At 39.9% G+C, this 288358-nt stretch overlaps 1 protein-coding gene, 3 long non-coding RNA genes and 1 other non-coding gene across 19 annotated transcripts, besides 12 other annotated features; 2 read left to right on the forward strand and 3 right to left on the reverse strand.

Annotated features, from left to right (window-relative positions):
- Positions 38485–39184: a silencer, noted in NCBI's record as "silent region_9400". NCBI's record gives its function as "represses an Ori minimal core promoter by ATAC-STARR-seq in GM12878 lymphoblastoid cells {active_cell/tissue: GM12878}" and the evidence as "EXISTENCE:reporter gene assay evidence [ECO:0000049][PMID:35858748]".
- Positions 38625–169537, forward strand: GALNT1 (polypeptide N-acetylgalactosaminyltransferase 1). Of its 13 annotated transcripts, none has more exons than NM_001384445.1 (13): positions 39443–39565; positions 85134–85187; positions 112263–112504; positions 121331–121505; positions 135294–135460; positions 141094–141301; positions 144719–144889; positions 146876–146993; positions 148715–148895; positions 149884–150023; positions 160600–160698; positions 161212–161346; positions 167327–169537. In NM_001384445.1, exons 3-13 carry the CDS (start codon positions 112366–112368, stop codon positions 167471–167473), a joined length of 1680 nt encoding a protein of 559 aa, NP_001371374.1. In that variant the 5' UTR covers positions 39443–39565; positions 85134–85187; positions 112263–112365; the 3' UTR covers positions 167474–169537. The 13 variants fall into 13 exon arrangements, with proteins under 13 accessions (XP_047293422.1, NP_001371370.1, NP_001371368.1 ...); NM_001384446.1 differs by lacking the exon at positions 85134–85187 and adding an exon at positions 103668–103880; XM_047437465.1 differs by lacking the exon at positions 39443–39565 and adding an exon at positions 91657–91753.
- MIR3975 (microRNA 3975) lies at positions 49440–49509 on the forward strand. Its single transcript, NR_039771.1, has one exon. It is a non-coding gene; the product is annotated as a microRNA 3975 (primary transcript).
- Positions 49975–50094: an enhancer, noted in NCBI's record as "active region_13227". NCBI's record gives its function as "activates an Ori minimal core promoter by ATAC-STARR-seq in GM12878 lymphoblastoid cells {active_cell/tissue: GM12878}" and the evidence as "EXISTENCE:reporter gene assay evidence [ECO:0000049][PMID:35858748]".
- Positions 54139–54198: an enhancer, noted in NCBI's record as "active region_13228". NCBI's record gives its function as "activates an Ori minimal core promoter by ATAC-STARR-seq in GM12878 lymphoblastoid cells {active_cell/tissue: GM12878}" and the evidence as "EXISTENCE:reporter gene assay evidence [ECO:0000049][PMID:35858748]".
- Positions 54259–54308: an enhancer, noted in NCBI's record as "active region_13229". NCBI's record gives its function as "activates an Ori minimal core promoter by ATAC-STARR-seq in GM12878 lymphoblastoid cells {active_cell/tissue: GM12878}" and the evidence as "EXISTENCE:reporter gene assay evidence [ECO:0000049][PMID:35858748]".
- On the reverse strand, positions 124326–134833 carry LOC105372065 (uncharacterized). Its single transcript, XR_935378.4, has 2 exons — positions 134131–134833; positions 124326–124640 (listed from the first exon to the last, which is right to left on the reverse strand). It is a non-coding gene; the product is annotated as an uncharacterized LOC105372065 (long non-coding RNA).
- Positions 128867–129039: a silencer, noted in NCBI's record as "fragment chr18:33251128-33251300 (GRCh37/hg19 assembly coordinates)". NCBI's record gives its function as "represses an EF-1alpha promoter that drives an FKBP-Casp9 reporter gene in an ReSE screen in HepG2 liver carcinoma cells {active_cell/tissue: HepG2}" and the evidence as "EXISTENCE:reporter gene assay evidence [ECO:0000049][PMID:32094911]".
- On the reverse strand, positions 143770–144634 carry LOC124904285 (uncharacterized). Its single transcript, XR_007066342.1, has 2 exons — positions 144383–144634; positions 143770–144074 (listed from the first exon to the last, which is right to left on the reverse strand). It is a non-coding gene; the product is annotated as an uncharacterized LOC124904285 (long non-coding RNA).
- Positions 146560–146609: an enhancer, noted in NCBI's record as "active region_13230". NCBI's record gives its function as "activates an Ori minimal core promoter by ATAC-STARR-seq in GM12878 lymphoblastoid cells {active_cell/tissue: GM12878}" and the evidence as "EXISTENCE:reporter gene assay evidence [ECO:0000049][PMID:35858748]".
- Positions 146630–146679: an enhancer, noted in NCBI's record as "active region_13231". NCBI's record gives its function as "activates an Ori minimal core promoter by ATAC-STARR-seq in GM12878 lymphoblastoid cells {active_cell/tissue: GM12878}" and the evidence as "EXISTENCE:reporter gene assay evidence [ECO:0000049][PMID:35858748]".
- On the reverse strand, positions 147779–188559 carry LOC105372064 (uncharacterized). 3 transcript variants are annotated; one of them, XR_935377.3, is made up of 5 exons: positions 188385–188559; positions 169689–177452; positions 154692–154826; positions 153919–154042; positions 147779–148146 (listed from the first exon to the last, which is right to left on the reverse strand). It is a non-coding gene; the product is annotated as an uncharacterized LOC105372064 (long non-coding RNA). The 3 variants fall into 3 exon arrangements; XR_001753413.2 differs by having other exon boundaries at positions 147779–148949; XR_001753412.2 differs by lacking the exon at positions 169689–177452 and having other exon boundaries at positions 147779–148949.
- Positions 160808–161102: an enhancer, noted in NCBI's record as "tiled region #10371; HepG2 Activating DNase matched - State 5:Enh". NCBI's record gives its function as "activates a minimal TATA promoter and a strong SV40 promoter by Sharpr-MPRA in HepG2 cells {active_cell/tissue: HepG2}" and the evidence as "EXISTENCE:reporter gene assay evidence [ECO:0000049][PMID:27701403]".
- Positions 205962–206461: an enhancer, noted in NCBI's record as "H3K4me1 hESC enhancer chr18:33328223-33328722 (GRCh37/hg19 assembly coordinates)". NCBI's record gives its function as "activates a minimal SCP1, AML or CMV promoter by ChIP-STARR-seq in primed H9 embryonic stem cells {active_cell/tissue: H9 hESC(primed)}" and the evidence as "EXISTENCE:reporter gene assay evidence [ECO:0000049][PMID:30033119]".
- Positions 214248–214542: an enhancer, noted in NCBI's record as "tiled region #7575; K562 Activating DNase unmatched - State 12:CtcfO". NCBI's record gives its function as "activates a minimal TATA promoter and a strong SV40 promoter by Sharpr-MPRA in K562 cells {active_cell/tissue: K562}" and the evidence as "EXISTENCE:reporter gene assay evidence [ECO:0000049][PMID:27701403]".
- Positions 248231–248733: an enhancer, noted in NCBI's record as "H3K27ac-H3K4me1 hESC enhancer chr18:33370492-33370994 (GRCh37/hg19 assembly coordinates)". NCBI's record gives its function as "activates a minimal SCP1, AML or CMV promoter by ChIP-STARR-seq in naive H9 embryonic stem cells {active_cell/tissue: H9 hESC(naive)}" and the evidence as "EXISTENCE:reporter gene assay evidence [ECO:0000049][PMID:30033119]".
- Positions 285730–286263: an enhancer, noted in NCBI's record as "NANOG-H3K27ac-H3K4me1 hESC enhancer chr18:33407991-33408524 (GRCh37/hg19 assembly coordinates)". NCBI's record gives its function as "activates a minimal SCP1, AML or CMV promoter by ChIP-STARR-seq in naive H9 embryonic stem cells {active_cell/tissue: H9 hESC(naive)}" and the evidence as "EXISTENCE:reporter gene assay evidence [ECO:0000049][PMID:30033119]".

Raw genomic sequence — 288358 nt, forward strand, 5'->3', positions numbered from 1 at the left:
GGTCCTGAACCCTCCCCTCTCCTTAATGTCTTCTCCCTGCTGTAGTTTTAAGTTGGGGGAGAAGGGTCCTTCCCCTCTAGCCTGTGAGCCTGAGTCTGTGGCAGTGGGGTGGGGGTGGGGGCAGTTAGCAGGAAAGCAATGGAGAACCAACCAGCAGAGGGTTGGGTATGGCCACCACAGGTCTGACTGGCTCTTTTATATGTGCTAATTACCTGGGAATGTGGTCTTAATAAGAAGCAAGATAATCAGACAAGACTGAATACATTGCCTCAGGTAGGGTCCAACAGGGCCTGACAGGCTTCTGCTTTCCCCCAACCACAATGACCACTTAACCTCAAACTAATGAGTACTCAGAACCCATCCCCTGCAAGGTAAGGGGAGACAGGAGTGGTCATGCATAGGCAGAGCTCTGCTGAAATGTCTGAAAGTCAATAAAGAATGCTATTTTGTCAGGCTATTTCTTTTCTTTCCATTTCATTTCTGGCCTGCAAATCTCAGAAAAGCACTTTAATTTTTAAAAATATTTGTTCTTAATTATGAAGGTAGTGCATATTCATTGAAGAAAATTTTAAAGAAACAAAAAAGCATTAAGAAAACATTTAATCCCACTCTCAAAGAGATCAACTGTTAAACCTTAGATTATTTTCTTCCTGTTATTCATTTGAATATTTACGGTAATGCTGTGCTCATTCTCTATACAGTATTTTGATTGTTTCCCATTTAGCATTATATAAAAATTTTCCACATGCCATCACGGCTCACTGCAGCCTCAACCTCCCAGCTCACGTAACCCTCTGGCCTTAGCCTCATGAGTAGCTGGGACTACAGGCACACACCACCACGCCCAGCTAATTTTTTGTATTTTTTGTAGAGACAGGGTTTCACTATGTTGCCCAGGTTGGTGTCGAACTTCTGGACTCAAGTGATCCACCCACCTCAGCATCCCAAAGTGCTGGGATTAGAGGTGTGAGCAATCGCACCGTGCCCAATTTTGCCTATTCTTGAGCTGGATTTCAATGGAGCCATATCACAAGTACTCTTTTATAGTTGACTCTTTAATTAAATATCAGCTCTGTAGTATCTGTCTGTTCTTTAGTGTCCTAGTACTTCATTCTTTTTTACTGCTGTGCAGTATCCCATGGTATAAAGATATCAACATTTATTTATTCTACTATGATGGACATCTGGGCTGTTTCCAATTTGGAGCTATTATGAGTAAAACTGTTATGAACATTCTTGCATCTGCCTCTTTTTAGACGTAAGCATATGTATCTCTTGGATATGTATCCAGGAGTAGGATTGCTACAGCATATGATAAATGTATGTTTAGCTTTGGTAGATATTGCCAAACCATTTTGCAAAGTAGTGCACCAATTTACCCCCCTACCAGCATCATATGAGAGTTCTAGCTATTCCCATTCTCACCAACACTTGGTATTGCCAGTCTTTTTATTTTAGTCATTCTTCTGAGTATAATGGTTTCTCCTTGTGGTTTTAATTTGCATTTACCTGCTGACAAATGATGTTGAGCACCTTTTTACTTGGACATTCTTTTTGTAGAGTGCCTGTTTTGACTATTTTTTCATTAGGTTGTCTACCTTTTTAAGTTGATTTGCAGGAGTTCTTTATATATTATATCCTGGATATGGGTGTCCCACTCTGTGGTTTGCCTTTTCACTCTCTTAATGATGTCTATTGATGAGTAAGAGTTTTTAATTTTAATGAAGTTTTTATATCCAACTGTTCTGGTTTAAGTTTTTTGTGTCCTAAAAAATAATATCTTAATTACCTTTGTCTACAAGGTAATGAAGATGTTATCCTAAAGCATCATTTTAATGGCTGCATAATATTTTGTTTCATAAATTCACCATTTTCCTATTTTTTAGATACTTAAGTTGTACCTTATTTTCCACTACTGTAAATAAAAGTGCGAATATTGTTGAGTGTCTTATATGACTCAGGTTCTGTGCTACATTTTTACATTCCTAGAAGAACTATCTACCAGTACTATTTTCATCTCCGCTTTATAGAAAGATAGAGGAGGGCTGAGAGAAGTTGAGGAATTTGCTCAAAGCCGTATCACTATTTAGTGACAAAGCTGGAATTTCTGTCTAGATTTCTCTGCCTGCAGAACCAAGGGTATAGGCCACCTCATTATCTGCTTTTCAAATGATTATTTTCTTAGCATAAATTCCTAGATGTGGACCTTACTGGACTGAAAGTATAAAAGTATAATATCCTTGGTAAATGCTCGGAGTGTTTCTCTTATTTTAACCTCACTATTCATTCACATTTGAGGATGCCATTCTCTCTGGCATTGTCACACTGTGAGAGGTTGACATTTCCATAAACGCATGGTTATTCTTATGTATATGTGTGTGTGTGTGTGTATGTGTATGTGTATATACATATACATATATATGTATGTATATATATATTTTAAAAGATCCCAGTTATTGAGAGCTAATTATGGGCCAGGCACTTCACACACATAGCTTATCTCATTTAAAACCCACATCCTACAAGTGATGCTATGCTCCCAACATTTATAAACCCAAAAACAGGACCAGAGAGAGGAGTCAGCCTGAAGTCATATGGTTAGTAAGAAGCAGGTTCCAAACTCAAAATTTGATCTAATTCCTATGCTTTTCGGCTGTCCCTTACCCGCCAGCCTGGCAGGTGTTATGGATAACTTCTGCTGGCTCCTCTCCTCACTCGGCCCCACCCTGTCCTCCATGCTGTGTGCCTCAGGCGGCAGCCTGGTTAGACCACACCACCCAGCTCCCTGGCTGTCTGGGTTCAGCCAAAGGGAGGGGGCTGCAGTGTAACCACAGGACCAGCCCAAACTAGGCCTACTCTTTTGATAACAGAACATCGAGTTACCTTGTAGGTATAACAGAGCCAAAATTGCAAGTCACGTAGCCTGGGCATTTGTAATAGAAAAACTTTGACCTCTAACAACAATAAGCCAATGAATCCTCCCTGTGGAACGAAAAAGACTGGGACATGAGCAGAACGTGAATTCCAGGACTCTTTCAAAAGCGAGAAGTCCACTGGCCTAGAAGATCTGGGATTAAAATCCACCTCAACATAACTTACCTTAAATGCTCAAATGTGAAGCCCTCCAATCAGACCCTGCCAAACCAACATTCCTAAATTCCTTAACCTGTGACCCTTTAAAACCCGCCTCAGACCCCAAATCAAGGAAATTGATTTGAGCTGAGTCTCCTCTTTCCTTGCCAACTGGCCTCGCAATAAACCTTTCTTCTGTCAAAAGCTGGTGCTATAGTATTGGCTTCTGTGTGTTTCGGGCAGCAAGCCCATTTCTTCAATAACAGCAGAAGATTCTCAAAAGGAATGAAGAGGGTGAATTCCAGGTATATTTTTCCCAGGCTTCCTTCCTGTGGGGTGGTCTCAGCTGGCCATGTCTCCAGAGAAGTCTCCAGTCCTGTCAGAGGCTATCTCCTCCCACAGCCACACTGCTGTCCCATGTCCCATGTCCAAGTTCTGATGACAGTGCCCTCCTCTTGTCCCTTCAATGAGATAATGACACTGGTTGTTCTTAACCCCAGAGTTCTAGATGATTCTTTGTGGTTTAACTTTTTTTTTTTTTTTTTTATGGGACTGGGACTGAAAGAATCACCTGAATGACAGCAAGTCTCAACACTATTCCACCAATTCACACTTGTCCCTTCACCAATTCAACGATTCTGGCGGAACTCTTCTTACAGGTGTCTATTGGTTACTTCCAACCCAGGGAAGGCAGTGGTGAGTCCCCTTCTATCCCTGCAAGTGCTTGTCTCTCCTCAGTTGTTGGGTCATTTAGTTATTGTGCAACCTTGGCTCTTCAAAAGACTTCCAAAAAATTATAAATTTGAAGTTAGTTTGCCTCCTTTTTGATGTTGTTTTAAGGATGGGAGTAATGCTTCTTCCAGCTCTCTAAATCCTGGGTGGAAAAAATTGATTCTTCTAACACACTTTTTAGTTTGAAATAATTTCAAATTTTCAGAAAAGTTGCAATTTTATGATACAGGAAACTCTTCTGGATTCTTTAAGTCAACCAGTTTTTAATGCTCTGCCATATTTGTTTTGTTATTCTCTATCTCTTTATCTGTCTATCTGTATCTGCCTTATCTATCCCAACTCATTTGAGAAGAGGTTGCATGCATCATGCCATTAATACCTGTTAATACTTTAGTGTCCATTTCATAAGAATAGTGATATTTCTTCCATAACTCCACTATAGTTATCAACTTCAAGATACTTAATATTGACACAATACTTTTATCATCTATAGTGCATGTCACAATTCTGTCAATCAACCCAATAATGTTCTTCATAGAAGTTCTTGTGGGAGAGGCAAGAATTGGCTTAGAATCAAGCTTGTCCTACCTGCCTTATTTTGTTGTTGTTTTGTTTTGTTTTGTTTTGTTTTAGGCTTTTAGCAGCCTGAAGCCATGGTTTTTAGTTTCTGTTTCTAGTGATAAGCGGAAAAAAGGAATGAGGAAAGGGCTTTACTGGCCCAACCAGAAACAGAAACTGAGGACCCATGACATATTCTCTCCCTGGATACCCCTGGTTAGATCCTTTGCCCCTAGTCTTGCAAATAGAATAAAAGCCTTAATCTGTAGGGTTAATCAGATAAAGAGATAGAGAATAACAAAACAAATGTGGCAGAGTGTTAAAAACTGGTTGACTTAAAGAGTCTAGAAGAGGAGGTTGGGAGGACAAGCACTGCTTCCTTTAGGGTGATGGTGAAAATTCACTGTAGCCAGGAATAGGAAAAAAAGTGATGCCATTCCCCCAGTACTAGGGACTTGCCTAAATCCAAGCCTTCATCAAAACAACATAGAGTGCATTTCCTTTATGTTGTCCCGTGCTAAGCTAACAAGTTTTAGTTAACAAGTAACAGCAGAATACAGGGCAGAGACAGGCAAGAAACAACAGTATTCAACAGACCATCTTAAAGGCATAAAACAAGGCAAGACCTAAAGCTCAGAACTGAGCAGACATTACTCTGATGAACCAACCTTCATCCTAAGCAAAAAGTAACCCTACTGGAATTTGAAACTTGCAGTGCACAGAAAGTGATCATAGTCACAGTTAACCTCAGACCCTGTCCAATGTCTATCTAGATTAATTCAACCCTGGTACGAAAGACCTAACAGGAAAGACAAGTCAATTGCCAGGCATAAAGGTAATTCCCTCAGGACTTTTGTTGTATATAAGATGTCCAACTTCTAACAAAAAAGTATAAGGCTTACAAAAAGGTGTGAAAAAACATACTCCTAAGAGGGCAATTATCAGAACCAGACTTAGATATGACACAGAAGTTGTGTAAGTGACAGGAAATTTAAAATAACTTTGATTAATATTTGACTAATGGAAAATGTTGACAACATGCAAGATTGGATGAGTAATTTCAGCAAAGAGATGGAAACTATAAGAAAGTATAATGCCAGGCATGTGGCTCATGCTTATAATCCCAGCACTTTGGGAGGCCAAGGCAGGAGGATTGCTTGAGCCCAGGAGTTCAAGACCAGCTTGGGAAATGTGGTGAAACCCTGTCTCTACCAAAAAATACAAAATTTAGCTGGGTGTGGTGGCACACACCCGTGGTCCCAGCTACTCGGGAGGCTGAGGTGGGGGAAGCAAAATCTGCAATGAGCTGAGATGGCCCCATTGCACTCCAGCCTGGGTAACAGATCTAGGCCCTGTCTAAAAAAAAAAAAAAAAAAAAAAAAAAAAAATCAAATGCCTGAAAGAAAAAGCACAGTTAACAACTGGCTTAATGGTAGACTCAACATTGCTGTGGAAACAAATAACCAGTAAACTTGAAGATAAGAAACTACCCAAACTAAAAGACAAAGATTAAAGAAGAGTGGGGAAAAAAACAACCAGAACATTCAAAACCTGGACAACGTCAGACTAACATGCGTAATTGGAATTCCAGAATGAAAAGAGAAAAAGAATGGGGCAGAAGAAATATATGAAAAGATAATGGCTGAGAATTTTTCACAATTAAATGACTAACACCAAACCATAGATCCAAGAAGCTCAGAGAACACCAAACAGGATGAATACCAAAACAAGCAGGACATACACTTGGACAGATCATATTCAAGTTACTGAAAAGAAAAACAAAGAGAAAATCTGGAAAGTGGACAGAGAGAAAAGAAACATTACATACAGAGGAACACAAATAAGAATTACAGCAGACTTCTCATCAGAAAATGAGAAGATATTTGAGGAGGATCTTTAAAGCACTAAAAAAAAAAAAAAGGCTTTCAATCCATAATTCAATACCTAGCAAAAAAAACTTTCCAAAAAAAGAGAGGGGGGATTAAATGCTTTCTCACACAAACACTGAGGAACTTCATAGCCAGCAGACCTACCCTAGGAAATAGTAAAGAAGGTTGTTCAGGAAAAAAAAAAAAAGTATCAGACTGAAACCTGGATTTACACAAACAAATGAGAAGAAGCAAAAACGGAATAATGTAAAATAGAATTATTTTTAAAATTTTTACTTGCTCTAAGAGATAACTGACTGCCTAAAGCAATATATTAGCAATGTATTACATGTTTAAAGCATATGTTAGACCAGCCTGGTCAACATGGCAAAACCCCATCTCTACTAAAAAATACAAAAATTAGCCAGGCGTGGTGGCACACGCCTGTAATCCCAGCTACTCGGGAGGCTGAGGCAGGAGAATCATTTGAACCCAGGAGGTGGAGGTTTCAGTGAGCCAAGATCTCACCATTGCACTCCAGCCTGGGCGACAAGAGTGAAACTCCGCCTCAAAAAAAAGAAAAAGAAAAAGAAAAAGCGTATGTTAAAGTAAAAATTATGACGACAATAACACAAAGACAATGGAAGAAAGAAATTGAGGATATACTGTTATAAAGCCATTATACTACATGCAAACTGCTGTATTATCATTTCAAAGTAGTCTTTGATTAATTAAAAATGTATATTGTTGTGAAGGTTACAGATATCAGGATGAAATCACTTAAAATTTTTTTTAAAGGTGGGGTCTTGCTCTGTTGCCCCAGCTGGAGTGCAGTGGTGTGACCATAGCTCACTGCAGCCATGAACTCCTGGGCTCAAGCAATCCTCCTGCTTCAGCCTCCCAAGTAGTTGGGACTTCAGGCACATGCTACCACGCAAGGCTAATTTTTTTAAAATGTGTTTTAGAGACAGAGACTCACTATATCGCCCAGGCTGGTCTCAAACTCCTAAGCTCAAGCCATTTTTCTGCCTTAGCCTCCTGAGTAGCTGGGACTACAGGCACACACTACCATGGCAGACAAAATTACTTTTGTCAGACCTAAGCAAATTAGAGCTGAGAAAGCACAAAGTAGGAAGGCTAATGCTTGCTGTTTGAGATTAAGGCTGTCTTAAGCACTTTCTAAAATAAACCCACAAGAAATGTCTTCTTTAGGACTTTCGCAATTCAGATAAGATGTTCTCCAAAGACCACTTTCCCAGTAATGATATCTCCCACAAATGAACTGAGAGCTCTGGCTTTGAGCCTCTAGAATCAATAAACTCTGTTTCCAAGCAGCTTATGCAAACTTCTCCTTTTTGCCAATAAAGGCTTTTCTTTACCCTCCTCTATTCTGATGCACTGTGGCTTGCCATAGCTGTGCATCCTGGATTATAGTTCTTTTTGCTTACTCCCAAATAAATTCAACATTTTAGGCGATATTTTTTAGATTTTTAGGAGATCTTATTTTAGGTCGACATTATAAATCCTAGGGTAATCACTAAAAAGTATTTAAGGAAGTATACATAATAATTCTAGAGAAGATACAAAAAAATCATAAAAATGTTCAAATAACCCAAAAAGAAGACAGAAAAAGAGGAAAAAGGAAACAAAAACACAGGTGGAAAAGAGAACAATTAGCAAGATGGTTTATTTTAATTCAATCTTATCACTAATCACATTAAATACGCTTAAATGGAGAAAGACTGAACACGTAAACACTAAACAACAAAAAAAGCTAGAGTAGCTATATTAATCTTAGACAAAACAGACTTCAGAACAAGAAGTATTATCAGGGATAAAGAGAGAGATTGCATAATGATGAAGAAGTAAGTTTTCCAAGAAGACAATCTTAAATGGATGTGCACCTAACAGTAGAAACCCAAACTACATGAGCCAAAAACTGTTTGAACTGAAAAAAAAAAAAGGCAAATTCTTATTGTAGTAGAGACTTTAACACTCCTTTCTCAACTTATAGAACAAGTAGACAGAAAATCAGTAAAGATAAAAAAGACCTGAACAACATAAGCAAATCGTTGCTCATGTTCTGAAATGTCATGGTGAGGTCCCTCAGTGTGGGTTTTGTTTGACTGGGCCCATATAATCTGTAGATTCCATGTTATTTCTTTAGTAATTCTTTACCTTCTGATTCCTCATTCTACTTTTCTGGAATTCCTGTTAGATGTTGGATTCTTACATTAAACCTCCAATTCTCCTATATTATCCCTCTTACCTCCTTTATTTCCAATCTTTGTCTTTTTACTCTACCTTGTTGGGGATGTTTTTCAACTTCACTTTCTAGGCATTGTACTGTATTTTCATATTACAGCTATGTCATATTTTTAATTTCTGAATGCTCTTTCTTGCTATCCAATTATTCCTTTTTTTCAAGAACTCCAGGTTTTAAAAAAACTTTTTGAATATGTTATTTACAGATTTTACTTAAATTGCTTACTACTTCCTTCATTGTTTCTGTTTTCTCTGGGTCCCCTTTGAGACTTTTCTTAAATGTCTGGTCATCTTGCCAAGAAGGGACTGCTTATATATAGGAGCTAACTAAAACTTCAGCGTGCATGGAAGGATGAATTTTACTATGAAGTGATGGGGACCTTTCTGTAGGTTACTCTCAAAGTCAGCTTCTAGAAGCATTTTGCCTGGGCCCTTCAGACTCTCCAGAAGAGATTCTATCAATAAACATGAGAGAAGAGTTGTTATCCTGAGCCCAACCAAAAACATGTATGAAAGGAATGTGGGGTAAATAGGCAGTAAAGAAATTATTGGAATCAAAGAAAATGGTAAAGACTATAACATGAATGGAGGTTGGGAATTCCTTCAACCCAAATAAGAAATCCAAATTGGAAAAAGTTATGATAAAAATTGAGGTGCGGGGGGTATAAAATATGTGGATATTTGTATTCTGGACACAGGGCAGGGGAAGAGAGTGAGGTCTCACGATTCAGTGTTTGATGTTCACTTAATTTTCCCTGTTGCCAAGGCCTGCATGTCACCTCCAGCCACCACTGCACCTGTATCCCTACATCTGAGCCTCAGAAGTCCACAAGACCATTGAATAATTTGAAGAGCCCAGTGCAAACTGAGCTCCTCACTCAGACAAGTGGGACAGTGTTCAAAAATTACTGAGAATTCAACATGGCTCTAACAGAGAATTAACCCATATGCCACATACACATAAAGCAGGCCCTTCTAGTACAATTTTGCAAAGGAATAATCTCCCTGAGTCCCATTTGAGGGGGATGGTGACATGGTGGAGGATGGAGATATTTAAGAGAAGAACTGACCCGGTAGCCCCTCTGCCCTGGAGGCAGCCTCACAATTCCCTTGCCTGTAGTAATTTTTGTTTTTGTTTTGAGAGATGGGGTCTCACTATGTTGTCCAAGCTGGCCTCCCACTCTTGGGCTCAAGAGGAGCCTGGTGAGGTTCTAGGGAAACTGTCTTCCTTCCCATTAGAAAGCTACTATGTAGTCTCTGACTTTTTGTAAGTCAGTTCTCTTTTCATCATCTTTCTGTTTAACTTTTAAACAAATGTGCTCAAATTCCTCATTTATTGTTGTTTTTAATGTTCTTTGTCCTTGTGGGTGAATATTGTCCTTGTTTCATTATTATAATTTAGTGGGGTTTTAGGGAGAGAGGCTATAAGTGCATAGGACTAATCTGCCAATTATGACCTTGAAGAGGCATCAGTGAAGGGGTAACAACTTCATGAGAGACCCGTGACAACATTGAGCCCATGGTGGACCTTAAGTGAGATTGTTAGATTTAAATCTGCTGCTTCCCCAGCTCTGCCACTTAGCAGTTTCATGACCTGGACATGCCTAAGTTTTCTTACCTATAACAACAGGGGCATACTTATACTGTGCTACTTGCCTTGTAGCATTGTTATGTGATAAAGGGAATCAGTACTTGCAAATCCTGAAAAGGTTTATTATTGAAATAGAAAGGAGAAGGTGAGTCCCTGATGGTTGGAACAAATGGCACCTCTGTGGAGAGCTTCCCCTTGAAATGGAGCCAATGAACTTTGGAAACAAGGAAGGGGGTCTGTATGAAGCTTGAGAACTGTTCTTATATTGCATTCTACAGATGCTGATGAACTGGTTTGCCAAGGTGACTGTGGCACAGAGTCTGAAGGAACCAGCCACTACTTTTACCTCTGAACTGTTTGTTGAGCCCTCTCTCTATTTTCCCTTACATTTGGGTATACAAGTCCAGGACTGCAGGTCTAAAGAGTCCAAATCTCACCCTCCCTCCCCAAAGGTCCAGTTACTGATGAGTGCTGTCAGCAACTAGAATCCCACTGGTATGTGGGGCACATGGGCTGTTCAGGGTTTCTTTGGTTACTAGTGACAGAAACCCAGTGGCTCATGCCTGTAGTCCCAGTCACTCAAGAGGCTGAGGAGGAAGATTACTTGAGCCCAGGAGTTCAAGGCTGCAGTGAGCTATGATTGTGCTTGTGAATAGCCACTACAATTCAGCCTGGGCAACACAGCAAGACCCTGTTTTGCTAAAAAAAAAAAGTTTAAGAAAAAAGAAATATAAAATAAGAATGTTTAGGCTAAAGTAAATAATTTATGACGAGACAGAGCAGGCCTCGAAGATAACAGCAGTGGGTTCTCTCTCCACTCTCATCTTGGCACATGCCTGTAGGTGGCTCTTATTCACTCATAGGCCATGGCCACTAGAAATTCAAAGCCAGGTTCAAGCTAGCAGCCACTCCACTGCCTTCTACTCTAGTATGTTTAGGGCTTTGTGAGGTTACCTAAGATATTGTTCACAAACCTAGAGGTATATGCATGGAGGTGAGGGTTTCATGTTGAAAGATAAAGGCAGACTCTGTAACACATCAGAGTGTTCTTATCTCCTTGGACTTTGAGTGACTATAAGCGAAAAGTGAATGGAATCCAAGAGGGAAAATAAGAACATAGCAAAATACTGTCTGCCTAGACCTTTGATCCTAGTCCACCCAAGCTAACTTTGAAATGAGCTGTGTAACTCACCAGCATTGGAAATATTCTGGAGCAGAGGCAATTTACTGTACTGCACCTGAATAAACAAAGAGCCATGAGATTGCTTCCTCGTTGCCCCTTAATCAAAAGCCTATTCCCTACTTAAAGGGGATACTCATGTTTCTGAATTCATGTTTTTCCTGTCAAAGTATTGATTTTATATTATTTTGACGCCACTAGAGAGAAGAGGTAAAATTCCTAGACATATTGGAAGAAATAATATACTCTCCAGAAAGAAAAGAAACTGGGAATGTAAAATTCTGAGAAAGTGAATAGAAATAAAACCTGAATCAAATGTTGTTGACTAGAACCAAAAGATGTCAGAGAAAAAAGAGAAAAAGCCAGCGAGTACTGGAGAAACATAACTGAAGGAGCATCTACAAAATCTTCTGGAAAAGAAACACAGGATGGATGGATAGATAGACAGAGATAGATAGATAGATAGATAGATAGATAGATAGATAGATAGATAGATAGATAGATATGCACATGCAGTGATAGATACAGGCATGACCAAGGGCCTGTGCCACCTTCTTAGTGGGACAGAATTGAGTAAGCTTTATCTCAGAACCACTTATAGATCTTCACATATGCTGATTTATAGAAAGACAAGTGGCACTGCTTAAAAGGAACCACAAAGAATTTTTAATATTTGTAAATTATTAGGCAGAAAATTGAAGGCGTGAGGAATATAAACCATACTTTTGCTCTTTATTCCAAACTGTCTATGGGAACTGTGTGTGTGGTTTTTTTTTTTTTGTTTTTTTTTTTTTTGCACGCAACAATTACTTCTTCAGACTCCAACTTGGTGTCCTACAATTCAATTCCATTTAATTCTGACACTACCTACCTGGAGGTAGCATCTGATCCAACAGCTTAAGGGCTCAGTCCCACCTTAGGGGCCAGTCACAAGTCCCAAGTTGTCACCTGTACTTCTGACCAACCAACTGTAAATAAATTCCGCATCCCTTTTTCAGGTTCAATCATTTGCTAAAGAAATATTTGTATTTGTATAAAATTTTGTAAGAAAAATAATTACTTGGGTTTATGGGCTTATTCTAAAGGATATTACAAAGGACACATGAACAGCCAGATGAAGATGTACATAGGGCAAGGTCGCAAGATTCCCAAGCACAGCAGCTTCTGTCCCCATGGAGTTGGGGGTTCAGTCACCCTCCCTGCATGTGGATGTATTCAACCGGGAAGCTCTTCAAATCCTATTGTTTAGGGTTTTATGGAGGTTGCGTCATGTAGGCATGATTGGTTAAGTAATTGGCCATTGGTAATTAAACTCAATCTCCAGCCCCTCTCCCCTCCTTGGAGGTAAAGGGGTGGGGCTGAAAGTTCCAACCTTCTAATCACATGATTGGTTCTTCTGGCAATTAGCCCCACCCTGAAGGCATCTAAAAGCTTTCTGCTACCAGCCATTTCATTAATATTCAAAGTGACACTCATCATTCAGAGATTTCAAGTGTCCTAGAAACTCTTGTGCCAAGAACTGGAGACTAAGATCAAATTTGATACCAAAGATGCTCCCATCACTTGGGAAGTTACAAGAGTTTTAGAAGCTCTGTCCCAGAAACTGGGGGATAGAGACACATACACATTTCTCATTATGCCACAGGGACTTTGAGAGAGAAATATAGGAGGGAAATAGTTTTTTACTAGCAGGTATGAGGCCATTTGGCATTTTGGACCTTAGCATAAAGGGCTGGAATGAGAATTTCCTAATGAGAGATAAAGTGGATCCCACAAAGATAGGGAAGAAGACTCTTGGTCAGAGACTGACTAATCTGCTCAGGAGGATTTTAAAAATATATATTAGTTTGGGGGGTTGTTTTTTCACAAGAAATGTATGAAGATGAAAATAAAATGATTCAGAAGTCCACCGTGCAGAATAAATCTTAATGTTAAACAATAAATAAAGTAACCTACACACACTTGAAAAAAGTTGAAACGGTACACAAGAATTTTTGACACAAAATGTGGAGAAGGATGGAGGGAAAAAAAGTATGGCATGGAGGAGGAATAAGAGGGTAGGAGATTCCCATGACTCTCATGAGGAAAGTGGTTGAGAACATGCTTATGGCCTCAGCTTCTCCAATGTGCAGGGACTGGCCACTCAGGTCAATTTATTTATTTATTTATTTATTTATTTATTTATTTATTTATTTATTTATTTTGAGATAGAGTTTCACTCTTGTCATCCTGGCTGGAGTGCAATGGTGCGATCTTGGCTCGCTGCAACCTCTGCCTTCCAGGTTCAAGTGATTCTCCTGCCTCAGCCTCCCAAATGGCTGGGACTACAGGCGTGCGCCACCATGTCTGGCTAATTTTTGTATTTTTAATAGAAATGGGGTTTTGCCATGTTGACCAGGCTGGTCAACTCCTGACCTCAGGTGATCCACCCACCTTGGCCTCCCAAAGTGCTGGGATTATAGGCATGAGCCACTGTACCCGGCCAAATTCACAGTTTTAATTAACTAAGACTATATGATGAGATTGAAAAGTCAAATATGATGGGAGGGTGTATTTTATTCAAAAGAAACACATATTAGGTAGCTTATTAAGAAGATATGCAGCAACCTTGATGAAGTGAACAGCTATTTATCAAGCACATAAGATGTGCCAGGAACTATTATAGGTGTTGGATTCCAACAATCTCTCAAGGAGCTTATAGTCTACAACCTCAAACTGCTTTTCCAACCCAGTATAATGGATATATATAATTAAATAGAATAAGTTGTTCTACTGAGAAAATAAGGTCATAACTGCAAGAAAATTGTATTGTTCCTTGAAAGCTCTGATATGCAGTCTTTTAAAAAAAAATGCATAGAAGATGAAAAAAAGGGATTAAACCAAGGAAGACTTTACAGGCTTAGACAGACGTGTAAGAATGATATCAGGAAAAATAATACATAAAAGGAGATGGAGCTTGATTTTTTTAAAGTAAACATTTTTATTGAACTATAACATTCATTCCTAAAGGCACAGCAAGCACAATTGTACCACTCAATTTGTTTTCACAAACTCAACACATCTATGTAACTAGCACCCAGATAAAAAACCAAAACATTGTCAGCATTCCCAGAAACATCTTCCCGGCTCCTCAGGCACTCCAGTCACCCCCAACTCCTCCAAAGCTAACCACTATAGCTTAGTTTTGCCAAAACCAGTTCACTTTCTTAAAATTACTTTGTTAAGGTATAAACTACAGAAATTTAAAATGTAAAATTAAGAATCACAAAATAAAGATACTGAACATTTTCTTCACCCCTGAAAGTTGCCTTATAACCGGACAGCAGGTTAGTTGCTTGCTGCATGCAGAGTCCAGTTAACAAGAGCAAGGTCTGGTACAGAGTGGTTTATTCCGAACCTAGCTTGGGGAGGTAGCACAAATGTCCATTCAACCTACAAATGTGCTGCTTCAATTCTGGAGCATAAAGTGGACACTTTTATAAGGCAGGGGAGGGAGGGAGCAAGAGCAAAGAGTTCTCCTGCTAGCTTGTTGCCTTATCTACTGGGCAGTTGAGTTGGTGCCTTCCAGGACAGGGGTAAGTGGTAAAAGTGGACAAGTGGGCATGCTTTTGACAAGCCCTCTTGGTGGGTGTGAGTTCTGAGGTGACCCCCACTGCCTGGAGGGTGAAAGTTCTTAGGTAAGTATGCTTTGGTCTGCAAATTGACTGCCAACTTTCAAGGAGATCTGTCTTGGAGCAGATAGTTAGATGAACTTGCCCCATAAGGACTGTCTGTTGAGGGGGAGGTGAAAGGTTATAGTTGCATTTCTAAAGGGCTAAGTAGGAATCTGGGAATGGGGGAGGGAGGGGAAATAAGAAAAGAAGAAAAAATAATTAAAAATAATTAAACTATCTCTTAGAAAAATGGAGATACTTTGTTATAGCCCTACGTCCCTCTATAATACATCCCTCCCCAAAAGAACTTCTTGGTTTGTTTTCTTTTCTCTTCTGTCTTTCTTTTTAGAGACAAGCTCTTTCTCTGTTGCCCAGGTTGGAGTACAATGGTGCAATTATAGATCACTGCAGCCTTGAACTCCTGGGCTCCAGTGATGTCCCACCTCAGCCTCCCGAGTAGCCTGGACTACAGCCATGTTCCACCACAGCCGGCCAATATATTCATGTGTGTGTATATATATATAAAAACTTTATTTCTTTTTGTAGAGATGAGGTCTCACTAGATTGCCTAGGCTGATCTCAAACTTCTGACCTCAAGCAATCTTCCTGCCTTGGCCTCCCAAAGCACCGGGAACAGAGGCATGAGCCACCTCACCTGGCCTCTGATCTATTTTCTGTCACCATACATTAATTTGTGTTTTCTAGAATTTTATGCACATGGTATTATACGATAAGTGCTCTTTATTTTGTGGTTTGACTTCTTTCATTCAGCCTAATGATTCTGAGATTTATCCATGTTTTTGATTGCATCAGAGGTTGTTCCTTGGTATTGCTGAGTAGCATCCTATTGTATTGGATATACCACAATTTATCCATTCATCTGTTGAAGAACATTTGGGTTGCTTATAGGTTTATGGCTGTTATAAATAAAGTTGCTATCAACATTTGTGACCAAGTCTTTGTATGAACATAAGCTTTTATTTTTCTTTGACAAATAACCTAGGAGTGGAATGGCTGAGTATATGGTAGGTGTATGTTTAACTTTTTAGGATACTGCCAACCTGTCTTCAAAGGTGGCGTAGCATTTTATAAACTCAACAGCAGTTTATGAAAATGCCAGTTGCACCACATCTTCACCAATATTTGCTATTATTATTCTTTATAAATTGTAGTCATTCTAATCAATGTGTAGCGGGATCTCATTGTGGGTTTTTTTTTTTCTTTTTTTTTTTTTTAAGACAAAGTCTTACTCTGTCACCCAAGCTGGAGTGCAGTGGCAAGATCTTGGCTCACTGAAACCTCCACCTCCTGAGCTCAAGCGATTCTTGTGCCTCAGCCTCCTGATAAGCTGGGACTACAGGCGCTCGCCACTATGCCCAGCTAAATTGATTTCACCATGTTGGCCAGGCTGGTCTTGAACTCTTCAAGTGATCTGCCCGCCTTGGCCTCCCAAATTGCTGGGATTACAGGCGTGAGCCACCATGCCCAGCCTCATTGTGGGTTTTTAAATATGCATTTTCCTCATTCTTAGTCGGGTTAAGCATCTAATTATGTTCTTATTAGCCATTTTTATGTATTATTTTGTGAATTGTCTTTTTTTTTTAATTCCAAGATCATCAAAAGGGCCTTAAATAAATGTTCACAGCCAAGAGAAGCACGGATAATAGATGGGAAGTTGGCAAATTATAAGTACAAGGAAGATTCTTTATCATCTTTTTTTTTTTGAGACGGAGTCTAGCTCTATCACCCAGGCTGGAGTGCAGTGGCGCAATCTCGGCTCAATGCTACCTCTGTCTCCTGGGTTCAAGCGATTCTCTTGCCTCAGCCTCCCGAGTAGCTGGGATTACAGGCGCCCACCACCATGCCCAGCTGATTTTTATATTTTTAGTAGAGATGGGGTTTCACTGTGTTGGCCAGGCTGATCTCAAACTCCTGACCTCAGGTGATGGCACCCGCTTCGGCCTCCCAAAGTGCTGGGATTACAAACGTAAGCCACTGCGCCCAGCCTCTTCATCATCTTTTTTGCTTTAGTCCTCTATTTTCAGGAGAAGTACCTTCAGGGTGAGATGAAGAAAAGCAGTCCCTCAAGCAGAAAAAAATAGCAGCCTCACAAGACAAACTGGATGGAGACTGAGGAAGGGATCTAGTGGTCCATCAATATCCATTTCTCCTTTCTCTCTTTAAAACCTACAAATTTTAGCTGGATGTAGGGTGACCAACCATCCCCCTATTTACCCAGGACTAAGGGGGTTCCCAAGATGCAGAACTCTGGTGCTAAAACCTGAAAAGAGCTGGGCAAACTAAGATGAGTTAAATGGAGATGATCATTTCCCTGCCTCACTTTCAGTTATATGTTCTGGCCAATGAAATAAGAGCAAAAAATGATGTGTGAAATTCCTGGGTTATTCATATTGGAGGAAAGAGCATGCCCTTCCCTTCCTTCCTTTCTGTCTTGGTTGTGCGCTAATATACTATATTAGTTAGGCAGCTGTAAAAAGGACACCTAAATACAGGCGCTTAAGCAAAATAGAAGTTTATTTCTCTAACACATAAACACTGGTTAGGCACCGCTGGTTGTTACGGCAGCTCTGTAATAATCAAGGATCCAGGGAATCGCTAGGTTCTAAACTGGATGCACCAAGAACAAGTTTTGTTAAACTTGCCTTGGTTTCACTCTTTTGAGATGGTTTCTATGCTGGTAGGTCAGTAAAATGTGTACTTACCAAAAAGCTATTGAGAAAAAGATACATGACAACCATGCAGATTTGTCCTGGGTACAAGTACAACTAGGTGGAATAATAACTGGTTGAGCAATCACACCCAAAGGGTATTGAGTAATGCATCAATATCAGCTTCAAAGGAAACTTCAAGAGGTGTGCCTTGATCTGGCTCAATATTTTTATCAGTGATTTAGATGTATACACAGTGAAGTACTCATAAAATTGACAGATGACATGAAACCAAGAAAGATAGTAAAAGCTAATGAAGACAGAATTGGGCCAAAACCTCTTGCTGCCTAGAATGGCAGGCTGCATCTAACAAGGTGAAGTGATAAATGTGTGTTCGTGAACTCAAATTTTTTTTTAAAAAACAGACAAAACAAAAACAAAACTCCATGCAACTAGGTAAAAAATGGGAGAAAAATGAATTTGTTTTAGCTATGGAAAAGAATTGGGGTGTTTTAGGTGACAGCTCAAAATGAATCAACAGGGCAAAGCTAGAGCAGCTCTGGCTGACTGCATTAATGGAGTGACTGGAGGGTATGGCTCTGCTAGCAACATCTGAAGTGGCAGTTTCATGCCACAGTGTGAAAGATAGAGAGGCATGTCCTGGAGAAGGACCAGAGGTGACTTGAAACTGATCTCAAATATTGGAGGTCTGTTCTGTGGCACTCCTACCCTACATGGCTATGGCCATGACCCTTCCATCTGGCTCTCACACTCCACTCCACTCTTTTATCTGACTATCCACCTGCTCCTAAGCTTCAGCTTGGCACTTTGCTCCTGTTGTTTGTCCTCACACATTGGTTCCTCCTGCTGCTGTCTGCTTTGAGAACACTCTTTTCTTAGTGTCAAGGAGACTGGATGATCTCAAGAGTAGAGGAGATAAGTGTGAACAGTGAGAATGGTTAGGCCCCAAGCATCTTCTCTTAAAGGGGGACCTTTTCTGACTATCAATGCATAAACTATCAATGCATAAAAGAAGGTAGTTAAAAGTGGCAACTTTTTAATGTGCAAATTTCTCCAAACTGTAGAACTTGCTACGCTTTTGAGGACTAGTTTATAGTATAGGGCAGTGTAGAGCAGTTACTTTAGATACGTTCTGTACTTGTATGTTTGATACATGTACAGAACACACTGCACCACATTATCATACTACTGGCCATCATACTCTCTAGTCATATATATAAAATATGACTAGAGACAGAGAGCTAAATAAAAAGAACCAGGCCAGGCCGGGCACAGTGGCTTATGCTTGTAATCCCAGCACTTTGGGAGGCTGAGGCGGGCAGATCACCTGAGACCAGGAGTTTGAGACCAGCCTGGCCAACATGGTGAAACCCCATCTCTACTAAAAATACAAAAATTAGCTGGGTGTGGTGATGCACACCTGTAATCCCTGCTACTCAGGAGGCTGAGGCAGGAGAATCGCTTGAACCTGGGAGACAGAGATTGCAGGGAGCCAAGATCATGCCATTGAACTCCAGCCTGGGCGACAAGAGCAAAACTCCTTCTGGAAAAAAAAAAAAAAACAAACAGGCCAGCAATCAATGGGCATAAAGTTTGGGTTATGCAAGATCAATGAGTTCTAGAGATTTGTGGAACATCGTGCTTATAGTTAACAATACCACAATACCATTTTGTATGCTCTAAATATTATTAAAAGAGTGAATTTAATGTCTTTACCACAATAAAATAAAATTAATTAGGGAAAAAAATGCAGATCTTTCTTTCCTCCAAGGCAGGCATTCCTCCCACAGCACCAAAACAAAAATCAACCAGGCCAGGCATGGTGGCTCACACCTGTAATTCCAGCACTTGAGGAAGCCGAGGTGGAAGGATCACTTCAGTCCAGGACTTCATGGTCAGCATAGGTAACATAGAGAGATCCCATCTCTACAAAAAAATCAAAAAATTAGCTGGGCATGGTGGCATGTGCATGTCTGTAGTCCCAACTACTTGGGAGGCTGAGGCAAGAGAATCACTTAAGCCCGGGAGGTCAAGGCTGCAGTGACCCGTGATTACACCACTGCACTCCAGCCTGGATGTAGAGTAAGGCTCCATCCTCCCCCCCCCCCAAAAAAAAGCCAAGAATAATTTTAAAGGCCAAAAAGAAGTCCTAGAAATGGAAAATATAATATTTCAAGAATTAGGCAGAGGATCTATTTAAAAAGATGACTTCAACAACATTATAAACCAACTAGACTTAACAGACATGTATAAAACATAAATAACTCTTCCCCAGAAAACAACTAAACCTGCTGAATAAAAATTTAAAATATATGCACTTGGCTGGGCACAGTGGCTCATGCCTGTAATCCCAGCACTTTGGGAGCTGAGGCAGGAGGATAGCTTGAGGCTCAGAGGTCAAGATCAGCAACCTGGGCAACATAGCAAGACCCCCATCTCCACAAAAAAATTTTAAAATAAAATACATGTACTTATAAATGTAGCACTGAGCTTGCAAGGCAGTAAGGAAGCCTCACAGGTCAAAATGAAATAAATGTTGAAATCCAGATATGAAAGATAGCACTGAGATTGGCTTTCATCTTGAGGCCATTTGCCCAGCAATGGTGACCCTGAGTTTTCATTAGATGGTCCTTCGTGCTATGACAAACAGGAGCTAAAATCCAAGACCCGCCCAAAGTGCAGAATCTAAAAGGAGATCCCTGCATAAAGTTAGAAACACAAGGGGTATAGTGGCAGCATAATGATAGATTGCAAATAAATTAACCCTAAAGAAAAAAATTGTAAGGAAACTTGCCTGTCTTAACTTTGACATTGAGTGAAGGAGGAAAAATGCAGCCCTGATAATGTGTAATCCTAAGCAGGCCTCATATGGGTTTTGGCCTGAATTCAAACTACTCATTAGGTTTTAAAAATCTCAGTTTGAAAATTTAGAGTAATCTCAAGCATCCGCAGAAGCAAACCAAATCTTTCATGAAAGAAAATACCTTAAATTGAAGCCTCAAAGTTCCAAAGAATAGGAGCTCTCTGTCAAATATTATAGAATATATGCAAAACAAGGTAATGAGGCTGGGCGCGGTGGCTCATGCCTGTAATCCCAGCACTTTGGGAGGCCGAGGCGGGTGGATCACGAGGTCAGGAGATCAAGACCATCCTAGCTAACATGGTGAAACCCCATCTCTACTAAAAAATACAAAAATTAGCTAGGCATGGTGGCGTGCGCCTGCAGTCCCAGCTACTCAGGAGGCTGAGGCAGGAGAATCACTTGAACCTGGGTGGTGGAGGTTGCAGTGAGCCGAGATCGTGTCACTGCCCTGCACTCCAGCCTGGGCGACAGAGCGAGACTCCATCTCAAAGCAAACGAACAAACAAACAACAACAACAAACAAGGTAATGAGTGATAGCAGATAGCATACTCAATCTACAAAGATGCCAACTACTGGAATTAAATAGATACTAATTATAAAATAAGCTTGTTTAGTGGGTATATAGAAATTTAAAAAGGGGGAGTCAAAATTAAACTAGAGAGAAATAACTAACTAAAAGTAACCAAGCATAATTTTAAAGGACCAAAAGATTTTCTAGAAATAAAAAATAATATTTCAAGAATGAGGAAGATCAATAAAAGAAAGATGATGTACAATATAAACCAACAAGACCTAACAGACACAAATAGAACATTCCATTCAATAACAGCAGAGTATACATTTTTCTTAAGTGCACATGGAATATTCTCCAGAACAGTCCCTATGCTATGGTATATAACAAGCCCCAGTAATTTTTTTTTTCTTTGAGATGAAGTTTCGCTCTGTCGCTCAGGCTGGAGTGCAGTGGCGCGAACTCGGCTCACTGCAACCTCTGCCTCGCAGGTTCAAGTGATTCTCTTACCTCAGCCTCCCGGGTAGCTGGGACTACAGGTGCAAGCCACCACACCCCACTAATTTTTGTATTTTTAGTAGAGATGGGGTTTCGCCATGTTGGCCAGGCTGCTCTCGAACTCCTGGCCTCAGATGATGCACCAACCTTGGCCTCCCAAAGTGTTGGGATTACAGGCGTGAGCCACCGCGCCCAGCCAAGCCCCAATAAATTTAAAAATCAATTTTGAAATTATATGAAATAGATTCTCTGACCACAATGGAATGAAATTAAAAACTGATAACAGAAAAAAATTGGAGATGTTCACAAATATGTAGAAATTAAACAATATTCTTCTAAGTAACTAAAGAGTCAAAGAAGAAATCACAAGGGAAATTAGAAAATGAATGAAAATAAAAATGCAATATGCCGAAGTTTCTGGGATGCAGTGAAATTAATGCTTAGAGGGAAATGTATACTGATAAATGTCTATATTTAAAAAAAAAGAAAAAAATCCACATTAAGAACCTGATATTCTACCTTAAGATATTAGAAAAAGAAGAGCAAACTAAACCCAAAGAAGCAGAAGGAAAAAAAATCATAAAGAGTAGAGAGAGAAATAAATAAAGAATAGAAAGATAATGGAGATAATCACCAAAAGTTTCCTTTTTTAAAATAAGTTCACTGGTATCTCTTTCCTATTTATAGCCAAAGGAGACTTCTCTGTACCCAGAATCTCAGTAAATGACAGTAAAATACGATTTCCTTTCACCAATGCTCTCAGGTAAATGTTAGAAATTTCCCCAAAATAATGTTACTGTTTTATATTTAATGTAAATACTCTTCTAACCAAGCTCTAAAATTGTCACCTAAAGTTACATCATTATCCATTCATCCTTTTGGATTAAGTATTGCCCCCAAAAGAGTCATTGATTTGAAAAGATTTTTAAAAATTGACAAAACTTTAGCTAGACTGACCAAGAGAAAAAGATAGAAGGCTCAAATTGCTAAAATCAGGAATGAAAGATGAGATATCATTATTGATCTTCAATAAATAAAAAGGAATTTAAGGAAATACTATGAATAATTGCATGCCAACAAGTTAGGTTACCTAAAAGAACAAATTTCTAGAAACATACAAACTATCAAAACTGTCTCAAAATGAAAGAGGAAGTCTGAGCAGAGAGACAAGAAGTAAAGCGATTGAATTATCTATTAACAACAACAACAAAACAAATGAAGAAACAAACAAACCAAAAACTAACCACACAGAAAAGCCCAACCCACATGGCTAAACTACTGGACTCTACTGAGCTTTTAAGAAAGAATTAACATGAGTTTTTCACAAACTCTTGTAAAAATTAGAATTGGTATATACTTCCCAACTTACTCTCTGAGACCAGAATTTCCCTGACACCGAAACTAGACAAAAACATCACAAGAAAGCTACAGACCAATTTTGAATACAGACTGAAATATCCCCATCAAAATACCAGCAAACTGATTTCAGCAGCATATAGAAAGGATTATACATCATGACCACGTGGGATTTATCACAGTATGTGAGCTTGGCTTACCATATGAAAATCAATCAATGTAACATGTCATATTAGTAGAGTAAGGGGGCAAAAACTACATGATCATCTCAATAGACATAGAAAAACATTCCACAAAACCCATCCTTTCATAAAAAAAAAAAAAAACTCTAGGGATAAAGGAGAAATTCCTCAATCTGATAAAGGCCATCCATGAAAAACACATAGCTAACAATGTATTTAAAGGTGAAAAACTGAGTATTTTCCCCCTAGGATCAGGAACAAGACAAGGATATCCGCTCTCACTGCTTCTATTCAACATGATATATTGGAAGTTCCAGCCACAGCAATTAAGCAAGAAAGAAACATAAAACATTCAGATTGGAAGGGAAGAAGTAAAATTATATAAAATCAACAAGATTGCAGGATACAGTATCAATATACAAAAAGCAATTATATTTCTATATGTAAGCAATGGGCAATCTGAACGTAAAATTTGGAAATATTATGTTTATAATAGCATCAAAAAGAATAAAATACTTAGAAATAAACTTAGGAGGAGTAAAACTTGTGCACTGAAAATTACAAAACATCATTGAAAGAAATTAAATTAGGGCCAAGTGTGGTGGCTCATGCTTGTAATCCCACCACTTTAGGAGGCTGAGGCAGGTGGATCACATGAGGCCAGGAGTTCAAGACCAGCCTGGCCAACAAAACGAAACCCCATCTCTATTAAAAACAGAAAAAATTAGCCAGTTCTGGTGGTGTGCACCTGTAACCCCAGCTACAACCTGGGAGGTTGAACCTGGGAGGTGGCAGTTGCAGTGAGCCAAGATCGTGCCACTGCACTCCAGACTAGGTGATAGAGCGAGACTCTGTCTCAAAAAAATAATAAATAAATAAATAAATAAATAAATAAATAAATAAATAAAATTAGACCCAAATCACTATAAAGACATCACATGCTCATGGATTGGAAGACTCAGTATTGGTAAAGTGGCAATAATCTTCAAACTGATATTCAAACTAAATACATCCCCTATCAAAATCTTAGGAATTTCGAAAGATTAATCCAAAAACTCGTATAGAAATGGAAGGGATCCAGAATAGCCAAATTATCTTGAAAAATAAGGATAAAATTGGAGCATTCACACTTCCTGATTTCAAAGCTTACTATACAGCTATAGTAATCAGTGCAGTGTGGTATAAGAATAGACATACAAATCAATGGAATAGAACTGAGACTCCAGAAATTACCCCTTACATTTACTGATTTTTGAAAAAGATGCCAAGACAATTCAAAAGGAATTTGTGTGTATCTGCACACGCAAAAATATTCGTTAGCAAATTATTAATCAGAGACACAATGAGATACTACCACCTCACACCAACTATGGTGGCTCTAATATAAAAAATGGAAGTAATATGTGTTGGCAAGGATGTAGGAAAACTTAAATTCTCACACATTGCTGGTGGGAATGTTGAATCCTGCAGCCACTTTAGGAAACAGTTTGGCAGTTCCTCAACTGATTAAACATAGAGTTACCTACTGCATGTCCCAGCAATTCTACTCTCATGCATACAAACAAGATAATTCAAAACTACACACAAACTTGTACATCTAAATGTTCATAGCAGTGCCAAAGTAGAAACAACCCAAATGTCCATCAACTGAAGCATGGTTAACAAACAGTGGTGTGGAATGTGGCATATACAATAGAATATTACCTTGCAATAAAATGAAATAAAGTACCCATGCAAAATGGATCTTGCAAACCTCATGCTGAATGAAAAAAAGCCAGACACAAAAGGCTACATATATTATAGTACTCCTTTTATATGAAATTTCCAGAATAGGCAAAGCTATAAAAATAGACAGTAGATTAGTAATTTCTAGGGGTTGGGAGACGAGGAGAATGGGGAATGACTGCCAATAAATATGGAGTTTCTTTTGCGGTTGATGATAATGTTCTGCATGTTAATGGTGGTGGTAGATGCGCAAATCTGTGAATACACTGAAAAACACTAAAATTCTATACTTTAAAAATTATTTTTGGTATAAGAATTATATCATCATAAAGTTTTATAAAATAATAATTGATATTAAAAACTCAAAGGATGAATTAGACTACAGGAAAGAATAAGTGAACTGGGATATAAATCTGAAGATATGACCCAGAATACAACAAAAAGATGCAGAGATGGAAAATATACAAGAAAAGTTAAGAGATATCAAGGATAGAGTGAGAACATTTAATAAGTCTAATCAGAGTTCCAAAAGGAAAGGAAAGAGAATAGGAGAGAGGCCATATCAGAAGAGATAATGGCTGAGTATTTTTCAGAATTGATTAATGATACCAATTCTCAAATTCAGGAAGTGCAACAAGTTCCAAGAATAACTTAAAAAGAAGAAAAGAAAAGAAATTAACACCTGGACATATCATACTAGTCTGCAGAACACCAAAGACAAATTGAAGCTCTTAAAAACGGTCAGGTGAAATATAAGTCAGCAATAAAAAGGAACAAATTATTGAAACACCCAGAAACTTGATTAGATTTCAAGAATATTAGGCTGAGTGAAAAGCCAAGGTACAAAATGAGGCATGAGTCTGTGCTAGTTGCCATAACAAAATACCATAGACTGAGGGGTGTAAACAATAAAAATGTATTTTCTTACAGTCTGGAGGCTAGAAATCCCAGATCAAGGCCCAGCAGGGTAGATTTCTGGTGAAAGCTCTCTTCCTGGCTTGCAGAAAATCACTGTTTCCCTGCCCTCATATGGCAGAGAGAATGAGAGAGAGGGAGGGGAGAGAGAGAGAGAGAGAGAGAGAGAGAGAGAGAGAGAGAGAGAAAAGTTCCCTGGTGTCTCTTTGTTTAACCTCATTAAAGGCTGTATTTCCAAACACAGTCACATTGAGTGTTAATAATACAGTCACATTGAGGTTAAACATAATTCAATTCATAGCATGCAGCATGATTCCAGTTATGTAATATTTTCAAAAATATAAAATTATAGAGATGGAGAGCAGATTAATAGTTGCCAGGGGTTAGTGATGGTAGGAGGTTTGGGTGTGGCTGTTAAGTGGTAGCATAAGGGAGATCTCTGTCATAATAAAATCATTCTGTATCTTGAAACTACTGAGTGATGCTTACAGAAATCTACACATGTGATACAATGAGATAGAACTATATATACACAATGTGCCAATATCAATTTCCTCATTTTGCCATTGTATTATAGTTAAGTAACATGTAACCATTGGGGAAAACTGCGGGGAAGGGTACAAAGGGCCCCTCTTTTCTATTTTTGTAGCTTTCTGTGAATCTGTAATTATTATGAAATAAAAAGTTTTTTAAAAAGCAGCCAGGAACAAAAGATAGTTTACTAATTAAAATTTTGGTCTGAGATACATGAAGAAATGGTTAGCAATTAAACCAATAAATTATCAATAAATATAAATATTATTAAACTTTCTAGAAGAAATAGAGTATATAATCTCCAAACTACTAAATGCATAAAAATAAAGTGAAAGAAAAAAGGCTGAATGACTCTAATTTTTTTTTTTTTAGAAATAGGGTCTCACTCAGTCTTCCAGGCTGGCATACAATGGTGTGATAGCTCACTGCAGCCTCAAACTCCTGGGCTCAAGCCATCCTCCCATCTCAGCCTCTCAGCTAGCCGGGACTACAGGTGCACGCCACCATACCCAGCTAAGTTTTTTATTTTTTGTAGAGATGGGGGTCTTGCTGTGTTGCCCTGGGCTCAATCATTCTTCCCACCTCAGCCTCTCAAGGTATTGGGATTACAGGCATGAGCTACCGTGCCTAGCCTTGAATGAATTTTTAAATTAAGGAAAGATGGAAGAAATAAAAACTGAAAACATAAGAAAAATAGAAACCATAAAAGTACAAGAAATAAATTCAAATATAATTAAAAGTAGAATAAGCTCAGTTTTGAAGACAAAATTTATTGTATAGATTTTTAAAAATCCATTATATGCCATCTTAAAGAGACATACCTAAAACAAGGCATGGAGAGTTGAAAATGAAAGGACAGGGAAAAAATATCAAAATAGAAAACTAGGTGTCTAACTGTATTAAAGTCAGATAAAATATTAATAGATGTTAAGGTGAAACTAAAGGATACAGATTTCCTGTCAATGTAAGGAAGAAATCGCTAAGGGAACTAACAAAAGTAGAATAAGTGACATCCAGAGTCACTGAATTCTCCATCTATTGAGAAGTTCAAATCTGACATTTCCTTGACTTCAAACATCTGACATTTCCTTCTGAATATGAATTATCATATCTACAATAAAAGTCTGGTGCACATGTGTGTATATGTCTGAGTGTGATTATGTGTATGCTAGGGTATATGTGTCACATACACATACAGACACATGCACACACACACACACACACACACACACACACACACACACACACACAAAGTCCATTATTAGGATTTCAACTTCCTCTGCTTTAAGATTTGTCTTCCAATCATTTGTCTGAGAAGATACATTAAGAAAACTCCTGAAGGGGCTGGAGTGTGGTGGCTCATACCTGTAATCCCAGTACTTCTGGAGGCTGAGGCAGGTGGATAACCTGAGGCCAGGAGTTCAAGGCCTGCCCGGCCAACATGGTGAAACTCTGTCTCTACTAAAAATACAAAAATTAGCCAGGCGTGGTGGCGCATGCCTGTAATCCCAGCTACTTGGGAGGCTGAGGCAGGAAAATTGCTTGAACCTGGGAGGAGGAGGTTGCAGTGAGCCGAGATTGTGCCATTGCACTCCAGCCTGGGCAACAAGAGCGAAATGCTGTCTCAAAAAGAAAAGAAAAGAAAACTCTCAAAGGACAATTTTTAATGTCCTATCTCATCTAACTTAGTCAACATCAGTTAGTTATCTAAGTTACTAACAGATACCCAAAGAAATATAAACATTGTAAGGCCTTCTGAACACGGCAACACCTTTTGAGGGTGGGGTGGGTGGCAACTGTTTGGCAAGTGCATGCAGTTATCCTTTTGCAATACAGATCTTTAGGTTTTTAATTTCTGGAACGAGATCTATCAAAAAACTGAGACTTTCTTGGAAGGTCTCCAGGAATGGGAGTGGATAGAGCCAGCTCTACCTGCCCCAAGATACTCCTAAGGGTGGAGCTCAGAGAACTATATTTTTAACAAGCATCTCTGGAGAATTCTGAATCACACTAAGGACTGGGAAATATGATTTTAAGGGATCTCAAGGCTTCAGCATAAAAGAAGTAAGCTCTTTTTCTATGCTTTAAAATATCAATTTCTCTAGAATATTCCTTGTTTTCTTTTATTGGAGACAAGGAAATTATAAAGACATTTGAAGATGGTATTCTCACTTTATTCATTTTTTGGGAAACTGTCCTGGGTCTATATTTCCAATCACATCTCATTCATTCTCTGCTACTCTGAAAAGAGCTCATGTCATTATTCACTGTGATGATGGGAATCTGGCCTTAGACGACATCTAGGAGTACAGCCTCAAGAAACAGACAAAAATGGTCATGGTTACAGGATATAATTTCTATAATCCTAAAAAGAGTATAGCAACAGTCTCAAGGAGATAAAACCTAGCCAGCAAGAAGCTTATTATAAATGTGATCTAGTTACAAGTCAAAAAGAGGAAATAAAAATAATTATTTTTAACTTCTGTAGTCACTAATTAAATGAATGACCTATTGTAATATAATTTGAAATATTTATTTGGAGAAGAATTACTAGAAAAACTAACTTTAGATTTTAGCAAAAAGAGAAAATAAACAAAGAAGTGGCTGACTTTGTTCCCTCTTCATAAAGTTCCAGAATTTAACATTTTCATCAGAAGGTACAAAAATAGCCTCTACACAATCTTATGAGACACAAAGTGAATAACTGAACTCAATTTGCCTTATTAAAATTTATTATATAACAGCCATTTAATCATTTTTTAGCTGGACTGTAAATGTCCTCCTATAGACTGAAATGCTCTGAGAAACAATTGTGCTCTCTTATATGTCACCCACGTCTTCAACACTGCTGACTATGTAATGAGACATTAAAAATGCCTGTGGGTTAAGTAACTGCTTTTTTAAAAGGACTCATTGTGAACTCAAATATCCTTATGAAATTTTAGTATACCAAGTTAAAGAGAAAACTTTTAAAAGCTTTCTGAGAGCAAAAACAACTAATTTGCAGTGAGATGAGAATCATATCAACTTTCAGATTTTCCAGGTTTAGATGGACTACAATGAAACAACGGCTTCAAAGTGCTAACAGAAAGTGGCATAAGCCATAGAATTCTATGCCCAGCCAGTTTACCAATCTGCAAGTCAGACTGAAAGGAGTCAACATTAAATTCTTTTTCTGGAAAAAAAAAAGTCACTTGAGCATATGCTCTAGGAAAATGAAAATGGAAATCAAAAAAGATGAATACATGGAATCCAAGAAATAATGGCCACAAATCAGAATAGCGATAAAAAGAATTCCTAGTAAAGGCAATTGTTTCGAATTAAGCACATAGTCAGACTTGGAGATGAATGTGTTTAATAAGAAAATAAATTCACTTCAGCAATTAAATATGATTTAAGAAGGCGTATGAATTTACAAATAGAATGAAGGTAATTGTTTTTCTGTTAACAAGATAATAAAATAAGACAAACAGAAATTCCTTGAAAAATAAAAAGCTCTACAGCAAAATCAGTCTATATAAAACAAATTAAATGTAGCACAATTCTGAACAGGGGTGTAATGAATGATAAACCATTTGATCTTGGTTTCTGAAGTATTCATCTTGTAGCTACACATATTTAGGAGAAGTGTTCCATTTCCTTTTCTGCAAGTCCAACTAAAGTTTTTGGTTCTATGGAAAATAATATGTATGCAATTACAGTATTGTAAGTGCCCTTTATTGGATTCTAGTTTTTTAAATCATCTTATATACAAGGCATAGAAGATAATAATAGTTCTAAAACACAATGGAAATGTCATAAACCATGGTGTAAGAGTTGTGAGATAGAAAGGGAAAAGGAGGTATGAAAATGTAAGGGTGTATGTAGCCTCATTATTTTTTATAATGAAGACTTGAGAGATGCTATCAAAAGTTGAATGATCAAGGAAACACTTTACCTATCAATTTAAAGTTACAAAGTAAGCCAGTAGAAGAACTATGTATAATACTACTAAGACACTTTGAGAAGAGGAGGGAGACAGGAGTGGTGTTAATGAGCTCTATTCCTTGTCTTCGATACGTGGGACTCAATAGATATTTGTGTATGATAGCTTGGCTTATTGATCCCAATTCTGCTCCCTCCTGTGAAGAATTATACATCCACACTCTTCGTCGTGTGATTTTTCGCATGCTTCCTGGTAGAGCACATATAGTGCCATCCCTACTCCGTTGACTCTCACTTTGGCCGTGTGAATTATTTTCAACAATGGAATGTGGGTGGAAGTGACAGTGGCCAGTTGTAAACAGAGGCTTCCAAAAATATCATGTGTTTGTGTTGCTCCTCTTCAGCTGTGGCCGTCTGCCATGGGAAGAACATGCCCTAAATAATGGCCACTTCTTTAGCCTAAGTCCCAAAATGAGAAGATGCATACAGCCAAGCCTGACTAAGTCCAGCATAGCTGCAGACAGTGACTCATGAGCTTGAAATAAGTGTTTGTTGTTGTAAGCCACAATTTGGGGATTGTTTGTGCGGCAGCAAAAATTGATAAACATACTATCTGAAGTTGATGAACTGAGAATGGGGACTATATTATTTAGAGTTAGAGGAGGAATCTACCAGGAGAGGGAGGAGTGGCAACCACCTAACAAAAATGGTTAGTTACTTCTAAAGATTGTGTTGGGGAAGAGAGTTTAAGTTTTTTATTTCACAGAAACCTGTCCTTTGTCAATGTTTGTCATATGCACATTTCCCTTTAAAATATAAAAAGTAAGGTGCATACCATCCAGGAGGTGATATAAGCCTTTAAAATACAAAACATTATAGCAACAATGTGATGAGACATCTAGCTTGTGTCAGAAAAAAAGTGCTGCAGATGATTAAATTGTAGGAATTTAGATAAAAGAAAAGATCAACCTGACAAGAGGTTGTAGACAGTAGAGAAAACTGCACTGGGATGGAAATCTTAGAGTAGAGAAAAGGTGGACGAAAGTAGGCAAGGAAGAAACAGTGTAACACATAACATGTAGAGCATGGGGAAGGACTCGGTGAGTGGTAGGGCTAGACAGAGAATTCTTATGGGTGAGCTGTGGCAAGAGGTCTCAGGTAGTTGGGAGGGGGACCACTTGTGAAGGGCCTGGAATGCTAGACTGATGTGTGTGGACATGAACTGGATGTTTTGGGAAGGTCAATATAGCAGGGCTGTGTGGGGTGGGGATATTGTATAGTGAAAACACGATCCTCAGAGCTGGTGGAAACTAACTTACGGGCCATTTAGGCAAGTGGTGTGGCAGATGTCAAGGTATTGCTATTAACTCATGTGGCTTTTGTTACCACATCCTCTAGGCCCAAATTGACAAAAAGCAGTGCCTCATTTTTTTTTTGCTAGAAATATGTAGGCTGTTATTCAGAGAGACTGTTTGGTTGCCCTGAAGGACTGCAAAGATATAACTTGAAGAAAGAAGAGGCCAGGAAAATGTATCTTATAAACCTTTGAAAGCCACTCCTAACTAAAAAAGACCTGCAGTTATCTTGCCTACCCTGTACTACTTGACATGGGAATTTTCATTGAGGCTTTCTAAATGCTATCTAACAATATCATAAATCATATGCATTCATAGTTAAAATTTTGGCATTCTTACTCTGTAGTACCTCTTTTGAACCGATTACCCATTGCCTCTTCCATTTCGCTTTATTTGAAGTTTATGTCATTTGATTTTCTTTTTAAATGACGGCTACTCTACTTTCCTTAAATTTTATATTAACGACTTTGTGACTTTTTAAATGTTCAGTTTTTTATATATTTTTATTTTTTTGAGACTGAGTCTTGCTCTGTCGCCCAGGCTGGAGTGCAGTGGTACAATCTTGGCTCACTGCAACCTCTGCCTCCCGGGTTCAAGCAATTCTCCTGCCTCAGCCTCCCAAGTAGCTGGGACTACAGACATGTGCCACCATGCCCTGCTAATTTTTGTATTTTTAGTAGAGATGTGGTTTCACCATGTTGGCCAGGCTGACCTCGAACTCCTGACCTCAAGTGATCCACCTGCTTCAGCCTCCCAAAGTGCTAGGATTACAGGCATGAGCCGCAGCGCCCAGCCTCAGTTTCTTAGGTTTATTTTTGCTTACTGTCGTCTTCACCCTTGTTGACCTTATGCCCAAATGGTATGTCTTGGGCCTTATCAATGCAGGCCCTGTTCCACTTGCAGTGCCTCTGGCTTGTTTTCACTGATGTCTCAACTTTTCCACTCCTCCATATTTGCTTACTTCAGGCTTCAGCTGGGTCTCTGATCTAGCAGTTCATAGCACTTTTTCCACTATGATAGACCATTTAAATGTCCAAAGCATATATGTGGAATTCCTAATCGTCTAGCAGTAAATTTTCCCTTTGCTTTCTGACTCAAGAAAGCCTATTGGAATGCAAGAAATTGGGAGTGACTTTTTTTTTTTTTTTTTTTTTTTTCATTTGAGGCAGAGTCTTGCTCTGTGGCCCAGGCTGGAGTACAGTGGTGCGATGTCAGCTCACTGCAACCTCTGACTCCTGGGTTCAAGCAATTCTCCTGTCTTAGCCCCCCGAGTAGCTGGGATTACAGGTGCCTGCCACCATGCCTAGCTAATTTTTGTATTTTTAGCAGAGATGGGGTTTCACCATATTGGTCAGGCTGGTCTGGAACTCCTGACCTCAGGTGATCCACCCGCCTCAGCCTCCCAAAGTGCTGGGATTACAGGCGTGAGCCACCGTGCCTGGTCCAGGGGTGATGTTTTTATAGGAATAATCTGCAATCTGATCTCATTTCTGTTTCAAAATTTTATTCTCAACTTCTGGTTCCAGAACAAGGTAGAATAGTGGGTGAAGTACACTGCCTACTAACAATAGCTAAAAGCCCTGAGCATTGTTTATGAAACAAACAGAAGAGTCTAAAAGGTGGAGAGAAGAAGACAATTGACTAGGGATCTACAGGGACCCATCCACCATTGATCTTGGGATCCAAGGAATGACAGGGCAACAAGTTCCCTCAGGGTTTTTTTTTTCTTTTTTCTTTTTTCTTTTTTTTTTTTTTTTGAGATGGAGTCTTGTTCTGTTGCCCAGGCTGAAGTGCAGTGGCGTGATCTCAGCTCACTGAAACCTCCATCTCCTTGGTTCAAGCAATTCTCCTACCTCAGCCTCTGGAGTAGCTGGAATTACAGGTGCCCACCACCATGCCCAGCTAATTTTTTTGTGTTTTTAGTAGAGATGGGGTTTCACCATATTGGCCAGGCTGGTTTCGAACTCCTGACCTCAAGTGATCTGCCTGCCTCGACCTCCCAAAGTGCTAGGATTACAGGCGTGAGCCACTGCACCCTGCCAAGTTCCCTGTTTCCTTCTTGCCTCATAGATCCTGGACCAAGTGCTGGAGAGTGGGCATCTGGGAACATCACAGGAGCATTTTTTTTTTAAACCCATAAATGCCTGTTCTCTCTAGCCAAAGGATCAGGAAAGGGGCAACCTAGCAAGAGAGAAAACTTTTAGAAAATAAATGCCCTATTCCAACCAAACATTGAAGAAAACATATTTGACCTCACCCCTTCCCTGTCCATAAAGGCTTTGAATAGAGAGCCTAGACTGCCATCTTCACTCTGTTGTAACAATGCACCCCTCATGACCTCACTCCCTGCTGAGAAGGAGTCAGAGAAGACCACGTGGCCAAGTGGAGACCCAGGGCTTTAATCCCTGCCCAGTCAACAGAATGGACAGCACAAAAATAAACAAAAAACCATGACCCAACAATAGGCAAGGGCATTAAGTTGAGTAAAAAAGCCAATCTCAAAAGGGCACTATATTAGTCCATTTTCATGCTGCTGATAAAGACATACCTGAGACTGGGCAGAAAAAGAGGTTTAATTGGACTTACAGTTCCACATGGCTGGGGAGGCCTCAGAATCATGGCAGGAGGTGAAAGGCACTTTTTACATGGCGGCGGCAAGAGAAAAAAAAAAGAGGAAGATGCAAAAGCGGAAATCCCTGATAAAACCATCAGATCTCGTGAGACTTATTCACTACCACAAGAACAGTACGGGGGAACTGCCCCCAAGATTCAAATTATCTCCCACTGGGTCCCTCCTACAACACATGAGAATTATGAGAGTACAATTCAAGATGAGATTTGGGTGGGGACACAGAGCCAAACCATAACAGCCACATACTGTATGATTCCATTTATACGACATCCATAGCCACATACTGTATGATTCCATTTACACAACTATAGAGACAGGGAACAGATAAGTGGTTGCCAGGGGTTAGAGATAGTGAGGGTGGGGAAGAGGGTGTGGCTATAAAGGAGATCTTTGTGGTGATGAAATACTACTTGATATAGTAGGATGATTTGGGATCCTAATGTCTCAAAATGGGGTCACTCCTATCAAGTAGTATTGAGGCCACAGTGAAGTTGTTTACTCCTCAAAGTGCTAAATGTGTACTCCTCAAAGTGCTAAACGTGTGTGTGTAATGGCTTGAGGTGATAACACCTGCTCTTGCCTGGTACCACCTGAGACCTGAAATGAACTGACAGAAATTGAAAAGTGGCTGAGTTAATGACAGTGGACATATCTGAGAGGATCCTGAAAGCAGCAAGCACCTGGTCTTAGCCTAGATGCCTTAAGAGGCTCTGCCCATGAGAACTGTGAGGTCATCTCCCAACTTGGCAACGGTCACTGCGGGCTCTGCCTGAGAGAAGCAGAAGTGGTGACCCCCCACCCCCACACCTGACCAACATCTGAAGGACTTCTGTACCCGCTGGACATGTCTGTCAGTGCGTTGGTCTCCCAAGCCCATCACTGTGGTTCATTACCCACCTCTGATGACTGCCTATGTGTTAAATATTAATTACATAATTGATGGTGTGTGAAGACCTCACAATAAACCATGAATTCAAACATACATAATTGGCTACTGAGTCATTGTGAAACCTCTCAGCTTTGGTCAGAGTTAGCAAACCTAGGCCATAGGAAATTAACATAACAGCTCTGTATCTTGATTCGGGTGGTAGTTACAGGAATCAACTCGTGGTAAAATGGCATAGAGCTACACACACACATTGCACCAATGTCAATTTCCTGGTTTTGATATTATACTACAGTTATATAAGGTGTAATCATTGGGGGAAACTGCAACTATTAGTCACTGTTACCTGCCCCACCTCCCACAAATGCCTAAAATGTACTGCTCTGATCACCACAAGGCTTTGATGGCATCCTGACTGGGATGCTACCTCCATCTCCCCAGGGCTGCCTTCACCTCGCTGACATGACATGATCACCACCAAATGGATGAATGTACCAAGGTTCCTGCCTGCATCCAATTTGCGTTCTCTTGTTCCTGGGCCTCACAACAGTGAGTGGTCATGACAGCGATGATGTCTACGGGCAGGGGAGCTATGAGACGAAGAAGTGCATGCATGTTCCTGAGGCTGCAGCCACAAGACAGAGCTGCCAGGCCTCCGTATGGCAAAGCAAACACAAGGAGTAAAAAATCATAAAATAATGGTGCTTTGCATTCTGCATGATTCCACATACTTCGTATCACTGGACATCTGTGTGGGCTAGTTTGTGTCTGTCCCTCTCTCATCCATTACCCTCTTCTGTTCCTTCCCACAAGTGGGTGCTTGACACACAATTCTGTATAAACAACCTCTACTCTTCTCCCTTCCCTGCCTACCATGTGGGTCAGTTGTTCCTGGACAGTTTACCCTGCTTCAGGCAACCCCCCCACATCTCTCCATTAAACCAAATCCACCCTAGGTGCCATTCATTTGGTTTCTAGGTAGTCAGGAACAAACAATTTGGCCTTATTCATAAACTGAAAGAATATTAGCATCATTTAGATAACAACCATTTTAAAGGGGGCCTGATAGAAATAATGCCCTGAATTAATAAGTCTACTCCAAGGAGCAGCTCCCCTGGTGTGCTTCCGGGAGTCGGGGGCTGTGGTGAGGGGATGTCAGGGCAGATAGGCTATTTCAGGTAGGATTGTTCAATTTCAATGTGTCTCCATTACTTACTCTTCTAGGGGTTAATTTCTTCTATGGTAAGATCATAGAAATCATGAAAAATCCTTACAAATCCATAAAATAATGAAACAAATCTTGAATCCTACCATTATCCAGCCCAAAGACAATGTCCCTTACCCCACAGGCATACCACGTGCATTACTGGAGGCAACCAATGAGTCCTGGGGCAGAGCCAAAGAAAAACAAGATTAACACTGGGAAAGAAAGCATTCTTACTCTGGATTCCCTGGTCTATGCCCTTTCAACTATTCCTTCTTGGCAAATCTTGACTTTGTTGTAAAGAATCTAGTTTTTTCCTGCTCTCAAATATGCTTACCCTTTTCTACCCCATTTTCTGTTCTGTTAGCAGGTACAGTGAAGACACATTTTGGAATGAATAGGAGTAGACTTGGATTGTTGAAGGGTAAATGTGCTTGGTTATAAAAACAGTTGTGAAAAGTGCATTTGATTACACGGTAGAATTATGTGCAAACAGCACACAATTTTTCATTTGTCTTACAGGTAGTTTTCATTGCAAAGAACTTGTTGCAAGCAGATTAAAAAGGTACTATTTTCCTGCGCTATTTAATGGTACACAGTTATCTTTTTTTTTAATTGCTTTATTGAGGTAATTGCACATACCATAAAATCCACATTTCAAGTGCACAGTTCAGGTAGTTTTCGTAAATCTACAACCATTACCACAATCCAATTTTAGAACATTTATATCACTGCAAAGAGATCTCTTGTGCCCCTTTGCAGTCATTCCCCATATCTACCCCCAGCTCTAGACCACTGATTATCTGTATCGATTTGCCTTTTCTAGATATCTTACATAGTCAATGTGTCACTTAATGACAGGGGTATGTTTTGGGAAATGCATTGTTAGGCAATTCTGTCATTGTGAGAATATCATACAGTATACTCACAAACCTAGATGGTATAGCCTACTACACACCTAGGCTACATGGTACAGCTTATTGCTCCTAGGCTACAGACCTGTACAGCATGGGACTGTACTGAATACCGCAGGCAATTGTTAACACAATGGTATTTGTGTATCTAAACACAGAAAAGGTAACCCATTGCCCAACGACATTATGAAGGCTACCTCACTTGGTGATAGTAACTTTTCAGCTGCATATAATCTTATGGGACCACCATTGTACAGGTGACCCATCATTGACCGGGGCATGGCTGTAAATAGATCCTACAATACAGGCTCTTACACATCTAGCTTCTTCCACTTAGCTTATCGTTTTTGAGGTTCCTCTATGTTGTATCTTCTATGACTACTTCGTTCCTTTTACTGAGTAGTAGTCCACTGTATGGCATATACTGCATTTTATCCACGCAGCAGTTTCTGGACATTTGGACTGTTTCTACTTCTTGGCTATCATGAATAACACTGTTATTAATATTCATGTACAAGTTACTGTATGAATTTATCTTCAGTTCTCTCAGGCATACGCCTAGGAGTGGAATTGTTGGGTGATAGAATACTTCATGTGTAACTTTTTAAAAAACCTGGAAAACTGTTTTCCAAAGTGGCTGCACCATTTTACATTTCCATAGGCAACGTATGAGGGTTCTAATTTCTCCATCTCTTCACCAACACTGCTATTGTCTGTCTGTCTTTTGTACTACAGCCAGTGTAGTGGGTGTCAAGAACTTCCTTGTTGTGCTTCTAATTTGCATTTCCCTATTAACTAATGATGTTGAACACCTTTTTATGTAATTGTTGATCATTTAAATATCTTTGGTAAAACGTCTATTCAATTGTTTTGCCCATTTAAAATTGGACTATTAGTCTTATTACTGAGTTGTAAGAGTTCTTCATACATTCTGGCTACAAGTCCTTTAACAGATATATGATTTGCCAATCTTTTCTCCCAAGATAAGAGTATTTTTTAACGATGACAACTTTATTCCAAAGTGAAGTTTCCTTGTGGAACAGTAACAGGCTAGTCATGATTGACTTTGTTTCAAAATATTATATAAGTACTTTTAAAATAGTAACTTTTAACTTTTATTTTAGAATACTTGGAAGATGTAGACAAGCAAAAACAGGATACTAAAATTCCAGAGATAATCTTCAGGTTTTTTTTTTTTTTTTTCGGACAGCCTTTTGGTTATGTGAGAGGTAATATAAATTTAAAAGTGGGACCACTTAAATATTAAGTAATCTCTTATTGCAGCTCTTGGTTGGCAAGCAATAAGACACAAACCTCTGAATTATTTAAGTAGAAAATTAATTTATTAAAAGAATGGTTGGTTATGCCTCGCGTGAGTGACAGAGCCAGGGTTTTGTCTTCTATCTTCAGGGCAGGGTACAGCTGGGTATTGGAATTGTACCAAGCAGTGTTTCCCAAGGGGGCACAGAGGGAGGGCCCCTCTCCGGGCACTGTGCGGGAGCCACTTCCCCAAACAGTCCCCGTTCTGCAAGGGCCCCGGCGTTGCTGCCCCCGAGACCCGGGTGCCTGCCCCGGCGGTGCGGGTCGCGGGCCTCCGCTCTCGCCGTCCTCCCTCAGTCCCGGGCCTCCTGCATCGCGGTCGCCAGGCGCAGGCTCAGCGCGGCTGACAGCGCTCCAGCTCCCGCGCTCGCGGCCGCCTCAGGCAGCCGACCGGGTTGGGGCGGCCCCGCGCTCGGCCCGGGAGCCGATCCGCTGTGAGGGCTCCTCCATCTCCTCCCACCCCGTGACCTGCTCGACGCGCAACAGCCCGAGTTGTCTTTAACTTGCTGCGGCAGCCTCTTTGTCCCGACCCAGGGTCGGGGGCACCTCTCGGCCTGGCCCGGCCCTGCCCGTAGCCGTGTGAGCGGGGGCCGGGACTGGGCGGTCGGTCCGGGAGGGGCGCCGCGCCCGACCCCGGAGTCCCGAGCCCGAGGGGAGCGTCGCGGCCCCGCGGTGGGCTCGCCGCAGCGGAGGGGGCGCGCATCCGGGTGAGCGCCGGCGCCCCCGCCTCCCCCGCGCAGCCGCACGGGCCGCCGCCGCCGCTGCCGCCGAGCACGCAGCGCAGGGAGGACCGCGCCCGAGCGCCTGCGGGCGCCCTGCGGCGCCCGCCGCGCGACGAGCCCCAAGTGAGCGGGCAGGCGGCGCGCATGCGGGGCGGCCCGGAGTAGCGCCGCCCGAGCCCGCGAGCGGGGCGCCCGGAGTAGCCGCCGACCCGAGCCGGGCGCGGAGGCGGGGGCGGGCGCGGCGGAGCGGGGCCCGGCCGGACCCGCCCGCCCGCCGGGGGAGCCGCCGGCAGTGGCCGAGGAGCGCGCGGCGGACGGCGGCCCGAGAGTAGCGCGCTGGCCGCGGGACCGGCCGCGACCGCCGCGGCCGGCCCGGAGGACGCCTGCCGCCGCCGCCGCCGCGCGCCTAGCGAGGTGAGTGTATCGCCCGCGGCTGGGCAGTCCCGGAGCCGCAGCGCTGCGCGCGGGTCGGAGGTGGAGAAAGAGGCCCCGCCGCGGCCGCGTCCCCGGTCCCTTTGTGGCCGGCGCTGCCTGGGGCCGGGGCGCGGGCACGCTCGGCGCGGGTTCGGGTCTGGGACCCCGGTGCCGTTGGACACGCGGCGTCTCTGGTTGGCAGCTTTGGCGAGCAGCGAGTTTCCGTCCTAGTTTGACATTGAGTTAGAACCGTTTTTCTTTAGAAGACGGAAGTTTGTTTTATTGACAAAAATAAAGCTAAATATGGCTTCTGGGTTCGGCCGTGTGGTACTTGCAACCGCGGTGCCAGCCTGACCCTCGCGGCGCCACGGGGGAGGGGAAGACACGCCGGCAGCGGGGGAGGGGGCTTCCCGGCCCGCTGCCCCCGAGGAGGACCCGGACCTAAATTAGCAAATGTTTGTGGTTGGGAAGTAGCGGGCTTTAGGTAATGTAGTAGCTTTTCCGCTTTTCCTGGAAGAATGAATGAATGAGATGTCATTTACTCATCCATAATCAATACGTTGCCCATTTAAGCATTTACCAGGAATTGGGATGATTTGCATTGTCATTGCTTCTCTTATCTGGTCAGCCTTGCTAGATGAGGTTCCCTTACTCCCCAGATTTGTGACCTTGTCCTCATTCTCAAAGCCACTGAGCTAACCAACCCGTCTACCAAACTCACTTGGCATTTTTTTGGTCAAGTGGGCAATAGGCAAAGTAGTCTTTCTGAACTGTTTCTGGAGGGCAGAGAATGTCACTTTGATCATATCTTATGTTTAATACATTGCTTTATAATCGTGTCAAGAACGCTGAGAGTTAGGAGGTCTTGTCATTTCACAGATGAAATAGTGAAGGCCCTAAGAAGTTGCAACTTTTCAGGTCACAATCTGAGCAGCAGAGTTGGGATTCAAACCTAGACCTTGTTAGTCCAGTCCTCTTTACATCACATCTGTGTCCAGACCTGGACTGTCCAGCGTGGGAGCCACTAACCACATGTGACTATTAAAATTAAATTTTAAAAATTCAGCTCCTCGGTCACAGTAGCCACATTTCAAGTGTTCCATAGCTAAATGTGGTTCTTTGCTACAGTTGAACAGCCCTGGTCTAAATTATACATACATTTGTTGTGTCAGTAAATATTTACTGAATGCGATCTGTCTATGAGGCACAGTTTTAAGTTCTGGGTACATGGTGAATAAGGGAGACACAATGTCCTTGCCCTATTGGAATTGACATTTTACATGATCCTTTGAGGATGTTTCCATGGTACTCCGAGTCCTGCTATTCCAAGTGTGGATGGTGTACCAGCAGCATCCCTGTCACCTCAGACTCAAGTAATGCAGAATGTGAAGCCCCGCTGCACATCAACTGAATCAGTATCTGCTTTACCAGGATTTCAAGTTATTTGTGTGCACTTTGAAACCTGAGAAGCCTTTGTTCAGCGTGCTGGTGATAACTGCGTTTAATGACTGCTCTGCTGGTTTGTTTGGTGCCTCTTAAGCAGCAGACTGCAAAACTCTTGGGAGCACTCACCATTTATGCAAATACTTGTTAAATGCCTGGCTTTCTCAATAGAGTTTAAGCTTTATGAGAGCAGAGATTGTGGCTTCCTTTTCCAGCCATGTATCACTGAAGACTTTACAGTGCCTGGTAAGCAATAAGCACTTGGTATAAATGCTTGTTGGATAAACGAATGAGTGTGCTAGGATACTTAAGCGTGGTTGTTAGCTGGGTGTGGTGGCATGCGTCTGTAGTCCTAGCTATTCCAGAGTGACAGCGCGAGACCCTGTCTCAAAAAACTGAAAACCCAACAACAACAAAACTGATTGTTAATCCCAAGCAGTTACAGGCAAGGTAATTCTCATGACATCAGGTGAGAGAGCATGGGACCAGAGTCAAAATGAAGATAGATCTGTTTGTAACTTTCAGTGGGACGCTCCAGCTACTCTGACTGGAGTTTTGCTCCTGGCTCACTTGCATGCCCTATCCCTCTTTTAACTAATATAATAATAATTTTGAATCTGAATCACACATTAGTGCTTCATATAGTTTTTAAAAAATTTTGTATTTTTTTAGGTAGCTAAATTCCAGACATTATTTGGATTTCACCAGTTTTTCCGTTAATATCTTCTTTCTGTTCCAGAATCCAGTCCAGTGTACTACATTGTATTTTGACATCATGTTTCTTTAATATTTGGTTTGTGATAGTTTCTGTCTTGTCTGGTTTTCCATAACTTTGGTAGTTTTGAGGAATACTGTCCTGGCTTTCTTTGATGGACAGCTTTCCATACTCATTCTCATGAAAGGTCACAATCAGGTTGACGCTGTTTCTGCTTTTACTTATTTATTTATGTAATACATCTGTCATGCTTATGTAACATACAACTTTGGTACTTTTTTTTCAGTAACAGATTTCTTGGATACAGTTCCTAATTGGTTGAGATGCAGAAGAGTGTTATACCATTGCAGTTATATACCAAGTTTTATTTTTTGATGGGTTAAGAGCTGGGCTGAGGTAGAGGAGGAAGGAAAGAGGAGAGATCAGTTAAAAGAGGCAGTTAGGCAAAGAGGGACCAAGGCAAAGGGAGTGACAGATAATGGAGGAAGAGGAGTGCGGCAACTTCGTAGAAGAGAGTTAGGAGTGACTACTTACTGTTTGTTCATTTATTCAATTAATATTTATTGACTCAGCAGTCCCAGTCTCTCTGGCACCAGGGACCAGTTTTGTGGAAGACAGTTTTTCCGTGGACCAGGTTGGGGGCCAGGGGAATGGTTTCGGGATGAAACCGTTACACCTCAGATCATCAGGCATTAGATTCTCATAAGTCTTGTGCAACCTAGATCCCTCATATGTAAAATTCACAGTAGTGTTTGCCCTATGAGAATTTAATGCCGCTGGTGATCTGACCGGAAGGAGGTGGAGCTCAGGCAGTAATGCTCGCTTGCCCACTGCTCACCTCCTGCTGTGTGGCCAGGTTTCTAACAGGCCACAGACTGGTACTGGTTCATGGCTTGGGGGTTGGGGACCCCTGTATGGAGCGATTAATGTGTGCCACACCCAGTGCTGTAGTCTCAAGATAACTGGGGGTGGATAGCATTAAATAAACATGCAAATAAGTACATAAATACAATTTGTGATTATTGCTACACATTAGCAGTAAAGGATGCTGGAGAGATTGTAGGTGGGGGAACTTCAGGTTGGCTGGGTTGGGGAGGACGGCTTCTCTGGGTATGTAACATTTAAACTCCTGCACCTGACTTTTGGGGACCCTTCAGAGTTACCCTCCACATTTCTTATCCCATTTTTATGTTATTTCACAACCCCCGACACATGCCTCTTTCTTCATAGGCACTTTGCTTATTTCTGGCTCTGTACCTTTTTATGTGATTTCTTCTCCTTCCCAAGATGTCCCCTTCTCCACCTCCACTTGTGGAAGTGCTACCTGTTTTTCATAGATTTGCTCAAGGTCTTTCTCCTTGATGAAGTTATTCACTGTTGATTTATGCCTCTTGAGTGTATGGTGTTTAAGGGTAGGGATAACAGTTTACATTTATATCTGTGTGTCCTCATTTAGTCCTCAGTTACCTGGTTGCTTCCAATGGTATCATTTTGTAAAGCTATAGTACAATTTCCAGACCTGTAATAGTCACATTGAAACAGTCAAGATAGAGAAAATTTTCATGGCCACAAGATTTCCTTATGTTTTTTTGTAGCCACACCTACTACCCTTCTACCTCCACCCCCTCCTTAAACTCTGACAATTACTAATTTGTTCATTTCTGTAATTTTGCCATTTTAAGAATGTTTTATAAATGGGATAAGTGTCTTTTGGAATTGGCTTTATTCACTCAGCATAATTCTCTGGAGATTGATCCAGGTTGTTGCATGTATCAGTAATTACTCCCTTTTCATTGCTAAGTAATATTCCATAGTATGAATGTACTTTTACGGATCTTTTAACCATTTACCTGTTGAACATCTGGTTGTTTCTAGTTTTTGGCTATTGTGAATAAAGCTGCTGTAAGCTTTTGTGTATAGGTTTTTGTGTGAACAGAGTCTTTATTTCTCTGGGATATATGCCCAGGAGTACACTTACTGGGTTGTGTGGCAGTTGCATGTTTAGTTTTTTAAAAAACTGGTGAGCTGTTTTGTAAAATGTTCTAGCATGGCTGGAACATCCCAAAGTGCCGGGATTACAGGCATGAGGCACCACGCCTGGCCTGTCACCATTTAGCCATTCTGATAGGTGTATAGGGATGTCTCATTGTGGTTTTAACGTGCATTTCCTTAAAGGCTAATGATGTTGAACACTTCTCATGTGCTTATTTGTCAACTGTATATTTTCTTCAGGGAACTATCTTTTGTTCATTTTCTAATGGGATTGTTTGTCCTTTTTACTATTAACTTTTGAGACTTGTTTATTCTTTATATATTCTAAATACTGGTCCTTTGTTGGGTATGTTGTTTGTCTGTAGCTTGTCTTTTCATCCCCTTAATAAGGTCTTTTGCAGAGCAAAAGTTTTAAATTTGTTGAAGTCCAGTTTCTCAGTTTATTTTTTTATGGATCATTCTTTTTGGTGTCAAGTCTGGGAACTCTTTGCCTAGCCCTAGATCCTGAAGATTTTTCCCTTGTGCTTTTTTTCCCTAATAGTTTTGTGGTTTTTACATGATCCAGTTTATGAAGCTGAGATTTAGGTCAAAATTGTGTGTGTGTTTGTGTGTGTGTTTATGCGTGTGTCTATGGATGTTCAGTTACTTCAGCACCATTCCTTGAAAAGGCTGTCATTCCTCCGTTGAATTGCCTTTGTATCTTTGTAAAAAAGCATTTGGAGCTGGGAGTGGTGGGCATGGGCATGGGGTAGACTGATTCCTCCTACACTTTTTTTCCCCCGTTATTTTAGCTGTTCTAGTTCCTTTGCTTTTCCTTATAAATTGTAGAATAATCTTGTTTATATCTACAAAAAAGGTCTTTCTGGGCTTTTGATACAAATTGCAGTAGACCTGTATCAGTATGGAGAAGATCGACGTCTTTAGTATGTATGTTGCATTTTTCAATCTGTGAACACAGGTTGTCTCTCCATTTATTTAGATCCTTGATTTCTTTCATCAGCATTGTGTAGTTTTATCATGCAAGTCCTGTACATATGTTTTGTTAGTTTTTATTGGATTTGTTTTGTTACATTTGTAAGTAAATATTTCTTTTTATATTTTAGTAATTGTAACGGTATTTTTAATTTTGGTGTCCATGTACTCATTGCCAGTATGTAGAAATATAATTAACTTTCATATGTTGATTTTGTATTCCACAATCTTGCTGAACCTACTTATTAGTTCTAGGAGTTCTTCTGGAGATTCCTTGGGATTTTCTATGCAGACTACCATGTTACCTGCAAAGAGGAACAATTTTATTCTTTTCCTTTTTAATCTGCACACTTTTTCTTGCCTTTTCTTGCCATGTTGCACTGGCTGAAATATCAGCACTATGATGAATAAGAAGGGTGAGAAAGGACAGTCTTTGTGATCTTGGGGGAAAGCATTCCTTCAGTCCTTAACTATGAGGTATAATGTTAACTATAGGATTTTCATGGATGCTGTTTATCAAGTTAGGGAAGTTCCTCTCTGTTCCTATCTTCCTGAGAGTTTTTATCATGAGTGAGTGTTGAATTTTATTGTGTTTTTTGTTCATCAGTTGATCTGATCATGTGATTTTTCTTCTTTAGCCTGTCAATATGGTGCATTGTATTGATTTATTTTTTAAATATTGAGCCAGCCTTACATCCATGGCATGAAACTTGGTCACAGTATAACACTTTTTGTACATATGTTGCTGAATTCCATTTACTAATATTTTGTTAAGGAATTTTGCACTTAGATTCATGGGGGCATTTAGCAATGTTTCCCTCTCAGCACTGTTTTCTCTGTGTTCCACACCTTTGTTTTATTTTTATTTCCATTCAATTCAATGTCTGTTTTTATTTTATCTTGGGACTTCCACTTTGAGCCATGGTATGTTGAAGAGGGCTGTTGAGATTCCAAGTATTAGGAAATTTTCCTTTCATCTTCTGTTTTCGGTTTCTAGTTTGATTCCATTTTGGTTGGAGAGCACACTCTGATTTCAGTTCTTTTAAATTTATTGAGGTTTGTTTTACAGCCCAGAATATGGTCTGTCTGTGGGCCCCTGAATGAAATGTGTTTTCTGCTCTTACATCCTGTTGGTTGATGATGCTGTTGAATTCTGTGTCTTTGCTTGTTTTTGTCAAGGCATTCTATCAACTGTGGAGAGAGAAGGCCAGTTATTTTCTCTGGTTATGGGACTCTGTGTTGATAGTTCTTTCAGCCCTTGAAAAAATTATACCACTTTCTTCTGGCTTCCATGGTTTCTGAGGAGAAATCCACTGTCATTCTAATAATTTTTCCTCTGTAGAAAGGAATCGTTTTTCTCTCACTGTTCTCAGGATTTTTTCTTCGTCTTTAGTTTTCGAAAGTTTTATTATGATACATTTCGGTGTGGATTCCTTTGGGTTTATACTGCTTGGGGTTCACTCAGATTCCTAAATCTGTAAGTTTATGTCACTTGCCAAATTTAGGAAGTTTTCACCATTACTTTTTTGAGTACTTTTTCAGCCTGCCCTCTTTCTCCTCTTCTTTCAAGACTCTGATGACTGGAATGTTCAGTCTTTTGTTATGATTCCACATGTTTTTGAGGCTTTGTCAATTTTTCTTTAGTCCATTTCTCTCTTATTCATATTGGGCTCTTGTCTTCCAGTTCCTTTCCTGTGTCCTTCCCTCCCTTTCTGCTGCTGAGTCTTTTTATTTTGGTATTTTTCAGCTCTAAAATTTGCTTTAGGTTTTTCTTCATATCTTGTATTTCTTTGTTGAGGCTTTTTGTTTATTTATTCTTAATTTGTTTCAAGCATGCTTGTAATTATTGAAGCATGTCTATCACAGCTGCTTTAAAATTGTTGTCAGATAATTCTAACATCTCTCTTCTTGGTGTTGCTGCCTCCTGATGTCTTTTTCATTCAGTTTGAGTTCATCCTGGCTCTTGGTATGATGAGTGATTTTTAAATGAAAACCTGGGTGTTTTTATATTATACTATGAGATTCTGGATCTTACTTAAGCCTTCTGTTTTAGCTCGCTTTGTTTTGATACCACCCTGGCGGGGGAAGGTTGGTGGGGAGGGCACATGGCACTGTCTAGTGATCACTAGAGGAAATTAGAAGTACAGGCTCCCCACTTGGCCTTTCTTGACCCAAGAGGTACAGTATCTTGTTTCCACCAGGTGGGAGTAGAGGTCCAGGATATCCGGGGGAGAGGGTGTATGTGGAAGGGTGCCTTGTTACCAGCTGATGTAAATGAAAGCTTGGGCTCCCTACTTGGCCTTCTCAACACCACCCTGGTGTGTGGGAAGTGGGTGCCTTATTATAACCCGGGGAGTACGTGAAGTCTAGGCTACCCACCTGACCTTTGTTGGCATGGGTCGGGGTAAGGCTACAGTTTTTTTCTGTGATGTTTGTCTGGAGTAGAGTGGTTTTTTTCCTATCAGTTTTCTGTCTCAGTAGGATGTCCCTTTCTTGGTCTTTTGACTTTTTTTCCCTTCTGCTTCTGTTAATGTTTCCAGGTTTCAGATTGCTGCCATTTTCAACTCCAGAAAGCTGGGATATATGAGGCAAAAATAAGTCTCAGGGAACTCACCATTTTATTGTTCCTTGCAGCCTGAGGTCCCTAGCCTTCTTCTCTCCACAGTTAAGAATCTTCTCATGTTTGTTTTATATGTAATGTTCAGAGTTTTCAGTTGTGCTTAGTGGGAGGAATAGGGAAAATACATCTGCTTCATCTTCCTGGAATTGAATATCCCCGAAGGATCAGTTTGTAACATTTCTTCTTTTCATGGGCTGATGTTTTCCTAATATGTGTAAAATATGAATTGCAAGAAAAATGAAATTAAAAACCACAATATATAATTTCCATTTCAAAAATTATTGGATTCAGTAGATGTAACATTTATCTGTCAAATTGCTACCAAAGTTTCTAAATGCTTGCTCTCACCCTCTCTCCTTACTCCTCATGGACTAGGTGAGTGCCAGTTTGCCATCTAGGAACTAGACTTTGACTAGCACTGCCTGGAGTGTTACTGCTTGATTCTTTTTAAAATGATAGACTAGTGATTAGCCATTCAGTTGAACTTCTCTGCTGTTTTCCATGGATTTTTGTAGGGACACCTTCAATGTGAAGCCCATTTTAGTCCTTAATGGGGAGGGATGTTTGGGATTGTTTTGAGGGCAGATGTAGCAGCGGTGATGAGAGTTGAGAGTGCATCTCTGATTTCAAGTGATCCATTTGTTGTTCAGTGTTTAGAATTCTTATAAATTTTTACAAATTATAAATTCTTATAAATCGTTATGAGACTCCTTTAAATCCTTCGTTGTAATTTATGACTTCTAATGTTAGAGAACATATGATTGATTTTGATTCTGTAAAGATGTCTAAGTATTGGCTTCCAGTATGTTAATCTTTTGATTGACAGCCTTGAGTATAGGACAAACTTCTATGGGAACCAGGAGGTGATTTGAAGACAGTTCTTTAGGTTTAAGCATCATGGAAGTTATGACTTCTCATTGAAAAAAGAATATTTTTAAAGTATCAGTTCATTTGTAGAAAGGAGTAGAATTTGCATTGCATTGGTAGAGACACATACTAAGTTATTGGATTGTCCTTTGGAATCTACACATTATGTTTTATAATTTATTGTTGTCTTTCAGGTTAAAGGGTAGGAGGAAATTTCTGGGACTATTGAAACTCTCATTTGTCCATTCCTAAGAATTAGTGAGTTATCAGTAAACACTTTACTAACATTTACAAGTCCCCATGCGTGGCAGGGACTGTAAAAAAAGGTAGGAAGGCAGCACTGTCATAGTGGAGAGGCCTGATGCTTTGGAGATTGAAGTCCATATTGTGTTCGTATTAGGACTGCAGAATAAATTTTAATTATTTTAAGTGTTTCCATGCAAAGGGAACACTGTCTCAAGTAACAGAACTGATATAGGGAGAGTAGCCGTGAGAGTTTCAACTTTTACTTAGACTGGGGGCAAAAGATGACTAAAACAGCTCTGCCACTGGGGATAGGAAATAAGGGTAACATGGTCTCTGATCTGAAACCTGTGAGGGGATTGAGAAAGTAGAGGGAAGAAAAGGGTGGTTAATTTAGACTGAGAGTCTTTGAACAGGGCTGGAAATCCTTTGATGAGCAACCTCTGGGGCATTTCATTGCATGAGATGTATACATACTCCTGGAGAGAAAGGACCTTTGTGGCAGGAGCTTTTCACTGGAAATGCTTTGAGAAGGGGATGCAACACTGGCAGCTTATCAGCTGGTCCTTGTGCTGTGGTCCTGCCCTATGCTGTGGTAATAGTAAGTTGGTTCAGACAGATGTGAATGTAGGCTATTGATAATTGGAGATGGGGAAGCAAAACAAAATAAATCACAACTTAGAATATCTCTGGCCATATACCAAGCACAATTCTAAGTGCTGTACTTATATTAATTCATTTGCTCTTTATAACAAAATTAAATGGCACTGAGAAGATAAGTGGTAAAGCTGGACAGGTAAACCTGTCCCCATGGCTGTGCATTTAATGTGTCAGTCTGGCTCCACAGATTATGGTCTTAACTGTTTAACTAGACTACCTTGCTCGGATAGTTTGGGAAAGATTGAGAGGGGCTTTGAATACCAACAAAAAGAGTATGGATGTTCTTTGGAATGCAGGAGGGAGCTGTTGAAGGATTTTGACGAGGGCATTGATTGACATAATCAGAATTAAGCTTTAACATACATGTAGGTGAGTGATTGCTATTTCAAAAGACTAGAGGTAGGAAATGAGGCTAATGCACTACTTCACATGACTTTGTATGCAGGAGCATACAGGTGCATTTTTAGAAATGGAATCAGATGGTCTCGTCAATGGGTGAAGGAAAAATAAGTCAATCACTTGATTTGTAAGGGGTGTCACCATTAACAGCAATGGAAAAAAACAGAGTTTGAGAAGAGTTAATGAATGTGTCTTGGTACATATCCAGTTGCAGGTGTCAGAGAAGGATTCCAGGTGGAACTGTCCTGTAGGCTTCATAGTTGGAGCACTGCATCTTGTTGGGAGAGGTCAGGTCTGGAGGTGCAGATGAGCATCATCAGCATTGAAATGATGAAAACAGGGAGTGGTAGAAAGGGCTGAGGAATAAACCTGAGGGGATACTTACAGTTACGGGCCCGGATGAGGAAAGTGACTTTTACATCCTCACTGGGCACATATTTATTGAGTATCTGTTTGTGCCAGGCACTGTGACTACAATGGGAACTAAACAGACATAGATCCTGTCTTTGTTGATCATACAATTTAATGAGGAAGATAAAAATAGAAACAATTAAGTAAACAATGGGAGAAATGACATTTCAGCTGAGACCCAGAGGTCAAAAAGATTTTAATAATACAAAGAGTATGGGCAAGAGGATTCTGGTAAAAAAGAATGCTATGCACAGAGACTGTGTAGCAAAGAGGACTCATTCTGTTTAAGGAACTGAAATACCAGTGTGGCTGAAGGGCCATTGGTGCAAGGGATGGGGGTGGGGTGAGATGAAGGTAGGAAAATTGGCATGGTATAGCTGATGCAAGACCTCATTCTCAGTGCTGTTGAAAGGTTTTGAGTAGGAGAAAGCTCTGCTCCTGATTTTAAGCAGATCACCCCTGCTGCAGTGTGGAGAATGGATTTGGGTGAGAGGGTGGGATGGGTAAAGGGGAGGCATGGAGATCAGTTGGGAAGCTCTTGCAGGAGGCCTGGACTAAATGGTGGTAGTGGATATGTCTGAGGCTGGGGATCAGGCTCTGGTGTTTGTCTCAGCAAGCTCTTCTGGCCTTCACCTTAGTACCTTTGTTTTTCTTTATCATCATATGTATCATGTTACCCCTCTCTGTTTATCCTTGCCCCTTTTAGACTGTGAATCCCTTATGTAGGGATAAGGACCTTCTCTTACTGGTCTGCCTACCACCTGAAAAGTGATCAGTAAATGTTGAATAAATCAATGTACTTGTCTTCATACTGAGGTTGTTTTCCTGTTGTTGTTGTTGTTTTTCCTTGAGAGGAGTTGCAAGACGTGGGAGGCTGTGGGCAGGGTTCCACGGGAGAAGGAGGATGCTGCATGTCTGGGACTTGTGAGGAGGAAGCACTGAAGAAATCTATGTGGCACACGGAGGTGTTTTCAGGTGTTGAACCATAGGGAGGTCTACGTGATTTCCTCATTAGGAGGATTAGAGAGGGCAGAGTCAGGAAACCAATAGAGGAGGCCTTATAAAGAAGACAGTTGCTGATGTCCAGTGCTGCTGAACAGGCAGGAGGGTGAAAAGATTCTTTCTCTGCTCTCTGTAGTTTTAGCAGAGGCGGAAGAGCAGAAATCTATTACCAGGGGATAGGAGTGACAGCAAATGTAGACCATTCCCTGAGGAAGTATTTGGGAGAGGAGAAAGGAGGAGATTGTAGCTTGCATTCGGGGTAGTTGAGGCAAGTGGTTTTTAGGATAGGAAGGAGCAGAACCTATTATTAGTAGGTCGTAGGTTATGTTGAGTCAGGGTAGTAAGGTATATGAGAGTCACTGAGGGGTGACGGGGGACAAGGAAGGTCAACTGTGGTGACTGGAGATGGCAAGCACCCCATTGCAAGAGGGCAGCTAATCACCTACTAGGATTTTGCTCTTTGGGTATGCTCAGTCAGTGGTGGCAGATAATTTTTTTTTTTTAAACCAGAGAAGCTAGAATACAAGTCTTTTTTGTTTTGAGATGGAATCTTGCTCTGTCACCCAGGCTGGGGTACAGTGGCGCGATCTGGGCTCACTGCAACCTCCGCCTCTCGGGTTCAAGCTATTCTCCTGTCTCTGCCTCCTGAGTAGCTGGGACTACAGGCACGTGCCATCACACCTGGCTAAGTTTTGTATTTTTAGTAGTGACGGGGGTTTCATCATGTTGGTCAGGCTGGCCTTGAACTCCTGACCTCAGGTGATCTACCCACCTCAGCCTCCCAAAGTGTTGGGATTACAGGAGTGAGTCACCGTGCCCAGCCTATAATACAAATCTTGATTTTTCAAGTGCAATGTCCTGATTTTGGCAGTTAAATCAGTTTTTAAATCTTTTCTTTGGGCGGGGGGCGGGGGCAGGAGTAGGGGACAAAACCCTTGTCTCTGGCATAACTTTGCCTGAAAGTTACCTTGGGAGAAAGGGCTGATGGCATTGGTTGGTGAATGTGAAAGAGAAGAGGAGTTATTTGTGGAGCAAGGCTTCTAAGGCTTTGAAAAGGAATGTAATTAAGTGTACAAATAAAGAGTATTATCCTTAAAAAGGAGAAAAAACTCAGAGGAACAAGGGAGTGTGAGGTAAAAGTGAGGTGGAAGGAACTCCGGTCTGATGAGGTGGGATTTCTCTGTAGAGAGGCAAGGACTATGTTGGCTGGTCTGAGGATGTGCACAAGGGAAGGTAGAGGGTGAGAGAGGGGGTCCAGGAGAGGAGCTGTAAAGAATAGTAAGGCTTGGTCTGGCTAGTTAGTGTAGGTTTACAGGGGACCTTGCCAGTGTTTCAGAACTTTCTAATGCCACTATCCTAGAAGTTGAAGCAGAAAAAGTGAAGAGTAGAACTTACTGAGGGTTAGAGATTGTATGTAAGGCTGAAAGGTCCAATGAAGTGAGGGATTTTTTGTGTGTCAAAGAGTACCTTATTACAAAGGTAATATGACTTCTGTGTTGGAAGCTGAGCACATTAAACTAGAAGGCTGGTTAAGTGTACTAGGAGGCAACTTCCTGCAGACGGAGAAGAACAAGTTTGGCAGGGGTGAGGGAACCTAAGCCCCAGTGGTCAGGAGACCATGATGGTGGTGTATTTTATGCCTGGGTTTGGTTTTGGCTGAAGAGTAGTTTAAGGTATAGACAGGCAGGTTGGTGTTGAGACTCGAGACAGAGGACAAATCAGGATTGAGGCCAATGGGGACTATAAGCTTGGATGTTGCTGCTAACAGAGGTTTGAGGTGAGCTTTGGAAATGGGGAGGAAGATGGTAACTCTAGTGTTGAAATCAACTCATTAGGGGAGGCTAGATGGTGCCTTAAAGATCAGTGTCAGTGTGAGGGTAAGTTTTTTGGGATGGGGCCTAAATGAAGAGGCAGATTCTGACAAATACACAATTCAGATTCTCCTGTTACAATATGATATTTCAATAGCATGGAAAATATCCCATGTAAAATACTCTTAATATATAACAAAAAAGTAATGTAATATTTAATAACAAGATAATTTACATAATGAAATGATATATGAAAAGATTTTGCTTAGAGGAAAGAGAGGTGGAGTCTGCCTGGGACACACACACAGAGATGCTGGCCCTGACCTGATTTGTTCTGATTTACTAGCAACTCCCAGACTTGTGGGAGGTGACAGTGGCTGATCCAATCATACCATCACTTGGGAGCCTAAAAGTACTTGCAGTACCAACTTTTTGAGGGATGACTGACTTGAAAAAATTCTTCAGATTTCCCTTAAACTTTTAACAGTGGAAGAGCATTGATTTGTTTAGTAACCAGACCATAAACCTATGGCAACAAGCTGCTGCGTGTCCACTCTCTGCCCTCCAAACAAAACTAAACAGAAACATTGTGAATTTAGGGATGCTCTTTTCTCTCACCTGATGTTAACATGTTTTTGCATAAAAAATACTCTTGGCAGAGTGGGACAATAAGATAATTTTTTTTACATTATTAAATAGTGGCAATTTTTTTTTCTTAAGAGAAAAAATAACATGTTTACATAGTAAAATATCCTGACGGTATCAAAAAGTACACAGTGAAAACTAACTGTTCTATTCTAGTAATTTTTTCTTAATGTTGTAAATGGAAGTCATAAATATTTCTGGGCCAGATGAGAGTTGCCTCAAAATTATTTTCTGAATTAGAATATTATGAAGAGATATGATAACTAAGCTAGATGGGAAAGAAATTACCAGTTGGGTGTGACATGCTGGTAGGCATTTTTAAAAAGTTAAATTTGGGGTGCATTTTGAGAAATGGAAGGAGGTGGGGAATGTGTATTTGAGAGAGAGAGGGTGCTGCGAAAACTAAGGAAAACAGCAGAGAGTTTGGAGAGAATTTAGGATACTGATTTTAAATATAGAGATTAGGGTAGATTATGTTGGAGAAGAACAAAGCACAAAGAGGCTTTCACAGTCAATGGGGGTTTATCTGAGCCCTGAACTAGAAAAACTCTTTTCCCCAGAGACCCCAAATGGGAGCTCTGACTGTAGCTTGATTCAGATTGGGTCAAAAAGGTGGAAATAGGTAGACAAGTCAAAATAGACGGGGTTCTAGGAGGCTATGGTAATAATAATATCATTCCTGGAAAAAATTGTTGAAGGCTTTAAACCTGAAGCAAGCCAGCTGGGTAACTTTTATATTCTTCTCTCACTTCTGAATGTTCTTTGCCTTTAAATGCTATTGAACTATAATAGAGTTTCATTATGAACTTGAACCTTATGTATGCTAAAAAAGTGTGTTGAGCTAGAGAGGTGGGAGTTAGGGGGAAGGGCATAGAAACTTGGTTCTTCGTGAAAGGTCTCCACCCTAGTGTACTTGTAGATACCTGAGAGTGAGTGTTTTTTTCTTTCTTTATTTTTTTACAGAACTCTTTGAAAGGGACTTTATAAAAATACACCCTAGAATTTCACCGGGCAGAAATTTCAGGTCAGATATAGGTGGGCCCACTTCCTCCCATGCAACTCAACTCCACACCATAGTTCCTCACATCTCTAGGGGAAGTCTCCATACCTTATTCCATTGCTCATCACATCTTAGCCTCTGGCTTTCTCACTGTATTTACTAGAACATCTTTCCAAGACTTGCTGTTCTTATCCTCAGCAGAGCCTCCAGTTCCAACATGAGCCCCAGCACAGTATGTTCATGTTGTACTCCACTGACTGTTCTTCATTCACTACTCAATTGGATTCTTCAGTTGTAGGCAGTAGAATCCACCTCCGCCTAACTTAGCAGGAGTTAATTTATTGGAAAGGAATTAGAAGCTCACAGAACCGATGGAATTCTAGAGAACCAGCCTTGGGAACAGATTAGTGGAAACTAAGGCAACTCTTGGGGGCTAGGAAGCAGAATTGCAGGAGTGACCTGATCAACAGATTACCACTGGGATGATTGAACCCAGTCTGTTCTTTCATCCTTGAATGTTACTTGCCCAAGATTTAAGAGTCCTGGAGAAAGCATCTAGTTGGTGAAACCTAGGTCATGCTGGATGTACCAGGGGTGAGAGTAGGGATTTATAGTATTTGCAAGAACCTCCAGGAATCCCTTTGGCATCCATTAGTGGGAGGGTAGTCATATGGAGTTACATTCTCACTGGGATTATACAAGGGCAGGTAATTCTCCAACAGGAAATTAGGACGTGGGGAGAGATGGATGCTGAGCAGCCAAAATGAAATACCTCCTCCAGACCCCTTGTCAACATTAAATAACTTAATGACTCTTTACATTCTAGTAGTTTACTTATATAAGACAAATAATGACAGTTTGTTTAGTGCTTTTCTCAGTAGAATTTGTATTGTGTCTGATATTGGCCCTTTACATGCTGCTCCTTTAATTATCTCAACAGTCTTGTGATATAGGCAGCTTGTATGAACTGACCTGGTAGTAGGTGTCAGGAGTCAGGGTGCAAACTCAAGCAATCTGGGCTACCTTGCCTATATGCGGTTTAAAACATTATCATGAATTAGTTAATACTTTTAAATGAATTTGGATTCATCGGTCGTTAGCATATGTGTACTTTTAAAATAATAGTCAAATTCATGTAATAAAACAGTTTACATCTTTTAAGTCACAACTTAAGTTCATCTTTTCAACATATATATGTAAATGCCTTGAAATTAGGCATTAAATGCTGTGATTCTTTATGCTGGGGACATTCTAAGACTTCACTTCTAGCTGTTTTGAATTATACAATATATCATTGTTAACTATAGTCACCTGACTATACTATTGAGCAATAGCTTTTCATCTAACTCCCCTCCCCTCCCCTCCCCTCCCCTCCCCTCCAATCCCCTCCCATCCCCTCCCCTCCCTTCTCTTCTTTTTCAACAGAGTCTTGCTCTGCTGCCCAGGGTGGAGTGCAGTGGCGCGACCTCAGTTCACTGCAGCCTCCGGATTCAAGCGATTCTCCTGCCTTAGCCTCCCAAGTAGCTGGGATTACAGTGCCCACCACCACCCCCTGCTAATTTTTGTATTTTTAGTAGAGATGAAGTTTCACCATGTTGGCCAGGCTGGTCTCGAACTCCTGACCTCAGGTGATCTTCCTGCCTCGGCCTTCCAAAGTATTGGGATTACAGGCGTGAGCCACTGTGCCTGGACAATCTAACTGTATTTTTGTACCCAGTAACCAGTCTCTCATCTCCCCTTCTCCTCCCTACCCTTCCCAGCCTCTGGTAACCATCATTTCACTCTCTACCTCTGTGAGATCCACTTTCTTAGTTCTCACATACGAGTGAGAACACGAGGTATTTGTCTTTTTGTGCCTGGCTTATTTCACTTAACGTAATGACCTGCAGTTCCATCCATGTTGTTGAAAATGATAGGATTTCATTTTTTATGGCTGAATAATATTCCATTCTATCTATGTACCACATTTTCTTTATCCATTCATCTATTGATGGATGCTTAGGTTGATTCCATTATTTTGGCTATTGTAAATAGTACTGCAATAAACATGGGAGTGTCTATATCTCTTCAATATACTGATTTCCTTTCTTTTGGATATATACCCAGCATTGGGGTTGCTGGATCATATGGTACTTCTGTTTTTAGTTTTTTAGGAACCTCCATGCTGTTTTCCTTAATGGCTGTACTAATTTACATTCCCACCAACAGCATATAAGGGCTCCCCTGTCTCTGCATCCTTGCCAGCATCTGTTATTTTCTTGTCCTTGTAGTAAAAAGCTATTTTAACTAGGGTGAGATGATATCTCATTGTGGTTTTCATTTGCATTTTCCAGGTGATGTATCCAGGCGTTTTTTTTTTTTTTTTTCATGTACGTGTTGGCTATTTGTATGTCTTCTTTTTATTGAAATCTTTAGCCCATTTTACAATTGGATTATTTGTTGTTTTGCTTTTGAGTTCCTTGTAATTCTGGTTATTAATCCTTCATTGGATGGATAGTTTACAGGTGTTTTCTCCTATTATAAACAGGTTATCTCTTCACTTTGTTGTTTCCTTTGCTCTGCAGAAGCTTTTTAGCTTGATGTGCTCCCATTTGCCTACATTTACCTTTGTTGCCTGTGTTTTTGAGGTCCAACCCAAAAAGTTTTTGCCCAGACCAATGTCCTGAGGCATTTTTGCAGTGTTTTCTTCTAGTAGTTTAATAGTTTCAGGTATGAGATTTACACTTTTTTTTTTTTTTTTTTTTAAGACAAGGTCTCACTCTGTCATTCAAGCTGCAGTGAATTATGGCACAATCACAGCTCACTGTAGCCTTGAACTCCGGGGCTCAAGTGATCCTCCCACCTCAGCCTCCTAAGTAGCTGGGACCACAAACATGCACTGCCACATCCAGCTAATTTTCTGTATTTTGGATAAAGACCTGGTTTCACCAGGCTGGTCCCAAACTCCTGAGCTCAAGCAGTCTGCCCGCCTTGGTCTCCCAAAGTGCTGGGCTTACAGGTGTGAGCCATTACGCCTAGCCAGATTTAAGTTTTTAAATCCATTTTGAGTTGATTTCTGTATATGATGAGAAATAGGGATCTAGCTTTATTCTTCTGTGTATGGTCATATAGTTTTCCCAGCTGGATTTATTGAAGAGACTGTCCTTTCCCCAGTGATTATTCTTCTTGCCTTTTTCAAAAATGAGTTGGCTGTAAATGCGTGGATTTCTATCTGGGTTCTGTATTCTGTTCCATTGATCTTTGTGTCTGTTTTTATGTTAGTATCATGCTGTTTTGGTTACTATGGCTTTCTAATACATTTTGAAGTCAGGTAGTGTGATGCCTACAGCTTTATTCTTTTTGCCTGGGATTGCTATGGCTATTTGGGGTCTTTTGTGGTTCCAATTTAGGATCGTCTTTTCTATTTCTGTGAAGAATGTCCTTGGTATTTTGATAGGGATGCCCTGAATCTGTAGATCACATTAGGTAGGATGGACATTTTCACAATATTAGTTATTCCAATTCATGAGCATGGAATATTTTCCCATTTTTAAAATGTCCTCTTTAATTTCTTTCATCAGTGTTTTATAGTTTTCCTTGTAGAGATCATTCCTTTCTTTGTTTAACTTTATTCCTAGGTATTTTATATTTTTTGTATTTAATAGCTATTGTAGGATTGCTTTCTTAATTTCTTTTTCGTTTTGTTTGATGTTGGTGTGTATTAATGTTAGTGATTTTTGTTGTTGATTGTGTATTCTGCAACTTTACTGGATTTGATTATTGGTTCTAGTAGTTTGCTGATGGAGTCTTAGGGTTTTCTAAATATAATACCATGTTGTTGCAAACAAGGATAATTTGACTACTTTCTTTCCAATTTGGAGGCCCTTTATGTCTTTTTCTTTTTGAATTGCTCTGGCTAGGACTTCCAGTACTGTTTTGAAGAGAAATGGTGAATATGAGCATCCTTGTCTTGTTCCAGATCTTAGAGGAAAGGCTTCAGTTTTTTCCCATTCAGTACAATGTTAGCTGTGGGTTTGTCACATATGGCCTTTATTTTTGCGGGGAGGGGTATGATCCTTCTATACCATTAACATTCTATTAATGTGATGTGTCAAGTTTATTGACTTGCATATTTTGAGCTATTCTTGCATCACTGGGAAGAATCTCACTTGATCGTGGTGAATGATTTTTTTAATATGTTGTTCAAGTTGGTTTGCTAGCATTTTCTTGAGGATTTTTGCATATTACGTTCATCAGGGATATTGGTCTGTAGTTTTCTTTTTTTGTTGTGTCCTTGTCTGTTTTTGGTATATGAGTAATGGTAGCCTAACAGAATGAGTTTGGAAGTATTTCCTTCCTTCTCTTTACTTTTTTGGAATAATTTGAGTAGAATTGGTATTAGTTCATCTTTTAAGTGTTTGGTAGAATTCAGCAGTGAAGCCATCAGGTTCTGGGCTTTTCTTTGATGGGAGACTTTTTATTTACAGATTTAATCTTGTTACTTTTGATTGGTCTGTTCAGGTTTTCTATTTCTTTATGTTTTAATTTTGATGGGTCTTATGTGTTCAGGAATTTATCCCTTTCTTCTAGGTTTTCCAATTTTTTGGTGTATAGTTCTTAATAGTCTCCAATGATCCTCTGTATTTCTATGGTATCATTTGTTAATGTCTTGTTTTTCAGTTTTGATTTTATTTATGTAGGTCCTCTCCCTTTTTTGCTTATTTTCTTAGTCTACCTAAGGGTTTGTTGATTTTATTAATCTTTTCAAAAAACAACTTTTTGTTGTGTAGATCTTTTATATTTTTTGGTCTCAATTTACTTTTTTCCTGTTCTTTATTATTTTTTCCTTCTATTAATTTGGAATTTTTGTTCTTGTTTTTCTAGTTACTTGAGGAGTATTGTTAGGTTGTTTATTTGAAATCTTTCTACTGTTTTGATGTAGATGTTTATTTCTATAAATATCCCATAGATTTTGATACGTTGTGTATCCTCATTATTGATTTCTGGTTTTACTTCATCACGGTCAGAAAAGATACTTGATATAATTTTGACAGATTTGAATTTGTTGAGACTTGTTTTGTGGCCTGCCAGATGGTCTGTCCTGGAGAATGTTCCATGTGCCGATGAAAAGAATATGTATTCTGCAGCAGTTACATGTTCAGTAAATGTGAGTTAGGTCCCTTTGGTCTAGTGTAATTTATATTGTCTTATGACTTAACAGGTTGCTGTAGTTTCTGTTTTTGATAGATTTGTCTTTTAGTCGTCATTCTAGTGATGTGAATGGATTACACATTGCAATTACAGTATTGAGTATTCTGAATTTGTCTGTTTACTTTTACCAGTGAGCTTTATACCTTCAAATGTTTTGTTTTTGCACATCAGCATCCTTTTCTTTCAGATTGAAGAACTCCCTTTAGCATTTGTTATGAGTCAGGTCTAGCAGTGGTAAATACCTTTAGTTTTGTTTGTCTGGGAAATACTTGATCTCTCCATGTCTGGAGGAAAGCTTTGCTGGGTCATCTGGGTTGGTAATTTTTTTTCTTTAGCACTTGGAATATGTTGTCACACTCCCTTTTGGCTTGTGTAGTTTCCAGTGAAGTTTCTTGCCAGATGAATTAGAGCTCCTTTGCATCATGTCATTTGCTTCTTTTTTCTTGCTGCTTTTAGGATCCTCCTTTTGTCCTTGACCTTTGAGAGTTTGATCATTATATCTTGGGGTAGCGTTATTTGGGTTGAATTGTTTGGTGATCTCTGACCTTCCTGTATCTGTGTATTTATATCTTTCTCTAGGTTTGGAAAATTTTCTGTTATTTATTTGAATAAGCTTTCTATCCCCGTCTTTCTCAACTCCCAGTTGAACACCAGTGATTCTTAGATCTTCTGTTTGAAGTTATTCTGTATATCTTGTAGGTGTTCTTTGTTCATTTTTATTCTTTTTTTTCCTCTTCTGACTGTATTTTCCAATATCCTGTCTTCGAGCTCATATTGTTCGGCTTGATCCATTCTCCTGTTGAGACCCTCTAATACACTTTTCAGTTTAGCAAATGTATTTCTCAGTTCCAGGATTTCTATTTCATGTTTTAAAAAACATTTCAATCTTTGGTAAATTTTTCTGATAAATTTCTGAATTGTTTTTCTGTGTTACCTTGGAGCTTGCTGATTTCCCATAGAATTGTTATTTTGAATTCTTGATCTGAGAGCTCGCACATTGCTGTCTGCTTAGGGTTGGTCTCTGGCTTCTCACTTTGTCCTTCTGGGGAAGCCATAATTCCCTGTTTGCTGTTTCTTGTGGATGTATGTCTATGACTTCACATTAAAGGGTTGGTTTTTTATTCCAGTCTTCTCTATATGTCTTGTCTTTCTAGAGTATGTTTGCTTAGAAGTTCTTTGCAGTTGACTGTAATTTTCATTTATCCTAGATCACTGCCTCCTTTTTGGCACTGCATGGTGCCTTAAGTCTAGGTTTTCCTTGGCTCTTGCAAATACTCAGAGCACTGCCTGTCCCAGATGGAGGTGGGAGAGTGGGAGGGTTTTTCTCCTTACAAGCTTCTTGTGGGTTGAGGCAAGAACAGGGAACCCAAGCTGGTGGGGAAGCTGGCCTTTCACCTTGACCTCACTTTTTCCAGTGTAGAAATTGTGAGACAGGGAGGAATTTTCCATGTGCAGTGCCTAGCAGATTGTGGGAGGGGTATTGTGGAGAGAGAAGTCTGTTTCTCTTACTGTCTGCTTGGAGTTTTTCCACTTCTCTGTGGCCCTGGAGATCTTACTAGCCTCAGATTCAAGTTCTGGGGTATTGCTGGTGATATTCTTGGGACTGAATATTTGTTTTTGGTTTTCTGCAGAGGAGGGTAAAGCCAGATTGCTGCAATTTTGGTAACATCACTTCCTCTATACATATTTTAAATGGTAGCATCATGTATTTGTGACACACACACGTTAATTTATTAATTTGTTTTGAAAGTGTTAATGAGGCAATTCCTTACCTTCCCAAGACTTGTGGACTGTATATAGATTAGGAAACCCTGGCTGTCCTCGTAGTGGCATGTGATTATCTCCCAATCATGACTTCTCTTCTTCCCCACTGTGTGGCAATCATTGGTGGACCCTGGAGCTCCATCCCTCTACAGTTAAGCCAGCTCTAAACTTTGCCCTCCCCTGGAACTAACAGTTATGTGAGCCAGTAAATTTCCTCGTGTTTAAGCAGTTTGAGGTGGAATTTCTGATCTCTTAAAGCTAAAGGTATCCCAACTGATGTAGTAATGCAGAATTAGAATGTAAGGAAATAAGAGGGTTTTTCTTTATTTTTTTCTTTCCAACTTTTAGGTTCGGGGGTACATGTGCAGGTTTGTTACATGGGTATATTGCATGCCACTGGGGTTTGGTGTGCAGATTCTTTCATCACCCATGTAGTGAGCATAGTACTTGATAGATAGTTTTTCGATCCTCACCCTCCTCCCACCCTTCACCCTCAACTAGGCCCCAGTATCTATTTTTACCCTTCTTTGTGTCCATGTGTACTCAATGTTTCGCTCCCACTTATAAGAACATGTGGTATTTTGGTTCCTATTTTAATTCACTTAGGATAATGGCCTCTATTTGCATTCATGTTGTTGCAAAGGACGTGATTTTGTTCTTTTAAATGGCTGCGTGGTACTCCATGGTGTATATGTACCACATTTTCTTTATCCAGTCAACTGCTGATGATGGGCATCTAGATTGATTTCATGTCTTTGCTATTGTGAGTAGTGCTGCGATAAACATACACGTGCATGTGTCTTTATGGTAGAATGATTTATATTCCTTTGAATACATACCCAGTAATGGGATTGCTGGGTCAAGTAGTAGTTCTAAGTTTTTTGAGAAATCTCCAAGCTGCTTTCCACAGTGACTGACCTCATTTACATTTCAACCACCAGCATATAAGCATTTCCTTTTCCCTACAGCTGCACCAGCATGTTATTTTTTGACTTTTTAATAATAGTCATTCTGACTGGTGTGAGGTGATATCTCACTGTGATTTTGATTTGCATTTCTCTAATGATTAGAGATGTTGAACATTTTTTCATATGCTTATTGGCCGTGTGTATGTCTTCTTTTGAGAAGTGTCTGTTCATGTTCCTTTGTCCATCTTTTAATAGGATTGTTTGTTTTTTGCTTGCTGATTTGATAACAAGATTTTTATGTTGGTATTTATAAGTTGAACACCAAGATATTGCTAAATAGGCTAGTCCCTCAATCTGGCATGTTAGAAACTGCGTAAATTAGGACTCAGAGGACCACCTGGTTTTAGTTTCTACTTTGCCACTCCCTACCTATATCACTAGACCTAAATTTCCTGAACAGTAAAAACAAGGATGTTGCCCTGAATAAGCTATAATTTACTTTTCATCTCAGATATTCTTTAATTTTGGAACCCATGCAAAATATCTGGTTAAATTTAATTAGGAGTTAAGAAGGTGAGGATTTTGCAGAACAGGTGTCTCAGATCTTTACTGTATTTATTATGGTTTCATAGTCTAGTAGCCCCAAGATGTTCTGTTTCTACAACTTCTCTGTAAATGGCACTGGCAAAGTCTTTTAACAGTGTTTTAGAAACTTTTTTTCTGACCTGGCACGGTGGCTCACGCCTGTAATCCCAGCACCTTGGGAGGCCGAGACAGGTGGATTGGAATTCAAGACCAGCCTGGCCAACATGGTGAAACCCCGTCTCTACTAAAAATACAAAAATTAGCCGGGTGTGATGATGGGCATCTGAAATCTCAGCTATTCAGGAGGCTGAGGCAGGAAAATTGCTTGAACTGAGGAGGCGGAGGTTGCCGTGAGCCAAGATTGTGCCACTGTATTCCAGTCTGGGCCCAGACTCTGTCTCAAAAAAAAAAAAAAGAAAAAGAAAAATTTTTTTCTCTCAGGTGCTTAAAACGAGCAGTATTTTTATTTTTTAAAACTCTTAGATCTCCCTCCCTCCCTTTTTCTTCCTTTTTTTAACACTCTCAGATCTTCCTCCCTCCCTGTTTCTTCCTTTTTTTAATTGTGGAAAATTTCTAATATGTATAGAAGTATAGAGAATAGTATAATGAACCCTCATATACTCATCATCTAACCTCAGTAATTATCAACATTTTGATAGCCTTAAAATCAGTAGCTTTAAGGTGCTTGCATTTGACTCTTCTAAATAGGGACTTTTTTCCAGCTGAACTCTAGACCTAAGCTAGGCATCTCTTGCTTCAGTGTTTCAGTTGCCTGCATGTTTGTTTAAGGTACTGTTCTTTTTAGCATCATAAGAAGGTATAGCACTGTGAAAACTAGTCTTTGTATTAGCAGTTCTGGCGAAACAATTATGAATATTTAGGCATTCATATTTGTACATATCAAGGTAGGATAAGTTATACTGTGCTAACAGTCTATCCCAAAACCTCAGTGGCTTAAAACAACAAAACTTGTTGGTCTTGTGACTGATTGACTGGGGCCTTGGTTCTGCCTCACCCTCCCTCTGGAACCAAGCTGAAAGAGCAGTTACTGTCTTGATTGTTGCCAGCACCATTGTAGAAGGAAAGAGAGCAGGGCAAATTGTGTGCAGTCTCATAAAGCTTCCGCCTGGAAGTGAGTCATGGCATTTCTGCTCACACTTGGCCAAAACAAGTCACGTGACTAACCTATATTTCTAGGGGATGGAAAAGTGCAAACTTATCATGTATTGGTGAAAAGAACCAGAAATGTTTGGTAGGCAACACTAATGACTATCACAGTATTGTGAGAAATAGAAAATTTCACCTGTCTTTCAACTTGATGTATGACAGCTAAGGCTTCAAGAATTGTTTACCCTCATGCGACAAGTGTAGGTAATAGTATTAAAGTTATCCTCATTATTTTCTTAGCTGTTATTTTAAAGCCACTTTTAGACTAGTTAATTAGAAGTCCTCAGAGAAGGAATACCAATTTCTAGATTGGATCCCAAATTCTTTCTGGGAGGTACAGACTTTTCCCTTCTCTAAGGTGATACAGTCAGCATATCAGAGAAGGGGCAGAATAGTTGTGGCTTCTTTACTTCTCATTATAGGAAGACCTTGCCCATCACTGTCCCTCTTCCTTTTTAAAGTAGGATTTTGATTTCAGTTGTGACATGGGTAAAATGCCAGGTCAGACTCTTGGATGTTTCAAGTGGGGTTTGGGATTCCAGATCAGATCTCTTTGTTGATGTTTTGTGTGTGTGTGTGTGTGTGTGTGTGTGTGTGTGTGTGTGTGTGTGTGTGTTTGGAGGCTGGGATTTATAGATTGTGACCATCCACTGTGAGAGACATAGTCATAGCACTGGCCATATTTATATCACATTCCAGAGGAAACTGCCTGACCCCCACAGTTCCTGCTCAAAGGTGCTCTTAGTTGGTCATATTTTGTACCCCTCAGAAGTGAGCACCAGACTCAAGGCAGCCAGGTCAGTAGCACCTGCTGTGATATGACCTGGCTTGAAAAGATAAGTAGGCTGGCCACTCTGCCCTCTTCCTGAGAATTTAACTTCCCAGTCTAAGACAGAGGCCCTGAGTCTAACACAGTGCCATGGGAGAGTAAAAAAGCCATTATCATTCGTAGGCAGTTTGAGGCAATCAGAGGAAGTGAGGGTGGAGAAAAAAGAGAGAGCAGAGTTGATTGGGGATGAAAAGAGAAGAGGCTCTTGGAGTGTTGTCCTCATGGAGTCCTTGAGAGACACTAATCCTTCTGCTGGGGTCCTTGGTGGGGCCTTGTGTTCTGCCAGAGCCATTGTGTTTCTGCTTCCTTCTGTGATGCCTTACTCTATGGTTGTTTCTGCCCTGTTTGGCTTGGGATTCCTGGGTTCCTTGCATGCATGCTGTAGCATAGGATTGGGTGTTGGTACTAGTTACATACAGAGGCTTAGTGTAAGAGTAACTGAAGCAAGGAAGAGGTACTTCTGTCTCATGTCTAAATCTGGACTTATACAGCTCATGTATGAGGCTGGGGGCTGGTATGGTGGCTCCATGGTTTTCTGGGATCTTAGTTGTTCTAACTTTCGTATTTGCTGACTCGGGCTGGTCTTCATCCTCATGGTCTCAAATGAAACTTCAACTATCATATTGTCATTCCACGCAGTAGAATGGAGGAAGGGTGAAAGAACGGTCATGCTACAGTCCTTTTTAGACACCTATGTGAAGTTACACTCAAGGCTTCCTGTCATATATCAACTAGAACCTCCAACTAGTCACTCCAAGGGTAACTTGGAACTATATCTTTATTCTAGTGGTCCATGTACCTAGCAAAAATTGGGGGTTCTGTAACTGCTGGAAGGGACATGAATATTGGGGGATGTCTTGCAGTGTGCTTCATATATGTTTTAAAATTTTTTTGATATAAATTTAGGGTAACTGCCAATTTTTATTTTAAAAATAGGGATTTGGGGGAATTACCTTGAATCTATACAGCAGTTTTTATATTTTAACAATATCAAATCATCTAGTAGCTATTTCTTAGATCCCTCTCTAGTTAGTTAGATATTTTAAAATTTTTCTCAGTAATATTTTTTGTTTTTCAATGAAGTTGTCTTACTGCTAAGTTTATTCCTAAAATTTTGTGGGTTTTCTGCTATTATAAAAGGATGTTTTAACTTACATTTCTAATTGTTTGCTACTAATCTGTAGAAATGCAATTGATTAGATTATGTTGATCTTTTACTTTGCATGCTTATTAAATTTAATGTTTTTTAAGATTTCTAAGAATTTTGCCAATAAATAACCATGTAATTTATAAATAGAGGTAGTTTTATTTCTCCCATGCTTCCTGTATCTTAAAAGTAAACTCCCTGTTGCTTGAGGCCACCTCTGTGCCTTGGTGTGAAAAGAGTGTAAAACACCACTCAGAATCTTCTTGTTTGATTTAATGCCTAATTTGTACCTAGGTTTCTGCTGTACTGATTGTTTCAGCCAAACTAAACAAAGATTCACTTTGTTTCTTCATTTAATAAACCTTAGTGTCTATTATGTACTCTAGGTGTGGTACTAGGCATTGTAGACACAAAAGAAAGACACGAAAATGAAATATGTGATCTTTTCCCTCAAGGAGCTCACAGTTTGGCAGAGGCAACTGAATAAGTAAAAATAATATAGTATGATAAATGCAGTAATAAAGATCAACATTCAAGGTATAAAGTATACATATACTACTAGAATGACAGAAAAGAAGGACTAGTTTTCTGCATCTTCCAGCTCTCTTATTTCTTCAAGACACGGGAAATAACTAAGCACTAGCCATCATAGGGGCACTGTAAGTCCAAATGCAGGTGTTCTTTCTTACAAGAGTTTTCCAGTTCTTCCTTATTAGTGAACAGAGTAAAAGCTTTCTCTAAACAAATCCCTGAACCTACCACAGTAAAGAGCAATCACATATGTATAATGCTTTATGTTATAGAAAACTCTTCTCATTACAAACCCAGTTTTCCAGAAATCCAGTTACCCAGTTTTGTCAGACTAAGATTTCTTTTGGCATTTTTAAAATAGCAGTCTGTGTTTATTGACCTAGCTTGCCACTGGTGGTGTGTTTTACTTTAAATCTTATCCCTCTTTACTTTTCTTCTGCCTTTGTCTTTAGAAAGTTGGTCTTTGATTGATATTAGTGGTACTGTAGAGGATAGCTATGCTAAGCTTTGATTGAAATGGAATTTTAATACAAAAAAAATTCAGGTCAGTTAAATCTCTGTCATTTTATGCAGAATATATGGAATAACATGAGATTAATAGAGCATTGTTCCTGCAGCCCATCTCTTGGGATATGGAAATAGCTTGGCTTTTCAGACCTCATGTTTGAGATGGTGTTTGCTCTTGGATAATTTTGCCTGGAGCGCCTTGCTGCCCTTGAGCCTCTTCTGTGTGTGCTGTCATAGTATGTGTTAAATGTAGGAATTGAAAGCACTGCTATGCATGATAGTTTACTTAGATTAATTGTAGCTCTAAATTTTGTGTTTTAATTCTTCACTGTCTTGGCATCATAGATGTTGGACAGTCCAAAAAAAGGAAGTTTTCCTATAAGATAATTATTTTTTAATGGAGGATGGGCACAACATTTCATCAGAAGCATTTGGGAGAAAACAGTGACCAGGAGACAGAGTGGATTTTTAAAAAATATTGATTGTAATCAACTGCCCACTCTTTGCTTAGTATTAATACCCTTAGATTCTTTACATTGAAGACATAGGTTTTAACACTGACATCCCAAATAATAATTAATGTTTTTACTATTTAAAAATGAAGTTAATCCCTAGGATTTGGTTGTTCTTCAGTATACATTTGATCCTTTTAGATCGAGGTTGAAAATAGTTCTGAAAGTCATTTTTTGAGATGAATGGAACACAGATCATTTCAATTTTTTAATTTTTATTATGCCTGGAACCATGAAGATACACTTTTATGGATCACAGAGTGTTCAAATTTCAAGGAATAGAACAGCTATATAATTTGTGAGGCCATTTTAGACAGAGAAAGCAACACCTGTGCAGACATGGAAGCCAGAGAAAGCATGACGTAATTGGGCAGCTGGGAGTGGTTGGATGTGAATGAAGAGCAGGGCATGGGAAAGAGGTGCAGAGTGGAACCAGGGTGTGGTCTCTGCCTAGAAGGCCCTTCTGCAGGATCTTCCTGTGTCTGGCTCCCTGCTCTTCCAGGCTGCTTCTCATTGCCCTGCCTCAGAGAAGCCGTTCCTGATCACCTAGGATAAAGTAGCCACCCAGTCACTTGCTAACAAGCCAACTCCTCTTTTTGTTTGTTTATGGAGCGTTCCTTACTGGCTGTCACTTTTTGTTTATTGTCTGTGTCCTAGTGCTTTACTATAGTTCCATGAGAGCAGGGACCTTGTCTGTCCTGTTTATTGCTGTAGATCTAGAGCCCAGCATAAAACTGGCATTTAATAAATGTTTGTGATGGGAATATAAGTGGATTTTTTTATTATGGATTTTGAATTTTCTTCTGTGAGTTAATTGTTCTTAATCCAGTAGTTCTCTAAACCCTTTTACACTTTTAGAAATTACTGAAGACCCCGAAGAGTTTGTTTTGTGGGTTCATATGTATTGATATTTACCAAATTAAAGATAACCTAGACATTTAAAAATAATTTATTTAAAATAATAGACTTGTGATATGTTAATATAAACATTTTTATGAAAAATAACTTTTCCAAAACAAAAAAAGTGAGAAGTGTGGCATTATCTGACATTTGTGTAAATCCCATTAGTGTCTGGCTTCTCATAGCTGGATTCTCATACCCTCTTTTTTCCATTCAGTCTATTGATACTGCATATCATGTAGCCTCTGGACCTCAGCCACATGCTTAGGAGGGAATGACAGTAAACAGGCAAATGGTGACTTGGCATAGTATAAAAATAGTCTTGACCTTGCAGACCCCTTGAAAGGGTCTTGATGACCCCTTGAGTTGGATAGGGTGGGGGTCTTTGTACTACATTTTCAGAACTGCTGCTGTAGGTGGATGATTTTCAAACTTTTTAGTAGCAGGAGTATATTTTCAAATATCTCCTAACAAGTTCCAATGCATAGAAAAGATAAAGGTGGAGCTGTTTTGGTTAAAGTGCATATGTGGTGGGAATACGGATTCGGGAGCAGGGGAAGGTCCCTGGAGCCATGCTTTCACTTTTTTTCTCATTTTTTGGCTGAGCTACTAAATTGGCCAAGGGATTGATACCTCTAAGGCAGGAATACTGTGTGAGAGAAAGTGAGGCAGTTGAACATACTGCAGAGACTTTCCACCCTGTGCCATAGTTTAACTTTCAGGTATTTTATTTAATAGCTTTTTAATATTTTATATAAGTCAGTAAGAAAATTTGCTATAATTTGCAGCAACCTTAGAGAAATATTTATGTAATCGAATGTTATCTAACTCAGGTTTTTAAAAGACAATTTGCTCTCTTTATACATCTGAGAGTATGTAAAATAAAATTCAATCAAGGTCCAATATGTAATCAGACAAAAGTAAGGATGTGGAGGAAGTTTAATATTGGGAATTGGTAATCTAATTGTATGTGCCAAATGCAGGAGGAATTCTCATGGTCTTGAGAGTGGAGGGAATGGCAGCTGGCCAGAGGCTGCCTAGAGCTTGGACCCTGTGTTAGGCAGCACCACCACCAGCTAATGGTAATACGTTGTTGTGGTAAATGCAGTGTTTGACTGCCTTGGGAAACATTCTTAACTCAGTCTGTTTTGTTTCTGTGTAAAACTGTTTCTAATCTTTTTTGTCTTGAAAAAAGGATCCTGACAAAAGTTTCCCACAAAGCTTCTGTTTTTACACAAAAATCCTGTCTCTAAATTTGTAGGCCTTGCCCTTTGGGAGTTTTATCTGACAGGCAATATAAAGTGTCCTCATTACCATCATTATTTATTACCTGTATCATTAAAAAAGACATCATTTATTATATGTAATTATATCACAGTGTTTATATAAAATATGAGCTCTAGCTTTGTTGTCTACATTTTAAGAGAAGGAAAAATTGAGAGATAAAGGGAAAAGTAATGAAAATAATTATAAGGCTGCAAAATACTGTCTTAGGTTTGGATTTAAATATTTTTAAGATGTGATTTAATAACTTCACACATGATTCTTATGAAAAGAGAAAAAACCTGTTTTAATGAGTTAAAAATAGGGTACATCTCCATGAAAGATAGAAGGAGATATAATTGGACAATTTGCCTTCTGGATTAGGTTTAAAATTCAAAAGAACTGCCTAATAGTGATACTAATTAAATTCTAATTATCTTTAGAAATGTGAAAGATAAGTCTGCTAATTTAACCATTTTTTCAGTAAAAGCTTCACTCTAAGCCTATCGTGTTTATTTTTATATTTGTTTAATTTTTTTGAACAAATAGCATCATAAATTTTTTAGCATTTCCAATTAATATTAAAGTGTGCCCCAATTTCTTTGAAGTAGATGGAGTCATGTAGTATTAACCTTTCTAGGCCGGGCGTGGTGCTCACGCCTGTAATCCCAGCACTTTGGGAGGCCAAGGCATGGATCACCAGATGTCAGGCATTCAAGACCAGCCTGGCCAACGTGATGAAACTCTGTCTTTGCTAAAAATACAAAAAATTAGCTGGGCATGGTGGCAGGTGCCTGTAATCCCAGCTCCTCGAGAGGCTGAGGCAGGAGAATTGCTTGAACCCAGGAGGTGGAGGTTGCAGTGAGCTAATATCGCACCATTGCACTCCAGCCTGGGCAACAAGAATGAAACTCTGTCTCAAAAAAAAAAAAATCCGTAGGCAGCTCTCCATCATACCTCACACCAGGAGAGGAGGAAAGTACCCATAGTTTCTTAAAATTTTATGTTTAAAAAAATTAATCAGTGGTATGTTATAGGGAAGTAAGAAATGTTTTAGTAATAGCTACCTTGTTTAAGATCGCAGCTCCTCTCCACCAGGCACTCATGGTCCTCCCTACCTGACTACTCAATTTTTCTTTCTTTCCATTGCAATACCTTCTGTGCTATAATCTAGTTTACTTATGTTTATTATTTCCTGTCTCCTACTCTGCTCCTACAGAAGTGCTTTGAATGCATTGATCTTTGTTTAGTTTACTGATACGTACTGAGTGCCTAGAATATATTTGTTAATTCAATGAATTGCTTTTCCTTTGGCTTCTAGAAGTGGATGTACATTTCTTTTGGGGAAAAATACTCAGCAGACTATTCAAAACTTTAAGAGGCTTCTGTTTCTGGCAGCGTGGCAGAGTAGAGGTTAAAAAAAAGGTCCCACATTATGAAATGTTAAAAATACTGGACTTAATATTCAAAATATCTTTTAAATGCATCGTTGAGCTGACAAGAGGTAAGGAAACTTTCCAGAGGCCCAGAACAAGAAATCTTGAATCCAGGGAGGTAAGTTAGTAGTGATACTGGCTCCCGTGCTGAGGGTTCTGGTATTTGTAAGTCCTTCAAAACCCAGAACTTTGGCTTTTGCAGGGTGGCCATAGGGTACCAGACGGTGTCTAGGGATCAAGCAGTTGCTAAGTAAGATCCAGAGACCTTTGTGTAAAGCTGAAGCTCCCTGAAAGCTGTCAGTGGGTTTAACTAGGAAAAAGCAAAAAACCTATCCCTCAGTGGTTGGAAAAGTATAGGGTAGGGAGCATAGGAACAAGGTTGCCTGTTTCAGCTTTTCACTGGAAGGGTAAAATAACCTTCCCCGAAAAATTATAACTGCAGTTCCACTCTAACTGGATTTGGGGTTGAAGTTCATACTACCTTAATGGTGGGGGAAAAAAAAACAACCAAGCCAAGAATTTAGTGAAAAGTAGTCTCAGTCTCAGGACTGAGAATCAAATGAAATCCTCACTGGAGAAATACAGGAACACAGGCCTCAGAGAATTGACACAGGTAAAGTTTCTTCCTAGAAATGCATTCACAATTTAAAAAACCAAAAACACTTTATATAAACCATGAGTTAATCAGCAGAGCAAGGAGACCGTGTAATCAGGCATTCAAACATTGCAGATATTGTAGTTGTCAGATATGTAATATAAGATAAATGCTTAATATGTTTAGAGAGTATAAAATACGGCTAAAGAGCAAAAGACTATCAAAAATAATTAGGCAAGTTGAATTCAGCAGTGTATAAAGGAAATACTGGATATTGAACAAAGGGTTTATTCCAGGAAGGCGAGCTTGGTTCTGCATTAGAAGGACTATTAATGTAATTATCGACACAAGCAGTTTAAAGTTAAAAAAACCATATCATCCTAAAATATACAGAAAAAGAATTTATTAAAATTCATCTCTCTTTTATGGTAAAAACTCATAACAAACTAAGAACAGAAGGGAAATTCTGTAACCTGACAAAGGGCATCTGTGAAAAACCTACAGCAAACATAGTATTTGATAGAGAAACATTAATGGTATTCCTTTGAAAAACAGCAGCGATATAAAGATGCCCACTGTTACCCTGCCTCTTCACAATTGCACTGGAGATATGAGTTAGTGCAGTAAAGCAACAAAGAGCTACAGGGCTATGAGGAATGAACAGAATGGTCATTCCTTAGAGTGAATATAAGTACCTTCATAGAAAATTCAGGAGTTTATTAAGTTGCGAATATATGATTGATATAGTAAAATTTAAGGACTAACATCCAGAATCTGCAAGGAATGCCAATTAATCAACAAGAAGATCATTATGGTAAAGTCAGTTCTATTACTCTAAACTAGCAGCATACAATAATAAATGTAATAAAAATATTTCTCAATAGTAAAAAAAATAAAAAGCCACCTAGGAATAAATAGAAAAAGAGAGGGCAAGATCTTTAAATAGAAAGGTATAGAAATATATCGAAGGACATTAAGAAGACCTAAATAAATGTGACGACATACCATGTTCATAGAAAGAAGGTTTCCTATAAACGTATCAATTAATCTGTCTTTAATATATGAATTTATTGCTATTAAAAAAAACACCCAGCAGGGTATGGTTTTGTTTGTTTTTGTGGAATTTGACCAGTTAATTCTAAAATTTATTTGGAAATACAAAGGGTCAAGAATGGCTAAGACATTCCTGAAGCAAGTACTTGTCTTACAAGATTTTAAGATAGTGTAAAACTTTAATCATTGAGATGGCATAATATTTGGACAAGCATAGACAAATAGATAATGGAAGGAAGTTAAGGCAAAAACCAGAACTCTAAGTACGTGGAAAGCTAATACATGACAGAGCTAATGTTACAAATCAAGGAAATGGAATACGTTTTAAATGGTTGGGATTCTTAGCCACATTTTAAAAAATGGTTTTTACTAACACTGTATTAAAAAAAGCAATTTCAGATGGATTAAAGACTAGATTGTGAAAGGCAAAACTTAAGCCTCCAGAATAAAATATTAGAGAGTATTTTAGACCTCAGGCTTTGGAAGCCAAAAGCACAATTGTTGAAGGAAAAGGTTTATTAATTTGGCTGTACTAAAATTAAGATCTCTTGGGTTTTGTGTGCATGGAAAGGAGAGTGTAAAGACTAGTCACAAATACACAAGTAGAATATATTTTGCATACAAAGGATAAGGATTTTTAGAATCAGTAATGCACACACCCATATGTCAGTACGCATACATACGTAAGTGTGAAAACAGTTAATGGCAGAAGAAAGCAAGAGCTGTTTCTTAGGAGAAAAATGAATAGCCAGTAAACAGTTGTTTTCAGGGAAATACAAATTAAAGCTACATTGACAAAATTGTAAAAGTTGGACATTGTCAAGTATACCACTGCACTACTCCATGGCAGAGGTTGGCAGACTTTTCTGTAAAGGGCCAGATAGTAAGTATTTTAGCCTTTGCAGGCCGTACAGTCTCTGTAAAGGCCAACAACTTTGACGTTGTAGTGCAAAAGCAGCTGTAAACCATATATAAATGAATGAGAGTGGCTGCATTCCCATAAAATTTTATTTACAAAAATACTAGTTTGCCACCCCTTGCTCTATGACACCAAAGTTAGTGAACTACATCAATATGGATGAGTCTTAAAAACGTAATGTTGGATTTAAAAGGTAGCAGAAGAATACATTATAATATGATTTAATTTATGTAAATTGCAGAGGTAGACAAGGTAAAGGATACAGGTTTGTGGGTTTCATCATAGTTGCTGGGACCTGACTAATTTTGAATTCTGGCCTTGACATGTATAGTCTATGTGACGCTGGCCAAATTACCTAACTTTTTAAAGTGTCAGTTTTCCTATCTGTAAGATGGTGTGCATAATAGTACCTGGCTTACTGGGTTGTTGGGAGTATTGTTATACAGTGCCCATCAAAGTGCTCAGCACACAGTAAGTGCTTGGTAATTGTTGTTATGCTTTTATTCTCCTGTTTAATTTATATCTCTATTAAAAGAAATATAGCTGTTATTGCTTTGGACACTGGGTGTTTTTTTTATCTGACCTGCATTGCATATGGCTAATGAGAAGTACTAAGGCTTGCATATCCTCACCTGAAGTCTTGAGTAATGTTTGATTCCTTTTGCTTAGCACAGGTTGTAAAACCTTCTAGTGTTTTAGTGTTGTGTTTTAATCTCCACATTCATGGTAGCTTGCTGAATACTTGGCAGAAACAGCTTCCAGTGTCACGTAATCTTTCTCTGTGGCAGTTAGCATCGTCTCAGACTCCTTTTTCAGAGCTCTCTCCTCCTTTGTATTGGCACCACTCTTCAAATTCTGTGACTTCTCAGACCTTCCAGTCCTCTAGTATGGTCCACCCCTCAAACTTCTGACTCTTCAGCTTCCTCAGCTGAAAATGAAGATAAAACCCACTTGAAAGGGTTGTTATTAGGATAAAATTCTCTCTCTAATGCCTAAGCCACTGAGGAACCCTGTAACCATAGATCCTGACTCATTTATGCCAGAGTGAGGTGTGGTATGAAAACAAACAAAACTTTATGAGTAGTTCCTTCCCCATTTGAGCAGCAGTGACGGGTGAATGTAATGCAAGCGGCGCATTGCAGGCATTCAGACAGCTCCCCCCTCCATTTCCTGTCTGTGGCTACTGTTCTCTAGACTCTTCTCTCACACCACCAAGAATCATTTATTACAGGTATTTATATTGACCATTTCCTCCCTAAGGACAGTGATGTTGTCTAACTCATCTTTGTTCTCATATGGTCTGGTAAAATGCTTGGCATATAGTAGGGCAGTTAACAAATTTGTTAAGTGAACAAATGTCTACTATATGCCTTGCTTTTGTTCACAGAACACCAGTGTATGCAGTATTTGGCCTGCCAAAGTAAGATGTTAAATCCAAAGTAAGATGTTAAATCCTAATTTAGCGTTTAGCTATCTGAAACACGTTTAAAAGTTACTTCTTTGTTTTAACATCATATTTCGAGAAATTCTAACATATATAAAAGTAGACAGAACAGTGAAACGAGCCCTCTTAAACCTGTATCCATTCTCCAGATTCAGCAAACACATTTTCCCACTTGTGTTCCACCTCTCAATCTAACCTCACTCCCCTGCTCTTAAGCCCAAGTATTTTAAAGCAATGGAAGACATCATGTCATTTTACCTCTAACATTCTTCAGTATAGATCCTTTAAAATGAGAACATTTTGAATATGACCACAATGCTGTTAACATTCCTAATTAACAGTGATTGCTTAGTAGCATCTGTAACCCAGTTCATAATCATATTTCCTCAGTGGTCCCTAAAGTGTCTTTTTAAGTTGATTTGTAGATTCAAAACTCAAAACAAGATCAACATAGCACATTTAGTTTTTTTAAAAAAGCTTTCCTTAAAAAAATAAAAACAATACCTATTTTAAAAATTATTTCTCTCCCTTTCTCTTCTTCTTTTCTTTTCGATAACTCTTCAGATTAGGGTTCTTTATAATGAAACCATAAACTTTGCTCTAGCAGATAAAGGTTTCATCTTTTAAGACTGCTTTGCTGTTCTTTTTTTTTTTTTTTGATAGCCAAGCACTTAACATGTATAGAGAGCACTACTGCAGTTAACAGCACAGCAAAATGCAAAACTGTTAACTGCTCTGATTTTTCTTGTGCAATGAGATAGCATTATGTGCAGTACCATTAGGAAAATAATTTTACATCATTTTCATTCATAATTAACATTATTTACATTAAATGTAGTCTAAACCTGTAAAATAATCTTGTATTCATTAAAAAGTATATATTCTTTGGTATGTTTAGTTTAAATACATCTTTAAAAAATTTTAGTTATTCCTCTTGAATTTATGGTTAGGGTCTCAAGAAGGAAGCTTGAGACTAGACTGTAATGTGTGTTTGAAAAAGACTGCTCATGGATGAACTTAATTCTTAAATTCTCTAAAGCTCAAGTGGAGAAATGACATCTGCAAAAAATTTATCTTTTAGTTGCATTATGGGTAATAAAGACAAACATGTGTAACTGTTTAGTGTATTTAAAAGAAAAGGAGAGATAACCCAAGTGATTAGAGGTTTTAGTAGAATAGTTTTGAGAATTAGAATTTTAAAAAATAATACAAAAGAAATGTTTGAGTTATTGATGTGAATTAAATAGCAGGTTTATTTCAGAGTTTTTTTTTTCCAACAATTTACTTAACTTTCCTATTACATTGTTAAGTAAAATGTCAACTTAATTGTACTGCACTGTTTTTGTTTGTTTGTTTGTTCTGAGAGCAGGAAGCAAATCCTATAATCAGCCCTCCAAAGAGCTGAAACAAATATGAAGAAAAGGCGCTTGAGGTCATCCCCTAGAATGGATCTTAACTGATAGCAATGCAGAAGCAGCCTGAGACTACAGGGCAGACCGAGTTGAGGGAGGGAGGCAGAGAATAGCTTTTCACAGGAAAATCAGCAGGCAAGAATGCAAAACAATCACTAACGCTATAAACTAAGAGACGTTAAATGACATTAGGGAGAGACTAGTAAGAGAGAAACCAAGTTAGAAAACACAGCAACTTAAAAACCGATATGCCAAATTACTGATTAGTTAAGGAAAAAAGGAAGGGTATGGTTGTTTTGCAGTGTGTGGTACCTGCGATAAATCTGTAAGGTAGAATTTGTGACTAACCAGAACACTGTCTTTCTGTAACATGCTAATATATGTTTTGTTTTGTTTTTTCAATGGTAACTAAATATTTCAGGCTATTATTAGGGCCAAAAATCTAAAATCTACCCCTAACTCAAGTTTTGGTTTTTATTTGTTCTGTTGAGCAAATCTGAAAACTTTTTAGATCTCAAAAGGTCGCTTAAGTTAGTAACCTAGTAACATCAGACAGTGTATTAAGGAAAGCAATTCTCAAAAGAACCTTCATGCTTACAAATGTAAAAAAAAGAATTTCATCTAAGGGTACTACTGTCCTTTGAGATTTTTTTTCTTCTTTTTCTCCTCACAGATGATCCAGTTATACAGGAGGAAAAGTATGGCACTGAGCTCTGGGGAATGCATGGAAAAAAAAATTGGGAAAAGGGAGTGACAACAGAGATTTCCATTTAGTCTGCAAATTGTTTTTGGTCTTTCTCATCCATAGTCCAGCGCCAAGAGACTGTGGGATCATACAGTCTTGTTTGTGATCCAAACTGGCAGTGGCAGTACTGATGACAACAGTGTAGTAACTGTCTGCGCTCAGTAGTGTCGTTGGCAAGCTTCTAGTGAATTCTTTATCCACTCTGGTGGGCCACCTCATAGAGTATACATGTTGTCTCTGCGTTTTAACTTGATCTGTGGACCAACAGTTGTTTGTGGGTAACATTTGAGAATCTCTGTTTAAAGTCTAGGAAGTAAAAGGTTTTTTTAAATAAAAAATGTAAAGCCTATTCAAAAGTACAGTTAGCAGAAGATAAAGAACAAGCCATGAAACCACCTCTCCTCTGAGTCTTGTCTTATTTTTCTATTTTGACCGATTTCCTTCTGTGTTTGTTAGCATTAGGTTTGGCAGCATCGCAAAGGTCCCTGTATTCCCTCTTCCCCCACAAAAAGGTGCTTTAAACAAGATAGAGGTTTTTTCCTCTCAGGATATGGCAGCTATGTGGTCAGCAAAGACCCAGCTCCTATCTTTCTGTGTTGCAGTCTTTAGCTTATGACTTTCCTTCTCAGGGTTATCTCCTGGTTGCAAAGAAGGTCCTTGCAGCTCCATCCGTTGTGTTTGTTTTTCAGGCAGCAGAATCGAGGGGTGAGGGCAAAATGGCCCTTCTCTCTGTGAAGTTGGTCCCTTTAAAAATCTTTCCCATATTCCCACCCACTGATTTCTGATATTGGCCAACCTAATCTTCAAGGCAGGCCAGAAGATGTAAATTGCCACTTTTAGTAATACAGCAGTTTGATTTGTAAAAAAAGAAGAGGAAACTATTGAATGAACAACTAGCAGTCAGCCATAATTTAGATCTTTTATATAAAATAATTTCTGATATAGTTGAAGCCCTTCCCTTCCTCCCTCCTCAGAAACAACCACTAGTAAGAATTTGGTGTATTATCCTCATGCATATTATTCTCTACAGTGTTTGTGTCCATAAGCAGTCTGTTTTATTTTAATATGTTTTAAAGCTGTATATTAATGGAACATATTGTACATATTCTGTAAATCACTTTTGTCTCATTCATCATTGTTTACTGATAATGATGCACATAATTCTAGTTTATTCGTTTTTCCTGCTATATAGTAGTCTATTGTATAGTTCATGTGTACATTTAGGTTGTTACTTTTTTTTTTTTTGGTCATTATAAACAATCCTGCAATCATGTCTCTTTATACTCATGTGTAAGAGTTTCTCCAGGGACTGTACCTAGAAGTGAAATTAGTGAGTGATAGGGTAGTGCTTTCTTCAGCTTTATGAGATACTTATTGCCAGATTGCTCTCCAAAGTGGCCGTGCCAAATTACACTTGGAACAACAGTGTGTGAGTGTCCCATTTCCTTATTTCTTACTAGTTGTGTTTTTGCCAGTTTGATGAGGTCAGATTCATTTTCCTGAGTACTACGGAGATTGAGCATATTTTTATGTTGTCTTATATGTTCCATGTTTATGATTCTTTGTCTATGATTTGCCCGTTCATATCTTTGGCCATTTTTCAATTGTGTGTGTTTTTGTTGTTTGTTTTATTTATTTTTTTTTTTAGAGACAAGGTCTCGTTCTGTTGCCCAGGCTGGAGTGCAGTAGTGGGATCACAGCTCACTGCAACCTCAGGCTTCCAGGCCCAAGTGATCCCCCCACCTCAGCCTCCCAAGTAGCTGGGACTACAGATGCGTGTCAACACACCTGGCTAATTTTCTTTTTTTTTACTTTTTGCTTTTTGTAGAGATGCGGTCTTCCTATGTTGCCCAGGCTGGTCTTGAACTTCTGGTTCAAGTGATCCTCCTGTCTTGGCCTCCTACAATGCTAGGATTATAGACATGAATCACCGCAATTGGTCTGTTGTTTGTTTTGGTTTGTAGAAGTTTTTAATACATTCTGATACTAATCTTTTGTTCATTATCTGTATGTATCTGAATATTTCTTCCCGGACTTTCGCATATCTTATGATGTCTTTGGTTATATCAAAAATTTTAATTTTTATGTAGTAGAAATTATTCATTCTTTTGTGGTTTGTGCTTTTTGAATATTGCTTAAGCAATTCTTCCTGATCTAATGACGTGACAATAGTTGCCTATAGTTTAGAGTGTTAGAGATTTATGCCTTTAAGCCTTTAATGTTTTTTTGTATGGTATGAGGTAGGAATTTTATTTTTACTTATGAATGAACATTTATTGAATAGCCCATCCCTTTCACACAGATTTATAGTGCCATCTCTGTCATATATGAAGTTTGCATATTCATGTGGGTCTGATTCTGGGCTGTCTTCTGTTTCATTGGTCTTTTCATGTGTGTCTGCCTGTGTATGACACCAAATTAGTTACCATATCTTGATATATGGTAGACAGAGTTCTCTGACCTTGTTGTTTAAAATTGTAATGGCTTTCTTAGCTTTGCTCTTCCATGTAATTTTAGGATCTACTTTTAAAGTTCTATTTAAAAACTATATTGAGATTTTGATTGGAACTATAGTAAGTACACAGATTAATATAAAGATAATTTTTTTCTTTACTATAGAAATCCTTCCACACATAAAGATAGTATTCCTTAATTTTTTTGTAGATCTTTCTAAGCAATTTTCTTCTTTTTCTTTTTTTAATATTATTATTTTTCATTAAGAGACAGGGTCTCACTCTGTCACAGAGGCTGGAGTGCAGTGGCATAGTCACAGCTCACTGCAGCTTCGACTTCCCAGGCTCAAGCAATTTTCTCACCTCAACCTCCCAAGTAGCTGGGACTATAAGCACATGCCACCATGACTGGCTAACTTTTGTATTTTTTGTAGAGACAGGGTCTCCCTATGTTGCTCAGGCTGGTCTCGAACTCCTGGATTCAAATAATACTCTTTGCCTCAGCCTCCAAAGTGTTAGGATTACAGGCATGAGCCAAAGCACCTGGCTTAGCAATTTTCTGGTTGTTATTGGTACAGAAGACGTCAACTGAATTTTGTATGTTCATCTTGTATCCAGCAACCTTGCTGAAAGTTCTTGTTCTAATTGTCTTTATTTCCTTGGATTTTCTATTATTTTTTGTTCGTTTTCTTCTTTCTGATTCTAAATCTCTTTTTTTTTCCTTCTTGTTGTACTGCGCTAGATAGGTTCTCTAGTACATTGTTGACAGGAAGAAGTAATAGAAGACATTTATCTTTGTCTTTTTCCCAACTTTAACAGTAAGTGAGTTGTTTTTTTAACTGTAGATTTAGGGCAGATATCTTTTGTTAGGTTAACCAAATTCTTATTTCTAGTTTTCCATGAGTTCTTTGTTTTAAGTGTCTTAAAGGAGTGCTGAGTTTTACTATTTTATATAATATATAAGTTGTTTCCTCTTACCCACACCTCCATTCTTTGTTCTAATCTTGTCATCTATCACATCTTCATATTAATAAGTTGTACAACACAGAGTTATAACTTTTGTTTTAATTGGGTATACATCTTTTAAGAAATTAAGAGGGAAGAAATCAGGCTTTTATATTTATTCATATATTTACCGTTTCTGGTGTTCTTCATTCCTTCTGACAGATCTGAGTTTCCATCTGGTGTCATTTCCCTTTTACCTGAAGAACTTCCTTTAGCATTTCTTAATTTGTTTTGACATTTCTTTACTTGAAAATGTCTTTGTTACATGTAATGAGAAGTCATCCTTTTTTTTTCCCCTGTACATACATTTTTTTTTCCCTGTGGATGCTTTCAATATTTTGTCTTTCTTTATCTTTGGTTTTCAACAGTTTTAAACAAGATGTGCTGTGGTTGTGGTTTTCTTTGTATTTATCTGCTTAGGTTTCACTGGACTTAAATTTGCAATTTTGTTCTTCCCCAAATGTGGCCATTTTCAGGGGTTTTTTTCATGTTTTGTTTTTATCCTGTTTCCTCTGTTCTCTCCTTTTGCAACTCTGATTTCACATATGTTAAATTTTATGCTGTACCACAGCTCACTGAGGCTCTGTTCATTAAAGATTTTTCTTTCCTTTTCAGATGGGATAATTTCTTTTGATCTCCCTTTAAATGGACTAACCCTGTATTCTGTTGTCTATAATCTGCTGTAATCCCATCAAGTGAATTTCCCATTTCAGACTTTATATTTTTGTATTTTACATGATTCTGTGTGGTTCTTTTTTAAAGTTTTAATTTGTTTGATAAGAGTTTCCTCTGTTCAGTTATTATTAATTTCTTGAACATATTTATAGTAGGTACGTTATAGTCCTTGCCAACTGATTTCCACGTCTGGGTCATCTTCTGTTCAGTATCCATTGACTGCTTATTTTCTTGACTCAACTTTTCTGTTTATTTTCATGTCTCGTAATTTTTTATTGTATACTGGATATTGTGGATAATATGCTTTTTGACCCTCAATTCTCTCTTCTCTTAACGAATATTGATTCCTTGCTGGCTAGATTTAAACTCCAAATTCTGCCTCCCTGGCATTGGGCAACATCATTGATATCTCTGTTCAGTTCTTTCAGCTATCTAAATGTTCCTTTTCTTTGGAGCCTTTGGAGTCTGTCCTGTGTTATATGATTCAAGGTTCAACTAAAGATGGTGGTGAAGTTTACATAGATATTTTAGGGTTCTCACTTTTCTAGTATTTCCTGCCTCACTTTCCAGTTGCCTGCTAGTTCCAAATCTCATCCTTTGATGCTTCAAGCCAATATGATTGTGACTTCCTTCTTGAGTTTCAGTAACTCTGCACAGTGTAGGCTGGTAACTGCTGTTATTTGTGAGTAGATTAGTCTAGAATAAGCTCCTCTACTTTTCTGTGTGTGAGTGTCTCATGCTTTCACTTTCAGCTTTTCTGAATCCTTATGTTTTTGGTGTATGTCTCGTAAATAGCATTTAGCTTTTACTTTTTAAAAAAAATCCAGTTTGACAATTTAGATATATTTAGTCATTTTGTCTTAATTTTAATAACTGATGTATTGGGATTTATTTCTACCATTTTGTGCTGTCTATAGGTGTGGTTTCTCTATTATTTTAAATTCCTTTCTCATTTTATTTTAAAGTGATTGATTTTCTATTTCCTCCTTTTTCAACTTTGATTTTTAACTTACACATTCTGTTTTTATTTAATTAGTTGTTACCTTTTAATTCTCAACATATTTGCTCTTTAAAAAGCTAAAATTAATCTTTCTACCCTATCCCTAAACACAATGACCTTAAAATGCTTTAATTTCAATTGTCTTTCTTCCTTCTCACATGATACGTTTTCTGGCATTTTTATTTATTTACTAAATAATTATTGAACTCTTCTACCTTGTGCCAAGTACTGTTCCAGATGATGTAGTAATAACATTAAGCCACATAAAGTTCCTGTCATTTTGGAGCTTACAAGATAATTAATAAATTAATTAAGATACATTATGATGTAAATTACTACTTGGTGCTACAGTGGAAAGTAATGCATTAGGAAAAGATAAAGAATAACATTGGGGGTGGAGATGCTGTCTTGTAGATTAGTTTCTGCTCTCTTCAGACATTTCATAACATCTTTAGGGCTCAAGTATGAAAAACATAATTCCCATGCTGGGGATGTTTACAATCTAACCAAAGAGTCCCGGGGAAAAGATACATATATGGAAGCCACTGGCACACGGTGGGTGAAGCTGTGCCACTGCTGAAATTCCCAGGGAGGATGTGTATAGTGTCAGGGGTCTTGAGAACAGATCCGGAGAAGAGTAGGGAACCAATAAAGAAGACTTCAAAGCATGGTCAGAAAAGTAGGAGAACAAGAAATGACCCTGAGAGCCAAGAGAAGAGGCTTTATTTATAGCCTGCCTATTCTAAAAATAATTTAAGATGGCTAAGATATCAAGTAGAATGAAGCTGAGAAAGAGACTTGTGTTGCTAGGTAGGACATTACAGTTACTTGATTAACAGATGGTTTCATTGAAGTGAAGACTTGCCTTAGGGATAGAGAAAAAGACTTCTTGTGCAGAAGATGGTAAAGGAAGAACAAATAGAATGATAATTGGAGAGGTTGGTGTTGTAGCAAAAACATGTAGAAAATCTTAGAGATTTGGGGGATTCCATGACCAGAAAATAACATGAGCCCCTGGCCTGGAGGAAGTTCCTGCTGGATCCTTTACTTCCCAGAAACTGCTCCCCTGGTAGGCGGTGTATTTTCCTGTGTCTGAGTTCATAGTGGGCAGAAAGATGCATATTTTGCTGAAACTCCAACGCAGTGTTCTCTTGTAATGATCTGGCATTAATCTTCGTGTGATTAAAAATTAAAGTATGAGAAGAAATTAGTAACTTACCTGGCCTTTGCTTTTCAGACTCTTTAGCATGATAGTTAAGATTTCCTCTGTTCTGAACACACCCCTTTACTCCTGTCTCCCAATTAATTCTTCTGTTTGCTGTTCCCCAGACATTCCCTGCAATTTCTTGCCTCCCTATTTTAACTCACACTGTTTTGTCCACTTGAGATATTGTTTTGCCTTTTCCTAACTCATACCAATTCTCTAGTCATTCTCCCCACCAGTTTCTCTTTTTTGTGCGCTATAGCCCGTCACAACTCTCGGCATCTTTTGCAAAGACTTAAACTGTGAAATGACATGCAAACTCACTTTGTTGTCTCTCCTTCTATATTGCAAGCTCGTTGAGGATAGGGACTGAACATTTTTCATGTTTGTGTGCATCAGACTGCTTAGTGTAGTGTTTTGCACATATTTGAGAAAGTTTGAGTGAATTAGGGATATGTGATTCTGTGATAGACTAAGTAACGCCGTGTCTAAGATGAGCAGGTCATATACTAGGTTCTAGTTTGTAGCTCTTAAAATTTATATTGAAGTTCTGCTTTTTTGCAGTCTCCTGTAAAAGTAGAGTCCTTAATTTAGATCCTCCACTGATTTGTATCTTCATTTTTTTCTTGACAGGATATATACCTATATAAATCAATAATTATAGGTTGCAGATTGGTGTATCAGGATGCTTTTCACTGTAGTAGCAGAATACCCAGTTAAATCAGTGAGGGCTTTATCATCTTGCATAACAAGAAGTTCAGACATTGGGAGGTCTGGTCTTAGGGTTGGTCTGGCTCCATGAAATCATGAGGGTCCTGCGTGCTCTCCATGTTTTCAATTTGTTATCCTCAGCATGTCATTGATGGCATGTTGATGATGGCTTCCCCCATGGCCTCAAGATGGTTACATTACTTCTAAGCATACACTACTTCTGTACTCTCCAACAATAGCCAAAGGTTGAAAAGTGTAGTTTCTCCTTCAACATCTCTATGAGGGATATAACTGTTTCTGAATGCTTCCCAGCAGACCTCCCTTTCAGTACCATTAGTCAGGATTTGGTCACTTCTATTAGCTAGAGGAATAGAATGACCGTGGTTGGCTTGGACCAGTCAGGAATAGGTGGCCTAGCAGAGAATGGTCACTTGAATTCAGTTGGAGGTCAAATGCAATGAAAAATGTCAAGGTTGGATAAGGAACAAACAGTGTCTCCCACAGTGCTGTGTAGGTGTCTTTGGCCTTCCCACCTGGAAAGTTAAGATCCTCACAGTTTCCTAAGAGGGAGAGAGATAATTTTGTATTTCCACTGAGCTTGGCATTGGATCTCAGTAATAGTTTATTAACTCACTAATTCATGTAATAGACATTAACGGAACACATTTTGTGCCACGTACTGTGCTCAGTATTGGGGAAGAAGCTGAATAAGGCATGATCCTGGCACTCAGGTGGTAGCTGCCTACAGTTAAGTGGAACAGGGTGGCTGACTAAGGGGGGAGAATAGAGTTATTCTAAAATAAACTGATTTTAGGACATTCATTTTTCAACAGGAGATGTGGGACATGTGGATTTGGGATATGAATTCATTTGAAAAACCACTTTGGGTAAGTTGATAGTTGGGAGTGAATGACTTTAGGGCTCTACTTCTCTTACATTGGGGTTTGATCTTACAGCTAGCTTCTTAGGTTTTAAAAATTATGTTGATTGGGGGGGCGGTTCCAAGATGGCCGAATAGGAGCAGCTCCAGTCTACAGCTCCCAGTGTGAGCGACACAGAAGACGGGTGATTTTTGCATTTCCAACTGAGGTACCGGGTTCATATCACTGGGGATTGTCGGACAGTGGGTGCAGGACAGTGGGTGTAGCACACCGAGCTGAAGCAGGGCGAGGCATCACCTCACTCGGGAAGCACAAGGGGTCAGGGAATTCCCTTTCCTAGCCAAGGGAAGGAGGGACAAACGGCACCTGGAACATCGGGTCACTCCCACCCTAATACTGCGCTTTTCTGATGGTCTTAGCAAACGGCACACCAGGAGATTATATCCCGTGCCTGGCTCGGAGGGTCCTACGCCCACGGAGCCTCGCTCATTGCTAGCATAGCAGTCTGAGATTGAACTGCAATGTGGCAGCGAGGCTGGGGGAGGGGCACCCGCCATTGCTGAGGCTTGAGTAGGTAAACAAAGTGGCTGGGAAGCTCGAACTGGGTGGAACCCACCGCAGCTCAAGGAGGCCTGCTGCCTCTGTAGTCTCCACCTCTGGGGGCAGGGCATAGCCGAACAAAAGGCAGCAGAAACCTCTGCGGACTTAAATGTCCCTGTCTGACAGCTTGGAAGAGAGTAGTGTTTCTCCCAGCATGGAGTTTGAGATCTGAGAATGGACAGACTGCCTCCTCAAGTGGGTCCCTGAACCCCAAGTAGCCTAACTGGGAGGCACCCCCCAGTAGGGGCAGACTGACACTTCACACGGCCGGGTACCCCTCTGAGCTGAAACTTCCAGAGGAACAATCAGGCAGCAACATTTGCTGTTGACCAGTATTCGCTGTTCTGCAGCCTCCGCTGCTGATACCCAGGCAAACAGGGTCTGGAGTGGACCTCCAGCAAACTCCAAGAGACCTGCAGCTGAGGGTCCTGACTGTTAGAAGGAAAACTAACAAACAGAAAGGACAACCACACCAGAACCCCATCTGTACATCACCATCATCAAAGACCAAAGGTAGATAAAACCACAAATATGGGGAAAAAACAGAGCAGAAAAAATGAAAATTCTCAAAATCAGAGCACCTCTCCTCCTCCAAGGGAACACAGCTCCTCACCAGCAACGGAACAAAGCTGGACAGAGAATGACTTTGACGAGTTGAGTGAAGAAGGCTGCAGACGATCAAACTTCTCCGAGCTAAAGGAGGAAGTTCGAACCCAACGCAAAGAAGTTAAAAACCTTGAAAAAAGATTAGACGAATGGCTAACTAGAATAACCAATGCAGAGAAGTCCTTAAAGGACCTGATGGAGCTGAAAACCACAGCACGAGAACTACATGACGAATGCGCAAGCTTCAGTAGCTGATTCGATCAACTGGAAGAAAGGGTATCAGTGATGGAAGATCAAATGAATGAAATGAAGTGAGAAGAGAAGTTTGGAGAAAAAAGAATAAAAAGAAATGAACAAAGCCTCCAAGAAATATGGGACTATGTGAAAAGACCAAATCTACATCTGATTGGTGTACCTGAAAGTGATGGGGAGAATGGAACCAAGTTGGAAAACACTCTGCAGGATATTATCCAGGAGAACTTCCCCAACCAAGCAAGGCAGGCCAACATTCAGATTCAGGAAATACAGAGAACGCCACAAAGATACTCCTCCAGAAGAGCAACTCCAAGACACATAATTGTCAGATTCACCAAAGTCAAAATGAAGGAAAAAATATTAAGGGCAGCCAGAGAGAAAGGTCGGGTTACCCACAAAGGGAATCCCATCAGACTAACAGCTGATCTCTCAGCAGAAACTCTACAAGCCAGAAGAGAGTGGGGGCCAATATTCAACATTCTTAAAGAAAAGAATTTTCAACCCAGAATTTCATATCCAGCCAAACTAAGCTTCACAGTGAAGGAGAAATAAAATACTTTACAGACAAGCAAATGCTGAGAGATTTTGTCACCACCAGGCCTGCCCTACGAGAGCTCCTAAAGGAAACACTAAACATGGAAAGGAAGAACCGGTACCAGCCACTGCAAAAACATGCCAAATTGTAAAGACCATCAATGCCAGGAAGAAACTGCATCAACTAACTAGCAAAATAGCCAGCTGACATCATAATGACAGGATCAAATTCACACATAACAATATTAACCTTAAATGTAAATGGGCTAAATTAAAAGACACAGACTGGCAAATTGGATAAAGAGTCAAGACCCATCAGTGTGTTGTATTCAGGAAACCCATCTCGTGCAGAGACACACATGGGCTCAAAATACAGGGATGGAGGAAGATCCACCAAGCAAATGGAAAACAAAAAAAGGCAGGGGTTGCAATCCTAGTTTCTGATAAGTCAGACTTTAAACCAACAAAGATCAAAAGAGACAAAGAAGGCCATTACATAATGGTAAAGGGATCAATTCAACAAGAAGAGCTATCTTAAATATATATGCACCCAATACAGGAGCAGCCAGATTCATAAAGCAAGTCCTTAGAGACCTACAAAGAGACTTAGACTCCCACGCAATAATAATGGGAGACTTTAACACCCCACTGTCAACATTAGACAGATCAATGAGACAGAAAGTTAACAAGGATATCCAGGAATTGAACTCAGCTCTGCACCAAGTGGACCTAATAGACATCTACAAAACTCTCCACCCCAAATCAACAGAATATACATTCTTCTCAGCACCACACCGCAGTTACTCCAAAATTGATCACATAGTTGGAAGTAAAGCACTCCTCAGCAAATGTAAAAGAACAGAAATTACAACAAACTGTCTCTCAGACCACAGTGCAACCAAACTAGAACTCAGGATTAAGAAACTCACTCAAAACCACCAAACTACATGGAAACTGAACAATCTGCTTCTGAATGACTACTGGGTACATAATGAAATGAAGGCAGAAATAAAGATGTTCTTTGAAACCAGCAAGAACAAAGACACAACATACCAGAATCTCTGGGACACATTTAAAGCAGTGTGTAGAGGGAAATTTATAGCACTAAATGCCCACAAGAGAAAGCAGGAAAGATCCAAAATTGACACCGTAACATCACAATTAAAAGAACTAGAGAAGCAAGAGCAAACACATTCAAAAGCTAGCAGGAGGCAAGAAATAACTAAGATCAGAGCAGAACTAAAGGAGATAGAGACACAAAAAACCCTTCAAAAAATCAATGAATCCAGGAGCTGGTTTTTTGAAAAGATCAACAAAATTGATAGACCGCTAGCAAGACTAATAAAGAAGAAAAGAGAGAAGAATCAAATAGACGCAATAAAAAATGATGAAGGGGATATCACCACTGATCCCACAGAAATACAAACTACCATCAGAGAATACTATAAACACCTCTACACAAATAAACTAGAAAATCTAGAAGAAATGGATAAATTCCTCGACACATACACTCTCCCAAGACTAAACCAGGAAGAAGTTGAATCTCTGAATAGATCAATAACAGGCTCTGAAATTGAGGCAGTAATTAATAGCTTACCACCCAAAAAAAGTCCAGAACCGGCAGATTCACAGCCACATTCTACCAGAGGTACAAGGAGGAGCTGGTACCATTCCTTATGAAACTATTCCAATCAATAGAAAAAGAGGGAATCCTCCCTAACTCATTTTATGAGGCCAGCATCATCCTGATACCAAAGCCTGGCAGAGACACAACTTTAAAAAAAGAGAATTTTAGACCAATATCCCTGATGAACATTGATGCAAAAATCCTCAATAAAATACTGGCAAACCGAATCCAGCAGCACATCAAAAAGCTTATCCACCATGATCAAGTGGGCTTCATCCCTGGGATGCAAGGCTGGTTCAACATACGCAAATCAATAAATGTAATCCAGCATATAAACAGAACCAACGAGAAAAGCCACATGATTATCTCAATAGATGCAGAAAAGGCCTTCGACAAAATTCAACAGCCTTTCATGCTAAAAACTCTGAATAAATTAGGTATTCATGGGACATATCTCAAAATAATAAGAGCTATCTATGACAAACCCACAGCCAATATCATACTGAATGGGCAAAAACTGGAAGCATTCCCTTTGAAAACTGGCACAAGACAGGGATGCCCTCTCTCACCACTCCTTTTCAACATAGTGTTGGAAGTTCTGGCCAGGGCAATCAGGCAGGAGAAAGAAATAAAGGGTATTCAATTAGGAAAAGAGGAAGTCAAATTGTCCCTGTTTGCAGATGACATGATTGTATATCTAGAAAACCCCATCGTCTCAGCCCAAAATCTCCTTAAGCTCATAGGCAACTTCAGCAAAGTCTCAGTATACAAAATCAATGTGCAAAAATCACAAGCATTCTTATACACCAATAACAGACAGCCAAATCATGAGTGAACTCCCATTCACAATTGCTTCAAAGAGAATAAAATACCTAGGAATCCAACTTACAAGGGATGTGAAGGACCTCTTCAAGGAGAACTACAAACCAGTGCTCAATGAAATAAAAGAGGATACAAACAAATGGAAGAACATTCCATGCTCATGGATAGGAAGAAGCAATATTGTGAAAATGGCCATACTGCCCAAAGTAATTTAGAGATTCAATGCCATCCCCATCAAGCTACCAATGACTTTCTTCACAGAATTGGAAAAAACTACTTTAAAGTTCATATGGAGCCAAAAAAGAGCCCACATTGTCAAGTCAATCCTAAGCCAAAAGAACAAAGCTGGAGGCATCATGCTACCTGACTTCAAACTATACTACAAGGCTACAGTAACCAAAACAGCATGGTACTGGTACCAAAACAGAGATATAGACCAATGGAACAGAACAGAGCCCTCAGAAATAATACCACACATCTACAACTATCTGATCTTTGACAAACCTGACAAAAACAAGAAATGGGGAAAGGATTCCCTATTTAACCAATGGTGCTGGGAAAACTGGCTAGCCATATGTAGAAAGCTGAAACTGGATCCCTTCCTTATACCTTATACAAAACTTAATTCAAGATGGATTAAAGACTTAAATGTCAGACCTAAAACCAGAAAAACCCTAGAAGAAAACCAAGGCAATACCATTCAGGACATAGGCATGGGCAAGGACTTCATGTCTAAAACACCAAAAGCAATGGCAACAAAAGACAAAATTGACAAATGGGATCTCATTAAACTAAAGAGCTTCTGCACAGCAAAAGAAACTACCATCAGAGTGAACAGGCAACCTACAGAATGGGAGAAAATTTTTGCAATCTACCCATCTGACAAAGGGCTAATATCCAGAATCTACAAAGAACTCAAACAAATTTACAAGAAAAAAACAAACCCATCAACAAGTGGGCGAAGGATATGAACAGACACTTCTCAAAAGAAGACATTTATGCAGCCAAAAGACACATGAAAAAATGCTCATCACTGGCCATCAGAGAAATGCAAATCAAAACCACAATGAGATAACATCTCACACCAGTTAGAATGGTGATCATTAAAAAGTCAGGAAACAACACGTGCTGGAGAGGTTGTGGAGAAATAGGAACACTTTTACACTGCTGGTGGGACTGTAAACTGGTTCAACCATTGTGGAAGACAGTGTGGCAATTCCTCAGGGATCTAGAACTAGAAGTACCATTTGACCCAGCCATCCCATTACTTGTTATATACCCAAAGGATTATCAATCATGCTACTATAAAGACACATGCACACATATGTTTATTGTGGCACTATTCACAATAGCAAAGACCTGGAACCAACCCACATGTCCAACAATGATAGACTGGATTAAGAAAATGTGGCACATATACACCATGGAATACTGTGCAACCATAAAAATGGATGAGTTCATGTCCTTTGTAGGGACATGGATGAAGCTGGAAACCATCATTCTCAGCAAACTATCACAAGGACAAAAAACCAAACACCCCATGTTCTCACTCATAGGTGGGAACTGAACAATGAGAACACTTGGACACAGGAAGGGGGACATCACACACTGGGGTCTGTTGTGGGATGGGGGAGGGGGGAGGGATAGCAATTAGGAGATACACCTAATATAAGTGATGAGTTAATAGGTGCAGCACACCAACATGGCATGTGTATACATATGTAACAAACCTGCACATTGTGCATGTGTACCCTCGAACCTAAAAGTATTATAATAAAAAAAATTATGTTGATTGGACTTTATGCCTCATATACAAGCAAGAGAATGGCTTGTACTAAAATCCCAGTTTAGTAATTTGAGAAATGTAACAATAAAGCATAGTCCCAATACTAATTAATTAGTACACTCACTTCTGATTAGGGAGGTCAATCTGAAGGCTAAATAAGGACCAGTTTCAGAAATTGAAAGATACTTGTTATATAGGATTTAACCTGCTTGAACTTAACCCAGTAATCCTGTCATGTGATCTAGAAATCATTCCCAGAGCCATTGCTGAAGATACAGGATGAAAGTTTGTCTGTGAGCTTTGCTTTGCAGTGTTCCAAATGACCATTTGAGTTCTTGTTGTGTAAGTATACATGAGAAAGGCTCTCCATTGTTTATTTAATCTGAGAAGGTGCCTCTAGAAATAATACCATTTAAAATTTACCAAGTGTTTACTGTCATGTATGAGTGTGTTGTTCATTTTCTCATTTAGTTTAGTGCAATGGGGCTATAAGGAAAATATGTTTTTCTCATTTAAAGGAACAAAGAGGCTCAGGTTTTTGCAAATACAGTAACATTGCTAGGGGTCACATAACTCATAAGTGTTGCTGCAACTGAAATTTGAACTCATTTGAATTTCAGCATTTGGCTTAATAGACACTGATTTCTGTCTTAATATGCTGATTGTGTGGGGGTTCCCAAGACCCACCCGTAGGTTCAGTGATTGGCTAGAAGGACTCACATGATCCAGCATCAGTTGTACTAACAGCCAGGATTTATTACAGCACAGGAAAAAGGTGCACGGGGTGAAGTTCAGAGGCAAACAGACACAAGCTTCCAAGAGTCCTCTCCCTATGGAGTCACACAGGATGTACATAATTCTTCCAGCAATGAATCGTGACAACATGTGTGAAATGTTGTGTACTAGGGAACCTCATTAGAGAGTCAGTGCCCGAGATTTTTATTGAGTCTGGTCATGTAGGCATCTCCTGCCTAACACATACCAAAATTCCAGATTCCCGGAAGGAAAGCAGATGTTTATACAAACAATACAATGTTGTTTGTAAAGTTTAGGCACAGTGAATCACGCTTATCATTTAGGAAAAGTTTTATATCAATGTAGGGAACTGTTCACCATTAAAGTTTCCACATGCCAGCCAAGGGCCAATCTCGACAACCAAGTCCTTCTAAGGATAGCAATCTTAGGCCTGTTAACTTTTTTCCTGTACACTGATTTATTCATTTGAAGCAGTTGTGATTATTATCATTCAGCTTTTGACAAGTAATGAGAAAAGTACATATTATGGCAAACTAAATTATTTAATGGAATCTGTTTTGTGGAGGGTGGAGAGGTCCCAGTTGCCGCTGATTTTCTGGAAGGATGCACACAACATAAAGCTGTACTCATGGCTCAAGTTTATTACAGCAAAGGATACAATGCAGGAAGAAGGTAAATGGTAGAGTGGGTAGGCATAGGCTTCCAGGTCCTATCTCAGTGAGAATCACAGGGACATGCTTTTCTCTCCAGCAGTGAGTGATAGAGACACATGCAAGATGTCTCTAGCCAGAGAAGCACACAAGTGTTACAGTCCAGAGTTCTTACAGGGAGCTAGTCACATAAGCACATTCCTACCATATGACCAGCTCTGGTAACTGAAACTGGGGACCCCACACCAGACACCAGGTACACATAATAAATCTTAATGATTACTTTAAAACAATGCTGACAGCCTGGTACATCCTGACTCACTGCCTGGAGCATACACAAAAAGATCATTAACAAGTGACTGTTAACAATCCAGGAACATAGTTCTCAGAGTTTGGCTAGGGTCATTGCCGTGACTCCAGGAATCCCCTAGAGATTAGCACAACCTAAGTAAAACGGACCTGCTGTGTTAACTCGATTCATACAGTTGAAATACTGTTGGATTTGTTGAATGCAATATTTAATGCTAGATATACTCTTTAGAGTATGATATTCTAAATGTAGAAACAATAATTGATGGTAAAATAGCTGACCAATTTTGTTTCTCTGAGAAGTTTGTAGATTTTTTTTTTAATTAGGGATTTATAGATTCTTTTCTTTTAGGGTGACTTTTGGATTTCCTATTTTTGTCCACAGCTATTTGTATTATATAATGATATGTGTTATGTTAAAGAGTAATACAAAAATATTAACTTAAAGACAGTTATTTCAAAATTAACCTTCACTTTGTGAAGGTCTTCCTTGTGATTGGCTTTATAACACAATGGGATCCTTTTTTACAGAATTTGCAGAATTGTGGAAATACCAGTTTTGCAGAAAGCACATCAGCCATAGTTTTTTTTAAAAAAGAATGTCTGATTCCAGGATATGGAATCAATCTTTGCCGCTTTATTTATTGCTAGTTGAAACCTGCTTTATGTTATACAGAAACAACAAAGTGGATGGTGACAGTCCCCTGCTTAAAAATGGGACATTCTGAGTTAACATAGTTAAATAGATTCCCATATTTTTCCTTATTGCAGAACTTTACAGACCCTTTAGTAGGATAATATGCAATGTGAATCTACCAGGACAAATAGAGTATAGACTGTTTCCTCGACTTACTTGACTCTGGAATGTCTTTAGTGAAGACTGTCTCAGTTATTGGTCCTGCAATAACAGTGTTCTTTAGAACAAAATGGACCAGAGGGAAAGACTGTCTTAAGGACAGGGAAAGGCCATTAGAGGGTTTTAGGTCAAAGAGAGACAGAAACAAAACAACTGTAGAAAAAACTTACTTTAAACAAACAAAACCTTGTATCATATGCTGCTTTCTCATAAAACCTGTTCAGAAACTTCCCTATCTTGATGTTTCTTTGCCTGTCAGGTTTCCTTAATTGATATTTCTCTTTGGAATGTGAATGGCATGTCTCTTAGATTGGTGTTTAACAGTGTGATTAGATGTGGGTCGTTACATTCATGCTTGTACCACCTACAGTACCTGACACAGTATCAAGAACATCATTGGACAAAATAAATATCCAGAGAGCATGAAATGAGTTGTGACTCAAAAATACAGGCATGTCCATGTTATTGTACTTTGTTTTATTGTACTTCACAGATACTACTTTGTTTTTTTTTTTTTTTTTTTTTTTTTCAACAAATGGAAAGTTTGTGGCAACCCTACACTGAAAAAGTCCATAGGCACCATTTTTCCAACAGCATCTGCTCACTTTGTGTCTTTATGTCACATTTTGGTAATTCTTAGAGTATTTCAGAGGTTTTCATTATTATATCTGTTGTGGTGATTTTTGATTAGTGATCTTTGTTGTTATTATTGTAATCATTTTGAGGTACCACAAACTTGTGCCCATACAAGACGGCAAGTTTAATCAATAAATGTCTTTTCTGACTGCTCCGCCGACCAGCCGTTTCCCTGTCTCTCTCCCTCTCCTCGGGTATCCCTGTTCCCCAAGATACAACACATACACCACCACACTCTGCTAAGCAACAGTATTGAAAGGATGCAAATTAATAACCCTACAGTGGCCTCTAAGCATTCAAGTGAAAGGAAGAGTCATGTGTCTCTCACTTAAAAGCTAGAAAAGATAACGCTTAGTGAGGAAGGCATGTCGAAAGCAGAGATGGGCCAAAAGCTGGGCTTCTTGCGCCATATAACTTGAAAAGTTCTGAATGGCAAGGAAGAGTTCTTGAAGGAAGCTACTCCAGTGAACACACAAATGATAAGAAAGCAGAACAGCTTTATTGCTGACAAGACAGTTTTAGTAGTCTGCATAGATCAAACCAACCACAACGTTCCCTTAAGTCCAGCCTAATCAAGAGCAGGGCCCTAACTCGTCAATGCTATGAAGGCTGAGAGAGGTGAGGAAGCTGCAGAAGAAAAGTTTGAAGCTAGCAGAGATTGGTTCAGGAGGTTTAAGGAAACAAGCCATCTCCACAATGTAAAAACAAGTGTTGTTGTAGAAGCTGCAGCAAGTTATCCAGAGGATCTAGCTAAGACCGTTGATGAAGGTGGCTACACTAAAAAACAGATTTGCAATGCAGACAAAACAGCCTTCTATTGGAAGAAGATGCCATCTAAGACTTTCATAGGTAGAGAGAAGTCAGTGCCTGACTTTAAAGCGTCAAAGAACAGACTGACTTTGTTAGTAGGTGATAGTGCAGCTAGTAACTTTAAGTTGAAGCCAATGTTCAGTTACCATTCTGAAAATTCTAGGACCCTTAAGAATTACACTAAATCTATTCTGCCTCTGCTCTATACATGGAACAACAAAGGCTGGATGACAGCATATCTGTTTACAACATGGTTTATTGAATAATTTAATTCCACTGTTGAGACTTGCTGCTTAATAAAAAAGATTCCTTTCAAAATATTACTTTTCATTGAGAATGCACCTGGTTACCCAAGAGCTGTGATGGAGGTGTGTGATGAGAATAATGTTTTCATGCCTGCAAATGCAACATTTATTCTGCAGCCCATGAATCAAAGAGTAATTTTGACTGTCAAGTCTTATTTAAGAAATACATTTCATAAGGCCATAGTTGCTGGGTCTGACCCACAGACCCCGACCAAGCGATGGATGAACGGATGCACTCAGACACAGGTATCCAGTGAGAGTGGGCTAGGAGACTCGGCTGCTCATGTACCCCAAGGAGGGTGTTGTAAAGAGTTGTAGCAGCTGTGGCCCTGACAAGCTGGTGCTGCAGGCATTTATTTATACAGATTTAATGACAAAGGCCTTGAGTCAACACACTTTTGGGTAATTAACATGGTGCTTCCCCCCTTCCCCACCCCACACACACACACAGCCCCAGCAGTCCTGCACTCAGATGATTAAAGGCCAGGTTCTACTAAGTAAACTAAGTTATCTAGATCAGTTTCTTTACATCTCCTTGTTATCTAACCTAAGCGTTCAGGCACAGGGTGAGAGAATCTGGCTGCCTTCAGCCAAATCCTTTTCTGAAGCTTTTGTAAAATCTCCCGGCCTTCCAAGAAGGTTTGCATCTTTCTACAATTTTTCCCACCACAGTGACCAATCTCCTACACATAGCTCCCATAGACAGTGATTCCTTTGGTGGATCTGAGCAAAGTAACAGAGTTTCACCATTCTAGATGCCATTAAGAACATTTCTGATTCATGGGAGGAGGTCAAAACATTGACAGGAGTTTGGAAGAAGCTGAGTTCAACTGCAGATGTGGTAGCAATAGCAAGAGAACTAGAATTAGAAGTGGAGCCTGAAGATATGGCTGAATTGCTGCAATCTTAAGATAAAACTTGAATGGATGAGTAGTTACTTCTTATGGATGGGGAAAGAAAATAGTTTCTTGAGACAGACTCTGCTCCTTGTGAGGATGCTATGAACACAGTTGAAATGACAACAAAAAATTTAGAATAATCCATAAACCTAGTTGATAAAGCAGTGGCAAGGGGTTTGAGAGGATTGGCTTCAATTTCGAAAAAAGTTCTACTCTGGGTAAGATGCCATCAAACAGCATTGCATGCTGTAGAGAAATCTTTCATGAAAGGAAGAGTTGATGTGGCAAACTTCATTTTTGTCTTATTTTAAGAAATTGCGACAGCCACTCCAGCAGCCACCACCCTGAACGATCAGCAGCCATCAACACTAAGGCAAGACCCTCCACCAGCAAAAAAATTACGATTCGCTGAAGGCAAAGATGATTGGTAGAATTTTTTAGCAGTAAAATTTTTAAATTAAGGTATATACATTACTTTTAAAGACAATGCTGTTGCGTACACACTGCTGTATAGTATCAACATAACTTTTATTTGTACTGGGAATCCAAAATATTTATGACTCATTTTACTGAATATTTGCTTTATTTTGGTAGTCAGGAACCACACCTGCAGTATCTCTGAGGTATGCCTGTAGCGAAACTTCATTTTTTTAAAGAACAACAATATAGTAGACATAAAAGTTAGGTGCTATGCATTTATTTTAGTAATGATATCATTTTGAGAAACATTTTTGGAATTTTATTTTAGACTTCTCTTGAGTTTGGCTTTTTTTCCCATTAACATTAACTTATTTTTTGTGATCTTTATGCTTGTTTGATTTGTAGAATTGTTCCACCATAAATATTTAAATACTTTTAACTACTAGATTTCTTTTTTCTTTTGTCAGACGAAGTCTCACTTTTGTCCCCCAGGGTGGAGTGCAGTGGTGCGATCTCAGCTCACTGCAACCTCCACCTCCCGGGTTCAAGCAATTCTCCTGCCTCAGCCTCCCGAGTAGCTGGGATTACAGGTGCCTGCCACCACAGCCGGCTAATTTTTGTATTTTAAGTAGAGACAGGGTTTCACCATGTTGGCCAGGCTGGTCTCAAAACTCCTGACCTCAGGTGATCCCCCCACCTTGGCCTCCCAAAGTGCTAGGATTACAGGTGTGAGCCACCATGTCCAGCCTTAACTACTAGATTTCTTTTGCAGTATTTGGAATATTATTTTAAGTAATTAAATGATCAATCATAGCTACTACATTCTTTTTTTGCCTTATTAAAACCTACCCTTTAAGATCAGGAATAAAACAAGGATGCCTGTTGTTACCTTCCTTTTTCAATATGTTATTAATACTAGAAATCTTCGCAAGGTAGCTGAATTTAAAATCAACAAATAAAAATACAGGTGCATTTTTGTAAATCAGCAATAAAATACCATTTCAGGTAGGAAAAAATTAAAGTAACAAGTATTTTCTAACAAAATTGTGTTAAACCTTTAAAAGAAAATTATAAAATTTTATTGGAAGATGTTAGGAAAGGTCTAAATAAATGGAGAGAGAATATTTTTATAGATTTAAAGATGCTTTTGGAAAGATAGCAGATCTCTCCAGTTATTTATAGATTTATTTCAATCTAGTCAGAATCATGACAACTTTTATTTTTGGGTTAAAAAGTTGATTCTAAAATTTTTGAGGAAGACTTAACAGGTCAGGAGTAGCCAAGACACTCCTCTAAAGAAGTTGTGATAGGTGAGAAGACTTGTTTTACCATATATGAAGAATTAGTATAAAGCTGTAAAAGTTAAGACAACAGTATGGTATAGGGAGAGATAGATCAATAGAAGAGAATATGGAAACCCAGAAACTTGGCTTGTGACAAAGTTGGTATTACACTCCTTTAGAGAGAGCTTTCCATAAATAGTTCTTGGACAGCTGGTTATCCACATAGGAGGGAATGACATTGAATCCCTGCTTAAATGGGAAAAGCAAACCTTTAACATTTTTAGATATTAAAACATTATAATGATTTCTAGATAGAGAAGATTTTCTTAAAACATAGAAAATATGAACCGTAAAAGATGCTACTTTTTTTGTTTTAGAGATGGGGGTCTTGCTATGTTGCCTAAGTTGGTCTTGAACTTCTGGCCTCAAGCAATCCTCCCACCTTGGCTTCCCAAAGTATTGGGACTATAGGCATTAGCCACCATACCCAGACAAAGATACTTCTTTTTTATTAAGAACATTGGGAAAAGGGCTTGGGATGGTGGCTCATACCTGTAATCCCAGCACTTTGGGAGGCTGAGGTGGGAGGATTGCCTGAGCCCAGGAGTATGAGACCAGCCTGGCCAATATGGTGAAACCCTCTCTTTGCAAAAAAAATACAAAAATTAGGCGGGCATGATGGCGTGTGCCTGTAGTCCTAGCTCGGAGGCTGAAGTGGGAAGGATTCATTGAGCCCAGGAGGTTGAGGCTTCAGTGAGCCATGATTGTGCCACTGCATTCCAACCTGGGCAACAGAGGGAGACCCTGTCTCCAAAACGCTGGGAAAAGATACTGCAGTACATTTAACTCACACAAGGCTACATTAGGATCTTCACAGACTAACAAGAAAAACACAAAACAACACATCTAGTAGAGCAGAACTTCAGTAGGCATATTAGAGAAGAGGAAATGGAATGATCAGTAATGCCAGAGATGGTGGGGAAATGCAAATTAAAACTATATTAAGATACCAATTACATCAGATTGTCAAAAATAAAAATGTCTGACAGTAATAAGTGTTGTCAACGATATAACACATCCACCACGTGCAGTGATATAACAGTTCACATCTGGTGGGTGGTTTCAGCCACCTGGGAAAACAAATTGGTGATATCTGATCATATTGAAAATATGCATACTGTGCCACCTAACAACCATACGTATATACTTTAGATCAGGGGTCGGTGTGATGACTCATGAGTTAAGAATGGTTTTTAACATTTTTAAGTGCTTAAAAAAAATAATATTTTGTAATTTATAGTGTGAAAATTATATGAAATTCAAATTTTGGTGTCCAAAAATAAGCTTGGAATATTGTCACATTCATTTATGTACCTCTTACAGATGCTTTCATGGTACAACACTAGAGTTAAGTTGTTGCAACAGACATTGCATGACTCAAAAAGCCTGAAATCTTTATCATCTGGCCCTTTGCAGAAAATATTTACTGACCTCTTCTCTAAATAAATACTCTTGCACATGCGTACTAGTAGACATGTTCAGGAATGGTCATAGCAGTATTGCTTGTAATAACGGAAACCTAGAAAGAACCCAAATGTCTGTTAAGAGTAGAGAAATAGGTTTGCTAAGCCAGCGGAATACTATTCAGTAGTGAAATGGAATTGGATGCATGGATGGATCCAAGCATATGGATAAATCTCAGAAACAGTGTTAGAAAAAAGCAAGTCAGGTTTTTCCACTTATAAGCACTTCAGAAACAGTCAAGTATAAATAAGGCATTGTTAAAGATACTCGTGAGGTTAAATTATCAGGACAAGGAAGGACCGTAAGAATAGGGATTGCCTTTGAAGAGTTGGGGAAGAGATGGGATTTGAGAGGGAACTTTAAAAATCATGTTCTTATTGTTAAACCAGGTGGTGGAGATGTGTGTTGTGTTGTGATCATTTATTTCCGTGACATGTTTTATACGTACTCTTTTGATATTTTATAAGTTTTTGTGATCTGGGGCATTAAAAAGTATCTTTTCAAATAGTATAGTCTGTCTCATAATATATAATTATGACCCACAGAGTGGAAGCTCATCAGCAGACTAGAAGCTGCTTTTTACCTATTGCCCCCTCTTCCCTGGTTCCCCAAGCATTCTGGTTGTGTCAGGAACCCAATTCAGATTTTCTTAAGCAGAAAAGGGGACTAATAGGATTCCTCGTTGGGTCACTGAAGCCAAGGAAGAGTCAGGGACTTGGTCACTGTCAGGGTGCTCTGCCACTCATCTGTATGTCTCTGCTTGGCCACATTGTTTTTGGCTGCAAGTGGCCTTCTCCATGTCGGGGGCAGTGTGACTGAGCGCAGTCCTAGAGCACAGCCTTCCAGGTCTGTGACTCAGGCCAAGGAGTCAGGTCCTGTGGTCAGCCTGGCTAGGTCATACTGTGGCCAGGCAACTGGATCTGTTACCAGAAGAAACCTTTTGAGGAGGGGAGGAGAGGTTAAGGGTCAGAATCATGAGCCCGGCAGCCACTTCTGTTTGTAATGGTTACATATGTATTAATTGTAAAGCAATATGTGTGGCATTTTGTCACACCTTTGTGTGGATATCAGGGCTGTTTTGATGTTAACGCTAAGATGTTGCCTAAGACATGGCACTGAGACATGGCCGAGGTGGGAAGAGGGGTTAGAAATGTCTGTTGAGCATATTATTACCTGTTAAAAATAAAAATACAGCATGATCAGCTCTCCTACCACTTTATAGTCACACCTGTCTCCTTCCCTTCTTCCCATAAGGACATTTAAGGCATTAAGTACTTGAGTCTAAATAGATGTTACAAACTTGGTTTAAAACATAACACATATCTGGCTGGGCACGGTGGCTCACGCCTGTAATCCCAACACTTTGGGAGGCCGAGGCAGGCAGATCACGAGGTCAGGAGATCGAGACCATCCTGGCTACCACAGTGAAACCCCATCTCTACAAATTCAAAAAATGAGCAGGGCGTGGTGGCAGGCACCTGTAGTCCCAGCTACTCGGGAGGCTGATGGCAGGCACCTGTAGTCCCAGCTACTCGGGAGGCTGAGGCAGGAGAATGGCGTGAACCGGGGAGGTGGAGCTTGCAGTGAGCCGAGATCGTGCCACTACACTCCAGCCTGGGCAACAGAGTGAGACTGACTCAAAAAAAAAAAAAGAAAAAAAAACACATATCTACTATTCTGAATGACTGGAAGGGCATTTAACCCATTGGTGTTTCATTGGGATGCAAATTTGTAGGGAGTTTGTATCTTTTGCTTTTCTGTTTGCCAGGTTCTTTGTTTTGAACATACATTACTTTACAAACAGGAAAAATATAAACTTTTAAAGGTATTGGTGGAAGTCAGTTTGTCATCTTAAAAACTGACATTCCACTCAAGACACTAAACACTGTATTCTCTAATTTGAAACATTCGAGCCAATAAATTTTATAGGAGTTTATTTACATCATGACTACCCCAAATGATAAGCTTGTTCTTCTGACCTCTAAACTTGAGATAACACCCGGGAAATAACTACAGAAAGAGAATATCCAGGTTTTAATGGAATGTGGACATCAATCTGGGCAGGAATTTTGGATTGATTATTTGCTAATTTTTTGTTAAATACTTATGTTGAATAAGAAGATTCCAAGACCTGAAAATTGGTTCTCCTTTTTCTTTGGCTATCGAATAAGGCTTCTCAGTGCTAAATTTCGATCAGTAACCACTTGACAGCTCAAAAACTGTGGCAGAAGTATTGGCCTGAACACTTTATAGGAAGCTGGGAATATAAATTGAAGCCTACGAGACTGGAGCCGTACTCACTTTGGCTACTAGGGGTAAGCCAGAATAGCTGCTACTTGGTTTTGACAATTTTGGCTTCAGTTATCTTTCTACATATTCACTTTTATATTGCTATAAGGTAGGATCCAAGTTTATTTTTTAATTATATGGAAAGCCACTTGTCCCTGCACCAATTTTCTTTGTAGTAGCATCTTTTTAGTTTTTCACACTTGTATGGATTTGTTTTGGGTTACCATATGGTTTTAAGTACGTCTGCTTTATAATTCAGTCCAGGCCAGGCGTGGTGACTCACACCAGTAATCCCAGCACTTTGGGAGGCTGAGGCGGGCGTATCACTTCAGGTGACGCGTTTGAGACCAGCCTGGTCAACATGATGAAACCTCTTCTCTACTAAAAATACAAAAATTAGCTAGGCATGGTGGCATGCACCTGTAGACCCAGCTACTTGGGAGGCTAAGGCAGGATAATTGCTTGAACCCAGGTGGCAAAGGTTGCAGTGAGCCAGGATCACACCACTGCACTCCGGCCTGGGTGACAGAGCAAGACTCTGTCTCAAAATAAATAAATAAGTAAATGAATAAATAAATAAATAAATCCATTCCCCAAAGCCTCATTTGGGTTTTGATAAGAATTATATTGAATTTATAGATTAATTTTGGGAATAACCTTGTATTCATTTTCTCATCTATTCATTAGTTAGTTATTCTTTTGTATCCTTCAATAAAGCTCCACAGTTTTCTTCACCTCTTGCACCTGTTGGGTTTTCATAGCTATTTTGAATGTTTTTTTTTTTTTTTTTTTTTTTTTTCTGGGAGATGGAGTCTCGCTCTGTTGCCCAGGCTGGAGTGCAGTGGCGCAATCTCAGCTCACTGCAAGTTCTGCCTCCCAGGTCACACCATTCTCCTGCCTCAGCCTCCTTCCCAAGTAGCTGAGACTACAGGCGCCCGCCACCATGCCCGGCTAATTTTTTGTATTTTTAGTAGAGACGGGGTTTCACCGTGTTAGCCAGGATGGTCTCGATCTCCTGACCTCCTGATCCGCCCGTGGCCTCCCAAAGTGCTGGGATTATAGGCGTGAGCTGCCGCACCTGGCCGGTTTATTTTATATATTCTAAATAGTTATAACTACCATATAGGAGCACGACTGATGTTATATGTTCATCTGTAGTCATCTGCCTTATGAAATCAATAATTAGCTCTAATGGTTTATCTTTTGATTCTTAAATAATTTCTATGTAGAAATCATACCATCTGCAGATGATAATTTTGTTTTTTTCCCCCTAATCCTTAATTCATTTTCTTATCTGTTGCTTGGACCTTCAGTACAGTGTCAGACTGAAGTGAGGATACATAACTTGCCTTATTTTAACTGAAGCTTCATCATTAAATATGATGTTTATTGTAGATTAAAGAATTCCCTTTCTAGTTCTAGTTTGCTGTTGAAGTTTTCGGTTGCTGAGTAATGAATTACCTAAAAATTTAATGGCTTTAAGCAATGAAGTTATTATCTCATATTTTCTTTGGGTCAGGAATGGAAGAGCAGTGTATTAGTTCATTTTTACACTGCTATGAAGAACTACCTGAGACTCGATAATTTATGAAGAAAAGGGGCTTAATTGACTCACAGTTCCACGGGCTTACCAGGAAGCATGACTAGGAGGCCTCAGGAAACTTACAATCATGGCAGAAGGTGAAGGGGAAGCAAGCATGTCTTACCATGGAGGAGCAGGAGAGAGAAAGAGGTGGGGGAAGTGCCACACATTTGTAAACCATCAGATCTCCTAAGAACTCACTCACTATCCCGAGAACAGCAAGGGGGAAATCTGCCCCCATGATCCTTTTACCTCCCACCAGGTCCCTTCCCCAATACTGGGGATTACCATTCAACATGAGATTTGGGTGGGGACACCGAGCCAAACTATATCAAGCATCTTAGCAGGATATTGGCTCAGGATCTTTCATGAGGTTGTACTCAAGATGTCAGCTGGAGCTGCCGTCATCTGAAGGCTTGCCTGGGGCTGCTTTCAAGGGGGTCTCACTTTCATGCCTGGCAGCATAATGTTGGTTGTAAGCAGGAGGCTTCAGTTTCTTACTATGTGGACCTCTGCATAGGAATGCTTAAGCATCCTTCTGACATGGCACTGGCCTTCCCCAGAGTGTGATCAGAGAGAGTGCTGGGGGAGGCCATAGAGTGTTTAATGACTCAGTCTTCACTTCCATCATATTCTGTTGGTTAGAAGCAAGTCACTAAGTCCAGCCCACACTCTAGGAGGAAGTTAAATGATACAAAAAGTATTTTGTGTGTTTCTTTTAGTCTGTCTGCCCTACAGAGTAGCATAAGTCAAGGGCTTCTGTCTGGATATCTTTACCTCAGGCCTCTCCTTTGAGCCCTGTGTATATCCAAGCAGCCATGGTAGCATCTCTCATTGAAGGTTCAAAGGCACCTCATACTCAACATGTCCCAAATCACACTTAACGTTTCTTCCCATCTTCTCCTCCCCTCCAAAAATTGGTCCTTTTTCACTGGTCCCCATTTCCATGATTGACACCTTTCTCTGTCCAGCTGTACAAGCTAGGATTGAGTTTGTCCCATCGTATCTCTTGTATCTTCCCACTTTTATCATCTCCAGCTTCATCTCACATCACAGTTTCCTTTTCTTTTTCTTCAGTTCACTAGCTTTTCAGTGTTGGGCTCCTTTCTGCTGTAGAGCCTTTACTATTCACTGCCTGTAATGCTTATTTTCCCTCAAACCATGTCTTTCTTAGGGAAGCCTTTTTGACAAAGTCAAATCTATTATAGATGTGTGTAGAGCTGTGTACCTTCTTTCAAAGCAGTTATCACAATTGGAATTTCACATTTATATGATTATTAACGTCTGCTTCCCTGGAGCCAACTCTGAACTTCATAAAGTCAGGGAGTGTGTGCATTTTGTTCACCCTTGTATTCCCTGCATTTGACACATTCCCTACATTTACTGTTTGGGTGACTGAATGAGTTAATAAGTGAATTAATACATTGATTATAGTTCTGTTTGAGAAATAGAGCAAATAGAATATAAAATTAATAAAATAATCTAGGCTCTTTTATTTGTATTGGAGGATAACACTTGTCTTTTTTAAGTCTTTTAGTTTTCTTGGCAGAAACTCTAGCTGTTAATTAAATAAATAGATTTGTCGAAGGTTCTCATATGTAATACCTCTGTCTGGTTAGTATGATGTAAAACTAGTGATCCTGGCTGTGGGTGGCTGGGAGACTGCTGTGTTCTCAGGAGAGAGGAGTAAAGCTAGGATCCAAGAGAATGAAGCTTTGTTTTCTCAGAAAGTTACTATCCAGCTGAGATTCTCTCAAACTTTCTGGAGAGCTTTGGTTAGAAATATGAGGGGTAGGAGAAAATCATTTGGCCGTAGAAAATACTGATTAATCTTTGGGAAAATTTGGCATGTGATATTAAGAATAGGATCAGGGTTAGGCGTGGTGGTGCGTGCCTGTAATCCCAGCAGTTTGGGAGGCCGTGGTGGGTGGATCACTTGAGACCAGGAATTCAAGACCAGCCTGGGTACAAAGTGAGAACCTGTCAAAAACAAAAAGAGAAGAAGAAGAAGAAGAAGAAGAAGGAAGGGAGGAAGTGAGGAAGGGAGGAAGTGAGGAAGGGTGGAAGGGAGGGAGGAAAGGAGGGAAGGAAAGAGGGAGGGAAGGAAGGAAGGGAGGGAGGGAGGGAGAGAGGATTGGATCAGAAGTTTACTGATATGCAAATGGGCCCTGACTTAAGATTTTTTGACTTTGTGAGAGTGTAAAACCATCACAATTTATGTGTAAGTATGGTATTCAGTAAATTGCATAAGATATTCAACACTTTATTGTAAAATAAGCTTTGTGTTAGATGATTTTGCACAACTATATGCTAATGCAAGTGTTCTGAGCACATTTAAGGTAGGCTAGGCTAAGCTATAATGTTCTGTTGGTTAGTTGTATTAAAGGCATTTTCGACTTTCGACTTAAGATGTTTTCAACTTATGATGGGTTTATTGGTACATTACCCCATCATAAGTCGAGAAGCATCTGTAATTAATCACTATACTTTGATATTAACTCTAATTTTATAACTTTAAAAATAAGTAGTTAAATGCATTTCAAATGGAAGGTTTTAACTTATGTGGTTGGGACAAAATAAGCAACTTTTAGTTACTTCCAAAATGAATTCTGGTATGTGTCTTTTGAGAAAACATAAAACAGTTTCTCTCTTTGTAAAACTGGCATTGTTTCTTTGAGGTATCCTCTCCCCCATGTTTGTTTATTTTTAAGTTGATTGAGATTGAATTTATATACAGTAAAATTCATCATTTTAGGTTCAGTTGTATAAGTTTATACAGTGGACACAGTTGTATGACCCCCAGCCCAAGAAAGTTATGGAATGTTTTCATTGCCACAGATTCATTTATGGGCAATCCCCTATTCCTTTTTCAGCCCTTGGCAGCCGCTGATCTGATTTATTGCTGGTTGCTGGGTGGTGTTTCATTGTATAAATATAGTGCAATTTGTTTATCCATTCATCAGATGATTGACATTTGGATTGTTTCCAGATATTGATGATTATAAGTAGGCTGCTATAAAGATGTGCATACAGGGCTGTGTGCAGATATGTTTTCCTTTCTCCTGAATAAATAGGAACGGGATTACAGATTCTTGTGGGGAGAAACTCCCCTGTTTTCCAGAGAGGCTGTACCATTTTGCATTCCCACTGGCACCGTATTAGAGTTCCAGTTGCTCCAATTCCTTTCCAGCACTTGTTGTTTTTCTTTTTTCTTTTAGCTGTTTTAATCAGTTCATAGTGGTGTTTCATTGTGGTTTTAATTTAATGTTGAATTTCTTTTCATGTACTCATTTGCCATCTGAAAAAAGTGTTTGGCTTTTTTGGTAAAGTGACAATTCAGACCTTCTGCCTATTTTATTGGATTGTTTGTTTTCTTACTGTGTTTTGAAAGTTTTTTATATATTCCGGATACTAGTCGTCTATCAGATATGTGACTTATAAATATTTTCTCCCAAATTTGTGACTTGCTCTTTATTTTCTTTCAAAGAAAAATTGGAAGTTTTAGCTTAATCAATAAAGGTGTATCACCTGAGTATAAACAGATATTTTCTTAATGGTGTCTTTTGAAGATTAGTTAGGAAGTCCAGTTTATTTTTTTTAATGGTTTGTGCTTTTTTGTTCTATCTAGGGAATCTTTGCCTAAGGTCTCAGGGTCTCAAAAGATTTTATTCTGTTTTATTCCAGATCTAGTTCAAAAATTTGAGTTAATATTTGTATGTGGTATAGGATATGGGCCAATATTTGTGTTTTTATTGTATATGGATATCTAATTGTTCTGGGACTGTTGAAAAAACTGTTATTTCTCCATAACAATGGACTGTATATGTGTGGATCTGTTGTAGAGAGCAGGGCTTGGCTTAGTGCTAAGGTTAGCACTCACTGGTGCACTGTTGTCACCAATAATGTTGTCTGTTGTGACAGACAGTGCCTTTGCTGTGCCGAAGATTCCCAGATGATGTTGTTAGTCTTTTCCTCTTAGAAGAGTGGGCAGTTGCTCAGGTGAAGGCAACACCAGCAGCCTCTGGAAAATGTGGGATGTTTGTTCTTTAAACTTTATCAGAGGAACACAGCCCTGATATTCATGTGGGCCCTTTTCTATTTTCCCTAAGTGTCCTCCGGTCTGAGAAATAAACGGAGAGAGTACAAAAGAGAAATTTTAAAGCTGGGAGTCTGGGGGAGACATCACGTCAGCAGGTTCCGTGATGCCCCCGAGCCGTAAAACCAGCAAGTTTTTATTAGTGATTTCCAAAAGGGGAGGGAGTGTACGAATAGGGTGTGGGTCACAGAGTTCACATGCTTCACAAGGTATTAAAAAATATCACAAGGCAAATGGAGGCAGGGCGAGATCACAGGATCGTGGCGAAATTAAAATTGCTAATGAAGTTTTGGGCACACATTGTCATTGATAACATCTTATCAGGAGACAGGGTTTGAGAGCAGACAACCGGTCTGATCAAAATTTACTAGGCGGGAATTTCCTCGTCCTAATAAGCCTGGGAGTGCTACGGGAGACCGGGGCTTATTTCATCCCTTATCTACAACCATAAAAGACAGACGTTCCCAAAGCGGCCATTTCAGAGACCCCTTGGGAAACCATTCTCTTTCTCAGGGATGGTCCTTGCTGAGAGAAAGAATTCAGCAATATTTCTCCTATTTGCTTTTGAAAGAGAGAAATATGGCTCTGTTCCGCCCGGCCCACAGGCAGCCAGACTTTAAGGTTATCTTCCTTGTTCCCTGAACATCACTGTTACTCTGTTCTTTTTTCAAGGTGCCCAGATTTCATATTGTTTAAACAATTTGTGCAGTTAACACAACCATCACAGGGTCCTGAGGCGACATTCATTCTCAGCTTAAGAAGATGATGAGATTAAGAGATTAAAGCAAAGACAGGCATAGGAAATCACAAGAATATTGATTGGGGAAGTGATAAGTGTCCAAGAAATCTTCACAATTTGTTCAGAGATTGCAGTAAAGACAGGCATAAGAAATTATAAAAGTATTAATTTGGGGAACTAATAAATGTCCATGAAATCTTCACAATTTATGTTCTTCTGCCATGGCTTCAGCTGGTCCCTCCGTTCGGGGTCCCTGACTTCCCGCAACAAAACTTCTTTTGTTTCCTGAACCTTATTAAAGGTCTCTGGGGCAAATGTGAAATTCCTTTTCAAGGCTTCCTAGATTATGGCTAATCTTTCTGAACAAGGAGATCATATTAATATTACTTATTAATGGCTATCATGAACCTAAAAATATGATTTATGACTCAACAATGCATTCATAATTTTGCACCATAACTATTTTTATAAAGAAACTGCCACCACCCCTTTACCTTGAGGAAAAAAACTTCAAAATGTAATTTTAAAAGTCTGATTTTGTAATATATTAATTTTTTCTAGTAATGAAAAATATTATATCAAAAATATAAAATTGGCCTTGAGTTTCTTGGATCAAATAATGAAGTCTGAAGACATTGTTACTATATTACTTTGGGGTTTGATGTCCTGTAGTCTCTTAAAGGACTGAAATTTGTTGTTGGACAGTTCTCTTCAGCTCTGACTCTTTTCCCCACCTGCTGATTTGTTCTTTGACTGAGCTTTGTGTGCCTTTTGGAACAAGGACTTGGTTTTCTTTCTATCCTTCATTTTAAGGACAGCGAAGGACACACAAAAGTTGCTTAGTAAGTGGAGAATAAGGAATAACTTTACAATAATGGTGGCAATAAAGGTAGCAATTCTTTCATTAAATACATTGTACTAGCTTTCATTAAACAAATTGAAGTAATAATTATTTAATTACATATGAAAACTAGAATCTTACCTGCAATGGGTCGTGCAAATTAACAATCTTTTAAACAACTCTTTAGAAAGAAAAATTATCTGCCATATTTAAATAAATGTTTTTTCATTCTTTTACATCTTATATCTTTGATGACAATTGCAAACATTGGTGGCAACATACTTGGAACTTTATCTTCAATTTTCTAAAGACATAAGTAGCCTTTTTTTTTTTATTGAACATAAACAACAAAGTAAAAAAAATCAAGTTCCTTACATGTTATTTGCTCTTCACCAGATTTCTTCCTGGTACGGTTATGATCTCAAAGAAACATCTCAAAGAAGACATTTTCTAAGAGTTTTCTCTTAGAAGCTTACAGAGATGAGCAAGCCTTCTGTGACCTCATTCCCTTGCGGGGAACAGTAATAGAAACCCCAAATTACCAGTGGCCTCGTCCTAAGAGCCAAACCCTGTGGACATTCTTTCTTTGTTATCTCAGCCTCATAGAGGGTCTAACATTGTTTATCCATACTCCTTCCTTCCTCTGACTTTTCATGCCTCTCTCAGAGGGGTCTGTTTTCTGCAGTATGTGGAAGGTGATGGGTGTCCTGGAGTTTCAGCCCCCTTTTTTCTCTCTGCCATTTTCATCGGCCACATCGTCCCCTCTGCCAACCCCAGCTGCTGCTTGTGTATGTATGCCTAACAAACCTGCCTTTTCACATCAGACCCAGTTACTCCCCTGACTGCCTATTGACACCTCGACATGAGGCCCCTCACATTCAGTGTGAACTAACTGAACTGATGATTTAGTCCGTATTTCCTTTCATTGTTGCATTACCATCATCTGTCTAGCTAGTTACCTTGGCCTTAAATCTGGGAATCATTTTTTGCCTCTCCTTTATCTTCCTTTCTCCCCATACTCCATGTAGGGTGTGCCACACACCCCTCTTCTCCCAAACACTCCCTCTTCACTGCACTTCACCTTCAATCTTAAAAGCTAATTGTGCACCCTTGCGAAACTTAAGTAGAAGTAGATGAAAAGTTATACTTACATTTAACTATTCTGCAGGCATTTTTTTCAAATAGGATTTTAGAGACCGTAAAACCACATTTGAAATTCAGATGTTGCACCAGCAATCAGACTGCTTTGCCAGTGATCAAAAGAGGCAGCTTTTCATATGAAATAACACAAAATATAAATGTATGTATATAGTTTATCTGGTGAGAACTTTTGTTCCATGACATTGTGCACTCTAATGCTTTAGGTTCTCCCCTCACCTCAGTTACCATAGTTATCAGTAAGTTGCTCACTACAGGTGACCCAGTATCAGGTATTGAGTAAGCATGATTTTGAGGTAAGAACATGACAGTAGCATCCTTGTTTTCATCTTGCAGTCAGGGAGTATTGGTTTGATGAAAGGAGGAATATAGGCAAGAGATCAAAGCCCCTAGAGAGATGAGCATAAATAATAACTTTACATTTATAAGTATCACTTAGTGTTTTCTCAGGTTGCTCTCTAGCAACCTTGTGAAGTAGGCAAGAACTGCTGTATATATTTCATGGATAAACTACAGGCCTGCCCTGAATTGTTCAGGTAAGTGCATCTCTGTTGGCCACCATGGAACTTGTTGCATAAAGTTGCCCTTGTAAGAAGCTGTTATCTTGCCCACATTCTGGTCCTTCCAGGGCATCTGCATTTGTAGCTTTCAGCATAGACACAGTGCAGACTCTGTTTCCTCACTCCACTTCATAGGAATGCACTTGGTTTATATTTCTCCTGGTCTTCAGTGACACAGGCTTTGAGCCTTAGAGTCAGCTGCTGAGCAGGAGATTCTCTACCTCTCTGAGGTCTCTCAGGCTGCTTCATCATGCTCCAAGATGAATTCCTTACGCTTAAGACACCTATGCTCAAACTATCCCAAATGACTTTTCAAAATTGGTAACCATTCCTCTAGTCATTTTCTCATCATGGTATAACATAATAAAGGGAGGTAGTAGGGTGGGAAATGGAAACTAAAAATCAGGGAAGTGTATAAAATTATTGTCAGAGCCAAGACTAAATGTCAGATCTTATGACATATACTTTTCTTTTCCATTATACTTTCCACGAATCTGTTTCCTGAATGATTGGTGACTGTTGCAGTTTTAGAATGGGATTCAGTGTGAAAGAGGAACGAGAGTTAACTCAGGAAGCTGCTGTAGTGCAGGCTACAAGGAGAACTCTATTAATTCTTGAGCCTGGGTACTGAATGTGGACAGTTGAAATGCACTGGGAATCACTAGTTGCCTAACCCCCTATGGTAATTAATAGCTTGACTTTTACCTTAACGTATAATACAGCAGTTGAGTAGGAAGGTAGTTAAGACCCAGGTGTTTGATGGGTGTGAAATAGTAGCTCACTGTTGTTTTAATTTGCATTTCCTAATTGTAGGGAATTGAGCACTTTTCTACATGTTTATTGGCTATTTAGGTTTCCATTCTACAAAGTACCTGTTTATGTCCTTTACCTATTTTCCTATTGGATTGTTGTATATTGATTTGTAGGAATTATTTATATAGTCCTGATACTCTTTATATATTTTATAAGCATTTTTCCAAGTCTGATTTTCAAACATAGTCTTCATAGTGAAATTTCTTATTCTTAATGAAATTAATAATTCATATTACTTAATGTTTATAATATTAAATTAATTTTATAATTCACTTTTGATGTTCTGAATTTTTAAGTTAATCTTTTTTCCTTTCTTTCTCTATAGGGTATGAACGTGATTTCTGATGAAACTGGATTGGAATAATTTTCATGATCTTTGTATATTTATATATATATATTTTTAAATTTTGCATTTGACTTAAAGTGCCATGAGAAAATTTGCATACTGCAAGGTGGTCCTAGCCACCTCCTTGATTTGGGTACTCTTGGATATGTTCCTGCTGCTTTACTTCAGTGAATGCAACAAATGTGATGAAAAAAAGGAGAGAGGACTTCCTGCTGGAGATGGTGAGTGACATTTTATAATAGAGCTGTTTTAACTACTATATCACTGGTTTTTACTAACTAATTTGGATAATATAAAATTTTAACTTTTTTAGATTAACTGTAGTCTGTGACTTCCTGTGGGAGATATGAGGATCATATTGATAGTTCTCCAATGGGTTCATCCAGCAGTTAAAAGCATGAAAGTATCATATATAGAATTGCTGAATTCGATTTTTGTGTTCAATATTTAGTGTAGTTAATTTCCTGTAAGTTACTTTATGTTACTAAATAATGTGGGTATCTCATAGTTGGGATATCAAAATTGTACAGAAGATTAGTCTAATGCCAAAATGCTGAGTGGAGCATTAAAATTGCATTATAAGGTATCAAAAGAGATTACTCCTCCCCTCCCATCTCATTCCTAAGGGGAAGAAATTTTTATAGATAGATGTGATCTGTAGAAGTTGTTGTTGTTGTTGTTAATGTTTTAGATAGCTGCAGTTAGCACTTTTAGGGAGAACTTTTTTGAAAAGATTGGGTGATAGAATAGAGGCTGCAGTGAGATCATTGCAATATCTAGTATGGAAAGGAAATAAATATACAAATATAAAGGAGGGAGGTAATAGGTAGTACTGATATTTTTGGCAGAGGACATTGGAAAATTCAGTTTTAAACTCCTTTTATTCAACAAACAAATGTTGCCATTTTTTAAAAAATTCTTTTTTTTTTTTTTTGTTTTTAACCATAATGAAAATGACTGCATTGCAAGAGTCAGTAATCCAGTTGTTCTGGGCTCTGAACTCTGTGATTAGTTATAGAATACATGGCTATACAGCAGTTCTACTATTTTTAGAAATTATATACAAATAATTACTCTTTAAACATGTTTTCTTTAAGCATATAGCCACATTTAAATTTTTTATACTTTTATGATGAGAAGGGCCTTTGGTCCCCCAAAATTTACAATAGAAAAAAAATATTGATTTGTATTGTTAACTGTACCAACTTAACTTTAATTGTTATATGTGGGCTTACATAACTGGTTCTATTTATATCTTCTTGGGAAATCTGCCTAAAATTAGGCTTAGTTGCTAGCACTGAATTCCAGTAATGCCTAGGCTAATTCCTAACTTAAATTTTCACTTTTTCCAAATGTTTTAATACATTTTTCATCCAAAGTCAGCCTATTAGTTTGCATAATATTTACTTTATAGCTCTGCTGTTGAGTATCTTTGTTGGGTGACAAAATGTTGCCACCTTAACTGTTGCTAGAACTGTATTCATACTGTCTATGTTTAAATCAAAGAACAGGTATTACGATTCATCAGTCAGAAACTTGAGTATTCTTTTCCCAAATAGAATGGAATAAATTTCCCCTCACCCTACCTTAATTCATTGCCATTTATAATAAGCTCATGGTGTTCTATCTTAAATGTAAAGACTTGACAGTGAGAAAGAATAGGCTCTATAGCATGTGTAGATTCACTTGAATTTTTTTTGACTTTTATATGTGCTGGGCAAGGTACTAGGTGCTGTTGATACACAGCTGAACAAAAAAATAAGACAAAATTCCTCCCTTCAGGGAACTCACAGTCTAATGGAATAGAAATAACAATAGTAAATATCAGCGTAATAAATATCACTTTAGGAATGTGCACAAGAGTAGAAAGGAAGGAATGCCTTGGGGTGTCTGAGAAGCTGCAATAAGGAAGTATGTTCCAGCTTAGTATCAGCTTGAGCAGGTGTTTGTTAGGAGAGGAGAAGACCTTCCAAGCAAAGGAAAGAAGGATGTGCAAGATTAGCAAGTGAGAACGAGTTGATAGGAGAACAAGAGCACAGGAGGTGGCAGAGGCCATGTCACACAAGGCCTTTTATGGCATGCTAGGGGTTTTGGACTTCATCTGTAGACAGCGGCATGGCGCTGAAGCACTTTAAACAAGGGAGTAAGGCCTGATCGGACCTGGACTTCTGGAAGAATGCTTTGGTGGTCATGTAACTGGTGGACTGGAAGAGGACGAGGCAGGTAGCAGATACCAGTCTGAGACTGTTGTGAGAGTTTGGAAAAGAGCTTGGAACAGACACTAAAATGACACTGGAGATGGAGAGGAAATAAATATGTATGAAAAGCATTTAAGTAGTGGAGTTTACATAACCTGGGGGGCCATCGAATGTAGGGAATAAGAGAAAGAGAAAAGTCTAAGGTGGCTTTCATGTCTCCATGGTTGGACGAATTGATGCTCCTTAGAAGAGGAGCAGCTTTGATGAAAAGGTGGATGCATGAAGTTGAGTTTGGAATTTTTTTTTTCATTTTTCTTATTTATTTATTCATGAATGAGATGGAATGTCGCTCTGTCACCAAGGCTGGAGTGCAGTGGCACAATCTCGGCTCACTGCTGCCTCTGCCTCCTGAATTCAAGCAATTCTCCTGCCTCAGCCTCTTGAGTACCTGCAGTTACAGGCGCACGCCACCACACCCAGTTAATTTTTGTATTTTAGCAGAGATGGGGTTTCACCATGTTGCCAGGTTGTTCTCGAACTCCTGACCTCAGGTGATCCACCTGCCTCAGCCTCCCAAAGGGCTGGGATTACAGGTGTGAACAACCGCACCCAACCTGAGTTTGGAATATTTAACTTTGAGGAACTGGTAGCGATGTTCTGCAGTAGAGAATGGTCGAGATGGAGAAAATAGATGGTAGTTTAAGTCTTTTCTGTACCTGAGGCTGTGCATGGTATGTGTAGAGTTGGAAGACACAGACTCCCTGTTGGAGAGCCCCTCCTGGAGGGTCACTGAAGGAAGAGAAGGCTTCCCAGGAAGTCAGAGTGGAATGAAAAGCCCCAAGGAGTAGGTCATAGAAGCCCAGCCAAGGGTGGCATTTGCTCAGAGGTTTTACCTAAAATAAAGTGTTTCTGATAGTTTGGTATGGGGCTTCTTGTGACCCTGGCAAGTGTCATTTCAGGGAATGGTAACTGTGGAAGTCAGTGGATTCTGGATTCAATATACTGGAGAAACAGTAGGGATGTGGCTGTTCTTTAGGAAGCTTCAGCATGAAGGGAAGCATGTAGTATACGGTAGTTACAAGAGAGAAATGGAGCCGAAGTTGGTTTTCTATGTATTTATTATTATTTATGTATGTTCAGGAAGAGGTTTAAACTATAGGGGAAAGGAGGAATACTTGAAAGAACAAATTCTCAGCAGATGAGACAGTGGGGTATCAGAAACGTGAAAAGGATTCTCCTCAAAGAGCATCCACAGGTTATTATAGTTTTGACAACCACTAGTGGCATAAGTTTCAAAGAAAAAGACTGGGTTTTGTACAAAAGTACAAGCTAAAGGAGCAAAAGTCTGAAAGTAACGGAGGTATGAGATGGCCTCCTTGCCTCTGGAGGAAAGGAGAACGAATCATTCTCCCAGAAACAGTTGTGAGGTTAAATGGACTCTGGAGGAGAGCTAGACTTCAGTTAAGTCTGTAGATGGAGCCTGTGTATTGTGGAGACCAGACAGTGGAGAGGCTTTACAACAGCCTGGGGGTGTCAGGGTGTTCAGGGGACAGACTGAGAAGGACCTCCAAGCGTGAGGGAAGGGCTGAGCCGTAGGCTGGAGGGGAAGTACATAGCTAAGGGGAGATAATCTTTGAGGTCCCTGGTAGTCTTAAGGGAAGAAATGATTAGGGGAAGAGCACAGTTGATGCTAATAAGCAACAGTTTGAAAAATCTGCTTTGATATGAAGTTTCAGTGCAGTAGGTGCTGAGAGGTCTTAAGTCTTTTCAGAGCCCAGAGGTTGTTAAGGTTCTGCTAGTGACAAATTTCTGTGGTGCATTTGAAGAGATGTTTACTAAAGAGGATCAGGGAGAGGGAATGGGTAATGGCACCAAGGATGCCAACTTTCTAGTGGAATTAGCATGTACATTATGTGACCTCAAAGTTTCTCTTTTTTTTTTTTTTTTTAAAGACAGAGTCTTACTCTGTCACCCAGGCTGGAGTGCAATGGCGTGATCTCAGCTCACTGCAACCTCCGTCTCCTGGGTTCAAGCGATTCTCCTGTCCCAGCCTCCCGAGTTGCTGGGATTACAGGCACCCGCCACCATGCCCAGCTAATTTTTGTATTTTTAGTAGAGACGGAGTTTCACCATGTTGACCAGGCTGGTCTCAAACTCCTGACCTCAGGTGATCTGCCTGTTTCAGCCTCCCAAAGTGCTGGGATTACAGGAGTGAGCTGCTGTGCCTGGCATCAAAGTCTCTCTTAATAGAACACATAGGGCCTCCTGGATCTTTGTTTTAAAACAAACAACCAAAACAAAACAACAAAAAGCATTGAGCAGTATTACACTCCAGAGTGACTTTTTCATATTGGAAGTACCTAATTTCTGAACGTTCTGCTTTACAGCTCTGATTTCGGTGAAATTTAGCAAATTTTACTGTCTCTGCTGTGAAAAAAGTTTTCCTAGGTTTGAATAGAATGGATTGATGTCATTGTGATAATGCTGAAGACTTCCTGTAACATTGTTGTTGATATGCTGTACTTAAGAGTTTTCTAAGATTCTTCTATTTACTTGTTACTTGCCTGCTTCAAGGAATAGTGAGTCTTTGGTGACTCCAGAGGGGTTTGTTTTTTCTGAGTCGTTCTCTTAAGTCTATACTTGTATTTTATACCTGAGGCTATCTGAAAATAGCAGAGTTCTGCTGCTGCTAGAGTTAGATTGGGCTCCCTTGAAAGAATACGGGTAGTGGGGGTTATGGCCTAGGAATATTTTTACACTCTTCTGCTTTCCAGAATTAGCCCATTTATCCACTTTATGGATTTGGGTGTTATATAGAGTGTTCAGTATTTTTAAAGATGCAGTTTCAAGTAGTAATTGATTCTTCATGTCAGTACTGCATTTTCAGATCATTAAAATATTAATGATTTAACTTTTCATGTACTTATGCTGGAATTATTTCAACTGTTGAACATTAGGAAGCCTTGGAGAACATGGTTTATGGAAAAAACTTACAATGATAAAAAACTTTAAAATATTACTAGTAAAGGCTATAATAACTTTATAACAAATTTTTAAGTGTTGATTTTTATATATGCAGCGCAGGTAAATTGAACATGAAATTGGAAATTGACAAGGATGTTGAAGTAGCAGAAAGTTACCAGTGAGTTAAGGTATAGATGATATTTTGATGTTTAAAAAATCAGATAGTGTACTGCATTTTATTGCATCTTACATACCTTTGTTTATAGAATATTCTGTATACCACCGTAAAAGTGATAACATTCCAGTTACCATTGTGAGCCACATTCCAATTTCAGAAATGTTAAAATATAGTAGGAAACATTTTGAAATAGTGAATATAGTGCATAAGGACAGTAAAAATGTTAATTGTGTAGTAAGATCAGAAAATAGTTTGGGAGAAATGATTTTAGCCTTTTATTAGTATATTTACCCCAAAAAGAAGTCATATAACTTTAGTCTACTTTCCTGAGAGAAACACACATAAGAAATTTGAAAAATATCCTTAAAGTGTATTCAAAGGCATGCCAGTGGTTTGTGTATGTTAATCTTATTTGGGGGCTTTCAGAGTGAACCTGTAGTTTTCTTGGTAATTACCTTTTCTAAAACATGATACTTATCTACAGTGTCATGTAAATGAAACTTAACTGAAGTATATAATAAAATATGTTTGTTCTCACATAATACTTTGGAATAACACCTTTGTCCCTCCCTTGTCAAAGTGATTTGATTCTTAGAAATGAGCTGCATGTAGAATTTTATGCAAAGATATTTTCTTTAGTTCATGAAATGACATCCAAACTCATTTCAGTTTCTTTCTAATAAAATTTTCACAGAACCTACTTTTAATACACATAGAAGACTGGCAGTAGAGAACATGGAAAGTTTATACTTACCATCTTTTTAGTTGCTTTCTAATGCTATAAATGCATTAATAGTAACATATATTCACTAACCACATGCATTTCATCCAAACTCGTTTGCCAAGAAAATTAGTTTAATAGTCCATTTAATTCTGTAGGATATTGTATTTTCTTATTAATAATTAGAGTATTGTGGTGCATTCTCTAAATCATTCAGTAGACATGTAACTTTTGATTAATGATAATTTTAAATGTGGCTCTGAAATTTCATATGTAACAGTAGGTTAGAGTACATAATGCAGGCACTATGTTAGATTTTCAGATTAATAAATATCAGGTGATGAAATGTGCAAAATAGTGCATCAGCAGGATTGTATATGCTGTACATTTTTGCCTGATTCTTTAAGATCTCAAAACCAACTTTAAGCTTCTGGTTATATAATTTCATGTGTAATAAGCAATTAAGTTTATATTTTGTAGTATTTATAGTAATAATTTCTCCAGTCCTCCTTAATGCCCCCCTCCACCATGGAAATTCTCAAACAGAAACAAAAGTAGAGAGAATAGAAAATCATGGCTGGGAGCGGTGGCTCACACCTGTAATCCCAGCACTTTGGGAGGCCAAGGTGGGCAGATCACCTGAGGTCAGAAGTTCAAGACCAGCCTGGCCAACATGGTGAAACCCCATTTCTACTGAAAATACAAAAATTAGCCAGATATGGTGGCGCGTGTCTGTAATACCAGCTACTGGAGAGGCTGAGACAGGACAATTCGCTTGAATCTGGGAGACAAAGGTTGCAGTGAGCCAAGATTGCACCACTGCACTCTAGTTTGGGTGACAGAGCGAGACTCTGTCTTAAAAAAAAAAATCAAAAAAAAAAAATTAAACTCTCATGTATCCATCATCTGGCTTCAAGAGTTGTCAACTCATGGCTAGTTTTGTGGCATGGATACCTCTTTCTCTTTGTCTCCCTCAGACCTGTTTTGTTTGTTGTTGAAGAAGAAATTGAGGTATTTCTCTTTTCCAGTTTCCTGCAGTCTGGATTTGCATCCCTTTAATGGTGCATGCCATGTCCCTTTGTCCCGTATATTTCCTGTAAATTAGGTCTAGAGGCTTGATCAGGTTGAGGATCTTTTTCCCCCTAGTAAAAACACAGATGGTATATGTATATGTTAATACTCTTCATTTAAAAACTGAGCAGCATGAAAACGTTTCTATTTTGATTTTTCTATAAAGCATTTTATACTAAAATAGAGCATGGGTAACAGAAGGATATTTATAATCAGGGCCACTAGATGTCTCCCACCTACTCTTTATGTTATCTGTGCCATCCACAAAAGATTTTTGTCACCTTCAGAACTCTGCCGGTTCCTTTTGACCACTGATGTACCAATCTCAAAATCTGTTGGTTGTTCTTTACTTTCAGAGACTGGCAAGTAGAAATGACTATACGAGTTTAACAGTATTTGATTTTTAAAGCTTTAAAGGCTGATTTTATATGGAGTATTACACTTCTGTACTTATAGTTTTTACTACACTTGTTGATGATTTTTGTCATTGAGAATTTTTAAAAACTCTACCAACTCTCATATTTAAGGAGCTTACTTACTGGGCAAACATTAGGCAGGACTTGTTTTTAAAAACTATGTTACTTGAGTTTCCTATAATTTTTAAAGTAATTTTCTACTATTTTAATGTTCCACATAAAATCCCAATTTATCCTGAGAACAGGGGAAAACTAATGCACACTTTTTTCATCATCATTTTCTGAAATCTATTTTTAAATTCTGGACGTGGTTGAGGACACAGTGAATAGTTTCATATCCTGCAGCTCTGGTATTGGTAGGTGGCTTTGTACCACTGGCTGAAACAATCACCCTAAAGTCAGCTTTACCAGCTCGTCCTGTTCTTGTACAGATGAAGCCTGACTGAAGAGAGATGGCTTTTCTGCTGCCTTGATGCCACTATTTTTTGTTTAGAAATGTTTTGAGGATGCCTAAAAAACAATCTACAAGAGAATAAAACTTTAGATTTTAAAATAAGTAATGCATAAAATATATTTTCATCCCATTTTTGACCTCACCTCATTCTTTAGCCATCCCTTATAGATGAGAAGTTTAACATAGCACCTTCCAAATTTAATATATCCCAGAACCTGTTTTTCTTGGACATTTATTAACGTCTCAAAAACATAAGGAAGAAAGTTTGGGAAGTGCTGATCAGGCACATTGCTCTTTTTATGTCTGTATCAAGAGATAACATTACTTTTGATGAGAATTCTTGTTCTAATGGGAGGGGTACATAAGACAGGTTTGACAATCATTATAATGAGAGATAGCAATTGGTTAGAGACATAAGAACCCTGAATGAAATAATGTGATAGTCAAGACTAGTAAATAACCACTATAGAGAGATTCAGAAAAGCTACAGGGAAGAGAAGCCATTTTAGTTGGGCATGGGAAGGCAAATAGGGATTTGGTGTTGCAGCGATGGAAGCCGTGAGGGGATGTGAGCAAAGGCATGGAAGCAGGAGAATGTGAGGCACGTTGGAAGGAAGGCAGTGGGTGGCTGTTTGACTGCAAGATGAAGTACTGTGGGATGGGAGGAAAAGGTCTAGCAGGTGATAGTTTTGGAAAATTAGGTTCAATTCCCCATTACAGAGGTTGGACTCTAGGAGGCCATAAGAATAACAATGAAGGCTGCACTTTAAGGAGATCAGTGTGGCAGTAGTTTTTGAGTTGGGAGCCAACACCATGCAGTGACTCAGGTGAGTGGGGCAAGGTGACGAAGTCTTGAGTCAGGACACTGGTGTGGAGGTAGAGGACAAGACAGCCCCTTGAAAGGGTTAACAGCCTAGGAGAGGGTGGGCTCAGAAAGGGTTCTGGTTGTTGAGGGCACAGTTCAAACACAAATGTTATTAAATAGAATCATGAATCAATCAATTGCTATGAAATTAATGTTAGTTAAGTTTCTTCCTATTCTTAGTTCTAGAGCCAGTACAAAAGCCTCATGAAGGTCCTGGAGAAATGGGGAAACCAGTCGTCATTCCTAAAGAGGATCAAGAAAAGATGAAAGAGATGTTTAAAATCAATCAGTTCAATTTAATGGCAAGTGAGATGATTGCACTCAACAGATCTTTACCAGATGTTAGGTTAGAAGGGTAAGTACTTACTGTGGTCCTGATAGTATGTGAATGAAAAGTATATTCTGAATTTTCAGTAAATTGCACTTGAGTGCTGATTGTTCTTAAGGCAAATGTTATATCACTATGTTACTACTTACCCCACTTAGAAAATAATTAAATGCTGATAGAAATAATATCTCAAGCTTCTACTGATTATTAGCACTATGTATTTCAGGCATTGGAAGATAATTATTTATCTTAATGGATTAGAAGGGGATTTTAAACTTTATTATTACCAAAATACTCACATACTCAACTTTTTACAAAAAGATTTAAGTTGTATGTAACTTGAAACAGTGAAATACACAGTCGTAAGTATACAGCTCACTGAATTTTTTGCTATGTATACACCTGTGTAACCATCAGCCAAATCAAGACATAGAATGATCCCATCACCCCTGAAAGTCTCCTTATGTTTTTTGTAGTCATTACTTACATCCCCAGAGGCAGCCGTTATATTGACCTCTCTAAACATAGATTAGTTTTGTCTCTTTTTGAACTTTTTATGATGGATCCACACCATTTTTTGTGCCTTTAAGATTCATATTGTTGCATGTATCAGAATTTTATTCTTTTCTACTGCAAATAGTGATTTGTAATATGAATATGCCATTGTTTATTTATACATTGATAGACCTTTGGATTATTTCTACTTTTTGACCCCTATAAATAAAGCTATTGTGACATTCTTGTTCATGTCTTTTGGAGGACTTAAGTGCCCATTACCGTATGCTATGTACTAGAGAAAGGAATAGGTTATGCATTTATATAGCATTAGCATGTGCTACCAAATATTTTCCCAAAATGTTTATACCAATTTACACTCCTATCAGCAATATATTAGTTAGATGTCTAGTTGCTCCATAAGAAGAAGGTAATACAAGGTACTAGAGTACCATAGGCCCAGTTAAAAGCAAGCAAACTATACAGAAAATAGGTAGAGTAAGTGAACATGTACATTCTGTGCTGAGGCCCCCTAAACTCCTTGCTCTCATTGATGCTGGCAGCCAAGCTTGCCTCCTCCAGAGAAGAGACTGGAAGATCTTTCTCATCAGAATTGGATAGGCCTAGAGAGAAGGGTAAGTACCTAGTGTGGTCCTGATAGTATATGAATGAAAAGTATGTGCTGAATTTCCAACAAATTGCACTTTAGTGCTGATTGACTTGGGAAAGTTTCCAACTTAATGGCACAGCCTGATCACCCTTATGGAAACTCATAGTCATTGAGTCCTACTCATGTGTTTAGGCCTCATATTCAGCCTCTTGGTCTTCCATTCTTAATAACAAATAGGTAAGCAAGGAATACTAGACATCTCAGGAAACCCTCAACAAACAGAGAAAAGCAACTTTGAGGAAACAAAAACTATTAAGGTAGAACACATAAAGAGAAATAACTAATAACCTCAACAAAATAGAGAATATATTACAACCATAAAATGAGAATAGGATATTATTCAAAAGATACACTGAGAGAACCAGAAAGAGCTTTTGAAAATAAAGAAAAATGCACCAAAGAGATGGACAACAGTAAAATTATATGAACATTGAAATAACAATCAAGAAATCCAATATTTTAATAATAGGAGTCTCAAAAAGAATTTTAAAAATAGGGAAGAGAAAATTTATCCACAAAATTTTCCATAACTGAACTGCACAAATTTTCAAATTGAAAGAGCCCACCAACTTTTTGGGACAATAGATGAAAATAGACTGTACTCCAAGACATTGTGACTTTCAGAACACTGAGGATTTCAACCCCCAGGGGGGAAAAAAGACCTTTTACAGGTTTCTTAAGAGGCGAAAGAAGGTCACAATCAAAAGGTTATTAATCAGAATGCCTTCAGACTTCTCAGCAACTCTAGAAACAAAGGAGCAAAATTCTAAAGGAAAATAATTTCCAATCTAAAATCTTATATTCAGCCAAACTTGCAATAAAGTGCACAGGTTAAATAAGGATATTTTTGGACATGCAAGATCTCAAAACATTGAACTCCCAAGCATCCATTCTCAGGAAGTTACTAGAGATAGGACGCTACCATTTAAAACCTTGGTTTTAAATAAACCAAGGACAAGAGAGACATAGAATGTAAAAAACAGGAGATTCAGCTTGTGTAAGAAATGGTGAGAATGACCAGAAGGTGATGAAGGGAGAGCCTGAGTGAGAGTTGCACAGGCAGAGGCGACCAGCCCAGATGGAGCCAGTGAGAAAATTCCAGAAGAGACTTCAAAAAGATACCATTGAAGTTACACCTGATATGGCTGAATGTCTAGAGTAGATTTAGACAATTGATAGGAAGTTTGGGATTGAAATACATAGAAAACCATAGTAAGAAAAAAATTAAATGAGCATTACCTTCAGGGAAAACTTTAAAAAAATTGTTCAGAGAAAACAAAAGTAATCATAGTTTACTACTACATGGCTTAGCCATGAATAAGTCATAATAAGGTAACTGTTGAATATTGTGCATGTAAAAATTAAACCAAGGAGATGAAGAGTATCTCTTTATCTGGCAAGTTGATTAAGTGGAGATCAGTCAAGAGAAGCTTAATTTGTAAAGATTTTTCACAAACCATTTGCTTTCCTGAAAATTTAAACATTGTTGAAGAAAACTATAGACTCTCCACAGTCTACAGTTAAAATGATGCCTGTATTATAAACAACCTTACATTTACTTCAAGAGCCTCAATCAACTATTATTGTTTCTGGTAGAATTGTTTTTGTCATTTTAATAACCCCCCTAAGTATATCACCACTCTTAACACATTTTATTAAATATTTATGTCTTTTTGTCTTTATGTGGTTTTTGAAGATACTTTTATTAATGAGTGCCTTTTAAGTGCATTGTAAGTCACCAGTTTTTGGACATTGAACAGCTTTATGATATTAGGAATAGTGTTGAAATGGTGTGATACAAATGCTTGTGCACCAAGTTTCACACTTGAAGACTCTTCAGACTTGACGAAGTCCACTTTTGTGAAAGCTGCCAATACACAGTCCTTCTGGCCAACTGCTGGGTCTCTGTGGGACTGGGCTGCCTAGGAGGTAGCGCAGAGTCACTACTACCACTGAGTAGCCTTTTTATATCTTCACTCTATCTCTGGACTGATAACCTTTTTTAAAAAAAAAAAGTTTTAGAAGACTTTTTATTATGGAAAATTTCAAATGTATACAAAAATAGAGATAATAATGTAATGAACCCTCTTGTATTTACCACCCAGCTTCAACAATTCCTAACAGTTTTGTCTTACGAATTCTTATACCCTCTGAGATGTCCGTCAACAATCTTTGCCTCCTGGTATTGACACCTCTTTGTAGTCTCCATCTTGCACTAAGATTGGTCTGTGTGAGCAATAGAACATGGTGCAAGTAAAATGGAGTATCTCCTTCAATATTATGTTATCAAATATGCTGTGGCTTTCATGTTGGTCTTTTACTCTTGCTGTGATCATTTGCTCTGGGATAAGCCCCTGGACACAATAGGTGCAGCCCTATGTCGACACCCGTGTGGTTTATGGCTTTTTGTGAACAACCAAAGAAGTAAGATTAGAAGCATATTCTCCAGCCCCAAGCAAAGACAAAACATTTCTAAATATTTCAATATGTAGCTCTGAAAGATAAGGACTCATAGAAAAGAAAAATAAAAATGATTATACCATTTTCACCCCTAAAAATAACATAAACAATGATACTTTCATATCATAAAATACCCAGTTAATATTCCAACTTCCCTAGTTATGACATATATATTTCTTTTTTTATAGCGTAGGTGTCAGGATCAAAATTGCAGCTGGTGGATATTCTCTTAAGTCTCTTTTAGTCTGTAGGTTCCTTCTCTGTTTTTTTTCCTTACAGTTTATTATTTGAAGAATCCAGGTAGAATGCCTTACATCTTTTCTCAGCCTACATTTTGCTGACTGCATCACTGTGGTGTCATTTGAACATGTTCTTCAGTTCCCTGTCCTGTGAATTGGTAGTTAGACCTAAAGGCATATCGTACCAATATCCTTAAAGTCAAGTAAATTGTGTGGTTGTGGTATTAAAGGTGTGAGATCTGGCCCATAATATGCATTGTTATTATGGACAGGTTCATTACATGTTTCATTTGTCTACTTTCCCTTTTTGTAGCTCCTGTTAGCTAGGCATTAAGTGCACTAAGGAAGAAAATATGTTATCAAAGTTGATGATGTGAATGCTGCATATCAAAACTTGTGAAATGTAGCTAATTCCATGCTTAGGTGATAATATATACCTTTAAATGCATATGACTTTTTTAAAAAGAAGATGGAAAGTTACTGAACTAACCATCTTAAGAAATTAGAAAAGGAACACATTAAAGAGAATAAGTAGAAGGAAGAGTGGAAACTTAAAACTTGGAAACTTAGGAAATAAAAACGTACAGTAGAGGAACAGCAAAGTCAAAAGTTCATGGGAAAAAATGATTAAAAAATGATAAAATTGACTAATCAAGAAAATAAGAGAGTCACAAATCCATAAAAGGTGGCGTCATTACAGATCCAGACCTTAAAAGATAATATATCACAAAGATGAGAAATTATAAAGTAGAATACAAACATCGAGTATAGAGGCTCAACAAAGCTGAAAGTTCTTTGGAAAAAAATCAACAAAATCAAAAAACGCTCTCCTAAATAGCAGATAATGGTATGAAAAAGACAGCATCCCTACACATCTTGCAGACGTTTGAAAGATTATATGTAGATTATATGAGGTTTTTTAAAATAGTCAAACTCGTAGAGGCAGGGTGTAGAATAGTAGTTGCCAGGGTCCGGTGGCAGGGGAGAAATGAGGAGATGCTGATTAGTGGGCATAAAGTTTCAGTTATGCAAGATGAATAAGGACTAGATACCTGCTATACAGTATTGTGCCTGTAGATAACAATGCTGCATTGTACCCTTAAAAACCTATTAAAAAGGTAGATCTCATGGTAAGTGTTCTTACCACAATGACGTAAAGATAAGATTATAAGTGAATATTATAAAATCCCAATTTTTTAAAATTTAGATGAAATTAGTAGTTCCTAGAAAAATATAACTTAGTAAAATTGACATCAGAGAAAAGAAAGTATAAGTTCTATAGCTATTAAGTAGAATTAATTATTTAAAAGCATTACACACAGCCGGGCGCACTGACTCACGCCTGTAATCCCAGCACTATGGGAGGCCGAGGTGGGCGGATCATGAGGTCAGGAGATCAAGACCATCCTAGCTAACATGGTGAAACCCTGTCTCTACTAAAACTACAAAAAATTAGCCAGGCGTGGTGGCACGCACCTGTAGTCCCAGCTACTCAGGAGGCTGAGGCAGAAGAATGGCATGAGCCGGGGAGGCGGAGCTTGTAGTGAGCCCAGATCACACCACTGCACTCCAGCCTGAGCAACAGAGAGAGACCATCTCGAAGAAAAAAAAAAATCTTTACACACAGACATTCACACAGTTAGACATAAACACAGACTTCCAGGCATAGATGGCTTTGCCAATGAAAATGAAGCAACATATCAAACTTATTTCATGAAATCAGCATGATCTTGATATGAAAATCTGACAAGGTTATTACAACAAAGAAATATTACAGACCAGTAGTCTCGATACAGATGCAGATTTATAAGTGAAATCCAGCAATATATAGAATAAATGATACATTAAAAATAAATTGGTTTATTCCAGACATGTGAAGTTGGTTTAGGATTTGAAGATCATTTAGATTCACCACATTTATAGGAAAACAGGCGATAAGTTATGTGATCATTTCATTAGATACAGGAAAAACATTTGATAAAATTTGTCACTGTCATGATAAAACCCCTTAGCAAACTAGAATAGAAGGGAACTTCTTTAATCTGACAAAAGATTTCTAGAAAAACAAAACCCTCCCAGCAAATATCTATATTTAATAATAATGTTGTAAGCTTTCCCTTTGAGATCTGGAACATGACACAGATGCCTGTTAACACCACTTCTGTTCAGTGTCTTACTGGAGGTCTTAGCCAGTGTAAGGAGGCAAGCAAAAGAACTCACTGTTATGAGGACTGGAAGAGAGGAATTAAAATTTATTAAAATTTATTACTTTAAGAAGTTCATTAAAATTTTATTATTTGCAGTTGACATGATTGTGTATAACAAAAATCCAAAAGAATTAGAGGATTAGAATAAAAAAGTGTTTAGAGACCGGTCACGGTGACTCACACCTGTAACCCTAGCACTTTGGGCACCTGAAGCAGGAAGATTGCTTGAGTCCAGGAATTCAAGACCAGCCTGAGCAACATTGATGAGACCCCATCTCTACAAAAAAATTAAATAACTAGCTGGACACAGTGGTGCATGCCTATAGTCCCAGCTGCTCAGGAGGCTGAGGCAGAAGGATAACTTGAGCTCAGGAGTTCGAGATTGCAGTGAGCCATGATTACACCACACTGCACTCCAGCCTCGGTGACAGTGTGAGACTCTGCCTCAAAAAAAAAGAAAAAAAATATTCAGTAAGGTTGAAGGTTTTAAGGTCTATATTAAAAAGAAAAATACGTTACATTTCTATATGTTGTTTTCTTACAAAAGCTAGAAAATAAAACAATTTTAAATATTACTTATAATGTAGTCTGAAAATATCAAATATCCAAGAAAGGCTCTTCAGAGTAAATTCTAAAGCAAAGAAAAATTAAATACCTAAATAAATGGAGAACTATCCCACATTCATGGGGTCAGACTCCTTAATATTATAAAGATGTTGGTTCTTTCTACATTCATTAGTAGGTTTGATGCAGTGCCAATCATAACCACGTATACATGTGTAATTTGACAAGTTGATTCTCAAATGTGACTGGAAATGCAAAGACCTGGAAGAGCTAGACATTCTTATAGAATTATTAAGATTTCTTAGAAAACTGTAATAATTAAGATAATGTGGTATCGTTGCAAGGATAGACAAGCAGATCAGTGGAACACAATAGCGAGTTCATGACCAGTTCTGTACATACTTGAACACTTGGTTTAGGACAACGGTGGCACTATGTGGCAGTAGGAGAAGGATGATCTTCTAAAAAATGAACAAATGAATGACGCTGGGTCAACTTGATATAATTCAAGACAAAACTGAAACTGCATCTTTACCTCACATCATACAGAAAAATCAATTTTATATGTATTACCTGAAATAAATGTGAAGGCAAACCAGCAAAGCCCTAAAAGATCACATAGGAGAAAATATCTTTATGATCTTGGGGTAGGAAAGGACTTTGTTTTAGGTGTATTTGTACTAGATGGCTGGACTTTTTTTTTCTTTTAAATGACAGCCTACCATTTATTTATTTAATTTTTTGCTTCTCTCGTGCTCATGTTCATAGGCAGCCTACCATTGAAGGGACTCTCACTCTGTATATACACACATATATATTTTTGAGAGACAGGGTCTTGCTCTGTTGCCCAGACTGGAGTGCAGTGGCACAGTCACAGCTGACTGCAGCCTCAACCTCCTGGGCTCAAACAATCATCCGACCTCAGCCTCCCGAGTAACAAGGACTACAGGTACACACCACTACACTCGGCTAATTTTTTAAACGTTTTGTAGAGATGGGGGTCTCACGCCACGTTGCCCAGGCTGGGACTTTGTATTTTAAATTTAATCTTTGGTTTTTAATAGATGACTTTTGTGTATATTATGACTTGATCTACATGTATTATGACTTGATATATTTGAACTTCTTTTAGGTTGAACCATATGAAATTGATATTCAACCACTTTTGACCTACGAAAATGACAATTTCATAAAGTTTGACTTAATAAATCTTGCTTTCTGTTTAGTATCTTTTTCATTTTTTTCCTCCTTTCCTGCTTTTCTAATTGATACAGTTTCAACTGGTAAAGTTTTAGTATTCATGTTTTTCTGTCTCTTGGTTTGGAAGCCGTACACTTTTCCTTTATTAGTAAGACCTAGGTATATTGTAATTGTCAAGGTGTAGATTTATCTTTATGTATCTACATGTTCAGTGCACATAGTATACTTTTGATGTGAGCACTGATATTATTCTTCAATTGTGGGACATTCCTAGCTGTAATCTCAAATACTGCTGCTTCACTATTTCCTCCAATCTGTTCTTTTGGAGCTACTTATATGCATATACTAGAGCTTCTCAATCTATACTCTTATTTTTTCTCTGTTTGTTCCTTTTCAAATTGTCTCTAGGTAAATTTCTCATTAATATCTTGATAGTGGCAAAGTCCAAGTCTGGCTCTGCCATTTACTGGCTATGTGGTTTAGGACAAGTTGTCTGACTTTTCTATACCTCAGGTCCTTATCTCTAAGATAAAGAGAATTACAAGGGTGGTTGTGAGGATTTGTAAAGTGCTTTGCACACTTCCTGGAATCTAGGATACAGAGAAGGCCTCTGTTCAAGGAGTGAGCTCCAGGTCCCTGTTTGATTCTCAGGAGAAGCTGACTCCAAAGGGACTTTTCCATCTCTACTTTTTTTTCTTTATTTTTCTACTCATTTCCTGACTTCCAAAGCAGATTCACAATGAAATGCCAAGTGGTAAATATTAGATGGTATTTTCTTCAGCCTCAGCTATGCTGGACAGAGGTAGTTAGCTGCTTTCCATTCCTGCTCCCCGAGGTGGAAGGAAGAATGGTGTGGGATGGCCCTTGGAGTGCAGCTTTTTCACCACCTTTTGGAACCCAGAGAAACCTTGCTTATGTTCTAAGACATGGGCTTAACTGGTGTGTAGCTGGCTGTGCCCAGATCTTCCTGTCTGCCAATAACTTCTACTGCCTTGTACAGTCTCTAAGAGCATGTTTCCTGAAGGAAACTGGAGGGAAGAATGACATTATTACACTGTTCAGAAGAGTTAAATAGAAGTAACAGTCCCTGAATAACTTTTCTAATGTGTGATCTTAGGGAAGGAAGTGTAAGACAGATTCCAAATCATCTAGTAAGCCAAATCCATCCTATATAGTTAGTCTTAGATATTTAAAAAGTAATTTTAATAGCATTTATTGAATGCTTTATTATATACCAGTGTTATACACATTGTCATATTCAAACAGTTGGGCAAAGTAGTAGTAATGTGCTCAGTTTACAAATGGGGAAACTTGGACTTAGGGAAATTAAATGATTTGTCCAAAGTATAGTTAGTAAGTGACGCAAGTGAAATTTGAACCTAGGTCTCAGGGACAAAATATGTGCTCTGAATCACTATGCTTTGCCCTTAGTTTTATGGTTAGATCTTAGTTGATCTTCTCTGAATGAGAGTGTACAGAGGAGAAATTTTGTAACATTGCCAAACACTGCCTGGCAGGTAGCCAGACATCTTATGAGATATTGAGTTGTCATTGATAAATGCTAGTGACAGATGAAATTTAATGGGAGAAAAAGAATACATTGAAAATCATAGCTTGAAGGGACATGGAGGAGAGCATTGGATTATACATGCATAGTCACCTTGATGTGGAAATTTCTTGAAAATTCTTTTCTTGGCTCTTCTTTCATACTATAGTTCTTGACATATATATGGATGATTGATGAGCAGTATAAGTTTTATCATAATTTGCAGATTTAACTTGTAGTTCTGTTACTTACTAGCTGCTATCATGAGCAATCTACTTTATTTAAGCCTCAGTTTCCTCATCTGTAAAATTTGGAGAGTAATTCCTCTGTCTTAGGGTTGTTATAAGCATACATGGGATAACATATTTAAACCTCTTAATGCAGTTTCAGGAATTTAATAAAAAGTCAGGAGGACCCTTTCAGGCCAGTGCCCTGGGATAGGATAAATAGAGTAGGACTTTTTTAGAGATGGAGTCTCACTTTGTTGCCCAGGCTGGTCTCAAACTCTTGGGCTCAAGTGATCCTCTTGCCACAGCCTTGCAAAGTGCTGGATTGCAGACATGAGCCCCTGCATCCAGCCAGAGTAGGACTATAACAATTGAAAAATATTAGTAATAGTAAATACCAAGCGACTTCTGTAGTTCTGTATTTCTGAATTGTTAGGTACAGTCATGTGTTATTTAATGACTGAGGTATGTTCTGAGAAATAGGTCATTAGACAATTTTGTCATTGTGTAAACATTATAGAGTGCACTTACACAAACCTAGATGGTACAGCCTACTACACACCTAGGCTATATGGTATAGCCTATTACTCCCAGTCTATTAACCTGCATAGTATATTTCTCTACTGAATACTGTAGGCAATTGTAGTACAATAGTGTTTGTGTATCTAAACATAGAAAAGATACAGTATAAATATGGTATAAAAGATGAAAAATTGTACACCTGTATAGGGCACTTACCATGAATGGAGCTTGCAGAAGTGGAACTTGCTCTGGGTGAGTAAGTGAGTGCTGAGTGAATGTGAAGGCCTAAGACATTACTGTATACACTACTGTAGACTTTATCAACACTGTACACTTAGGCTCTTCTAAATGTATTTTGCAGATTAAGTAATTACGCTAGTATGTTGATGGTGGCTACAGTGACACTAGGCCATAGGTATTTTTCAGTTCCATTATAATGATATGGGACTACTGTCATATATGTGGTCTGTTGTTGTGGGGGTGCTATTGAAGCTCAGCGGGGTGAATGCCCTGGGTATCCACCACATTCCACTGGCAACCGCACAGTATGAGGGAGAGGAAAACAAATGGAAGCACACTGGAACCGGGGAGGGAAGTTTCTTCCTCCTGCATTGTCCCTGCAGCACCTTCTACCTACAGAGCTTAGGCATGCCTCATGCATACTGCAAAGGAGAAAAGCTTATAGGGGCCAGTTTGTATGTATATATTTCAATAGAAAGTTAAGACTCTTCCCTTTCTTCCTAACCTATACCTTGCTGTTAAACCTGTATGTAACTTTTAGAAATTAGCATAAACTGGCGGAGTGCAGTGGCTCACGCCTGTAATCCCAGCATTTTGGGAGGCCGAGGTGGGCAGATCACGAGGTCAGAAGATTGAGACCGTCCTGGCTAACACGGTGAAACCCCGTCTCTAGTAAAAATACAAAAAATTAGTCGGGCGTGGTGGCAGGCACCTGTAGGACCAGCTACTGGGGAGGCTGAGGCAGGAGAATGGCGTGAACCCGGGAGGTGGAGCTTGCAGTGAGCTGAGATCACGCCACTGCACTCCAGCCTGAGCGACAGAGCGAGACTCCGTCTCAAAAAAAAAAAAAAAAAAAAAAAAAAAAGCTCGTTTTCATAACTGAGGATAAAAGTCTCACTTGGGCAAGTGTGGAAGAAAGCTGCTTCCTGAACATGGCCTGTGGCCTTTCTGCTCATCCTCAGCTCTGTGTTCTATGAACCCATCCCCCTACCCACTTCAAACCCCAAAACACAAAAGGACAGGTGGTTTCTTGATTGGAAAAGCTTAGCTAGAATGCTAAAGGGCTCTTTGGTTCTTCTCAAGTGCCTTGTGGCTCTTCCAGGTTAGGGGTGTGTGTTTGTGTGTGTTTGTACCTGTTCTGAGGTTAATTATGGTTGTTTAATATTTTCTCTATGTTTCCTCATTTGCTTTGAGAGAATATTAATTTATGAATTTGTTATGGTCTCTGATTAACCATTTGATTTAAAAAATTATTTCCTTTTTATCATCTGTTCTTCTGGATCCTAATATTGCTTCTCTCTCTGATTCTTCCATCCAGTTTCTTTCTATTGTTCTTATAATCTTACAATCTTACTTCCTTTCCATACAGTTTTAGAATTTTATTCTTTAACATATTATACAAGTAGTAAATTTGGGTTATCACTTCTCTTCTGCAGAACCTGCTGTCTCCACATTTTTCTGTCTTCCTTTCTGTTTCCTAGCCATAGACATGGCTAACAGTACCATTTGTATCTGTACATCTTTCATGCATCACTTGATTTTATTATTTTATTTTATTTTGGTAAGGTAGCAGCTATATAGCCACCTTGGCTGTTTCCTGCTTCCCAATTCTACAATAATAATAAGTAGGATTCACTTGGGAAAAGAGATTGTATGTGTGGCATAATAAGATTCAGCTAAGTAATGGAAGAAACTCTTTTTCTGACCCCCTTTTACCCATACATAGGCCATTCCTGACTTCAGAGTCTTATTCCAGGAGTCTGTGCATCAGGCATTCCAGATACAGCTTGCTCAGCTATGATGTACCTGAAACTAGTACTAATTATATACATAAATATTCTAGCCACCATTTATAACAGAGTTTTGATGGGAAACTATTTTCAGAAGTATTATTAGGACTGCTGAGGACACATCTTTTCCCCCTCTAGCCTAGTCTTTTGGGCCACACCTCTTTAGCCTAGACTTAGGAGGAGGGAGCTGCAGACAGGGTGGCAGGCTGTGTGGGCCTTCTTGTGGTGGTTAGAGTGAACATAGGGAGCAAGCAGTGAAGTGGAAATGAGGCTGTGGATTTTCTGGATCAGTGGGTAGAGGGAAGGTTACTGTTAGTAGGAGACGGAGACCATCCTGTGAAAGGGGTCTTGGGAATGGTGAAGAGGGAGAGAGGGGCTGCAGTGGAATATATCGAAGGACAGGGACAGCTACTTGTTTCTCCTTGTCTCCTGGCAGAAAGAAAGGACAAGGGCTGATGGGGCCCCTACGATGACTTCTTTCAACCCTTTTACCTTGTCATCTTTTTACCCTTCGCTTTTCCTTTTCTTCCAACTGCCAACTGGCAGCCCTAGGGTAGAGTGTTCGATAAGAAGTTACTTCAACAGCTTCAGAAGAGGAGTCTTGCTTGTGTTTTCTTCATTTCCTCCCCATCCTTCCCTTTTCCCACTCCCACTGACAGGCGATTACAGTTGAGACTGGGGAGTGGAAAGTTTGAGGAGCTTGAGAGAGAGCAGGGAATAAAGGAAGAAAGAGGAGGGTGGAGCAACTGTTAGAATCGGGGATACCTGGGAGATAATTATATATGCACTGTTTAGGGGGGCTTATGTTCTAAAGCACATCCCTTGATCTCAGGTTACCTGCCGCTGTTACTGTTCTCTGATAGGCTGTTATCTAGTAATTTCATCTAGCTAACAAGGTTGAAAGAAGAGACCATGTTGCCTAACAAAGTGCTGGAAACATACAATTATTATGTGGATTTTGTGTGCATATCTTTTGAGTGTGTTTGGTATTTCTGATTATTGCATGCTCAGGCATAAATAGTCTTTAGTGAACGAGATACATGTTGATATTTAATTATGGCGGTGGCCCCATCAAGAGTTGGAACAGCAGGGCATGGGCTGTGGAGTCTTCAGTCAGGTTCTGTTGCCTCCTCGCTATCCCTGCCCTGTTTCTCATCTGTGAAATGTGGCTCCAAGCATCCGTCTTATAGAATGACTAGGAAGAGTAAGAGCCTGGTACACGATAGGTACTCACTAAATATTTCTCTTCTTTTGTGGAAGGTATATTTTTGTTTAGATTATTAAACTACGTAAACTCCAGTGGTTCTAATTCTTTGTCTAATAGGGTCTTTGAAATACATTCAGTTTTGGGCAGATAATATAGCTTTATTTCATTCTCCATTAAAATGAATCACCTGAAAACATTCATCAGGAGGAAGTACCTAATTTTAAGAATATAAATGACATCTTTGAAATAATTTTAATCTAAATATATCACTTTAAATAGGTGCTATTTATTAAACACATAACATTAACCAAGACTTAAATGAAAAGGTACCAAGGATCCCACCACTAGAGCAAACTGCTTTTATTGTTCTATCACCCTTCTAGTCCAGATTCCTTTATTATGCAATCTTAACAGTCACTTTTTATAAAGGCATTTGCTTTGTCTCTAGGTGTAAAACAAAGGTGTATCCAGATAATCTTCCTACAACAAGTGTGGTGATTGTTTTCCACAATGAGGCTTGGAGCACACTTCTGCGAACTGTCCATAGTGTCATTAATCGCTCACCAAGACACATGATAGAAGAAATTGTTCTAGTAGATGATGCCAGTGAAAGAGGTAAATTTTAAATTTTAATGCCAATAATTTGCTACACCTTTTGTCACTAACGGTTAAAACTAGTTGCTATAATTTTTAACCTAATAATTTTATACAAAATTCTAATTTATCCCAAAAATATGGCATTTGGATTCATTCACATATGTAAAAAAGTACACCCTTGTGAAACTTAAAATATTACTTTAATTAGTAATTAATTTAATTTGTGTGTTGCATCTTAATCTTGTTTCAAAAAGAAATAATGCTCTATAACATAAACTATTATGCAGGACAGTGAAAAAACTCTCATCATTTTGTTAGGATTTTCTCTGTGGGAAGCTGCAGGACTGAGTCAGTAGAGAGAGACTGGATTCTGCTTACATCCATGAATGGAGAAATGTAGTTCCATGTTTAGTAGGAAATATCTCTGACAGCAAAATGGAGCTTTAGCTGGGTGAACCTTTGTTCTCCAGATTTTTCTTAGGTTTCCCTATTTTCTCCATTTCTAAGTTTCAGGAATGATCTATAGCTAGGTGCATAAAAGGATTAGGAAGGATGAAAAGGTGGGATGTAATATGACTCTCATAGTAAATCTCTACAGACTCTTGCCCACGTCCTTCTAGGAGTCTCAGAATTTTTCACAAGGCTAAAATCTCCCAAACTATTTCATGAAATACTCTTTGGGAAAGGACATATTAATTAATGGTGGCTTGGTCAATATTATTTATTCTGAATCCTTACTAGAGATTTCACACTACAGAGTACCATATAGAAAAGGCTCTGCTTAGTCCATCAGTAAAGAAACTTGCTTAACTTAGATACCCAGTATTTCCTAATTTTCTTATTCATAGCTCATCTGTTTAGGAATCATTGGTGTCATGTGTTCCACCAATGTTCCTGTGTTCGCATGAGAAAAATTTAGAGCTACAGAAAATAATTTCCTACTTCTTTTCTTCCTTCATCAGCCTTAAATGATCTACCATTTTAACCTCTTTTGCTAGTATCTTCAACTTTCTTGCCTATTCTCCCATTGCATCTGCTATGATTTAGTTAAGTATCATACTTTCTCCTTCCTGTGTCCACACTGAATACATGCATTTAACCGAAATTAAGTTTATTCACATCAAATATCAATTATTTGGAGTAATTAATACAATAAAAACAATTTAAATCTTATTGCTTTGCCAGTTTATACAGTTGCACATGAAGAAAAGGATAAATCCTACCTTTTAAAGTAATTTATATCTTACCTTTTTAATCAAATTAAAGAGATACTTTATAATCACACAAGACATTTAAATAGTATAATACATTATATAATTACATGTCAGAAGGAATGAGAGCAGTTAAGAATACCACACGTAAAGAAATAATTGTTGACAACAGAAGTATAAACCTTATGTGGATAATCTATTTGCTAGGACTTAATCCCTCTGTAAGAAAATTAACCTAAGTTAATATAAGGAGGAATATATACAAACATTTATCCTGCAAATGACTTGTGCTTGGTTTACTTACGTGTCAATATTTGCTAGATTAAATATATTCTTCCAGAAGAGATACTTAACCTGAGATAAAATGAATTATTTTTTCATTTCCTCCTTTGTTTTTCTCTCTCGTTCTGTGAATGCCCAAGAAGGCTGTGTAGAATAATAAGTTTTTGTAGAATATGGCCTAATTTAAAAGGTGCAGGGTCCCACAACAAGTGACAGAGAAACTCACCTATAGCAGTTCTCTCTTTCCTTTCCCTCATGCAGCCCTCACCCAACACCCCAATCTGTGTACATCTGTGAGAGGAAACTGGTGTGAGCAGATGTCTACCTCACTGCTCCACCTGAGGCTTAGTCTCTAGGCAGGGTCCTGGAGTGCCGCTCCAGAGTCCCTGCTCAGGGGTCTGATTCTCCTTTATCTTCCTGCCTTGGAAGCCTCAAATATCCGGGTTACCATTTCCGGTATCTGGGAGACAGTAGATCTTTGTTTTTGTGGTTATAATTTGCAGTCTTGCTTTCCAGGTTGAGAATCATCTAATGTATTTTTCTTTGGCTCCATTGTTTAAGTCGTAATTGTTAGACCCAGAAACCAGAGCAAGCTGTTTGCTTTTATGTAACTCTTTACATCTGCTTTTTTTCCTATTCATGAGACACATCTAAGGCACCATCATTTCTCACCTGGATATGGAAATAGACTAACTAGTCAAACTAATGTCCCCACATACTCTTACCCCCTCCCATCTGTTCACCATGGTGCCTCCAGAGTGAGCTTTTTTAAAGCATGCAAATTTGATCATTTCGCTTCCATGCTTAAAACCCCTCCACTAAGGCCTGTATGACCTGGCCCCACCTGGCATCTCCAGTCACATCTTGAACCATTCCCATACTTCTTCCCTCTGTCCAGTTTTCTTCTTTCAGTTTGTTAAAGAATATCATCCTTCTTCCTATCTCAGGGCCTTCAATTGTACTGATTTTGTTCCCTCTCCCTGGAACATTGTTCTCTAGGGAACATTTATCTCCACCATCTCCCCAGCACTGTTAACATTGAATCATCCATCAGAGTTCAGCTCAGATGTGATGTATTTAGAGAGGCCTTTCTTGACCTCTCCAGACCTGTCACATCCCTCTGAAAACATCTCATAACACTCTACTCCTCTGCAGCTCTAACCAGGGTTTGAATTACTTGTCTGTTTAATAGATACCTTCCCCCAGTAGACTGTATACTTTGTCAGGTCTATTTGCTCACCATTATCTCTTCAGTTCCCACAGTGCCTGTTATATAACAACAGTCTAGAATTATATAATGAATGGGTGAAAGAATAATGTACACTGGTATATTTAATCTTCACATTTACTTCTTCTCTGTGCAAACTTCCTAATTGGGTTGTGTAGCATAGATAGTGTGCCCATGGCCTCTGAATACTTGATTTCAAGTTAACCTGCTGAGTAACTCTATTTATTAAAGAAGTATGAAGTAGGTGCTATAATTATTCCTGTTTTATTGATGAGGAAAATGAGGCTTAGCATGGTAGAGGAGTATCCAAACCCTGTATAAATCCAGAGCCTGACCTCTTAATTGCTGTGTACCTCACTTCTGATTGCTTCTGGTGCAACTTTACTGTTACAGGATCTGTAATAAAGTCAGAATTTGGACGAATCCCTAGTTTATGTCAGAAGTTATGTAATTTTCATCTCAGAAAGTTATCTTAAGACTTAGAATTTATGTAATGTTTCTAATCTGAGAAGACTATTATTTTTTCATTTTATACAAAAAGCAGAGGTTTATATTTAGTAGAGGTTAGGAGTTAGATTTATTAGATTCTGAATTCTTTATTCTTCCCTTTATTCTTCTCTACTACTCCTTAGAGTTTTGGCTAATATTTCTCAGACATTGATGTGAATAGTGAAATTTTTTCCTGATGTTCACACTCTCTGACAACCTCACACTCTGAGAAATGCATAGGGATCCATTTATAGGCCAATAGTTATAAAGGTGTCCTAAGAAGATTCTCCCTTGTTTTTAGATGTAATAGTAGCTTCTAACTATAATCTCTTAACTCATGGCTTCATTTTTGTAAAATGAGACTTGGATAATTCCTAATCCCCCACCCATCCCTGAGTCCATAATTCTGTATCGACTGAAAAGAAGACACCTATATCCTAATGTAATTGTGTGAAAGCAACAAAGATGTCAAACAAAGATGCCAAGAAAATTTGTGGAAGAGCAAATTTTGTGAGTTACCCGACCACAGAATCATGCATTTTTTTTTTTAATTTTGTTCATAAACAAGACAGTATAGCTTTCAAAGACATATGGGACTTGGGGATTAGATTGCTTTAGTTCTGAAGAAACGTTTTAAACTAATATTTTTGGAAAAACTTGTTGGGAGACGCATTGTTTATGACACATCCAGTCTTGATTGATCTAAGGTACTAAAATATATCTTATACCCTACTGCATGAAATTCTATCAAATTCTGGATACAAAGTATTTTAAATTTGTGCTTGATCAGGTGCTTCCACAGACCTGAATTGTTCTCTCTATAGAGTTCCCTTCTAGGATTCTCTTGTTGTAGATAAAAAGATGGGCTTTAAAGTCAGGCAGACCTGGGTTTGAATCTTGGATCCATCCCTTAAGCTGTATCACCTTAATCAAATTCATGTAATATGCTGAGCCTTAGATTTTCATTTCTAAATTATGCATAATAACTTCATAGGGTCATTGTGAGCATTAAATGAGATAAAATATATAATGAGACTAGCATTACATATGTTAGCATTATGCTAAACAGACACAAAATGTTAACAGTTACTACAAAATGTTGCTCTTCTCTGGGATTGGCACTACCCTTACCTTTTTACTCAGAATCAATTTAGATCCTTCTGACCCTAAGACTTGGTTCATAAAATCACAGTGATATCTTTCAGATAACTTTTTAGCTCAAATATTAGAAAATATATTAGCAGAAATGGGAAAGATCAGTGTTTTGGTGTAGTGGGACACATAGGCCTTTCTCTTTTACAGCTTTTTATATCCCTGATTATTTCATTATTGAGTCATTTTGTCTTGTTGAGTCAAATAGGCAAGAATTGTTTTACTCCCATTTGTCTTTTCCACCTCACTATGTAGGAAGCCTTTTGGATCTCTACTTTTAGTATTTAATTAATAGATATGAGGATAATCTCTCTAGGGGTTCCAGTAGTTCCATCTCAAATATTTTCTTCCCTAGAGAGATTATCCTCATACTTATTGTATGGTGACTAGTTGGAAAGGCATTTGGCCATATTACCACCAATAGCAGAGTTCTCTAGCATAAATTCTGTAAACCAACCTGATCGGAAAAATGTTTTCTCTTTGCTTTGAGGAAGTTGCACCTTTTCTGCTTTTTAAAGTCAGTTGTGAACTTTGGAGGTAAGGTTTATCTTATCCTATATGCTTGCCTGTGTCCTGAGGAGCATAACCTCTTATCTGAACTCTCCAGGATAGCTATTGATTTCATACACCCACATACTCTCCCTTTCCCCTTTTGCCCACTTTTTCTCTTTTCTTCTTCAATTGCCCTTTCCTTTTTAAACTTTTTTTCTTACACCTAATTGTCAGTTTAAGGATCTCTATTTGGCCTTGCAGTTAACAGTCCAGCATTTCTTTTCCAAGTGTGACCCCACTTTCTGCCCCCTGATTAAAAAAAAAAAAAAAAAAAAAGTATAGTCAAAGACCATGGTAATCAACAAGACAATTTGTTTGTGCTTCTGAGGAAATTTCACAATTTTCTGAACTCTACAGCTATTACATATTCTGTGTCTTCTCTCTGTTGAGGTCTGGATTTAATGCTTTCTTTGTATTGCTGATCCTTAAGCATGATTAGAGAAAGAATTGAGTCTAACAGAGTTACTTAGCGAAACATAGGAGCATTCCTATCCTTGGTTAAGTCTGAGCACAAAGGCATTCTCCTAATTCTGCATATAATAAAATAGAGGCAGCTGTAGTCCATTCTCTTGGGGAATATAAAGGCTTCCTTTAGCAGAATGGGTTTATGAGTCAGGGAGCCTCACTGAGAGTGTTCAGTAAGGGTATGTTGAATAAATTTTCCAAATCAAAATTACTTTCATCTGAATAGTGCCAGGCCACACTGGTTTGCATGTTTTCTTTTGTTCATTTTCCAGACTTTTTGAAAAGGCCTTTAGAGAGTTATGTGAAAAAACTAAAAGTACCAGTTCATGTAATTCGAATGGAACAACGTTCTGGATTGATCAGAGCTAGATTAAAAGGAGCTGCTGTGTCTAAAGGCCAAGTGATCACCTTCCTGGATGCCCATTGTGAGTGTACAGTGGGATGGCTGGAGCCTCTCTTGGCCAGGATCAAACATGACAGGTAATTTTCTGGTGTCTGTAAGTTTGCTTTTAGTACATTTGTCCTAAACTATATGGTGAGTTGCCAAATTCTATATTTTTTAAATAAATATAAAAGTAATTTCCTCCCAAGTTTGCTTTAAAATATCCGTGAAGAGGACTCTAAAGGAAATATCCAGAAGACCACATTCTGAAGCCTGGCAGGAATGTTTGCAAACTGTTGTACTAATGAGGAGTGATTAGGAAGCATGTCATTGGAATGTATACTATATGCTGTGTTCACCAAGCTGGAGCAGAACAGATAGATGGTGAACTCAGGGAAGACAGCATAAAACCCTTCACTTGTCCTTGCACTCTAAAGCTAATGCTGGAGCAGGCAGATCCTCTCAGCTTGTAGTGCAGCAAGAAGTAGAAGAGAATGGAGAGAAGCACATTGTGTCCTGAAATGCTTAATTTTGTATGGAAAGCACCATAATCTTAGATAATACAGGAAGAACAGTGGTGTAATGAACACCTGTGGTTATAGTTTTTCATGTTACACATTTTTCAAAGAACTCCCTATTTCTGGCTTAGTTCTTGTGCATCAGGAGAGAACCTGACTTCAGTCTGCTAGACCTATGTTGGTTGAATTTCTGCTTGTCATTGTAATTTGAGGTAGAGACTGTCCATGTTTAGATTTTAGTGGAGTGAACTTTTACTAGTCAAGTGGAACACGGTGGGAGCTAAAGCCACAGCATCTATTCTGTTTGATAGCAAATGCTGGATCTATATTTTTTCCCTTTCAAAGATGAATAAATAGGAAAACTCAGCATTGGGCCAATCAATGGGAAAGTAGAGCAGCTTTAGAAAAGAGAACATTGCCCTGAAGAATCAAAAGAATAGGATATCTGTAAATTATTTTCTTTAAATAATAGATGACGTTTTAGGGAATATTTGCTCGCCTGAAGATAACACACAACCCATAGAGAGAAAGCAAGGTGAGGTGATGACAGAAGTATGGAAGGGAGTCAGCTGAAATAGCAACCACAGTGACTTCCAGTTTGGGCTGCATGGTGGATTCGATATTCTGAATAACTTTTCCAACTGAAAAAGCTGGATAAAAGACAAAACAAATTTTAAATGCATCATTGAGTTGGCACAAAAGGAAGAAATTTGCAAATCTCGAAAAGAAGTGAGAGCAAATGTGCAGTCCAAACACTAAAGCCAGCTTTCGCTGGTAGGGTTTCTGCTGAACTTTGGGGTCACTAAGCTTCTGCCTTGAGAGACAAATAAGATGGAAGGATAGGAGACAAAAACCTAGGTCCTGCCTCAGGTGAGAAGGTTAATAGCAAACACCTGTATAAAGCTGGGCTCTTGAAATCTGTATCTTAGTATAAAGCAAGAATGAAAAATTAATCCCACCACATCAGAGAAAACTTGCCTGTCTCAACCTTGGTATGCAGTGGCAGAGGGGAAACAAATCTCCCCTAAGAATTTGTAAACAATATAGAAAAAGAGGAAACGAACCAAACTCTTTTTATGAGGCTGGTATAACTGTGATATGAAAACCAGAAAAGTACTACAAGGAAAATTACAGTGCAAATCTGTTCATGAATGCTAGTACAAAAATCTCACAATACCAGCAAACTAAACCAGCAATATACACACACACACGTGCACGTATGCGTGTAAAAAACATATCATGATATCATGACTGCTTGGTTTAGCGTAATATTACAAAAACTAATTCGTTTAATACATCCCATTAATGTATTTTTAAAACTGTGATTACAAACTTATTAAACACCTCTGATCACTCCCATAGATAATGAAAAAGGGTTCACTGAAATTTAACATGAATTTATTGTTAGAAAATACTTAGCAAACTATTATACAGTGGAAGTTTACTAATCCAAGAAAGGATGGCTTAAAAAAAAAAAAAAAGCCTTTGCAAGCAGAAATCATGTTAATGGAGAAATGTTGGAAGCATTTTTTAAAAAGATGTGGAAGAAGATGTTAATGCCCTCAATCACCAGTTAGTATTATTAGAAGTCTTTCTTAGGTTTTGCAGTACTACAGTAAATAAAGAACATTTATTTATTGGAAAAAGGAAAAGCATTGTTGTCAATTGTGTATGTGTTTGTGAAGAAAACGAATCTATACATAAAATAATAGAAACAATAAGAATTTAGCAATGTTGCCAAACACGAGATTACTATAGAAAAGTTCAGGCTAGAGCAGTGGCTCACGCCTGTAATCCCAGCTCTTTGGGAGACCGAGGTGGGCAGATCACTTGAACCCAGGAGTTCGAGACCAGTCTGGCCAACATGGCGAAACCCCAGCTCTACTAAAAATACAAAAAATTAGGCAGTCGTGGTGGTGCATGCCTATAGTCCCAACTACTTGGGAGGCTGAGTCGGGAGGATCGCTTGAACTCAGGAAGTCAAGGCTGCAATGAGCCAAGAGTGCACCATTGCCCTCTAGCCTGGGCAACAGGAGTGAGACTCCATCTCCAAACAAAAGAATGAAAAGTTTATTTCACACCAACAAGGAATACTTAGAAAATATAATGCAAAAAGAAAAGATACCATTCGTAATAGCAATGGCAGTCATAGACTACACATAGGAATATGTTTATCAAAAGATTTACTGAAATTCACGAAAAAATCTTGAGAGAGAAATGGATAGGAAAGTCAATATCATAAGAGTATCAATTCTACCCAAATTCATATATAAATTCAGTGCATTTCCAATTGAAATCTCCACAGAATTTTCTTTGAGAGACTGTACAGGCCGATTCTAGCATTGATACGGAACTGTAAAAAGAAAAAAAATAGTTGGGATGCTTCTGAAGAAGAATCAGATCTAAGGGGGCTTGCCTTACTAGGCGTCAAGACTTATTTTAAAGCTGTGTTAATTATGGCAGTGGTATATTGATGCAGGAATTCACAAATAGACTAGTGAAACAGGGTAGGGTCTAGAAACCAGCTCATTTTTGTATGTAATCTTGATTTATGACAGAGCAGTCACTCATAGTTACAGCAGAAGAAAAAGGGACCATTACATAAATAGTGGTGGAACAACTGGTTATCCATAGAAGAAATAAATGAAGTTGGATACTTACTGTATATCATAGTTAAAATCAGTCCCTTGAAGATTAAAGTCTTAAATATAAAAAACAAAAAAAAAATTTTTTTAATTAGTTGAGTGTGGTGTTATGTGATCCCAGCCGTGGTCCCAGCTACTCAGGAAGCTGAGGTGGGAAGATCACTTGAGGAGGTCGAGGCTGCAGTGGCCCCTGATTGCACTACTGCATTCCAGCCTGGGTGGTGACAGAGTAGTGATACCCTGTTTCAAGGGAAAAAATAAAAAATAAAAACACTTACTATACAATTGTTCTGTAGTTGGCATTAAACAGGAATGTTTTGAAAGATTTCTTAACTTGCTTTTATGACATCAGGAGAACAGTGGTGTGTCCCATCATCGATGTGATCAGTGATGATACTTTTGAGTACATGGCAGGCTCTGATATGACCTATGGTGGGTTCAACTGGAAGCTCAATTTTCGCTGGTATCCTGTTCCCCAAAGAGAAATGGACAGAAGGAAAGGTGATCGGACTCTTCCTGTCAGGTAATTAATTTGTCAGACATTTTGCCTAAAGTGTTATTGGCAGAAGGTTGTGGAGCTTTGGGAATCATATCAAATGGATAAGTGTATTTTGAGAAACGTGAAGCATTCGTATACCTTATGGTAGTTAACAGCCATCTTTCACATATGTGAGTGTTTTAAAGAAGGATTTCTCCTCTAATAAAATTAGAAATTTTTGCTTATTCTATAAATCTAGTGCACATGAGAAATGATGACATGCGTGTTTTTTCATTCCTTTATGAACATTTTGCAAATGCGTCAGATCTGTACTTTAATTCAGTTATTAAGGATAATAATACTTAGCTTAATTAATTGTGTCAGTATGTGAAGATACTACCTAAAACTGGGTCCTTGCATTAAAATGTACAATTTTAAATTCAGACTTGTACCATCTGGATGACAGTTATTGACTGGTAAAGTTAGAAAAGCTTGTGTAAAACATAAAAATAGCTAGAATTGACACAAAATATAAAAAAATTCATTAATCCATTTATTCTCTGATTTTTTTTCTCTACTTGGTCATATATAGATTTTTTTTTCAGGATGGAATAAAAATCTTCATGCTCTTTTTAGAACATGAAATTGAGACCTTTGAGCTCTTCTGAGCCATCCTAGAATTTAGCCCCATTGTACCGACCTGCTACTTCTGTATTAAGAGTTCCTTCAGAACCAGGCTTCAGCTTTTCTGTTTTTGGGCCTCCTGCGTCTGCCTTCCCTTGAATTCAAGTTCAGTTCTGGCAACACTGAAGAGATTTTCCACTGACTGTGTGCTTTTTTCCTTAGCCTGAGTTCTTAGTAGTAGTAGTGCAAGGGACTTTTCTTCTCTTTAGCTGTTAGTGCAATTCACTATCTAAATCAGGGGTTCCTAAACATTTCAAAAATGACAAAATTTTTTGAAAATCTGGTGAAAGCTATGGGTCTTCTCTAATGGAGAAAAATGCACATGTACATGCAGAAGATTTAGCACACAAAAAACTCAGGTCAAGAAAACCCTGTATTAAATGATAATTCTGAATTTTGGCTGTTTCTTTTAAATCCTTTTCTCATTCTTTTTTTCTTCTAAAATCAAAATAAGTCCAAACCTTTTTTGGAAACAACTGTTTCCTCTGGAAAGGCAATGAGTACATTTTAGGGTTCATCTTAAAATATAATCTTCGTGGTATCTTTGGTCCCTGTAACTTATTTTTTTCTCCTGGTTGGAGTTTACTTTTTCTCCATACTTGTTCTTTATAAAAATCAAATGGGCTGATATTCATTTATTTAAATCTTCCTTCATTTCTTAATAATTTCTCTGCTTAATTTCACATGTTCCCACTCCCTTTGCATACCTGAGCCCTATTTTGATGAATTAGACTCCTCTTTTGCAGAAAATATACCACACAGTCAGGAAGGAACATATTGATTTTATTCTATATTTTGTCTCCTCTCCTTAAAGATTTCTAGTGGGTATTAGGAAAAGACCTCACTGTTTCCATCCAGTTTATCTTATGTATTTATACTATTTGCCACCCTTTAGAACATGGCATGGTAACTCTAACCTCAATCTACTTGGTTAATATAGTCAACTGCCTTGAAGTTGCTAGGATCTGTGGAGTGGGTGCACAGTCAGATGGAGAGGATTGTGAGGAACAGCTTTAATTTAAGGAGTTTGAGATCTAAACTCAGTTAGGACCTGAGGGCCAAGAAAGATAGAAAGTACTCTTAGGACTGTGACAGAGAGGGATGTCTGGGCAGAAGCATGACACAGCAAGTCTAGCAGTCAGCATGACCATGGTGCAGGTCATGTGTGAAGACCAAATAACACAGCATAAAACACAGAAAGCCCCTGGGGCGTATGAAAGTTTATGAAGAGTGTGAGAATAAGTACTTACTCAGTAGTTATAAATAGTTATGAAACAGCTTTTAAAAACAAAAACTGATTGATTGTAAATTTTAAATTGCTAATGGTATAGCATTATTGAATTTCAGGACACCTACCATGGCAGGAGGCCTTTTTTCAATAGACAGAGATTACTTTCAGGAAATTGGAACATATGATGCTGGAATGGATATTTGGGGAGGAGAAAACCTAGAAATTTCCTTTAGGGTAAGTTCCCTTAAAAAAATTTAATCTTTTATTTAACTTCAAGTATAGATGTGCATTGATTATTCATGTATCTCTACATAAAAAATAAAAATTGAATTTAATACAAGTTTAATGTAACTTCAGAGCCTTCAGTCCATAAAAAGGACTGATAGTAAGGGTTCATTATAAACTATTGAAGCAAATAATTTAGTTACCTTTGAAGTTCAGCTATAAAACTTACACAAGATTCCCTAGTTGTTTTTAATTTTTATTATTTTCAAGGAAGTAATTTAAGCTCTAAAAGCTAATATATAGTTTGGATATGCTACTTTGCTGCTTTACTCTCAAAAACATAAATTTCACATTTAAACATAAATTTCACATTTTGTAATATGCTTTTTATTTTAGTGTGAAAATTTTTTTTATATAAAACCTAGTCACTTTACCAGCTTTATATTTTTCAATAAAAATGCGAAAGAATTCTAAAATGACTCTAAATTAATTTAACCCAGTCTACATATAAAGTCTTTGCATTTCATGTTCACTAGAATCAACATATCGTTTAAATGGCATTGCATATTTTTGCAAATAACCAACTTTAGACACATAGCTTATTATAGTGGAAATCACACTGACGTGTACTGTAATCTGAACCAGCGAGCTCACTTTGTTCCCAGTGAATCGCTTTGCCTTCTTGTCAAAGAGAGGGTTGGACTCAATATCACCTTGGAGATCCTATCCAGCTCTAACACTTATAATCCTGGGAAAACTTGAAGGTAGGAACACTGAATATTTAACAAAATCAGAACTTTCCAAAATGTTATTTTAATTATAAAGAGTTATGAGATTTTTAACTTGGTGGGGGGAATGTATTTTGAAAGAAACAGAAGGATTTCATTAAATTAAGGATGTAAGCCCATACTTGATCATCTTTCTTCTGCCCCTTTTTTTGTTTTTATTGTTCTAACAAAGACAACAAAACATGCTTTTACTGTCTCACTGAAGAACTTACAATGGATCTAGTTGAGATTCCTAGGTTCTGTTTCATGTACAAGCCGTGACGCAGGTTTGGAGAGGGGTGAACAGATGAGCATCTGGCTGGTTACTCCATGGTCAGGTTTTGTTTGGTGGTTGTTTTTAACCATGAGCCACATTAATAAATACATTATACATTCTGCACACACAAAACATAAAATTTAAACATTTTATGAAACAGTATGTCCTTGTTAACAAGTACAGGTTGCAATTCATCAATTTGAATTTATGATTCTCTTAGGTATAATGGCCTGCAGTTAGAAAAATACTGCTCTAGATCCCATATCTTTTCTGTATTTAGCCTTTAACCTATGTTTTCTTTATTTTAATCTTCAACTTTTGGTTTGATCAGAACCCAAATTAGAGAAATGTTTCTCTTGAGGAAGCACTGGCTTTGTAACCTAACCATACAGCCGGAGCCCATCATGTGCCCCTGATTTTGCGAAATTCCAACTGTGGAACCCAATAGATGTCAATACTTTTTTAAAAACTATCAATGTCATATATGGTCTTTGCTGTTATTTTCAGATTTGGTAGTATGGAGGTACTTTGGAAGCTTTTTACCAGTAACTACAATATGTTCCATTTAAGTTTAAACAAAAGCCAAACCCCTATTTAATTGAAAAGAAAAATACTATGGGAAAACTAAGGTGAACATTTCCTGATTACTCAGCTACATGTTACATGGTCATCTCTGCTGTTTTCAGATTTGGCAGTGTGGAGGAACTTTGGAAATTGTTACATGCTCACATGTTGGACATGTGTTTCGGAAAGCTACACCTTACACGTTTCCAGGAGGCACAGGGCAGATTATCAATAAAAATAACAGACGACTTGCAGAAGTGTGGATGGATGAATTCAAGAATTTCTTCTATATAATTTCTCCAGGTTAGCGTTGTTTTGCATTAGAAATACAAGGCTGTACCTTTGTTGACCCTGATCCTGGAGGAGAAGTAAGAAGGTTAGAAGTGAAGCTTTGAGCAGAGGTGAACACCTGCCTCATAAGGTCATTGTAAGGAATGAATGAAATCACACACAGTATAGAAAGTGCTTGGCAGAATGCCTAGAATAATATATAATTAACAGTAATAAATTATCCAGGTCAGTGTTGCTAGCCCAGGTTTTGCAGATGTTCTATTTTTTTTAAAACCTAACTGCAACATTTAGTATTTATTCCTGTGAAGTTTCATCTTGTTAAATTTTCAGCCATTTTTCTAGCTTATATGACTTTTTCTTGATTCTTGGAGTTTTCATTCAACATAACAAAACCACTGTTTTTGCAGTGGGTCATGAACGTTCTCTATAAGCAGGCCCTCAATGCTGTCATAGGAGGCTTTCGTCAAGTATCACAAGGCCACTGAGAGCCCAAAACGTGCCACAGGGCCTTCTTTCCGGAAACTTTGCTATTCAGAGTTTTGTAGGAACAGTTGTTCCATCAGCTATAAGTCGGCCTGACATTGTTACTAGTCCATCCTTATTTTTTAGTTACTGCAAGACTGTCAAGTGGCAGGGTGCACAGTTCAGTGAGTTGTGTGAGAGAAGCCTGACTGCAAACAATTGCTCTGTTTAATATTTGAGCAAAATAGACCTTGATTTTTTTGTTTGTGCCTTAACATATATTGAAGTTTACTGATCCCATATCACTTATATTTCATTCTCACATAAATGTCATTTTTCTCTGAAAAATTAAAACACATTTTAATGTATTTTCCTTGCTTTATACTTTTGGTGGATTCATGGTGTCTCCACTTGTATAGTCACATATCACCCAGCTGATACCACTGTTCTGATTCATCTGGCTTATTAGATTCAATATATAAACATGTGTTACCTAAAACAACACTAATAATTCAGAGTCAATTATTTCTTTCAACAGGTGTTACAAAGGTAGATTATGGAGATATATCGTCAAGAGTTGGTCTAAGACACAAACTACAATGCAAACCTTTTTCCTGGTACCTAGAGAATATATATCCTGATTCTCAAATTCCACGTCACTATTTCTCATTGGGAGAGGTAAGAAATATATATATATATATTCTATGTGGTTATTATGTTCTTACTTTTTTATTAAAAAAAAATAGGAGTTAGTTAAACTTCCAATAAGGAAAGTACCTTCATGTTAACATTTAACTTCTCTTGCTTCCTTCCTCCTTCTTACCACGTAAGTCTAAACTATATTCTTTTTTTCCCATTCCTCCTCCCTGAAAGTTGATTTCCACTGAGTTGATGCGCCTGGAGATAAGCTGTGTACTGTGGGGTCTGTTTTTCCCTATTCTGTCTATAGTGATGTGTTTCCTAAACAGACTGCACCATCTGCAATTGTGGATCTGTAAAATCTGTATATATATTAAAAAAAAAAAGACTTCTTTGCAGGTCTTTGTGAACTTGTAATTATAAGATGGCTTTTAGAAAAAAATATGAAGCCAAGTAGGGAAAGAAATCCAACCTTTTTGTGATAGAAATCAATAGAAGGACAATATTTCCTTTTATAAGTCACAGCAGCAAATGATGATATGTGTAGACAGGGCCACAAGCAGGCCTACCCCAGGATTAAATCTCAGGAAAAGTGGCCTCCCACTCTGAAGAAGGTTGTCACTTCTTCAGTCCTTTCATTCATTCAACAAATATTTGAGTACCTCTAGTATATGACAAGTACTGTTTTAAGTACTAGGAATACAGCAATAAGTAAAGCAGAGATCCTGCTCTTGTTGATCTTACAGTCCATGAGTAAGACAGATTATGAAAGGCACACAATATGTCAGGTGGTGGTAAGGGCAGAAGGGATAGAGAATGACTGACAAGTGAGCGTGGGTAGTAGTACTGTTTTATGTAAGGAAGTTGAAAGAGTACGGAAGTTGAAAGAGTCCTGTCAAGGTGATTTTGAGCAGAGATCTGAAGAAAGTGAATGAGCAGGTCATACGAGTTTTTAGGGAAAGAGTATTCTGGGCACAGGGAAGAACAAGTATAAAGGTTTCTAAGATGACAATGTACTTAGCGCGTTCCAGAAACAGCAGGGAGACCAGTTGTCTGGAATAGAGTGAACAAGGTGGAGAGTAGTAGAAGATAAGGTCAAAGACAAAGTGAGGGTCAAATCATATAAAGCTTTTAGGTTATAGTGAGAACTTTGCATTTTGCATTTTATTCTGAATCAAATGGAAGCTATCGAAAGATACCAGCAAACTTCCACTAGAAAAGGATCACATTGTATGCTATGTGGAGAAAAACTATATGGAAACAGGAGTAGAGCTGGTGTATTGTTGAAGAGAGTAAAGGATTATGTCTGGTTTCTATCAAGCTTGAGACACTGACTGTAAAGTTGCCATTACTGAGATGGGAAAACCTACAGGAAGAGCAGATGCTCAAGGGAATCAACAGTAGTTTGGGACACATCAAATTTGAGATCCAAGTGAAGATATGAATAGGTCTTTACATTTAAGAATATTCACTTTGGGGGAGAGGTTGTGATAGAGATGTTAACTTAGGTTGTCAGCATATAGGATGGTTTTTAAAGCCACAAAACTGTATGAGGTCACCTGAGGAGGAGAAAATGTTAAGTATGAGAGAGAAGACCGAGGACAATGCCAGAGGGAATGCCACAGTTTAGAAATCATGGAGATGAGAAGGAATCAGCAAAAAAGATTGAGAAGGAGTAGGCAGTGAAATAGGAGAACCTAGAGAGTGGTGTCGCCAAGACTAAGGGAAAGACGTGTTTCAGGAAAGAGGAAGTGATCAGCTGTATCGAATACTGCAGAGAAATTGAGGAAGATGAGTACTTAGAATTGGTTATTGCATTTGGCTAGGGACATGTTATCAGTAGCCTATCTCACAGTGTTGAGAGAGTTCCCCATGGATGTTGTTAAAAACTCTGTTTTGAAGAGAGAATGGAAGAAGCAACATAGATGAATGTGTACAAGTCTTGCAAGGAATTTTCTTGTAAAAGAGAGAAGATAAATAGGTGGTAGCTGGAGGAGAATATGGGCTTAAAGGGGTTTTTATTTCTTTATTAAGATAAAACTGTGCTGATATGAGCAACCCAAAAGAGAAAATTTAAAGATGCAAAAGAAAGAGCCAACTTAACACCCATTAGAATGGCCACTATCAAAAAAACAGAGAATGACACATGTTGGCAAGGATACTGAAAAATTGGAACCCTTGTGCATTGTTGGTGTGAATGTAAAATGGTACAACTGCTATTTAAAAATAGTATGGAGGTTTCTCAAAAAATGCTCAAAAAAGAGAACTACGATATTATCCAGCAATTCCACCTCAGGGTATGTATCCAAAGGAAATGAACGCAGGGTCTGAAGAGTTACTTTTACTTACATGTTTATAACAGCACTATTCACAATAGCCAAGAAGTAGAAGCACTCCACGTGTCCGTTCATTCTGGCCCAGCTAGCAATGCTTAGGCATTGTCCAAAATTGGGTCAGTTCAAAGTAAAAAACTCCTCCTTCTTGGTTCTAAAGACAAGCTACAGAGTGACTGCTATAAATCGTGATACAACGTACAATGGAATATTTTTCAGTCTTAAAAAGGAAGGAAATTCTGATACATGCTACAACATGGATGAACCTTGAGGACCTTATGTTAAGCATAATACGACAGTCACCAAAAGAGAAATGCTGTATGATTCTCCTTATATAAGGCAGCTAGAATAGTCAAACTCATAGAAACAGAAAGTAGAATGGTGGTTACCAGGGCTGAGGGAAGGGCCTAAAGAAGAGTTACTTCATGGGCATAGAGTTTCACATTTGCAAGATGAAAAAGTTCTGGAGATTTGTTTCACAACAGCCTGAATATACTTAACACTACTAAACTGTACACTTGAAAACAGTTTAGATGGTAAATTTTATGTTATGTGTTTCTGCACCAGAATAAAAAGAAAGAAGGGATCTGTTGTTATGGGTGTCATGTATTTGGGTGGATAGGAGGTGAAATCTGTACACAAGTAGAGGGTGTTGGGTGGGGGTGGGAAGAAGAGAGGTCATCTCTTATCATGGGGAGGAAGGTAGAGGAATGGGAACAAGTGCAGGGCAGCTGTAGGTTTGGAGGTGGAAACTGGCAGTTTGTGGTGGAAGTGTGAGGACCTTCTCTTCTGGTGGCTTGTTTCCTCAGTTGAACACAAGATTATGGGCTGAGAGTGAAGAAGGTGTTGGTGAGGGGGAATTGGGGAAAGAGAAAAGGATGTAAAATAGAAATGTAAGATAAGGGAAAGCAAGTAGATCACTGAAGGAAGCCAGATGGTGGAGAGTTGGTGAAGCCATCTGGCCTGGTGTTTTCTTCAGTGCCAGGGCAGGCACAGACTTACGCATTTATCCTAACAGTTACTAAGGCTACTTCAGGATTGACTTGAGCTCCCTACCTCTGAACCTTGTTGTGATTTAAGGAATTTGTTTTCAAACAAGTGAGGGCTACATTGAGTTTCTTGAGCCTTTCATTCTCACTGATGCCTCATTAATGGGAATGTGTTTTCCTTTGCTGTGACCTCGTACTGGTCAAAGAAGGCCCAGGGTGAGTGGTGCGCCAGGGAAAGATTTCTAGCAGTCACTCTGCAGCTTGTCTTTAGAACCAAAAATGAGGAGTTTTTTGTTTTTGTTTTGTTTTTTTTGAGCTGACCCAATTTTGGACAATGCCTAGGCATTGTTAGCTGGGCCAGAGTTCGGGCGTGTGACAAAGAAACACTTGTCTGCTCCATGGTAGATGACTGCCAAGGCAAGCTTGCGTCTTACCTGCCTCTTGCCAGCTGGCTTCTGGGCAAGTCGCAGCGTTTACCCTCTGTGGCCTGCTTGTTATCGCCTTATTAACTTAACAGCTGGCCTTAAGCCTTGTACGCCCTTAATACCAGGCCACATCCTACAGGTTAAAAGTGTCATTTCTAGATTGGAGGTCATTCTTAAGAGTACCCACCATAGTGCAGCCCAGGGATCTTATGCTTCTGATCACAGCTTCACCCATGTGAGCCTTCCTTTGCTAGCAACAGTAATTTAGCCTTTCATAGATCTCTTCTCATGCTTCAAGGGTCCAGGGAAACCTGAAATCATAGGATTTTTCAGCAGAAAGGGAAATCAGAAAATGTAAATATGACTAGGGTAATAGATATAATTTAGGGCATCTGGCTTCAGCTAACGCTGACGTTCGTAGTTCCTGTAGGACCTGAACAAATGTGTTTCATTGTGGTATCTGATAGTTGTTAACTCAGGAGCTGAGTATTCTAAACAACAAAAAGTAAACAATCTAGACCTTTACTGGTTTAGTCAGTTTTAGGGGCTGACCAATTGCTTTTCCAGGCAGATCTAATAATCCTAACATTTACTGAGCATGTACTTTATGTCAAGCACAAATCTGAATGCTTGATGAATATTAAAGCACAACACTATAGGATTGTGCTGTTATTTCCACTTCACAGATAAGTAAACTGAGACACAAATAAATGGTTTAAAAAACACGGCTAAACTCACAACCATCTGGTTTGAGAGCCTGTGCTGTTAACCCCTAATGTCCGTATTCTTTCTCAAATCTAACCAGTATTTCCCTTGCAGCAGAGAGTAGAAAAGTGAATCCAGATTCACTAATGCTAGATTATAAAAATGGTTTAACAAAGCTCTTACATTGTCCACCCTAATGGAGATACTGATTCTGGAGGAGACTAATAGTAGAAACAAAGAAACTTAAGCTCTAACCTCTTGCCTGGTTTTCCAAGAATGGGTGCATTCACAATTATTTTCAATTCCTAATGTCAAAAATAGTAGTTTTAAAGTGGCAGTCAGGTACAGCTAAGTTGCTACTTCCAAAGGGGGGTTGAAGAGTTGCTGGGTCTGTGGATAAAGGAAAGAAAACCAACGGTTACTGTGTGCCTGCTATGTATCTGTCCCTGCTAGAGCCTCTGTATGTATTATCTCATTTAGAGCACTTAACAAACCTGAGAGAGAGAGAGATTTATCCCTGCTTTACCAATGAGAAAGGGTTCTTATAGCAGTGTTTTTAATTCTGTGTTGTAAATAATATTGATATCTGATGTCCCCAAGGTGCTCAATTAGAAAGGCGAAGTGCTGGGGAGAAGGAGGTAGATTTTGAGGTCAAATATGTTTGGGCAATACTATTTTACATCTTACATCCATCTGTACCACCATTCCCCGGTCCTACCAATAGTCATGATATATTAAAAGGCTTTGAGAAGTCCTTCAACAAAGAAACCTATTTAAATTTATTTAACTAGTATTTCCCAAACATATCTGATCATAAAACACCTTTTTTATTGGGGCACCTTGCAAGATGCTGTTCTTCAGATTGTGGTTTTTGGAATCACAGTCTTAGAGTAAATAACCTGCCCAAGGTCTCATGGCTAGTCAGGAATGAAGCACCATCTGCATGTCCCCACAATCTAAACTCTCACCCCTACAGACACTTTGAAAGTGTGGATATTCACACACTGTAAGTCAGACACTGCTGTGATTCAAGTAGAAAAGTTTGTTTCTAACAGCTCCTCACCCTTTATGATACTCTCAGTTTGTACATCGTTTCTAGATTGTTTTGGCTTGATTCAGTGGCGTGCCTGGCCACGTAAGGAAAGATGAGTTAATCAGCCATAAACAATTCCTATGAAGAGGACCATTAACCCACTGATCTTTCCCCTTGAAATAACTTAGATCTCCTAGGATTTACACTGTTTCAGAAAGTACAAACCAAACTTGGGCACTTTCCACGTGACTTTCATAGGGTGGCCAATGGTGTGAGAACTTGGGTTTATTAGCATGTTGTGCAACTTTTCCCATCGTTGGCAAGTAGCTCCTCACAAATGGTGGAAGATTTTCTCCTATGTGTCAGCATCTAGACCTGCACATCTGACGTGTCGGCTACACTGAATTTAATTAAAATTAGGCCACGCCTGGTGACTCACACCTGTAATGGCAGCACTTTGGGAAGCCGAGGTGGGTGGATCACTTGAGATCAGGAGTTCGAGACCAGCCTGGCCAACATGCCGAAACCCCATCTCTACTAAAAATATGAAAAATTAGCTGAGTGTGGTGGCCCGCATCTGTAGTCCCAGCTACTCGGGAGGCTGAGGCGCGAGAATTGCTTGAACCTTGGGGGTAGAGGTTGCAGTGAGCCAAGATTGTGCCACTGCATTCCAGCCTGGGTGACAGAGCAAGAGACTGTCTGAAAATATAAAATAAAATAAAATAAATGAAAATAAATGTAATTAAAAGTAAATAGAATTTAAAGCCTGGTTCTTCAGTCACAATAGCCACATTTGAAGTGCTCAATAGCCACACATGACTAGTGGCTGCTACCATATTAGCACAAATATAGACATTTCCATCATCTCAGAAAGTTCTACTGGATGGTGCTGGAGACATTAACAACTGCTGTTTTAAAACAGCCAACACGGCCAGGCGCCGGTGGCTCACGCCTGTAATCCCAGCACTTTGGGAGGCCGAGGTGGGTGGATCATGACGTCAGGATTTCAAGACCAGCCTGGCCAAGATGGTGAAATCCTGTCTCTACAAAAAAAAATAAAAAATAAATTAGCCGGGCATGGTGGCAGGCGCCTGTAATCCCAGCTACTTGGGAGGCTGAGGCAGAGAATTGCTTGAACCCGGGAGGCAGAGGTTGCAGTGAGCCGATGTCGCACCATTGCACTGCAGCCTGGGCGACAGAGTGAGACTCTGTCTCAAAAATAAAATAAATAAAATAAAATAAGCCAACACAGGAGGTTACCCATCTGTCTCTGTATCATGTACTGCTACCCTGTCATTTCACTCATTTCTCCTTCCCAGGTCCTAAGTTGAAGTGGTCATATTTGCCTTGTCAAATCTATTGTTTTCAAATCTTATAACTAATGTATGCCCCCTCTAATTCTCTCTACTCTGAAATAATTTGGAATTATCATAACATAATTCATAGGGATGTATCATATCAAATTCCCAAGCCATCCTGTCAGTAGATACCTTCCTACTTGGTTAAGGAGAATATCAGGACCATATTGATATTCAGGAGTATCTACTTCAACCAAGAAAAGCTCCCTTCTTTTCCCATATCAAATCTGCCTTTTATTTAAGGGTTCCTGATAATTTAGAATCTCAGTTGCTGTTAGATGTCCTGATGACTACTGAATATGTTACCAAACAAGGCTCACTTCTTGCTTTTCTCTTTCCAGGATAGTCAAGAGGTGACTTGAAAGGAGTGAACTAAAGGAATTGGTAGTGTAATAAGACCACTGAGCAGTTAGCTGTAGACTGTGTGTACACCAAGAAATGGGATAAAATCCTCTGAAGAGTGGGAGACTCCAGAAAGAATCTAGCCCATTTGTTCCTTAAACTTCAAAATACCCCTTATCAGAAGGTTCTCACTCTTTTTAGAAGTCCAACAAATAAGACATTTGCCTAGAACATCCTTAAGAGCTAGTCCTCAATTCTTGAATGTATTTTCTCTTCCTTCTATATTTTCCAAATTCTGCTGTTTTAAAATTTTTTCAAATGTCAGATTTTGAATAACCAACCCAAATACCTATTTTCATCCCAGTATAAACTTGAAACAAGTATGTGTTGTCACCCTTTCTACCCTCCACATCTCATTAGAAAGCTGGTAATTGGTTATATAGTCTTAAAGCTATATGGAATTACAATTTTGAACATTTGATTCAGCATCCCTAGAAAATGTTTGTTCCTCATTTTCCCTTTCTCCAAAGGCTCTTCAAACTTAACTCCCGGCAAACAAACCTATTAGGTGGTCCTCTCCCTCCTAGAATCCTAGAGGACAAAACTTACCCCATAGTCAACCTAATTTTCCATGTCCTTGAGGAAAACATCTTACACACCCCATAGATGAGGTAGTCCACATGTATCACTACACAGAAAAGAATGTTCTCTGAAAACTCTATATTCTCTAGCCAGGCGGTATATAGAGGGACCCACCTGGAGAGCAGATGTCCCTTCAGCTACAAAGAAGCCACATATTTGTTGAGCCAAACAGAATCCTCTGTCCTCTAATGTGAAATTCACTTAGGGACTCTAACATCATAGCTGTGCTCTTTCAGAAGTGTAATCTCCAGTTTCTCCCCTTTACATCAGAGGAGTGCCTCCAGGCGCCACCAGGAGCCTGAATCTGGGTCTCTGACCATGCCACCCACCTCACCTGGGCCTCACTGACCATATGTTGTTGATGCAGTTTAGTTACTCCTCACTCTAACAGCTAATGGGAAGCAGTGGTTTCCAGTCCTTGGAGAAACTCCACTTTCAACATCTAATGGTCAGTAGTAACCCCAAAGGATAGAGGCCCAGATCTCGCATGTCAGGAATTAGTTATAGGAATCTTGTAAGGATGGTATAAGCTGTTATGTACAAATCTCTTACAAAATAGAGGCAGGGTCTCATCATGTTGGCCAGGTAGGTCCCAAACTCTTGAGCTCAAGGGATCCTCCTGCCTCGGCCTCCCAAAGTGCTAGGATTCTACATGCATGAGCCACCACGCCCCGCCAAGAATTGCATTTTTTGTTTTGAATTTTGGTAAAAGATAGGCAATTATTTAAGCAAATGGCCATTCCATATGAGAGCGAGAGAAGCTGAAGATAACACTGGTGTTAATCTAATAATTCCTGTGGCATTTATCATCTTTCTTTAGCCACCTTTATTTACATCTGCATTTGGGGGAAGAAATAGAGGAAAACAGGATTGGAGAGTTTATAATTTATATCAAAAGTATAAGGAAATAATTATTTTTTGTGAATATATGAGATAAATACTCATCTTTATCACAATATGAACTTTTTTTTTTTTCTTTAAGAGACAGGGCCTTGCTCTGTCACTTAAGTTGAAGTGCAGTGGCACAATTATAGCTTACTGCAGCCTTGAACTCTTGGGCTCAAGTGATCCTCCCACCTCAGCCTCCCGAATAACTGGGACTACAGGCGTGAGCCACCATGCCTAAGATTTGTATTTTTATTTTTTGTAGAGACAAGGTCTTGCTATGTTGCAAGTCTTGAACTCCTAGGCTCAGGCGATCCTACTGTCTTGGCCTCTTAAAGTGCTCGGGTTATAGACATGGGTCACTGTGATTGGCCCAATCTGAGCGAAATTCTTTTTCAAGTGAGATAGCCATCATCGTCTGGTATTAATTGATCACCTACCAGGATGAAGGAAGGTGTGCTTTATGCAAATTGGTATTTTACCATAAAATCTTTTATACAACCTAACACAACCTATTTATGAGGGAATAGGTTTCACAATTAATGGATAAAAAATGATGATGTAAATTATGTGGTAAAAGAACTCTTGGAAACATATAATGTATTGGACCCTGAGAAAAAAACATTTTGAAATTTCTAGCTTGAATAATTGGACAAGTTGTGGGAATAGTAATAAAAATAGGGATATCAGGAAAACGGGAAATTTTGGAGAAATGATAATGAGGTTTGTTTTAGGTAGCACTTCTCAAGAGGGGATGGGGTGGGGACGTATTAAAATGTGAAGATGATTAAGTGTTCATATTAGAAAATTGAGAAATTCTGTTTTGAACGAACCGAGTTTGAGATTTTGGTGGAATAGCAAGATGGATGTGACTAGTGATAAAGTGACAGTGCAGATTATTACTGTCTCTGAGCCTGTTCATGCTGGACTCTGAATTAGGTGCCTGGATACATTGTCTTACATAGCATCAGCACAGAACTGACATTAGCATAGAACTGACATTACCCCCCCAGTTCCTGATCTCAAAAGGTTTAGGTAACTTGTATTTAAACCTGAGTCTTCTATGTCAGAACCCTGGTTTTTATTCCTGGCTGCTTGGGAATATTGGAATAATATGCAGACTGTATATGTGTTTATAGAAGTAACTGGCTTTTTTGTGGTTTTAACTTTACCCCTACTTTATCTATCACACAAAATTAGTTACCTTTTTTAAAAAGTCTACATGACATGACAGATGTAGTTTCTCTTCTGGCTTAACCTGCTGACAGTACCGTACATAGGAATAGATTTAAGACTTTCAAACATCTGTTAATTTACCATATGCTTTTAAAACTGCAACAGTTTAGAGGAAACAAAATATCAAGGGGCATTACCTAAAATATTCCTCCTAATTCTGATGACTGACTTAAATTCCTTTTATGTAATCCACAAATGTCTAGTGAAAGAGTAGAGTTTGTACCACACTATGCTTAAGCTTCCAGGTAAGACAAGTTCCAAGCTCTTTGACTAGAGTCATCTTAGTCTCTCCTAAGTCATCAGAGTAGTTATCAGAATTAATGTTCTTGTCTTGATTGATAATAGTGTCATCAGGGAGTTAATTTTTTAAATCATTAACCAAAGTAGAGTTTGTTGAACTCAATACAAATTTGAAAGGAATAACTTGAAAAAAATGAAAAAAGAAATTGTAAGGATTTTCCCCCATAAACACAGAAAATTACATAAACAGTTGTAAGACCTTTCTAGACCAATGAATTTTAGATACTCAGACAGCGATAGGCCAATAGGCCATTTCAGAGTAGGGCCAGGGAAAGTTTAGGTTGATATTTAGTGTATATGTGTGTGTATCTGTCTGTCTAATTAACTTCTCCAACTCCTGATATTTTCATTATTTATTGTCCCATAGATACGAAATGTGGAAACGAATCAGTGTCTAGATAACATGGCTAGAAAAGAGAATGAAAAAGTTGGAATTTTTAATTGCCATGGTATGGGGGGTAATCAGGTGAGTATCTTAGAAAACTCTTAAAAGGGATAATTTTCAGATTGTTTTTACTTTGCCTTTTTTTTATACCATGACATCATTCAGGAAATATTTTCCTTCCTTTAAAGAGAAAATAATAAAGACTTTTAGGTGAAGGAAGCTTTCAATCCAGTGATTTTTTTTTTTAATGAAACATTTGTGAAAGGCCCATTGTGAGAACTATGTTTACATTGCTGAGCACAAAATTTATTTTGCCCTTTTTATTCAAACAGATGACAACCCTTGACAATACATTCAGTGTATACAGAGAGCTCAAGGTCATTTTTGCTTCAGCTTGTAAGCAAGAAAATGAGTAACATAACATCAATGTAAATTAGTGGTAGCTTTTCTGAGTCACTTTATTCTTCATTACTTTAATAAAGTACATAAATCATGTACCTTGAAATACTTGTATTTTCCCTGACAGCTAATTGGGCATTTAAAATGCTGACTAATTTATTTTTTCTGTTTATGTGTGTGCATTTTTATTTCCAGGTTTTCTCTTATACTGCCAACAAAGAAATTAGAACAGATGACCTTTGCTTGGATGTTTCCAAACTTAATGGCCCAGTTACAATGCTCAAATGCCACCACCTAAAAGGCAACCAACTCTGGGAGTATGACCCAGTGGTAAGTTATGCAGTTGCCTATAGTAATAAAATTATGTGTGTCACTGGGTATATTTATATACTTTATATCTAAAGGAATGAGTTCTTGTGGACCTTGAATATGGATCAAACTTGTCTTATACACTAAATATTGACAGGCGGGAAAAATAAGTAAAATAAATGTGTTTTAATCTCCCTAATAATTAAATTTTAGTCTTATAAAATCACAGTTGCCTCCAATCCCTGGGTCCTTGTTTACTGAGTAGCCACTGTTCCTTCTGTATGTCTTCAAGTTCTATAGTCTAGTTTGGGAGAAATGAGGCAGAAAGTAGGCTTTTAAAATTACTTAATTAAACACTTCAGTGAAAGATAAGTTTTAATTAATAAAGTTCTCTGGCTTGTGATGATTTCCCAGTGACATATATGACAGAACCTTTCCTATTTATCTTTCCTTTTGTCTGGAACCTTTCTCTCCACCACCATCAAATGGGCTCACATGGAAGTACTTAAAAGGTATTAGTTCAATTAAAGCATCCGTGGTAAACCTCTTTCCACCTATTTGCCTAATTTTTCAACTTGTGCTTTTGCCAGGTTCTGGAACCAGCACCAACATCTTCAATATTTCTTTCTCTGGTTCTTTTTAATTTGGCTTAACTTCTGTAAGGCATTTAGTGCCACTAAACAGATGACTTTTTTTTTTTTTTTTGAGGCAGGGTCTTGCTCTGTCACCCAGGCTAGAGTGCAGTGGTACAGTCACAGCTCACACAACCTCCACCTCCCAGGCTCAAGCTATCCTCCCACCTCAGCCTCTAGAGGAGCTGGGACCACAGGCACACGCCATCATGCCTGGCTAATTTTTGTAATTTTGTGGAGACAGAGTTTCACCATGTTGTCCAGGCTGGTCTTGAGCACTTAGGCTCAAGCGATCCACCCGCCTCAGTCTCTCAAAGTGCTGGGATTACAGGCATGAGCCATCATATCTGGCCTGATATTTTCTAATTTATTTTTTTTTATTTTTTATTTTATTTATTTATTTTTTTGAGATGGAGTCTCGCTCTTATCGCCCAGGCTGGAGTGCAGTGGTGCAATCTCGGCTCATGCAACCTCCACCTCCCTGGTTCAAGCTATTCTCCTGCCTCAGCCTCCTGAGTAGCTGGGATTACAGGTGCCCGCCACCATGCCCGGCTAATTTTTGTACTTTTAGTAGAGACAGGGTTTCTCCATGTTGGCCAGGCTGGTCTTGAACTCCTGACCTCAGGTGATCTGCCCACCTCGGCCTCCCAAAGTGCTGGGATTACAGGCATGAGCCACTGCACCCAGCCTGGCCTGATATTTTCATATCCTCTTATGCCTTGGCCATAAGATGCACTACTGTTTAGGTTCTTCTCTTAGTTTGCTCTCTGTTCCTTTTGTTGGCCTGGCTCTCTCTCCTTCTTCGTCCTACTCCTTAAATGGAAATGTTGTCCCAAGTTACTGACTTTGGCCATCTTTCCTCCCTTTACTGTGTCATACACCAACCATGGTCTACTTTAATCATCAATATGCTGTTCTCTGAACATACCTTATACTTTCCTAGTTCACATCTAAGATAATATGCTTCCCTCTGCCTGACACACCTTACCCATTCTTAAGAACCCAGCTTTGACATCACTTCCATGAATCCTAACCTGAAATTAACTCTGTCAATCTTAATTACAGTCATCTCTGACCTCTATAAAGCTGTACTTGTTTGTAGTTATTTATCTAGCAATCTTTTCTCCACTATTAGATTGTTAGATCCTAGAGGACAGAGATCATCTTTTATAAATCCTGGGTCTCCTTTCACAATGTCAGGCTATAGAAAAAATGATATTACCTATAATAATAGCTCAGTTAATATGGCCATTGGAAATGGCCTGAATGCTCTGTTCTAGGGTTTCCCATGGTATGTGCCACTGCCATTTTGGGTGTGACTGCCCCATGCATTGCAGGGTATGTAGCATCTCTGGCTCCAGATAGTAAGTGCTAGTGGCACCCCATAGCCATTGTGACAACCACAAAATTTTAAAAATGAAAAACCTCTTAAGTTTATTGGAAAATGACAGTATATTAATTAGGCAGTATTTTTAGAAACCTATTTATTATAGCTAAAACAAATAGGGATTTATTTTTCTTACATAAGTCTAGAGGTAAGTAAATTCAGTGGCATAGTGATGTCAGGGATAACGTTGTTGTAATATTCTTAGCTTTTCCTTGTGGCCACAAGGTGGTTGCTGCAGCTTTATCGCATCCCAACTCCAGGCAGAAAGAAAAGGGAAAGAGGAATGGTACACTACCACATGTGTTGCTCTTTATTAGCAAAGTAAAAGGTTTTTCTGGAACCCCCTTAGCAGGCTCTGCTTATGTCTTATGGACCAGAACATCCCATGGTGACCCCCAGCTGCAAAGGAAGCTGGGAAAGCAAGTCTTTGGTTTTCTAGTCGTTAGAGTGTGAGATGGCCAAGAGATAGAGGGATTGGGAAAGACTGTTGGCTAGCCAACCTACACAGTCTACCACAACAGTATTCCAAAAGTAAATGTTTGATGAAACAGGTAAGAAGCTGGAGATAAGAGTATTTAGAAAGAGCCGGCCGGGCGCGGTGGCTCAAGCCTGTAATCCCAGCACTTTGGGAGGCCGAGGTGGGCGGATGACGAGGTCAGGAGATCGAGACCACAGTGAAACCTCGTCTCTACTAAAAATACAAAAAATACACCATACAGGCATGGTGGCAGGCACCTGTAGTCCCAGATACTCAGGAGGCTGAGGCAGGAGAATGGCGTGAACCCAGGAGGCGGAGTTTGCAGTGAGCCGATACCGCGCCACTGCACTCCAGCCTGGGCGACAGAGTGAGACTCCATCTCAAAAAATAAAATTAAATTTTAAAAAAAAGAGCCAGTTATGAGTGTGAAGTTTTAAAACTTCTAGATCGCTTTGCAAGGTTTTTTCCTGCTGAGATAAAACATTAATGCTGGGGATTGATTTCTCCCAGAAGCAGACTCGAAGATAAAGTTGAGCATTCAGGATGTTTGTTAGGGAGCACTTTCTGGGCCAATATCTGTAAAAGGAATACCTCCCTCTCCCTGGGCAGAGGGAGAAGTTGAGTTGCAATGCAGGTCCAACAGCCTGAGCAGACTACAGGGAAAGCACTGGAGGGGAACAGCCCATCAGAATCGTCCTGCCTCCATCCATTGAAAACTTAACAGTCTAGAAAAATAACAGAATACTTATGTCCATTATCTGTAATCTAAAATCATGAATTCTTAGATTTCAAAGCAACCCTAGAAATTAAACCCAGGATACTTTTTATACAAGTAGAAATTGAAACTCAGAATTAATTTCCCAAGGAAATTAATTGCCCAAGGTCTCTGAGCAGCCAGATAGTATGACTAGATCTCAAATCTGGAATTCTAGATTCTCGATCCAGGTTTCTTTGCACAGTACCACGCTATTTTTGATTAATAGTTTTGAGTCTTGCTTGTATTACATATTACATAAAATTTACAATAAGGCACTGGGCTCTTTTGCTTTGACTACTTGTATCTGTCCTTTCTGGAATAAAATGCAGATTTTAGACCTAGTTACATCTAGAAATTAGGAGTAGGAGCTTGGCAAATTATTTTTTCTAGGATGCAGGTAGACTTTACTAAATGATTAATTATAGCTTTTATCCTCTCCTTCAAAGGTTACGGTTAGATGCTTGTCACTTGCTTGTCCTGATGCCTTAGTCCAGCTCTCTCTGAATGGAGACTAGTTGGTGTTGCCTGAGTCCTCTGAGGAGTGCTGTGATGACAGCATCCTACCCACAAGGTTCCAAGCCACAAGGCTCTGTGCCTGCTGTCAGCAGCCAGAGTTGTATCTGGAACAGGGTTCTCCACCAGAGTCTAGGCTTCCTGGGGGTGCTGCTCACCTTCCAAGTTATGGGGATTCTGTCCTGATGTCGAATAGTTAAATACTCAGCACAGAGCAATAACCTATGTGTTTGTGATGGGTTTATTTTAATGAATCTAGATGAGTGAAATGCACATTTTTAGAAACTAGGTTAAGAGAGACCAACTCTCCCAACTAAATTTTTTGTTGTGCCTAGTTGGGGGTTTTTTGTTTTTAGTAATAGTGACCATGGGCCTGATGAGGGAGGCCACTGGGATAAGCTTTGCGGGAACTCCCGGAATGTTTGAGAGGTTCTCTTGTTCTGGTCTTTCCTGAGACTGAAGCCACTGGCAGCAATGTGCACGCTGAGCCGCAGCGCTCTGGCTGCTGGATTGTGTCCATGACTGCTCAGGACGTTGCCAGGATGTTGTGTTTTCCAATAATAAGCATTACTCTATAAATGCAAATTACCATTGTATGTAAATGTCATTGTACCATTTATCAAGCATTTACTCTGGGATAGGCAGCACTTTATGTACATTATCTCAGTGTTTCCTCATAAAAACCCGGTGAGGTATTTTTGTCCCCATTTTATAGATGAGGAAACTGGGTCTCAAAGAGTTTAGGTTTTTGCTCAGAAGCATATAGTTGGTGTGTGACAAATCTGGAAATCACCCCAGGAATGTCTGACTGCAAAGCCCCTCCTCTCAATAAACTACACAAAGTCTGCATTAAAAAAAGAAAAAAAAATTCCCACAGCCATGCTGACTCTCTTCTAGGTTCTAGTCTTATATTTGGAAGCATTAAAGATAGAATCCTGAACCTAAAGACAGTATCAGTAGTGACATCTGCAAAGATAGACTGTCATCTGCCAGGTCCTACTTTGACCACAACACGGAAGAATAATAAATGACTGGAAGCCTAAGTAGTTGTATACAATTATTAGATTTTGTTTTAAGTTCTAATAGGTGCAAAAAAGGCCTCATGAAAATGAAATGTTTCAGATAAAAGAACTACATTAAAATAGAGCCATGAGTAAAAGAATCAGATAACTATGTGTTAAACATTTTACATTTCCTTCGAGTTAATTTACATTTGTAGAGTAATGCTTAATGCACATTCCTGTATACAACTACTTTGAAGTCCTTAACATGACCAGAGCATATTATCACAATCATTGGTGTGGATCATTGTTAACTATCTATCTGTTAATTCTTACCTGCCCTGCCCTTTCAAAATTATCCTAATAACATGTTGCTGCATCAAATCTAGAACTTAAATAAGTGGATAAAATATATAGCTATGTCTGTTAACCATTTATTAAGAATCTCTTTTGTAGGTGAGGCACTATGTACTTTATCTTCATTATCTATGTAGTTTCCCAAAATCTGCTCAAAATATGTAATGTGATCCTAATTTTTAAAATGAGAAACCTCAAGTTACCCAGGCTGTGAACTCAACTCCACATTCCTGTGCTTTTCTTTCTGTACCACACCATCTCCTTTAACCACCAGGATAGCCTCTGGGTTTGCTATGGACATAGGCATAAGATTGATTTTACTAAATATCAGCTGTCCCAACATTCTTATGATTTTGAGTTATCAGAAAGACCTGAGTTTCTAAAAACTTGAGCTTTGGAATCACAGAATTAACTTGAACAGCCTTATCATAGAGAAATGAAACAATTTTGAAATAGCTGTTTGAAAATAGGTTGAGGATCCTAAATTAGGAACCACTAATCTGGTCTTTTTTTGTTGTTTAGGAAACTGAAGCACAAAAAAGAGAAGCTTCTCATAGTGTTACAGAGCTTATGCCAGAATTAGGACTTAGAATTTAGGTCATCTTGCAGCAAGTCAAGTGTACCCTACTGGACCCCAGTGCCTTTCTCCCTCCCTCATACCTCTTTATCGACCTACATATCTACCTACTTCTCTCTCTCTCTCTCTCTCTCTCTGTTTCTCCATCCATCCACCTACCTACCTTTTCTCCGTTGTCTTTTAAATAATGTATATTACCAAAAAAAACACCTTTTCTGCAGAGGAACTTAATCACCAAAACTGATGCTTGAGGTGTTTTGTTTTCTTCCACTCTCATGTTAAGATTTTTTCTATTTCAGAAATTAACCCTGCAGCATGTGAACAGTAATCAGTGCCTGGATAAAGCCACAGAAGAGGATAGCCAGGTGCCCAGCATTAGAGACTGCAATGGAAGTCGGTCCCAGCAGTGGCTTCTTCGAAACGTCACCCTGCCAGAAATATTCTGAGACCAAATTTACAAAAAAACGAAAAAAATAAGGATTGACTGGGCTACCTCAGCATACATTTCTGCCACATTCTTAAGTAGCAAAAAAGGAAAAGTGCTTTCCTCCTCTGCAGGATGTAAGGTTTATCAGCCATTAAAACTTAGACTTCTCTAGCTTTTCACTAGCTGTGAACCAGCCTTCCTGTCCATGGACGTGAAACTGCATAGTAATGAGACTGTGCACACTGATGTTTACAAGATTGAAAGAGTCTTTCTCCGAAAATCATGGTAAAGAATACTGAGACAATGAAAAAAAATCAACAAAATATGCTTTCTGGAGAACTGTACCTTTTATGGTTTGCTTGCACATCAGTAGTTTCTGCTGAACGTGCTGTCATAATGAAGAGATTTCCAAGATTTTTTTTCCTGATTAGAACTGGTAGCCAGTATATTAAATATTGATATAAAAATAAAAGAACTGGAACCAGATTCAGAATCATGAAAACAACATTTTTACAACAACAAAAAAACTATATTAAACAGGGTTTAAAGGAAATTAAAACAGAACTATGAGAAGTACAATTTGTTATAGTATAGTATCAAATTTCTATATAGATTTTATACCTCAGTGGGGAAAAATAACTGATTCCAATGACATTCATTTTGTTTTCATCTGTGATAGTCATGGATGCTTTTATTTTCCTTGGGGTGCTGAAATTGAGCTGAAAAAAAAAGGCTCTTTGAATATAGTTTTAATTTCTCTCTACAGTTTTTTTTGTTTGGTTTGTGGGCTGTTGGAATTGTAATTTTTAATTGCCTTCTAAAAAATGGAAATTTAACAATGTCTGATCTCAGCTGAACAAATTAGATGTTTCAGTTGCTCTTGGGTCAACTGGCTTACAGATTTACATGTGCACACACACACAAATTTCTTATCACATTTTCGACTTCTTCACTTGACCTAACTGATTATGCGAAATACCCAAGATTCATGCTACTGTACCACAGATTTGTTTTCACAGCAATAAATCTTCAGTTCTTTGTTTATGATTCCACTTAACAAAAGGCCTGCAGAAGTGATTTATTATTTGGGTATTTGGAGATAATACATTTGATGGTTTTTTGGAAAACCTTTTTCACTCCATACTCAGATATGCTTCATTGTCAAATGCATATTTAGATTAGATTATTGAATTGTAATGTTTATCTGCTGCTTTTTTTAAATAAAATTTGACTGAAAATGTTTAATTGGCATTTTTTAATGACTTAGCCAAAGAAGTGCAGCTATTATTCCATATTAATAGGCTTGCATTTCTTTTCCTAAATCTTATTTAGGCTAAATCAGTTTTATTTTTCTCTGATTTTTTTTAATACCACAGAATCACCTGAGTGTCAATTGAAAGTTGTCAATTAAAAGGTAACCTTTTAATCTCGTAGGAGGAATCTCATTAAGACATTTTTCCTGATATGTAGAGCAGTCTGTTGGCAAAAATGCATATATTTTCTTTCATATTTGTAAAATTATATTTAATGGAATTCTTTTCTTTGATTATCAAGGACTTTCACTGCAGGCAGTGCTATTTCTTGTGCCTAAGAATGTTTCCAAAAGTCGCATCGCTAATGATATTTGCCAAGTTGAGTGTACACAAAGTTTCTCATATCCTGTTCAAGTTAATCAACATCAAGCACATGGGGATGCTTTAGGGTGAGTCTATAGTACAAAATGCATAAACCATGTCCCCAGGAAATTTGAAAGGAAGCAGGTGCTGAATGGAATTTTTTTCCTTTTCCATGAGCTGTGTTAATTCTATCTCCAGTAGGCCTAATGCTTGAATAAGCAAGATGTCTAATCAATAAATTATTTTCATGCTCAGAATTTCAGGTTTTTGTACTCCAGCATAGCTTGGTCTTATTTCTTACTGTATGAAAGCTTAACAGCAATGTGATTTAAGGTTTTGTTTTAAATGGGAGATGTAAGTGATTTAATTCATGGGTACTTTTAGAACCTGATAGATAATCCCATTGCCTTTATTTTTCTAATTAAAGAATTCCTAAATACTTTGAAAATACAAAATATTCCTGAATAGTTGTGCCTTACATTGGTTTTATTTGAAGTTAGAGTGGATCCCTGTTTATCATAATTACTTGTAATTAGGCAGATGCTTATCACTCTATTATAACTCAAATTGGGAAGAAAAGAATGAAAAAGAAAACAATGGCTGGGTACTGGCTCATACCTGTAATTTTAGCATTTTGGGAAGGTGAGACGATAGGACCACTTGAGGGCAGGAGTTTGAGGTTGCAGTGAGCTATGATGGTGCCACTGCACTCCAGCCTGGGCAACAGAGAAGAAACCATGTATCTTAAAAAAAAAGAAAAAATGAAGGATGAAAAAGTGGGATTATTATTTAACCAGTGAAGAATTCATAAATGTGACAATTAAGGATAATTTGAATCTCACAAATCTATTCACCCCACCCCAGTCAAGGTCTATTTTAATATATCTATCTTCATTGGCATTCTTGAGAAATAGTGCTGCCATTGAACATTGGGAATATTCATCCATTCTGCAGATGGAGGACATCGTGCAGGCCATGTCCTCATTGCTCCCATTCTACATTTAGCTGAGAAACAGAGGTTCCTCTTTGTAAGGATTTGATGCTCTTCTCATCTTCCAAGAAGTATACCAAGAGCAAATTTAACTCTATAGTTACCTGTTCTTCAAAGAAAAAAGAAACTTAGAAGGTAGTGTTTCTGAGGTCATAACTGTGAGGGGTTGTATACAAAGAATGAGTCACTTTTTAAGCCATTTGGAAAATTAGATCTGTTTCTAATTAGATGACATTTTCTCCATTCTCTGATTTCCTGAAGATTGCCAAGCATTTGCTTGATAATCTACCAGGACTGATAATTTTGCAGAATATGAGGCAAATATATGAAATTCAGTTGTGTATCTATATCCTAGCAACAAACACTTGAAAATATAACGTTAAAATATGCCATTTGTAATAGCATCAAATAAGTCAAACTTCTAAGTAGGAAGAAAGTTAACAACAAGACCTCTACTCTGAAAACTACAAAACAGTGCTGGGAAGAATTATAGAGCACCAAAATAAATGGCTATTCTATGCTCATGGATTGAAAGACTGCATAATGGTAAGATGTCAGTTCCCCACAAATTGTTATCTAGATTCAATGAGATCAAAATCCCACAAGGCCATCTTGTAGAAATTGGCAAATACATATATGAAAATGCAACAGATTCTAAGTAGCCAAGATAATTTTGAAGAAGAAAAATAAAATTGGAGCACTTGTACTACCCAATGTCAAGACTTGCTCTAAAGCTACAACAGTTAAGAGAGTATGGTACTAGAGTTAGGATAAACAACAAATAGAAATAGACATGTCCAGAAATAGACCCACATGTATATGGTTATTGGCTTTTCAACAAAAACAAGCTATTCAATAGAAAAAGGGAAGATTTTTCAGTTGGAGTTGAAGTAACTGGATGTCTGGGAAAAAGCAATGTTAATAATGCCTTCTTCATACCATGCACAGTTTATTCAAAATGGATTATAGAACTAAATGTGAATGGCAAAACAATAAATCTTGTAAAAGGAAACCGACTATCTTCATGACATTGGGGTAGACAAGGATATCTTAGGCGAAGACATCTCAGGAAGGTTAAACAAAAAAACTGACAGATTTCATCAAAATTAGATACTTCTCATCAAAAAGATACTTTTAAAGTGAAAAGGCAAGCCACGGCCTAAGAGAAAATAATCACAATACACGGAACCAAAGGAAAGCAAAGAACATTTTAAAACCATTGTAACAGCAACCCAGTTTAACAATGAGTGAGTTGAATACATACTTCACAGAAGCTCTCCAGATGCAGGAGTAGCATAGGAAATGGCACTCAAACATCAGCCATCAGGGAATGTAGAATGAAACCACAAGGAAATACCACTGCATACCCGCCAAATGGTGAGAATGTGGAACTGATAGAAATCCAAGATGGTTTAATCACCTCAGGAAACAGTTTGCCGGTTGCTTATAAAGATAAACATAATGCCTACCCTGTGACTTAGTGACTCCACTTCTAAAGATCTACCCAAGATAAATGAGGGTATGTTTTTACAATAAGACTTGTACAAGAATAGCAATTTTATTTATAATATTCCCAATCTGAAAACTACCCAAATATCCACCAACAAGCTAATAGATAATCAAGTAATGGTATGTTTATACATTGGATACTAGTCTGCAATTGAAAGAATGGGCTGGGCTTAATAGCTAACACCTGTGATCCTAACAATTTGGGAGGCCAAGGCAGGATCACTTGAGCCCAGGAGTTCAAGACTATCCTGGGCAAGATGGCAAGACACCATCTCGACAGAAAAATTTAAAAATCAGCTGGGCATGGTGGTAGGCGCCTGTAGTCCCACCTACTCAGCAGGCTGAAGTGGGAGGATCCCTTGAGCCCAAGAGTTCAAGGCTGCAGTGAGTTGTGATCATGCCACTGCTCTCCAGCCTAAGTGACAGATTGAGACCTTGTCTCTAAAAATAATAATGATATACTGGCAAAACAATGTAGATAAATCTTAAAAACGAACAAAAAAAGCTAGACATATTCCATTTATAAAGCTCAAAAACAAATATGGAATGGTTATCTTTGGGGGTAAGTATAGACTGAAGAAGAGCATAGGAGAACTTTCTGGAATGATGGAATGTTCTATATCTCAATTGCAGTAGTGGTAACATACACATATATATGTATGTGTGTATATATTTTAAAATATAGTGAGCTGTATACTTGGGATATATGCATTTTACTGTATGTAAATTATGCCTCAGTAAAGTGCTGGGGAAAGTGATGAAGGTATTCACCCTGCTGGCATCAAGGTTTTCTGAAAAGTCCTGCACTGCTACAAAACACCCAAAGGCTGAATAAGTTACCGCAAATGTACTTCAAAGTGGAATGCTGAACTCAGCAGAAAATATGGAAAATTCCTAAATGCCAGATTTGAAAAATGATAAACATGAACTTGGGTGATAATTGTAACTCTTATATATGAAAGCCCTTCCTCTTCTAAGAACAAAGTATAATGCCTAGAGTTTGGGGAACGGGAGCTTAGGCCTTGGGCCTGAACAAAGTTGGGGAATTAAACCAAAGATAACAGCTGGGTATGGTGGCTCACGCTTGTAATTCCAGCAGTTTGGGAGGCCGAGGTGTGTAGATCACCCGAGGTCAGGAGTTCGAACTTCACATGGCCAACATGGTGAAACCCCATTTCTACTAAAAATGCAAAAATTAGCTGGGCGTGGTGGCGCACGCCCATAATCCCAGCTACTCAGGAGGCTGAGACAGGAGAATCGCTTGAACCCGGGAGGCAGAGGTTGTAGGCAGAGGTTGCAGTGAGTCGAGACCACACCACTACACTCCAGCCTGGGCGAAAGAGTGAGACTCTGTCTCAACAAAAACAACCAGCCAAAAATCCCTGCATCTTCAGTTGGAATATTAACAGGTGTTAACACCTACAAGTGAAGGGTGGATAGGGAAGTCAGCCTCTTGAAAAGGAAACCAAAGGGTAATCTGACTGACTTTGCCCCTTTTCCAGGTAGTAAATGAGATGATGGTGCTGCCTCTGTAATCATAGGCCTCCTTTCACAGAGATCAGGGATTTAATGCCACATTCATGAAGTCTGCAGATCAAGAAAATAAAGTGAATCTTAGATTTATACCACTTCCTGAAAACCATCAGAATAAAACAAGTCTTGGCAGGGCACATGGCTCACACCTTTAATCCCAGCACTTCGGGAGGCCAAGGTGAGTGGATCACTTGTGGCCAGGGTTTGAGACCAGCCTGGCTAACATGGCGAAATCCCATCTCTACTAAAATACAAAAATTATCCAGTGTGGTGGCGCCCACCTGTAGTCCTATCTACTTGGGGGGCTGAGGCATGAGAATTACTTGAATCTGGGAGGCGGAGGTTGCAGTGAGCCGAGGTCGCGACACTGCACTCCAGCCTGGACAAAAGAGCGAGACTCTCTAAAAAAAAAAAAAGAATAAAGTCCTTTGGGGGGAAAAAAAAAAAAACCTGTCAATCCCCACCCCCATACTCCCACTAACTAAATTCAGATACGAAATTACTATCAAAAAGAGTAAGTAAGCCATCATGTGTGAATATTAAAAAAATTAATTCTAGCTTCTGGCAGTGCGAGACTAGCTTGTATCAGACTAAAGCTTAGTAACTTAATAATTTGGAACAAAATATTATTTAAAGAGTGATGCCCCAGGTGAGTGAACAGAAACTGTAGGGCATTTGACCCCTGTTAAAAAGGTGTGTTCACTGGATAGGATCTCAGCTTTTCCCCAGAGAGCATCCACCATGCACTCAGCACACTGAAGGTAGAGTTCATGCAGATGGTGACGAATAATATTAGGCTGAGGAGTCAGATCTTATTTGAGAGCAAACAGAGGCTGGAAATTGAGGAAGGAAATCCTAGACTGCAAGGAGTCAGAAAAAGAAGTCCCCAAATCTACATACAAACTTCCCTCAGATGGTTGGCTGATTAAATAGTGTGCACAGGATGAAACTCCAGGAAGGTCAGAGAAAAACAACCACCGGAAGGCAGAAAGATCTAAGCAGCAGTCTCAGCAGTTGCCCAGCACCACAAACACAGAGGTCGAAGTTCAAATTTGGAGGGGCTTGGTAAACACTGTTAACTTTATGGTGAGATCCAAGAAGGGCATGTGTAGAAATTAAGACCATTTCTAAGACCTTAGGGCTGTTTCTAGAGCCAACTACAAAATGGAAATTGACCACATCTAATAAAGTGGCTATTTTATTGATTATTTTTGAAAATAGTCAATAAAAAGCAGACCCACTAGTGACCTAGATGTTGGAATTGGCAGACAAATTCTTCAAAATAAGTATCAGTGTTTTAAAAATGTATACAGAGAAATGTGGATATAATAAGTATAATAATGGGAAGTTTCAGAAGAGGTCTGAAAACGGGGAAAAAAATCCTAAAACCAAAAAAGTATCTAAAATCAAAAACTCATTGGGATTTACAGCAAATTGGACACACACAAGAAAGGATCAGTGAACTTGAGCACAGGTCAATAAAAAATGTCCAAACTGAACCACAGAGAAAAAAGATAAAGGGATTAAAAAAAAAAAAACAGCCTTGATGATCAAATACATGCATTGACCTGGAAGGAGAGAAGATAGAGAGTGGAGGCTCTGAAGGAGACTCTTATTTTCTCCATTCTGTGGTTGCTGGTAATTCTTGGCTTGTCAGATGCCTCACTCCAATCTCTGCCATTGTCTTCACTTGGCATTACTCTCTGCATGTTTTTGTGTCTTTCTTCTCTGCCTCCTCTTATAAGGACACTAGTTACATTGAATTTATAGCCCACTTTAATCCATTATGACCTTATCTTAACTGGATCTGCATAGACTCCGCAGTGAGTCGAATTGTGTCCACAGGTAAGAAAGACATGTTTAGTCCTACCCACTAATACGTCAGAATGTGACATTATTTGGAAGTCGGGTCTTTACAGAGGTAAGCAAATTAAAATGAGATCATTACGGTGAACCCTAGCCCAGTATGACTGATGGCCTTATTAAAAGGGGAAATGACACAGACACATAGAGAAGGAAGATGATGTGCAGATACAGAGAAACACCATCCACAAACCAAAGGGTGTCTGAATCTACCACAACCTAGGAGAGGCATGAAGCAGATAACCCCTCACAATCCTCAGAAAGAACCAACCCTGCCAACACCTTGATTTTAGGCATCTAACCTCCAAAACAGTCAAAAATTATTGTGGTTTAAACCACTCAATTTATAGTACTTTGTTACAACAGCCCCAGGAAATTAATATAAATCATATTTCTAAATTGAGTCTCATGCTGATATTCTGAATAGATGAAATTCGGATACACTATTCAACCTAATACATCTACTAAACGTTTAAAGAAGAATTAACAACAATCATTCACAAACTCTTACAAAAAGAAGAGGGAACATTTCTCAATTTATTCTATGAAGCCAGCATTAGCCTGATACCAAAGCCAGACAGACATAACAAGGGAAAACAAAACAAGCTGAAGACCAATATTTCTGATGAATATACAGGTATACCCTCATCTTATTGTACTTTGCAGATACTGTGTTTTTTTAATAAATTGAAGGTTTGTGGCAACCCAGCATCAAGCAAGTCTCACAGTGCCATTTTTCCAACATTGTGTGCTAATTTCATGTCTCTGTGTCACATTTTGGTAATTCTTGCAATATTTCAAACTTTTTTATTATTAGAATATCTGTTACAGGGTTCAGTGGTATTTGATGATACTATTGTAATTGTTTGGGGGCATCACAGACTACACCCGTATGAGAGGATGAACTTAAATGATAAATTGTGTGTGTGTGCATGCATGTGTGCGTGCATGTGGACTGTTACACTCATTGGTCCTTCTGCTGTCTCTCTCCCTCTCCTCAGCCCTCTTTATTCCCTGGGACACAGAAATTTTTAAATAAGGCCAATTAATAATCCTACATTGGTCTCTTACGTGTTAGAGTGAAAAGAAGATTCACATATCTCTCATTTTAAATTGAAAGCTAGAAATGATTAAGCTTAGTGAGGAAGCCATGTTGAAAGCTGAGATAGTCCAAAAACTAGGCCTCTTGCACCAGTTAGCCAAGTTGTGAATGCAAAAGAAAAGTGCCTGGAGGATATTTAAAATGCTGCTCCAGTGAACACACAAACGATAGGAAAGCAAAATAGCCTTATTGCTGATATGGAGAAAGTTTTAATGGTCTGGATAGAAGATCAAACCAACTGCAACATTTCCTTAAGCAAAATCCTAATTCAGAACACAGCCATAGCTGTCTCCAATTCTATGAAGACAGAGCAGAGAGGAAGCTGTGGAAGTAAAGTTTGAAAATAAGAGGTTGTTCATGAGGTATAAGGAAAGAAGACATCTCCATAACATAAAAGTGTAAGGTGAAACATCAAGTGCGAATACAGAAGCTGCAGCAAGTTATCCAGAAAATCTAAGATCATTGAAGAAGGTGGCTACACTAAACAATAGATTTTCAATATAGACAAAAGAGCCTTCTGTTGATTTTAGGCATCTAGCCTAAAATGGAAGAAGATGCCATCTAGGACTTTAATGGGTAGAGAGGAGAAGTTGATACCTGTCTTCAAAGTAAAGACTGACTCTTTTGTTAGGGGCTGTTGCAGCTGGTGACATTAAGTTGAAGCCAATGCTCATTCACCATTCCAGAAATCCTTGTGCCCTTAAGAATTATGCTAAATCTACTCTGACTGTGTTCTACAAGTAGAACAACAAAGCCTGGATGACAGCATATCTGTTTATAGCATGGTTTACTAAATATTTTAAGCCCACTGTTGAGACCTACTGCTCAGAAAAAAAGATTCCTTTCAAAACATTACTGCTCATTGACAGTGCACCTAGTTACCCAAGAGCTCTGATGGAGATGTAAAACAAGATTAATATTTTCATGCCTGCTAACACAGCATTCATTCTGCAGCCCATGACCAAGGATTAATTCAGACTTTCAAGTCTTATTATTTAAGAAATAAGATTTAATAAGGCTATAGCTGTCATGGATAGTGATTTCTCTGATAGACCTGGGCAAAGTAAATTGAAAACCTTCTGAAAAGGATCCACCATTCTAAATTCCATTAAGAACATTCATGATTCATGAGAGGGGGTCAAATACCAACACGAACAGGAGTTTGGAAGAAGTTGATTCCAACCTTCATGGGTGACTTTGAGGGATCCAAAACTTCAGTAGAGGAAATACCTGCAGATGTAGAAATAGCAAGAGAACTAGAATTATCCTGAAGATGTGTCTGAATACTTCAATCTCATCATAAAACTTGAATTGATGAAGAGTTGCTTCTTATGGATGAGCAAAGAAAATGTTTTCTTGAGATGAAATCCTCGTGGTGAAAATGCTGTGAACATAGTAGAAATGACAACAAAAGATTTGTAATATTCCATAAAGTTAGTTGATAAAGCAGAGGGAAGGTTTAAGAAAACCCCAATTTTGAAAGAACTTCTGCTGTGGGTAAGATGCTATCATATAGCATCAGAAAAATCTTCTGTGAAAGGAAGGCTCAATCAATGTAGCAAATTTCATTGTCTTATTTTAAGAAATTTCTACAACCACCCAACCTTCAGCAACCACCACCTTGAACAGTCAACAGCCATCAACATTGAGGCAAGACTCTCCACTAACAAAAAGATTGGGACTCATTAAAGACTCAGGTGAACATTAGCATTTTTTGGCAGTAAAGTATTTTTAATTAAGAATATACATTGTTTTGTTTTTAGACATAATGGTATTGCACACTTAGGCTACAGTATAGTGTAAACATAACTTTTATATGCACTGGGAAACAAAAAATTGTGTGACTCACTTTATTAATGCAATATTCACTTTACTGCTGTTGTGTGGAACTGAACCTGCAATATCTCTGAGGTGTGCCTGTAGATGCAAATAGCCTCTACAGGATACTAGTAAACCAAATGCAGCAGCATATTAAAAGGATTATACACCATGATGAAGTGGTATTTATCCTATGGATGCAAAGTTGTTTTAACATTTGAAAATCAATCCATGTGATACACCATGTTAATAGAATAAAGAACAAAAGCCACATGATCATCTTAATAAAGAACAGGAAATCCAACATGCTTTTACGGTTAAAACAAACAAAACCGGGACTAAAAGGGAATGTCCTCGATTTGATAATGGGCCCCAATGAAAAGTCCACAGCTATCATCATATTTAATGGTGAAAGACTGGATGCTTTTCCCCTAAGATCAGGAACATGACAAGGATGTCTATTCTTGCCACATCTATTCAACATTGTACTGAAAGTTCTAGCCAGAACAACTAGTCAAGAAAATGCACCCAGATTGAAGAGGAAGAAATAAAACTGTTTTTGCAGATGACATCATTTTGTATCTAGAAAATTTCAGGGAACCCGCTAAAAAACTATGAGAACTAATAAATGAGTTCAGCAAGGTTGCAGGACAAAAGATCAAATACAAAACTCAGTTGTATTTACATACACCATCAATGAACAGTTCAAAACTGAAAATTTTTTAAATTCCATTTAAAATAGTGTCAAAATATTTAGGAATAAATGTAATTAAAAAGTGCAAGAGAGGGACAAATGGCCAACTAGATGCAGCCAGGAAGAGCATCTTCCACCAAGAGAGACCAAAATATAGAGTAAACCATCATACTTTGAACAGATCTTTGGGGAGAAAGCACTGAGAGTCAATGGAGAGATGATGCAGACACCAGGGCTGAAGAGAGAGGAAGCTGGGAACCCTGCATGGGGTTGCCAAGCTCTGAAACTTATTCCTGGCCCTGAACAACTCCTAAGAAAGGGATGGATGAAGTAACTGCAGACCAGCCCATTCTCATTACAGATCTCCAAGATCCTAGCTGCAGGAGACCCTATAACCCCATGGACATATGAGTTGGCAGGGAGAACTACCTGGAGAGTCAGCAGAGATAGAGTTTGAGCCTCTGTGGAACCCAGTGGGGGTTGCATGGGGACAGCTGTAACAAAACACGGCCATAGGTGCTCATCCCGGGCTCTACATATTTCTCTATGAGGCTGTAACCTTTGTTGACTACTGAACCTGGAGAGAGCAGGGCTGTCTTTCCTGCATGACCAGGGCATAGCTGACCTGTGCACCCACCTGTCCACTGACTGATCCCAGAATCCCTTTTTGGCCACTCCCATAGGAGCGGGCACAAAGCACAGCCTACACTGCCCCAGTAGAGTGCTTTTGCTAGCAACTACCGCTAGAGCATTTTTGTTGGCGTCCTGGGAGGACCTTGAGCACCCCCAGCCCCTGCATGGCTGGTGCTCAACCTTGAGGGGCCAGAGGACAAAGCCATGGACCCAGTCCTAACCTCCCAGGGTTAGAGCATGCAGCCCAGGAGTACTGAGCTGAGATCTGTGGCTGGAACTTAAGTGAAGGAAGAACCCTCTCTCTCAAAGTGCTGGGAAGAGTGAGGCATGGGTTCGTGGGCTGACACAGGAGCTGGGTGTGCCTGCTTCTGCTGGGCCAGTCTGGGAGGGATGTAGACTCTCTGGCAGCCACAGCCTCTCCCCGGGGGGCCTCATGGCCCTGAATGCCTAACAGCCCAGCAATCTGGGTGCAGAAGGCTTGGGACAAAAGCTGGTCAGGCCAAATTCTGGGACGCTCATCAGGAGACCCTATTGAGGGTGGAGCTGGGCAGGTCCCACAGCTGACTGCTGGCAAAAAACCCAAGGCATGGGCACCCCACCAGCTGCATACCCACAACAACACTGCCCTGCCCACAGATGCCCCGCCCTTGACCTACTGCATCAACAGACCACCTACAGATATACCCCACAACCTGCTCTGACTCTGCCAAGCACAGAGGACCTTGGTGGGCCTCCAGAGAGCTGTGGGTCTCCTGGTGACCTAATCTTTGGCTTGGACCACCTCAAAGGGAGGGAGGAGCACAGCTCACCAGAGCCGCCTTTGAGGCTAAGGAAAGGCAGGCACGGCACCAGTGATTGGAGGGGGCTCCTTTAAGACCCAGGAATGGACTTGGTGAGGGGATCATCTCTCTCCCAACCCTGTCTGCCCCACGACAGAGCACTGCTGCCAATGCATTGAAATACACTGAGAGGCACATGGCTCAGCTAGAGTCTATCTACAAGCCCTTACTGTTTTTGTTCTTCTTCTTATTATTATACCTTTTAAGTTCCAGGGTACATGTGCACAACGTGCAGGTTTGTTACATATGTATACACGTGCCATGTTGTTGTGCTGCACCCATCAACTCGTCATTTACATTAGGCATTTCTCCTAATGCTATCCCCTCTTCCCCCCACCCCACGACAGGCCCCGGTGTGTGATGTTCCCCACCCTGGGTCCAAGTGTTCTCATTGTTCAATTCCCACCTATGAATGAGAACACTCAGTGTTTGATTTTCTGTCCTTGCGATAGTTTGCTCAGAATGATGGTTTCTAGCTTCATCCATGTCCCTACAAAGGACATGAACTCATCCTTTTTTATGGCTGCATATTATTCCATGGTGTATATGTGCCACGTTTTCTTAATCCAGTCTATCATTGATCGACATTTGGGTTGGTTCCAAGTCTTTGCTATTGTGAATAGTGCCACAATAAACATACGTGTGCATGTGTCTTTATAGCAGCATGATTTATGATCCTTTAGGTATATACCCAGTAATGGGATCGCTGGGTCAAATGGTATTTCTAGTTCTAGATCCTTGAGGAATCGCTACACTGTCTTCCACAATGATAGAACTAGTTTACAGTCCCACCAACAGTGTAAAAGTCTTCCTATTTCTCCACATCCTCCCCAGCACCTATTGTTTCCTGACTTTTAATGATCACCATTCTAACTGGTGTGAGATGGTATCTCATTGTGGTTTTGATTTGCATTTCTGTGATGGCCAGTGATGATGACCTTTTTTGTGTGTGTCTGTTGGCTGCATAAATGTCTTCTTTTGAGAAGTGTCTGTTCGTATACTTCACCCACTTTTTGATGGGGTTGATTTTTTCTTGTAAATTTGTATAAGTTCTTTGTAGATTCTGGATATTAGCCCTTTGTCAGATGGGTAGATTGCAAAAATTTTCTCCCATTCTGTAGGTTGCCTGTTCACTCTGATGGTAGTTTCTTTTGCTGTGCAGAAGCTCTTTAGTTTAATTAGATCCCATTTGTCTATTTTGGCTTTTGTTACCATTGCTTTTGGTGTTTTAGACATGAAGTCCTTGCCCATGCCTATGTCCTGAATGGTATTGCCTAGGTTTTCTTCTAGGGTTTTTATGGTTTTAGGTCTAACATTTAAGTATTTAATCCTTCTTGAATTAACTTTTGTATAAGGTGTAAAGAAGGGATCCAGTTTCAGCTTTCTACATATGGCTAGCCAGTTTTCCCAGCACCATTTATTAAATAGGGAATCATTTCCCCATTTCTTGTTTTTGTCAGGTTTGTCAAAGATCAGATGGTTGTAGATGTATGGTATTATTTCTGAGGGCTCTGTTCTGTTCCATTGGTCTATATCTCTGTTTTGGTACCAGTACCATGCTGTTTTGGTTACTGTAGCCTTGTAGTATAGTTTGAAGTCAGGTAACGTGATGCCTCCAGCTTTGTTCTTTTTGCTTAGGATTGTCTTGGCAATGTGGCCTTTTTTTGGTTCCATATGAACTTTAAAGTAGTTTTTTTTTCCAATTCTGTGAAGAAAGTCATTGGTAGCTTCCTGGGGATGTACAAGCCCTTACTCTTAAGCATAATCTACTGATTGCAGCCTGAATTACACCACCAAAAAATACTTCCTGCTTTCATTGCCTGTGAAACCCAGTGCAGTGTTCTAGCAACAAATAAAAATCCTGTGAAGAGCCTTGGCCCTCTAAAAGCATCCAGAAACAAAGCCAATCAACTATACTCAACTTACACTACAGTCAAACCCTCAAGGTAAATAAAGACCATAAAAAGCCCCATCCAAATCACAGCAACTTCAAAAGATAAAGGAACACCAGCCCTCACAGATGAGAGGGAACTAGCACAAGGACTCCGGCAATTCTAAAAGCCAGAGTGTTTTCTTACCTCCAAACAATTGCACAAGCTCCCCAGAAGTGGCTGTTAACCAGATTGAAATGGCTGAAATGACAGACATAGAATTCAGAATCTAGATAGCAAGGAAGCTAAAAAAAAAAAAAGAGAGAAAGTTGAAGCTAAAAAAAAAAAAAGAAATAAAAAAGAAAAAAACAGGAGAAAGTTGAAACCCAATCCAAGGAGAACAGTAAAATAATACAAGAGTTGAAAGATGGTATAACCTTTTTAAGAAAGAACCAAAACTGAACTCCAGGAACTGAAAAATTGACTACAGGAATTTCAGAATACAATTGGAAACATTAACAACAGAATAGATGAAGCTGAGGAAAGAATCTCACAGCTCAAAGACTCCTCCTTCAAATAAACTCAGGTAGACAAAAATAAAGAAAAAATGAACCTTTAAAAATGAACAAAACCTCAGAAATATGGGATTATAAAAAGGGACCAAACTTACGACTAATTGGCACTCCTGAAAGAGAAAAAAGAATAATCAACTTGGAACACATGTTTGAGGATATTGCCCATGAAAACTTCCCTAAGCTTGCTAGAGAAGTCAACATGCAACTTCGATAAATTTAGAGAACCCCTGCGAGATACTATATAAGATGACCATCCCTGAGATACATAGTTACCAGATTCTCCAAGGTCAACACCTCAGAAAAAATCTTACAGGCAGCTATAGAGAAGGAACAGGTCACTTACAAAGGGAACCCCTTCAGGTGAACAGTGGACATTCCAGCAGAAACCTTACAAGCCAGAAGAGTTGGGACCTGCTTTCCAGCATCCTTAAAGAAAAGAAATTCCAACCAAGAATTTCATATCTTACCAAACTAAGCTTCCTAAGTGAAGGAGAAATAAAACCATTTTCAGACACACAAGTGCTAAGGGAATTCATTATCGCTAGACCTGTCTTACAAGAGGTCCTTAGGAAGTGCTAAACATGAAAATGAAAGAACAATACCTGCCACCACAAAAACACACTTAAGTACATAGTCCACAGACACTATAAAGCAACTACACAAGCAAGCCTATATAACAACCAGCTAACAACAATAACAGGATCAAATCTTCACATATCTATATTAACCTTTAATGTAAACAGACTAAATGCCCCAGTTAAAAGGCATAGAGTGGCAAGTTGGATAAAAGAAAAAGACCCAAGTGTCTGCTGTCTTTAAGAGACCCATCTCACATGTAACAACAGCCATAGGCTCAAATTAAAAGAATGGAGAAAGATCTATCATGCAAACAGAAACCAAAAAAGAGCAGGAGTTTCTATTATTACATCAGAAAAACAGACTCGAAGCCAGCAATGATAAAAAAAGGACAAAGAAGGGCATTACATAGTGATAAAGGGTTCAATTCAGCAGTACTTAACTATCATAAATATATACACACACAACATTGGAGCACCTAGATTCATAACAAGTTCTTATAGACCTATGAAGAGACTTAGCCACATAATAATAGTGGGAAACCCAAAACCTCACTGACAGCATTAGACAGATCATTGAGGCAGAAAACTAATAAATATATTCTGGAATTAAACTCAATACTTGACCAGTTGGACCTAATAGACATCTGGAGAATACTCCATCCAACAACTACAGAATATACATTCTCCTCATCTGCACATGGAACATACTCCAAGACTGACTACATGCCATAAAGCAAGTATCAATAAATTCAAAAAAATCGAAATCATACCAACCACACACTCAGACCACAGTGCAATAAAAATAGAAGTCAATACCAAGATCTCTCAAAACTACACAATTACATGGAAATTAAACAACTTGCTCCTGAATAACTTTTGGGTAAAGAATGAAACTAAGGCAGAAATCAAAAAAATCATTTAAAACTAATGGAAATAGAGATGCAACATAGTAGAATCTTTGGGATACACCTAAAGCAGCGGTAAAAGGAACGTTTATAGTGCCAAATGCCTACAACAAAAAGTTGGAAAGATCTCAAATTAACAACCTAACACCACACCTAGAGGAACTAGATAAACAAGACAAAACCAACACCAAAACTAGCAGAAGAAAAGAAATAACTAAAATCAGAGCAGAACTGAAAGAAATTTAGATGCAAAAATCCATACAAAAGATCAAGCAAACCAAAAGTTGTTTTTTTGAAAGAATAAACAAGATAGACCACTAGCTAGATTAGCAAAGAAAAAAGAAGATCCAAATAAGCACAATTGGAAATGACAAAGGTGACATTACAACTGACCCCACAGAAATAAGAAAAACTCCTCAGAGATTATTATGAACATTTCTATGTACACAACTAGAAAAATCTAGATGAAACGGATAATGTCCTGGAAACACATAACCTCCCAAGATTGAACCAGGAAGAAATTGAAACCCTGAACAGACCAATAATGAGTTCCAAAATTGAATCAGTAATAATAATAATAATAATAATAATAATAATAAGCCTTGCCAACCAAAAAAAAAAAAAAAGCCCTGGACCAGATGGATTCACAGCCTAACTCTACCAGATGCACAAAGAAGAGCTGGTACCTTTCCTACTGAAACTATTCCAAAAAAATCAAAGAAGAGGGACTCCTCCCTAACTTATTCTATGAAGCAAGCATCATTCTGATACCAAAACCTGCCAGAGAGATGATGAAGAAAAAAAACTTCTGGCCAATGTCCCTGATAAATATAGACACAAAAAATCCTCAACAAAATACTAGCTAAACGAATTCAGCAGCACATCAAAAAGTTAATTCACCACAATCAAGTAGGCTTCATTCCTGGGATGCAAGTTTGTTTTGACATATGCAATCAATAAATGTGATTCACCGCATAAACAGAATTGGAAACAAAAACAATATGATCATCTCAATAGACACAGAAAACAATTTCGATAAAATTCAACATCCCTTCAGGTTAAAAACCCTGAGCAAAATAGGCGTTGAAGAAACATACCTCAAAATAATAAGAGCCATCTATGACAAATCCACAGCCAACATCATACTAAATGGGCAAAAGCTGGAAGCATTCCTCTTGAGAACTGGAACAAGACAAGGATGCTCACTTTCACCACTCCTATTTAATATAGTACTGGAAGTCCTAGCAGAGCAATCAGGCAAGAGAAAGAAATAAAAGGCATCCAAATAGGAAAAGAAGAAGTCAAACTATCTCTTCACTGATGATATGATTGTACGCCTAGAAAACCCTAAAGACTCCACCAGAAGGCTCCTGGAACTGATAAATGACTTTGGTAAAGTTTCAGAATACAAATCAATGTACAAAAATCAGTAGCATTTCTATATACCAATAATGTTCAAGCTGAGAGCCAAATCAAGAACACAATACCATTTATAATAGCAACAAAAAGAATAAAATACCTAGGAATACAGTAACTAAGGAGATGAAAGATCTGTACAATGAGAATTACAAAACACTGCTGAAAGAAATCAGAGATGACACAAACAGAAAAACATTTCATGCTCATGGATAGGAAGAATCAATGTCATTAAAATGGCCATACTGCTCAAAGAAATCTACAGATTCAATGCTATTCCTGTCAGACTACCAATAACATTTTTCACAAATTTAGAAAATCTATTCTAAAATTCATATGGAAGCAGAATAGAGCCCGAATAGCCAAAGCAATCCTAAGCAAAAATAACACAGCTGGAAGCATCACATTATCTGACTTCAAACTATACTACAAGCCTACTGTAACCTAAACAGCCTGGTGCTGGCACAAAAACGGACACATAGACCAACAGAACAGAATAGAGGACCCAGAAATAAAGGCACACAGCTACAACCATCTGATCTTCAATAATGTTGACAAAAATAAGCAATGGGGAAAGACTTCCCATTCAATAAATGGTGTTGTGATAGATAACTGGCTAGCCATATGGAGAAGAATGAAACTGGATCCCTACCTATTACCATATACAGAAATTAACTCAAGATGGATTAAAAACTTAAATGTTAGACCTCAAACTATTAAAATCCTAGAAGAAAACCTAGGAAATACCTTTCTTGATATTGGCTTTGGCAAAAGATTTATGGCTAAGTTCTCAAAAGCAAGTGCAACAAAAACAAAAATTGACAAGTGGGACCTAACTAAAGAGCTTCAGCACAGCAAGAGAAACTATCAGCAGAATAAATAGAAAACCTACAGAATGGGAGAAAATATTCACAAACTATGCATCCAACAGAGAGGCCTGATATCCAGAATCTATAAGGAACTTAAACAATTCAGCAAGCAAAGAACAAATAACCACATTAAAAAGTGGCCAAAGGACATGAACAGACACTTCTCAAAAGAAGACATACAAGTGGCCAAGAAACATGAAAAAAAAAGCTTAACATCACTACTAATCACTAATCAGAGAAATGCAAACCAAAACCACAACGAGATACCATCTCACACCAATAACAATGGCCTTTGTTTAAAAGTCTAAAACAACAAATGCCAGTGAGGATGTGGGGAAAAGGAAACACACACTTCCAGTGGGAATGTTAATGACATGGTTTGGCTCTGTGTCCCCACCCAAATTTCATCTTGTAGTTACCATAATTTCCACATGTTGTGGGAGGGGCCCGGTGGGAGATGACTGAATTATGGGGGCGGGTCTTTCCCATGCTGTTCTTGTGATAGCAAATAAGTCTCACGAGATCTGATGGTATCATAAGGGAGTTTCCCTGCACAAGCTCTCTTTGCCTATCACCATCCACGTAAAATATGACTTGATCCTCCTTGTCTTCTGCCATGATTGTGAGGCCTCCCCAGCCATGTGTAACTGTGTATCCAATTGAACCTCTTTCTTTTGTAAATTGCCCAGTCTCGGGTATGTCTTTATCAGCAGTGTGAAAACAGACTAATAAAGTAAATTAGTCCAGCCACTGTGGAGAACAATTTGGAGATTTCTTAAGAACCAAGAGTTGAACTACCATTTGATTTAGCAATTCCATTACTGGGTATACAGTCAAAAGAAAGTAAACTGTTCTACCAAAAAAATAAGTGTACCTGTATGTTCATTGCAGCATGGTTCACAAAAGCAAAGACATGGATTCAACCCAGGTGCCTATCAACTCTGGATTGAGTAAAGAAAATATGGTACATATACACCATGGAATACTATGCAGCCATAAAAAGGAGCAAAATCAAGTCCTTTGTAGCAACATTGGATGAAGGTGGAGGCCATTATCCTAAGCAAACTACTGCAGAAACAGAAAACCAAATCTACATGTTCTCACTTATAAGTGGGAATGCACAACAAGTACACATGGACAGAAAGATGAGAGCAATAGATATTGGGAAATACAAGAGGTGAGAGGGAGGGAGGGAGGCAAGGGCTGAAAAACTATCTATTGGGTACTATGCTCACCCCCTCAGAGATAGATTCATTTACTCCAAACCTCAGCATCACACAATATACGTTTGTAACAAAATTGCATATGTACCCCTGAACCTGTAATAAAAGTTGAAGAAAAAAAAACCCAAAAAAAGTGTAAGACTTACATGCTGAGAACAAAAACATCACTGAAAGAAATTAAAGAAGATCTAAATAAACACACATTGATGAATCAAAAAGCCTAATATTAAGATGCTTGTTTTAAGTTTGTTTAATATACTTGGCATCTCAGCATCCATTTTTAGGTCTGATGTAAGTTATTTGAAACCCAGTTGTACTCCATCACCTTTGGCTTTTAAAATTTCTCCTCCCTTTGTGGTCGTTTCCAGTACAGCCTGCTTTTTCCTCATCCTACTGACTCAAAAACCCAACACAGCTCACAGCTGCTGGCTACAATAAATCCTAATGGTCAACACCAGAGTCACAAAAATAAGTTCCCCATTCAGCAGGTTTTTGTTAACTAATCAGTCTACAACTCCTGAGAGAAAGCCTAAAGGTTAATGCCTATGGAACTTAATGAAGGTATAGTACCACGAGTCCCCCTTCCCACTTTCTCCTCTCTCACCCTCCCCGCCTGCCCCCTTCTGCACTACACCTCTTGTTGGCTCCAGATGTCCCAACACCTCATAGGCACCCCTAACCTCTCTGGGACCTGTGAGTAATAAATTTCTTCTGTTTCACAAACTTTGGTTTCACTTTCTCATTGTGTCTCACCTGACAGACACACTTGAACCTAATTATCCCCCCAGTCAGGGCTCTCTTAGAGGGTGGCTATCTTAGCTTATAGCCACTGTCAAGAAAGAGACCCCAAGACCAAATTAGAAAAAATAAAACAAAACATAATAATAGAACTCACAACAATGGTACTACTCTCTGTCCTGTTTGGAGTCAGGTTCCAGCTCATGCTGAGGTCCGAAGCGAGTGGATGGACGAGCAGATAGCTGAAAGAACGCTGCGGGGGCTGTAGGCAGGTGAAAGGTTGTTTTATTCAGTAACTCTCTTAGCAGCAGCTCACTCACACTAGCTCTGTCACACTGTTCGCCTTGTCTTGGCTGCTTAGCCCGGCGGCTCCCACACACAGCTGCATGGCTGGCTCTCCCTTCAGGGTCAGCAGCTTAACTCTTTCTCTCTCTCTGTGGGTACAAGTGAGCAGAGCTGTGTTCTGGCTCCCTCCTGTCCATCTGCAAAGACGGACAGCTCTGGCTCTCTCTCTCCTTCTCTGGGCACAAGCGCACCTGTACAGTGTCAGCAGGTCAGTAATACCTTTTACAGACAATAGTGGCTTAGAGCCAAATGATGAGCCTTCTTATGTTATGGCTACATGGCTAAGATAACAAGTGGAGTTATATGCCTGTGCTGTAAACTCACTGAGTCACTCTAGATGTTTACCTCAGCCTATCCATGACCAAAGCACAGCCATGTTCTTTACACTCCCCAGATCTGAAAATTTAGTACAATCCCTATCAAAATCTCAAGTGTCTTTTTTTTTTTTTTTTTTTTTTTTGCGTAACTTGACAAGCTGATTCTAAAATCTATACGGAAAATCAATGTACACAGAAGAGTCAAAACAATTTTGAAAAAAAAGAACAACATTGGAGTACTCACACCCTAAGATTTACGGTCTTACTACAAAGCTACAATAATAGAGAAAGCCAACATTGCACTGTAGTTCCTATAGAGGGGTGAAGGGAGGGAGTGGGACATGGTGTGAGGATAGTCATATAGATCAACTGAACAGAATTCAGAGTCTAGAAATAACCTTTATATTTAGGTCAATTGATTTTCAACAAGAGTACAAAGAAAATACAATGGAATAATAGTCTTTTCAACAAATGGTGGTGGGACAACTGGGTATCTGCCTGCAAAAGGAAGGTGGACCCCTACATCACACCATATGTAAAAAGTAACTCAAAATGAATCAAAGACATAAATATAAGAGCTAAAACCATAAAACTCTTAGAAGGAAACATGCATGATCTTCATGACCTTGGATTAGACAATGACTTCATAGACATGAAACCAAAAGCACCAGCAAAAGTAGGAAACAAATAAGCTGGACTTCTCCAGAACTTAAAAGTTTTGTGGTTTTAAGGATGCAATCAAGAAAGTGAAAAGATGACTTACACAGTGGAACAAACTATTGGTTAATTATGTATTTTTTAAGAATAAACTTGGATCCAAGGCCAGCCATGGTGGTTCATACCTGTAATGCTGACACTTTGGGAGGATGAGATGGAAAGATCACTTGAGGCCAGGAATTTGAGACCAGCCTGGGCAACATAGCAAGACCCCCATCTCTACAAATTTTTCTTTTTTTAATAGCTGGGTGTGGTGGTGCGTACCTGTAGCCCAGCTACTTGAGAGGTTGAGGTGGGTGGATTGCTTGAGCCCAGGGGTTTAAGACTGCAGTGAGCTATGATTGTGCTACTGCATATCAGCCTCAGCAACAGAGCATGACACAGTCTCTAAAAAATAAGGCTGTGCAGACAGAGCAGTCCCAGGAGCCTGAGCTCCTGCCTCATAGGCTGTAAAGAACTTTTCACTTTCTGTCCTCAGTTTCAGCTTTTGCCAGATTTCAGAACAGCAGGCCAACATTGCACTGTAGCTCCTATACAGGGGTAAAGGGAGGGAGTGGGACATGGTCTCAATTCATAATTATGCCATTTAAATGACCAAAGTTAAGGGGTCAGTTGTGAGAGGAGACTGGCATTGTGGAAAGAATACAGGCTTTGAAGTCAGATAGCCACAGGTTCAAATCCAAAGATCTAGGCCTCAGTCTTGTCCTCTCTAAAATGCCTGCCTCATTGGGGAATTACAACATCTTGATAGAGATAGCATTAACAAATGATTTTTCCCTTCTGCTGTTCTCATCATTTCCTTCTGCTGGGGCTGGTGTCAGGGGCAGGGGAGCAACTGTCCCTAGCTGTGTGCCAGACCAGACCAAGGACCATCTGCAGCTGGGCAGCTGGAAGTGGATCCAGTGCAGAAGCATGTAAATCTGATTCCACTTAACCGATACATGACTCAGCTTAACTCTAGCAAAGAGATGTTTGAAGCTGCAAAAAGTGAAAAGAAACAAGATAGTATTTACTCTTCAGCAATTCCATTGTTACTAAGCCCAGGCCACTTGGCTTCACACTACACCCTGAGTGTGCCTTCCAAGGAAGACAGACTCACTTACCACAGGCAGCCACAGGAATAAAAAGCTGGCGTGGGACAGAAAATTCTCCATACCACAGCCAGAGTAACTTTTTTGAAACTTTTGTCAGCTCATGCTGCTCCTCTGCTCAAAACCAGCCTTTCTGGCCCACTCACATTGAAATGCAAGTCCTCGCCATGGCCTATAAGGCCCACATGACGTGGCTCCTGCATGCTGCTCAGCCCTGCCTCAGGCCCTTTCTGTCCCTTCATGATGCCTGGCCACACTGTCCTGCAGGAGAAAAGTCTCAGCCAGTCTCATGATTGCAGACTCAAAACTTCTAGATATGATATTACCAGATAGAATTCAACATTTTATTAAAAGAACAATTTACTTCAGGTTGGGATTATCTCAAAATGTAGCTAAGGTTCAATAGAAAATCTATGAATGTACTGAACCAACGGATGTGGGATAAAACATTAGTAACTTGTTGCAAAAGCATATGTTTAACATACATCTTAAAAAATTATTGCGCTATAATTTTACTTCAAACGAACAGCTAAAACTATGTTTAACGACAAAACCCTAGAGACTTTGCTATTTAAATCAAGAACAAAACAAGGATGCCTGCTATCACCATTACTGCTTGACAGTGTTCAGGAAGTTAAGCAGTAGTGCACTCCTGGCAACGCATTAGGACACGAAACAGAAAGGAGAGGCAGAAAACATCATCAAGATCAACAATTTGTTCTCATTATTTGCAGATGATGGTCATTTATTTGTTCATTAAACCACCAAATATACCCTTGAGCCACCTCTATGTCTCACACCGCTCAAGGACTCAGAATGCCAAACTCCCTGCCCTTGTGGATCTAACATGGCAGGGGGAAGAAAATAAATAAACAGCAAGTTAACAATGAAGAATGTGCCATGAAGAAAAATAAACCAACTGACAGAGTGACAGAGCAGACAGGGCCATTCTAGAGCAGGTGGACAGCCTACATGAAGAGGGGATGTTTGACCTAAAGGCACAAAAGCGCAAGCCATGGAGCAAGTAGAGGCAGTGTTCCAGGTGGGAGAACAGTGAGGGTCAAAGCCCTGAGACCAGCAGATCATCATGCAGGACGACTAACAAGGCAGTGTGGCCAGGCATTGTGAGGGGAAAGGAAGGGCCTGAGGCAGGGCTGAGCAGCACGCAGGAGCCACATCACATGGGCCTTACAGGCCATTACGAGGACTTGTATTTCAATGTGAGTGGGTCAGAAAGGCTGGTTTTGAGCAGAGGAGCAGAATGAGCTGACAAAAATCTCAAAAAAGTCACTCTGGCTGTGGTGTGGATAATTTTCTATTAGGACTAAGAGTGGCAACTGGGGTCCAGTAAGGAGTATGTTTTAAGAACCCAGTGAGTGACAAGAATTGGGAGGTAGTAACAGCATGGGGTTGTGGATTTTGAATATAAAACCAACAGACTTGAGGATGCGTGGGATGTAGGATGCGAGAGAAACAAAGGAGTCAAGGACAGTGTTTCACCTTTTGGCCTGAGGAACAGGTAGTGATCATTGCAGTCAGAGAACCATGGTGGAGGAGGCCGTAAGGTCAGGAGGTCTGTGCACCTTATCATGCCAAATGGCACATGATGTTAAAATAAAATGTTTTGAGTAATCAGAACGTAGTTAATTGTGCTCCAGGATGGATCATACACAGAGCCGTACCCATATCTGATTTACATGTTGAAATTTGAGAATTTTGAGATGATGAGACTTAGATGAGATTTTTCAACTTGATGAGACCTTGAGGAACCTTGGGATGGGATGAATGTATTTTGTATGTGGGATAGTTGCAAATCTTCAGGAGTCAGAGGGCAAATTATTGTAGGTAGAATAATGATTTCCAAAGATGGCCAGTTTCCAATCCTTGGAAATAGTATATTAGCACAGGTGAATTAAGGTTACAGATGGAAATTCGGTTGCTAATCACCTGACCTTCAGATGGGAATATTATCCTGGATTATCCCAGGATTATCCCTTGGTTCCAATGTAATCCCAATGCCCTTAAATGTGAAGGAGGGAGGCAACATCTCTCTGTCAGTGTCAGAGAGTTGTGATGTAAGAAAGACTCCACTGGCCTTTGCTGGCTTTGAAGATGGAAAGAGACCACCAGCCAAAGGAAGTAAGCAGCTTAGAAGCTGGAAAAGTCGAGAAAACAGATTATCCTCTTAAACTTCCAGAAAGGAAAACAGCTACACTGACACCTTGATTTTAGCCTAGTAAAACCCAATTTGAACTTCTGACCTCCAGAATTGTAAGATAATAGGGTTTTGTCTTTAAGCCACTAGTTTGTGCTACTTTGTTACAGCAGCATTAGGAAACTAATACTAAGGGAGGAGACCACCCCTCATATTGTCTTATGCCCAATTTCTGCCTCCAAAGAAAGAAAATGTAAAAACTGAAAGGCAGAAATGAAATCCACAAGCAGACAGCCCAGCGCCACACCCTGGGCCTGGTAGTTAAGGATCAACCCCTGACCTAATCGGTTATGTTATCTATAGATTACAGACATTGTATAGAAAAGCACTGTGAAAATCCCTATTCTGTTTTGTTCCAATCTAATTACTGGTGCATGCACCCCCCAGTCACGTACCCCCTGCTTGCTCAATTGATCACAACCCTTCACGCGCACCCCCTTAGAGTTGTGAGCCCTTTAAAGGGACAGGAATTGCTCACTCGGGGAGCTCAGCTCTTGAGACAGGAGTCTTGCCAATGCCCCCAGCCGAATAAACCCCTTCCTTCTTTAACTCGGTGTCTGAGGAGTTTTGTCTGCAGCTCATCCTGCTACAATACAATGTTGGATTACACTGATTGATTTTAAAATATTGAACTATGCTTGCATCCCTGGAATAAACCTCACTTAGTCATGGTATATAGTTCTTTTATACATTGAATTGTGTTTGCTAATATTTTGTTAAGAATTTTTGCATCTATATTCGTGAGCAATATTGGTCTGTAGTTTACTTTTTTGTACTATCATTATGTGGTTTGGTAGCAGTTTAATGTTGACTTCATAAAGTGGGTTGAGAAGTGTTCCCTTCTCTTCTATTTTCTGGAAAAAATGTATAAACTTAGTATAGAATTCTTCAAGTGTTTGGTAGAATTATCCAGGTAAACCATCTGGAGGTGGACATTTCTTTTACGTATTTTTAAACTAAAAATTTCTCTAAATTGTTACAGGACAGTTTAAGTGATCTATTTCAGATTTAGTGAGTTTGGTTAGTTTGTACTTTTCAAGGAATTGTTCCACTTCATCTAAGTTGTTGAATTTTTGTGTATAAAGTTGTGTGTATTACTCCCTTATTATCCTTTTGATGTCTTCAATGTCTGTAATGATATCCCCTGTTTCACTCCTGATACTGCTGATTTATCTTATTTCTTTTCTTTATTTGTCAGTCTTACTAGAAGTTTGTCAATATTATTGACCTTTTCAACAAATCCATTTTGGTTTCATTGATTCTTTTCTATTATTTTTTGTTTTCAATTCCATTTATGTCTACCCTTACTTTTATTATTCCCTTCCTTTTCCTTGCTTTGAGCTTATTTCAGTCTAGGTTCTCAAGGTAAGAGCTTACATTATTGATTTGAGATGTTCCTCCCTTCTTATGCACATGTTTAGTGCCATAAATTTCCTTCTCAGCACTACTTTGGTTGTGCCTCACATTTTGATATGTTGTATTTTCAATGCTACTCAGTTCAATTTCTTTAATTGCCCTTGAGGTTTCTTCTTTAGCCCGTGGCTTATTTAGAAGTATGTTGTTTAGTTTCCAAGTACTTCGTGATTTTCCTATTTTTTTCTGTTACTGATTCACAATTTAAACCTATTATGGTGAAGGAACACAACCTATTTTGTTTCAGTTCTTTTAAATGTGTTGTGGTTTTCAAAATAATAAGAGCCATCTGGAACAAACCCACAGCCAACATCATACTGAACAGACAAAAGCTGGAAGCATTCCCCTTGAAAATCAACACAAGATAAGGATGACTTCTCTCACCATTCATATTCGACATAGTATTGGAAGTCCTGGCCAGAGCAATCAGGCAAGAGAAAGAAATAAAGGCATTCAAATAGGAAGAGAGGAAGTCAAGCTATCCCTGTTTGCAGACAACATGATCCTATACCTAGAAAACCCCATGGTCTCAGCCGAAAAGCTCCTTAAGCTGATAAACAACTTTAACAAAGCCTTACGATACAAAATCAATGTACAAAAATCACTAAGTGTTCCTATACGCCAACAGCAGTCAAGCCAAGAGCCAAATCAGGAACTCAATCTCATTCACAATTGTCATAAAAAGAATAAAACGCCTAAGAATACAGCTAACCAGGGAGGTGAAAGATGTCACAATGAGAACTACAAAACACTGCTAAAAGAAATCAGAGATGACACAAACAAATGGAAAAACATTCCATGCTCATGGATAGGAAGAATCGATACTGTTAAAATAGCCATTCTGCACAAAGAAATTTATAGATTCAATGCTATTCCTAATAAACTACCAATAACATTCTTCATAGAACTAGGGAAAACTACTTTAAAATTCATATGGAACCAAAAAATAGCCCAAATAGTTGAACAATCTTAAGCAAAAAGAAAAAAGCTGGAGACATCATGCCACCAGACTTGAAACTATACTTCAGGGCTACAGTAACCAAAACAGGGTGTTACTGGTATAAAAACAGACACATAGACCAATGAAACAGAATAGAGAGCCCAGAAATAAGACCACTCACCTACAACGATATGATCTTTGACAAAGCTGACAAAACAAGCAATGGGAAAAGGACTCCCTAATCAATAAATGGTGCCAGGATAACTGGCTAGCCATATGCAGAAGACTGAAACTTGTCCCCTTCCTTACAACATATACAAAAATTAACTCAAGGTGGATTAAAGACTTAAAGGTAAAACCCAAAACTATAAAAACCTGGAAGAAAAACTAGGCAATACCATTCTGAACATAGGAATGAACAAAAATTTCATGACAAAGATGCCAAAAGCAATTACAACAAAAGCAAAAATTGGCAAATGGGATCTAATTAAACTAAAGAGCTTCTGCACAGTAAAAGAAATTATCAGCAAAGTAAACAGACAACTTACAGAATGGAAGAAAATTTTTGCAACTGTGCATCTGACAAAGGCCCAATATCTAGCATCTATAAGGAACTTAAATTTACAAGGAAAAAATAAACAAGCCCATTAAAAAGTGGACAAAATACATGAACAGACACTTTTCAAAAGAAGACATACATGTGGCCAACAAACATATGAAAAAAAAGCTCAGCATTGATTATTAGAGAAATGCAAATCAAAACCACAATGAGATATCATCTCACACCTCTTAGAATGGATATTAATAAAATGTCAAAAAATAGCAGATGCTGGCAAGGTCGTGGAGAAAAAGGAATGCTTATACACTGCTGGTGGGAGTGTAAATTAGTTCATTGTGGAAAAAAGTGTGGCAATTCCTCAAAGACCTAAAAACAGAAATACCAGTTGACTTGGCAATGCCATTACTCTATACATACCCAGAGGAATATAAATAGTTCTATCACAAAGACACATACGTGCATATGCAACACTATTCACAATAACAAAGACATGGAATCAACAATCCACCTAAATGCCAATCAATGGTTGACTGAATAAAGAAAATGTTGTACATTTACATATACATATACACCATGGAAAACTATGCAGCCAGAAAAAAGGATGAGACAATGTCCTTTGCAGGAACACGGATGGAGCTGGAGGCCATTATCCTTAGCAAATTAACACAGGGAAAGAAAACTAAATACCGCACATTCTCACTTATAAGTGGGAGCTAAATTATGAGAACACATAGATATGTAGAGGGGAACAATAGAAACTGGGACCTATCTGAACGTGAAGGGTGGGAGGAGGGAGAGGATCAGGAAAAATAACTAATGGGTACTAGGCTTAATACTTGGGTGATGAAATAATCTGACACAAGTTTACCTATGTAACAAACCTGCACATGTACCCCTGAACTTAGAATAAAAGTTAAAAAAGAAAAAAGAAAAGGAAATAAATGTGTTAAGGTTTGTTTTATGGCCCAGGATATATCTATCTTGATAAATATTCCACGGACACTTGAAAAGAGTGTGTAATCTACTGTTGTTGGGTAAAGTGTTCTATAAATGTCAATTAGATTCTGTTGGTTGATGATGATGTTGAATTCTCCTATATCCTTGCTAATTTTCTGTCTAATTCTTCTATGAATTGTAAATTCTCTAAATATATTTGTAGATTTGTCTATTTCTCCTTTGAGGTTTTTTTTTTTTTTTGTCTTGTTTTGTTTTTTGACAGAGTCTCAGTGTGTCACCCAGGTTGGAGTGCAATCGCACAATCTCAGCTCACTGCAGCCTTCACCTCCCAGCTCAAATGATCCTCCTGCCTCAGCCTCCGAAGTAGCTGGGACTACGGGCAAGTGCTAGCACACCCGGCTAATTTTTCTATTTTTTGTAGAGACGGGGTTTCGCCATGTTGCCCAGGCTGGTCTTGAATTCCTGGGCTCAAGCAATCCACCAATCTTGGTCTCCCAACATGCTGGGATTATAGGCATGAGCCATCATACCTGGCCTCTCCTTTCAGCTCTATCAGTTTTTGCTGTATTGGTCCATACACATATAAGATTTTTATGTGTTCTTGGTTCATTGACTCTTTAATCATTTGTAATCGTCTGCCATCACTTCTTGGCCTTTTGACTAAGATCAAGTGTAATGATCCTCTGTCTCCAGCAATGTTCTTTGCCCTGAAGTCTACCTTATCTGATAATAGAGCTGCAGCTACTTCATTTCAATTAATGTTTGCATGGTACAACTTTTCCCATTCTTTTACTTTCAATATACATATGTTATCATATTAAAAGTGAATTGCTTGTACCTGGATATAGTTGGAACATTTAAAAAATTCAGCCTGCCAGTCTTCATCTTTTAATTGGTATATTTAGATCATTCACTTTTAATGTTATTAGTGATATGTTAGCCTTAAGTCTGTCACTTTATTTTTTTGTTTTCTGGTTGTTTCCTCTGCTTTTAATTTCCTGGTTTGTTTTTTGTTCTTGCCTTTGTGCAAGGCTTGCATTTTTATTTACCTTCTAGAGATTTTTATTTTCTTATGGCATTTTTGAATGTATCTTTTGTATCATCTTTTTTAAGCAGTTGCTCAAGGTGTTTTAGTATTAATACATAACACCACAGTCTATGTTCAGTTCAAGTGTCCTATTAGGTTTTTAATGTTCATTTTAAAAAATTGTGTTGTGAGTATACACGTAAGGTTTTTGGATTGGAATCAGTTTTCTTATTATTTATATTATAGAAAATAATGAGCATATACTTCTGTGTCCCCAGGACAATGTGATGAGATCCAGGACAATGTGATGAGATCCAGGTCAAATGTCCTATACATACAAAATCTGTATTGTAAGTGAGGGACAGCGAAAAGTCCATTTTAGCCATTTATGTTCAAGAGAAAGAAACAACCACCTCCCTCTCCCCTTCTGAAAGATTCTTCTTAGAAATGTCTTAACTCTAACACTTTGGATTAAATACATATCTCTAGAAGTTAAATAAGCTCAATGTGTTAGTCCAGTTTACAAATGTCTCTGTGTCCTGGGTTTCATCCCTTTTGAAATTTCAATGCCTAGGAAAATAATATTATAACATTGTCTAGGTGCCTATCCTGGATGGTAACTGTTTGACTCTTGGGGAGATAAGAGAAGGCCTGTTGGATGGAAGCTATTAGCTCCGTCATTAGGGCAACAAATGACTGCAGACTTAATCCTAATGATATGTGGAAAGTAACATGTTTCTAGGAGAAGTAAAAACAACATTTTCTATCTCTGTTGAGTATTAATTTCTGAGTCCCTGGTGTTTGAGGTTTTTACAGGAATGCTGAGAATCCAGGCGTGATTTCTTTTCCCACAAAACTTTGCCTCCCTTTAAGTCTCTTTACTCTTCTCCCATATGTAATATAATTGTCTTCACTATTTCTTCTACATACACTGAGAAACACATCAGAAAATAGCAACTTTTGCTTCAACCTTCAAACATAACCTAGCAAACTCAAGAGCAAAAGGAAAATCTACTGTATTTACTTGAAATTTTTACCCTTTCTGGGTTTTTTCTTCCTTTTTTTTTTTTTTTTGAGACAAAGTCTCACTCTGTTGCCTAGGATGGAGTGCAGTGATGCAATCACAGCTCGCTGCAGACTTGACCTCCCAGGCTCAGGTGATACTCCCAGCTCAGCCTCCCGAGTAGTTGGGACTACAGGTATGCACCACCGTGCCCAGCTAATTTTTGTATTTTTGTATTTTTTGTAGAAACAGGATTTCACCATGTTGCCTAGGCTGGTCTCAAACTCCTAGGCTCAAGTTATCCACCTGCCTCAGCCTCCCAAAATGCTAGGATTATAGGCGTGAGCCACTATACCTGGCCTCTTTCTTCCTTTTTGATGTTCCAAGATTCCTTGTTTTTTTTTTTTTTTTTTTTGGGACAGCTTTATAATTCATATAACATACAATTTGCCCACAGTGTACAATTCAGTAGTTTTTTTTAGTATAGTCACAGAGTTTTACAACCATTATCACAATCCATTTTAGAACATTTTAATCACTGCAAAAAGAAACTCCACGCCCTTTAGCTATCACCCCCCAATCCTAGGTAACCATTAGTCTACTTTCTCTGTAGGGTTGCCTATTCTGAACATTTTATATAAATGGAACACAGCAATATGTGGTGTTTTGTTACTAGCTTCTTTCATTTAACATAATATTTTCAAAATTCATCCATATTCCATTGTGTGGCTATGCCATATTTAATTTATGCATCAGTTGATGGACATTTAGGTTGTTTCTACTTTTAGGCTATTATGAATAATGCTACTATGAACATTCATGTACAAATTTTGTGTAGACATATATTTTCATTTTTTTTGAGTACATACGAGTGAAATTGTTGGGTCACATCGCAGCTCTACGTTTAACATTTTAAAGAACTGTTAAACAGTTTTTTGAAGCAGCTATATCATTTTACATTCCCACCACCACTGTATAAGGATTCTAATTGCTTTACATCCTTGCCAACACTTGTTATTATCTGTCTATTTCCATAATAGCCATCCTTGTGGGTGTGGAACAGTATCTCATTGCCATTTTGAATTGCATTTCCCTAATGGCTAATAATGTTGAGCCTCTTTTCTTCTGTTTATTTGCATATGTTCTTTGGAGAAATGTCTATTCAGATCATTTGCCCATTAAAAAATATGACTGTATTGTAAGAGTTTTTTTATATATTATCAATACAAGTCCCTTATCAAATATATGATTTGAAAATATTTTTCCCCTTATGTGGGCTAATGTTTTCACTTTCTTCATGGTATCCTTTGAAGTACAAAAGTTTTATATTTTGATGAAATACAATTTATCTATTTTTTTCTTTGGTTGCTGTGCTTTTGGTGTCATATTTAAGAGACCATTGCCAAACCCAAGGTCACAAGGATTTACTTATCTGTGTTTTTTTCTAAGAGTTTTAGTCAACAAAAATAAGCAACTGAGAAAGGATTCCCTATTTAATAATAAATGGTGCTGGGATAGCTGGCTAGCCATATGCAGAAGAATGAAACTAGACCTCCACCTTTCACCACGTATAAAAATTAACTCAAGATGGATTAAAGATTTAAACTTAAGACCTTAAACTATAAGAATCCTAGAAGAAAACCAAGAATACACAATTCTGGACATCAGCCTTGGGGAAAAAATTATGACTAACTCTTCAAAAGCAGTTGCAACAAAAACAAAAAAATTGACAAATGAGACCAAATTAAAGCAAGGAGCTTCTGTACAGCAAAAGAAACTAGCAACAGAGTAAACAGGCAAACTACAGAATGGAAGAAAATATTCAAAAACTATGCATCTGACAAAAGTCTAACCACCAGAATCTATAAGGAACTCAATTCAACAAGCAAATAATAATAATTATAACCCCATTAAAAAGTGGACAAAAGACATGAATGATACTTGTTAAAAGAAGATGTGTAAGTGGCCAAAAAACATGTTGAAAAATGCTCAACATCACAAAGCATCAGAGAAATGCAAATCAAAACCACAAATAGATACCATCTCATACCAGTTAGAATGGCTATTATTAAAATTCAAAAAACAATAGATGCTGGCAGGCTGCAGAGAAAAGAGAACACTTATATACTGTTGGTGGGAATGTAAATTTGTTCAGCCACTAAGGAAAACAGTTTGATTTCTCAAAGAACTTAAAACATAACTACCATTTGACCCAGCAATCCCATTACTGGTATATACTCAAAAAAATAATAAATTGTTCTATCAAAAAGATTCATGTACTCTTGTTCATCACACCACTATTCACAACAGCAAGGACATGGAATCAACCTAGTGCCCATCAATGGTGGATTGGATCAAGAAAATGTGGTACATATACACTATGGAATACTGTGCAGTCATCAAAGAATGAAATCATGTCCTTTGCAGAAACATGGATGCAGCTAGTGGCCATTTTCCTAAGCAAATTACCATAGGAACAGAAAATCAAACACCACATGTTCTCACTTATAAGTGGGAGCTAAAAATTGGGTATTCATGGACATAGAGATGGCAACAATAGACACTGGAGACTACTATAAGGCAGAGGAAGGGAGTGGGGCAAGGGTTGAAAAACTAGTTATTGGGTACTGTGCTCACTACCTGGCTGATGGGATCAATCATACCCCAAACCTCAGCATCATGCAATATACCCATGTAACAAACCCGCACATGTACCTGCTGAATCAAAAGAAAATAAAAGTTGATACTGTTTTTAAAAAGAGTTTTATAGTTTTACCTCTTAAACGTAGGTCTTTGATCCTGTTTGAGTTAATTTTTGTACTTGAAATAAGGTAGGGGTCAAGATTCCTTCTTATATCTTTCCTTTTGGTTTCAAGAACTTCTTTTAGCCATTCTTTTAGGATACTTCTGAAGGCAACAAATTATCTTAGTTTTTCTGCATCTGAGAATGTATTGACTTACCCAGCATTCCTAAAGGATATGTTCACAGAATTCTGGGTTGACAGTTCTTTACTTTTAGCATTTGAAAAATGTTTTGCCACTTTCTCTGGCCTCTGTGGTTCTCAGTAAGAAATTCCCTGTCATTTGAATTGTTTTTCCTTTATAGGCAAGGTGTCATTATTTTCTCACTGATACCATGATTTTTAAAATTTGTCTTTCATGTTCAAAATCTTGATTATGATGTTCTTGATGTAGCTTTCTTTGGGCTTATGCTGTTTGAGGTTTGCTCAGCTTTTTTTTTTTTTTTTTTTTTTTTTGAGACACAATCGCATTCTGTCCCGCAGGCTCGAGCACAGTGGCATGATCTTGGCTCACTGCAACCTCCACCTCCCACGTTCAAGTGATTCTCCTACCTCAGTCTCTCAAGTAGCTGGGATTACAGGCACATGCCACCACATCCAGCTAATTTTTGTATTTGTGTAGAGATGGGGTTCACCATGTTGGCCAGGCTGGTCTTGAACTCCTGACCTCAAATGCTCAGCTTCTTGAATCTGTAGATTTATATCTTTGGCTAAACTTGGGATATTTCTAGCCATTATTTCATTGAAAACTTTCTCAGCCCCATGCTTTTCCTCATCACCTTCTGCAACTCCAGTGACACAAATGTTTGCTCTTTTGTTATAGTTCTGCAGGTCCCTGAGGCACTGTTCTTTTTCTTTCTTTTATAAGCCTGTTTTTAGTCTTTATTGTTCAAGTTGGGTAATTGCTATTGATCTATTTGAAATTCAATATTTTCCCCTCCCCTCTCCATTGTTCCATTGAGCCTATTTGGTGAGATTTCTATTTCAGTTATAAGTTTTCAGTTCTAAAATTTCCATTTTATCCTTATTTATATCTTCAGTTTCTTTGCTGGAAATTTCTATTTATTTGCTGAGACTTATTTTTACTTGTGTTCTAAGTATGTTCATAATTGCTAACTGAAGTATTTTTATGATGGCTCCTCTAAAATTCCTGTCAGATAATTCTAAAATGTGTGTTGTATCAGTATCAGTATCTGTTACCTTTTTTTATTTAAGTTAAGATTTTACTGGTTATTGGTTTGATAAGTTCTAGGCTGCCTCCTTCCTGGTCCTTAAGCTAGAGGGAGTGATATGGTTTGGCTGTGTCTCCACCCAAATCTCATCTTGATTTGTAGTTCCCATAATCCCCACATGTTGGGGGAGGGACCCGGTGGGAGATAATTGAATCATGAGCGTGGTTTCCCCCATGCTATTCGCAGGATGATGAGTAAGTTCTCACGAGATCTGATGGTTTTATAAGGGGTCTCCCCCTTCGCTCAGCTCTCATTCTTCTCCTTCCTGCCACCATGTGAAGAAGGACATGTTTGCTTTCCCTTCTGCCATGATTGCAAGTTTCCTGAGGCCTCCCCAGCCCTGCAGAACTGTAAGTCAACTAAACCTCTTTCTTTTATAAATTACTCAGTCTCGAGTATGTCCTCATAGCAGAATGAGAATGAATACAGGGAGTGAGCCGCTCTTGGAGCTTCTTTTGTCTGTATTCACTGGTGTCTCCAGGCTGCAGGCTTCTCTAGCATCCACTCCAGGTACATAAGACAAAACAAAACAAAACACACACACACACACACACACACACACACAGGGAATTCACAATCCTGTTTCTCCTAAGGTCCTGAGTCCCTCCCTGGTCTGCCTTCTTCTTACCACCTTTTAACATCTTTTAATTTTGTTTCATATATAATGCCCATAGTTTTTAGCTGTACTTACCAGGACAAACAGGGAGAGGTGTGTTTATTCCATCTTGTCTGGAACCATGACTCTCCCTTTTTACTTAACATTGTTAAGTATTTTAATGTTCCCAAGGTTGGGACATATCTTAGAGTTGCTGTGTACATATAATGCGGAGTCTCCTTTTATGAGCTCTGTAGCACACCTTATCACCATGATTGTTTACAAAGGGACTTCACCATTACCTTCCATGTTGGTTTTCTATGGCTGCTATAACAGGTTACCAAAAGCTTCGTGGCTTAAAACAACACAAACGTATTATCCTGCAGTTCTTGAGGCTAGGAGTCCGACATGGGCTAAAAGTAAGAGGGCTCTGTTCCTCTCAGTAGGTTCAAGGGGAAAACCTGTCCTTTCCCTTTCCAGCTTCTGGAGGTTGCCTGCATGCTTTGACTCATGACCTCCTTCATCTGTCTTCAAAGCCAGCAAGAGCGGGTTGAGGTCTCATATTGTATCACTCTGATCTCCTCTTCTGCCTCTCTCTTCTACTTTAAGGACCCTTGTAAGTATAATGGCCCCAGCTGGATGATACAAGATAATCTCCCCTTTGTAATGCCAGCTGATGAGTAACCTCACTTTCACCTGCAACAAATGTAATCCCTTTGCTATGTAACCTAACATATTCATATTCATAGGTTACGATGTGGACGTCTTTGAGGGGTCATTATTCTGCCCCCCACATTGCCTGCTTTAATATAAGTAAACACACTTGGTGGATGTCAGCTTTGACGTCAATACTACTGCTACTAATAAGAATAACAAGGAATTATTATCATAAAAACTCCAAGAAGCAGTTATTATTTCCATCACCTTCCTTTGCAAGGAAAATTGAGGTCCCAGAAGATTGAGTATTTTGTCCCAAGTCACAAGACTGTTGCTATGAGGTGTCCCAGAGCAGGGTTGGGGCAACAGGACTAGATGTCTAAAACAGTCATCTTTCCAGCCAGAGGAGCTACCGGTGTAAAGGTAGCCCCTTCTGTACCAGAAAAGGCCCAGTCCTTGGAGCAACAGGCCTGGTTCAAATCCTCATCTCCCTGCTCACTGCACCGTGGTCTGGGCAAATTATTTGAACTTGCCTTGCTCCAGTTTCCTCCTCCTCCTCTGTTCAGGAGAGGACATGCCAGGGCCTAGGAAACTGTATGTGGAGAAGACACAGGCAGGGACATGTCCCATGTCTGCGCCAGTGTCCTGGCTCCTTGGCTATCAGGTCCATACCTGCCTTACCCTGCCCAGCCTTGCCCTGCCCTGCCCTGGAGGGAGAATGTGCCCTAAACTCCAGGACCCTGTGTCAGCAGGGCTGGTGGACTGGGTAGCCCCTGACCCAAAGCATCTGTGAAGTATGCAGCAGACTCCATAAGGTGAGAAGGGCCAGCACAGGGCTCCCTCACCATCTGCACCAGAGTATAACATCCCTCCCTTGGGAGTCCAGGCCCCCAAAGTCTCAGCCCTAGCTCCAGCTCCAATAGGGAAAAATGGGCTGAGAAATGCACTGGGAGATCCCCAGCCTGGCTCTCCTGGGGAAACCAAAAAGGCTGCAAGTCACAGGGTGCCTCTCAGAAGTCCAGTCTGCCGCTGTGGAGGCACAGGGATCTGCATGTGCTTCTGCTGTTGCTAACGATCCTTACAATAACTCATAAAGAACCTGGGGTTCTCCCAGCCTCCGTACATGAGTCTCCCCCGGGCCTCCCCAGCCCTAATGCGGGATGGAGATGACAGATTCGCAGAGGGACTTGGCCAAGGTCACACAGCTCACATGTGGAGGCAGAGCTAGAATCTGAGCCTCGGGGGTTATAAACATTTTGCTAAAACTTAGGCTTTGGGAGAACGGAGTGGGGCCCTGCAAAACTGTGCCCACAGGTTGTTATGGCTGGTGGGTGGGCCAGCCCTTCCCTCTGTGGTAAACAGGGAAGGCCCATGGGGTGGAGGCGGGGGTGGGGGTGGGGGTGCAGTGCTTGGGTAGGTTTGAGGTGGAGAATGAAGCAGGAAATAAATGAGGGGAGGGAGCAGGGGACAGGAAAAGGATGGAGGACAAGGTGGGGTGACCATCCACGGCCCCCCAGTCCCCAGGCCCAGCTCAAGCCTGGGGTAAAGAATGAGCCTCGGCCTTTGGGGGGCCTCACTTGTATCAGTAGAGGGGATCAGAGGCCCCATCTGGCCAGGCACTGCCCACAACGTGCTATGACACCTTCTGTCAATCACCTGCCGCCCAGGCTTCAGTCTGCTCCTCAGTTAAATAAAGGATGTGGCCATAAAAGATCTCGAAGGCAGTCCCCTGCCCTGACAGGCAGAGGGCTCTGGGTGGCCTCTGTCAGATGGCAGGTTGGGGACTTCCTCATTCATTTGTTCAGCAAATATTTACCAAGCACCTACTGTGTGCCAGGCAGCAGGGTGCAGCTGGGCTTTCTATCTCTGCTTATACCGAGGAGACTCCAGGTGCAGGGGTGTGTGCAGCATGTTAGGCTGTGACTTCCTCAGAGTCTGACATGCACAGAGGTGAAACAAGCCAGTGCTCACACCGACCACACATTTTAAAAGCCAGCCCAGCACTGAGGCTTACCACCACCCCCAGGGGGGGAAGTGCCAGCCTAGGCAGGGCTCCTGTGGCTGGGGGCAGCCTGGCTTTGCCCACCCAGCCCCAGCAGTCAGCAGGACATGGGCAGATCCAGGAAGACCTGCAGGATGATGGAATCCACAGATTCAGATGGCCAAAACCAAGCTGACCACAGATAACAGAATGGATGGGCCAGGAAGATGCATTTGACCCTGTTGGGGCTCAGAAAACAATACCCTGAAGCATGGGGCTTTGGCATGCTGAGAACTTTGAAATGAAGGAAACTGGAAGGTCACAGACGCAAGTTCTTTCTGATCTTCTCCTGCCCTCCCATCTCCTTTTCCTCTTTCTTCCCTGAAGCAAGTCATAGGAACCATAATTCAGCTTCCCCAGGATGCATCCTAGAAACTACAATCCCTCTCCCCCAAAGCAAGCCATAAAACCTAGAAAGGTCATTCTCTCCCTTCTCCTGTCTCCCTCATTCCAAAATAGTCCTGCCCTATACCTAGGAGCCAAAATGAGTGATTGAAGCATAAGTCTCAGATCACTGAAGTTTATGGAGCCAGCTTGGGGGATGCACCTGGGAAAAACACGAGTCACAGATGCATCTGTGGCTCTTTCTTCCAAAGACGTTCTCAGGAGGTTTTGTATTTATACATTTTCCTTAAAAAGTATGGGGCGGATGGCAGTGAGCTGAATGATTACATACTTGTGTATGTGCCCAGTAAATCTACATTTTATGTAAGATAAAGTGAATATTGGAAGAAAATGGGAATAGAGGAAGCATATGTCTCAGGGAGGGGTGAAGGGATGATCAATCTCATTTTATCTTTGTTCTGTACCTGGGAAGATAAGCAAGTAATCAACATTATCAATGTGGAGGCTTTTGAAAGGGCTGGTTTCTGTTTACTCCTTAGAAAAGAAAGCTTAATGATAGTTAGCAAGGAAGGGGATAAAAAATTGAGGCGAGTCTGACCTCCCATCCCATAATAAGGCATGTCTGACTTCCCATCCTGTCATCGTCATGAAATCAGCTTTCAAGGATTCTTTCGAGTCCCGTTGGCCAAGAGAGGGCCCGTTCAGTCATTTGGGGGCTTAGAATTTTATTTTTATTTCTCATAAAAAGGCTGCACAGAGAGGCTAAGAATCTGAACACACAGGCCTACGGGGTTCCCCATTCTGCCTATTATTGTTACCAGAAAGGGGTCCCAATCCAGACCCCAAAAGAAGGTCCTTGGATCTCAGGCAAGAAAGAGTTTGGGGCAAATCCCTAAAGTGAAAGCAAGTTTTTTAGAGAAGTAAAAAAGCAAAAGAATGGCTACTCCATAGGCAGAGCAGCGGCACAGGCTGCTTGACTGAATATTTTTATATTTATTTCTTGATTATATGCTAAACAAGGGGTGGGTTATTCTCATCCTGTGATTAAGAATGCCTGACCTTCTGGGAATGCGGCCCAGCAGGTCTCACCCTTATTTTACCTGGCCCCTATTCAAGATGGAGTCACTCTGGTTGCAACACCTCTGACATTACCATTAGATCATACCCTTTGTCCAACCACATTTCATACAATTGTCCATTCTTCCTCAAATCTAAGCATACAGACAGACGGTTTGCACTGGGTGTTTGCGTCTTCATTTCCGAAAGCTTCCATGTCACATAAGAATTTGATTACATAGATTTGTTGTTTTTTTCTTGTTAACCTGTCTTTTGCTATAGGAGGGTTGGCAGTGACCCGTATTGTTAGTGGTGGAAGGTATCTGAGTTACTGGCAGTGAATCCACACACGTCTGCAGCAACTTCAATTCTTGCCTCCGCAGAAGAAAGAATTTGACTGACGGGCATAAGGCAGAAAGACAGAGGCGAGTTTCAGAGCAGGAGTGGAAGTTTATTAAATAGCTTTACAGCAGAAAAGAGGGTATGCTTGGGAGAGTCCCAAGCTGGCGACTTGAAGAACAATTGTGGTGTTTAACCTTGCTCCTAGGACTTTATAGGCTGGCCCCTTTCCCATGATTCTTCCCTTAGGGTGGGTTGCCTGCATGTGCAGTGTCCCCCTTATGCTTGGGAGGTGAGCACGCACAGTGTGTTTGGGAAGTTGTACACATGCCTATCTGAGGCTTTCTTCCCTTTTCTGGTGAAGTGCCCCTGGAAGGTCATACTCTGCCATTTTGTCTCTTAATGCACATGCCCAGGAAGTTGCTTCTCCCCAGCATCTGCATTCAATGAACATTTGAGTGCAACAGGTGTGGACCATCAGGAAATGGCCCCTCCCTGGCACCAGCCGCCAATTTATCACTTTTAGAGAGGCAATGTGATAATTGCTTAATTATCACCTGACATTCCTAGTGGGTGGGGGAAGAGCCCTCTCCTGCCCCACTCATGCCTGTCTACCTACTGTAACATTATGATGGGGTCACATAAGGTTTCTGCCCCTACAATCCCAGCAGAAATAAAGACAAAGGGGCAGTGTGAAGCAGACACACAGAGTGAGGTTCGGAGTGGAAGTGTAACAGGTGAAAGAAAGAGAAGAGCTCTCTCTGCTGCAGAGAGAGGGGTCTTGGAGAAATGAGTTGCTGGTTCCATGATGCAATGCAGCAAGTTTTATAGATGAGCTTGAGGAGGTGGTGTCTGATTTACATAGGGCATGAAAGATTGGTCAGACCAGGTGTTCTATTTGCATAGCATGCAAAAATCTGGCCACCCCCCCGAATCTTTTGTTATGCAGGTGGGTTCTCTGCATCTGGTGCCATGTTGCCTGCTTCCTTACTGTACACGTGGTGACAAACAAAAGGGAAAATGGTGCCTCTATGTTGAACATACCTGGCTTCCAGGTAGCCCTTTTCTATTGGCACAACTGCAGCATTCACTCCTGCATGGTTATCTATGTCTGCAGCTCAATTTTTCTGGCTGCTTTTTGCTAGAAAAGAAATTATTGGCCAGGTGTGGTGGCTCACGTCTGTAATCCCAGCATTTTGGGAAGCTGAGGTGGGTGGATGGCTTGAGGTCAGCAGTTCGAAACCAGACTGGCCAACGTGGCAAAACCCCGTCTCTACTAAAAATACAAAAATCAGCCGGGCATGGTGGTGCACGCCTGTAATCCCAGCTACTCGGGAGGCTGAGGCCTGAGAATCACTTGAACCTGGGAGGCAGAGGTGGAGGTTGCAGTGAGCCAAGGTTGTACCATTGCACTCCAGCCTGGGCAACAGAATAAGACTCGTCTCAAAAAAAGAAAAAAGAAAATAAATTATTTTAGGGCTGCTTTTTGTTAAAAGGGAAGGCTTGCTGAGGACTCTGTTGCCCTTACTATCTGCCTAAATAATTTCTTTCTAGCTCCTGTATCAAAATCTCAGTTCATGGGCCTAGGAGTTTCCCTCAGAGGGGGCCCAAGACAACAAACGGTCTGGCCATGAAAAATCTAAAAGACCCCGGCCTTCTGGCAGCATGCGAGGGCTGGTTTAGCCCTACCTAAGACAGGGCATTGCTAGGGCCACCCTGGCCTCTGGGTCCGGAGCTGTGGAAGGAGGGTGGTGGTGGTGAAGGCTGCTGGTGGAATTGTAACCATCCAATGGGTTCTTCCTGCCCACTGCACAGAAAAAACCCATTCACTGAGACCACAGCATTGCAATAAAGAAAGAGTTTAATAGACACGAGGTTGTCCACACCACATGGGACATAGAGTTATTAATCAAATAGATCTCCTTGAAAACTCCAAGGCTAGGGTTTTTAAAAAATAGTTTGGTGGCCCAGGAAGACCATTTCTGGATAGGGCCACAGGACCAGCTTGGTGGGAGTCAGTGGGGGTCAGAGATGCAAAAACCTGAAAAGACATATCAAAAAGCCAATCTTACGTTCTACAATAGTGATGTTATCTGCGGGAGTAATTGTGGGAGTTGCAAATCTTGTGACCTCCGGAATAATGGCTGCAATGGCTAATGTCTACACCTTAGAAGAATTCAGGATCCTCACATCCTCCTAATCTGGTGGCCTTTCATTAGCTTTAGGTTTAGTTTTGGGGAAGGGCTATTATCATTTAAACTATAAATGTCTCCCAAAGTTAGCTTGGCCTATGCCTAGAAATGACTCAGGGCTCTTTGAAGGTTAAAGGCAAGATAGAAGTTGGTTAGATCACATCTCCTTCACTGTCATAGTTTTCTCACTGTTAAAATTTTTGCAAAGGCAATTTCAGGATTAGAGTCCCCCAGCGACACCTCTCTGTCACTTGCAGAGGGTCCCAGGTCCTGCAGAGTCACGAAAACCAGTCTGTGACATGACATGTCCCTTTGCTCAAGGGAGGGCTGCTTGGAGCTGCACACTTGCTGAGTTAAAGAGCAAGGGTGTCCAGGGAAAGTGATGAGGCTGCAGCCCCAGCTCACCTACCCTTCCTGGGCTTCATGTCCACCTCAGAAAGGCCCAGCCTTAAGTTCATCAGCAATAGTTGCATGGCTTGAAAGCACACAGCCTGGGCCAACTTGCACACTGGGCATTGGGGAAGGGACATTGGCTCTGTGATCCCAATTCTCCCATCTCCAGCCCCTCCATTGGCTGCAGAACAGAGTTTCTTTCAGCATCTGGGAGACACTCTGTGGGTCCCGGGGGTTAGACACCCCATTAACCCAGGACAATGTCCTGTCACAGCAGAGCCCTTGCCACCCTCAAGAACACCCTCAGATGACACAGAGTCCTCAAAGCCTGAGCCATGGGCTTGTTAGACATCATGTTCTTGGGCTCCACCCCAGACTCAATGCATCAGAAACTCTGGGGTTGCTTAAGTTTGTGTTAAAGGATACTTTTCAACAAAAAGTAAAATTATGATTCTAAGGCAGTTATAAAATCAATATTGTTAAAGACTTTATTCAACTCATTATTAGTGAGGAAAGTGAGGATAGCAAAGTCACCTGGTGTCCATCAAGCAGACCATCTGGAGGCAAAACTCTTTATTTAAGGAACTCAGAAGTAATTAGACTTTCCTATTTTCTAAAGCCATAATCTGACACCAGGCTTCTTTCTAAAACATGTATAAGTAACTAGGATTTCTAATGCATCTCCGGAATGCATGTATGTTGAAACTCATTGTGCAACACTTGCCGACATCAAGGCACCAAATTACCTACATGGCTAATATGGTCCAAATTACCCTTAAGCTCCCACTTTAAGGTCCATAAATACCCCTAAGGAAAATCCACCTTGGCACGCTCAGTCTTGTCTAGCTGAAGCGCCCTGCTATACTCTGCTGCAGTGTTCTTTCTGTTTAATAAAACTTTCCTCTTCAAACCTATTCTGCTGTCGGTACATTCTTTTCCCATATGTGAGCCAATCACTCTCCACTGCCAGGGCTCTGACAACTTGCCTGGCAGAAACCTATAGGATGTTTCAACATGTTCAAGGGAGAATCCAAAGAATAGACACATTTATATATCAGGAATATTAAAATGAACTTACAAGTGGATCCCAAACTGGTTTCTCCACATTGGCAGGGTCATCCCTTCACCAGAGAGAATTTATTTGCATGTCCATAGGCAAGACTTATTTTGTTTGCTGTCAGTCATTTACAACTTATAGATTTGTAAAACAGCACACAGTGAGATACCCCTACAGGGTGTGATCTAAACAATTCATAGTTTTCCATTAAATCACACATTTTCCCCTCAAGAATCTCCAGCTGAAATGATCCAACAGGATTTGGTCAGTCTGTGGCCTGGCCAGCTGGGGGCCACACCCTGACGGAGGCCCATAGCTCCTGATGAGTGGGAGAGGATGGGGGACGCTTGGAAAGAACCTAGGGTTCCCACAGTGAGGATCAGCATGGCTTTGTATAGCCCATCTCTGAATGCCTCAGAACCCACTAGGAATAAGCAATTTACTGTTATTGAAGTCTGTGAAATAATTCATTCCTAAATAAATTTGCTAGGGAATTGTGGGCTGTAATTACTGACAGACATTGCCAGACATTGAAGGTCTATCAGGCAAAAACCAAACAGAACCGACTAGACTTGTAGGCGGATGCAAGACAGGTGAAGAGGCAGGAGGAGGCTGTGTGGGACACAGCCGGGTGGTTTGCACGCTGTGTCCTCATCCTGCATTATCTTCTTCCAAGGCCCTGGCATAAACGAGCTCCAGGTGTGGAAGACAGAGGATGATGAAGGAGCTGGCTGAGGTGGCCCCTGAATTCAGATCCCCCTCCCCAAGGTGGTTCCTGAGGGGCATGGGGCCTGCTGGAGTTCAGCGGGGCTTCAAAGCAGACAGACCTGGAGTCCCTGTCCTGGCCCTGCCATATCCCCAAGTCAGTGACCCCAGAGTGAGCCTTGCACCCCCTAGGCCCTCATCACATGTGCTAATAGCGTTGGAAATAGTAACTTGAAGCCCCAGCTCTGTCCTGGCTCAAGAGGCACTCAGTTCCCTTCCTCTCACCAGTGTGATGGTACCTCTGAGTTGCCAGAGGAAGACTGGGCAGCCTGGCTCGCTGCAGCCTGCAGGAGGTGGGCAAATGTCAGAAGGTCCTGTTTTGGGGCTCCCCAATATCCAGGATCTCAAAAAAGTCTGGGTGGTGTTTGCTTCACTCTTGAGTGTAGCCTCACCCCTCAGGCCCTGGTTACAGCATGGCCGGCAACTCCTTTGCCTACTATAGTGGATTCTGACCCAGTCTTTCTGCCACCCGCCCCTTCTCCCTCCACTCCACACACAACCCCTGTCAGCTAGACCAGGAACACTGGGATGTAGGGTCTGTGCAGGCAACAAGCTAACAACATGGGGAAAGGTCACATACTTCGTCCTTGGGAATGTTGGCACCTAATGCCCTGGTGGGCAGAGAGCACATTCTTCCTGCAAGTTTGCTGATCAAATGCCCTTAGCAATAAACAAGAAATATGCTCACAGGCTGGCAGGGAAAATGGATGTGAAACAAATCATTGCAAATGACTAAGTAAACAATTGACAACATGATAAGGACCACGAAGGAAAAATCTAGTATTCTATGGGAGCCACGGTCTGAGCTGAGCAGGTGGTGAGAGGTCAGGTAGGCTTCCCTGAGGAAAGAGACTTACACTGAAACCTGAAGGATGAGAAAGAGTTGGCTGGGGGAAGAGCAGAACAAAGAGTTCCAGGTGGAGGGACAACGTGTAGGCCCCGTAGTACAGCTCTGCCATAGCTACTTCTCAGCTTGGATCCTCTCCGTGACTCCCGGGGACGCTGTCCAGCAAAGCCCACTCTCCTTTCCTGAGGCCCCATGCTAAGGCCAAGCCCTTCTGTCAGATTTCTCACCTGCTGCTCTCCTTGCGCACTCAGGACCCAGCCAGATGAACTATTCTTGCCCCCAGAGCCTGTCCTATGTTCTCAGCTTTGTGCTTTGCCTAGTGCTGCTGTTCTCCTGGAAATGCCCTTTTGCCTCCTCTCCACCTGCTAAAATCCTCCCCTTGGTTCCAGTTCTGGATGAGATGGAACAAGCATATCCTGACCTGTCTATCCCACCGAAGGCAGCTGTAACCCTGGGCGGCACGCATGGAGCAGCCATCTGAAGACTCGGAAAAGTAAATAGCAGCAGATGCATTTGGAAGAAAACCAAAGCCTGAAGTATCTCAGCACCAGCAGTGAGTTTACCACTCTTGTTCCTCTGAGATTCCCCTGCCTGGGCTCAAGGCACCCCAAAACGTGGATGTGGATTCGGGTAGGGATCTATCAAGCAGTTTGATTCCAGTCAGTCTCGTCAGAGAATCCTTACCAAGGGCATCCACATCTGTGACACCAGCTGCCCATCAGCGGCCTCGATTTGTTTCCAGTTTGCTGCTCCAAAGAGGGATGTCTGTAACCTTCCAGTCTAGAGTCTTCCCAGCAGCAGAGCAGACGGCCAGGCCATTGGTGCCAGGTAAGAGTTAGTTAACATGTAGCAAATTTCTTTGCGGGAAGCACTGGCGAGGGCATTAGGACTGCAGTGAGTTCTGCCCACTGAGCAGAGTGATCATGTTCACTTATTGTTTTATGGAGATGGTGCTGAGGCTGAACACCTACAGCAGCTTTGCTTTAGGGGGCATGGTTGGTGATAATGTTTCCGCTAAAGGGATTGCTGCCAAGATGCTGCTAAGGAGAGGCCAACTGGCTCTTGAATACTCCATTTCCTTTTAAACGGAGAGATCTCTTAGGCTCTTCTCACTTTTTTAGTCATTGAGTGAGTTGATACACCCCAAAATGGGGATGGCAGGCCAAAGAGTCACAAAGCATCCTCGCGTCAGGCATTCAGTTCCAGCAAGAGCTTGGTCACAGCTGCCTTGGAACAAAAAAAAAGTTTATTTGGCTTCTCTTCCAGCAGGTGGCGCTGTTATACTAGGAACTGCCTCTGAGTAGTCCTGCAGCCATTAAATCTTTAATTAAATTGATTTCTCTTTCTCTTGCTGTGATTCTTTGTCTCTGCTGGGCCACCAGGTATTGTTTAGGTAGGTAAGAGGGGAAGAAAAAATGATACCAGAAGGAAATGTGGAACATTAGAAATGAACAAGAACAGAAATGGCAAATATCTGGATAAGTATAATAGGTTATTCTTCTCTTGTTGAGTTCTTTAAAATATGTAAGACAATTAAAAGCAAAAATTTTTAACACCATTTTAAAAAGTTTCAAAGTATGTAGCTGTAATACATGAGACAATTACAACAAAAAGAGGAGGAAGGTAAGGAGATCCATATGGTGGTAAGATTCTGATATTCCACTTGAAATGGTGAAATATCGATTCTAAATAGACTACAAAAAGTCAAATATGTATATTGTAATCCTTAGAACACTGAAAAATTACACCAAGAGTTAATGCCAAAAACCCACTAGAGGCCGGGAGTGGTGGCTCACACCTGTAATCTCAACACTTTGGGAGGCTGAGGAAGGTGGATCACTTGAGGTCAAGAGTTTGAGACCACCCTGGCCAACATGGTGAAACCCTGTTTCTACTAAAAATACAAAAATTAGCTGGGCATGGTGGTGCATGCCTGTAGTCCCAGCTACTTGGGAGGCTGAAGTGGGAGAATTGCTTGAACCTGGGAGGCAGGGGTTGCAGTGAGCCTAGATTGCACCACTGCACTCCAGCCTGGGTGACAGAGAGAGACTCCATCTCAAAAAAAGAAGAAGAAAAAAAAAACCCAATAACACACACACTAGATAACTTAAACTAGAATACTAAAAAAGAAGTTTAAGTAAACCAAACAAAGGAAAAAAAAAAAGGTGAACTAAAAATACAGAAAAAAGTAGAAAATAAATAATAATTAGAAGACCTGAATCCAAACATATCAATAATTACATTACATGTAAATGACATAAACACACCAATTAAAAGATAGAGATTGACAGAATGAATTTTATAAAAATGACTCAAGTACATGCTCTCTATAAGAAACTCTCCTCAAATATTATAGTATAGGTAGGTTAAAAAGAAAAACTATGGAAAAAAAAAAAAAAACTGCACATTGAAGACCCCAACTGAAACAAAACTACTATGTTAATATCAAAGTAGACTTCAGAACAAAGAAAACTACCAGGGTTAAAAAGGGATATTACATATTGGTAGAAAAGTTAATTCACTGGTACTGGCATAACAACAGACACATAGAACAATAGAACATAATAGAGAACCCAAATATAAATCCACACATTTATAACCAACTCATCTTTGACAAAAGATCCCAGAATATGCAATAGGGAAAGGACAGTCTTTTCAATAAATGGTGCTGAGAAAACTGAACAACTAAATGCAGAAGAATGAAACCAGATCCCTATCTCTCACTATACACAAAAATCAAATCAAAAAGGATTAAAGATTTAAAAGGACTAAAACCTGAAACTATGAAACTACTAGAAGAAAACATTGAGGAAAAGCTCCAGGCAATCAAAGCAAAAATAGACAACGGAGATTACATCAAGTTAAAAAGCTTCTGCACAGCAAATGAAACAAGGTGAACAGGCAACCTACAAAATGGGAAAAAAATATTTGCAAACTGTCCCTCTGCCAAGAGAGTAATAACCAGAATATATAAAGAGTTCAAACAACTCAATAGCATAAAACAAATAATCTGATTTTAAAATGGGTGTCTGGGCACTGTGGCTTACACCTATAATCCTAGCATTTTGGGAGGCCAAGGCGAGAGGATAGCTTGAGCCCAGGAGTTTAAGATCAGCCTAGGCAACATAGTAAGACCCTACCTCTTGAAAAAAAAAAAAAAAAAAGTAGCTGGGTGCAGTGGCATCATGCACCTGTATTCCCAGCTCCTTGGGAAGCTGTAGTGGATCATTTGAGCCCAGAAGGTTGAGGCTGCAGTGAGTAGTGATGATGCCACTGCACTCCAGCCTGGGTGAAAAAAGAACAAGACCCTGTGTCAGTTAAAAAAATATTTTAAAAGAGTAAAAAGTATTAAAAATTTAAAAATAAATAAAAATCGGCAAAAGATCTGAACTGACATTTCTCAAAAGAAGATATACAAATGGCCAACAAGTATATGAAAAAATGTTCAACATCACTAATTATCAGGAAAGTGCAAATCAAAACCACAACGAGGTATTATCTCACCTTGTTTAAAATAGCTTGTACCAAAAAGGCAGGCAATAACAGATGTTGACAAGGATGTGGAGAAAGGGGAACCCTTGTACACTGTTGGTGGGAATGTAAATTAGCACAGCCACTATGGAGATCAGTATAGAGTTTCCTCAAAAAACCAAAAATAGAACTATCACATGATTCAGCAATTCCACTATAGGGTATATATCCAAAAGAAAGGAGGTCAATGTATCAAAGAGATGTCTGCCTTCTAATGTTTATTGCAGCACTATTTACAAAATCCAGAATACAGAATCAACCTAAGTGCCCACTAATGGATGAATGGATAAAGAATATGTACCTATACACAATGGAATATTATTCATCCATAAAAAGAGTGAAATCTTGCCATTTGCAACAACATGGATGGAACTGGAGGCCATTATGTTAAGTGAAATAAGCAAAGCATAGAAAGACAAACACTGCATGTCCTCACTTGTGGGAGCCAAAGAAGAGATCTCATGGAGATGAAGAGTAGATAGGTGGTTACCAGAGGCTGGGGAGGGGGGAGGGGGGAGGGGAGAGGGGAAGGGGGAATGAAGGGGAAAAATAATGTAAATTATTTATCACCACAGAATTTTACACTTAAAATGGTAAAGATGGTGAATTATACATGTATATTTTACCTCAATACACTTTTTTTAAAAAAAAAAGAAAAATCAATTCATCACCAGGAAAGCACAACAATTCTAAATGTATGAGCACTTGAGAATAGAGCTTCAAAATGCAGAAAACAAAAATTGTCAGAATATAAAAGGAGTAGACATGCTGACAATAATACTTGGAGATTGCAACACTCCTTTCTATGTAATATATAGAAATAGTGGCAAGGATAGAATGGAACACTATCAACTAACTTGAATTAAGTCATATTTACAGAACACTACACACTACAACAGCAGACTACACATTCTTTTCAAATGCACATGGAACATTTACAAAGATAGGCCATATTGTGAATAACATATCCAACCTTAAATTTAAAAGCACTGAAATCATACAAAGTATGTTTTCTGACTATAATGGAATTAAACTAGAAATCAATAAGAGAAGGATAACAGGAAAATTTCTAAACAATAAGAAAGCAAACCACACACTTAAAAAAGGGAAATCAGAAAATATATTGAAATGAAAGAAAATAACTATGTAACATATCAAAACTTGTGGGATGTAGCTAAAGTGGGAAGGGAATTTGCTGCATTAAATGATTGTATTACAAAACAAGAAATGTATCAAAACAACAATTTAAGCTTCTGCCATAAGAGACTAGGGAGGAAAAGAGCAAAATAAACCCAAAGTGAACAGGAGGAAGGAAATAATAAACAACAGTGTATTAAGGAAATTGAAGGGGGGGAGGAGCCAAGATGGCCGAATAGGAACAGCTCCGGTCTACAGCTCCCAGCGTGAGCAACGCAGAAGATGGGTGATTTCTGCATTTCCATCTGAGGTACCGGGTTCATCTCACTAGGGAGTGCCAGACAGTGGGCACAGGTCAGTGGGTGCAGCGCACCGTTGCACGAGCCAAAGCAGGGCGAGGCATTGCCTCACTCCGGAAGCGCAAGGGGTCAGGGAGTTCCCTTTCCTAGTCAAAGAAAGGGGTGACAGACGGCACCTGGAAAATCGGGTCACTTCCACCCAAATACTGCGCTTTTCCAACGGGCTTAAATAACGGTGCACCAGGAGATTATATCCCACACCTGGCTCGGAGGGACCTACGCCCACGGAGTCTCGCTGATTGCTAGCATAGCAGTCTGAGATCAAACTGCAAGGCGGCCCCGAGGCTAGGGGAGGGGCGCCCACCATTGCCCAGGCTTGCTTAGGTAAACAAAGCAGTGGGGAAGCTCGAACTGGGTGGAGCCCACCACAGCTCAAGGAGGCCTGCCTGCCTCTGTAGGCTCCACCTCTGGGGGCAGGGCACAGACAAACAAAAAGACAGCGGTAACCTCTGCAGACTTAAATGTCCCTGTCTGACAGCTTTGAAGAGAGCAGTGGTTCTTCCAGAATGCAGCTGGAGATCTGAGAACAGGCAGACTGCCTCCTCAAGTGGGTCCCTGACCCCTGACCCCTGAGCAGCCTAACTGGGAGGCACCCCCAGTAGCGGCAGACTGACACTTCACACGGCCGGGTACTCCTCTGAGACAAAATTTCCAGAGGAACAATCAGACAGCAGCATTCGTGGTTGCCTGATACCCAGGCAAACAGGGTCTGGAGTGGACCTCTAGCAAACTCCAACAGACCTGCAGCTGAGGGTCCTGTCTGTTACAAGGAAAACTAACAAACAGAAAGGACATCCACACCAAAAACCCATCTGTACATCACCATCATCAAAGACCAAAAGTAGATAAAACCACAAAGATGGGGAAAAAATAGAGCAGAAAAACTGGCAACTCTAAAAAGCAGAGCACCTCTCCTCCTCCAAAGGAACGCAGCTCCTCACCAGCAATGGAACAAAGCTGGACAAAGAATGACTTTGACGAGTTGAGAGAAGGCTTCAGACAATCAAACTACAAGCTACAGGAGGAAGTTCAAACCAAAGGCAAAGAAGTTAAAAACTTTGAAAAAAATTTAGACGAATGTATAACTAGAATAACCAATACAGAGAAGTGCTTAAAGGAGCTGATGGAGCTGAAAGCCAAGGCTCGAGAACTACGTGAAGAATGCAGAAGCCTCATGAGCTGATGCAATCAACTGGAAGAAAGGGTATCAGTGATGGAAGATCAAATGAATGAAATGAAGCGAGAAGGGAAGTTTAGAGAAAAAAGAATAAAAAGAAATGAACAAAGCCTCCAAGAAATATGGGACTATGTAAAAAGACCAAATCTACGTCTGATTGGTGTACCTGAAAGTGATGGGGAGAATGGAACCAAGTTGGAAAACACTCTGCAGGATATTATCCAGGAGAACTTCCCCAATCTAGCAAGGCAGGCCAACATTCAGATTCAGGATACTCCTTGAGAAGAACAACTCCAAGACACATAATTGTCAGATTCACCAAAGTTGAAATGAAGGAAAAAATTTTAAGGGCAGCCAGAGAGAAAGGTCAGGTTACCCACAAAGGGAAGCCCATCAGACTAACAGCGGATCTCTCAGCAGAAACTCTACAACCCAGAAGAGAGTGGGGGCCAATATTCAACGTGCTTAAAGAATTTTCAAGCCAGAATTTCATATCCAGCCAAACTAAGCTTCATAAGTGAAGGAGAAATAAAATCCTTCACAGACAAGCAAATGCTAAGAGATTTTGTCACCACCAGGCCTGCCCTAAAAGAGCTCCTGAAGGAAGCACTAAACATGGAAAGGAACAACAAGTACCGGCCGCTGCAAAATCATGCCAAAATGTAAAGACCATCGAGACTAGGAAGAAACTGCATCAACTAATGAGCAAAATAACCAGCTAACATCATAATGACAGGATCAAATTCACACATAACAATATTAACCTTAAATGTAAATGGACTAAATGCTCCAATTAAAAGACACAGACTGGCAAATTGGATAAAGAGTCAAGACCCATCAGTGTGCTGTATTCAGGAAACCCATCTCACATGCAGAGACACACATAGGCTCAAAATAAAAGGATGGAGGAAGATCTACCAAGCAAATGGAAAACAAAAAAAGGCAGGGGTTGCAATCCTAGTCTCTGATAAAACAGACTTTAAACCAACAGAGATCAAAAGAGACAAAGGAGGCCATTACATAATGGTAAAGGGATCAATTCAAAAAGAAGAGCTAACTATCCTAAATATATATGCACCCAATACAGGAGCACCCAGATTCATAAAGCAAGTCCTGAGTGACCTACAAAGAGACTTAGACTCCCACACATTAATAATGGGAGACTTTAACACCCCACTGTCAACATTAGACAGATCAACGAGACAGAGACAGAAAGTTAACAAGGATACACAGGAATTGAACTCAGCTCTGCACCAAGTGGACCTAATAGACATCTACAGAACTCTCCACCCCATAACAACAGAATATACATTTTTTTCAGCACCACACCACACCTATTCCAAAATTGACCACATAGTTGGAAGTAAAGCTCTCCTCAGCAAATGTAAAAGAACAGAAATTATAACAAACTATCTCTCAGACCACAGTGCAATAAAACTAGAACTCAGGATTAAGAAACTTACTCAAAACTGCTCAACTACATGGAAACTGAACAACCTGCTCCTGAATGACTACTGGGTACATAACAAAATGAAGGCAGAAATAAAGATGTTCTTTGAAACCAATGAGAACAAAGACACAACATACCAGAATCTCTGGGACACATTCAAAGCAGTGTGTAGAGGGAAATTTATAGCACTAAATGCCCACAAGAGAAAGCGGGAAAGATCCAAAATTGACACCCTAACATCACAATTAAAAGAACTAGAAAAGCAAGAGCAAACACATTCAAAAGCTAGCAGAAGGCAAGAAATAACTAAAATCAGAGCAGAACTGAAGGAAATAGAGACCAAAAAACCCCTTCAAAAAATTAATGAATCCAGGAGCTGGTTTTTTGAAAGGATCAACAAAATTGATAGACCGCTAGCAAGACTAATAAAGAAAAAAAGAGAGAAGAATCAAATAGACACAATAAAAAATGATAAAGGGGATATCACCACCGATCCCACAGAAATACAAACTACCATCAGAGAATACTACAAACACCTCTATGCAAATAAACTAGAAAATCTAGAAGAAATGGATAAATTCCTCAACACATACACTCTCCCAAGACTAAACCAGGAAGAAGTTGAAATCTCTGAATAGACCAATAACAGGCTCTGAAATTGTGGCAATAATCAATAGCTTACCAACCAAAAAGAGTCCAGGACCAGATGGATTCACAGCCGTATTCTACCAGAGGTACAAGGAGGGACTGGTACCATTCCTTCTGAAACTATTCCAATCAATAGAAAAAGAGGGAATCCTCCCTAACTCATTTTATGAGGCCAGCATCATCCTGACACCAAAGCCTGGCAGAGACACAACCAAAGAAGAGAATTTTAGACCAATAACCTTGATGAACATTGATGCAAAAATCCTCAATAAAATACTGGCAAAACGAATCCAGCAGCACATTAAAAAGCTTATCCACCATGATCAAGCGGGCTTCATCCCTGGGATGCAAGGCTGGTTCAATATACACAAATCAATAAATGTAATCCAGCATATAAACAGAACCAAAGACAAAAACCACATGATTATCTCAATAGATGCAGAAAAGGCCTTTGACAAAATTCAACAACCTTCATGCTAAAAACTCTCAATAAACTAGGTATTGATGGGATGTATCTCAAAATAATAAGAGCTATCTATGACAAACCCACAGCCAATATCATACTGAATGGGCAAAAACTGGAAGCATTCCCTCTGAAAACTGGCACAAGACAGGGATGCCCTCTCTCACCACTCCTATTCAAAATAGTGTTGGAAGTTCTGGCCAGGGTAATTAGGCAGGAGAAGGAAATAAAGGGTATTCAATTAGGAAAAGAGGAAGTCAAATTGTCCCTGTTTGCAGATGACATGATTGTATATCTAGAAACCCCCATCATCTCAGCCCAAAATCTCCTTAAGCTGATAAGCATCTTCAGCAAAGTCTCAGGATACAAAATCAATGTACAAAAATCACAAGCATTCTTATACACCAATAACAGACAAACAGAGAGCCAAATCATGAGTGAACTCCCATTCACAATTGCTTCAAAGAGAATAAAATACCTAGGAATCCACCTTACAAGGGACGTGAAGGACCTCTTCCAGGAGAACTACAAACCACTGCTCAATGAAATAAAAGAGGATACAAACAAATGGAAGAACATTCCATGCTCATGGGTAGGAAGAATCAATATCGTGAAAATGGCCATACTGCCCAAGGTAATTTATAGATTCAATGCCATCCCCATCAAGCTACCAATGACTTTCTTCACAGAATTGGAAAAAACTACTTTAAAGTTCATATGGAACCAAAAAAGAGCCTACATTGCCAAGTCAATCCTAAGCCAAAAGAACAAAGCTGGAGGCATCACACTACCTGACTTCAAACTATACTACAAGGCTACAGTAACCAAAACAGCTGGTACTGGTACCAAAACAGAGATACAGATCAATGGAACAGAACAGAGCCCTCAGAAATAATGCCGCATGTCTACAACTATCTGGTCTTTGACAAACCTGAGAAAAACAAGCAATGGGGAAAGGATTCCCTATTTAATAAATGGTGCTGGGAAAACTGGCTAGCCACATGTAGAAAGCTGAAACTGGATCCCTTCCTTACACCTTATACAAAAATCAATTCAAGATGGATTAAAGACTTAAACGTTAGACCTAAAACCATAAAAACCCTAGAAGAAAACCTAGGCATTACCATTCAGGACATAGGCATGGGCAAGGACTTCATGTCTAAACCACCAAAAGCAATGGCAACAAAAGCCAAAATTGACAAATGGGATCTAATTAAACTAAAGAGCTTCTGCACAGCAAAAGAAACTACCATCAGAGTGAACAGGCAACCCACAAAATGGGAGAAAATTTTCGCAACCTACTCATCTGACAAAGGGCTAATATCCAGAATCTACAATGAACACAAACAAATTTACAAGAAAAAAATAAACAACCCCATCAAAAAGTGGGCGAAGGACATGAACAGACACTTCTCAAAAGAAGACATTTATGCAGGCAAAAAACACATGAAAAAATGCTCACCATCACTGGCCATCAGAGAAATGCAAATCAAAACGACAATAAGGTATCATCTCACACCAGTTAGAATGGCAATCATTAAAAAGTCAGGAAACAACAGGTGCTGGAGAGGATGTGGAGAAAAAGGAACACTTTTATACTGTTGGTGGGACTGTAAACTAGTTTAACCATTGTGGAAGTCAGTGTGGCGATTCCTCAGGGATCTAGAACTAGAAATACTATATGACCCAGCCATCCCATTACTGGGTATATACCCAAAGGACTATAAATCATGCTGCTATAAAGACACATGCACATGTGTGTTCATTGCGGCACTATTCACAATAGCAAAGACTTGGAACCAACTCAAATGTCCAACAATGATAGACTGGATTAAGAAAATGTGGCACATATACACCATGGAATACTATGCAGCCATAAAAAATGATGAGTTCATGTCCTTTGTAGGGACATGGATGAAATTGGAAATCATCATTCTCAGTAAACTATCTCAAGAACAAAAAACCAAACACCGTATATTCTCACTTATAGGTGGGAATTGAACAATGAGAACACATGGACACAGGAAGGGGAACATCACACTCTGGGGACGGTTGTGGGGTGGGGGGAGGGGGGAGGGATAGCATTGGGAGATATACCTAATGCTAGATGACAAGTTAGTGGGTGCAGCGCACCAGCATGGCACATGTATACATATGTAACTAACCTGCACATTGTGCATATGTAGCCTAAAACTTAAAGTATAATAATAATTAAAAAAAAGAGAAAGAAAAAAGGAAATTGAAAATAGAAAAACAATAGAATCAATGAAACCAAGAGATGGTTCTTTTGAGGATCAATAAAATTGATATATCACTACTCAGACTGACAAACTTAAAAAGAGAGAAGACAGAAATCACCAAATCAGGGCTGGGCATGGTTGCTCACGCCTGTAATCCCAGCATTTTGGGAGGCCAAGGCAGGCAGATCACCTGAAGTCAGGAGTTTGAGACCAGCCTAGCCAACATGGCAAAAGCCCATCTCTACTAAAAATACAAAACTTAGCCAGGTGTGATGGTTCATGCCTGTAATCTCAGCTACTTGGGAGGCTGAGGTAGGAGAATCACTTGAACCTGGGAGGCAGAGGTTGCAGTGAGCTGAGATCTCACCACTGCACTCCAGCCTGGGTGACAGAGCGAGACCTCATTTCAAAAATAAAGAAAAAGAAAAAAGAAGAAAAAGAAGGAAATGACCACATCAAGAATGAAAAAGGGAATATAACTACAGACTTCACAGATATTAAAAATATAATAGCATCTCTATGCAAGTAAAATTGACAAATTACATGAAAGGGACTAAATCCTCAGAAATCACAAGCAATCAGTCTCACTCAAAATGAAGTAGACAACTCAAACAGTCCTTTAACAATTCTAAAAATTGAATTTGTGGTTTAAAACGGCATTAAAAAAAATCTCCAACTCCTAATGTTTCCACCAACATACTTCTTTTCTTAATACAACAGCTCTACTGGAGGATTGCTCACATACCACACAATTCACCCACTTAAAGTGGGCAATTTAATAGTTTTTGGTATATTCACAGAGTTGTGAAACCATCATCACAATTTGTTTTAGAACATTTTATCTCAGCAAAGGGAAATCCTGTATCCTCTAGCAATCACTCCCTATTTTCCCCCAACCCTCCAGCCCTAAAGGACCACTAATCTTTCTTTCTGTATGGATTTACTTATTCCAGACATTTCATATAAATGGAATAATACCATATGTAGTCTTTGTGACTAGTTTCCTTTCACTTACCGTAATATTTTCAAGGTAAATCTGTGTTATATAGCATGTATCTGTACTTCATTTCTATGGTCAAATAATAGTCTATTGTATGGGTATACTACATTTGATTGATCCATTCAAAAGTTGATGGATGTCAGGGTGGTTTCTACTTTTTGGCTATTATTAATAACATAGCTATAAACATTTGTTTGCAAGTTTTTATGTGGAGTTGTTTTTTCATTTCTCTTGGGTATATAGCTTGAAGTAGAATTGCTGGGTCATATTGTAACTATATATTTATCTTTCTGAGAAACTGCCAGACTTTTCCAGAGTAGCTGTACTGCTTACATTCTCACCAACAGTGTATGAAGTCTCTAATTCCTCCACATCCGTATAGCACTTATTATAATCTCTTTTTTTTTTTTAATTCTAGCCATCCTAGTGACTGTGCAGTAGCGTCGCAATATGGCTTTGATTTGCATTTCCTTGAGGACTAACAATGTTGAGTGTCTCTTCATTTGCTTATTGGCCATTTGTATGTCTTCTTTGGAGAAATGTCTATTCTGATTCTTTGCCTTTTTATTATTGAATTGTGTTCTTTATATATTTTAAATACAAGTTATCAGATATATTAGATACAATTCAGATATATATATTTATATATTTAGATACAATTATCAGATACATAATTTGCTAATATCTTCTCCTATTCTCTAAATTGTCTTTTCACTTTCTTGGTCATATTCTTAGAACAAAAGTTTTTTAAATTTTGATGAAGTCCATTTTATCTTTCTTTTGTTGCTTGTGCTTTTGCTGTCATATCTATTTATGTTTATTCTAATCTAAGGTCATGAAACTTTACTTCTATATTTTTTTCCTAAGAGTATTGCAGTTTTATTTTTAACATTTAGGTCTAGAATCCATTTGAGTTCATTTTTATGTATGGTGTGGGAAAGGAGTTTTTCACATGTGAGTATCTAGTTGTCCCAAGTACCATTTGTTGAAAATATTATTCTTTCCCCCATTGAATTTTCTTGGCACCATTGTCAAAAACTCAATTGACCATAAATATGAGGATTTATTTCTGGACTCTTAGTTCTATTTCATTAGTCTATATGTCTATCTTTATGCTAGTACCACACTTTCTTGATACTGTAGCTTTAACTTTGAAATGGGCAAGTGTGAGTCCTCCAACTTGACTCTTCTTTTTCAAGATCATTTTGGCTATTCTAGGTCCCTTGCATTTCCATATGAATTGTAAAATTAGCTTGTCAATTTCAGCAAAAAAGGCACCTGGAATTTTGTAGGGATTGAATTGGATCTGAAGCTTGGTTAGGAAGTGTTGCCATCTTAATATCAAGACCTCCAATCCAGGAACATGGGCTGTGTTCATTTATTTTGGTCTTTAATTTTTTTAATAAATGTTTTGTAGTTTTCAGTGTTCAAGTCTTTATTATTTAAAGAAGTTTAATTTTACTTCTTTAGTTAAATTTATTCCTTTTTTATTTTATTTTAGAGATGAAGTCTTGCTGTTTTGCCCAAGCTGGAGTGCAGTGGCATGATCTCGGCTCATTGCAACTTCTGCCTCCTGAGTTCAAGAGATTCTCCTGCTTCAGCCTCCCCAGTAGCTGGGATTACAGGCACGCACCACCACACCCAGCCAATTTTTGTATTTTTAGTAGAGATGGGGTTTCACCATGTTGGCCAGGCTGGTCTTGAACTCCTGACCTCTAGAGATCCACCCGCCTCGGCTTCCCAAAGTGCTGGGATTATAGGCATGAGCCACTGCGCTCAACCCACTATTTTATTTTTTGATGCTATCATAAATGGAATTGTTTTAATTACATTTTTGAATGTCCATTGCAAGTATATGGAAACAATCGATTTTTGTATATTGATCTTGTATTCTGCAGGCTTGCTGAACTTGAAGTTTTATCAATTGTTAGTGTATTTTTGAGGATTTTCTATATTCAAGATCAGGTTATCTGCAAACAGATAGTTTAAGGGAAGATCACATGAGATAGTGCATGTGTCTAGCACATGGGAGCTTTCACTAGATGACTAGATGACACCCTCATTGGTTGCTACCTCCTTTCATGCCCCTGGAGTGGGGGCTCCCCTTCTCTGCAGAGTCAATCCTCTATCTGCCTTCCATATTGAGTGGGATCCTAAGAGATGAGCTGCCTGGATGCTGCCTCTGCCTAAACAGGTTTACTCTGAACACGTCCCTCAGCCCTATCATTGCCCATGGCTTCAGCCCCTTCTCCCAGGCAGAAAGGAATCCCAGGCCTGAAATGCACCCCTTCTACATGGAGTGCCCTAGTACAGAGAAAGAAAGAGGGAAGTGGAGGTTTTCACAATCCAGCATTTCTTTTTCCCAAGGTGAGGCCACCACTGTGCATCCTGGGGGCAGGAGGCTCTTTGAAGAGGAGACAGGGGAGAACAGCCAGCACTAGCACAGCACCATTCGAGCCACATTCTGAATGACTCCAAATAAACAGGAGTAAAACGAGCTGCATACATGCTAATTGTACACTAAAAATTTAATATCTGGAAATTCTGCTCCTACAGTTATTACATACCTGTATCACAGTTTCTAAAAGCTCAACACATTTTTATTTTTCGCCCTCATGGGCCAGATCCTGCCCCCAGTTCAGTGACTGAGATGGGGCTGAGCTGTGCTGGGCAGGCCTTACTCACTCCTTGACAGAGTCCACCTTGAATCAGGTGGTTCTTAGATTGTTCTGTGGATTCTGGGGGCTTTGAAGTACACAGTCTCCTCTTAGTCCAGGGCACAAGCCCAAGGGTATCCTCTGACTGCTCCCAGCATGGGCACAGGCCTTGGTGGGAACAGAAATCCTGCTGCCTCTGAAAACAGATGGTTTCACCCAGCCTCAGGCCAGGCTCACCACCAAGCTCTGCCCCAGATTCCTGGTGTCCCACTTCCTCCACAGGTAGGCCAGGGGATGGGCCAGTCCACTTCTGACAGAGCCCTAATGTCCGCGATCTCTCACTGCCCCATGCTGCATCCTCCCAGCCCCTCTGTCAAGACAGAGCAATAATGCCTCCTCTGTGTGATCATTGTGAGGGTAAGGTTGTCACCTGACACATAGCACAGGCTCTGAGAGCATCTGTTTCCTCCTTCCTACAGAGATGGGAGGTTCAGTGGTTAGTGCTAGCAGGTCACTTCCTCTGAGTCAAGTGCTGTGCGTGGCTCCTTTTAAGGAGTGTCTCATTCAGCCCTTGAGTCAGGGAGCCATACCCTCCTGCTCACTGGAGCTTATGGAAATGATTGGGCTCCTCTGGAGCATTGTAACCAGAGAGGTAATATGGGGAGTTAGGAAGCCTCCAGGCAGAGCCCTCCAACCCGAAGGCTGCTTGGTGATGCTAAGCCCTGGCCAGTCCCAGAGGACACTGGGACACATATGCCAACTGAGCCCCAGAAGGAGCCTCAGACTCCCATCCCAGATAATAACACAGGATTACTCAGATATATTATTCTCCGCATTGAAAAAATAGCAACACCATTGTGAGTAGAGCCTGCTGAAAGAAGGGCTGGCAGCATTTTGGAGATGCATTGCTCTTAGTTGGTTTTATGGCATATTTGCATTTAAATAGATTCGTTAACTCTTTTGCTGAACTTCACAGTAATATAGCCTTAGAAGTGCTGACTAATAGGGCAGCATGTGCTTAATTTTCACTTTGATCTTAACACTGATACATTGTCTTATCGTAGCCATTCCAGTCCAAATGACACTTGGAAAGACAAGGTTTAAATTAGTTTTTTGTTCTTTTTGGTTAAAACAGACAGCCCTTAGGCCTGCAGACATGGAAGGTGCTCCTCTCACAGCTGGCCCAGCTGGCCCGGGTTCCAAGCTCTTCTTGGAAGTCATTTCTCTCAGTGGGAACAAGGCTTCCCAACAGCAGGGGAGCCCAGTGCCTCGTGGGAGAGCTCTGTGGGTAGGGGCTCCCGGAACCCTGTCAGGTCCTGTCCTGGGCTCAGCAAGTGCTGTGCTGGGGCTGGCTTGTGCCACCTCTCAAGGGTTGATTATTAAATTTTCAGGAATTTTACATGCTGCTCCTTCAACAGTCATTATTAAAAATTAAATGATGTAAACCTACGAGTAAATTACATTTAAAATCCAGGTAATAGATACTTGAAACTCATTGTTTCATTACGTGCCTGCAATGTATGCCATTGAGGTCAAATCAGCACCCCACATTTTATTTCAATAAACTGATTGTTAACCAGCACGTAACCACTGGTAACAACTGGCATGACCCAGAGGTGCTATGGGCCTCCATTCACCCTACGCCCCTCTGGGGGTGCCCTCACCAGGTGCCCACCAACCTCTTGGGGGGTTATCTGTCAGCCCTGGGCAGGACAGTGTAGGGAAGGAAAGTTGCTTCCCTCTATCCTTTCAGTTCTTTGGCTGGTCTATGAATTAAGTTGATGTAAGAAAAATTAATAGGAGAAAAAACATTTTAACTATGTACATAGGCACGGGAGTCCCACAAAAACATGAGACTCAAAGAAAGGCCAGATGATGGAGGCTTTTAAGCATTCTTTTGTTTTTGTTTTTGTTTTTTTTTGAGACAAAGTCTCACTCTATCGCCCAAGCTGGAGGGCAGTGGTGCGATCTTGGCTCACTGTAACCTCCACCTCCCAGGCCTCAGCTTCCCAAGTAGCTGGGACTACAGGCACACACCACCACACCTGGCTAATTTTTGTATTTTTAGTAGAGGTGGAGTTTCACCAAGTTGGCCAGGCTGGTCTTGAACTCCTGGCCTCATGTGATTCACCCGCCTTGGCCTCCCAAAGTGCTGGGAATACAGGTGTGAGCCACCGCGCCTGGCTGAGGCTTTTAAGCATTCTGAGGTACAGAAAGGAATAGGGGTTTGGGGCTTCTGGAGGTGGTGAAGGCAAGTTACGGGACAGGAAGTGGAGGAAATGTCTTGTGAATAAAGGTCAGCTTGTTATGCAGTTAAAAGTCTCTCAGGTGATAAAAGTTGTCTCAGAGTAGTGCCCTTCCTGGTACAGACACTTTTACTAATAACAATTTCTTTTATAAATGTAAATTTTCTTTACAAAATGTAAAATTTATACCTTATTTTAGGCTGTTGAGGGGAAGGTAAAGAGCTTTTCCTACACTGGCTGGTTGTCCATTTCTTTTAGCTCAAAATAATGAAGACAACAAAGTGATACATTTTGGGGTGACATGTTCTGAACTTCAACAGCATCTAGCGGATGCCTAGAAGGGCAGCTTTGGGCATTGCAGATGTTTGGCCAGGGCCAAAGGCCTGCAGAGTTCCTCTGTGGGTGCAGCACAAAGTAGCAAGTGAAAGCAGCTGCATGAAAAGCACCACTAGAGGGTCTGCTGGACTGCGCACCCCTCCCTCTTGGCTCTTAGGTAATCCCCAGAGGGACCTGTCCCCCATCCTCTCCTTCAGCCCTGGACCCACCTCTCCTGGAAGACATCCAATGCCTGAGGCCTCACAGGTTTTCTCATCCTCAGGACGTCCAAGGTTCCTGCCTTGTGCCTGGATGATGGGAGCAGCCTCCCACTGATTTCTCAGCACCCCCAGGCTGCATCTGGCTTCACCTCACAAGGCTCTTGATGTCTCTTCCCTCCTCTAGGATCTACACTGCCTCCCTACGGCTGCCACATCCAGCACTAACTCCCCACTCTGGGTCTCAGTGACCCCCAGCCCTGCAGTCCAGTTACTCTTTAGAATGAGGCTTTGGGAGGGAGTTAGTTTATGTTGGTGAGCCAGCCTCATTCTATCATGGCCTAGGTCCAGCATCCTTTTGGCCAAAGAGAATCATTGAAATGGCCCAGGTGCCAAGTACCTGAGTTTTCTGCCCTTGGCCTCCATCCTCCAGGTGTCCCCAGCCCCTTTTGCCCTGCAGGGTCTCTGCTCCTGTGCTTGCTCTCTGGCCTCCTTGCTTCCTTTCTAAAGCCTGTCCCTGCTTTGGTGTCCACATGAAGGCCATCACTGCCTCTAATCCTTTGTCCTTTTAGGAACAAAGGGCCAGACCTACACATGTAATGGGACATATGAAAGGCAGTTTGGGCAGACAGCAAATTGCACAAGCTGCCATGTTCCAGGGAAGTGTGAGCCTACAAAGGAGGACTTGTTGGAAATTCTGTGACTTTTCCACCTGTAACCCTCATCCAGGGCATAATGGGCTGAGTTGGGATGTGGGGGTTTCCCCTTCACCTTTGGTACAGAGAGGGGCTTCAGCAGGACACGTGAAGAGCTGGATTCATGTTCTCTGTGGTTTGGTGGTGGCATGGACGGCGTGTGATGTCTGTCTGGAAAACATGCAGGGCAAGGGGCTGCCTGGCCCATGGCTTCTCATACAGGCAGGGCAGGGGAATTAAGAAGAGTCTAGAAGATCAAGGAGGGCATTCTAGGCAAGAACAGCACAAAGGCTGCTGTTGAGATGGCGCCTTCCAGCCTCAGGGGCCCCAGCAGCCTGGCTGAAGTGCAGAGAGGTCTTGTGAGAAATTGTGAGGGCCTTGGAGAAGGCAGTTGGGGTCAGGTGAGAGCCTAGCTTCCCTAACCACTCTCCCTCCCTCTCCATCTCCTGTACCAGCTTCCTCTCGATTCTGGTGCCTGGCATGAGATCTCCAAGTCCTCTTCCATGTCTCTGTGTCGCCTTACCTTTCCAGGTTTTCATGCCCCCTCTGCTGCTGCAGCTTCTGATTCACACTCCAACACCTGTACTCCTCCTCCTACAGCACTTCTCCTTTACATCTCCCCTTGGATGCCCAATCAACTTCTCAGTCCCAACATATCCCACTCTGAACTTGTCATTGCTCCCTCAAAACCTGTTTCTCCATTTTCCTCAGCTCTGTGAGTAACATCACCATCCTCCCAGCCAGAAGTCAGAGAGCTGACTTGGGCCTCATCTGTCCACATCCAATCTATCACTACACCTGGTCAACTCTCTCTCTGATGGTCACTTAAATCCAGGCATTTCTTGCCACTCCCAACCCACGCCCACATGCAAACAGCCAGCATCACTTCTTGTCCAGCTGCCTGGCCTCCAGCTGTCCCCTGTGTCCTCTACTCCCAGTGATTTATTCTTTACACAGCAGCCAAAGTGGTTTTCCTGAAAACACATATCAAATCATATCACTCCATGGCTTAAGCCCCTCCAGTTGCTTCCCACAGCATCCAGATTTAAAGCAGTGGCCCTTCACCATGGCCTAGAAGGCCCTGTATCATCTGCTTCCTTCCCACACCACAGGTCATTGTGTCCTCCGCACTTCCTACACTCCCCAGGAGCCCCAGTGACTCTGACCTCCCCTGTCCCCGCCAGGGCATACCTCTCCTGACCAAGGGGTTTCTACTCACGCTGGTCTTTCCATCTGAAATGCTCTTCCCCCGGGACTCCTCTTTCAGAGCTCAGCCTAAATTTCTGCTCCCTGCGGACACCTTCCCGAACACCTCTCCCCAACTCTCTGCTTCCACAGAGATTTTTCCCTCCTTCCCATCCCTTAGTCACCATCATGAAACCACCTTTGCAAAAATTATAACAGTGAGAAAATTATAACAGTGAAGGAGATCCGATCTAACCAATTCCATCTTGTCTTTAATCTCCAAACTGTTCTTGGTCATTACCGGACATGGGCCAAGCTAAATTTGGGAGACATTTCCTGTATAGTTTAAATGATGTAATAGCCCTTCCTAAAACTAAACCGCCTTTGTAAAACTCATGAAAAACCATAAGGTTAGGAAGATGAGAGGGGCCTGAATCTGCTAAGATGTAGGCATAAACTTTTACCATCCATTATTCTGGAGGTCACAAGATTTGTCACTTCCCAATTACTCCTATAAATAACATCACTATTGTGGAACCTAAGATTAGCCTTTTGAGATGTCCTTTCAGACTTTTGCATTTCTAACAACCAGGTGGCCCCACCTGGACCCAAGATTCATGACTCAACATCCCTGTGGCTTCCCTCCATCAAGACTCAGTGCACAAGGATCATTTTCCATTTTCCCAACTCTTATGATTCCATCACCAACCAATCAGCAGCATCCATTCCCTAGCTCCCTGGCGGCCACGCTATCTTTGAAAGACCCTAGCCTTGACCAGGCACGATCATGCCTGTAATCCCAGCACTTTACAGGCCAAGGCAGGCGGATCACCTCAGGTCAGGAGTTTGAGACCAACCTGAACAACATGGTGAAACCCTGTCTCTACTAAAAATACAAAAATTTGCTGGGCATGGTGGCAGGCACCTGTAATCCCAGCTACTCGGGAGGTTGAGGCAGGAGAATCACTTGAACCCAGGAGGTGGGGGTTGCAGTGAAACAAGATCATGCCATTGCACTCCAGCCTGGGTGACGGAGCAATACTCTGTCTCAAAAAACAAAAACAAAACAAAACAAAAAACAAAAAAACCCTAGCCTCCCAATTTTGGGGGAGGCTGCTTTAAGTAATAATAAAACTCTGGTCTCCTGTTTGGCTTGCTGTAGTGCATTAAACTCTTTCTCTATTGCAATTTGCCTGTCTTGACATCTGGGAAGGAGGCAAGAAGAACCCCAACGGGCAGTTACAATTATAGCACTTGATTTTCTTTATAGCACTTCGTATTTTGCTTCCTTATTGTTAATTCATGCATTGATCCCATAGATAGAATGGAGAGCTGTCCAAGGTTCTGGAGACACAGCAAGAACCACACAGACCTCATCTCTTACCCAGCTGACTGTCAGCTCCCCTGTGCCTGTTCTGTGGCCTACAGGCCTAGCACAGAAAGGGGGTGCAACAAATATTTGTTAAAAGAATTTGTTGTTTCATTAATGGGTTTGTGTAGGGAATAGGCTTGAACTGATGAAAACAGTGTCTTAGCTGTAAAGTCTCATAGACATGGGATAGTTGCAAATCCAATAAACCAACTGGAATATACCAGAAGGCATTTTGGAGCCCATAGCAAATCATTTTTTAGAGCAAAGAATCCTTTTGTAATGGAATTGATCTGTTGCTTCCTCTCAACTCTTTGTTGTTCTTGCTCTGGAGCTTTTTCCTGGGTTCATGAACCTTCTGAAATGATATGCAAAATATGCACACGCACACATTTTCGACACTTCTTTGAGGTGTTCATGTCTTCCATTAGACTCTCAGATTCCCATTACTCTGAAAAGGTCAGGAGACATGGCTCTGGCTTGTGCATTTTTTCAATACTGTTTTGATGGTGCCCTTTCCTGGTGAGTCAAGTACACTGGTAATTGTCTATTTTTAGAAAACAGCTCTTTATTAGCTACAAACTTCCATCTAGCCATCAGTAAATGAATCATCAGGTCCATGCACTCAGTGAAAACTCTTATATATAAAGCATAACAGTGCTTTCTAATACTGAGATGGAAAAATATCTTTTCACTGTATTTCAAAGAGGCTGAAAGCAACAAGTCTTTTAAAAATATGAAAAGCAAGATATGTTGCTCAAAAGCAGAAGAGCCCTTGGAAATTTCTTGTTAAGGCAAAAAAATAAAAAAAGGGCATTCTCAGTTTCAAGCTGCTGCTGAGTCTCACAGTGAACTTTACTCAGTCTGAGATGAAGGATTTCTTCTCCCAAGATTAACACTGAAGAGGAATTTTTAGAAGTCACAGTCCCTTGAGCCGCATCCCTTAGGAAAAAACCTGAGCTCCATCTCCTTGAATCAAAGAGTGAAATCTTCTCCACTCCCCATTCCCCATTCTGCCAATTCCCATGTCCCTTATGGAGCCAGCCTCCATTTATGTCCCCTCTGTCAAATCCAAGGCCAGTTCTGGCCATACCCTGCACCCCCTTGCGGCCAGTGGTGCCACCTCACCTAGTCCCTTACCTAGCCGGCACTCTGCCCAGGAATCTGCTCCAGACTGTGCCCCAGGGAGTCTTCCAGGAGGGCAAGTGGCTGTCACTTCCTCTCCTCATTGTCCACTGCCCTGTGTGGCCCTCCTGGGACTTTCCTCATGGTGCTCTTTCTTTTGTGGACTCATCTGCCCACCCACCGCCCTTCTGGCCACCTCATTCCACATCCCAGCTTCCAAGGTAGGGGCAGGGAGCACGGTGGGTGGGAGCAGCTTGGAACCCTATGCTGAGTCAGGTCAAGTCACCTCTTTTCCCCCTCTGAGAGCCAAATCTGACCCCACAACCCCCACCTGTGTTTTGCCCCCCAGAATACCCCAACCAAGTTGCCCTGTGAGAGAATTCCTGGGGTATAGAGGGAAAGTCACCCACAGATACCACAGAGTTACCAAAGGGTCAGGAAAAAGAAGCAGGAAGGAGGGGAGAGCAATTTACAATAGTGCTTGAGGCTGTCCTGTTACCTCCCTTTATGATCCTTGACAAGGTTTATAACATTTTCAAAGAGTTTCTAAAGCTTTCCTCCATGTCTGCAGGCTTTGAGCATGTACTGCCTTGACATAGTGGCTTCCAGGTCTGGGACTGGTCTGGATAAGCTGATGCATTTTTGCATAGTCCTCAAGGTTAAAGAAAGTTATACTTCCAGAGTTTTTGGTTTGCTTTGCTTTTGTTTGGTTCATTTTCTATTATGGAAAATTGCAAACATGTGCAACAGTAAAGCTAATAGAATGATAAACCTCTATGTATCCCCCAGACAGCTTTGACAGTTCAATTTGTGCCAATCTTGGTTCATCTTTTCCTGCCACCCCACCTGCCCAGTTAATTATTTTGAAGAAAATTCCAGAATTCATAGCATATAAATATTCCCATATGAATCTCCAAAAGATAAGGAATCTTTTATGTAAACATAACCATAGTACAATTATCACATCTAAAAACTTTGATGATAATTCTCTCATATCACCAAATATGCAGTCAATATTTACCTTTCCCTCACTGTTTCATAAATGGTTTTATTTTTATGCTTTTTTAAAATCAGGATCCAAGTAAGGTCTACACTTTGCAATGGGTTGTTATAGTTCACAAGTCTCTTTCAGTTGGAGTTACCCTTCCAACTCTTTTTTCCCCCTTATAATGTATTTGTTGGAGAATATGCTTCACCTTTAGACATTCTCTTCATTTTTTTGTCATTGCTTCTGCCTCCTCTGACATTCTTGTTTTTTTCTTGCTCTGACTCTGTCTTTCTTCAAATATCTGGTGGGGCTTGGCTGCCCACTTATTTCATTTAGAGGGAGGATGGGAAGTCTTTCTCTTGGGCTGTTCGTTTCCACAGCTGGGGACTGTTTAGTCTCTGCCAAAGGGGATGTACGTCTGCCTACCAGATTTTTTTGGGCAAGGTGGGGGAAGGGATTTGGGGTCTGGCTATTATGTCATCATTAATTTAATCCCCTGTTCTGGAGATACACCCCTTCTTCAGCAGTCTCAGCTGCTCCCTGGGTCTCCGTTTCCCAGGCTCAGTCTCTCCAGAGTTACCTCCTGAAGAATGGCACACGGGGAATGGGAGTCTGGGGCCTGTTGATGTTCCTCAGTCAAAGATCATCAAGAGCACACCTATAGTCAGACACATTTGGGGTTTATTGACTTATTAATGAGGGAAACTGCCATCATGGAGAACTATGGGTGTCTCTGGAAGAGAGAATTAGGAAAGACTTGAAATTGGATTTGAGTTCTCTGGATTGGGTGCTGGCAAATGCGGAGTAATCTTGTGATGACATCATGAATCTTGTCTGGGAGTTGGGAGGAGTGAAGCAGGGCAAAAGCTGTAATCAATGAAGAAGCCACAGCCACTCGTATTTGCCAGAAAGAGAGGTGCCTTGGTCATTTTTCAGGTTTGGACAGGGTTGCTGTTTTTATGGATGCCCAGGCATGGTTATGGAGTGGTTTTGTTTTTATCTTTATCCATCACAGTCACAGAGTGGCCTTGTCTGATGTATGTTCTGTGAAACTGTTTTTGTTTGGCAGGAGACTGTCAAGGGCTAGCTAGCTATCTGTGCCAGCTAGCTTCCAGGGGCTGCTCTTTCCTCTCTCTGGTCTGAACTGCATCTGTGTGCTCAGTCCCCTGACACCTCTGGTGCTGAGTCCTCCCTGCTCATAGCTCACATGGCTGGCTGACCAGCTCTCTTCCCTGCCAACTCTCAGTTCTCAGCCCGGAGCTTCCTCTGGTTTGTGAGGTCAGTGGCCACTCAGACATCTGGTTTCCACATTTTTGTTGCCTTCCCCTCTTCTATGGTCTCTTTGCCTGTCTCTTTATCTTATTGGGCTTGTGTCTTTTTGTTTGTCTGTTCGTTTCTTCACTGTCATTTTAGAGGACGTTGGGGAGAGGCAGTGGTAGGTGACAGCATCCCCACCGCATATTTTACTGGAATTCTATCACGCTTTCAGCTCAGCCCAACTTCTCAGAAAACTACTCCTCAGTGAGGTCTTTCTGTCCTTTGTGGGGAAATGTCTAATACTTCTGCTCAATAAATCTCCTCCTTGATAAAACAGGGAGAATCTGTGTGGACTATAGGCCAATATTGGGATGAAGAAAGTTCCAATTCCCTTATTTAATGAGAACTGTATTTTTCCGCAGGCATTTCACTTTATCATCTGACCCCACACTGACGCTATGGCATCATCGGGAATCTCATGGATTCGTTTGTTTTCCAAAGTGGATTTCCCTTGGCTGAGTAACTTAGTTCCTTTATGCATGGAGCAGGAGAAATATTTGCTTCTTACAAACTGTCAAGGTAGTAAATGGACACTTTAATAAGAACCATACTTCTCATCTGTGAGATTCGGTATTTTTAATTAACTAGGCAGACAGATCCTTGTCTCCTTTTTAAAGATATAAATTACTAAAGGCTACAAGGGGAAAATGTCCATTTAATGCAATGACATGCTCATACCATCTGTCTCAGCAACTTGGCTTCACTCAGTTGTACTCTGTGGAGACATAATGACAATATTATAAAATAATCATCACTAAGATGCCTTCGCAGGGAGCCGAGACTCTTCCATCATCATCGTAATTACACATCCCTCGTAATGCATCAAATGTGGAGAAAATATCATTGTTGATATCCCTCAAGAAGGAAGTCAGTCCTGGGGATGGGAAGACTGATTCCAGTTCTGAAGATCCCCAGTTGTTCACTTTTTTGTAGCAGACTCTTCAGGAGTGGGAAACTGCAGGTGCAGGAGCTGCATGGAGCGGCCTGGAATGAAATCCACTTGTGATACCTTTCAAAAATCTTGTTCATATATATATATATATAAATATATATATAATCATATTTTTGAAGAGCTGTATTTGCACGTAGGCTGAGGTTTGTTATTGGAAATGAATTTACTCTCTGAAAGAGGAGGGTATGTTATTATTAAGCAACCATTCTTATTACTAGGAGGTACAATAATAACAATATAATAGCACTACCTACTGTGATTTATACGGCAACTCTGTGTGCCATAGATGGGGCATATTTTGTTTCACAACAGCCCAAGTTTGCCAGTGAGGACAAAAGGCCAGAGAAGCTGATAACATGTTACAGTTAGGGAGTGATGAACTGTAACTCAGGTCTAACTCAGCTCAAGGTCCCCTCCTCCAGGAATCCTTCCTTGACCTCGGCAGGCCCTCCATTTTGGCACTTGCCTCGCACCCCAGGAACTGCTATGTGTCTTCCCTGCTTGCTAGACCACAAGAGCAGGCTGAGAACTTCCTCACTTATTTCCAGTCCTGACTCAAGGTATCCTCTGGATAACTTCCTCCCAAACTCACCTAATGCCAAGCTGCGCCCCTCCCTCGTCTGTGCTCAGGTGTCGCCACCTGTCTGTCTCTGGCTTACACTCATGGGGAACTGGGATGAGAACTCTAAAAAGGGCCATTCCTTATAATACAAGCAAAACATGAAGTTACCAGCACTGGGGCTGAGGTGTTTCTACAAAAGGAGCAAGACTAATAAACAAAGAAGAAGGAGCAAAGGATGAGAAATGGCCAGTCCAACTGCAAGGCAGCCCTCCATATAGACATGCATTTTGCAGCTGATCTCTTGTGGGCAGCTCCCTGCAGTAAGCAAAGGCAGGAATAGACTGAGGAGTTTGTGACAAAGGCCAAAGTCTGTGCAGCTAGGAGAGTAAAGACAGCACATGATGAAGGCCATAGCCCCAAAGGACTGAGAAGGCAGAAAAAGCCTTATATTTTAAACTTAGAACTATATCCTATTTGAGTCTAAGACATGAGGAAGAGAAGATATTCAAAAGAAACAGCCTCTTTGGGTGTGATGGAGAACACTGGGTAGATTATGCAGTGGGTAATGATATCCGATGTTACAGTGGAGGACAGGCTCTGAGCGGGACTGCCTGGGTTTAGGTCCCAGCTGTGCCACTTTCTGATGTGGGACCTTGGGCTAATTATTAACCTATCTGTGCCTCAGTTAACCTTCTATAAAATGGGAGTGATAATAGTACCAATTTCATTGTTTTGAGGATTAAGTAGGTTAATACTATGAAGAGCTCAGAAGAGTACCTGGTCAATCAGCAGGGCCCCTGTGGACTGACACCTGCCATGTGCCAGCTCTGTGCCCTGTACTTTATGGGGGCTGACTCACAGGAGCCTGTTATGCTCCTCTGAGGCTGGCATTTTGATTAGCACCTCCCATTTTACAGGTAAAGAAACTAAGGCACAGATTGCCTACCTATATTTCCCAAGATCACACAGCTAAGAAGCAACAAAGCCAGGAGTTGAATCTGGTGAGAATCCCTCTCCTAACAACTGGGCTATGCTGTCTCTCAAAAGTACTCCTCTTATTAGTGTAGAGGTACCTGTTGGGGGTAGAATTGTGTCTCTCCAAAAGATCTTTTGAAGTCCTACCCCCCCACCCCATGGCTGTGAATGTGACCTTATTTGGTAATAGGGTCTTTGCAAAATATAATCAAACTAAGATGAGCTCATACTGGATTAAGGTGGGTGCTAATACAATAACTGGTGCCCTTAAAACAAGGGGGAGATTTGGACAGACACACAGAGAGAACACCATGTGACACCAGAGATTCGAATAATGCATCTACAAGCCAAGGTATGCAAAGAGTGCCAGCAGCAGACAAAGGCCTGGAAGAGGCAAAGAAGGATCTCTGCTAGAGGCTTCAGGGAGGGCACGGCCCTGCCTGCCCCTTGATTCTAGGCTTCTAGCATACAGAAGTATGATGGCACACATTTCTTGTGTTTTAAGCCACCAAATTTGGGATGCTTTGTTACAGCAGGCCTAGGAGTCTAATATAAATGTATATAGGTGTATAGATGTATAAACATATAGTCCAAATGTAGTTAGATGTATATTTCCATAGAAACTTGCTCTTTGAGAGTATGAACTTCTTTCTACAATGTGGTGTATGGTTAGTTAGGTAGGCTTATGTATGATTGCCAGCCAAAGCTGACTCGGTTGCTAACATATTTTATTAATAACTACAGATAAAGCCTGTCTGAATAGGAACCTTTGAGGAATGAGGTTGTTTGTAGGCTGATGGAATTCAGGTTGGAGCTCACATCCTCTCTGAATCACAGTCATCAGTCTGGTGGACAAAGGGAAGAACAGAGTGACACATATTGACACTTAGGTCCTAAGTTAAATGTACAAGGTCTCCAATTCAAGTCCTGGGGTGTCGATCACCCACAGAGCCTGTGCAGAGTAAGTTCCAGACTCAGCATGTGGGATGGAAAACAGAAACATTGGGTGGAGCAGATACTTGCTAGATCCGGTCATCCTTGGAGGAGAGTGTGAGAGCTTGTATAGAAAATTCAACCCCAGCTAAGCTGTAAGAAGTCAGTAGGCCCTGTCTGGACAGCATGGCATGTGGTTTTATTGCTTAACATGTAGTTCTAGTTTGCACTTGCTGAAGATGGCAGGGCTGTCTGCATGAATCATGAGAACATGTACTGTTGGGAGCTTTAGTCTGTTTTTCTGCTATACTATAGACTTCAACACAAACGCAGACCAGTAATTGGGGAAATGATCGGCCTGTCAGGGATGGCCTTGCAAACTTTCCGAATGATAGCAAATGCCACTGGACAGAGCAGGAGGGACCCAGAGACCACAGGGTTCTACATAGCAAGGACCTTCCACTCCCACTGCCAAGTGGCTGAAGGAAAGTTGCATTTATTGAGTCTTTTTCTAAACCAAAGTTGGTGTCCAAAGTCACAGCTCTGCCAAGGCCCCTAAGTGACCCCCAGAAGAGAGCATCAGCTGCTTCTCTCCAACACACAGCCCTAACCAAGTCTTCTTTATACTAGGCCTTGCATAAACACATGTTTCTTACGCTTTCAACAACCATACGAGGTGGGTTTAATATTTTTCTATTTTACTAATGAGGAAATGGCCTGTCTAGGGTCACCTGCTGGAATTCAAACATTCATTGTGATGTCTGAGCATTTCTCTCACACCACCATACCCCATGGACCTCAGTTCTAAAGGAAAATATCTTTCCATCATGACACTCAAATCGTCAATGTGACATTTTGAAACATATGTGAGAGACTGAATGAACAATGACTGACTACATATGATGATGAGATTCTGACTTGCAATCTGTATAGCCACAAAACTGGGAAGCCAAACCACAACCACTGTGGTGACCAGCCCGGAAGGATCAGCACCCGGCAGCAACTGCAGCTTCCCTGTGTTTTATCCTCATCCCCTCCCCAACACGGGACAAACCAGATAAAGCCCAATATGTGCTCCAGAACAATCACATAGGATGCCCCACTTCTAGTTAGTCTGCCTCCAGCTCCCCCACGCTAACAGCCTCCAGTCAGAGCATACCTGAAGCCTACCCTTTTCCACTAGGAAGCATCCCCACTCCCTGCCTGCCTTGGAGCCTCTGCCCAACACCATGGTGCTGGCTGTGGCTGACTCCCTTGCTATAGCTCTGAACGAATGGCTTCTGCTTGCTCTCATCTGGATGGTCTTTGTTGTTTTCACCTAAGTTTGTTAAGAATATTCTGCGTGTACAAGTGTTCAGATAATTGGTGATGAAACTTACCAAATAAACAGGACCTCGGTGACAATACCATGCACAGCATCGGGTGATGAAAGCAAACTAGGTAAATTAAAATTCTATTTTACACTAAAATAAAATTCATTAAATTCTGTCTCCACCATTTCAATATTACATTTCAAATATTGCCTGCCTCACTATCCCACCCACCCTAAAGGGTCTCTCTTGGCAGGAAGGGGAAAGGGTGAGAGTGGGGACAGATTCTTTTTGTCACATCTATCAGAGAAATCTATCTGAGAAGCAAGGACCGCCTGATAATTTGGAAACAGTGGAACTCAGTGGCATGACCTCTGGAGAGAGGGAAGGACAGGGTTTGTGATACACCGGAAGTGCCCTCTAGGTATAAAAGGATAATTTAGCACGTGCAAGCCATAACTCAGGAAGAAGCTACTGCTTTGAGAAATTACTATTGGGCAGTTATAAGCCGGCAGTCTCTACAGGTACTGAAAGCCATGTCCACAAATGAGAAGGCAAGGTCCTGGACTCACTACATTTTTGTAAATAAAATGGAAGGACACAAATTTCAGTGTCAACAGAGGTGAATTCTCAGTAGCAGGGGCGGTGGGGGGAGAAACAGATGGCTTCTGTTTTGTTTTCATTTAATTTTGTTATGTGTTTTGTGTGTGTGTGTGTGTTTTCCATGTGTTCTGCAATAAACACCCCAAACTTCTGGAATTAGAAAAGTTATTTTTAAGAATATAAGTGTTGGGATATGGGGGAAGATGTTATATCTTTCAAGACATTGTGAAGTGATGGCATAAAAGTTACCATATAAAAAGGTCACTGCTGAGAGGCAAGCTGTGAACTTATAAAATGTTACTGTGAGAAAATATTTTGAAATTGATAGGACGTGTTGGAGAGTAAAGAATTTGTCAGTATCTCTAGGGTTAGAAATCACGATGAGTGCACTTCTGGCTCAGGGCCCTTGCACTGACTGTTCCCTCTGTCCTGACACTTTTCCCTAGATTTCTGCCTGCCATCCTTCCTCATTTCCTCAGGTATTTGCTCCAGATCTTCACCAGACCATGCTATATAGAAAGCATGCCCCACACTCTGTCACGAACGTGTTTACCTGTTCATTGTCCTCCCCTCACTAGAACATCGTGTGCCTGAGAGCAGAGATTAGGTCTGTTTTGTTCATTTATATATACATATATATATATATATATATATACACATATACATATATATATGCCTGGGGCTTGACACAATAGATATAATAGGTGCTCAAAGTATTTGTTGAATGGACAAATGAGTAAATGAATGAAGTCATTTCAAACCAGTTAGAGGTTTTAAGGGGTGGTACAAGTGTTATTTTCTGGTATTGTGTTGGGAGACCCAAGTCTGTCTCCTCATGGGCTCCTTGAAGGTGATGTGTACACTAGACTCTCAAATCAAAGCAATGGTCTTGGCCTCAAACTTCTACATATTTAATCTTTAATGAGCTCTTCCAGTCCATGGGAAGAGGGTGTAAAGGACTTAGAGCTATAGAACCTAGACTGTGGCTCATAAGTTTCAACTTCCACTAAAAGGAACCAGAGTAGAAAAATGGCTGATTTCATGCCTGGGGCTGAAAGCATACAAGATGAGCCTGGGACACCTTGTCATGCCTGAAAACAAAGAGCTCTTAATGTCTACTAGATTGATGTCAAAATAGACCCCAGAACCAGCCTGAAGAGGTGCCCATTGCCCAAAGACAGGGCCATTTGAATAATGATGGCAGTGTTTTGAAACATACCAAATATATAAAATCTATGAGTTCGTATAGATACTATTTAAAAAATACAAAATAAAACAAAATTAATCAGTTATCTTGGGAAATTGATAAGGTGCAAATTTATTATTCTGGAAATTTATAAAAGGAAGGGAAAAAATTGAGCATTGTTCCTGTTCTTTTCTACAGTCTGTATTTCAAGATAACCAAATAAAGAGAAGAGATAATGTTTCCTCTGTAGAAATCCATTCAAGCTAATAAATGAAGAGGGAAAGAGATGTTTAGAAAATCACCACTTTTCAAATCCCCAGTGAAATAATGGATCTAGGTAGCAATAATTAATGGTTGCTAACCATTAAGTAAAAGTCAATGGAGGATATGATAATGGGTGGATCAGGGTGAAAAACTAAACCCACTGATCAATGTCATAGTCACTGAGGGTGGCAACCAGACTTAGGTGTCTCTCGGGCTGATGCAATCGGAAATACATGGCACCACCTAGGAAGTAATCTTGCATGCATGCATGCACATACACACACACACACAAGCATTAATCTAATAAAGCCTTTGACTAACTCACAGGAGATAGAACTATTGGGGATAGAGGAAGAGATTAACAGACCGTCCCTGGAAGCAGTAAGCCAAATTCAGATATGTGAAAAATTCTGCAGGACAAATGACTCTCTTTCTTCAACAGCCTTATGGTTTTAAAGAAATAGAAGAGGGAAGTGTTAGATCAAAGGAGACTTGAGACAGAGCAGCCAAATGCAGTATGTGGCCCTTGTTTGCATCCTGACTTGAACAAACCAACCTCAAAGTTGTTTTCAAGATAATCAGGGAAGTGAAGATAAGCCAAGTATTAGATACTATTAGGAATTATAATACTTATTTTGTTGAATGTGATGATATTGTGATTAGAGTTTTTAAGGCATTATTTTTAAAACTATATACTGAAGTAGTTGCTCATACAAGTATATGATGTCTAGGATTTGCTTTAAAATACTCCAGCAAAAAATAGAAGTGGGAGAACAGCTGAGACAAGAGTGTTGAAAAGTGGGTCTTTGTGGAAGCAGGTGTGGTCTCTGTGGTTTTACAACCATGTGCCTTCTCCTCCTCATGGGAAGAAGGGCAGATTTGCTTTTTTTAAAAAAAAACTTCCAATTTATCATAGACTAATACTTTTATAAAATACAATAAAAGTGAATTACCAAAAAAATTAAATGATATAAAAAACCAGACATACAAGATGTAAGTCAAAATTTTTCATTGTATTCAACAGACATAAAATTATATTTCAATAAATATAATCAAAACAAACATATCATATAAAAAGAGTAAAGACAAAACTTTTTTTTTTTTTTTTTTTTGGAGGCAGAGTCTCACTCTGTTGCCCAGGCTGGAGTACAGTAGTGCTATCATAGTTTACTGCAGCCTCCAACTCCTGGACTCAGGCGACCCTCCTGCCTCAGCCTCCTGAGAAGCTGGGACTACAGACATGAGCCACCTCACCTGGCCAAGGCAGAAGAGATTTTAAAGCAATTTCAGCAAGCTCAGAATATTCATTTAAAACTGTTATCCAAAAATAAAGCAAATAATGTTATATTTTCAAAATTTGTCTTCAGTCCTTGGTCAGTAGACAGTTTCAATTTATTCTGTAAAGTCACAGTTTCATTTAAATTATCCACATCTATTGATGAAAGAAATAGATTCCAGAACCATAGTTTTCTTATGTGAGCATTGTATCTGATACAAATAAAATTCAAATTTCACAAGTATGCAGGTATACAGTAATAGGCCATCCACTACATTTCTGATTATTGTTGATGAGACAAAACATGTCATAAAAATCTGTAGAAATTCTAATTTTTGGTTTTGCCTTTTGATGTTTTCTTGCATTCCTACCTTACATGAAAATTTAAAGATCATTAAAAATACCTAACAAATACCATATGATCTCACTCATATCTAGAATCTAAAATAAAGTAGAAGCAGAGAGTAGAACAGTGGTTACCAGAGAGTGGGGAGGGGAGAGAGAAGAGGAGAATGTGGAAAGGTTGGTCAATGGGTACAAGGGTACAATAGGCAAGATAAGTCCTAGCATCTATGGCACAGTAGGGTGACCACGGTGAACAGTAAGGTATTGTATATCACAAAATAGCTACAAGAGAGGTTTTTGAATGTTCTTACCATAAAGAAATAAGTACATGAGGTAGTAAACATGCTAAATACACAGATTTGATCATTATACAACACATATGTATCAAAACATCAAATTGTACCTCATAATATGTGCAATTACAAGTGTGTCAATTTAAAAATTAATTAATTAAAAAATAAATTTAAGAGACCTGAGATATCAGAAAAATCAGTAAGTCTGGATGTCCAGTTTACTCTTTAAACACTGGGTCAAATGGATTCCTTATCTTGCGGAAGCGTGATGACTTTGTTCTGTATTTTGTTCCTGACAGACTTCTGCCAAAACGATTGTATCTCAACATGCAGTAAGAGATTATTGTGTTCCACTCACATATTATCACATAAAAGAAGGAAAATCTTTAGTGCATTTGTCTTCATGTAATTCACAAATTCTTGATTCATTACTGGATATACTATTCAGTTCACTGGGGGTCTTTTAGGATTTGTTTTAGTGTTTTTGGTAGCAAGACTTTCTCACGGAATGAAACCATGCATTTGACTTACATTCTGCCACAAACTCCTTAATCTGGATGACTGCTCTCTCTGCTCCAGAATATTCTCCTGTTATTGCAGCTGTCAGAACACAAGAATACTCTCTCCACGCACTTTAAACTCAAAGCCACATTTGTGGACAATGTATTCTTTCATAGGTTGTTGTTGTTGTTGTTGTTGTTGTTTGAGATAGGGTGGTCTTCACTCTGTTGCCCGGGCTGGAGTACAGTGATGTAATCACGGTTCACTGCTGCCTTGGCCTCCCAGGTTCAAATGAGCCTTCCACTTCAGCCTCCCAAGTAGCTAGGACCACAGGTGTGCACCACCACCCTGTTAATTTTTTTAGTTTTTGAAGAGAGAGCGTCCCACTATGCTGTCCAGGCTAGTCCCAAACTTCCAGGCTCAAGGGATCTTCCTGCCTCAGCCTCCCAAAGTGTTGGGATTACAGATATGAGCCACCACACTCAGCCTCTTTCATAGTTTTATGTAGTTCACAGCTAGTTGTGTTGATTGGTAATGGAGCTAAATTCTTCATATCGGCATCGTGTTCAAATTGCACACATACTAGAACTGTACCATTAGCAAACCCACACATTCTTTGAACTGCAGTGAAAAATTCACCAGTTTTATCTGTTCTAAGAGTTGGTTTTCTGTATCACTGGTCAGTTCTTGAGTACATCAAGCTATGTTGTTGAAACATGGGGTTAAAATAACACAGGTTTAAAAATAAATAATTGGACTTTTATTTCTCTAATTTAATAATTTGCTAAACCTAAACCAAACAAGCTTGAATAAAAATTGAAAATAAGAAGTTAGAAAATAAGTAAATGCTTACATTTCTCAGATTTTGATAATTTTGGATTTCAATCATCACACTAAAACTGAAACCATACATGTTGTAACATGTATCTAGCACACAGACTATACCATGCACAATTTGTCATGTAAGTTTCACAAATGCAAACTGGTCCTGCCCTGGAGATGAGTCTAGTGGTCACACACTTGGGTGTCATGGCAGTGTCCGACTGCTGTAGAAGTTACTCAGTGCTTGCTCTAGTTTCCGTACTGATTTTCTCAGGGATCAGGAACAGACTGTGGACAGCATGAGTTCATGGAGCACAGTTTGAGTAGCATGGCATTGTACTATTCTCTGTGCTTTTGAGTGTATATGTTTTTTAATACTGCATAACAAACTATCACAAAATTAACATCTTAAACCCACACACACTTATCTCACAGCTTTCATGGGTTAGGAGTCCAGGTGGGCCTAGCTAGGTCCTTTGCTCATGGTTTCACAAAGCTGCAGTCAAGGTGTCAGTGGGCTGCATTCCCATCTGAAGAATGCAACTTGAAAAGAATGCACTTCAAGCTCCCTCAGGTTTGGAGAACTTCAGCTTCTTACAGTGGTAGGACTGAGGTCCTCAGCTCCTGAGGGCTGCTGCTCCCCTCCAGCGGTTTATAAGACAGCTGTTTGCTTCACTGGGACCAGTAGAAGACAGAGTCTCTTTTAAAGAGCTCATTTGATTAGGTCACACCTGGCCAGGTAAATCACTCTTTCAGTTAATTTAAAGCCAATTGATTAGACATCTTAACTACTTAACTATATCTTCAAAATTACTTCACCTTTACCACCTAATGAAACCTAATCATGGACACCACCACATGGAGACATCATGGGACTCTCTTAGAAGCTGGTTGTGGTGGCTCGCACCTGTAATCCCAGCTACTCTAGAGCCTGAGGCACAAGAATCACTTGAACCTGGGAGTTGGAGCTTACAGTGAGCCAAGATGGCACCACTGCACTCCAGCCAGGGAGACAGAATGAGACTGTGTCTCAAAAAAAACGTATAGTGTCCAAGATGGCCGAATAGAAACAGCTCCATTCTACAGCTCCCAGCGTGAGTGACGCAGAAGATGGGTGATTTCTGCATTTCCAACTTAGGTACCGGGTTCATCTCACTGGGGCTTGTCAGAGAGTGGGCGTAGGACAGTGGGTACAGCCCACCGAGCGTGAGCCGAAGCAGGGCGAGGCATCGCCTCACCCGGGAAGTGCAAGGGGTCAGGCAATTCCCTTTCCTAGCCAAGGGAAGCTGTGACAGACAGCACCTGGAAAATCGGGTCATTCCCACCATAATACTGCGTTTTTCCAACAGTCTTAGCAAATGGCACACCAGGAGATCATGTCCCGTGCCTGGCTCAGAGGGTCCCACGCCCACAGAGCCTTGCTCATTGCCAGCACAGCAGTCTGAGATCGAACCTCAAGGTGGCAGCAAGGCTGAGGGAGGGGCGCCCGCCATTGCTAAGGCTTGAGTAGGTAAACAAAGTGGCCGGGAAGCTCGAACTGTGTGGAGCCCACCACAGCTCAAGGAGGCCTGCCTGCCTCTGTAGACTCCACCTCTGGGGGCAGGGCATAGCTGAACAGAAGGCAGCAGAAACCTCTCCACACTTTAATGTCCCTGTCTGACAGCTTGGAAGAGAGTAGTGGTTCTCCCAGCACAGAGTTTGAGATCTGAGAATGGAGAGACTGCCTCCTCAAGTGGGTCCCTGACCCCCGAGTAGCCTAACTGGGAGGCACCCCCCAGTAGGGGCAGACTGACACCTCACACGGCCAGGTACTCCTCTGAGACAAAACCTCCAGAGGAACGATCACAGAGCAACATTTACTGTTCACCAATATCCACTGTTCTGCAGCCTCCGCTGCTGATACCCAGGCAAACAGGGTCTGGAGTGGACCTCCAGCAAACTCCAAAAGACCTGGAGCTGAGGGTCCTGACTGTTAGAAGGAAAACTAACAAACAGAAAGGACATCCACACCAAAACCCCATCTGTATGTCACCATCATCAAAGACCAAAGGTGGATAAAACCACAAAGATGGGGAAAAAACAGAACAGAAAAACTGAAAATTCTAAAAATCAGAGCTCCTCTCCTCCTCCAAAGGAATGCAGCTCCTCACCAGCAATGGAACACAGCTGGACGGAGAATGACTTTGACAAGTTGAGAGAAGAAGGCTACAGACAATCAACCTTCTCTGAGTTAAAGGAGGAAGTTCGAACCCATCATAAAGAAGTTAGAAACCTTGAAATAAGATTACAGGAATTGCTAACTAGAATAACCAATGCAGATAAGTCCTTAAAGGACCTGATGGAGATGAAAACCATGGCATGAGAACTACGTGACGGATGCACAACCTTCAGTAGCTGATTTGATCAACTGGAAGAAAGGGTATCAGTGATGGAACATCAAATGAATGAAATGAAGTGAGAAGAGAAGTTTAGAGAAAAAACAATAAAAAGAAACAAAGCCTCCAAGAAATATAGGAATATGTGAATAGACCAAATCTACGTCTGATTGGTGTACCTGAAAGTGATGGGGAGAACAGAACCAAGCTGGAAAACACTCTGCAGGATATTACCCAGGAGAACTTCCCCAACCTAGCAAGGCAGGCCAACACTCAAATTCAGGAAATACAGAGAATGCCACAAAGATACTCCTCGAGAAGAGCAACTCCAAGACACATAATTGTCAGATTCACCAAAGTTGAAATGAAGGAAAAAATGTTAAGGGCAGCCAGAGAGAACGGTCAGGTTACCCACAAAGGGAAGCCCATCAGACTAACAGCTGATCTCTTGGCAGAAACTCTACAAGCCAGAAGAGAGTGGGGGCCAATATTCAACGTGCTTAAAGAATTTTCAAGCCAGAATTTCATATCCAGCCAAACTAAGCTTCATAATTGAAGGAGAAGTAAAATACTTTACAGACAAGCAAATGCTGAGAGATTTTGTCACTACCAGGCCTGCCCTAAAAGAGCTCCTGAAGGAAGCACTAAACATGGAAAGGAACAACTGTACCAGCCACTGCAAAAACATGCCAAATTGTAAAGACCATCGAGGCTAGGAAGAAACTGCATCAACTAACGAGCAAAATAACCAGCTAACATCATAATGACAGGATCAAATTCACACATAACAATATTAACCTTAAATGTAAATGGGCTAAATGCTCCAATTAAAAGACACAGACTGGCAAATTGGATAAAGAGTCAAGACCCATCAGTGTGCTGTATTCAGGAAACCCATCTCACATGCAGAGACACACATAGGCTCAAAATAAAGGGATGGAGGAAGAGCTACCAAGCAAATGGAAAACAAAAAAAGGCAGGGGTTGCAATCCTAGTCTCTGATAAAACAGACTTTAAACCAACAAAGATCAAAAGAAACAAAGAAGGCCATTACATAATGGTAAAGGGATCAATTCAACAAGAAGAGCTAACTATCCTAAATATATATGCACCCAATACAGGAGCACCCAGATTCACAAAGCAAGTCCTTAGAGACCTACAAAAAGACTTAGACTCCCACACAATAATAATGGGAGGCTTTAACACCCCACTGTCAACATTAGACAGGTCAACGAGACAGAAAGTTAACAAGGATATCCAAGAATTGAACTCAGCTCTGCACCAAGCGGACCTAATAGATATCTACAGAACTCTCCACCCCAAATCAACAGAATATACATTCTTCTCAGCACCACAGTGCACCTATTCCAAAATTGACCACACAGTTGGAAGTAAAGCACTCCTCAGCAAATTAAAACAACAGAAATTATAACAAACTGTCTCTCAGACCACAGTGCAATCAAACTAGAACTCAGGATTAAGAAACTTACTCAAAACTGCTCAACTACATGGAAACTGAACAACCTGCCCCTGAATGACTACTGGGTACATACCGAAATGAAGGCAGAAATAAAGATGTTCTTTGAAACCAATGAGAACAAAGACACAACATACCAGAATCTCTGGGACACATTCAAAGCAGTGTGTAGAGGGAAATTTATAGCACTAAATGCCCACAAGAGAAAGCAGGAAAGATCTAAAATTGACACCCTAACATCACAATTAAAAGAACTAGAAAAGCAAGAGCAAACACATTCAAAAGCTAGCAGAAGGCAAGAAATAACTAAGATCAGAGCACAACTGAAGGAGATAAGAGACACAAAAAACCCTTCAAAAAAACCAATGAATCCAGGAGCTGGTTTTTTGAAAAGATTAACAAAATTGATAGACCACTGGCAAGACTAATAAAGAAGAAAAGAGAGAAGAATCAAATAGACGCAATAAAAAATGATACAGGGAATATCACCACAGATCCCACAGAAATACAAACTACCATCAGAGAACACTATAAACACCTCTACGCAAATAAACTAGAAAATCTAGAAGAAATGGATAAATTCCTTGACACATACACCCTCCCAAGACTAAACCAGAAAGAATTTGAATCTCTTAATAGATCAATAACAGGCTCTGAAATTGAGGCAATAATTAATAGCTTACCACCCAAAAAAAGTCCAGGATCAGATGGATTCACAGCTGAATTCTATCAGAGGTACAAGAAGGAGCTGGTACCATTCCTTCTGAAACTATTCCAATCAATAGGAAAAGAGGGAATCCTCCCTAACTCATTTTATGAGGCCAGCATCATCCTGATACCAAAGCCTGGCAGAGACACAACAAAAAAAGAGAATTTTAGACCAATATCCCTGATAAGCATCGATGCGAAAATCCTCAATAATATACTGGCAAACAAAATCCAGCAGCACATCAAAAAGCTTATCCACCATGATCAAGTGGGCTTCATCCCTGGGATGCAAGACTGGTTCAACATATGCAAATCAATAAATGTAATCCAGCATATAAACAGAACCAAAGACAAAAACCACATGATTATCTCAATAGATGCTGAAAAGGCCTTTGACAAAATTCAACAGCCCTTCATGCTAAAAACTCTTAATAAATTAGGTATTGATGGGACGTATCTCAAAATAATAAGAGCTATTTATGACAAACCCACAGCCAGTGTCATACTGAATGGGCAAAAACTGGAAGCATTCCCTTTGAAAACTGGCACAAGACAGGGATGCCCTCTCTCACCACTCCTATTCAACATAGTGTTGGAAGTTCTGGCCAGGGCAATCAGGCAGCAGAAAGAAATAAAGGGTGTTCAATTAGGAAAAGAGCAAGACAAATTGTCCCTGTTTGCAGATGACATGATTGTATATCTAGAAAACCCCATCGTCTCAGCCCAAAATCTCAAGCTGATAAGCAACTTCAGCGAAGTCTCAGTATACAAAATCAATGTGCAAAAATTACAAGCATTCTTATACACCAATAACAGACAAACAGAGAGCCAAATCAGGAGTGGATTCCCATTCACAATTGCTTCAAAGAGAATAAAATACCTAGGAATCCAATCTACAAGGGATGTGAAGGACCTCTTCAAGGAGAACTACAAACCACTGCTCAACGAAATAAAAGAGGATACAAACAAATGGAAGAACATTCCATGCTCATGGATAGGAAGAATCAATATTGTGAAAATGGCCATACTGCACAAGGTAATTTATAGATTCAATGCCATCCCCATCAAGCTACCAATGACTTTCTTCACAGAATTGGAAAAAACTACTTTAAAGTTCATATGGAACCAAAAAAGAGCCTACATTGCCAAGTCAATCCTAAGCCAAAAGAACAAAGCTGGAGGCATCACGTTACCAGACTTCAAACTATACTACAAGGCTATAAGTAACCAAAACAGCATGGTACTGGTACCAAAACAGAGATATAGACCAAGGGAACAGAACAGAGCCCTCAGAAATAATACCACACATCTACAACCATCTGATCTTCGACAAACCTGACAAAAATAAGAAATGCGGAAAGGATTCTCGATTTAATAAATGGTGCTGGGAAAACTGGCTAGCAATATGTAGAAAGCTGAAACCGGATCCCTTCCTTACACCTTATACAAAAATTAATTCAAGATGGATTAAAGACATAAATGTTACACCTAAAACCATAAAAACCCTAGAAGAAAACCTAGGCAATACCATTCAGGACATAGGCATGGGCAAGGACTTCATGTCGAAAACACCAAAAGCAATGGCAACAAAAGCCAAAATTGACAAATGGGATCTAATTAAACTAAAGAGCTTCTGCACAGCAAAAGAAACTGCCATCAGAGTGAACAGGCAACTTCAGAATGGGAGAAAATGTTTGCAGTCTACTCATCTGACAAAGGGCTAATATCCAGAATCTACAATGAACTCAAACAAATTTACAAGAAAACAAACAAACAACCCCATCAAAAAGTGGGTGAAGGATATGAACAGACACTTCTCAAAAGAAGACATTTATGCAGGCAAAAAACACATGAAAAAATGCTCACCATCACTGGCCATCAGAGAAATGCAAATCAAAACCACAATGAGATACTATCTCACACCAGTTAGAATGGCAATCATTAAAAGTCAGGAAACAACAGGTGCTGGAGAGGTTGTGGAGAAATAGGAACACTTTTACACTGTTGGTGGGAGTGTAAACTAGTTCAACCACTGTGGAAGACAGTGTGGCAATTCCTTAAGAATCTAGAACTAGAAATACCATTTGACCCAGCCATCCCATTACTGGGTATATACCCAAAGGATTATAAATCATGCTGCTATAAAGACACATGCACACGTATGTTTATTGCGGCACTATTCACAATAGCAAAGACTTGGAACCAACCCAAATGTCCATCAATGATAGACCAGATTAAGAAAATGTGGCACATATACATCATGGAATACTATGCAGCCATAAAAACGGATGAGTTCATGTCCTTTTTAGGGACATGGATGAAGCTGGAAACCATCATTCTGAGCAAACTATCACGGGGACAAAAAGCCAAACACCTCATGTTCTCTCATAGGTGAGAATTGAACAATGAGAACACTTGGACACAGGAAGGGGAACATCACACACCAGGGCCTGTCGTGGGGTCGGGGGAGTGGGGAGGGATAGCATTAGGAGAAATACCTAATGTAAATGACGAGTCTATGGGTGCAGCACACCAGCATGGCACATGTATACATATGTAACAAACCTGCACATTGTGCACATGTACCCTAGAATTTAAAGTATTATAAAAAAAAAGAAGAAAAGAGAGAAGAATCAAATAGACACAATAAAAAATGACAAAGGGGATATCACCAAAAAAAAAAAAAAATAAAAACGTATAATGTTAGCTGCGGTTTTTCGGATGCCCTTTATCATGGTAAGGAAGTTTCCTTCTATTCCTAGTTTGTTGATTGCTTTTATCATGAAAGATTGCTGAATTTTTGTCAAATGCTTTTTCTCCTTCTATTGAGATTATGTGGCTTTAGCCTTTATTCTATTGAAAGTGGGAGAAGGCACCACAAAGGGTGGTGATGATTTTTTTTTGAGATGTAATCTAGCTCTGTCGCCAGGCTGAAGCACAAGCTCAGCTCACTGCAGTCTCATCCTCCTGGGTTCAAGTGATTCTCCTGCCTCAGCCTCCCAAGTAGCTGGGATTACAGGCACGCGCTGCCATGGCCAGCTAAGTTTTGTATGTTTAGTAGAGACGGGGTTTCACCATGTTGGTCAGGATGGTCCTCATCTCCTGACCTCATGATCCACCCACCTCGGCCTCCCAAAGTGCTGGGATTACAGCCGTGAGCCCACGCGCCCGGCAAGGTGGTGATCTTTTAAGGCCCAGCCACTCGGTCCTCTAGTGAAATGTGGCCATTAACTGTCCTGAGATCTGACCAACCATAGGAGCAACTTACCCCTTAGAGGGAGACTGTGTTGGGGCTGAAAGAGAAGCATGGAGAGAAGGTTTGGAAATGCTCTTTTTCCAACTGGAAACTCTTAGAGGACAGGGAAATTATTTTATACATTTATAAATTATCTATTTGTGGCTGGGCACGGTGGTTTACACCTGCAACACCAGCACTTTGGCAGGCCGAGGCAGGTGGATCACAAGGTCAGGAGTTTGAGACCAGCCTGGCCAATATGGTGAAACCCCGTCTCTACTAAAAATACAAAAATTAGCCGGGCGTGGTGGCGGGCGCCTGTAGTCCCAGCTACTTGGGAGGCTGAGGCAGGAGAATTGCTTGAACCCAGGAGGCAGAGGATGCAGTGAGCTGAGATCGTACCACTGCACTCCAACCTGGGCAACAGAGCAAGGCTCTGTTTCAAAAAAAAAAAAAAACAAACAATATCTATTTGTAATGCCTCATTCCTAGCACTTACCTGGCACACAGTATTCAGTAAATATTGTAGAACTGAATTTGAGATTTACATTTTAAGACTGGTATTGACAAGTGTGGGTCAACCCAGGATATGGCATCTGGAAGGTGGAGAGGTCTGGAAAATGTATAATATGAGCCACACCTGTAGGTTTGGGTCATTGCTAGGGCTGGGAGGGGGATTTTCTTTATTACAGAAATACAGCAGAACAAAGGCTACTGACTGAAGGATACAACAGGGACACGGTTTAAGGCTCTAACAATATAAAGAAGATGCTTCCAACAATCAGCCCTTTAAGCAGAGGAAGTGCTGCTTTGAGAAGCTGCATGAGCTTAGAGCAGCACAAAGGGGCCTCTGGTGCCAAGTAGAGAATTAAGCCCAAGAGCTTCCAAATCTGAGTTTATGAAAACTAACTTCATATGGGATTTGAGAGAAAGATAAGGGAATGATTGAACCAAACATTTAAAAACCAGATTTACATTTTAAAAATCCCATTTAAAAAAAGAAATCCTATTTCTTTTCTCTTTATCCACCCTGCAGATAATGTATTTCAAAGACATTGTACGCCTCACATGTTTATGTTGTATTATCATTAGGTCTTTAGAGTTAAATATAATCAGTCTTCGGGAATATTGAGTTTTTGTGCCATTATGTCCTGAAATCATTTATATCAAAGCTGAAATGGATTAAAGTAAACATACTTTTGTCTCCGAAAGTTCAAGGTTATCTATGACTTTGGAGTTGGTAACTAGCTTTTACTTATAGGAATATAGCTGGCATTTGACTGAAAACATTCTGCATCAGGGACAAAGGTGGACTTCAGTTAAAGGTCACATTTTACTTCAGTTTTCTGTTTTTCTAACAAATGATTTGTTGCAAAATTAACAAATCTGAAACAGTTTAACATAAATCATAGCTAGTATATGCTTAAACATATGAACTAATAAAAGTCACCTTCTGAAGTTTCAAAGAATGGCAGGTATTTCTAATTTACAACTGGGTGACTGCTATTTTAATAGTAATGTGATGAACTTGTGAATTTTAGTAAATTTAATTATTGAGGAAATAACTGCATTTTGCTTATTGCATATTTGGTGTGATTAAACTTTACAGGAGAAAAAAGAATCCTCCATGTAAGAGTTTTAAACATTTTTCTGACTGCCTCAGTGACATTTGGTGCAAAACTAATGAACTCTGTTTTGTACCTAATGTGCAGTTATACTTCTTTATCACAAGCTGAGCTAGATTTGGTCAGAAGCAGCCTGTTGTAAATCAGTCACTGCTGCCACAATTCACCAGAATCAAGCCAATTCTAGAAAGATTGTTTCTTAACTTGAGCCCTTTCTTTATTAGTAATTTGCCACAATTTTATTTTATAGTCTCATTTCATCCTAACACTTTATCATAAAAATGTCAATTATTTCTGTTAATATTTTATATTAATTTGTTAAAGCAAGCTTATACAATGCCATAAACCTGTTCTGCTAGAGATTTGGTTGGGGGTGGGGAAGCCAACACAACAGACCAGTATCATAGGTCAAATATCAAATCCAATTGTTAAAAAAAGTTAATTGAGGGCTGGCAATAGTGGGTAAAGAATATAAAGCAGGCTCCTGGCTTCAGGAACCCACAGCCTGATGGTGGAGGCACACATGTGAAGAGGCCATTATGTTACAATTCAGGGGAATAATGGTGGGAGAGCAGAGGGGCACCAGCCAGCCAGTCCAAGGGAAAATATAGTATTGATATGTATTTTCAGAGGCCCCTTGACTTAGTGGCCCTTCACTAGATTTAATAAAATTAAGAGTAATATAATGCATTTAGGTCTCTTTTTATTTTAAAATGCAAAATAACCTTGTATTTTGGTAGGCTGGGTACAGTGGATTGCCCTCTCCAGTGTAGGTGGGTATCATCCAATCCAATTAAATCCTGAATAGAACAAAAAGGTGGAGTAAGGGAGAATTTGCTCTCTTTCTCTGCCTGACTGTTTTCGAGCTGAGACTTCTGTCTTCTCCTGCCTTAGGAATTGGACTTGAACTGAAACTTATTCCATTGGCTCTCCTGGGTCTCCAGCTTGGCAACTACAGATCTTGGGACTTCTCAACTTCTATAATTGTGTGGACCAGTTCCTTATAATTAATCTGTCTCTCTCTTCAACTTCCAAAGGGGTTATTCCCAATAAGCCCATCCAAAATTAAAAATATTATAAGTCAAAAATGCATTTAATACACCTAACTTACTGAACATCATAGCTTAGCTTAGACTGCCTTAAACATATTCAAAACACTTACATTAGCCTACAGTTGGGCAAAATCATGTATTTTATAATAAAGCGTTGAATATCTCATGTAATTTATTGAATAATATGCTGAAAGTGAAAAACAGAATGGTGGTATGAGTGCTCAAAGTAGGATTTCAACCAAATGCCTGTCACTTTCACACCATCCTAAAACTGAAAAAATTTAAGTCAAACCATCATAAGTCAGGGACTTCTGTATACAGTAGCATATATATACTATGTGTACACACACACACACACACACACACAGTCACACACTCACACAGTAGTCACAGTAGTACCCCCTTATCTGCAGTTTTGCTTTCCACAGTTTCAGTTACCTGCCATCAATCACAAAATGAAAATATTATATGGGAAACTGCTGAAATACAAAATTCATAGCTTTTTTAAAGAAAAACATAAAAGAAAGAGAAAAAAAGAATTCAGAGTTTTTAATTGCATGCTGTTCTGAATAGAGTGATGAAAACTTGCGCCATCCTGCCCAGGATGTGAATAATCCTTTTTCATCCCTTTTTCTGGTGTGTCCACGCTGTATACCCCACCTACCCATTAGCCACTTAGTAGCCATCTCAGTTACCAGATAAACTGACAGAGTGTATATAGGTTTCATACTATCTGAGGTTTTGGGCATCCACCGGCAGTCTTGGAATGTATCCCCCATAGATAAGAGGGGACTACTTGCTCTCATTCTCTGTCTTTCACTCTGTCTTTCTACACACACACACACACACACACACACACACACACACACACACAATTAGTTCTGTTTCTCTGGAAAATCCCAAGAAAATATACATAATCAACCTGTGAATACCCATCAGTTTCCAGTAGAAATGGTGTGTTTCTGCCTCCACAGAGGGCTTCTCAACCCAATTAGACAAACTGAACCAATATTAAAATATTTATTTCATTGACCTAAGGTGGCCAGGGTATTATGTGGAATGTGCTGTTCAATTTAATTTTCCAGTTAAGTGAGGACGAATCCATTTCTTCCTCAAAGACTCCAAAGCTTTCTCCTTTCTCCTGTGAGTTTTACCTTCACAATGAACATTGTAATCAGAAGGAGGAATCAAAGTAGCTTCTAAGACTGTCTTGTTTCCAAAACTGGGGTGCTCAGATCAACAGCCAGAACCACTCAGGGCCCCATTAAAAGTGTGGACTTCTGGGCCCCCTTGGATGCCCCTGGGGAACCCTATGGGGATGACTGGACTTCAGGGACCCACATGAAGCTGGATCACAGTCCAGTGAGAAGGTCTCAGAGCATATCCAACAGTCATTTTCACTGCTGCCTTTTACAGTTAATTATAGCAAGATGTGTTCTCTACGTACAATATTATTTTGTTTTGTGCAGGTTTTTTTTTTAGAACCAACTCTAGTTTCTGCCATTTCCAATCAATCTTAGTTTTTGCAGCCCTGCTAGTTCACACAGACAACTGACACTTCTGTCTACTGTGGAGTAGCTTTAGGGAAAGAGATTATTTCCTTTTCTTCTTCTCCATTTCCACCCTAGGTTTTTTCTGTTTAACTAAAGAAATCAGAAATTGGTCAAATCTGTATTTTCAGGGGATCTTTGTCTAGCTGTGTTAGGACTGTACTTGGTGATGTGGTGGCAGAATAAACCCGATTGATAAAATGTGCCATGTCTAGATGTACAGGCAACAAAATTGTTTTCTCCAAGTGAGAACTATGGCCCCAAATGGAGTCCTACAGGGATTACCTCAACAAGGGAGAGGTCTAGTTTCATGGAGTCTTTCATTCGTCCCCACACTGCTGTCCTTTCCTCTGGGGGATCTCTACCCTTCCTAATCTACAGGAGAGAAGACAGTGTTTAGATTGAGATGTTTAAGCATCACTATCCAATTGCTCCAGTTAACTACATAAATAGGTTGGCATGACCTTGTTATATAAAGTTCATAATTTAACTCTATGACCCCTTCTCTGGAAGTTTCATCCAAATGTCTATAACCTGATGAACAGATAAACCAAAATGTGGTATATCCACACAATGCAATGTGAATTGACCATAAGAAGAAATGAGTGAGCCTAAAAACATTATGCTAAATGAAACAATTCAGTCACAGAAGGCACTTGAAGGGCCCTGCTGGACCAAAGCCACAGTACACCTGTACCCAAATGGCAAATCTTCAGTGAGGGCTCTGGGAAGAGAAACTCCTTCCCAGAAAGAGAAGAAGGATGGCTCAACAATCTGATCCTTGCCTTTGGACTTTGGACCTTCTATTTACTAGCTTTATGGCCTTAATCAGAACTCAGATTTCTCTGAACATTAATTTTCTCATCAGCAAACTTAGGAAAACACTGTCTTCATTTGTGAGGATTGAATGAGACTGTGTGTTTCAGTGCTATAGTAGTTTATTACATAAATTGGCCCCTGATCACTTCTTCCTATTTCTACACTCTTGGTAGTCCCCTCCACATTGAGTCTGTGATTAGTCATGTGACTTACTTTGACCAGTGGCACATTAACAAGCACGATGCAAGCAGAAGCTTAAAACATACTGTGCATTGGGGTTTGCCTTATACCACCTAAGTCTACCATATGAAGATGCCTGGGCTAGCCTGCTGGAGACATGTGGCTCAGCTGTCAGCCAGCCTGACCACTAGCCATGTGAATGAAGCCATCTTAGACCATCTTATCCCAGTTGAGCTGCCAGAAAACTGCAGCCATGTAAGTGACTCCAGGTGCAGAAGGACCATCTAGCTGAGCTCAGCCAAAATTGCTGACCCATATATTAAAGACTACTAGAAACACACTTGTAGTCAAACAAGTGTGTTTAACTTGCTGCATTAAGGGAGAGTTACTCCAGAGGAACAAGGAAGGGAGAGTAGGGAGGGCAATATTGTAGGATATGAGTGTCTGCTGGGTGATTCTATAATGGTATAGGGTGGGGTTTTTTTGGTTTGGTTTGGTTTTGAGACAGGGTCTCACTCTGTCCCCCGGCTGGAGTGCAATGGCGTGATCTCGGCTCACTGCAACCTCTGCCTCCTGGGTTCAAGCAATTCTCCTATCTCAGCCTACCGAGTAGCTGGGACTACAGGCACGCACCACTACGCCTGGCTAATTTTTTTTTTTTTTTTTTTTAAGCAGAGATGGGGTTTTGCCATGTTGGCCAGGCTGGTCTGGAACCCTTGGCCTCAAGAAATTCACCCACCTCAGCCTCCCAAAGTGCTGGAATTACAGGTGTGAGCCACCATGCCTGGCCTAAAGGGACTGGTTTTGATTGAGTGCTGTCAGGAAGTGGAGGCAACCTGGTGACTGGATCTCTTGGTAATTTTTATCTATAAGGCAGGAAGATTACAGTGGGACTAGAGTTGTCAGTGATAACTCATATTAGCTGGAGGTAGGGGAATGTTTAGTTATTTCTGAATTGTGGAATGTCTGTCCCTACATTCTTTCAGGCATAATCACAAAATTGTTTTTCTCCATGGTCAAAAAATGGCCTTGTCTGAGTATTGTTTATATGTTATGAAAATTGTTTGTATACATTCAGAAACACTACAGCTGTCAGCTGCTGGCTGCTGGCTGTTGGAGATAACTTTTACTTTTTTATACATAGTCATGAGCAAATACAATGGTTGTCTTAAACTGCCAAGTTTTGGGGCTTAAATTCAGCAAGAGATGAGTAATATGAGCACTGTGTAATGCCTGAAGTGCTGTGCAGCCTTCCTAATTCCTTCCATGGTTATATACACAGAAAGTTCCAACTCTAGGGGATTTTGAGTGGAGGACGTGGGCAGAATGTGGATAGTCAATCAGGACCTGCCAAGATCTAGGGACTAGAAAGGGCCTCAGAGGCCTGAGGGGGCCACAAACCTGGCAGCAGACAGGGCCTGTTTAACCACCTCCTCCCTGAGCCTCGCTCCATCTCATTCAGATGCAGCTTTCCAGGACCAGACCTTGATGCTCTGTCTACCATCTCAGCCCCACTCCATCCAGCATTCACTCCTGGTTTGAGAGGCATCAAGACCAAAGGCAGGACCCTGGGACCTCTTGTTGGTTAACATATCTGACAGGCATAGAGCAGTCTATGATCATCTCTGCATGAACAATCTATTCTGTTCACAAAGACTTCTGTGGATTCGACCATCATAAACCACAGTGAAGCATCTCTGATTTTTAGTAGAAGGATATACCTGCTGTTGCTCTGCATGCAGAAGGTGCTGACTCATTTCAAGGAGGCATAGCTGAGGAGTAATAATTCTTGATTATTGTTTTACCCCTTGAATGGCCAATAACCCAAGTGTGAACTCTTCTTCTTTTCAAGCAGGTGGCCTTATCCTAAATCACCATTGGTCAGACCTTGGTCATAAATCTCCTGAGGACAGGCCATGCTTCTTGCAGTTACCTCTTCTCTAGCAAAAACCAGTGAAGCAGAGGGTTGTGGGGGGAAAGGGCGATAAATCTTATTTTCCTCTTGTAAATACTCCGTAGGGTGTCTCCTACTGACAGTTTTAAAAGGGACTCAAACCTAACCAACTTCTAAGAAGTATTATTTCACTCAACCACAAAAAATGTGTTTTTCCATTCATTCTCAAAGCCAAAGACAGTTACTTTATCAGAATCTGTCAAAGTCAGGTACAGAAAGATCCAAATGACTGAAAAGCAACAACTCATACTGGCTTCATGAAAACGAAGCAAGTAAATCCCAGTGGGAACACTGGGACATGTGTCTCAGTTCAATAACTTCTTGCAAGAAAATAGGAAGCATTCCCTTCCATTGAGAGTGTTGAATTACATTTCATATGAGAAATTATTATTATTACTAATCACAGGGGACTTTTGGATCTCAGTGGATCCTTCCTTCTTGCTCTATGAGAGCAGCAGAGAGGCAACACTGGCTAATTGCAGTCAGATATATCAACTCAATCACGATAAACTGGATCTTCCACTCCTGACTTTATAGTTTGTCAGACAATATCAATGTTAAAATAGAAATGAAATCCATACTTTGAAGACACAGTCACTCAGAAAAGTGTTTCTACCCTTGGTTTAAGAAATCCTCTGGCCAGATTCCTGGCTCTGTACCCCACTGGCTATCTCATAAGAGTTTTGCATTTCAATTCCCTTGTTCGTAGAAAGTGTAGGATTGCTATGAGGAACAAGTGAGAAAATGCAAAATTGCTTTGAAAAATATAAAATAATAAGCATAGTCTCTGTGAGACTTTATAAATTCATTTAATTTCTTATTTCATGAAATCTTACCATAATTCTATCACAGTAAGATAAATGGCAACAACTTAAAACCATCTTTCCCAGAAGTAACAAGAATAACTTGTGAGCTTCTTGAGGATAAGAGCCATTTCCAACCCACTGTATAACCACTGTCTATCTCCAAGGAAAGGTTCCCAGGATATGTTTGTTAAATAGAGAGAAAATGGAAGGCTGAGTGGATGGATTAATGGATGCCTGGACAAATGGATGGGCAGATGGGTGGATGGGTGGGTGGATGGATGGATGGATGGATGGATGGATGGATGGATGGATGCAGGGCCAAGATAGTATGCATCAGGATGGGTATTCAGGTTGTCAAAATATTAAAATACTTCTACATTAGTAGGTAAATATCTATTTCCCTGAGCTCCTCAAATGCCCCCTGTTGGCCTCCTTGGATCTTTATTCTCCTAAAAAGCCATAGTCCTCTTCTTTAGTTCAGCAACTAAAGGATTGTTGTCTGCACAGCAATCTACGTTGTCAGGCCATCTAAATGGTAGATCGACAGCTTCCTCTTCTTGGTAGATGCCTGTGCACCATCCAACTGTGAGATATTTTGAATATCCCTCTTGCTTGGATGGATAACCATTTCATTACTGAGCTGGTTTTAGGCTATTGGCTGTAGGCAATTTTCTTAATAAATCCCATGAGTTTTAAATGTGTTGTCAGTATTTCCTAGTTCATAGGGTAAAACTTCTTCAAGATATTCCATTGTAATCTGAGGTCCTTTAAGGCTTTAATGTGTTGTTGAGTTTTTTTACCACGCTCCAAATTTTCCAAATAATGATTTCTACATGTAGGTTGGGATTATTTTCTTAAGTAATTCCTTATTATATTCACTCACTTTCTTAATAGTATGGGTTTGGGGGATTTATGTGAGAGAAAATGCCTGCTCTGAGTATCATGATCAATGGATGCATCTAGAACAGTTGATATTGTTTGGCTGTGTCCCCACCCCCAAGTCTCATCTTGAATTGTAATAATCACATGTCAAGGGCAGGGCCAGGTGGAGATAATTGAATCATGGGGGCAGTTTCCCCCATACTGTTCTAATGGTAGTGAATAAGTCTCATGAGATCTGATGGTTTTATAAATGGGAGTCCCCCTGCAAAAACTCTCTTGCCTGCTGCCATGTAAGAGGTGACTTTGCTCCTCTTTCGTCTTCTGCCATGATTGTGAGACCTCCCCAGCCATGTGGAACTGTGAATCAATTAAACCTCTTTCCTTTATAAATTACCCAGTCTTGGGTATGTCTTTATTAGCAGCGTGAGAACAGACTAATACAACAGTCTTTGATTCAACCACAGAAGAACCTGTGACAGTTGTGTATGAGTTCATTTTCTGTCATGTCTGTGGAGAAGAGGTGTTGGTCTCATAGCAGCCTTGCTCCAGCCACATTGCTGGCACCTCATTATGTGGCTCTCAGCAACCCATGGCCTTTGGCTCCTCCACTGCTGACCATCACTTGGAATTCTGGGACCACTGCTCTCCACCTGCACTGGTACCACCATTGCACAGCTTTGGCAGGAGTGGAGCCCCCTGCTCCATTTCCCCTCAGTTCCCTACAACAGCCTTGGGCAGTAATGTCTGCCTCCAACACACACACTTTCCAACTATTAAATAATTTTCAGAAGCAAAAAGTGTTGGGCACTAGCTGAGCCCTTTGTCCATCCTCCTATTTCCAGACCATGCCTAGGGTACAAAGGAAGGAGCTCTTTCCCACCCCTTATCAAACAGCTCAGAGCTTTAGTTAACAAGCTTTGGGTCAGGACCTTGAAATATAAATTCTTTTCATTGGGCCAGATTGGAGTTCTTGGGAAGGTGCACCCCCCTCACCCCTCTTAATCTTCAAAGATTCATAAGCAGAAGGGCTACCCCTGATAATGTATTCTCCAGGTTAGAGGGCAAGAAGGGGACTCTGCTAGCCCCATTTATATCTCTTTCTGCAGCATGTCACGGTTTCTTAAAAAGCAAAGAATGCATAAACTACTTGGGAAGTTTTATCAAAGGAAAGTTGCTATAAGAAATATAACAGTTAGCATCCCGAATGTGCACTGTAAGAAAGACTGTCATATAACCAGGACCAGGCAATGAAATGTATCAGTTGCCTCTCATTTTGAGAAGGGAAAAACATAGTGACTGTCATTCTTCAACAGAGAATATATTGAATGATATTTTATAATTAGCTCCCATTCCTCTGACACAAAGCATGAAAGAATTGGAATATCTCAATTCCCTGCATCAGAGTAACAGAAAAGAAACATTGCAGTAATATCAGGGCAGCCACCTCCAATAGCACCTGCCAAATTGTAAGTGGAGATTTTCTTCTGCCAACATTATTCTCCATTCCCCTACCGTTAGGGAACTGGCTGAATTTTCTTCTTCGTATGTAATACAGTATTCTTTTTTTTCTGACAAGGTATAATAACTATAGTGTCAAATAGTAACACGTTAGAAGAAATAAACATAACATAGACAAAAGAAGGCTTCAGTGTTTGCTGAATGCACCAACTGCATGGGTCTCCAGTGTTCCAGGGTTGATTTATATCATCATTAACTGCTCTTTTTCCCATCACCCCATTCCCTCCCATGCTCCCTGGAGGTCCCAGCACAGCAAATGCTTTTGCAAGTTCCCATGAAAGATTCCCCTCAAGCTCCCAGCCCCTATCCACCAGGCCTGGGTCTGTGCATCTGTGTGTTTCCAGGGCATGGCTTGTGCCTGGGGAACTGAAGCATTGAGCCATGAGCCTCACCAGGAAGGACTCGTAGCCTGGCTCCCAGCAGATGGTGGCAGTTGTCTGGGGGTGTGAATGGCACTAGCTGTTCCTGTTCATCTGACCTCCTTGCACAGGCACTGACAATCTGTGGGAACAGGACAGTCCTCTCAGTCTGATTGGAGGGTCTCATTATCACTGCTGCTCAGGGCTCTCCTTACTAACAGGTAAGTTCTATAATCATAACAAATAGAGTTTTTAAAAAGAAAAAAAAGAGTTCTGGTCTCATCACATCTGAGATGGGCAGGGAGAAGTAAAAGAATAAAAGCCTCTCCCTTCAATGGTTCTCAAACTACTTGGTAAGAATTGGCCTTTGGATGAAGAACTTTATTTTTTAAAAAGTGTGTGTGTGTATGTATGTGTGTGTGTGTGTGAGAGAGAGAGAGAGAGAGACAGACAGACAGACAGACAGGGGGTCTTGCTCTGTGGCCCGGGCTGGAGTGTAGTGGCACAATCATAGCTCACTGCAGCCTTGAGTTCCTAGGCCCAGGGAATCCTCCCACCTTAGCCTCCCAAGAAGCTAGGACTAAAGGTGTGCACTGCCACTTTGCCTGGCTAATTATTTTTATTTTTTACAGAGGGGGGGTCTTGCTGTATTGCCCAGGCTGGTCTTGAACTCCTGAGCTCAAGCAATTCTCCCGCCTCAGCCTCCCAAACCACTGGTATTACAGGTGTCAGCCACCGTCCCTGGCCTGGATGGAGGAATTTAATACAGGAAATTGGTTCATCAGCTGACAGAAGAATTTACGATTTAAATAGGGGAGAGGAGAAAGGCAGGGATTAGCCACAGAAGGAAGCCAATAATACATGAAGGCCCATGAAAAAGGGAAGCGGAAGTCGTTACTAGAGGCCAAAACCAGCAGATGCTGAAACTGGTGGGATAGCCCTGTGGGAGCTGGGACCCTAAGGGAAGGGCTGTCTGGAAGAAACTGGAGCCATGAAGGAAACACAGCCACCAATGCTGAGATGCAGGAAGCCAAGCAAAAGGGCAAAAAGCACCAGGCAGTTCCTTTCCTTCCTCCCTCTAGTTTTCCACCAGGCTTCCCATGGGCCATGCCTACTAGAAGCCATGGAGTAAAGGAGCCTGGGAAATGCAGTTCCCTGTGATCAAAAAGAAGCACAGAGGAAAGGCTGGCATGGATCTGAGGCACAATGGGTGCCTAGTCTTTTTTTATGCCCCAGTTTGTAGATCCAGAAGGCTAAGACCAGGAGATTAGATGATCATGCCATGAAAAACTCCAGCTTAGCCCTGCTGGCACCATCACACCCTTGGAGAAGAAGAAAGAGTACGCTCAGATACAGGGATGAAAGAAGGTCCCAGAAAGAACTGGGGAGTCTCAAGGGCTGAGAGAACCACAATATGAGTTTGCTGGGCTCCTAAGTATGTTTGGGGTCTGGAGTCTAAGGGATGAGGTTGTCTTGGACAGCAACAGAAATCAAAATCCTCAAATTCCATTAGGAGACCTGGGGTAGAGGTGGTCCATGATAAAGCAGAGAGAGAGAAGTCAGACTGGGGCTTCCAGCTATATAAAGGTGATTTTGTAACCATAACATATGCTTGCATTGGACAATCTATATGTTCCTTGAACTGCTAAGGCTTTACACTATAATGAAATTGCCCTTGCCTTTCATAAAGTTGGTGGGGACAGGGGGAAGGGTGTGCTGTTGTGGGTTGAGATAGCTTCATGGTTATGAGTCCAGGCTGGCCGCAGCTGCTGTGACAGCCCCATAAACATGATCTAACCTTTCCATTTCCTCTTTCAGAAGATGCGGTTGCTAACACCTTCCTCACAGAGCTGTTGTAAGGATTACATGAGACAAATGGATTTAGCCATGAAGCACTCAGCCCAGAGCCTGGCTCCCAGAAAGTGCTCACCTAACACAGGTCTGGTCTGCAGGAGAGAGAATTCTCTCACAGCCTCCAGCAGACCACCCATCACCAAGGACCCCTGGGGGCCTCCAGCTGAGCCACTGAGAACATGCAGTGAGGAACAGTTTCCTTGCCCACAGCAGGGTGAATGCAGGAGCCCAGAGCAGACTGAGGTTGGCAAATACCTTCCCAGCCTGTGGCTCCTTAGTCACACACACACACACACACACACACACACACACACACACACACCACAAACACAGACCCACAAATCACAGCCTGTCAAGACAGTCCCAGAAGCAAAAGGAGATGAGAAGAATGTACCTTTGCTGGCAAAATTTACAGCATTCAGATGCCCATGAAAGCCTTGTGGTATGATGTGTATTATTATGTGGGAAAAAAGAAAGAAAGAGCCTCACAGAGACAGCTCTGCTGTGCTGTTCCCACCGTCGAGGATGCTGCTGGTCACAGATTACATTAAAGTAAAATATAAACAAATGCTTTAACAAACATGTAAGTAAAATTTAAGTGTTTTTAAACATTTAAACTCCAAGCAGGATACAGAGGGCATCCCGATGAGGGGACAGCCCAGCACAGGGTCTCTGAGTCCAGGCATCAGCAGGGGGAGGGGTGGGCCAGAGAAGGGAGATTGGCTAACTACTGGTGGATTACCCAAACAAGTGGATGTATTAAGGATGATGCCAGGTTCCTCATTGCCAGAAAAAGAGCGCTACAAATCAGGAAGGAGACAACTAGAATGAACCTATGGTGCTGAATTTGGGAGTATCAGAGTGTGTGTGTGTGTGTGTGTGTGTGTGTGTAAGTAAAGAGAGAGAAATATAGATACAAATGTTTATGTGTGTGTGTGTGTGTATAAGAATACATATATGTATTTCGTAGCTCTTCCCAGCCCTGGGAGCAGTGACACCCCAAAAGCAATGAGCACACTTAGACCCAGACATTCACTTTTAAGTACCATTTCCTGCTAAAAGAACCCAGGGCTTCTTGGAGAAGTTACTGGTTCCAGGGCTGGAACAGAGAATATACGAGGTGAACCTGGAGCATCTTGTTGTGCTAGAAAGCAGGAAAATGCTCAAACAACAATAATAAGGATCTGTCAAAAGGACTGCAGCCTACAGGCCAAATCTAGGACAATTTGAGCATCAAAATAAATGTCAATGCCTGTAGTTGAACCATTTGGGTTCATTACCCCTTACAGCGAGGAAGAATGCACACCATGGGGACTATGGTGGAAGGGATCTCAGTAAGAAGATTTCAGAAAAAAACCTATTATAGGATTAGGCAGTGGTTTGGGAGGGTTTTGGGAGAGTCCAGGAACTTGGCTTCACGTGGATTGCACATTGTCAGAAAGTAGGGACGATGCTATGACTGGACACCTCAATAAACCTTCTATACAGGAAAAACAAGCTAGAGCAGATAATGCTGGAATGGTCAAGAAGCAGTGGTCTCTTATTAGCCAGGAGACAGGGATGGGATTGTATGGATTGCATCTTGGTTTTGTCCATACCTAGACAAATTTATGAAGTGGCCCTGTTTTGTCTTAATTTACCTCGGTCTCAGAGTGACCTTCTCTGACATTGATGTTGTGTGAGACGGTTTATGTCCAACAGACATCTAGAAGCACCAGGCCAGCTTCTAATAACACTGAGTCCTGTTGCAAGTGTCAGACTGGTTCCCAGGTTTCAGGGACTACCTTTTTCTTTCTCAGTACTAATGGATTTATTTATTTTACCCGTGGAGTGAAATAAAGATCTAGGATTCCAAACAGATATAAAGTAATTATTTAATTAACTAAAATGGAAGAATGGTGAGAAATGGGATTTTTAAAAAATAGACTTTATTGTTAGAGCAATTTGAGGTTTACAGGAAAATTGAGGGGGAAGTACACATTCCTGTATTCCCTTACTCACCCCCGACTGTTTCCCCTATTTCCTATCTTGCACATTTGTTACAGTTGATGAGGCAATATTGACACATTATTTTTAACAAAAGTTCACAGTTTACATTAGGACTCTGAGTCATACATTTCACAGGTTTTCACAAATGTATAATGACACATCCACCATTATAATATAATACAGAATAGTTTCAGTGCCCTAAAAATTTCCTGTGCACCTCCTCAGCAAATGTAGAAGAACAGAAATCACAACAAACTGTCTATCAGACCACAGAAAACTAGAACTCAGGATTAAGAAACTCACTCAAAACCGCACACTACGTGGGCACTGAAAAACTTGCTCCTAAATGACCACTGGGTAAATAACAAAATGAAGGCAGACATAAAGATGTTCTTTGAAACCAATGAGAAAAAAGATACAACGTACCAGAATCTCTGGGACACATTTAAAGCAGTGTGTAGAGGGAAGTTTATAGCACTAAATGCCCACAAGAGAAAACAGGAAAGATCTAAAATCGATACCCTAACACCACAATTAAAAGAACTAGAGAAGCAAGAGCAAACACATTCCAAAGCTAGCAGAAGGCAAGATTAACTAAGATCAGAGCACAACTGAAGGAGACAGAGACACAAAATCCCTTCAAAAAATCAATGAATCCAGGAGCTGGTTGTTTGAAATGATCAACAAAATTGATAGACTGCTAGCAAGACCAACAAAGAAGAAAAGAGAGAAGAATCAAATAGACGCAATAAAAAATGATAAAGGGGATATCACCACTGATCCCACAGAAATACAAACTACCATCAGAGAATATTACAAACACCTCTACGCAAATAAACTAGAAAATCTAGAAGAAATGGATAAATTCCTTGACACATACACCCTCCCAAGACTAAACCAGGAAGAAGTTGAATCTCTGAATAGACCAATAACAGGATCTGAAATTGAGGCAACAATTAATAGCCTACCAACCAAAAAAAGTCCAGGACCAGATGGATTCACAGCCGAATTCTAACAGAGGTACAAAGAGGAGCTGGTACCATTCCTTCTGAAATTATTCCAATCAATAGAAAAAGAGGGACTCCTCCCTAACTCATTTTATGAGGCCAGCATCATCCTGATACCAAAGCCTGGCAGAGACACAACAAAAAAAGAGAATTTTAGACCAATATCCCTGATGAACATCGATGCGAAAATCCTCAATAATATACTGGCAAACTGAATCAAGCAGCACATCAAAAAGCTTATCCACCACGATCAAGTCGGCTTCATCCCTGGGATGCAAGGCTGGTTCAACATACGCAAATCAATAAACGTAATCCATCATATAAACAGAACCAATGACAAAAACCACATGATTATCTCAATAGACGCAGAAAAGGCCTTTGACAAAATTCAACAGCCCTTCATGTTAAAAACTCTCAACAAACTAGGTATTGATGGAATGTATCTCAAAATGATAGAGCTATTTATGACAAACCCACAGCCAATATCATACTGAATGGGCAAAAACTGGAAGCATTTCCTTTGAAAACCGGCACAAGACAAGGATGCCCTCTCTCACCACTCCTATTCAACGTAGTGTTGGAAGTTCTGGCCAGGGCAATCAGGCAAGAGGAAGAAATAAAGGGTATTTAATTAGGAAAAGAGGAAGTCAAATTGTCCCTGTTTGCAGATGACATGATTGTATATCTAGAAAACCCCATCGTCTCAGCCCAAAATCTCCTTAAGCTGATAAGCAACTTCAGCAGTCTCAGCATACAAAATCAATGTGCAAAAATCACAAGCATTCTTATACACCAATAACAGACAAACAGAGAGCCAAATCATGAGTGAACTCCCATTCACAATTGCTTCAAAGAGAATAAAATACCTAAGAATCCAATTTACAAGGGATGTGAAGGACCTCTTCAAGGAGAACTACAAACCACTGCTCAATGAAATAAAAGAGGACACAAATGGAAGAATATTCCATGCTCATGGATAGGAAGAATCAATATGGTGAAAATGGCCGTACTGCCCAAAGTAATTTATAGATTCAATGCCATCCCCATCAAGCTACCAATGACTTTCTTCACAGAATTGGAAAAAACTACTTTAAAGTTCATATGGAACCAAAAAAGAGCCCACATTGCCAAGACAATCCTAAGCAAAAAGAACAAAGCTGGAGGCATCACATTACCTGACTTCAAACCATACTAGAAGCCTACAGTAACCAAAACAGCATGGTACTGGTAACAAAACAGATATATAGACCAATGGGACAGAACAGAGGCCTCAGAAATAATGCCACACATCTACAACCATCTGATCTTCGACAAACCTAACAAAAACAAGAAATGGGGAAAGGATTCTGGATTTAATAAATGGTGCTGGGAAAACTGGCTAGCCATATGTAGAAAGCTGAAACTGGATCCCTTCCTTACACCTTATTCAAAAATGATGGATTAAAGACTTAAATGTTAGACCTAAAACCATAAAAACCCTAGAAGAAAACCTAGGCAATACCATTCAGGACATAGGCATGGGCAAGGACTTCATGTCTAAAACACCAAAAGCAATGGCAACAAAAGCCAAAATTGACAAATGGGATCTAGTTAAACTAAAGAGCTTCTGCAGAGCAAAACAAACTACTATCAGAGTGAACAGGCAACCTACAGAATGGGAGAATATTTTTGCAATCTACCCATCTGACAAAGGGCTAATATCCAGAATCTACAAAGAACTCAAACAAATTTACAAGGAAAAAAAAAACCCCATCAAAAATTGAGCAAAGGATATGAACAGACACTTCTCAAAAGAAGACATCTATGCAGCCAACAGACACATGAAAAAATGCTCATTATCACTGGCCATCAGAGAAATGCAAATCAAAACCACAATGAGATACCATTTCACACCAGTTAGAACGGCGATCATTAAAAAGCCAGGAAACAACAGATGCTGGAGAAGATGTGGAGAAATAGGATCACTTTTACACCGTTGGGGGTAGTGTAAATTGGTTCAACCATTGTGGAAGACAGTGTGGTGATTCCTCAAGGATCTAGAACTAGAATTACCATTTGACCCAGCAATCCCATTACTGGGTATATACCCAAAGGATTATAAATCATGCTGCTATAAAGACACATGCACACGTATGTTTATTGTGGCACTATTCACAATAGCAAAGACTTGGAACCAACCCAAATGTCCATCAATGATAGACTGGATTAAGAAAATGTGGCACATATACAGATTGGAATACTATGCAGCCATAAAAAAGGATGAGTTCATGTCCTTTGTAGGGACATGGATGAAATTGGAAATCATCATTCTCAGTAGACTATCGCAAGGACAGAAAACCAAACTGCAGGTTCTCACTCTTAGGTGGGAATTGAACAATGTGATCATTTGGACACAGGGTGGGGAACATCACACACTGGGGCCTGTCAGGGGGTGGGGGGGTTGGGGGAGGGTTAGCATTAGGAGAAATACCTGATGTAAATGATGAGTTGATGGGTGCAGCAAACCAACATGGCACATGTATACCTATGTATCAAACCTGCACGTTGTACACATTTACCCTAGAACTTAAAGTATTAAAAAAAACAAAAACAAAAAAAAACTCCTGTGCTCTCCTGGGCTCAAGGGATACTTCCACTTCAGCCTCCTGAGTAGCTAAGACTATAAGCATGTGACCACACCAGGCTATTTTTTAAAAATTATTTTAAGTTTCTTTTTCTAGAGATGGAGTCTTACCATGTTGCTCAGGCTGGTCTCTAACTCATGGCCTCAAGCAATCCTCCTCCTTGGCTTCCTAATGTGCTGGGGTTACAGGAGTGAGCCACCATCCCTGGCCACCACTAAGTTTCTAACTTTCTCTGCAGTTTTGCCTTTTCAAAAATGTTGCATAGCAGGAATCATATACTATATGGCCTTTTCAGATTGGCTTCATTCACTTTGTAATATTCATTTAAGGCTCCTCAATGTCTTCTTGAGCCTTGCTAATTCATTTCTTTTTACTACTGAATAACGTTCCATTGTCTGGATATACCAGTTTGTTTATCTACTCACTTATTGAGGGACATTTTGGTAACTTCCAATTTTTGGCAATTACAAATAAAGCTGCTATAAACACTTGTATACAGGTTTTTATCTGGGCATAAGTTTTCAACTCATTTGGGTAAATACCTAAGAGTGCAATTGCTGAATCATATGATAAGTCTAAATTTAGCTATGTAAGTAACTGCCGGACTGTCATCCGAAGTGGCTGTATCATTTTGTATTTCCAACAGCAATGAATGAGGCATGATAACTAAATATAATGCGGGATCCTGGAGCAGACAGATACAGCCAGTAAAAACTAAGGAAATCTGAATAAAGTATGGACTTTAGTCAATAATAAGGAATCAATATAGATCCATTAGTTGTAACAATTGGATCATAGCAGTGTTAGATATTAACAAATAGGGAAAACTGGATGTGGAGTCTACTGAATTCTCTGTACTATCTTTCCAAATATTTTATAAATATAAAACTGTTCTAAAACAAAAAGTGTATTTAAATATTAAGAAAAATGACAGAATGTCATTATTTTGCAACCACCAAATGAATTCGGATAGCCATGAAGTATCGACAACTTTTATGACTGCAAAAAAAGAGACAATCAGTTAAGATGTACCTCCTATAGTCTCGTCCATAGAATTAAACTTGAGTCTGGTCCAGTCTCTGGCTCCAGCTGTCAATTTGCAGGAAATAGAGAAGACAGGAGCATGTTCATCTGCACCATAAATGTTTAAGCAACAGAAGCCAATACCACCTATCAATAGTGAAAGAAAACTAGAAAATAAAAAACTAGCAAAGAGAATGGAGCAATACACTAAAAAATTCCCAGCACTTTTGGCAGGCCAAGCTGGGAGGATTGCTTGAGCTCAGGAGTTTGAGACCAGCCTGGGAAACAGAGTGAGACCCTGTCTCTTCAAAAAATAAAATTAGCCAGGCATGGTGGCACATGCCAGTAGTCTCAGCTACTCAGGAGGCAGAGGTAGGAGGATTGCTTGAGCCCTAGAGGTTGAGGCTGCAGTGAGCTATGAACACACCACTGCACTCCACCCTGGCTGATAGAGCAAGATTCCATCTCAAATAATGCTACTAATAATAATCCATCATCATATATGTTTAAAATAGAAAGAAGAGGTTAAAATTTATAAAGAAAAAGGCAAGATTTACTTTTATTTGGAATTGTATAGACATATACCTGGAAAAACCAAGATAATCAACTGAAAGTTATTAGAAATCAGATAATTTAGCAAAGTAGTTTTAAAAATTAATAACCAAGATTGTTGCGGGATATTTGGGATGTCACTTTTCTGACCAGAAACCTCTGTGGCCAGTGGCACTTTTGCCCAATTTCTTGTCCTGCCTCCAGGAATGCAGACAAGTGGAAGGTGAACAAAATGAAGAGGAGTTTTGTTGAGTGTTACCAGCTCAGAGGAGACCCCACTCAGAGGAGACCCGCAGTGGGTAGCTCCTCTCTGTAGGCAGTCTTCCCCATGAAGTGTTCAGCTCTCAGCAGAGAGGAGGCCCTGGAAAGGGTGGCTCCTCTCTGCCCACAGGTCATCCTGTCATCTCTGCAGCTCTCAGCAGAGAGGGTAGCTCCTCTCTGCAGCTGGTTGTCCCCTCTCTCCATCCTCTGCCCTGCTCAGGCTGAGTCCCTGGCTTTTATGGACCTCAGAGGGGAGGAAGTGCCTACAGATCAGTCCATGGGCACAGAAAAGTCACCACAAGTCCCCACTCAAGTCCGCAGGTCTGGAAGCCCAGCCCCCAGTCTTCAGACCCTCCCTGCCTGAAGGTGGGGCCTTAGCCAGGACCTGCCCCCTTCCACCCAGGAGCCTGTCTGCCTCCCGTGACTGTCCATGGCACCTAGGCTGCTGGCACTGAGGGGAATCTGCAGGCCAGCACCCAGCCACCCTCAGCCCCGTGCCCAGCCACCCTTAGCCTGGCCACCCTCAGCTTCCCCCCAGATTCTGGAGGTGGCAGGGCACTGGCGTGTCAGTGCTGCCCTGAGCGTGTGCACACCCCACTGGGCTGTGACAGTCCCTCATCACAGGCCAGGCTCCTACCCCCATTCGGCTCCAAGATTGGAGTGGGTGCCAGGCAGTGGAAGCAGACACCCCCAAGGGGACGGGGGTAGGCTGGTGGCAGGGGCAACTTCCTGGCCAGAAGGTACAGGCTGCAAAAATGCCCCGGTCCTGTGCCTGGAAGGGAGGCTGCAGCTGCACCCAGGGAGCACCACCAGGGCCAATTCGGAATGGGCGGGGCTCCCACTTACCCTGGCTCCTGCCCACTCCGTGTTGCAGGAGGCCCAGGTCTGCAGCCATATACTGAATGGCTGCAGTTGCACCCAGGAGGGCAGGGATCCTGCCTGCTTCTATCCTGCTTCAATGGAATAGGAGGCCCGGGTCCACAGCTGGGGTTTGGATGGCTGCAGCGGCACCCGGGGAGCTCCCGCCTCAACTTGGAGGGGCAGGGCTCCCACCAGCTCCACGGAGCGTGCAGCCCCAGCTGGCTTCGCTGCTGCAGCCGGCGTAATGGCCGCGGCAGGCCGTCTGGAGCAGCCACTGCCATCAAAATCAATAGCTTTCCTACATGCAGTAATAACTAGCTAGCCAACATAACAGAATGCAAGATTCTACTTCAAGATGACACAAAAACAAAGTAAAAATGGCTAAGATAATTTAAATGTACAGTATGAAGAAAAATGTTAAATTCTTGATAAAACTGAAGAGACAAACGTATAAATGGAAACATACCCTATTTGAGATAGGAATATCTACCATAAAAAGGTAACAATACCCTCTAATTTTATCTACAAATTTAATGTTACCCCAATAAAAACACCATCAGTTCAACATCCAAATAATAGGAATTTCAGGAGGAAAGACCAAAGAAAATGGTAGCGAAAAAAAAAAATCAAAGAAAAATACAACTTCTTGAGCAAAAATATTCAAGGTTGAAAGTGACTTTTAGATTCTCAGTACTATAAAAGAAGAGGAAAAAAGACCCATGCCAAAGGATATGCCTAAGAAATTGTAAAACAAAAGTGATAAAAAGGAAGCACTTAAAAACTTACAGGAAGGGAGAAAAACATTACATAAAGCTGAGGATAAGAGCTCAGAAAAGCATTGGACCTCTCAGAAACAAACCCTGTGAGTTAGAAGACATCAATGGAGAAACCCCTTTAAAATTCCAAGGAAAAATCATTTCTTACAGTTTATATCCAGCTGAGCTATCACTGAAGTATGGGGGTAGAAGAGTGACTTTTTGTTGTTGTTTTTACTCATAAAAAACAAAAACAAAAACAAAAAAAAGCCTGGCCAACATGGTGAAACCTAGTCTCTACTAAAAATACAAAAATTAGCCAGGCGTGATGGTGGACACCTGTAGTCCCAGCTACTTGGGAGGCTGAGGCAGGAGAATTGCTCGAATCTGGGAAGTGGAGGTTGCAGTGAGCCAAGATCACGCCACTGCACTCCAGCCTGGGCAACAAAGTGAGACCCTGTCTCAAAAAGAGAAAATTATTTTGTTGAAAAGTTCAAACATTTAAAAGTAGAGACAATCATATAATTAATTTCCATGTACCTAACACACAGGTTCAGCAATAATCAGATTATGGCTAATCTTGCTGTATCTACATCCTAATTATGTCCCCCACATATCCTATCAGTGTGTCTCTCTAAAAGATAAGGGCTTACAAATATAGGAATAATATTATTACACCTAAAATAAACAATAGCTTCAGATATTTAGTGTTCAAATTTCTAATCATCTCATACATCTCACACTTTAAAAATATTGTTTGTTTGAATCAGGACCCATATAAGGTCTGTAGTTTGCTTTTGAAATCTTTTAAGCTATAGTTTCCTCCTCTATTTTCCTTGAAAATTATTTTCTCGCAAAAGCTTTTTCTCCCCCATTGACATTTATGTGTTGAAGAAACCGCATTATGCGACTTGTCACATTCTCCAGGTTTTGGATTATTTTGCTGACTGTGTTTCCATGGTATCAATGTTCTCCATTGTCTTGTCTATTTCTTGTGAATTGGTATTTGGACCTAGAGGAGAACAAGGATTTCCCTGGCACCCTTTCTCAGGAAGCTAATGGGGATGTGTTCCACTAAAATGAAAGAGTAGATCAAAGACCTGCAATCCAGCTTAAGAGAGTCAGGGAGGCTTCCAGGATAATGTGGGGGTGTTTCCAGATGACAGCTGTGGAGCAGATGCTAGGGGCAAAGTCCGGATGGGAGCAGGAGAGTGGGAAGAGACCTAAGGAGAATGTCTCCAAGAAAAAAACTGGAATTGATCTTATACCTGATGTGTTTGATTATTTTGAGAGCAGATTTTCAATTCTAGGGCAGAATTTTGGACTGACTTGGTAATAGCCATATAGAAAACAAAGAAATGTTAAAACAAAAATCATTGTATAAGAAAGTAAATATAAGCATAGTCCACTGCTGGTTCAGCCATGAATTATATTTACCTAATCATAATATAAACAGTGAATACTGATTTAACCTAAAAGGGCAATACAAATTTATCACAAGGATGGGAGGAGAGAATTGTGTAGGTTTGTCTGTGTATGCATGTGTGTGTGCATGAGCATGTTGGAAGGGATACAGCTAACAAGCCAAATATCTTGTTAGCCAAAACATCTTCTGGAGTAGGACATCAATCAGTAACACCTACACCTAAAAAATCAAGAAGTATTAGAGGTCAGGCATGGTGTCTCATGCCTGTAATCTCAGCACTTTGGGAGGCCGAGGCAGGTGGATTATCTGAGGTCAGGAGTTCAAGACCAGCCTGACCAACATGGTAAAACCCCGTCTCTACTAAAGATACAAAATTAGCTGGGCGTAGTAGCACACGCCTGTAATCCCAGCTACTTGGGAGGCTGAGGCGGGAGAATCACTTGAACCCAGGAGGCGGAGGTTGCAGTGAGCCAATATCACCCCATTGCACTCCAGCCTGGGCAACAAGAGAGAAACTCTTGTCTGGAGAAAAAAAAAAAAGCATTAGAAAAGGCATATGTGGTGAGCTGAGTAACGCTCCCAACAGATATCCAGGTGCTCAGCCCTGAAACCTGTGAATTTTATGTAATATGGCAAAAGGGACTTTGCAGATATGCTTAAGTTTAAAATCTTAAAACAAGATTTTCCCAGATTATCTAGTTGAACCCTAAATATATCACAAGTGTTTTTATAAGAGGGAGGCAGACGGAAATTTTACTGCAGTAGAGGAGAAGATGATGTGACCACAAAAGCAGAGATTGGAGTGATGGATCCAGGAGCCAAAGGATGCTGGCAGCCTCTGGATATGGAAGAGGCAAGGAACAGATTCTCCCCTAGAGTCTCCAGAAAGAACCAGCCCTGTTGATACCACAATTTTAGCTCCTTAAGACTCATTTTGAGATGGGTGCAGTGGCTCACACCTGTAATCCCAGCACTTTGGGAGGTTGAGGCAGATGGATCACTTGAGCCCAGGGGTTCGAGACCAGCCTGGGCAAACTGGCAAAACCCCATCTCTACAAAAAAAAAAAAAAAAAAAAAAAAAAAAAAACCAAAAAAATTACCCACGTGTAGTGGGGCGTGGCTGTAGTTCCAGCTACTCAGGAGGCTGAGGCAGGAGGATTACTTGAACCTGGGAGGCAGATGTTGCAGTGAGCAGAGATCATGCCACTGCACTCCAGCCTGGGTCACAGAGCAAAACTCTGTCTCAAAAATAAATAAATAAATTAATTAATTAAATAAAAGACTCATTTTGGATTTTCCATCTTCAGAACAGTAACAGAATAAATGTGTTGTTGGAAGCCACTACATTTGTGGCAATTTGTTACAGCAGCCACAGAAAACCAATACAGCATATTATTTAAAAATTTGAAGGTAAAAATCAGAAGCAGCAGCTAAAATATTGAATAAGGATGACTCCAGGGTTGGATGGGATTTGCTATGATTTTTATTATAAGCTTGGTGATACCATCTGACTTTTAAATATGCACATATATTACATACACTGAGGAAAATGAAAATGTAACTTAAAAAAGTATACCAGACTGAATATAGGCAGTTTTCCAAGTAAGTTCTGACAAATACTCAGGGAATATTCTTACACACATGGTTCCAGAGAGTAGAAAAAGAAGGAATCCCCACCATTCAGTCTATGAGGCTGGTATAACTGTAACAGCAATCTATCTAGACAAAAACAGTAGAAGAAGAAATGATCGGTCAAACTCACTGATGAACAAATATGCAAAATAGCTAAATAAAGTATTAGCCAACTGAGTCGAGCAACATGCATAAGTGTGTGGACTCATTTTCTATTGATGTCATAACAAATTATCACAACTTAGTGACTTACAACAGCCCAAATTTATTATCTCACATTTCTATAGGTCAGAGATCCAGTATGGTCTCTCCTGGTGGAAATCAAGGTGCCCACAGCCATGCATTCCTTTCTGGAGGATCTACGGCAACATCCATTTCCTGCTTATTCAAGTTGTTGGCAGAGTTCAGTTCCTTGCGGCTGTCAGTTCGAGGGCCGTTCTCTGCTTCTAGAGGCCACGGGAATTCCCTGGCTCCTAGCCTTCTGCTTATATCTTTAAAGCCAGCAAAGAGGCCTCCTCCCAAAGCCTCTCTCTAACTCACTCTTCTGGCTTCCTCTTCCACTTTCAAGGACTCATGGTTATAGGGAACCCACTCCATATTAAGCTCCCTGTATTAAGGTCTGCAACTTTAGTTTCATTCAGAAAGTTCCTTTTGACATGTAAGGCAACATATTCACGGGTTCCAGGAACTAGGGTGTAATCCTCTTTGGGGAGCCATTATCCTGCCTACCATGGTGTGTTAATAAATTTACAACATGATCAAACAAGGTTAATCTCAGCAGTGCTAACAAGGATATTTTATGATGGTTTAATATTAGAAAATCTACTAATGTAATTCACATTTATAAATAAATGAAAAAATGACTGTAAGATCATTTTAATAAATTTAGGAAAAGCATTTGATAATATTCAACACCCATTCATGAGAAATATTCTTATTAAATCAGAATTAGAAGAGCTTCTTTAGCCAAAAACCTAGACCAAACATCATTCTTCATGGTACAGTGTTTAAGCCAACCCTTTAAACCAGAGGATACCCAAAATTAATAGTTCCAACCAACATTGTCCTAGCTATTCTAGCCAACAAAAAGACCATGAAAATATTAATAAGTAAAAATCATAAAAGGTAAAAAAACCAAGGTTATCATTATTCCCAAGTAATATGATTATATTTGTAGAGAATCTCCAAGAGAATTGACAAACTCTTAGAAATAATAAAAGAATTGAGCAATTTTGTTAAACACAAGACCAATATAAAAAATGTCTACATATTAACAACAAATTATGCATATATATGGTTATATTCTTTATATTTAAAAATTTAAATACACATATAATATTTAAAATGACAACAGGCTAGGTGCAGTGGCTCACACTTGTTATCTTAGTGCTTTGGGAGGCCATGACAGGAGGATTGCTTGAGTCCAAAAGTTTGAGACCAGCCTAGACAAAAATAGTGAAACTCCATCTCTACAAAAATAAAAAAATTAGCTGGGTGTGGTAGCACACCCCTGTGGTCCTACGGGAGGCTGAGGCAGGAGGACTGCTTGAGCCCAGGAGGTTGAGACTGTAGTTAGCCACGATTGCACCATTGCACTCCAACCTGGGCGACCGAGGGAGACCCTGTCTCCAAATACCTACCTATATACATGCATATATACATACACACCTACAATTAAAATGACAACAAAAACCCTAAAGTACCTAGGAACAAATCTAACAAAATATGTCCAAAATCTCCATGGAGAAAAGTATAAAGCTTAACCAAAGGATTTAATAGAAAACTTAAAGAAACAATGAGATACACCATGCTCAGGGAAGGAAGACTCAACAAATAAGTAAATAATTTTAATATGATGGTAATCAAAATTACCACGGGGTTTATTGTGGAACCCAACAAGCCAATCTGAAAATTCCTGTGGAAGAGCAAAGGATCAAGAATAGCTGAAACACTCTTGAAGAGGACAGAATATTGAGACTTAGTAGAGCCACGGTGGAGAGAGGGGAAATCCTCACCATGCAGCACTGTAATTGCTGTTATCACTGCTGTTCTTGGAGTATTCTTGATGAAGAGAACTCCTTGCCTGCCACCATTGTTCCCAGCACACAGAGACGGTTAATGTAAGTTTGCTTGATACATGAATCAACTTTACCCCTTTTCTTCAGAAGGTAAGAACACTACACCTTCCCCGTTTGGCTCCCGTGGCCCACAGAGACATAGGTCAGCCTGCCCTGTGGTAATCAGTTCTGCACCATGTCTCAGGGACCACTTAGGGGACCCCCCTTGTAGCTGCATCTGGGAAATGTGCCTCAGGCTCCAGGGCAAGTCTGATCTTACCCTGCCAAGAGGGCCCACCTGAGTCAGCCCCATCCAGCCCTCCATCTTTGCTGGTGTTTTAGAAATCCATTCATGTAGTCATGCATGGATAATACTTATTACTAAAATGAGATAGAGTTCAGTGAAAATTCTGTTCCTCTTGTTCATTTTCATCAATGTAAGTATGGAGTATCCTTAGTCACATAATAAGTAGATGGGAATGGGAGGAGATGTGTTATAGCTATTCATTCAATTCTTTGAACTCCTTCCAATTTTATGCCAAAAATCACAAAGAAATATATCATCAAATAATTTAAATGTAGAACTTTAAAAAATTTCCCTTGTCTGTAATATGCCAAGTATTAAAATATTTCTTCTCGATTGAATTAAAAATTATTCATATTATGTATTTTATTAAAATGATATGTCATTTTATGTATTATGACTTTTTAAAGCGGTTATTAAACATAGAAAAGTTAAGAAAGGCACTTCCAAAATGTTACTTTCAATAATTAGCTTTCAAAAAATTGATGCAGGCATTATGTCACAGGAAAATGGTTAAAGTGTTCACTTCAATTATTATACATATTCTGTATGACAAAGAAGTACATTGGGTGATGAATAAAGCTTAAGCATTTTATAATAGGATAAAATACTCAGGAAAATAGAATGGAATAGGGGTGCTGGAGACTGATGCTTGGAGCTAGAGACCAGGGTCTGGGAGCTGAGGAGTCTAGGGATTGGTGGCTGGGGACAGAGGAACCCAAGCTGGGGATTTGGGATCCTGACATATCCCTTCTCTACACCCAGCTTTCTTACCCCCAGCCTCCATTTCTTTTCAACATACCATTTCTCAAATGATCCTGAAAGAAGACATTGTTCTTTTTTGCCATTTTTCACATTTTTTTCAATGTGTTCATATTCCTCCATTATCCTTTTCAAATGCTGAGGGCTTTTGACTCTTACAAGAGCCCTGTTCCTCCCCAAATGTGACATTTTTATTTATTTATTTATTTATTTATTTTTTTGAGATAAGGTCTCACTCTGTCACCCAGGCTGAAGTGCAGTGGCACGATCACGGCTCACTGCAGCATCGACCTCCTGGGTTCAAGCAATCCTCCCACCTCAGCCTCACAAGTAGCTGGGATTATAGGTGTGCGACACTATGCCTGGCTATTCTTTTTATTTTTTATTTTTTGGTAGAGACAGGGTCTTTCTATGTTGCCCAAGCTGCCCAACTGTGATTTAAAACAGCTCCGCCTCTGCTGCCTAGGATATTTACACCTGCCTAGGACCAAAACCCAGAGACACGGGCATTATATTTTAAGAGTCTAGAGTGGCCAAGTGTGGGGGCTTACGCCTGTAATCCCAGCACTTTGGGAGGCTGAGGTGGGTGAATCACTTGAGGCCAGGAGTTCTAGACCAGCCTGGCCAACATGGCAAAACCCTGTCTCTACTAAAAATACAAAAATTAGCCCGGCTCAGTGGTACGTGCCTGTGGTCCCAGCTACTCGGGAGGCTGAGCCATGAGAATTGCTTGAATCCAGGAAGCAGAGGTTTCAGTGAGCCGAGATCACGCCACTGCACTCCAGCCTGGGTGACAGAGCAAGACTCAGTCTCAAAAAGAAAAAAAAAAGAGTCTAGGGTCATGTGACGTCTCTTCCAGACAGCTGAAGACAAGAGACCTAAACAGGGACCTAAGAGCACCCAAATATCCCACAGTCTAGGGTTTCCAAACAAATCTCTCAGAACCTCAAGGGGAAAGCTGAAGAGTCACCTCTCCTCTCAGAACCAGAATTACTTGCCTCCCTTTGAACAGTCTTAATGAAATGGAAATGTTAGGAGGCAGGAAAACAGAAATCAGCTCAAGGTTTCCTCCCATCATTTATTCCCTATGAAAATTCAGAACCAATTAGAGAACATTTTCTAATAATAAACTCACTGTCACCAGTGGTGTTAGCAAAACATAATCTGTCATTAAATTATTGTCCTTGAGTTTCGTTGATTTTATGGCTGAAATTTTATTTTGGTTTTCTATAGCCATGAGCATGTGTTTTATGTTGGCATTTGCTATAAAAAATAATTTAAATTCACACAGGGAGTCTGAAGGGGGTCTGTACCCTTGCTCAAAGTTGAAAAACACTGCCTTAATGTATTGTACTGTACAGACTTTGGAGAGCAGCAGTAATGAGAAAAGGAAAGCCAGGCCCCAGCTCAGACATGCTGTGTACTGCTGCCCCAGAGAGAGGAACTGGGAACCAGCACTGGTGACATTCACTCCAGGGGGCTGTGGGGTAGGTGTGGGAGGGTTGCTCCAGGAATGTACAAGGGGGTAACTGCACCATACCGTGCAGCACTCAGGACTCTCATCTGCTAGTGGCAGACATCTCAACTAAGACTGGCTCAGGCCCATAGGGAATATCCCTGCTTTGGGAGGGCCCCAAGCCAGCTGGAATCTCCAGGATAAGTTCAGGACCCTTCCTTCTTTTGCCCTGATGCCCTCTGCATTTAGTTCCATTTTGGCCAACATCAGGAGGGATTCCTCCACTGGGGAGTGGGGGCAAAGCTTCAATTTAACATCTTCCCATCTTGGCACCCACAACAGAAGTAACCTTATTTCTTCCATGGTCTGCATATTATCTGGCCAAGAGCATGTAGACCAGCTTAAATCCAGGAAATAGCCCAGACCTGAATCCTGTGCCTGTCCCATGGCCAATGAGAAGGGGCTGGTACTACAAAAAGGGGATGAAGGGGAAACTATGCTGACCAAGGCAATAGCCCCATCATTCACCACCCTAGTGTGCCTGCTGGACATGTTTCCATAAACCCCAGTCCCTCAGCAATACCAAATACTGGCAGGCAGAGTGGTACCCTGTGGAAGTATTAAAGAAAAAATTGTTTCTACATTTATTAAAATAAGGAAGAATTTATTCAAGACTATTACAATAAGATTATTTCAATAGAGATGAGAGATTGGGCTCAACTTTGAATACAGCAAGGACCAGCAGGTATTGATAGCTGTAGGAGACCAGAATATGACATCTCCAAATATGACTGCAGAGAACCAGAATATGTCACCCCAAGACAGGCCTTTTTGTCATAAGAATAATTTTAAGAAACTGCAGTCACAGGAGAAGCACTGAAAACAGAGTGGGAGTTACCCTTTTGTAAGGGAAATTTACATCTGTAAAGGAAATCTCCATTTGTAATGGTGCCCTCCTCTCTGTACCAGGAAAGAAGGATGACTAAGCCACTAGAGACTCTTACTGATGGAGAAAGCACTGACTTAAATTTGCATAACAAACCTTATCCTTGTTGACCAAGCTTTTTCTAGTCACCTTCCCATAATCCACCTCCCCCACACTCTTCTTGCTTTGTTTCAGCAGATAATGGTATTGAAGCCTGAATTTACAGGCAGCTCTCAGAGATTTATTCATTTCACTGGGCATGAAGCCAAGGGCAAACCTGACTAGGCTCTTCAGACTTTTACCTGCTTTTCTTGCTTTTAGCTGTTTTTTTGTTTGTTTTGGGTTTGTTTTGTTTTGTTTAAAGACTCCTTTCAGCCTCACTATAGATAACTTATCTGACTATGGGTCACAAAGGTAATGATTGCCTAAGTTGTTTTTCAGGAACTTAAAGTCAGCTCTTGTCCAGTTCAAACTGGTTGAAACCACCAACCCTTCAACTGGGCCTGTGTAAATGTCCAGTGGGTGACCTTTTGACATCAGAGACCTGAGAGCTCCAAACTCAGATCATGCTAACACTACCATTTTTCAAACATGCATCCTATGAAGAGCCATGAAGCTTGACTACGCTTATACAGAACACCGATTATCTCACTTTTCCTTATCCCCAATCACTTTTCCCCATGCCTCAGACCACTCTGCTCCTCTAACCCATAAATAACCCTAAACCCCATCTTTGGGGAGGCGATTTGAAATCTATTCTCTTGTCTTCTTGCTTGGCTGCCATGTGAATAAACCCTTTCTCTGCTGCAAAACTCATTGTCTCAGTGACTGGCATATTGCATGGCAGACAAAACAGGCCTGGTTCGGTAACAGGTATCTCCTGTGCATACATTAGGTATACATGCTATTAAACCCTGTATGTTTTTCTCTTGTAAATCTGTCATTTGTTACAGGAAGCCCTAGCTAAGAACTCAGAAAGGGTAGAGAGAAAATTATTTTTCCTCCCCACCAGTATAGCCAAGGAGCAAAGCAAGGAGGGTCAGTGGATGGAAAATTACTAAGAGGAGACATTAAAGACAGGGAGATTCTTGCTACACTGACTGAATAGGATTCTTGCCAAAGGCAAGCCAAGGACTTAGACATCAAAGATGGAGGGTGAGGAACTTGATCAGATATGAAGAGCGGAGGATTCTCTCTAAACTGACTTAGCAGGATTCTTGCTAAGACTGGGCTCTGCAGGCCTGGGAAGGACAAGACAGGCACAGAAGGCTAAGGCTGAGGCCAAGTCAAGAAGAGAGCTCCAAGGAACCTGACTAAAGTTTGATGAAGGAAAATTTGCCAGAAAAGTTACCTAACCTGGGGCTTGAAGGCACGAAGATCCAGGATAGAGGGGCTTTGGTCTCTACTGTTGGAGGGCAAAATCAATTGCAAGCATATGTTCCTGAGTGCTAATGCAGAATGGGGACACCGATAGGGAAGTCATGAAGCTGCTCTTGGGCTACGGGAACAACTTCCTGTAATCACCCAATGGGTTCGTCTTGTCCACTTCTTACCCAGAGCCAATTTATCAAGATGGAAATTGCAGTGAAGAAAGAGTAATTCACACAGAGTGGGCTGTATGAGAGACTGGAGTTTTATTATTACCCAAATCAGTCTCCCTAAGCATTCAGGGATCAGAGTTTTTAAGCATAATTTGGTAGGTGGGAGGCCATTGAGTTGGGAGTGCTGATTGGTTGGGTCAGAGATGAAATCATAGAGAGCAGAAGCTGTCCTCTTGCACCGAGTCAGTTCCTGGGTGGGGGCCACAAGACCAGATGAACCAGTTTATTGGTCTGGATGGTGCCAGCTGATTCATCCAGTGCAGGGGCTGCAAAATATCTCAAGGACTGATCTTAGGTTTTATAAGAGTGATATTATCCTCAGAAGCAATTTGGGGTGGGTCAGAATATTATAGCCTCCAGCTGCATGACTCCTAAATCGTAATTTCTAATCTTGTGGCTAATTTGTTAGTCCTACAAAGGCAGTCTAGTCCCCAGGCAGGAAGGGGTTTGTTTTGTCAAAGGGCTATTATCATCTTTGTTTCAAAGTTAAACTATAAACTGATTCTCCCAAAGTTAGTTCAGCCTGTGCCCAGGAATGAACAAGGACAGCTTAGAGTTTAGAAGCAAGATGGAGTTGATTAGGTCAGATCTTTTTCACTGTAATAATTTTCTCAGTTATAATTTTGCAATGACAGTTTCATTCCAAAAGTGTGAGGTCCCAAAACTAAAGCAAAAGATTACTGTGTGCCCCTTTAAACTCACAGGGGAGCATTGCTTAACATGGCTAGGGGGCAGTTGTTATCTAGAGAAACCTGGTTTGACATATTATTGTGTCAACCTAAATAACAGAGAGAGACTCTCTAAAAGCAAATGATACTTATTCAGGAATATAGCATTGCAATGCAACTATATGTGCCATAGTAAACTGTGTATTCAGGTAAGTAAAGGAAGACAAAGGTTTTTAATGGAAAATGAGAAGTGTAACTGGTGTTGACAGAAAGAGTCAAACTTTGTAAAATGTTTAAAGAGGTTTATTCTGAGCCAAGTATGAGTGCCTAAGGCCCAAGACACAGTCTCAAGAGGTCCTGAGATTGAAACCACCCTTGCAAAAACTGTAACTGAGGAAATTATGACAATGAAAGACATCAGACCTAACCAACTCCATCTTGCTTCTAACTTTTAAGCTGTCCTTGTTTATTCCTGGGCATAGGCCAAACTAAGCTTGGGAAAGAATTTAGTTTACGGTTTGACTCTGAAAAAAAAAAATTGTTAATAGCCCTTTCCTGAAAAGACCCCCTTCTTACCTGGGGACCAGTCTGCCTTTGCAGGACCAGCAAATTAGCTACAAGATTAGAAAGTACTGCCAGGCGCAGTGGCTCATGCCTGTAATCCCAGCACTTTGTGAGGCTGAGGTGGGAGGATCACTTCAGGTCAGGAGTTTGAGGTCAGCCTGGCCAACATGGTGAAACCCTGACTCTACCAAAAAAAAAAAAAGTTAGCTGGACATGGTGGTATG

Source organism: Homo sapiens, chromosome 18, assembly GCF_000001405.40.
Source record: "Homo sapiens chromosome 18, GRCh38.p14 Primary Assembly".
Lineage (NCBI taxonomy): Eukaryota > Metazoa > Chordata > Mammalia > Primates > Hominidae > Homo > Homo sapiens.

Coding starts and splice junctions, on each gene's coding strand:
- GALNT1 (XM_047437466.1), top strand. CDS start 112,366: ATGAGAAAATTTGCATACTGCAAGGTGGTCCTAGCCACCTCCTTGATT. Junction 150,024..160,599: donor ACTATTTCTCATTGGGAGAG/GTAAGAAATATA, acceptor ATTGTCCCATAG/ATACGAAATGTGGAAACGAA. Junction 161,347..167,326: donor TCTGGGAGTATGACCCAGTG/GTAAGTTATGCA, acceptor TTTCTATTTCAG/AAATTAACCCTGCAGCATGT.